This window comes from Mesoplodon bidens (genome assembly GCF_964165515.1).
Source record: "Mesoplodon bidens genome assembly, chromosome: 3".
Taxonomy (NCBI): domain Eukaryota; kingdom Metazoa; phylum Chordata; class Mammalia; order Artiodactyla; family Ziphiidae; genus Mesoplodon; species Mesoplodon bidens.
The window spans coordinates 96,726,178-97,014,535 of NC_138178.1; the positions used below are offsets into that span (position 1 = coordinate 96,726,178).

General features: G+C 38.3%; 1 protein-coding gene across 2 annotated transcripts; it reads right to left on the reverse strand.

Moving 5' to 3' along the window:
* Positions 1 to 53,277: 53,277 nt before the first annotated feature.
* Positions 53,278 to 175,956, reverse strand: SPRED1 (sprouty related EVH1 domain containing 1; the record flags this gene model as incomplete). 2 transcript variants are annotated; one of them, XM_081229625.1, is made up of 7 exons in its annotated part: positions 53,278 to 59,128; positions 61,230 to 61,331; positions 84,129 to 84,281; positions 99,755 to 99,804; positions 102,148 to 102,316; positions 125,180 to 125,354; positions 174,747 to 175,956. In XM_081229625.1, 7 exons carry the CDS (start codon positions 174,776 to 174,778, stop codon positions 58,478 to 58,480), a joined length of 1,332 nt encoding a protein of 443 aa, XP_081085751.1. In that variant the 3' UTR covers positions 53,278 to 58,477. The 2 variants fall into 2 exon arrangements, with proteins under 2 accessions (XP_081085751.1, XP_081085750.1); XM_081229624.1 differs by lacking the exon at positions 174,747 to 175,956 and having other exon boundaries at positions 125,180 to 125,392.
* Positions 175,957 to 288,358: the final 112,402 nt, after the last annotated feature.

The window sequence follows — 288,358 nt, forward strand, 5'->3', positions numbered from 1 at the left end:
TAATCATTTCATGATATATGTAGGTCAAGTTATCATGCTGTACACCTTAAACTTATACAATGCTGTATGTCAATTATATCTCAATAAAACTGCGGGGGAAAATATCTTAGCAACTTTCAAATATACAATACAGTATTATTAACTGTAGTCACCATGCTGTACATTTCATCCCCAGGATTTATTTTCTTAAGACTTGAAGCTTGGGCTTCCCTGGTGGCACAGTGGTTGAGAGTCCATCTGCCAAGGCAGGGGACACAGGTTCGTGCCCCGGTCTGGGAAGATCCCACATGCCACGGAGCGGCTGGGCCTGTGAGCCATGGCCGCTGAACCTGCATGTCCGGAGCCTGTGCTCCGCAACGGGAGAGGCCACAGCAGTGAGAGGCCTGCGTACCGCAAAAACAAAAACAAAAAAACACTAGAAGCTCATCCCTTTTGACTACCTCCACCCATTTTACTAACACCTCACCCCTGTATTTTATATTTTTGGAGGAACATGCACGTTACTTTCCACAATGGCTGCATCATTTTACCTCACCACCAACAGTACACAAAGGGTCCCTTTTCTCCATATCCTCTCCAACACTTATCTCTTGTATTCTTCTTTTCTAATATATTTAAAATTTTTTATTGGTGTATATCTCTTGCCTTTTAATAACAGCCATTCCAACCTCATTGTGGTTTTGATTTGCATTTCCCTGATGATTAGTGATGTTGAGCATTTTTTCATGGACCGCTTGGCCATTTGTATGTCTTTTTTGGAAAAATGTCTATTCAGTTCCTCTGCCCATTTTAAAATCAAATTGTTTTGGGACTTCCCTGGTGGTCCAGTGGTAAAGAACCCACCTTACAATGCAGGGGACATGGGTTCGATACCTGGTCAGGGAACTAAGATCCCACATGCCACAGGGCAACTGGGCCTGCGTGTCACAACTACTGAACTCGTGCACCTCAACTAGAGCCCCTGTGCCGCAAACTACAGGGCCCATGCGCTCTGGAGGCCGCACACCACAGCTAGAGAGAGAAAACCCGCCGCCAAAACTAGAGAGAAGCCCACGTGCTGCAACGAAAGATCCCACATGCTTCAACACAGATCCCATGTGCCGCAACTAGGACCCAATGTAGCCAAAAATAAAAGTAAATAAATAAATAATAAATCTAAAAAAAAAATTTTTTTAATCAAATTGTTTGGAGGCGTTTTTGTTTGTTTTTTCGGGTTTTTTGCTATTACATTTTATGAGTTCTTTATGTTTCAGATATTGACCACTTATCAGATACATGATTTCAGAATATTTCATCTCATCCTGTAGGTTGTCTTTTCATTTTGTTGGTTTCCTTTGCTATGCAGAACTTTTTAGGTTGATGTAGTTCCACTTGTTTATTTTTGCTTTTGTTGCCTTTGCTTTTTGTGTCAAATCCAAAAAAATCATTGCCAAAATTGATGTCAAGGAGCTTCCATCTATGTTTTCTTCTAGGAGTTTTATGGTGTCAGGCTGTACATTCAAGTCTTTAATCCATTTTGATTTGATATTAGTTTATAGTGTAAGACAGGATCCAGTTTTCCCAACAGCAGTTATTGAGACTATCCTTTCCCTATTGTATATTCTTGGCTCTTTTTTTTTTTTTTTTTTTTGTGATACACAGTCCTCTCATGGTTGTGGCCTCTCTTGTTGTGGAGCACAGGCTCCGGATGTGCAGGCTCAGCGGCCATGGCTCATGGGCCTAGCCACTCTGCGGCATGTGGGATCTTCCCAGACCTGGGCACAAACCCATGTCCCCTGCATCAGCAGGCAGACTCTCAACCACTGAGCCACCAGGGAAGCCCCATATTCTTGGCTCTTCTTTCGAAAATTAATTGACATATATGCATGGGTTTATTTCTGGGGTCTCTATTCTGTTTTATTGACCTATGCATCTGTTTTTATGCCAATACCATAGTGTTTTGATTGTTATACCTTTGTAATAAAGTTTGAAATCAGGAAGCATGATGCCTCCATCTTTGCTTTTCTTTCTCAATATTGCTTTGGCTACTTCAGCTCTTTTGTTCCACACTAATTTTAGGATTATTTGTTCTATTTCTGTAAAAAATGCCATTGGAATTTTGATAGGGATTGCACTTAATCTTCAGATTGCTTTTGGTGGAATGGACATTCTCACAATATAAATTCTTCCAATCCATGAGCACAGAATATCTTTCCATTTATTGATGCCTTCTTCAATTTCTCTCATCAATGTCATAGTTTTCAGTGAAAATATAGACAATTGTTAATGACATTATCTTGAATTTCTTTGAAGTATAAAAAAGTATTACAAAAAATTATCATAAAGTTAGAAGTAGACATTCCCCTGTTTTATTTAACATAGTAGTAAGTTATTAACTGGTAATTTTTATCCAGTTCAAACTACAAACACTCTCTTTTCTTGATGCATACATAATGCTAGGAACTTATTTTAAATGGTAGACATGGTAACCTACAGCTACAAAATGCCAAATCAGATACCTAATTGATTAAGTTTGACTTTACATTTTTCAATTTCAAGCATTTATGATGATGAAGATTATGATCATGATCATGAAGTACAAGCACCTGCAGCATATTTTGTACCCTACTGCACATAAACTTTTTGGGTTCCAATACTCAGTGCTGCCTTTTATGGAGGATAGTATTCTATCCTGTGTTGGTTCAACTGTAGAAAACCTTCACAGACAATGTTTTGTGACTGCCATACCACTAGGGGCTTTGGTGAATTGTGATCTCTATTTTATGAGAAACACTAACAAGCAATCAGAAAGGAAAACAAATTCGGAAATATTATAACAGTGGTTAATAATCCACCTGCCAATGCAGGGAATAGGAGATCCATCCCTGGCCTGGGAAGATCCCACATGGGATCTTGCTTTGGCTACTTCATCCCTGGACAGCAACTAAGCCTGTGAGCCACAACTACTGAGCCTGAACTCTAAAGCCCACAAGTCACAACTACTGAGCCTGAGCTCTAAAGCTCACAAGCCACAACTACTGAGCCTGCACGCTGCAACTACTGAAGCCTGAATGCCTAGAGCCCATGATCCACAAGAGAAACCACTGCAATGAGAAACCCGGGCAACGCAACAAAGAGTAGCCCCCACTCACCACAACCAGAGAAAGCCCGTGTGCAGCAACGAAGACCCAATGCAGCCAAATATATATATATATAAGAAATTTTAAAAAATGAAATATTATATTTAATAAAGTCTGTTTTCCCAGAGGAAACGATTTGGTTGTCTTTGTGAAAACAAAAGTCTGTCATTTTTCCCTCCTCCAAACTTCTCAGCCTTATTCTAAGGATCCAAAAGCCTTGCTTGCTTTCAAAGGTTTTGGATGAAAACCAATAAAAATTCCTTTGACACTAAAGTGGATTCTCCCTGAAGAAAACTTGCTGGAAGGCTCACTATATGTCCCTTTCTTTAAAAGAAAATCTACTGACATTATAAATAAACTTAGAATACTAGAATGAATTAATGTGATTTATCAGTGCTGGAATCTAGTTACTGTTAGTGTGGGACAGTAACACCCCACTTACACCAATAGACAAATCATCCAGACAGAAAATCAATTAGGAAACACAGGCTTTAAATTGGTTAGACCAGATGGACTTAACTGATATTTTATTGATAACTGACACTTTATTAACTGATATTTATTTTATTTATCTTATAGAACATTCCATCCGAAAGCAGCAGAATCAGAATACACATTCTTCTCAAGTGCACATGGAACATTCACCATGATAGATCACATGCTGGGTCACAAAGCAAGCCCTGGTAAATTTAGGAAAATTGAAATCATATCAAACATCTTTTCCAACAACAATGCTATGAGATTAGAAATCATTCACAAGAAAAACACAAACAAGTGGAAGCTAAACAATATGTTACTAAACAACAAATGGATCATGAAGAAATCAAAGAGGAAATTTTTAAAAACCTAGAGACAAATGACAAAGAAAACATGACAATCCAAAACCTATGGGACACAGCAAAAGCATTTCTAAGAGGGAAGTTTATAGCAATACAATCTTACCTCAGGAAACAAGAAAAATCTCAAATAAACAACCTAACCTTACACCTAGAGCAACTAGGGAAAAAAGAACAAACAAAACCCAAAGTTAGTAGAAGGAAAGAAATCATAAAGATCAAGGCAGAAATAAATGAATTAGAGATGAAGAAAACAATAGAAAAGATCAATGAAACTAAAAGCTGGTCCTTTGAGAAGATAAACAAAATTGATAAACCTTTAGCCAGACTCATCAAGAAAAAATAGTCTGAAATCAATAAAATTAGAAATGAAATAGAAGTTACAACTGACACCACAGAAATAAAAAGGATCAAAAGAGACTACTACAAGGAACTATATGCCAATAAAATGGACAACCTAGAAGAAATGGACAAATTCTTAGAGAGGTACAACCTTCCAAGACTGAACCAGGAAGAAATAGAAAATATGAACAGACCAATCACAGGTACTGAAATTGAAACTGTGATTTTAAAACTTCCAACAAACAGAAGGCCAAGACCAGATGGCTTCACAGGCAAATTCTATCAAACATTTAGAGAAGAGTTAACACCTATCCTTCTGAAAGTTTTCCTAAAAATTGCAGAGGAAGGAACACTCCCAAAACTCATTCTATAAGGTCACCATCACCCTGATATCAAAACCAGACAAAGATACCACAAAAAAAGAAAATTACAGGCCAATATCACTGATGAACATAGACGTAAAAAAATACTCAGCAAAATACTAGTAAACCAAATCTAACAATATATTAAAAGGATCATACACCATGGTCAGGTAGGATTTATCCCAGGGATGCAAGTATTCTTCAATGTCTGCAAATCAATCAATGTGATACATCACATTAACAAACTGAAGAATAAAAACCATATGATCATCTCAATAGATGCAGGAAAAGCTTTTGACAAAATTCAACACCCAGTTATGATAAAAACTCTCCAGAAAGTGGGCATAGAGGGAACCTACCTCAACATAATAAAGGCCATGTATGACAAACCCACAGCAAACATCATTCTCAATGATGAAAAACTGAAAACCTTTCCTCTAAGATCAGGAACAAGACAAGGATGTCCACTCTTGCCACTTTTATTCAACATAGTTTTGGAAGTCCTAGCCGTGGCAATCAGAGAAAAAAAAGAAATAAAAGAAATCCAGGGCTTCCCTGGTGGCACAGTCATTGAGAATCTGCCTGTCAAGGCAGGGGACATGGGTTCGAGCCCTGGTCTGGGAAGATCCCACATGCCACGGAGCAGCTAGTCCCATGAGCCACAACTACTGAGCCTGTGCATCTGGAGCCTATGCCCCACAACGAGAGGCTGCGATAGTGAAGAGGCCCGCACACAGTGATGAAGAGTGGCCCCTGCTTGCCGCAACTGGAGAAAGCCCTCGCACAGAAACGAAGACCCAACACAGCCAAAAATAAATAAATAAAATAAAGAATTATTCTTTAAAAAAAAAAAAAGAAATCCAGATTGGAAAAAAAGAAGTAAAACTGTCACTGTTTGCAGATGACATGATACTATATATAGACAATCCTAAAGATGCTACCAGAAAACTACTAGAGCTCATCAATGAATTTGGTAAAGTTGCAGGATATCAATTTAATACACAGGGACTTCCCTGGTGATGCAGTGGTTAAGAATCCACCTGCCAATGCAGGGGACCAGGTTTGATCCCTGGTCCAGAAGATCCCACATGCTGTGGAGCAACTAAGCTCTTGCACCACAACTACTGAGCCTGCACTCTAGAGCCCACGAGCCACAACTACTGAAGCCCGTGCACCTAAGGCCTGTGCTCCACCACAAGAGAAGCCACCACAATGAAAAGTGTGTGCACTGCAAAGAGTAGCCCCCACTTGCTGCAACTAGAGAAAGCCCATGCAGCAATGAGGACCCAACACAGCCAAAAATAAATAAATAAATGTATTTTTTTAAATCCCCCCCCCAAAATTAACACACAGAAATCTCTTACATTTCTATACACTAAAATGACAGATCAGAAAGAGAAATGAAGGAAGCAATCACATTTACCATCTCATCAAAAAGAATAAAATACCTAGGAATAAACCTACCTAAGGAGGCAAAAGACCTGTACTCTGAAAACTGCAAGATGTTGATGAAAGAAATTGAAGATAACAAACAGATGGAAAGATGTACTATGTTCTTGGCTTGGAAGAATCAATATTGTCAAAATGACTATACTACCCAAGGCAATCTACAGATTCAATGCAATCCCTATCAAATTACCAATGGCATTTTTCACAGAACTAGAACAAAAAAAATTTTAATTTGTATGGAAACACAAAAGACCCCAAATAGCCAAAGCAATTTTGAGAAAGAAAAATGGAGCTTGAGGAATCAGGTTCCCTGACTTCAGACAATACTACAAAGCTACAATAATCAAAACAGTATGATCGTGGCACGAATACAGAAATATAGATCAATGGAACAGGATAGAAAACCCAGAAATAAACCCATGCATTTATGGTCAATTATTTTACAACAAAGGAGGCAAGACTGTACAATGGAGGAGAGACAGGCTCTTCAATAAATAGTGCTGAGAAAACTGGACAGCTATAAGTAAAAAAATGAAATTAGAACATTCTTTAACACCATACACAAAAGTAAACTCAAAATGGATTAAAGACCTAAATGTAAGACCAGATAGTATAAAACTCTTAGAGGAAAACATAGGTAGAACACTCTTTGACATAAATCACAGCAATATCTTTTATGATCCACCTCCTAGAGTAATGAAAATAAAAACAAAAAAATAGGACCTAATTAAACTTAAAAGCTTTTGCACAGCAAAGGAAACCATAAACAAAATGAAAAGGCAATCAACAGAATGGGAGAAAGTATTTGCAAATAAAGTGACTGACAAGGGATTAATCTCCAAAATATACAAACAACTCATTAGCTCTCTCTCTCTATATATAGTGAAGAAAAAAAATCCAATCAAAAAATGTGCAGAAGATCTAAATAGACATTTCTCCAATGCAGACATACAGATGGGCAAAAAGCACATGCAAAGATGCTCAACATCACTAATTATTAGAGAAATGCAAATCAAAACTATAATGAGGTATCACCTCACATTGGTCAGAATGGCCATCATCAGAAAGCATACAAACGATAAATGCTGGAGAGGGTGTGGGGAACAGGGAACCCTCCTGCACTGTTGGTGGGAATGTAAATTGGTACAACTACTATGGAGAACAGTATGCAAGTCCCTTTAAAAACTAAATATAGAACTACCATATGATCCAGCAATCCCACTCCTGGGCATATATCTGGAGAAAAACATAATTCGAAAAGATACATGCACCCCAATGTTCATTGCAGCTCTATTTACAATAGTCAAGACATGGAAGCAACCTATACCTCCATTGAGAGAGGAGTGGATAAAGAAGGTTTGGTACATATATACAAAGGAATATTACTCAGCCATAAAACAAGAAAGAAATAACGTCATTTGTAGCAACATGGATGGACCTAGAGATTATCATACTAAGTGAAGTAAGTCAGACTAAGGCAAATATCATATGATATCACTCATATATGGGAGCTAAAAAATGATACAAATGAACTTATTTACAAAACAGAAACAGACTCACAGACTTTGTAAACAAACGTATGGTTACCAAAGGAGAAACATGAGGGGAGGGATAAATTAGGAGTTGGATTAACATACACACACTACTATATGTAACACAGATAATCAACAAGGACCTGTTGTATAGCACAGGGAACTCTATTCAATATTCTATAATAACCTATACGGGAAAAGAATCTGAAAAAGAATGGATATATGTATAACTGAGTCACTTAGCTATACACCTGAAACTAACACAACATTGTAAATCAACTATACTCCAACATACAATAAAAATTAAATTTAAAAAAGGATCTAGTTACTGTTCTTTTATTTCTTATGTGATCAGAGCCTGAAACCCCACTTTTGAATAATCTTCTCCCACTGTCCGGAGATTCAAACACACAGTTACTGATAGGTAAGTGCTTTTTCTCATTAATTAGTGCTTTTCTAACAGCAAAGATAGACTTTCCTCTTCTCTCTCACAACAGAAGATAACACCATTACTCAAATTGCTCTATAGGACACAACTTTGTTTTTCAATCCCCAGTTAAACTAGTATAAATTAAACTCAACTCTTTGACAGAATATTTTTCTCAGTCTTATCAAGTTTAAAATTATCCAAATGTAAAAACGTCCACAAATATAGTTGTATGTCCAAGAGAGAGAAATGGGTTCCAGAGAAAAATTCCTGGAGAGACATCACTACACCATTATAATTTATATAGTGTATTTAACGTGGGAGATATCACTGGGATGCATATAAAGACATGGGGGTGGGGGCAGAAGAGAATTATCTGAGTCATTAATTGTGGTGGTTTAAAAACTTGCCCACAGGGCTTCCCTGGTGGTGCAGTGGTTGAGAGTCTGCCTGCCAATGCGGGGGACGTGGGTTCGTGCCCCGGTCCGGGAGGATCCCACATGCCGCGGTGCAGCTGGGCCCGTGAGCCATGGCCACTGAGTCTGCGCTTCCGGAGCCTGTGCTCCACAGCGGGAGAGGCCACAGCGGTGAGGGGCCCACGTACCGCAAAAACAAAAACAAAACAAAACATAACAAACAAAAAAAAACTTGCCCACAAATTCTTTGACACCACTTCCACAGAGAGGTGGAGGCTATACCTTTCCCTGGCATGTGGGAGGGTGTGTGACTGCTAGACCAGTAGTGCACAGTGGAAGTGATGTTATAATTTAGGCTAGATCAAAGGCCACACAATTCATGACTTTTTTTTTGACAGTGGCCTTTGGTTCTGTGGTCTGCCATGTAAAAAGTTGAAGGCCACCATGCTATGAGAAAGCATAGTCTACCTGAAGAGGCCCTTGTGGGTGTTCTGGCCCCAAGCCTCAGCAGATATCCCAGCAGACAGCCAGCATCAACTCCCAGCTTCTGAGTCATCTTAGCTGAGGCCCCAAATATTATAAGCAGAGATAAACCACCCCGACTATATTCTTTCTGAATTCTTTTTTTTTTTTTTTTTTGGCCATGCTATGGCTTGTGGGATCTTAGTTCCCCAACCAAGGATCGAACCCGGGCCCTCAGCAGTAAAAGCATGGAGTCCTAACCACTGGACTGCCAGGGAATTCCCTCTGAATTCTTCACCCATAGAATCCATAAAAATGATGAAATATTTTAAGCTGCTAAGTTAGTTTGATAAACAGGATGGTAAAGGAATAAGCTTCTAAAGGGAAGACGTTTTTGGCTGGGGAAGAGAACGGGGAACACTGGATGCTGTTGCTGTTGTCTAGACATAAGTTGATAAAGCTGTGAATGAGCCTTGGGGCAGAAGGAATGAAGGTCAGGGACAGCTAGTGTACTTATTGAAAGGGTGGAAAAGATGCTCTTACCGCTGATAAAATATGAAGAAAAGGAAGAAAGAAGAATCACAGATCAAGTCATAACATTTTCTTAAACTAAAGAGCCCTTGGGATGACCTAATTACATCCATTTTACAGGTGAACTGTCAGTCCCAGAGCAGTTGAGTGACTTGCCCAGTCTCATGTGCGATTCCAGTCACTACCAGAGCTGAGCAGCTGTCATAAAATCCAAGCCTCTCCTCCTTGCTCCCACCTCCTCTGGGTGAAGACATGGTGGTCACCATGGTGATCATGGTGTCCTCCGCCATAGGCCAGAGTGATGGAGAAGGCCAAGAAGGCCCCAGAGCACAGCAGTATGGATAATAATCAGTGATACACTAAGAGTACATGAGCTAATAGCCCAGGGAGGAGGGGAGGATGCAGGAAGTTCTATCTAACCACTCCACCCCTACCTCTAAGATAAAACCATCGGGGTATTAGGGAGTGGAGCCTCTAATGGGAGGAGTGAAGGGACTATAAATATCCGAGAACTGGTAGGATTGGGCCCTCTGAGACATCTGCTTGAAGAAAAGACATTCAGAAGCGCCTTTGAAGAGGATGACGCCTGGAGAGGCTTCAACCATCAACCTGCCTTCTAGCTTGTCCAGCTTCATTCACCAGGAAAGATCAGGAGTTAAAAATCCAAGCTGGGGGGGTGGGGGCTTCCCTGGTGGCGCAGTGGTTGGGAGTACGCCTGCTGATGCAGGGGACACGGGTTCGTGCCCCGGTCCGGGAAGATCCCACATGCCGCGGAGCGGCTGGGCCCGTGAGCCATGGCCGCTGAGCCTGTGCTCCGCAACCGGAGAGGCCACAACAGTGAGAGGCCCGCGTACCGCAAAAAAAAAAAAAAAAAAAAAAAAAAAATCCAAGCTGGGGCCTGTTGTCTGGGAACAAAGACAATGTCTAGAGCACCACGGGCTTTATATCCTGAGAAACAATGAAGGAGAAAAGGTAGAGACTGTATGGGTCCCCCTAATAGGCAGCCTCCTGACTCCTGGGCTTCTGACTCCTGAGAACAAGAAGGATGGTGATATTAACAAAAACTGGGAAATTTCCAGTGGGCAAGGCAGAGGGAAAGAAATAAAATGAAAGCCAAATTTGTATAGGCTCCCTTAAGAGCCCTGGGGGTCCCTGCCAGTCCCCTTTAAGCCAAGGGGAGAATGCAGCTAATCTCAGCCACCTCTGCCCCTATGCCACCCCCAGCTGGAGTAATTCCAGCTTAACTACTTGCTGTTCTCACAGCTTACAGACCAAGCTAACATTTCTTTGAACAAAGATTTCTAACTTAAACATTTTTTGAGAACTACTACTGCGAGGCGTCATTCCAGCTGCATTTTGGTTCCTAGCTTTTCTGTATTCTACGATTAAAAAGATGAAAACACAAGTATTTGACTTAATTCACCTGTGCTGGCCAAGAAGCAGGGAAGCCTGCCACTCGGAACCATGTGGAGAGCTTGCTCCCCAAAGACATATCCAGACTCCATCCTCAGAGATTCTGATCCAGCAAAAGAGGTGGGACATAGAAATATATATATATATATATATATATATATATATATATATATATATATATATATATATATATATATATTCAAGGTTTTCAGATGATTCTACTGAAGAGTAAGGTTTGGAAACCACTCTTGTACTAAATATTTATGTATATTTTGAATTTAAACAATAGCATAAACCAGTTAACTTCCCCTTTTCAGTTGTACTTTTAAAAATATTAATAAAAATTTTAAATATATTCCAAAAGTGTGAGGGGAGGAGGGGAAGGTAAGGAGATTCAGGGAGGTACCTTGCATTATGCATCGGTTTTTTTCAGTTCTCCTCAAAATGTGCATGTATAAATCCTTCTCTTACCAATTGGTCATCACGTGTAACTTCTAACATCCACTGTTCCTGTAAGCCACTATTCACAGGGCAGGTGTCTGTCATGTCTCCAGTCCTTTGCCTCTTCTGTTTTCTTCCAGTCTGAGCCACTGTTCCAGCAACCACGCCATCATGGAGCCTCATCCTTGCCTCCCAAGCCAGTGACTCCGCCCGCGTGAGCCCGGCTTTTATAGGCTACTCAGGTGTTGCAGATGATCAGCCAGATTGGGAACAGCCACTTAAGTGCTATTTTCAATAGCCTGCCTTGCTTTTCTAAACAGCAGTGTGACCCTTCCAGGTGAATGATATTAAAGGAAATAAACCTTATTCCTTTGGAAGACTTTGAAACAAATCGAGACAAAACATCAATTTTACAATCTGAAATACATTTCCTCACACTGATATCAATGAAGCCCTGCAAACATCTAAGCCGTGAATAAGTGCATCAGTTAAAATTTATTTCCCCATGCATAAAATAAGTGATAAGACCTTCCTATAGGTAGGTTTGTGAGGAAAGAGGGATTTGAGTTATGAGGTTTCCTACCCTGAGTTAGGAATCATGTGAACTCAATTCAAATTGATTAAAAGCACTTTGTTTAAATTTCACTGGATAGTTCTAACCTGTAACTGTAAAGCCGGCAGTGTCTGAGTTCAAAGTATTGCTTAAAAACAAAAACAAAGACAAGTAAATGCTATCATGTATCGATTTAAATTCTGCCCAGCCAGCAGTAACTTCTGGAAATACCTTTTGGGAGGAGGAATGTTTCACACTTTATAGAGCAAAGTGAAACTTCTGATTGGAAAGATATCATTAAGGGAATTTTTGTGTTCTTGGAGGCTTAACATATCTAAACAAATATTTCTTATCCATTTAGTGAGATGCAGAAGAAAAGATTGACTTTAGCAATAAATATACAATTTGCCTCCCTCAATTGAAATAGCCACTGAATTCAGAAAGAGAAGAAAAGTGCAAGGATTTTTTAAAAAAATATTTATTTATTTATGGCTGCATTGGGTCTTCGTTGTTACGCGCAGGCTTTCTCTAGTCGCAGTGCGCAGGCTTCTCATTGTGGTGGCTTCTCTTGTTGTGGAGCACGGGCTCTAGGCACGCAGGCTTCGTAGTTGTGGCTTGCAGGCTCTAGAGCACAAGCTTAGTAGTTGTGGCACACGGGGTTAGTTGCTCCACGGCATGTGGGATCTTCCCGGACCGGGGCTTGAACCCGTGTCCCCTGCATTGGCAGGTGGATTCTTAACCACTGCACCACCAGGGAAGCCCGCAAGGATTTTTTTTTAAAGTTTCAGGCTAGATAAAAAATATTTGGAGCCTGTGCTAGTGATGGGAAAGGTCCGATAGAATTTAGAGTAAGTTATAAAGATACATACTAATCAAACTCTAGAACTAAGACATGAATCAGATTACAGTATAACTGATAGTTGGTCATGATTAGCTACAGATTTAAAGCTGCAATCAGCTTTATTAGGAAATACAGGTGATTTTTCAGTCTTCATTTTAATAAATCCTATATATACCTCTCACCTGTTCCCAAACTCTGAAGAGAAAGAATGGGGTATTATATATGACCCTTAAAACTTCAGCATAGTATTTCAGCTTTTCCTTCAATTCCATGGACTATCCCCAATTCTCTAATAATTTATTTTTAGCTTAAGTTAGTTTCTGCTGCTTGCAACCAACCAAAGCAAATGGAAACATCACTCCATAAATATTTATCTGAAACTAAAATCTGTAATAAAATCAACATTAAATTTAGGAGTATATGTTATAGAATAATATTTAGCTGCATTTAAAAGGAAAGAATGCCTCTATCATGAGTCCTTTAGCTCCTACCTATGACTTCTAATACCCTATAGCCCAAGTTTTATGGAAATCATACTGTTGACAGCAGGACTCATTTTTCATCCCATTCTCATAAATCCTATTATTATTAACTTGGGACGCCAGGTTTTTCCTAAATTATAGCCAGTTCTATTCACTAGTGTTTCGTGGTTTATTTCAAATTGATTACAAGACAAATCTAATGATCATTAAACTAGAAGGGAACATAATAAAAATTTCTGAAAGTAGGTTAATTTTATCTGAAGTCTGTATGTGATATTTAAAGATATACTTTTTTCTTTCCCCAAAGACATAGTATCAAATTATTCCTTGCTCTAATAAATTATTATGTAAAGCTATTTTTTAAGAACCAAGTAATTTTCATGTCATTCTAAAGTGCTTGCTAAAAAAATTAGATAACATTTAGTACTGTTGGAAATGAAGTAATCTCTCAAAACAGAATTAGTATCTTTTATACCTGAAATAAGCAAAAGCATAAGTATGTCACAGGTGTCTCCTTAGTCCATTCTTTTTGTACAATTTGTGACAAATTTTCAAGGATTATATTTTCTTGAAATGATGAGATAGATGTTGGCCCTATTGCTTGGAACGATGAGGTCGTAGGATGTTGTTTGCTGCAAAGCAGGAGTTAGAAATAAGATGCAGAAGCATTGAAAGGACGTGGGTGTGAGATCACAGAAAAATTTGGGAGAGGTTTTTCAGTCTTGTTATACACAGACCCTGTCAAGCTCAATTTTTCACCAGCAGAGAATGTTAAATTGCTGATTACCTGTGTAGATTTTGGAAGCACCAGGCAGACCCCATTATTCCAGCCCCCCACCCGAAATCATCCTCACCCATTTGCTGATTTCTGGAGTCCCACCAGACATCCTGGGTCAGTCATTAAAACACAGATGCCACTCAGCTCTGGGATTCATAACGGTTTAGGAACTTGGTGTGGTATTAATCCTAGCTCAGTCACATGCTAGGCTGCAGAGACTCCGGCTGCAGAAGTACACACCACACTCCTGATTATTTCATAAGGGCTCTTTGAAAGAGGAAGATCTTCCCAGCATTCTGCTCCATGGAGAAAGCACAGACTCTCACAGGCCTCTTTGAGACCAGCCCTTTCAGATCACAACTTGGCTGCTCCCAGGAGGGCTGGGACCATCTCAAAGCCCTGGATCATGTCATTCCTAAACCAGTGTCAGACTTGTCCACTAATTCCACCCTCCTGATGCTTTAGAGCAACTTTATTTCAAAGGACCCTTAGCCAGGGTCCATCTCAACAGGGCTCCCTAACTTTGACTCTTTCAGGCTATAGAGTTTAAGCTATCAGTTCCTTTCGCCCCAGGAGACCCTGGTCTCCTTATGTCAATTGTTCCACCTTCTTTCCTGGGGCTTTGCTTTCTAATTCAGTCTGCTTCCCAGTTTTTGAGGAGCAACAACAATCTACATTATCTGGCCAAATGAGAGAACTGTATCAGAAGACAGACTCAGGGAGGGCTGTGTTACAACCTGGTGACAGAGTTTACTAGATAGTAGGGGATCTGCTTTCTATTGTCACCACTCTCCTCCCTCTTTGGCAAGGTGGCGGTCAGAGTGGAACAGAAGATCAGGACAATGCAGGGCAACAGATGGTGGGTGCGGGAGGAGGGGGTCTTGGGGAATCGTGCCAACCTAGGCCCGGGGCATCTTGTCTAGGAAAAGCAGTGCCTGGCAATGATCTGAGAGCCACATGATGGACTAGAAGAGGAAAGAAACCCAAGGGGTGGTAGGAGGATGCTGGATATGTAGGAGCCTGCCTGAGATATTCTAGCTCAAGAAGGGAACCATTTCCTCAGTGAGACTGGGCCAGAGACTACTGCTTAGTTGCAATGATTCATAGTCCTCCATTTAATTTTTTTTTAAAAACAAAAAAGCTAAGATGATTGCCTCATAAGACCAGAATATTTTAAAATTTAGAAGAAGAATCACAGACTCCTATAGCAGAGCTGGCAGGGACATTAGAGTTTACCTATTCTCCACTGACTTCCTGTGTTAAACTTTTCTTTATACCATCCCTGACAGAGGCTCACATGGCCCCTCCTTGGAAGTCACTCCCTCAAATAGCAGCACATTTTGATTGTTAGATCAAATTGTCAAGCTAGTAGGCTCTCTATACAACTCCAAACGGATGGACTCCATGTACCCACATCACTACTAATCACAGGTCTGCCCTCTAGATTGAAACAGTGTTACAGTCTAGGAGCAGGCATGGTCTATACCTACAGGTTTATCCCCCAAGAAGGGGTGAAAAACAGAAATACTTTGTCATTAGACACAGTGTTTATCTCTTCAGGGATGATTTTCAAGTATTCAATGATTCTGAAGGGAGAGTATGCCAGGGGAAATAGATATTTTCCCTTTGAAACCAGAGTTGAGACAGGGTGTCATATACACAGAAGTACCTATTCATTATTTTATTCAATCAACATATATGAAGCACATACGATGTGCAAGACTCTATGCTCAGAGACAAAGGGGTCCAGCACTCGGGGGCTAGTCTACAAGTCGGAAAAATTTCTAGGGCCCCGGGGCCTCTAAGATACGTCCAAATTGCCTCAAGAGGTGAAAAGAAATCCTTAGTCCTCTTGCAGCATAAGGGCCTTGGAGCACAGATCAACAGAGGTGTGCTCAGAAAGAGCTGGGATTCTCAGGAGTGGACCACTGAAGTGGACAGTGTGCCCTGAGTCCACACCTTTAATGTCTCTGTTCATCTGACCACACTTGTGTTTTTTGGGGCAGAACATGGGAAGGATTAATCTAAAGAGAGCAGGCAACTAGCATAAAAGAAAATGAAGAATGTCAATTACCTACTGTTTCCATGTTTCAGGGACCCTTTTTCATGTAAAGCCATGCAACATGGAACAAAAAGCCCTGAATGCAACTGATTTCAAAGAGAGGCAGAACTTGCTGTGATTCTCTAACTCAGACAAACACTTGGGAGCCACCAGCTGGCACGCGGCGCAGCCTAGCTGAACAAGAAGCAGAAATCGCTGCGGAGCCGCTAGGGGGGACCTCAGCTCCAGGGAGCAGAGAGAGACTCCTGCACACTCGAGGAAGCCACAGCGATGTTGCCTCTTGCCTTAATTTTGTCCTTTAAAAATTTTAACCACGGATTTCTGCCTCTTCTCTTGAACATCCACTAACAGGAGAGCACTCAGTGCTGCGTTTATACATTAGAAACAGTCATTGAAAATAAAAGGATATTAAATGAAATGAGCTAATTGAGGCCTCTGTGAAGGGAGGAAGTTTAGGGTCTCATCTCAATCTGTCCTTTTAATTGTCATAATTTCCCATGAGCACGAAGTAAGAGATAAATGGGGCATAGGTTATTCTGCATGTCGTTAGGGGGTGGAGACGCTCAGGCGGGGTGACCAGATCGTGGTGGAGGCAGTCACCGCCCAGCCCTGCTTCCCCGCCCCGCCCAGAAGATGCCTTAACTGCAGCAAACTCCTCAGCCTGGCCAAGGGAATGTTTAGAGCTGAGAGCTGTTTCTATTAGCTGCGTCTCCATCAGTCCAAGAATGAGACCTGCCTCTCCTGTGTGGGACAAGTACTTAGCCGAGGACACCCAATACACAATGGACCCAACTTTTAGAAAATTCAAAATAAATGTGAGATCAGGCGGAACCTATAAAACAACAAAATACAGACCTCTAGTCACATTGTAAAAGCGCTAACATTACAAAAGCACTATCACCTTTTAAAAGGATGACCTTGTTGTGGGATTTCATCTGAAAGAAATCTTAGTGCATTTAAAATAGGTGAAATTACAAAAATTTTAAAGCATACCTTTCACATACCTTATGGCATACTGACTTATCCTAGTAACGGGGAAAAAAGCATTATCTTTATAAGAAATCAGTGCCATTACCATTAATTTTTATTCTAAGTTTAGTTTTATATGCTATGTTATTATCTCATAATGGTGGTATTCAAATATGAGATGTAAGACAATTTAAATTTAAGGAGGAAAATGCCAATCAGTTGTTTAAAAAATACGATGGACACGTTAAGGTCAGACTTAAAAGCAATGGGAACAAAATTTCTACTCAAACTGTTTTCTCCTTTGTTCCTAAATATTTAGCACTTCAACCATTTAGCAGTTGAAATGCAAAGATTTCAATTGTATTGCTGAAGTGGAAATTGCTGAGATCTTTAAAAATATCATTTATAAAGGAAAAAAGAATTTGCATGAACCCTGCACTAATTAAAGCTATGGATATACACTTTTCAGGGAATGTTTGAGCCCCGGGTTAACAATCTCTGCTTTAGACTGGAGGTGACACGGACTCTGAGAAAAGATGAAATATATGGAAGCTGAAGGGCCTATCACCCCCCAAATAGCATCTGTTCCTCGTGGCCCCAGGCAGCCAGAGTGCCAAGCAGAGAATGCCTTTGGCAGAGAATCTGTAGGGTCCAAGCTTTGCACAGGAATGACGTAAAGAAGCGTCTTCACACAGGCTAAGCATCCAGCAGATGGGACTGCTGGTCTATCGTGGGCAGCGAGGGTCAAGTTGAGCAGCTGGGCCCCAAGTCTCCCGCCTCCTCTCCAACCCAAGCAGCTTCATCTGTTTCCATATTGGGCTTCTGAATATGATTGTATTTGAAGGAAAGTTTTTGCTGCTAAAAAATATGGATAAGAGGATTTAAAAGGGTTTTTTTTTGGATCATCAGTGGTTATTTTCCTATTTTTGCTTTCTGCATCTTCCAAATTTTCAACAATGAAAAAGTATTACTTGTGTAATTAAAATACACACAAATTTATATTAAAATAAAAGAATAAGCTTTGCCTACTTCTCCAAAAAAAAAAAAAAAAGTGCTGAAAACAGGCTTTCTGCCAGGATTGTAGCATTTTGAATGTGAGTTGCAGTTTTCAAACATAAAGCACAGCTGTTTTGTCTCTAACCCTGAAGCTGTGAAAAAGGGGAATGATTTTGAAAGCGGGAACAGGAAAAGATTATTGAGAAAAGTGGCTGCTATTTCTAGGCTGAAGTCTCCCTGGCAACACTGTTCTCAGAAGCTGTGCCTTCCTACGTGGACTTATCGGGATTCATGAGTGATGAATCCAGAGGATTCACAAGACCCTAAGTCAGCAGAGACCAGGAGAGATTTGAGACAAAGCAGAGAGTCACGGCAGGGCAGAGAGATGTGACAGACAGACGGTGTACTGCAGTGGGTGCCTCTCGTGGTTAGTGCAGCCCCGTGGTCCACAGAGATCTGCAAGAAGTTGGGAACAGAGAGGTTGCTGAGTTAGCAGCCAGGAAGGTAAGGATGAGGTTCCTGAGATGTGAGAGGGCTGAAGACAAAAAGAACTGTGGCTGAATAAAGAGTGTAGCTTCAAGCTACAAAGAGCAGCATGTGAGCTTAGTCAGCAATTGACCAGTGCAGGAAAACTGCAGCATTACCAAAAAAAAAAAAAAAAAAAGGGTAAGGAATGGTTTAGAGGTGAGAAACTCTAAAGCAACCACCATCAAAGAAAAACTAAGCCCAGTGCAATTTTAGAACAAAGTACAAGAGGTAAAAAGAATAATCATAGTTTTCCTGACTAGATCCAGAGATACCCCATTCAGTTGGATACAGCAATTCATGACTGTATGAATGCAACGAAACAGAGATACATTAGAGATTTAAAAAACAAAAACAAAAAACCTGCATCAGAAAAGGTCTAAAAACATATATAATGGAAACTGGATAGAGCCAGTACAGAGAGATCCTGAGTCAGCTTCTCAATCAGCATACATCTAAAGCAATGGTTCTCCAAGTATGGTACCCAGCCCAGCAGCACCAGAAATACCTGGGAGCTTGTTGCAAATGCAAATTCCCAGACTCCACCTCAGACCTACTGAATCACAGGCTCTAGGAGTGAGGGCCAAGAATCTGTGCCTTAGCAAGCCCACAATGTTTTGATGCACACTAAATTTTGAGAACCATCGATACAGAGGCATTGAAATCACCAGGAAAAGCTACCTATCGAACATAGTAAGGCAAAGCAAGGAACATCAAGAGAGGATGATGCCAAATGTAGCCAATCAGGAACTGAGATTCATCCTTAAGCTGCCCCCCGACCCCCACCCCATGGCCAGAATGCTTATCAATCTCCCCACCCTCGTTCAAGTCACCACTGTCTGGACTACTATAATGGCACCCGTCCAGATTTGGCCAGGGAAGTCCTGGCTTGAACCTGTGGTCCTGCTGTAATGATAAGAAGTCTCCCTTTCACTCTCAAAATCGTCCAGATTTTGAATTATGTGGTTTCCCCCATAATTGCCTCCTGACCATTTTCCCTGCCTCCGCTCTTGCCCAGCTCCAGTAGGTTCTCTTCCCAGAAGCTAAAAAATGTAAATCGTTCCTGTTACTCCTCTTTTAGAAAACCCTTCAATGACTTTTCGTTGCTCTGAGATAAAATGTGAATGCCTCCCAGTGGCCCACAGCACCGATCCTGCCATCTTCGCCTCATTCCATTTCCCCGCTTGCTTTCTTTGTTCCAGGTACAGTAGCCTCCCGTCAGTACCTTTACAAGCCAAGTTCATCGTCCCTCAAGGCCTCTGCTGGTCCTTCTTCCTGGATTGCTCTCAATCTCCATCCCTCTGCCAATGTCAGGTACTCTCCTGTTCATATTTAATAATATCCCAAATGAGTTCTCAAATATTCTTTGAAGATTTTGTTTTAATGACTATGATTTCCCATAGTATGGATGCAGCATAATTTATTTAACCACTCCCTAAAATTGTTGATTAAGATTGTTCCCTATTTTTTGTTGTTGTTGTTGTTAGTAAAGCTCTTATATGAATTAGTCACTGTTCTTGGTTGCAACCAACTCAAAACTACCTCAGGCAAAAAGGGAAATTTATTGGAATGATACTGGAGTTTCTCCATAAATAACATAAGGGTTAAACAATGAAATGCAGAAAAGGCAGGATTAGGGGAATACCTGGGACCAAGGACATAATTGTAATCAGGACACCATTGATAGATATAGAATGTACATGTATATGTCCACACAAACATATACATGTACATATATACACACATATGTATATATACATGTATATTAAAACTTCCATTCATCTCTCCTTCCCTCTGTGTGCAGTATTACCCTTTCGCACTAGGAAAGACTCACTCCCTTTGCTGGGTAACACGGCTGCCAGTGTTCTCAAATCATGACTCTCAGCACCAGAGTCAGGTGTGGATTCATACTCCCAGTTCCAAATTCAAAATTCTCCAAGGAAGGATTCTAATTGGCTCAACTTGGGTCAAGTGCCCTCCCTTGGGTCAATCAGCTATAAGAGATTTTGTACAAACCCCATGGCTGCCGAGGAGGATGACACCCAGCAAAAGGGGGCTATTTTTCTCAGAACAAGGGCAGAAAGATGCTAAAATAACACAATTATAGACATCTACTGTAGATAAGCTATTTGCTTGTAAGGATATGGGGGGTGGAATCTTTTTAATCACGTGATATTTCTAAATTACTTAATGTGGACATAAAAGGAAATGGTTTTTAAAGCCCATAATTTCAATCTCTTAAAAGTCTTTCTTTTTTTATATTTCTTTCAAATATTTTCCCACATGTATAAATGTAACTGAGCAGGACCCCATGGGGCCTTCCCAGGACAGTTGGTCCCATGTCCTCTGCCTGCTTCTTGTTTGTAGAAAAGCTTTAACCTCCTAGGTCTTCCCCAAGTCCCAAAGAGCAAATTTATCAAAGAAGTGAGAAAGTGCCAAAACAAAGGAAAACAGTCAGGCAAGACAAAACAATAATAGTTTAGCCATTAAACAACGTCAAGGACCCTTAGTTCCTCCTCAAGGGCTATAGATGATATTCTGAGCCATACCTTGAGCTGTTTTGCAGATACTGAAACCTCCACCAAGTGGAAGAAGTTAACACAAGCACGTAGACTCCCAGACCAGCTGGAACCAGAAGGTTGATTATGTTGACTCCTGATTACCTCACCTCTAACCAATCAGAAGAATGTCCACGAGCTGATCACGAACGCTGCAACCCTCTGCCTTAACCCTGTCATGAAAAACCTTTCCCTGAAAGCCACTGGGGAGTTCTGGTCTTTTGAGCCTGAGCCGCCCTTACTCTCTGCTTGGCCTTGCAATAAATGCTGTACTTTCCTTCACCACAACCTGGTGTCAGTAGGTTGACTTTACTGTGTGCAGGTGAGCAGACCTAAATTTGGTTCAGTAACATACATAGTTTTATATAATTGCATTCAAATTAAATGTAAAATCATAATTAAGGCTCTGGCCACTTACAATTTTGTCAAATATTTTTCTCATATTTCTGCATTGTCTTTCCTGTTTTTTCTTATCTCATTATAAAAATAATATTTGCTCACTGTACTACTACTACTACTACCATTAATAATAATGGCTAAAACTTGTATGGGACTTCCTGTGTGCCAGACACTGTCCTACACACATTATATATTTTAATGCATTGAATTTTGGCCCATCTGCCTGAGTCCTGACCTTATGAGGTAGGTGCAGTTATTATCATCATTTCTTTGGAAAAGGAAACTGAGGCACAGAGAGGTTGACATGTGCTAGCAAGTGGCAGAGCTGGGCTTCAATCCCAGGGAAACCAGCTCTAGATCCACAATAACAATACTTAGAGGAAGCAGGAAAAACACCACTCGTGATCCTGACTCCCTGAGGCCACATCTACTTACATTTTGGTGTATTTTCCTCTCATCTTTTTTTTTAATTTGCATTTTTCTTCTGACACAGTTGAAATTATACCATAAAATGGATGGTAAATATTTGGCAGGTATCACACCATTCCCTACCCTGACCCCCATCCCACCCCAAACAACATCCCATGTCCACTTTTGTTCACACCATTCTTTTCCACTCAGCCCAGATGTGGCCTCAAAGTTTATCAGGAAAAAACCCACAAAAACAAAAACAAAAACAAAAACAAAACAGCCACTCACAATCAATTCAAGTTGACACACAGCATAAAACTACATACAATTTTGGGCTTCCCTGGTGGCGTAGTGGTTGGGAGTCCGCCTGCCGATGCAGGGGACACGGGTTGGTGCCCCGGTCCAGGAAGATCCCACATGCCTCGGAGCGGCTAGGCCCGTGAGCCATGGCCGCTGAGCCTGTGCGTCCGAAGGCTGTGCTCCGCAACAGAAGAGGCCACAACAGTGAGAGGCCCGCGTACCGCAAAAAAACAAAACAAACAAACAAAAAAAACTACATACAATTTCTATACTATTTATCCTTATGACTCCTACATTTCGCCAGGTTGTTAAAAACATTTTTAAAACATTAGTTTTAAGACAGAGTAACTTTTCCACTTTCTAAAGATAATCATTTAAGTTATTTATAATATTTTACTATTATGAATAGTACAGAGCTATTTTTATATAGTAGATAATGCTGTAATAACATAAATTTTAGCCTTTTTTTCCTTAATATAGATTCCAATAGAGAGCATACATGTCAGACCATTTATATCACAACTTCCCCAATATGCAGTTTTTTTGTTTTCACTTATTTCTCAGACAGCTGCATTTGTTGTCGAGGTGGGGGGGTATGCAGGAAGGAGAGGTCTGGACTGATGTAATGGGGAGGGCGGATGCCTCTCCCTTACTCCTGATGTCACAGGTGGACCACTCCTGGCTCCTTTCCCATCCCTTCACTCACTTCCCCCAGGTGAGTGGAGCAGTGACTTATCTGTTCAGCAAGTTGAGCCTAAAAACCAGTCATGTTTGGGATTGTCTCATCCTTTATGAGCCAAACCTGCCTTCAGGAAGCGTCTGTTCTGCTCCTCCATGCTGGATGTTTACAAGACAGATACCGACGTCGGGGAGACATCTGTGGGTACGGCCATCTAGTCCTAGGGTTCAGTTAGGAAAGACAGTAGTCCATAGAGATAAGGCACATCCTCCAATATGAACTGTAGCAACAACATAAGGGAATATTTTGGCCCATCACCAAGTTCTGATTATTTCTAAATCAGTGCAGAACTTGGGCAGATATGATGTGTGCTATTTACCCCAAACCCTCAATAAGCTGGAATAGTTATAGGAATTTTCATGATATTTTCCAAACTCTAACATATTTAAAACTATTTTTGCACTTTTATATACAGTTGTGCTTTGTATAAGCTTACTCATTTACAACAATTTAGCTTCAAAATGTTGGCAGTTTTGCTACGTTTTCATCGGGTATTTTGTTTTACAAGTGAAAATTCTGCGGCCAGCCTGGGTGCTGTTTCTCTGTAGGTAATTTTTCCCCTGCATAAACATTTTAAAATCATTTTTAAAAATCATTGTTAAGTTTTTTAAGTTTTTTTTAATGTGGATCAATTTTAAAGTCTTTATTGGGTTTGTTACAATATTGCTTCTGTTTTATGTTTTGGCTTTTTGGCCGCAAGGCATGTGGGATCTTAGCTCCCTGACCAGGGATCGAACCCGGACCCCCTGCATTGGAAGGCGAAGTCTTAATCACTGGACTGCCAGGGAAGTTCCGCATTGTTAGTTTTTTTAAAACATTCAGGTTATGCCTAAAGATGATTCTCTTTTCACTGATTTTGCCTGGAATGTGGTAAACTAGTTCCATGTACATATCATATTTATTTGTTTTTAATTTTTAAGCTTAGGAAATTTATCTTTGATCAAGTTTGTACTCCAATTGTCCTTGTTTTTTTTTTGTTTTGTTTTTTTTTTTTTTTTTTTGCTGTACGCGGGCCTCTCACTGCTGTGGCCTCTCCCGTTGCGGAGCACAGGCTCCGGACACACAGGCTCCGCGGCCATGGCTCGCGGGCCCAGCCGCTGCGCGGCATGTGGGATCTTCCGGGATAGGGGCACGAACCCGTGTCCCCTGCATCGGCAGGCGGACTCTCAACCACTGCGCCACCAGGGAAGCCCTGTCCTTGTTTTTTAATCTTTGTTTTTGTTTTGTGACCAGAAGCCTCTATTACTGCAGGAGTAGATCTCTACTCCTGTCCCGTCAATCATCTTCTCTCTCATTTTCATCTCTTTGTCCTCCCTGCATTTTCAAGAATCTTCTCAAATTTGTTTTCCATGTCTCTGATTCATTTTTTACCATGTTAACCCTGCTCCATCCTGCTTCTATTTTTGTGCTTGGCACATATGTGAACAGTAAATGTTTCCTGAGTAAATAACGAATGATTACTATGGAATTTTTACTTTTTCTGTTTGTTCTCTTTTCTCCTTTCATGTACTTCTTTTCATTTAGTGCCAGTGTTTTTTCATGTCAGCTACATTCTCTCTCTAGTTTTTTGTCCCCATTTCATAGAGGCGTGTCTTTCTGCAGTCTAGGGGCACACCAAATGATTTTCTCCTGGTTCGTATGATAAACAATTTTTCAGAGGTTTGTCCTTTCTCTGAATCTTGAGAATGATGCTTTCTTCCTTTTATCGATACTTGGCAATACTTTTCTCCATGAGCCCACATGTTACTCTCTCTTCTCATCCTAGAGTGAGGTGAGCTCCATTCAGATCTTGTGTTGGCTAATACATACATAGAATGCATGCTTTCCACCTGACCCCACTCCAAGTGGGATGGTTTGAGTCACCTTCTCAGATCTGATGTCCGTGTATGAGTTGATGCACACAGTTTTCAGCTAGTTCCCAGTTTCTAGCATTCATTTTAGATTTCATCTAATAGGGATATGCTGGAATGAAACAGGCTCTTGCCCTGCCCCATTGCATGACTCTCAGATGCTCTGAGCAGATGGAGTTTATAAAGCACGACAGTCCCCATGCGCCGACAATGCTTCCTAACTGCTCCCACCGCAGCACTTTACTTGTGGGAATCAAACCTCCCAGGATGAAATTCGGTCCTCTCTTACTTCCTGCCCAGTTGTTTCCTGAAAGTGTTTTATTCTGCTGAATACAGAAAAAAGAGGTACAGATGGGAAACCGGGACAACACTGGCTGCTTCAAGGGAAAGTGCCAACACAGGAGAGGGAAGACTCCATTTTTTTTCATTTGGTTCAAATCTTCTAATTCTGAATGACAGACAAAAAGGTGGGTCCACCCATGTTTGTTCTGGTTGGGACAGCACAGAATAGATCACCAGTCATTTTTTCCAAATCAGCTTCTTGGGCTTTATAATTGTTGTAAAAATCTTTCAGATTCTGGCCCTGGGTTGACTAGTGGTCAACCAGTGTTTGGGGATGGTTTTCAAAGAAGGCTTCTAGAGTCAGAAAGGCTTCTGTCTGCCCCCGGCTTCTCTACTCACCAGCTCTTTGACCTTTGGAAAGATGCTTTGTATCTCCAAGCCTGCTATCCTCATCTGTAAAATGGGGATGATATAGTATCCACTCTATCAGTATGTTGTCAGAAATAATTGGGTTAAGCATCTGTCATAGAGTAAATGCAGATACTACTAGCACTGTTGTTTTTAGTGCTATTTTAAGTTTTCATTTTTATCTGCATAGGTATTAACAATAATTTTTTTATTATGTAATTATTGAGTACTCATTTTATAACATTTGGAAAATATTGTCAAGCAAAAAGAAAAACAAAATTAAATCACCTAGACTCCTACCATCCAGAAGAACCACCTGGACATTTTGCATGTTTTTTCCATTTCCTTACCATGAGTGTGTGGTTGGGGGAGGTATGGGTGTATGTGAAGAAAAGCAAGCTAATACTATTTTCTAACCTATTCTTTCACTGTTTTCCACAAACATTCTCCATGTTGCAAACTATTCTCTGACATTACTTCTGATGGCTGCATAATATGCCATTGTATGGATATGTCAAAATTTATTTTATTTAACCTATCATTGGACATTTAGAATTCTGAAAATTATTTTATTACTATCAACACAGTGATGGACATTCTAAAAAATAAACTTTTTCTCTTCATCTATGTTCATTTTCTTAAATAAATTCCTGGAAGTGGAAGTGTTAAGTCAAATGATGTTTCTTACATATTGTCAAATTGCCTGCTACCAAGTTCACAGCACCTGCCAGTTTATACCACCTTCAATAGCACAAAAATGATAACTTTTTAAATGTAATTATTAGTGAGAAGGAACATTTTAATAAGTTTATTGGTAATTTAAGTTTTTTTTCCTTTTTTCTATTTGTTACCGACTTGTGATTCTCAAGTTTTTTAATGAAGCATTTTTTTCACTGACTTTTAAGGGAACTCTTTATTTAATAAGCATTTTAATCCTTTATCAGTATTTCTTTATCTATGAAGAAATATATTTCTTTATTAAATGTTTAGTATAATTCACTGGTGATGTTATATTGACCTGTAGTTTTCTTTGTGGAAATATTTATAAATATGGATTCAATTTCTTCACTAGATATAGATTTTTAGATCTTCTCATTCTTTTTTATCAGTTTTGGTAAATTATGTTTTTCTAGCAATTTGTGCACTTCATCTAAAATTTCAAATTGTTTGCCAGAAAAACATTTATAATATCCTCTTTTATCTTTTTAATTTACATGTATTGATGTTCCTTTTTTTCATTCCTACCATTAGTAACTTGTGATATCTCTCTTTTTCCCTTGATTGCCAGGAGACTATCCATTTTCTTAGTCTCTTTGCTTTTACATGTGTGTGTTTGTATTGGTAGTGTACTGATTTACAAAAATTTTATTCTGTTATGTAAATCTATCTTTCTTTCTCTGTGATTACTCTTCCCTCTCATAATCAGATAAATATTATATGTATTTTCTTTCAGTTATTTTTAATTTCTTCAGTGGGTGTTATTATGTTAACATTTTAAAATAAAAATAATATATGCACATATTTAAAGAAAATGTACCAAACAGTTCAGAAAGGTGTAATATGAAAAGTTCAGTTCTCTCTCTCTTCACCCCCATTCCCAGTCTCACTTCTCAGAGCTCCTATAATAAGTTCTATGCATACTTCCAGAATATATTTCTGCATGGGCCAGCATGTGTGTGTATGCACTACATATAATTATTTTAACACATTTTGGAACAGACAGTTCTAAACACTATACATGTATTCCAAACATTCTATACATGTATTCACATGTTGTTATTGTTAGATATTTGCTTTCAAGAATAATGATTATGTCCTTCTAAATTTGTGGTTTTCAAACTTTAACATAGACATTTGCTTTCAAGAATAATGATTACATCCTTCTAAATTTGTGATTTTCAAACTTTAACATGTATCAGAATCACCTGCCAGGTTTATTAAAAGACAGACTGCTGTTGCTACCCCCAGTTTCTGACTCACTAAGTTCTGGGGAGGGGCCCAATATTTTGCATTTTAACAAGTTCCTTAGTGTTGCTGATCCTGCTGGTCTGAGACCACTCTTTAAGGATCACTGCTCTCATTGATTATTTCGAAGTCCCAGAGTAAAGCCCTTCATTCAAGCGTATTTAATGAAGAAGAATGGAACCCCATGAATGGGAGCAGTCACTGGTATGGCAGGACCCGGTCAGGAATTCCGTCTTCTGGGGCTGCCAGCCAGCCCCTTTTCCACACAGACACCAGTTTCAAAATTGACATCCTGTTGATTAATCAAGTGCTAATACGTTTCCAGAGAGACCTGAATTTAAGCCATTATTGTATGTGACCACATGTGTGTGGCTCACAGGACACGTGGCCCATGTCTAGAGGCCGCCTGTGTGCCAAGTGCAGTCCTCAGCCCTGCACCAGCATCACGCTTATTTGAGACACCGATTCCCACTCCAGCCCTGAGAATCTGGAGCTCCTGGAATCTGCATTTTTAAAAAGCTCCCAAGGCAATTTTTATGCACCCTTGCATGTTCTAACTCTGGTCTAGGGAATGGAGCAGATGTCAAGACCACTCGTGAAAAAGTTGTTAAGGAAGCCTCTGGAAGCAGGGCATGGCACAACAAAAAGGAAAAAAAAAACTGAAACAGGAGCGCCTCCCAGCGCTGAACACCATTTATTAGTCACCTCCTGTGTACCCAGCACTCTTTTAACACTTCATCTGCATCCCCTCTTTTTATGCTCACAATACTACGGTAAGAATGAGGATGCAGAGTTGAAGGAAGAACAAGGAAGTGGTGGCACTGAGATTTGAACCCAATGCCTGTGTTCTTTTTCTGTTCCATACCATATCCTTCACCATTTCACCTGAGTGAAGCAGGAAGTAGGTGAGGGTGCTCCCACACAGGTAGTGTCCTTTGAGTGGGGAGGTGAGGATAGTGGCAGAATTGTTGGTGCTCCTTACATGGATGTGCCCAGTGATAAAGAGGATGGGAATGGCTGAGTCACTGGTGAATCTGGGGATACAGAGAGCCAACGTGAATGATAAGAGCTCAAGTAGATTTTTCAGTCCGAAATGCTCAATTTGGCCATTGGCAATGCTTCATTTCTCAGACAACTATTCAGTCAACCACGCTGTGAGTCACCATCACAAAAAATGAGTGTGATTATGGAAACCCACCAGGCACCAAGAACAGGAAAGTATTGGGAGTCTGGGAAGGCCCCAAACTAACATTGCCAAGATCTCCTTCCTTCTGATTTTTAAATCCATGTGTGCTTCTTGGAAAATTTAATCCACATGTTTTGGGATCATTTACACTTAACGCATCAAAATGTAGTTTTATTAGAGCCATTTGATGTCTAAGAAGCTTGATGTGCTTTCTCCTTCTTTCTTTTTTGAATATAAACCTCTAAAAGCATTCTTTCCCAACCCTAGCCCCAACTTCTAAAGCTGGAATTTATATTTTGTCAATAAAAACTAGCCTAGAACCTGAAAAGAGGCAACCTCAGGCCTAACCTAGCCTATGAAAAGTTACAAATATGTTCTCTCATTTCCCAGAAAAGGCCCCTAGCAGCTGTGGGAAGAAAGCCCACCATCCTGCAGATTCAACCTCCTCCACAGACAGCCTTCTGCCTGGCAGGGGAACACAAGATGTTTTCCAGACCCTTGCTTTTAATTCAAAGAGAGCTTTGCCCACTTTCCTCAGGGTAACATTCTGGAAGCCCAGTTTAGTGATTCAGTCCAGTGAAGTCCACAGGATACCAAACCATGGTGAATAGACTCTAAACTGTTTCTATCTCACTCCTATGGAAGTATTTCTCTGAAAAGAGCATCCCAGCCTCTGCCAAGTGCTAATCACCCAGAGCCTCTTCAGGGACACCTGAAATAGAAAATAGTGAGCATTATACACAGCACAGTTCCAAGTAGGGAAAGAATAATTATATCCAAATCCATTGTTTGTTATTTATTTCATATGCTCTATTCCCCTTTTGCTTTGCTAGGTTGGTTGCAACTGTGATACAGTTTTTCCAACTTGGGGCTACCATTAAATTACTTACTAGCTTCTAGACTTTGTTTTCTGTAGTCCTTCAAAAGCAAACCCCAATCCATCCAGGGTGAGCTGCTCCCTGGCATGAGATTTCTTTTTTACTTTACTTTTTTTTTTTTTTTTTGGCCATGCCGTGCAGCATGCGCAATCTTAGTTCCCCCACCAGGGATCAAACTTGTGCCCTCTGCTGTGGAAGCGTGGTGTCTTATCCACTGGACCACCAGGGAAGTCCCGAGATTTCATTTTAAGTTAAGAGGCATAAATTGATATAAAACAATATGCCAATTCCTCAAGAAATTAAACATAGAATTACCATGTAATCTAGCCATTCTATTTCTGGATATATATCCAAAAAATTACAGAGTCTTGAAAAGATATTTGTACATCAATGTTTATAGCTGCATTATTCACAGAAGCCAAATGGTGGAAGCAACCCCAAGTATCCATTGACAGATAAATAGATAAACAAAATATGGTATATATACACTTACAATGGAATGCTACAACACAGATGAACTTGAGGACATCATGCTAAGTGAAATAAACCATCCACAAAGGGGACAATTACTGTCTAATTTCACTTACATGAGGTACCTAGAGTAGACAAATTCATACACACAGAAAGTAGAATGAGGTTGCCAGAGGCTGGAGGCAAAGGCGAATGGGGAGTTATTCTTTAATGGATACAGAGTTTCAGTTTTGCAAGATGAAAAGAGTTCTGGAGATGGAGAGTGCTGATGGTTGCACAATAATGTGAATGGACTTAATGCCACTGAATTATACCCTTTAAAATGGTTAGGATGGTAAATTTTATGTTATGTCTATTTTACCATGATTAAAAAAAAAAGGAATACGTTGACCCCAAGCATGTGAAGAGTGGTAGACTTGAGGCTATTTTGCAACTCATCAGCATCCACCTTGGGAAGTTTAATCTTGTTTTGTCCTTGACCTTGGAATCATTTTCGATTGGCTAAAAACACTAATGGATTCCATGGTCTTTTATTGTCTCTTAATTGCTATTACCTCTGTTTCTTAGTTTTAATATTAATGCAGAACTGGTAAGGTCTTATTGAGACACTGACTTTGAGAAGTAATCAGTTGAATAGTTCATTTTTCCTCCCAAAGCCTGAAGGATAATAAAGCCTTCTAGAATAGGGTGACAGGGTGAAGCTAAGTATTAAATTTGATCCCTCAAAACCCAAGAAAAATGGTCCAAAATAAGTAAAATCAAGTGATAAATATAGGGATACAAACTCATGTTATATTCTTTAAAAGTAGTGACCAGAAAAGATATCCCATGCTCTTAGATTGGAAGAATTAATATTGTTAAGAAGGCAATACTACCCAAAGCAATCTACAGATTTAATGCAATCCCTACCAAATTACCCATGACATTTTTCACAGAACTAGAACAAATAATCCTAAAATTCAGAATTCCGATGCAGTGATTACAGTTTTAGCAATCAGTTAGGGCCATAGGACCATTGAGAATGGAAGGCATGCATAGTGGAGCAACAGAACAGAAGGAGTCCAGGACACTGTGCAGTGCCCAAACTGTCCTGGATTGACAACCTCTACATTTCAACATATATGCAAACCCAACCACCATGCTGTACACCTTAAACTTATACAGTGATCTATGTCAATTATTTCTCAATAAAACTGGATAAAAAGGAAGGTAGCCATAGACAATATGTAAAGAAACAAACATGCCTCTGTTCCAATAAAATTTTATTTACTTACTACATTATTTATGCCTTTATGTATGTATGTATTTACAGGTGGTGGGTGGACCTGATTTGTTTGGCTTACAAGCTATAGTTTGCCAACCTCTGGTCTAGAAGAACTGAATTCTCTATACTCTAAATCCTGTCCTCTGTTCTCTGGGCTAAGTTACAAATAAAGAAAAAAAAAAGAACTCTGGAAGTCTCCACACTAATTGGCTTGTGCTCAAAAATGGGATTCAATAGGAAGAAATGCACCATCCATGAACCAGAGCCTCCCTGCCCCATCCATCTCCATCTGGATCTACAAATGATAGGGGTGGTGTCTTCAGATCATTCTGTCCTGTGACATAGATACCATTAACATAGCACATCCTAACTGTAAATACACATGACCTCTAAGTCAAGTTGAAAAGGGGGTAGGGGGAGGAAGGAAAGATGTTTCTCGGAAACTCTTTTCTTTTCTGTTTTTTTTTTAATTCAAACAGAAAGTCACGAAAATTATAATATCCTCATCAGTTCACTCAGTCCCATGTAATTAATTTTTTTCATCTCGATCTTTTGTTAGCACTTTTATGAATTCATCAATTTTCCATTAGAGTCCTGAAAATGCTTATTCATTCAGTTCAGCAGTATAGTCAGTTACCAGAAACCTGCACTTGTCAGAGTCTTTTCCATGAATTCGGAAACTCTTTTCAAAAGAAGACATTATCACACATTGTCCTGGACAGAATTGTTTTTAAGTCAGTCTTTTGGTTTTACATACTTCAGAAGAAATTTGATGTTCCAATTACTCTTGGTTAGTACATTAATCGACCAATATAAATAAAAGTTAGTAAAGATAATAATATCTAACATTTCATGAGCCTTAAGTTCCAGACAGGCATCCTGATACAACATGTAATATCATATTGAGTCTTGGCAAAATCTCAGTCTCCCAGAATGTATGGAGCAGCTATTTGAGGACTCTGGAAGGTAAATGGTAGCAGGTGGGTTGAGGAAGAAAACCAGATTAAAATGACCACCATACTGATGATGTTTACCACTTTTTTCTCTCTCTGGTATCCCCAGGGCCTGAACTCAAGGCAGCCTGGAACTCAGAAGTGGACACTGGTGTGAACAGAGTTCCAGGAAGAGACCTCTAGATCTCGCTCCGGAGCAGAAAGGGAACTCCTAAAGCTCAGAGAGGATGCAGAGGTCCCCCTCCTTCTATTTCCCTTCTCTCTATTTTCCTATGTCTGCAATCCCGCGGCAGCACCGCAGAGGCTGCAATTCAACTGGAGCCAGACTTTGAGAGAAGGGAGCCTTCCTGTCCAGTGGGTGGAGCTGTGATCCCAAGACAGTAGGGCAAACCTGGTTGCCTGTGTTTTTATCTCTCTCTCCAATCTTCTACCACGTGGCCCTGTGGACAACACAGTGGGGCAACTAAAGCCACAGCATTCTGGCCAGAGGACCAAAGAGGGGAGCCCAGGGAACCAAAAACTACAGGAAAATTGCAGAGAGGAATAAGCTCAGGAAAGTGAACCCATAAAGGTTTTTTGTGAACTACCGGGCTCACCTTCTTGTGCTTACGGGGGTCTGATCCTAATGGGCATACCAAGAGCTTGGAAAACTGAACTAACAATAGACCACTGCCCAGGTTGCAGACTGACTACTAGGTGGTGCACATGCCGGCAAGTGGGCAGGCCTGCCTATAAAGAAATAGCAGGAGGGAGTTTTTCCCATTATGGAACTGTTCTGTATCCTGATTGTGGTGGTAACACAAATCTGTGGCAGTATTAACATTCATAACACTGTACACCAAAAAGAAAGCCGACAACAACAAAAAACAATTTTGCATGATAATTTAAAAAATAGAATCAACAACAACAAAGTAAATCACAGTGAGACAGTGTGCCTCTCACATTTCTTAGATGTGTCAGAATTGACTCACGCTAACTTAGGCAGAAAAGGGTTAAATTTGAAGACTATTGATTGGCTCACAGAATTGACAGGAAGGGCAAAGAACAAGGACTGGAAAAGTGATACTATAGAAGTCTCTGGTAGCACTGGGTGTTCAGTTCTGCCACAGACACTCATGTCTACCTGCTTCTTTGGCTGCCATAGAGATTCCCAGGATGGGCAGGGGGGCAATTGTAAACAGGAGAGGTGGTCAGATGTCAGGTGGCAAAAATAATTAAATAAAATACTATTGTTAGCCCCTCCTGCAGATAACTAGTTGAGCACAGTTTCTACAACTTCTTTGAGTTCATGCAATTTTACCAGGACTCAAAACTTGTGCTGCTAAAAACCACACAACAATGGCTGAGAATCTCTCCAACTGCAGGAGAGCTTTGTGGAAACAATGTTGCCTGTCTAAAAGCAAAGAGGAGAAATAATTTGAAGCAGAAATTCCAACTTCCTCCTGGCTCTGCAATTCAAGGGAATGCTAACCCAGCTGTTTGTTTTTCTTTTTAACAGTTTGTTTTGTCTTTGAAATATAAACACTGAATTTTTTAGTATGTGCACTGCCTCTGATATATTCCCTAGAGCAATAGCATTCGAGCTTTTTTGTTCACACACCCATCAGCAAATATTTTGAGCATTGCCCCTAATAATATATGTTAAGTTTATTTATAAGTTATATATACTACAATATTTATATATTGTGTGCATTCTAAATAACATCTTAAAAAACATGAAATAATATCTTAAAATAACATTTATTAAAACAATACAAAATCATTTTGTATTTCATTAAGACATTATTAATGTGAGCAATGGTACTGAATCTGCTTTGAATATCTGATCCTAAAGTCAGCTTTTATACTTGATTTAACAGAAGCTATATTTAGAAAAAATTTACAAATATATGTAAATCCAAATGAAAGGAGTACATTATTGGCTATGTTTATTAAACTATGGTTTGTATTATTTAAACTTCATCTACCAGTTTACAAAAGGGTTTTTTTGGGGGAGAGGAGGGAAATCTGATTAGTAAATTTCCATTTCTCCTGCTGTTGGGCAAACAATTGGAAAATGTTGCATTTTTGTATTTTTAACAAATGACTTCAAGACTCACTGAAAATTTTTTTTTAGTGAGAAAAATTTTAATAGGTTAGAAAACCATAAGAGTTCTAGTTTTTAATGGCTGTGCAAATGTGAGATTTTAGAAGTGTTGACCTGATATCATTTGCAACAACAAAATCTTGAGATGATGGAAATAGTTTTCAAACATTCCTTTTCAAAATCCTCCATAGCACAAATTTCTTTTGAAAAGTGGTTCTTTGCTTACTGTTAAATATCACCTTTTACCTTGTAGGAATAGATCAAGGATGCTAATTTAAAAAAAAATATGCCAGCGAGCATGCTACCAATAACTATATGGCATCAGAGAAAACATCAGCAAATTTGATACACTTCATCTTTCATAAAACAAATCTCATACTTCATATTTCCTTTTCAATGGAATTCTGCTTCCAGTTTTGGTGGACTAGGTTGTTTCAGAACTACTTCCCCATTTATAACAGCTAGAAAAATAAAACAAAAAAATTTTTAAATGTGTTTGCTACACTGTTGGTGGGAATGTAAGTTGGTGCAGCCACTATGGAAAACAGCATGGAGGTTCCTCAGAAAACTAAAAATAAAACTACCATATGACCCAGCAATCCCACTTCTGGGCATATATCCAGACAAAACTCTAATCCAAAAAGATAAATGCACCCCCATGTTCATAGCAGCACTATTCACAATAGCCAAGACTATATCCATAGACAGATGAATGGATAAAGAAGATGTGGTACATATATACAATGGAATACAACTCAGCCATAAAAAAGTACAAAATAATGCCATTTGCAGCAACATGGATGCAACTAGAGATGATCATACTAAGTGAAGTAAGTCAGAAAGAGAAAGACAAATACCATATGATATCACTTATATGTGGAATCTAAAATATGACACAAAGGGACCTATCTACAAAACAGAAACAGACTCGCGGTCATAGAGAACAGACTTGTGGTTGCCAAGGGGAAAGAGGTTGGTGGAGGGATGGAGTGGGAGGTTAGGGTTAGCAGATGTAAGCTCTTATATATAAAAGGGATAAACAACAACAAGGTCCTACTATATAGCATGGAGAACTATATTCAGTATCCTATGATAAACCATAATGGAAAAGAATATTACAAAAAAGAATGTATTATATGTAACTGAATCACTTTGTTGTACAGCAGAAATTAACACAACATTTTAAATCAACTATACTTCAATTTTAAAAAATGTGTTTGAAAGTATTAGAGAGCTACTAAGTTGGTGGGAAATTGTGGAACAAGATCCAAGAGAGAGGTGAGCCCAGAGAGGTAAGCCCAGCATTTAGAGCTGCCTTTCCCCTCTAGGCAATTGCCAGTCTAAAAAATAATGGCTGAAAGCCTAAATAAGCTTTTAACAGATTTACAGGACTAGGGAAACAAAAATCAGAGAAGGAGCCCTGGTAGATAGATAGATAACCAGACACAGAAATATAGATGTAAATGTATATCTCCGTATGCATATAGATACATATATTCCTGAGGTTGTCCACTGAGAAGGTCTGTGAGCAACACCCCAATAACAGTGAAGCACTTACTGCCCAGATCTTGATCTCTAAGTACCATCCTCCACTGATAGGTACTACAGCTTAGTGGAGAAATGGCAGGTTACAGGGAAAGTACAAGATGACCCTGGAACATCTGTTGTGCCAGAAAGTAAAACAGTGCTCAAAAATTGATGGGGACGGGCTTCCCTGGTGGCGCAGTGGTTGGGAGTCCGCCTGCCGATGCAGGGGACACGGGTTCGTGCCCCGGTCCGGGAGGATCCCGCATGCCGCGGAGCGGCTGGGCCCGTGAGCCATGGCCGCTGGGCCTGCGCGTCCGGAGCCTGTGCTCTGCAACGGGAGAGGCCACGGCGGTGAGGGGCCCGCGTACCGCAAAAAAAAAAAAAAAAAATTGATGGGGACATGTCAAAGGCACAGAAGGTAGTGTGAAAGGGCTCACACTGGCCAAATCTGGGACAATAGAGTATCAAAATAAATGATGATAAGGTGTCATAACTCTTTGAAAAACCATGAGTCCACACTTAACATAATGAAATAAATAATAAACAAATGTGGGGAAGAGAAAGCTTCACCTTACGGTGGAATGTCAACAATGTAGAAAGGGATGTTAAAACCAGTGGGGGAAAGTCCGATGACTTTGATGAATGAATAAATAAATGGTAGTATACCACCACCACCACCACCAACAACAACAACAACAGAAGGACAATATTGGGGAAGCCAAACTACTTGAGTTTCTGCTGACCAAGAACAGGACAATGGGCCTCCCTGGTGGCGCAGTGGTTGAGAGTCCGCCTGCCGATGCAGGGGATACGGGTTCGTGCCCCGGTCTGGGAGGATCCCATATGCCGCGGAGCGGCTGGGCCCGTGAGCCATGGCCGCTGGGCCTGCGCGTCCGGAGCCTGTGCTCCGCAGCGGGAGAGGCCACAACAGTGAGAGGCCCGCATACCGCAAAAAGAAAAAAAAAAGAACAGGACAATGGGAACATCAATAAAGATAATGATGTATAAAGGATTAAAACATGTCAAATATGTTAAATCCAGGAGTCCCTGGATTTAAAAAATACTCAAAAAAATCTCATTGACTGCTTCTGAAGGATTCTAGAAACCACCTCACTATTTTGAAAACTGATAAGTGAAATGAAAGAATCAAGCATTTATCTTGCCTGTCCTGTATGGCCTAGCTACCAAATAGTTGCTGAGAGAACTTCCCTTTTATGGAGAATCTCACTTCATAAATGAAGAAGGAACAAAGGAGTTAGAAAAGCATCATTTTGCAGCCCCCTAATGAATTAATGGTACCAGATAGAACACTGTTGGCTGATAATATCACAAAAAGGAAAGAAAAACAACCACACATTACACATCTCCTAGCAGAAGCATAACCTACCACCCATGAAGTCATCTCACCAAAAACAAACAGCAAAACAAAACCCTGCATCTGACCAAGACTCTTGACTCAATTTCCAATTTACAGAAAATACCAAGAATAATATATACTGGGAGATGTTATATCACCACAGATATGTGATCAGTAAAATCCAGACTGTGGAAAACTACAAAACAACATTTCTTCAACAAAAAATTGCAAGGCAGAAAAAAGAAAAGAAATTAAAAGAGACTTTAGAGACATATCAACTAATCACAACACATGGGCTTTATTTGGGTCCTGATTCAAACAAGCAAACTTAAAATTATGAGACAAACAAGAAGATATGAACATCAACTTGGATATTTGTTGGTATTAAGGAATTACTATTAACTGTTTTTAACTGTTTGTGATAATAGTATTACTTATATTTTTATAGGAGTCCTTATCTTTTAGAGACACATACTGAAATGTTTACAGATGAAATGATACAGATTCAGCCCAATCCTTTTAGAATTTTCTTTAGAATACTTGATGTGGGGGAGAAAGTTAAGGTATATATAGGTAAGATTAGCTCTGAGCTGAAAATTGTTGAAGATGGGTATTTTGTATATTGAATGTTTATCTTATTCTTCTTATTCCATCTACTTTGTATAGGTTCGAAATTTTTCATAAGAAAACTTCTTTTTCAAAATTAGCGTGCTGTCTCAAATACAAGGCCTCCACATATGCTGTTCATGGGGTACCGACCAGGCTAAGAGGACAAATGGGGACAGAAGTCCAGCCCTGGCCTTTCTTGCCAAGCCATTTGCCTTGGAGGGCAGGGGTATCAGCAGGAAGAAGGAACGTGTATTTTTTTAATGTTTCACTTAGAAGCCATTTTGTATTCATAATGAGAAATCATCTTTTTTTTTTTTGGTCGCACTGCACCACATGTGGGATCTTAGTTCCCCAACCAGGGATCTAACAGGCACCCCCTGCATTGGAAGGGCAAAGTCTTATTAACCACTGGACCACCAGGGAAGTCCCAAGAAATCATCCTTTTAAAAATTTGCATAAAGGCGACTATCAGAAGGCTCTTGTCGGGGGTTGCATTCAAGAGCTAGGATCACTGAGCATAACCTCTAATTTGGAGAACTGCAATGGAGCTATAAGAGCAGCTCAGATACCACCAGCAGAAGCAGGGAAAACCAGGTGAGAGAGAACAGCACCAACCCAATTTTTCCAAGCAGCAGCAGCTGCATCAGGAGGAAAAGGGGACCTAGTCTGCACAAACTCATGGCCACTAGGAGGTGCAGAAGACTCACTGCAGCTTCAGTGACAGGAGGAGATAAAAGGCATTTAGTTCCAGTAAGTGCTTTGGATGAGGCTCAAAGCATCCACCTTGCAATTATCTTCAAGCCTGTGTCCCTAAGGTGCGGGTAGCCTCAGGATACACAGGCCTACAGAACACAAGCGCACACACTACCCTGCCCCAAAGCACTCATAAATTCTTACAGTCCCAGGATGCTGGCTAATATCCCACTGGTGACTATTCATTGATCTGGCCAGCTGTGTGAACCTGTATATCCCGAGGTTATTAGGCAACTAAACATGAGGAGTATCTTTCAAAATGGTGATTGGCTTTGCTTCAGTCACTATGATTTCAATGGCTAAAAAATGTATTTAAATTGCAGGTGATCGGCTGCTTGGAAGGCAGCCTCATCACGTTGCAGGACACGCAGCATCCTTCTCGCCGCCCCCGCTTCCACTCAAGCACAGCCCTCGGCCTCCCACACATTCCCACGCCGCGTGTGCACAGAGAGAAGAAATGCCGGTTCTCAGACGAGCCGCATGGGGAGCCTGACTCCTGGGTTTCCTCCCTGGTGATTTCCCGACTTGGCTTCTGCAGGAAGCAGAGCTGCTTTTCTCCCAGAGGAGGCCAAATGTCATAAGAGAGGAAAAGGCTGCTGGCAACAAAGGGGCCCCCGAATGAGAGAGCAGGGGAAAGGTTGGACCTAAGATCCTGCACAGATCATTTTACCGGAATGGAGAGAGAAAAATGAAGGTTTTTCTAAAGCCGATTCACGTACTCCAGACCCTTCTTGTCCTGATGCCTCTGCATTCCTTCCTGGATTCTGCCCGCCCCCCCGCGCCCCCGTGTATATCCCTTCATTGTTAGTTCTGGAAATCAGTGATAGGTTAGCGTGGTGCTCATCTCATGTTGTCACCTAGCAACGTGATGTTCATAAATAGCCACAATCAGCTCTTCTCCAAAAACGGCTAAAACTTTTTTTAAAGACATCAGGAAAAATGCTTAGCTCTTTCCGAGCTGGTGTGAAATAGTCCCTTGTCTCAGCCCTCCTATTCCCAGTCTTCCTCTTCCCATTCTCAGTTTGACCTCCCAGCATGTTTACTGTTTATACTGTCTTTTTTTTCAAATGCACATTTCCTTCTACAGGGTCACATAACATCTGTTCATGTAAAAGCCTCCCAGTAGTTCTGTGGACTTTATTCGGCTCAAAAACAACCCAAAAGCCAAAAACATTCCTGCTTAATCCACATCCCTTGGACTTTAGAATAATTCAAACTAAAAGTCATAGAATACTAAGGCTGAGAAAGAACTACGTCAGGTAAGTTAAGACCTTACTAATCAGAAAAAAGTTTTACACTTTTATTTAAAAGTTTAAATATACAAGAACAAAAAGTGTCCCTTTAACTAGGCCAACATCTAGCAAACATTAATTAACTCAAAAATCCAACATACATATTTCGGTCATCTACTATAGTTCAAATACTGTTCCGGGTGATGACACAAAGATGAATAAGGTTATGTCATTGAAGGGTTCACAAGGTAGTGGGAAATGGTAGGAAATTCTCATTGCAAATGGACTAAACAGCATTCAGGACAAGCCCCAGACTTTGAAGTGTTACCACTACAATTGTAGTTGTTAAAGACGGAGAGTCACAGATGAACAACCTTCATATAGAAATCATGAGGACCGAGCAAAATGCCAACATTTTTAGTAGCATTGAGTCTCAGGGTCATGGCTGGAGCAAGGGGGTGCATGCTGGTGCCATGCACTGTACTGTGATGGGAGAACTGTGAAGTTTAGGAGGGAGAGGAGTCTTATTTGGGCTGTGTTAAGTTTGAGATGTCTAGTAGATGTCCATTTCCATCAGTCAGGCAAAAAGCAGACACACACTCAAACTGGAGCACGGAGGAGAGTTGACTAAAGGGACTATTATAAGAGCAGGGGCAAGGAGACCAACAAGTGGTGGGGAAGCTCCCTGGACAAGCCACAGCACAGAACAGTGACTGTGACCAGCTCCAGGACTAACAGGACAAGGGGAGGAAGGGCAGGCTTATCAGAAGCCAGAAAAGATAGTGGTAGCTGGTGAGCAGGCAAAGAGGAAGACAAGGCAATGCCTGCCCCACCTCCTCTCCTTCCTATCTATCGCTGATGCCTCCCATTGGGAAAGACAGCTTGGTGGTGCTGCGCATAATGGTCAGCCTTTCAGGGCTCAGTACAGATGGGAGGAGAGTGAAGCTGGAAGGGGAAATGGAAAATATCCAGCACCACATCCAAATGGAGAGGTTAAGAACTTTTTTTTTTTTTTTGGTTATGCAAGTCTGGGAGTTAGGGGAGAGGTTGAAATCAGAGATACAAATTTGGGAGCCCTTCAGTTAACAGATGGTAATTAGAGCCATGTTTCTGGCTGAGATCACTCAGAGAAGATAAAAGGGCCAAGGTCCAAGCCCAGGGACACAATTTAGTCGCTTAGCAGAGGAGGAGGAGCTAGCAAAGGAGCCTGAAAAGGAGAACCAAGAGTCTACTCCTTTCTGCAATAACCAGAAAGGAGTATTCCTAGAGCTAAAGGAAAAAAGTTTCAAGAAAGAAGGAAGGGTCGGTCTAGTGTCCTGAATGAAGCTGAGAGGTTGAGAAGGAGTCTCTTTCGTATAGAGATAAAAGGACAAGAAATACCAAGCACAAGTGTAATCATTCTGTTGAATAAGCAGGACTTTAAAGGTACAGCAAAAACAAACTTTAATCTCTTTCTCACAGTTGCCTTGATAATTCTTTTGAGTGGGCTGATTTTGCTTCACCAACATAGATGCAATTTAAGCCAGGCCCATGATTTTTCTGGTCACTCTCAGATTAATGACTTATTCATGGATTCCTGAATTTTCTTTCTGTTGGTTTTCAGACCTGGAAGGGCCCTTAGAGCTCAGGGACCAATGGGTGGATGCCCTCTGTCCATGTAGGACCTCCGTACACAAACATGCAGAACCACTCCTGGGCACCAGGGGACACAGGTGTGTCTTATCTCATCTACAGCACTTCTCATTTCCCCTCCCAGTGTTCACTCTGCACTCGAGTTACCTGCAATGCCAAGTATGAAATGATCTCAGTGCCCCTCTACCTAGTTATTGTCTACAAGGAAAACAGATCTAATAACTTGGAGTGTTCTGGTCTGGGGGTACTTGGGCCTCAGGGGAGGACCAGGGGAAGAGGGCAATGCTTAATACTATTCATTTATTTCAAAAATATTTATTGAGCTCTCACTTTGCTAGGTGCTAGAAATTCAAATGATGAACAAAAATAAACACAGCTCCCAATCTCATGGGAATTACAGTTTATGATTTATCAAACAATCGCACAAATAAACGTCAAGTGCGTGCAGGAAGCCACGAGAGAGCGTAACCAGTCAGGGAGTCCGGGAAAAGCTTTCCTGAGGAAATGATGCCAGGGCTTCTTGAAAGATGAATAGGAATTCATCAGGGGAGGAGACTTGTGGGAGCTGTCAGGTTTAGGAATGCCTGAGCAAAGGACTTGTGGTGAGAGGGAGCTTGGACTGAAAGAAAGCCTGAATGTCTGGAGCCCTAGAGGCCAAGGGGGCTGTAGAGTGCACATGGCAGTATTAAGGGGCTGTGCTTTTGTCCTAGGGCCAATGGGGAGCCATGGAAGGGATCTGAGCAGGGGAGGCCCTCCATCTGATTTGAAGAGTAGGGAAGGGACTGAGGGAGATGGGCCAGGGCACAGATGGATATGGGTGGGACAGACTAATGGTGACAAGAGGCAATGGCAGCTTGGACCAAGGAGGTGGTGTTGAGCAGCGGCCCTGGGTAGTGGGAATGCAGGAGAGGGTGGGTCCAGAAGAGCGCTGAGTTTCTAGCTTGCAGACTGGTCAGATGATGATGATGATCACTGATTCATGAAGCAAAGAAAGGGCAGAAGATCATAAACAATGTGAGGATCATTCTGTTCTTTATACCATCTCTCAATAGAACCTGCTTTCAGCCATTTCTCTCCTTTGTGGACTATCATTAGTATGAAATAATCACCAATTCTGTTAAGGAGATAGCAAGCTACTGAATGCAGTGTTTCACTCTTCAATGTGGGCCGCACTTCTCACAAAATGCATAGACATTTCCAAAGCACATTCACATCCAGCATTTTATTTTATCCTCACCAAAATCTCATCAGTTCCCCTACTCATCCTTATTTAAAGATCGGCGCTTTCACAATCTTGATCCAATTGTGGTGTGTATTTCTGGGCACATCATCAAAAACCTGCAGCTGCTAAATCCATTATGAAATCTTAGAATCTCAGAGGTTTAAGGGAACATTAGCTCTCAGTTACTTCTAAACCACTCATTTTGCTGAGGCTCAAAGAGCTAGCTAGAGGCAGAGTCAGGGTTATAGTCAAAATAAAACAAACACAAAACAAGTAATACTCCCAATCACTGATAGTTACATTATTACTTTCTTATAGGGTTTTTATACATGGAAAACTCAAGACTCACCTAAATGTGTCCTCATCAAGCTCGCGGGACAGCCCAGTTCTGCTGACAAGCAGTCCTCATCAATCAGCAAAAGGTGTCGTGCTCCATACTATGTGATAGACTTTCTCAAATGCCTTCTCTCAGAAAGCTGCCCCAGCTCTGATAGAAGCCCCCAAAGCGGGAGACAGTGAATCAGAAATGCCTGCTCTAGCAGAGGCCCAGGGTAGTTCTTTGAAGGCGCACTAGGGTATTGTCAGTTGGGTGGTTGCCTGGAATTCACTGGTTGGGGGATTTGAGGGCAAGAAGACTGCTAAAGGGAGAGGAGATGATGAGTGGTGTGGTGGTACTAAAATAAACAAACCAGCAAACAAACCAAGCTTCACATACATAAAATCAACCCCCAAACTTTTCTGTGACTCTTTTACCCTTCAAGCTTGATCTTGATGTTTATTTGAATCTGATTTGTTCTGCAGGAAAATGCTGGAGGCAAGAAATGAGATTTCCAAACAGAGGTTTTGTCCCAAACTTAAATCCAGTCCCTCACCCTCAGGACTGCCTGCCTCTGTCTTGGGTCACTCTTCAACAAACGTCCCTTAAGAACTCTCAGTGCTAGGCACTGTGCGAGGGTCTGGGGACTTGATACAAACAATAAAGATACTCTCCCTGTGCTTAAGGGGATGGCAGTCTAGCAGGGGACAAAGACTCAGAAATAGATATCACCATACAAAGATAAGTCCTGGAGAAAGTACTAGGAAAGATTGTTGGGGAATGTTGGGGGAACCATCACAAAGGAGATGACATGAAGTTTTGAGGAGTACATATAATTTGAAAGGCAGCCAAGGACATTCCAGGAAGAGGAAATAGAGTGTGCAAAGGGCATAGAAACATGAAAGCGCTAGGGAGAAATTGTCAGGTGATGGCAGGAGATAAGGGACCAGAAGCAATCCACTGCAATGTAGTCTATATATGCTCAGGGTCTTGGCACATAGTAGAAGCTCATTTTGCTACAGTCACACTGAGGAACAAGAAACTTCAAATTCTCAGTGGTTTGCAACAATGAAGGTGATTTGTCATTCATGTTACATATCAGCAATTAACCAGCTGGGGTTCAGCAGCTCTGTGGCTCTGAGGTTCTACACCAGGTTGCAGGTGGACTGTGTGCAAACTCCACATCTCCCCATTCCAGGACTCAGGTAGACCAGCAGCCCCTCTAGGAGGTGCACTATTCTCATGGCAGAGGGCATATCTCTAAAAGCTTCTGTTTAGAACTCACACTCACATCTCCATTAGCACAAGGAAGCCAGGTGGCCAAGCCAAACAAAGGAATGGGGAAGTATACTCAGCCGATAGGAAGGCAATAGCAAGGATGATGATGTAAAATTCTCTTCCAGGGGAGGGAACAGATGATTGGAAATGATACCACAATGATTGAGAGGGAGCAAAGAAGAGGCTATTGTAGTAATAAAAAGTAATGGCAGTGGTTCAGTTACCCACTGCTGCATAACAAATCATCCCCAAATGTAGTGGTTTAGCCACAACAGTCATTTTAGTATTGCTCATGGTTTCTGTGGGTCTAGAATTCAAGAAGGGCTCAGCTGGATGGTTCTGGTTTGGGAGTTTATAATGCACTTGCAATGGGAGTTTGGGGACGGAGGGATGGCTGGGACGGGAGACTGGATCTGCGCTCTCCCATAGACTCTCCATGTCAGTTGGTTTGTGCATTCTCACAACATGGTGACTCCAGGGCACCCAGACTGCTTATATGATAACTGAAGGCTTCAAAGTTGAGTATTCCAGTCAATAGTGCAAAAACTGCATCATCTTTTTTGATCTAGCTTGGGGAATCACACCAGAGTAGAGACCAACAAACTTTCTCTATAAAGGCCCAGAGAGTAAATGTTTTAGGCTTTGTGAGCCATATGGTCTCTGCCACAACTATTCATAACCACTCAACTTGGCCATTGTAGCATGAAAGCAGCTACAGTCAATTAAATGAGCATGGCTATGTTCCAAGAACACTTAATTTATGGACAATGAAATCTGAATTTCACATAATTTTCACGTGTTGTGAAATATTATTCTCTTGATTTTTTTCAACCATTTAAAAATGTAAAGAACACGCTTAGTTGCAGGTTGTGTAAGAACAGGCGTCAAGGCAGACTTGCACAGGCTATGGTTTACCAACCCCTGCTCTACCAGAGAGATATCCAGTTGGGTATGTCCACTGGCAGTCGGAAACACAAGTTTTATACTCATGAGAAATGTCTGAGCCAGAGTTATAGAGTTGGGTGTCACCTGCACAAGGGTGGCAGCTGAAGCCCCCCACCAATGGGATTTCCCCAGAAATGGGCACTGAGTGGGAAGTCAAATTATCTCAAAGGGTGGAATCTTTGGGACTACAGCAATCAAGGGGTGATTTGAGGAGACAATGAAGAAAGGCCAGAGGAGGACCAGAGCCCAGACCCTGTTTCACCTTTTACCTCCACTCTAAATTTCAATCTTCTTGTCCTCACCTCCCTTCCCTTTTCCCAACCCTAATCCCCACCCCCAGGCACTACTCTCAAAGTTAGAGGTAGAGAACAAGGCATATAACACTTGAAATTGGAGATTTTTTCACCCTCCTTTCCGTCCATTCATTCATGCACAAAACAAAATAACTTTATTTGTGAAATCATACGTCATTTAAATACTAGGTGGCATTACTGCATTTTAAAGATTTTCTTAAAGAAAGCTGGCATAATAGATTTTTATGAACCATAATAATTTACCAAATAGAGAAACAGACCTGGGCTTCCCTGGTGGCGCACTGGTTTAGAGTCTGCCTGCCGATGCAGGGAACACGGGTTCGTGCCCCGGTCCAGGAAGATCCCACATGTCGCGGAGTGGCTGGGCCCATGAGCCATGGCTGCTGAGCCTGCGCGTCCGGAGCCTGTGCTCCGCAACGGGAGAGGCCACAACAGTGAGAGGCCCGAGAAACAGACCAACAAATTTAACCATATGGGTTTAGTATTTGAAAACATTATTATCTGCATCTTACTGACTGAGAAGGAAAATAAATTTCTCTAAAGGAGGCACTAAATTGAAGTCTTTTGGAAAGAGACTGAAAGTTGCTTAACTACATTTTCTCCACTTCTTTAGTCTTTCAAGAATCTGTTTAGAATTTCTTCAGAGAAGAGACCCTAACCCTGGGTAAATCACTTAAGTAATGAATGTATTTTTTATTCAATGTTGGGGGGGCGGGGAATGATAGATCTCTTGGCACATGAAAGGTCTGTGCAGGACATGCAATAATATTTGATGAGCAAGGTATTAGAAGTGAGCTCAGATAATTTTGTGAATTGAGGCCAGGTTAAAAGTGACAGAAAAGCAGAAGTAGCACTGTCATGATGCAGCTCAAAAGAAGCAAGGCAAAAGCAGCCCAATCACATGACAAGCTCTAAGAGGACAGATTTCTAACCGTGGTGAGGTGGGAACATGTGGGTTGGTGGGGGGACCCTCAGGGACCTTTCTGTGATTCATTTATACAGTTTCCACATAGCCAATCATTCATTTACTTAGCAAATACTGAGCGAACTTCTAAGCAGAGATACAAGTCAAAATGAAGAGCACTCTGTGGGGCTGAAGTATAAACAACATTTAAATAGCATTCAGTCTTTGCCCAGTGGAAATTATACTTTGTTAGTGAAGATTCCACCTGTGTTTGAAAGGATGGCTCTGGATTGCAAACATAAAATTTTCTATTGACCCCCCTTCCTTTGAGATTAGTGAAGCTAGAAGCCCAGCCTAAGGAAACTGTAATTTCAAAGCCCTTTGCTTGTGGTGCCGACAGCCAAGGATCAGGAGGTTGGCACCTTTATTTAAGAAAACAACTTAATGAGTGTTTCTGTTTTGCAAATTAGGCCCTGGGGCCCAGTGTGGAGAACTATAGTTTCCAGTCTAATAATGTAAGGCTATCTCCTTGAAGGATAGGGGAAATCTTTGCATAATTCTGTTCTGCTATTTCAGAGGTTACCTTAGAATTTGTAGTATAAATATTTATCAGTCTGTCTTCATGTGATAACATTTCACATATAATCTAAGGACATTGTAATTCCATTTCTCTCCTCCTAGCTTTTGTGCTATTGTCATACATTTTATTTCTACATCTGTTATATACCACACACTACATTGTTTTTATTATTAGTTACACCGTCAATATTCTTGTAAAAAGAATTAAATATGAGTAAAGCATTTATTTGATCATGTAGTTACTACTTCTGGTGCTCTTCACTCCTTTGTTTATACCCAGATTTCCATCTGGTATCATTTTCATTCTGGCTGAAAGACTTTTTGCATTTATTACAGTGTAGGTCTGCTAGTAATGAATTCTTTCAGCTTTCATATAACTGAACCATCTTTATTTCAGCTTTGCTTTTGAAATATATTTTTGTTGGATATAGAATGCTGATCTTGTTTATTTGTCCTTTGTTTATTTGATCCAATTTTGCCAAAAGTTTATCGACTTTATTAGCTTTTTCAAAACTTAACTTTTGGCTCTATTGATCTTCTATATTGCATGTTTTCTAGTTTATTAAATTCCAACCTTATCTTCTGTAAAAATTTTAATAAACAGAAACCTCACTTAAAGAGAGTCAGGAGACCAGAAGGGGGCACTCTCATGTCCTGTGGTGAGAGAAGAGCCCAACAAGAAGAATGAACCCTCTTCTTTCCGAGCAAGGACTCAGCCAATGAAAAGGCATGGACTCTACCTCTCTCAACTTCCTTTTCCTCTCTGTAACATTGTTCTCCTTCCCTTGCCATGCAGGACATGCATGTGGCCAACCATGTTTCCAGACCCTGAATTACAATTCTCGGCCGATCCCAAATAAACTCATTTTTGCTGGAGAAATATCTGGTAGTCTATTTTTCTCAGGTCAACTCTTCTTATTTTCTTCCTTTATAAACTTTTTCATCTTTATTATACTATTTTTCTAACCTTTCATATTGGCTTTTTAGTAGCTCATTAGTTTTAAAACTTTCTTCTTTTCTAATATTAGAATTAAAGCTATAAATTTCTCTCTATTGCTTTAGCTGCATCTTTCATGCTTTGATATGTTATTTTTATTTTTGTTCTGGTCTAAAGAATCTTAAATTTTTATTTTAAGTAACCACAAGCTATTTAGAAGTGTGATTCTAATGTTCCTTATATATATTTTATATATATTTTATTTTATATATATTTATATATATTAATCTTTCTGTTTCCTAACTTCATTGACATCAGAGATCTGTTTTTGACCAAATTTGTTTTCTGGCCCAATATATAGTCAATTTTTATAAATTTTCTAAATGTGTTTGAAAACAAAGTATGTTCTGCAATTTGGGGGTACAATATGTATTCATTAGATGAAGCTTATTTATTATATAATTAATCCTATGAGCCCCATAAAAGGTCAGGGCAAAATAATTTAGATACCAATTTTACGTCTCTAAACCTAATTGCTCCTCAAAACTATATTCATATATTTAAGTCCCTAGTCAACTTCTCCACTGCAAATGTGATACAGCCTCCCCACCCCCAAGACTTGTTCCTTTCCCAGGCTTGTCTATATCAACATTTCTCCAGATTTAAGCCCCCAAATTATTCTCTTCTACTGATTCCCTTCTCCCACCCACCCCATTTAATCTATTAGGAAATCCTTTTGATGTCTCCTCCAAAACATATGTAAATTTTGTCCACTTCTTTTCATCCTTGCTACCTCCACCCTGATTCAAACAAAAGTAACTCACAAAGAGTAACAGTCTCCCAGTTGGCCTTTCTCCTTTCTGTTTTGCCTCCCTTCTCCCCAATCAGTTCTCCGTACAGTTCTCAGAGTAATCTTTTAGAATCGTAAATTATAAAATGTCATCCCCCACTTAAAACCCTTCAATTATTTCCTCTCATACTTAAAATAAAATAAAAACTCCTTACCTTGGTTTAAAAAGCCTATGTGATCTGGCTTCTGACATTCTCCCCATGCTCACTCTGTTCCTGTTCTGCTCTTCTAGCTCATCCTGTAACCCATAAAGCTTGTTCCCAGCTCAGGGCCTGCATTAGACAGGATGGGGATAGGTTATGCTACTGTAAGACACAATCCCCAAATCACACAAAGTAACCCGAGGGGCTAGGTCATTCTCTAAGACAACTGTTGTCCATGAGAAGACTCAGTAATTCAGGCTGCCTCAGCCTTGAGGTTCTACCATCTCAATATGTGGCCTTACCCATGATTGTTATGGTAGAAGAAGAGGGTACTAGAGGGTCTTCTATCAGCCTGGAAATTATTTATATCACTTCATCTCACAGTCTGCTTTCCAGAACTTGTCCATAATCCCACCCATCTGCAAGAAAGTGGGGAAGTGTGTACTCCTGTGTGCCAAGAAGAAACAAGTCAGATATGAATACCAAAGTCTCTGCCACAGGACTGTTCCCTCTTCCTGGGATGCACTTTCCTCTAATTTTCACATGGCTGGCTCCCTATTGACACTTGGATTTCATCTCAAAAGCCTTTCTTAGGCTGTCATTGGCCGCCCAGGTATATAACTTTCAACTCTCTGATTTAGTTGTTTGTTCATTGAATACACTCTCTCTGACCTAGAATATAGCCTCCATGAAAGCTGGTAACTTGTCTGCCTTGCTCATCCTGGAATTGCCTTTATAAATATTTGTTGAGTAATTTAATAATTACTCAAAAATGTAAATCTGATCATGGCATCCTCTTCCCGTTAATGGACTTTTATAATCATCAGGATAAAGTTTAAACTTTCTGGTAAGAGATATGAGTCTTCATAATATAATGTCAGGGACTGCCACTGGGGATATGGCAGTAAACTTAGAACTTCAGCTTCATATCTTGACGTGACTCTTTCCTGTACTCAGTGTTAGACAAAGTCACATAAACAACCTAAGACAGCTAACAAAGTTCTGCTTCTTCAGATAGACACTCTTTTAAAGTTTAGGATTTATCTAGTATGGATGGGGACAGATTAATGGTCTACTGATACAAACTGTACATAGAAAGTGATTCACTTTGTAATTGCTTTCACTGGCTAAAGTTGAATCAACACTCTAAAATGATTCAGGAAAATGCTTATCACTTAGCTAAATTATGCTTATCATTTAGTTAAATACTAAATTATGTTGCTGAAACAAAATAAAACAAAACAAAAAATCCCAAAGCACCATGGACTTAAAGGTTTATTCCTTACTTGGGTAAAGTCCAGAGAAGTTCAGGTGGTCCTCCTCCATCATGTTACACTAGCTACACATGACTTCCAAGAAATCCTTAGCAGGGCAAGAGACAAAGGAGGCACACTGGTTCTTAATTGCCTTGCCCCAACACTTCACTATCCCTCAAATCATCTGGCTAGAATTAGTCTTATGGCCTCAACCTATCCCCAGGGGAAGCTTGGAGATGTAGAGAAGCACATGGATATTGGATCAGCGCTAACAATCTCTGCTTTAATCAGGTCATCAGTTATTCCTTTGATCCTTTCTGTCCACACTAAGAACACAATCAATCCATTCCCAAGTGAGACAACATAAAGTACCTTCTTAGTGTTGTATCCAGCTTAATGTCCTGGATCTCCAAATGACCTATATATTTCTCTTCTTTGAGACATGTTTCTTCTTCATATATCTAATAGTCAGTTGATCTGCCCCTCCCTCCAACACATCCAATATACAATGCTGAAGCAAGAATGGGCTAATTACAATAAAAATTCTCATTTGAAAAGAGAGAGGAATCGTAGATATAAAGCAATAAATAAATCTACTAATCATTTAAAAAATAGGCCACATAGCAGCCAGATCATGAAATGTCTCTGTTCAAAACCTTCCAGTGGATTTTTATCACCCTCAGAATAAAATCTGATCTCCTCCCCCTGCCTTACAAGGCCCTGAGATCTGGTGCCTGGTACTCTGTGACTTTCCCTCCTTTCATGAGCTTCCTCACTCTGCCACCTCTAGTCAAACTAGCCTCCTTGCTGTTCAACAAGCCAAACTCCTTCCTCTTCAGACCCTTTGCATTTGCTCTTCCTTCAACCTGGATAGTTCTTTTCCTACTTAAAATTTACATGGCCTCCCCTTACTACTCCACATGAAATGGCACCTCCCAAACATCCTTTAAATAGTTGGCATTGCCTGGAGATGTAACATTCAAAAGAGGAAGAAATCTGTACCACGATGGCTATTTCTGACATTGCTTTAGGGAAAAATGAGTTGTAAAAAGAAAACCTTTTGACTATGGGCTCACCTGATTATGGAGCTTTTACTTATATTATCAGCAATAAGATTCCAAAGGTTTCCAGTAACAGACTTTTCTTTTGCCCAAACTCTCAGAAAACAACCATCACAAGAAACAATAGACAACAATCTTATGTTACTGAAAAAAAAGGGAATGGGTGTAAGGAAAGGGGAATATAGTTTAAAATTTATCATTTCTCTCTGTTTGCACTCGATAGTTCAAGTTGCTCTTAACTCCTTAGTTGGTTCTAGGTGCTGAAGTATTCTTTCAAGTCACCATCATTCGATTCCTCAATCCCACACAAACCACTTCTTTTGTCTAAATCTGGGGCTATCTCAACCTGAAGATCTCAATTTATCACCATTTTGTTGCAGTCTACTTTCACCTTCCAGTCATATTTACCATCTTTTGTTAAAAATAAAGATGTTCCAGTGATTCAATGACTAAGCCTCAACATCAGTAGTGTGAGATGACTTAAGGGAAAATGAGAAACTACCAGGTTGCTGGCTTAGACTACTGGATGTACAGTGGTATCACCATCTCACAAGGCAGAGAAGAGAAAAAAGGTTTAAGGAATGGGGGAAATAAGTTTTGGACTTATTGAATTTGAGATGCATGCAAGAGGTGCACTGTAGGAAGTTGGACGTATGGGTTTAAAGTACAGGCTGTGTTTCTGTATAAGTTAATGACCGTACACTAATACCTTAACCTCTTTGGACCTGTTTCTACATTTGGAAAATAAGGGTGTTATACTGATCTCTAAGGAGCCTTCCAGTCCTAAAATGTCAGTGAACTCAATTTTTTCAGTAATCTTAAATAATTTGGTTTGGATCCCTATTTCTTTCTTAGAACTTTGGGGTTTCATACTATCTGTATATTTTACTTTGATAATTTAACAAGAACTATTAACTAGCTGGGAGCTTATACATTCATACAACCTTGTTTTCTCTTAAATTTTAAGAGAGTGAAATGCTGTGGATTCCTCTACTGGGAAAGACACACATTTAAGCTTGCTGGTCATTCTTGGTAAGAATACAAGAATTTAAAAATGAATTATAATACACTATTGAAATTTCTTCTCCATGAATTCTTCCCTTCATAGATTTGGAGAAGTTGGAGACATTATTCCTATAGCAGGGGAGAAAAAAATATTGAGAGCACAAAAGGGGTTTATGTTTGACAAGTAATATCCATAAGATCTCCTGTATCACATTTTAAAAAGAAAGAATCTTGCAATTTGACAATGCAAAATTAATAAGTAATGGAAATGAAAGCTAAACAGGTCTCAGTTTTATCATCCAGAAAGAATCTTATTTCAGTATTAGAAATTCTGGAATTCTTCCTGTCCTACTTCTTTCCAAATTGTACACAGACTCTTGGTTATTGTATTATTTCTAAGTTAAAATTGAGGGAAGAGGGGACAGTAAACTCATCATTCTGACACGTGTGTAAGTAGTAGCCCTGATACTAAATGCAACTCTGGTTTAAAGACAAGCTTTGTCTTTAAAGGCTCTGTACTTCACAGAATAATCATATTGTTCAACTTAAATTTCATTTTAACAGAACAATATGATTATTCTATGAAGTACATCTGTGACTCTTTTTTTTTTTTTTTTTTTTTTTTTTTGCGGTACGCGGGCCTCTCAGTGTTGTGGCCCCTCCCGTTGTGGAGCACAGGCTCCAGACGTGCAGGCCCAGCGGCCATGGCTCACGGGCCCAGCCGCTCCGCGGCATGTGGGATCTTCCTGGACCGGGGCACGAACCCATGTCCCCTGCATCGGCAGGCGGACTCTCAACCACTGCACCACCAGGGAAGCCCACATCTGTGACTCTTAACAACGAAACACAAAACTGCATTGTGACTAAAAGCATGGGCTTTGGAGTAAGACAATTTGGTTCAATCCCGGTACCTCTAATGTGATCTTGGGGATATTTTTTAACCTCTTGAAACCTAAACCTCTTCTTTAGTAAAATGAGGATAATACTTACATCATATGGTTATTTGAGGACTATAAGTGATCATTTAAAAACATAAAGACTGCTAGACAAAAGAAAACACCACTTCAACTATGATTTTGTTAGACTTTTATTATACATTTTTTTAGGCATTATTTTAAGGATCCCTCTAAAACTGCAAATCTTAGAGTAGTTGATTTTAAAGTTGACTCCAATTTCCATATTATTAATGCTGATGTTTTTTAAGGACTACTGTGTGCATGACACTATACTGACAGCCAAGCAGAAACTCTAGTTTCAATTTCTCTCGTGTAAAAACTATTCTACTTACTTGTGGGTATTAACTTGATGTGAAGAACATAAAGTAAATTTCTGAAAACCTGTAAATAAACACATAAGACTAACATTTCATAATTCATGGTAAAGGTATAAACAGTTAATTCTTGATTTTTCAAATAAATACAACTGTAATATAAGTAATTCAAAAGTTATTCTGGTGTTGAAATACATTATGATTTTTGAGTACTGTCCTAATAATTTTTCATTTAGATTAATTTTGCTTATATTACAAGTTAAGTGAAACTCTGAAACTATGATACAAAAAAAAAAAAAAAAGAGTAAGAGTAGTGGGTTAAAAATTTCCCACACATCATTTAAGGCGGTTAATCCAGACTTAGTTGTAACATGTTCCCAAACCAAATAATGTATCAGGTAACAAACTATAAAAAAAAATCTGGATACAATCAAGGGTGAATAAATAAGTCATTAAAATGAACTATACATGACCTTTTGGTTAAAAATACACCTTAAAAATTATGATCAAAAGCTTCCATTTCTACTACTGCTTTCTCCTTTAGTAATTATTATCTCTTATGTGATAGTTTGTTATCTCTAGAAGAGTAAGAAAAAGTCCTTTTATATTTCATGATAGGTTTAATCAGTAATTAAAACAAATTCTTATGATATCATCTGATATGTCCAATTACATGGGTATGATGTAACAAAAACAGTTACAAACTTATATATGCGTATTTACATTATATATCCAAAACTATCAAGCTAGTCAACTATATCTAAGGAGATACATTATGACATGAGTTAAACAATTTTTCATTGCTTATTGGAAAGAATGCAGTCAAGCTTTTAATGGAAATAATATACAAGTGAGGCACTTTTGAGGTCAAAAATAGAAAGCAAATGATACTACATACTGGCAATGTTCACAAAAATCTCTATGTGTATCTTTAATACAAAGGCTTTTCAACTAGATTATTCTTGAAAAATTTCAAAACTAGCAACTTATGCAATTTAAGGAGCTTTCAGGAACAATGGCTAACATCAGTGTTTCAAAGCATATCAAAGTTTTATAACCACCTGGCTGCTAGGCAAACAGTACCTTAATAACTTAAAGCCCCCCCCCCCCCTTATTTTTTGGTTTATATAAATTATCTCAGGTTGTGATTTGTTTTGACTTACTGCAAAACACCTTATGGTGCTATTATTGTGAAGTATAGACCAATTTTTTTTTTTTTTTTTTTAGTGTAACAACGATGCAGTTTTCTAGTGCTTCCCCTTATACTTAGAAATGTGATCTTGGAAATCAAATTAAGAATATTTAGTTAAGAATCTATGTTTTCCAGGTAACTAAAGTTTTCAAAGTTTCATGTAGAAAAATGTTACACTTGTTTAATATATCTTTAGGCTAAAATAAAAAACCCAATCTTAAACACAGATTCCAAAGTGTATCACAAAACCTCAAGTAAATTTCAACAAAACAAACATCCTTAAGATTCTTTAAATCTGGAGAAAAGTACATATTTCCTGTATTTCGGAGACATATAGGTATTAAGAAACATCTCTGTAGTGTTCATTTAAGGGGGGGCTGGGGAGAGAAAAAGAAAAGACAAGACTTACCCAAGATATCAGATGGCACTATACACATGAATTCAAAGTGCATTTGTATTACTTCAAAAGTTCATTTTAGGCACTGCTGAATAACCAATGAAAAAAGGTAGTTTTAAGTTTCCCCCTTTAAATTTTAACCCCTGCCCAACATCATCCCAGAGACACACACACTCTCTGAAGTTGTCATGATGAAATACAGTGATGTTTATTTTTTCTAAAAAATTCTCCCTGACTGGCAATGGGAGGACAAGTAAGAATACCATTTTGGTAATGGCTTTTGCAAGTTGAAAGAATTGGTTCTATAAATGCTTCGGCACATTAAGTTTGATTGCCAGTTCCAAATATTGATAAATATTTTAAAACAGGATATGTAAGAAAAAAGTGCTTAAAATCTTTCAACAAGACACATTAGGGAAAAGATTGGTTTTACAGTTTCTTTGAGATATTTCTTATTCCTGCTTTCTCCATTTGGAGGTGGCCACCACTTAAATAGCCCTTTACTGGTAGTAATGATGAACCCTGTCAGATCCCAAATGCCACCTCACGTATCGTCTATAAATCATCCAGTAGGTGGTGCTGAAGTTACATACCTCATATTTCTTCCGAAATCAAATGATTCCCCTGTCAAGTCAGGAGACAAATCATTTAAGGATTATCAATTCTGAACAAGCCATCAGACGAAAAGTCTTTCTTGTCATGCCATCTAGATGATTTCATTTTCAATATTTACTATTACTTAAGCAGCTTTGTTTAGCCATTTGCTTCTACTACCAGATTAAAACCAAAGAGAAAGGTTTTAGAGGACAAGCCAATTGGCAGTGCCAAATCTGTATGCAGAACGAGAAAATGTTCCTGAATATACCTATACATGTTTAAGAAATTTAACCTAAGAATTCACATAAGAATTCTAATTTACTCAAGAGAAAATTTCCACATAGGGATTCAGGTAACATTATATTATCAGTTAGTCTTCTAGACTGATTTGGAACCTGGGTGTGTTAAACCATAAAGATCCAAGGTAAAATAAAAACCATTTCATGACCATAGTTTTTAATGAAGAAACTTGTTTAAAACTGTAAAGGAAAAAATGGGGATGCGACGGAAAAATCTTAGCAGCAAAGTGGTTAAACAAATTGAAAATATTAATGCACAAACATTAAAATATTAAAGCATATATGTTGTATATAAAATACAGTACAGGACCAGGAGTTGCACTATACTGATTAGTGCTCAACAGAAGAAATGATTAAATTTGTTCTTCCCAGAAGTATATACACAGTTCATTTCCACAGCATTTTCCTATATAGCCAGCAAGTTATTTTCTTCAGTTGTTCACACCTGATCAAACCTGAATTATAAACTCAGCACTTACAAATATGAAAATTCATTCACAAGGAAAACCAGTATTTCCATTTTACCAATAAAAAGTAATTTTGAAAGTTAACAGTCTATTCTAGGAAACCAAGTTTAGCTGAAAACTTCAGGGATGAAGATCATCTGGTGTAGCAGCTTCCAAATATATAAACAGTAAAAATAAGACTTAAAACTGCTGCTACGGTATCATGTTTTGGACTTAGTTCATCCAATTAATTTTTAGTACAAAACTAGAAATAACCTCTTCTTCATAACATCTATAGTTATCAATATATTTTTCTTCTTTTCAATGTGAAATAATACTTTAAGATGATCTATATACACAATGTTGTCAGTTCAAGCTGTCATATAAATATAAATGCTTTCTTAAAAAAAGTATTTTACAGACAGATAGTGTTATATACATTGTTCAGTTTGATCTGGGGCAAAAGAAGAAAGCTAACACAAGCTTAAGTGTGATATGTAAAAAGAATGATTACATAAATGACATTTAAAAACCTGCATAGAAAATGAGCTTCTAACAGTAGTGTGATTTTAATTTTTATCACTTCTGAAACTTCAAGCCATTAAAGAAAGGCACACTTCTCAACTTTTCCCTTTAAGGGAATGTTCTTAAGGAACCCCTTACTTGGTTAGAGTTTTAATGTAACACTTAAAAAAAAAAAAGACAATTTGACCCCAAAGTACTTCAAACAATTTGCTAGAACATTTATCCAACTACTTTGTAAATAAAACATCCAGTAAGACAATGCTCTGCAAAAGAAATAAATTTAAACGTACAAGATATTTCATTCACAATACTGGATTAAATACTTTCTTGGGAGAATTTAGCACATCCTTTACATAAAATAATTTTGCTTTTGGCCAGTTTAAATAAAATAAAATGCAACTGAGAAAAGTTATCATTGTTATGTGATAATAAGCACTAAGAATTAAGCTAAAAAGTTAGTAACACAGCTGAACATATTCTGGTTTAGCAGAATGATTAAGTGGAAATCTCAGAAGGAAACTGTTTTACTTACTCTAACTATCCAGTTACACTTTTCACCTTGTAAAACATTTGTAAATGCAATATAATTTTTTGAAGGAGGAAACTCTGAAAGAAAACAACTTGCTGGTTGAATACCACAAAAAACAAAACAACAACCCAAAACCTTACTTTTTTCTATAATGTTTACTCAGTCTCTTTTTATATAAAAATAAGTGTTATGTTCCCATCATAACATTAGACAATTACATCTGTGCTTTAAAAAAAAGTTGGTCACTCAAGGCTATTAGAATATTTTTTAAGGATTTTAGATTACCAGAATGTACAGATATAACTCAATATAAACTGTAGCCAAAGGGAAATGACAATGAAAATATCAAATCATTCACATGGAACAAAAATGTTATTAACTAGATAAGTAAAATATTCAAAGTATAATGGAATGTGACAGTAGATATATGTATATCTACTTCAGAACTAGGAAGGGGAGGAAAAGTTTAATATGTAATAATTCGTACCTTATATTTAGTTAAATATAAACATTTGTTATTTATACATAAAACTGCTTTCAAAAAACAACTAATAAATGATTTAGTTGCACTTGTTTTACTTCTTACAGTTCCCAAGTGTTAACTTTTTTTAGATTGAAATCAACTGTCCCCTAGTGCACTTTAAGTTTATATCTTAATGAATTCAAACCTTTAAAAGTCCCATCACCTAATGCATAAATATACAAAAATGCCAAAAAATTAACCCCTTTTAGTTGGATCATATTTATGCTCACTTTATATAGCCAATAACCAGAAATGGTTTCCTTTTGCAAATATTCTTTAGAACCTGCAACAAAACATGCCATGCACTCCAGGGAAAAAGTTAGGCATGGCTAGCATTTGTGAAATGCCAAGAACTGATGAGTTCTGCTTCCTCCACGTGTGGCCCCAATGATACCAGGCAAGACTTCATAATGCTTGCCAAAAGCTTCCACAAATCCAAGTTAGCTAATTCCTGGACACAAAGATTTTAAGCTCATTTTGGCACTGGATGCTTTCATCCAGCAGCTTTATGTTTCCCACCACAGCACCCACACGCCTCACCACAACGATGGCACATTCTCAAAGGGACGTAGCAGCACATACATGGTACAATGAAAGACAAAGCTACTAGGGCTAACCATCGTAAGCAGAACTTGTCATCGCTAGTGTCACATGAACAGGGATCAGAAAAATCTCCCTCTGAGTCTGACATACAATGATACAACATGCTCTCTGCACAGAGCATGCAACTAACTTGATATATGCATCTTTTAATAGGGTCTGGAGCATCCTGACATTTTCCCCTGCCATTTTCTTCATGATTAAACCTTTCTTGGCAGTATACGCAGCGAGAACGTTCACCATCTTCTTTTCTTCGTTTTGACTTCTTAAATTTTAATGAGGAAGGCTGTGTCTTAAATACCACAGAGTCTTTGAGTGAACTTAACTTAGTCTCATCCCCGCAAGAGTACAGATAGTCTGATTTTTTACTGTCTGATTTAGAAAACTGAATACTGGAGTCAATATCATCTCTCTCCAAGTCACTTTTCCACATGTCAGGATGTCTGTAGTCTGCATAGCGACGTATTAAGATATCGCGAGGGTTTATTCTGACAATCTCATCCTCATCTTGAAAGCTGACATGTCGGATTGATTTCAAAGGGACCTAAAAAGGAAAGAGATGAAAATTGCAATAATGACTGTGAAGGTTAATTTTATGTACCAACTTGGCTGGGCCACAGTGCCCAGATATTTGGCAATTATTTTACATGTTTAAGTGAAGATGTTTCTTGGACGAGATAAACATTTCAATGGGTAGACCATAAGTGTAGCAGATTATCCTCCATGACGTAGGTGGCTTTCATCCAATCAGTTGAAGGCTTTAATAGTACAAAGACTGACCTTGCTGGAGCAAGAAGGAATTCTCTACCAGCAGTCTGCCTTTGGATACAGACTACAGCTCTTCCCTGGGTCTCAAGCCTGACAGCCTACCCTGCAGATTTTGAATATGTACCTCTACCATCACATGAGCCAATTCCTTAAAATAAGTCTCTTTCTCTTTATATATATATCTCTCTTGTTCGTTCTGTTTCTCTGGAGAACCCTGACTCATACAGATTTTAGTACCAAGGTGTAGGATGTTGTGCTAACAAACATCTAAAAATGTGGCAGTGCCTTTGGAACTGGGTAATGGGTAGGGGCTGAAAGAGTTTTGAGGTGCATGTTATAAAAAGGCTAGGTAGCTTTGAAGAGACTTGGTAGAAATAAGAACATTAAAGGTGTTCTGGTGAGGCTTGGATGGAAATGAGGAACATACTGTTGACATCCTTGTTATAAAGTGGCAAAGAATGCGGGTGAATTGTATTCTAGTCTCTTGTGGAAGGTAGAATTTGTGAGTGATGGACTTGGATATTTAGCAGAAATTTACAAGCAAAGTGCTGAGGGTGCAGCCTAGTTCCTCCTTGCTGCTTATACTACAATGTGAGAAGAAAGTGATTAATTGAAATAGTAATTTTTAAAACAAAAATGAACCAGAATTTGAAGAGCAAGAAAATTCTCAGGAAGATGCTATCACTGATGGCCAAGGGGGTGGGGCCACCTCCCTCATGAGCCCAGAGGAATTCTGCCTCAGGATGAACCAAACTTTGAGTTCACTTACACTTGACTTAGATGAGATTTGGGACCTAGAGGTGATGCTAGAATGGGTTAAGTTTTTGGGGTGTTGTGATGGGGGTGAATGTATTTTGCATGTTAGAAGAGGGACCAGAGGGTGGAACGTTATGGGCTGAATTGTGTCCCCCCAAATCCATATGTTGATGTCCCAATCCCCAGTATGTCGGAATGTGACTACATTTGGAAATAGGGGCTTTTAAAAAGGTGATTAAAACATAAGGCCCTTAGGGTAGGCCTTAATCCAATTTGATTGGTATCCTTATAAGAAGAAGAAATTTGGACAGAAAGAGAGAGAGAGAGACCAGAGATGTGGGTGCACAGAGGAAAAAAAAACACAGCCAGAAGGTGACCATTGGCAAGCCAAGGAGAAAGGCCACAGAAGAAACCAAATGCATCAACACCTTGAACTGGGACTTCCAGTTTCCAGAACTGTGAGCAAATAAATTTTTGTTGTTCAAGCCACTCTGTCTGTGGTATTTTATTATGACAGCCCTGGCAAACTAATACAAAGACATACGTGTTCACAGGTTGGCTATACCAGTCTCTGAAAATGACTTAAAACACATCACACTCTCTCATCCTTCTGGGTAGGCTGTTTCCTTAAGGCCAGGGAGAAAAGTAAATCTTTCAGGCATAAATCAAAATGACACTTCCCTTCACCCATATAAGTGGGCTTCTAGTAGTCACATTTATATCCTCTAGTGCCAGTCCCTGGACACAGTGACTACTCTATAAGTAAGCACATGGATCCACGTTGGGGCAGACTTCTATTCCCCATGTACTTGGAATTGTGGCTAAAAAAATTCCACGTCTGGACTAAAGGTGGAGTGATGGATGCAGACCATTAAATTACAACATACGATTCCTATTTATTGGTGATAAGTATACTGACAATCCCCCAGACTCAAACCAGAAATTTGGAGGGAATTTAAGTAATGGGGTTTAGAAGCATATATAAACAAAGAGAAAATTTATACACTAAAAAACAATTCTAGTGCAACTCAACTATATGGAGAATTAGAAAGACTGGAAATTTTCACTTGTATGTTAATTAGTTACATTCCAAATCAGAAGATAAAACTAAGATTACTTACCTTATTTTGGGACTTTAGGCTTCCACATTCCTTGGGTATTTGCCGCTGTACATATTCTATACTTCTGCCCTGAATGTCTAGGCCTGGATGACTGAACATTATCTAAAATACAAACAATTTCTACTTAAGTGACAAAAGAATGCATTCCTTATTTTTAATAAAACTATATATAATGTATATTCCAAAACTTCATAATCTATTAGCAGTAAGGGTTTTCAAAATGGTTCTAACAAAAAGCATTACTTGAGTCATCCTATTTATTATTTAAACTTAGGTCTTTCCTTATACATTTAAAGTTTAATTTAAAAAGTAATACAGACTTCTGGTTTCTGTTTTGGCATATAAGGAGCTTGGAAGCTGCCATTCTGTTGTAACAACAGGTAAAAAAGTGGAACAACAACAAAAAATATCGACAACTCCTCTTAGATCCATGAGAGAGGAGGACACAGGGCAAACCCCACCCCTAAGACTGCAGAGAGAGAGCAAAAAAAAGGGAGTCACTGCTTACCAGAGCAGAGACTCATGAGTGAAAATCACCATGGAAACCAGTGCCAGGGTAGGGGGAAAAAAAAATTTCAACTGTAATTGACAAATTGCTGGAGGCTCAGGATGGACAACTCTGAGAGTTAAAAAAAAAAAACTCCTGGTTAGGGGTGGGGACAGTCATTGTGAAGCCCCCAAACTCTTGTGAGTTTACCTCTAGGAGATCAACCAGGTTCCCACAATAAGTATCAGAAAAGTCCGTACATGCTTCCAGCAGGGGAGTGGAGAAGGAACCATTATGAAATGTGCCAGAACACTCTGTTCTTAACAAGGCCTGTCCTCAGGAGAAACCAGTTAAGGAGGGTCTGACCTACTGTGGTATTATCAGAGTCTATTTGATCTGGAGGAGGGGATATGCCCAACACTAGTCAACTCTAACCATCTGACGTACCTAAAGGGAGAAAAAAACTGATAAATAATTGTGATATTCACAATCCTGAGGGAAAGGCTCAGACTAAAAGACTGAGACCTAATCACAACCATAGAATACTTCCTCTTCCTATACACTTTACCACTACATCACTAAAGGCTTATTTACAGCAGTTCCTCTTACCCAGCACATCATGTCTAGCAATCAAGAAAAATGAGAAAAAACATACCAAAGGACAAAAATACATTTTGAAATGACAGAACAAGCATCAGAACCAGATATGGCAGGGATATTGGAATCAGCAGACTAGGAATTTAAAACAACTATGATTAATATGCTAAGACTCCAATGTTTAAAGTAGATAGCATACAAGAACAAAAGAGCAATACAAGCAGAGAAATAGAAATCCTAATAAATACTGGCCCCCCCCCAAAATCCAGAGATCAAAAGTGCTAAGAATACCTGTGATGAGCTTAGTAGACTGGACACAGCTGAGGAAAAAAATCTCTGAGCTTGAGGATTAAGCAACAGAAATCTCCAAAATTGAAAGGAAAGATAAAAAAGACTGAAAAAAAAAAAAAGACTATTCAAGAACTGTGGGACAACTACAAAAGGTGTAACATACACAAACAGAACAGATGAAGAAAGAGCAAAAGGAACAAAAGAAATATATGAAATAATAATGACTGAGAATTTACCCAAATTAATGTCAGATGTCCAATCACATATCCAAGAAGCTCAGAGAACAGCAAGCAGGAAAATGGAGGGAAGGAAAAAGGAAAAAAAAAAAAAAGCACCTAAGCATATCATTTTCAAACTATAAAAAATCAAAGATAAAGAAAAAAAATCCTGAAAGATGCCAGAGGAAAAAATATTTTACTTATAAAGAGTAATTACATCTGACTTCTTTGCAGAAACCATGCAAGCAAGAAGAGTGAGGTGTAATAGTTAAAGTGGTAAGAGAAAAAGTCCGCCAACCTAGAATTATGTACCCTGCAAAATTATCCTTCAGAAGTGAAGGAGACTGGTGGGAATGTATTGGTGCAACCACTGTGGAAAAGAGTATGGAGGTTTCTCAAAAAACTAAAAACAGAACTACCATATGACCCAGCAATTCCACTTCTGGGTATATATCTGAAAGAAACATGAACACTAATTTGAAAAGATACATGCACCCCAATGTTTATAGCAGCATTATTTACAATTGCCAAGATATGGAAGCAACTTAAGTGTCCATCAACAGATGAATGGATAAGACGTGGTGTGTATACACACACACACACACACAACGGAATATTACTCATCCATAAAAAAAGAATGAAATCTTGACATTTCCAACAATACAGATGGACCTGGAGGGTATTTCACTAAGTGAAGTAAGTCAGACAGAGAAAGAAAAATACTCTATGATACCACTTGCATGTGAAATCTAGAAAATACAACAAACTGTTGAATATAACAAAAAGGAAACAGACTCTCAGATACAGAGAACAAATTAGTGGTTATCAGTGGGTAGAGGGAAGAGGGGAGGGGCAACATGGGGGTAGGGGATTAAGAGAGACAAGCTATCATGTAAAAGAAAAATTAAATTTAAAAATAAACATTAAAAAATGTGAAAGAGACATAAAGACTTCCTTAAGCAAAAAAAAAAAAAAAAAATGGAGGAAATTTGCTGCTGTTAGACCTGCCTTATAAGAAATGTTAACAGAGGTTCTTTAGAGAGAAGGAAAATAATATAGGTCAGAAACTTGGATCTACATGAGAATGGAAGAGCATTTAAGAAGAAATAAGTGAAAATAAAATAAAACTTTTAATTTTCTCATTCTTAACTGAGCTAACAGAAGTTTGTTCAAAAAATAGCAACAGTGCTTTCCTGGTGGCGCAGTGGTTGAGAGTCCGCCTGTCGATGCAGGGGACATGGGTTCGTGCCCTGATCTGGGAATATCCCACATGCCGCGGAGCGACTGGGCCCATGAGCCATGGCTGCTGAGCCTTCGTGCCTGGAGCCTGTGCTCTGCAACGGGAGAGGCCACAACAGTGAGAGGCCCGCGTACAGCAAAAAAAAAAAAAAAAAAAAAAAAAAAAGCAACAGTAGGGGACCTCCCTGGTGGTGCAGTGGTTAAGAATCCATGCTTCCACCCCAAGGGGCATGGATTCAATCCCTGGTCAGGGAACTAAGGTCCTGCATGCCAAGCAGTGTGGCCAAAACCAAAAACAAACAGCAACAGTGTATTTGATCATGTATGATTATGCACATATTTACATACATATGCATACATATGTATATAAAATAAGATGACTGACAGCAATGATGAAAGGGGTGGAAGGAGGAATTAGGATTATGGTTATTGTAAAGTACTCCCACTCACTGTAAAGTGGTTTAGTGTTGTTAGAGTAAAAGTAAATGGCTGGAGAATAATACACCACGCTAATACTAACCAAAAGAAAGCAGGAGTTCCTATATTAATTTCAGACAGAGCAGACTTCAAAACAAGGAAAGTTATCAGTGATAAAGAAGGCATTATATAATGATAAAGGGGTTAATTCCCCAAGAAGACATAACAATCCTCATTGTGTATGTGTTTAACAACACAGCATCAAATTACGTGAGGAAAAAACTGATAGAACCTGAAGGAAACGGATACACCCATTATCATAGCTGGAGACTTCAACATCCCTCTCTATCAGAAATGAACAGACTGATGTCTTGAGAACCAAAAGTAACTTTACAATCTCTGCATACCTGGAATCCATCCTTCTTGGCTTCTTTTGGCTCACTACTGGATCTTCCGAATGAAGCAGACCCAATTTTCTGTGGGTCTAAAATTTCACCAGGGGTTTGCTTTTAACCATGTGTCCTAGGGTTCTCTCTGTTCATTTTTTTGGTGGTTGTTGTTTTTCTTTCTTCTTTTTTTTTCTGAGTTATGTGGTTGGGAGGGTCTTGGTACTCCGGCTGGGTGTCGGGCCTGAGCCAACATGGTGGGATTACTGAGTCCAGGACACTGGACCACCAGAAACCTCCCAGCCCCACATAATATCAATCAGCAAGAGCTCTCTCAGAGATCTTCATCTCAATACTAAGACCCAGCTCCACCCAATGCCCAGCAAGCTTCAGTGCTGGATGCCCCATGACAAACAACTAGCAAGACAGGAACACAAATCCACCCATGAGCAGAGAGGTTGCCTAAAGTCATACTAAGTTCATGGACACTCCAAAACACACCACCAGCTGAAGCCCTGCCCACCAGAAGGATAAGAAACAGCTCCACCCACCAGAACACAGGCACCACTCCCCTCCATCAGGAAGCCTACACAAGCCACTGAACCAAACTCACCCACTGGGGGCAGACACCAAAAATAACAGGAAATATGAACCTGCAGCCTGCGAAAAGGAGACCCCAAACACAATAAGTTAAACAAAATGAGTAAACAGAGAAATAAGCAGCAGATGAAGGAGCAAGGTAAAAACCCACCAGACCAAACAACTGAAGAGGAAATAGGCAGTCTACCTGAAAAAGAATTCAAAGTAATGATAGTAAAGATGATCCAAAATCTTGGAAATAGAATAGAGAAAATACAAGAAATGTTTAACAAGGACCCAGAAGAACTAAAAAGCAAACAAAGAATGATGAACAACACAATAAGTAAAATTTAAAATTCTCTAGAAGGAATCAATACCAGAATAACTGAGGGAGAAGAACGGATAAGTGACCTGGAAGATAAAATAGTGGAAATAACTACCACAGAGCAGAATAAAGAAAAAAGAATGAAAAGAATTGAGGACAGTCTCAGAGACCTCTGGGACAACAGTAAATGAACCAACATTTGATTATAGGGATCTCAGAAGAAGAAGAGAAAAAGAAAGGGCCTGAGAAAATATTTGAAAAGATTATAGTTGAAAACTTCCCCAACATGGGAAAGGAAATAGTCAATCAAGTACAGGAAGTGCAGAGAGTCCCATACAGCACAAAGCCAAGGAGAAACATGACAAGACACATATTAATCAAACTATCAAAAAATAAATTCAAAGATAAAATATTAAAAGCAGCAAGGGAAAAGCAACAAATAACATACAAGGGAATCCCCATAAGATTAACAGCTGATCTTTCAGCAGAAACTCTCCAAGCCAGAAGGGAGTGGTAGGACATATTAAAGTGATGAAAGGGAAGAACCTACAACCAAGATTACTCTACACGGCAAGGATCTCATTCAGATTCAACAAAGAAATTAAAACCTTTACAGACAAGCAAAAGTTAAGAGAATTCAGCACCACTAAACCAGCTTTAAAACAAATGCTAAAGGAACTTCTCTAGGCAGGAAACACAAGAGAAGGAAAAGACCTACAAAAACAAACCCAAAACAATTAAGAAAATGGTAATAGGAACATACATATCAATAATTAACTTCAATGTATATGGATTAAATGTTCCCACCAAAAGACACAGACTGGCTGAATGCATACAAAAATAAGACCCGCATGCATGCTGTCTACAAGAGACCACTTCAGACCTAGGGACACATACAGACTGAAAGTGAGGGGGTGGAAAAAGGTATTCCATGCAAATACATATCAAAAGAAAGCTGAAGTAGCAATACTCATATCAGACAAAACAGACTTTAAAATAAAGACTATTACAAGAGACAAAGAAGGACACTACATAATGATCAAGGGATCAATCGAAGAAGAAGATATAACAATTGTGAATATTTATGCACCCAACATAGGAGCACCTCAATACATAAGGCAAACGCTAACAGCCATAAAAGGGGGAATCAACAGTAACAATAATAGTAGGGGACTTTAACACCCACCCCACTTTCACCAAAGGACAGATCCAAAATGAAAATAAAAAAGGAAACACAAGCTTTAAAAGACACATTAGACTAGATAGACTTAATTGATATTTATAGGACATTCCATCCAAAAACAACAGAATACACTTTCTACTTAAGTGCTCATGGAACATTCTCCAGGATAGATCATATCTTGGGTCACAAATCAAGCCTCGGTAAATTTAAGAAAACTGAAATAGTAACAAGTATCTTTTCCGACCACAATGTTATGAGACGAGATATCAATTACAGGAAAAAAACTGTAAAAAATATAAACACATGGAGGCTAAACAATATTCTACTAAATAACCAAGAGATCACTGAAGAAATCAAAGAGGAAATCAAAAAATACCTAGAAACAAATGACAATGAAAACAAGATGGCCCAAAACCTATGGGATGCAGCAAAAGCAGTTCTAAGACAGAAGTTTATAATACAATCCTACCTCAAGAAACAATAAAAATCTCAAATAAACAACCTAAACTTACACCTAAAGCAATTAGAGAAAGAAGAACAAAAAACACCCTCAAAGTTAGCAGAAGGAAAGAAATCATAAAGATCAGATCAGAAATAAATGAAAAAGAAATGAAGGAAACAATAGCAAAGATCAATAAAACTAAAAAAGCTGGTTCTTTGAGAAGATAAACAAAACTGATAAACCATTAGCCAGACTCATCAAGAAAAAAAGGGAGAAAACTCACATCAACAAAATTAGAAATGCAAAAGGAGAAGTAACAACTGAAACTGCAGAAATACAAAGGATCATGAGAGACTACTACAAGCAACTATATGCCAATAAAATGGACAACCTGGAAGAAATGGACAAATTCTTAGAAAAGCATAACCTTCTGAAACTGAACCAGGAAGAAACAGAAAATATGAAGAGACCAATCACAAGTACTGAAACTGAAACTGTGATTAAGAATCTTCCAACAAACAAAAGCCAAGGACCAGACGGCTTCACAGGTGAATTCTATTAAACATTTAGAGAAGAGCAAACACCCACCCTTCTGACACTCTTCCAAGATATAGCAGAGGGGGGAACACTCCCAAATTCATCCTACAAGGCCACCATCACCCTGATACCAAAACCAGACAAAGATGTCACAAAGAAAGAAAACTACAGACCAGTATCACTGATGAACATAGATGCAAAAATCCTCAACAAAATACTAGCAAACAGAATCCAACAGCATGTTAAAAGGACCATACACCATGATCAAGTGGGGTTTATCACAGGAATGCAAGGGTTCTTCAATATACGCAAATCAATCAATGTGATACACCATATTAACAAACTGAAGGATAAAAACCGTATGATCATCTCAATAGATGCAGAAAAAGCTTTTGACAAAATTTAACACCCATTTATGATAAAAACTCTCCAGAAAGTGGGCACAGAGGGAACCTACCTCAACATAATAAAGGCCATATATGACAAACCCACAGCCAACATCATTCTCAATGGTGAAAAACTGAACCCATTTCCTCTAAGATCAGGAAGAAGACAAGGTTGCCTACTCTCACCACTATTATTCAACATGGTTTTGGAAGTTTTAGCCACAGCAACCAGAGAAGAAAAAGAAATAAAAGGAATAAAAATTGGAAAAGAAGAAGTAAAACTGTCACTGTTTGCAGATGACATGATACTATACATACAGAATCCTAAAGATGCTACGAGAAAACTACCAGAGATAATCAATGAATTTGGTAAAGTAGCAGGATACAAAATTAATGCACAGAAATCTCTTGCATTCCCATACACTAATGATGAAAAATCTGAAAAAGAAATTAAGGAAACACTCCCATTTACCATTGCAACAAAGAGAGTAAAATACCTAGGAATAAACCTACCTAAGGAGACAAAAGACCTGTATGCAGAAAACTGTAAGACACTGATGAAAGAAATTAAAGATGATACAAACAGATGGAGAGATATACCATGTTCTTGGATTGGAAGAATCAATATTGTAAAAATGACTATACTACTACCCAAAGCAATCTACAGATTCAATGTAATCCCTAGCAAGCTACCAATGGCATTTTTCACAGAACTAGAACAAAAAATTTTACAGTATGTATGGAAACACAAAAGACCCCGAATAGTCAAAGCAATCCTGAGAAAGAAAAATGGAGCTGGAGGAATCAGGCTCCCTGACTTCACACTATACTACAAAGGTACAGTAATAAAGACAGTATGGTTGGTACTGGCTCAAAAACAGAAATATAGATCAATGGAACAGGACAGAAAGCCCAGAGAAACCCATGCACACATGGTTACCTTATCTTTGAGAAAGGAGGCAAGGATATACATTGGAGAAAAGACAGCCTCTTCAATAAGTGGTGCTGGGAAAACTGGACAGCTACATGTAAAAGAATGAAATTAGTATACTCCCTAACACCATACACAAAAATAAACTCAAAATGGATTAAAGACCTAAATGTAAGGCCAGACACTATAAAACTCTTAGAGGGAAACATAGGCAGAACACTCTATGACATAAGTCACAGCAAGATCCTTTTTGACCCACCTCCTAGAGAAATGGAAATAAAAACAAAAATGATCAAATGGGACCTAATGAAACTTAAAAGCTTTTGCACAGCAAAGGAAACCATAAACAAGACGAAGACAACCCTCAGAATGGGAGAAAATATTTGCAAATGAAGCAACTGACAAAGGATTAATCTCCAAAATATACAAGCAGCTCATGCAGTTCAGTACCAAAAAAACAAACAACCCAATCCAAAAATGGGCAGGAGACCTAAATAGACATTTCTCCAAAGAAGATATACAGATTGCCAACAAATACATGAAAGGATGCTCAACATCACTAATCATTAGAGAAATGCAAATCAAAGCTACAATGAGGTATCACCTCATACTGGTGAGAATGGCCATCATCCAAAAATCTCCAAGCAATAAATGCTGGAGAGGGTGTGGAGAAATGGGAACCCTCTTGCACTGTTGGTGGGAATGTAAATTGATATAGCCACTAGAGAACAGTTTGGAGGTTCCTTAAAAAACTAAAAATAGAATTATCATATGACCCAGCAATCCCACTCCTGGGCATATACCCTGAGAAAACCATAATTCAAAGGAGACATGTACCACAATGTTCATTGCAGCACTATTTACAACAGCCAGGAAATGGAAGCAACCTAAGTGTCCGTCGACAGATGAATGGATAAAGAAGATGTGGCACATATATATAATGGAGTATTACTGGGCTATAAAAAGAAACGAAATTGAATTATTTGCAGTGAGGTGGATGGACCTAGAGTCTGTCATACAGAGTGAAGTCAGTCAGAAAGAGAAAAACAAATACCGTATGCTAACACATATATATGGAACCTAAAAAAAAAAAGTGCTTTTGATGAACATAGGGGCAGGACAGGAATAAAGACACAGACGTAGAGAATGGACTTGAGGACACGGGGAGTGGGTAAGGTAAGCTGGGATGAAGTGAAAGAATAGCACTGACATATATACACTACCAAATGTAAAATAGAAAGCTAGTGGGAAGCAGCTGCATAGCATAGGGAGATCAGCTCAGTGCTCTGTGACCACCTAGAGGTGTGGGATAGGGAGGGTGGGAGGGAGGTGTAAGAGGGAGGGGATATGCGGATATATGTATACATATAACTGATTCATTTTGATATACAGCAGAAACTAACACAACATTGTAAAGCAATTATACTCCAATAAAGATGCTAAAAAACAATAAAGAAATGAGATTCAGCAGGCAGAGAATCAGTAAGGACACAGGTGAACTAAACAACACCTTCAATCAAGTGGATATAATTGACATCTGAAGACTACTTCACCCAACAACAGCAGAATACATATTTTTGCAAGCTTACATGGAACCTTAAGCAAGATAGACCACATTCTTGAACATAAAACAAACCTTAACAAATTTAAAAGAGTAGAAATCATACAATGTCCGTTCTCAGACTACGAAGGAATTAACGTATAAGTCAGTAACAGAAGGATATCTGTAAAATCACCAAATAAGTGGAGGTTAAACAACACACTTCTAAATAATGCATGGGTCAAAGAAAAAATCTCAAGAGAAATTAAAATTTTGAACTAAATAGAAATGAAAACACAACTTATCAAATGTTGTGGGATACAGCAATAGTAGTGCATAGAGGGAAATTTATAGCATTAGATATATTAGGAAAGAAGATCTAAAATCAATAATATAAGTTTCTACCTTAGAAAACTAGGAAAAGATTCATTCCACAGCAAGGAAAAGAAATAATAAGAATTAGAGTAGAAATCAATGAAACTGAAAGCAGGAAATCAACAGAGAATATTAATTAAACCAAAAGCTGGTTCTTTAAAAAGATCCACAAAACTGATAAGCCTCTAGCTGGGACAACTAAGAGAAAATTTAAGAGGACACAAATCACTAACTATCAGAAATGAAAGAGGAGGTATCACTACAGATTTCATGAACATTTAAAAGGATAATAAAGGAATGCTATGAACAACTCTACATCCACTAATCTGATAACCTAGATGAAATGGATCTATTCCTTGAAAGGCACAATATGCCAAAACTCACACAAGAAGAAGAAAACAATCTGAATAGGTCTATATCTATTAAAGAAGTTGAACTGCTAATAACCTTCCAAAATAGAAAGCACACAGATCCAGCTGGGGTTTACTGGTGAATAACACAAAACATTTAAGGAAGAAATTATACAAATTCTCTCCAATCTCTTTCAGAAGACAGAAAACAGAAAATACTTCCTCACTCATTCCAAGAGGTCAGCATTATCAATCTTAAAACCAGACAAAAACATTACCAAAAAGGAAAACAAACAAAAATACAGACATCTCAAATAAACACTGATGCAAAAATCCTCAACAAAATATTAGCTCATTGAATCCAACAATGTATAGAAAGAATTATACATCATAACCAAGTGGATTCAACCCCACTATGCAAGGCTGGTTTAACATTAAAAGATCTATTAATGTAACACATCAAATCACATGATCTTATCGATATATTGAGAAAAAGTATTTGACAAAATCCAACACCCATTCATGATAAAAACTCTGTAAATTGGGAACAGTGGAGAACTTCTTCAACTTATAAAGAATATCTACAGAAACCCTGAAACTAATATAATTAATGGTGAGAAATTAAGTTTTCCCACTAAAATCAGGTACAAGGAGGCAAGGAGGTCCCTTCTCTGACCATTCCTTTTCAACATCATACTGGAATTTCTAGCTAATGCAGTAAGACAAGAAAAAGACATAAACAGTATACAGATTGAGAAGAAAGAAATAAAGCTGTCCATGTTCACAGATGACATGATCATCTACATAGAAAATTTGAAAAAATCAAAATAACTCCTGCATCTAATAAATGATTTATAGTAAAGTTGCAGGATACAAGGCTTATATACAAAAGACAATCACTTTTCTATAAACCAACAATGAACAAGGGACTTCCCTGGTGGTCCAGAGGTTAAGACTTTGTGCTTCCACTGCAGGGGGCAAAGGTTTGATCCCTGGTCAGGGAACTAAGATTCCACATGCTGTGCGGTGCGGCAAAAACAAACAAACCAGAAGTGGAATTTGAAATTAAAAACCATTTACGTTAGCATCCCCCAAAATAAATACTTAATGCATAAATGTAACAAAATACGTACAAGATCTGTATGAGGAAAACTATCAAACTGTGATGAATGAAATCAAAGAAATAAATATAGATATTCCATGTTTGTAAATTGGAAGATTCAAGGCTGTCAACATGTCAGTTTTTCCCCAGCTGGCCTATAGATTGAATGCAATCCCAATTAATATCCCAGCAAGTTATTTTGTGGATATTAACAAAGTGGTTCTAAAGTTTACATAGGGAAGCAAAAGACCCAGAATATCCAACACAGTACTGAGGGAGAATAAAAGTTAAGAGGATTGACATTACCTGACTTCAAGATCTTTTATAAAGCTACACTAAGGAAGACGGTGTGGTACCGGCAAAAAAAAAAAAATAGGTCAATAGAACAGAATAGATGACTTTGGTTATGGCAGTGACTTTTAAGATATATCAAAGGTTCATGAAATAAAGCATTGATAAGCTGGGCCTCATTAAAATTAAAACATCTACTCTGAAAAATAAAATGTCAAGAGAATGAGAAGACAAGTCACAGAGTAAGAGAAAATATTGTAAAAGATACCTGATAAAGGACTGATACCTATAATGTACAAAAACCTCTCTTTTCTTTATATGTGTCATATTTTTCATTAATAGCTTTCTTCTTTAGATAAAATGTACAAAGAACTATTAAAAAATCAACAATAAGAAAATAAACAACCTGATTAAAAAATGTGCCAAGGACCTCAAAAGACACTTCCCCAAGGAAGATATACAGATGGCAAATGAGCATATTAAAAGATGCTCCACGCCGTGTAAGTCACCAGGGAAATGCAAGTTAAAAATACGAGATACCACTAACACACCCAGTAGCATGGCCAATATCCAGAACACTGACAACACCAAATGCTGGGGAGGACACAGAGCAACAGGAACCCTCATTCATTACTGATGGGAATGCAAAATGGTACAGCCACTTTGGAAGACAATTTGGCAGTTTCTTATAAAACTAAGCATACTCTTCCCATATGATCCAGCAATTGTACTCCTTGGTATTTACCCAAGGGATTCAAAAAACATGTCCACACAAAAACCTGCACACAAATGTTTACAGCAGCCTCATTCATAACTGCTAAAACTTGGAAGAAACTAAGTTTGTTTATCTATTCAGTAGGCTCAATGGATACACAAACAGTGGTATATCCAGACAATGGAATATTACTCAGTATTGAAAAAAAAAGACATGAAAAAACCTTACGTGCATATTACTAAGTGAAAGGCTACATACTGTATGATTCCAACTATATGACATTCTGGTAAAGGTAAAACTATGGAGACAGTAAAAAGATCAGTGGTTGCCAGGATCTGTGTTTGAGAGAAGGGAGAGGCAAGGAGAGAAGAACAGGAAGAGAACAGAGGATTTTTAGGTCAGTGAAAAAAGCCTATATGATACTATAATGATGGATACATATCATTATATATTTGTCCAAATCCACAGAATGCACAACACCAAGAATGAACCCTACTGTAAACTATGCACTTTGGGTGATTATATGATGTATCAATGTAGGTTCACCAATTGTAACAAATGTACCACTCAGGTGGTACTTACCACTTTTTGGCCACATATTTAATTTACACACACATGCAAGTGTGCATATGTGTTTATACATATAGCTTTACCTAATTCTTTTAATAGCAGCTTAATATTCTATTGAATGGATGACTTAATTTAACTAGTCTGATTTATATATATATAGGCTTTTCCCCACCTTTTGCTGTTACAAACAATATTGCATAAATTATTCTTATACATATTTGTCTTTAATACACATGTCCAAGTATATCTGTATCAGAAATTGCTAAAAGTAAAAAGTTTGTATGCTTCAATTCAAAAAGCAATTTAAATGGATATATCCAACTCGAACCACCTACTCAGTATTAGTAGTGTCTTAAACAGGAAAGGAAGTTTAATAAAAATAGTTAATGACTGAAGAGGTTATCTCATTCCTGGCCTTGTTGCCTGCAGTTTTGAATTTTACTTTCATTAGCACTTTAATCACATGGTAGGAACATAAAGAGAAACAGAAGTATTTCAATTTTAATTATGTTGTAGGACTAAAGGACTGATGTGGGATGAAGTAAGATTTCTGGATTACTTTTTTAAGATCTTTATTTTTGGCTGCATTGGGTCTTCATTGCTGCATGCAGGCTTTCTCTAGTTGCGGCAAGCTTGTGCTACTCTTCGTTGCGGTGAGCGGGCTTCTCACTGTGGTGGCTTCTCCTGTTGTGGAGCACAGGCTCTAGGCACTCAGGCTTCAGTAGTTGTGGCTCGTGGGCTCTAGGGCACAGGCTGGATTACTTTTGCATGATTACAACCTCTCCAATGTTTTTTTTTTTAAATTTTTATTGGAGTATAGTTGACTTACAATGTGTATTAGTTTCACATGTACAGCAAAGTGAATCAGTTATACATATACATATATCCACTCTTTTTTTTAAATTTATTTTTGACTCATTTTGGGTCTTTGTTGCTGCGCGCAGGCTCTCTCTAGTTGTGGCGAGCAGGGGCCGCTCTTAGTCACAGTGTGTGCGTTTCTCACTGCGGTGGCCTCTCTTGCTACGGAGCATGGGCTCTGAGCGCGCAGGCTTCAGTAGTTGTGGCCTGTGGCTCAGTAGTTGTGGCTCGCAAGCTCTAGAGTGCAGGCTCAGTGGTTGTGGCGCACAGGATTAGCTGCTCTGAGGCATGTGGGATCTTCCTGGACCAGGGCTCGAACCTGTGTTCCCTGCATTGGCAGGCGGATTCTTAACCACTGTGCCACCACGGAAGCCCCATATATCCACTCTTTTAAAAGATATATGATATCTTTTCATGAAGAAAATGCAAAGCTTTATTGAGCACTACAGATGAGCCAAATAGAAGGATGTATTATATATTCATGGAAAAGAAGGCTAAATTTTTCTCCAAACTAATATACAGATTCAGTGCAATTCAAATACAGACTGCAAATGGATTTTTCAACAAACTTGATAAGCTAATTCTAATTTTTTTTTGGACGCACCCCACGGCATGTGGGATCCTAGTTCCCCTACCAGGGATTGAACCCACACCCCCTGCATTGGAAGGTGGAGTCTTAACCACTGGATCACTGGGGAAGTCTCAAGCTAATTCTAAATTCTGTGGAAGAGTAAACAGCTCCCCCACCCACCAACAAAAAAGAGAAGAAGAAAAAAAGTGGTAGATGCACTTGCTCTACAGATATTAAGACTTGCTATAGAGTTAAAACATCCTATAGTAAAGAAGACAACGTAGCACTGGTGCCAGGACAAACAGACCAACAGATAAGAGAGATCAGAAATAGAAACTTGATATATGACAGATATGGCACTGCCCATCAGTAGGGGGAAGAATACAATAAGTGGTGCTATTAACGATCAGTAATCCATATGGAAAAAATAAAAGTGGAACAAAAATCAGTTTGTTTTACGGACAAAACTGCAAAACTTTTAGAATAAAATCAAGAGAAAAATCTTTGAGATAAGGATGGAGAGGAGTTTTTAAAAACACCACCACGAAAAGAATGATAAATTCAACTGTATTAAATTTTGGAACATCTGTTCACCAAAACACCATAAAAAGAGTGAAAACCCACCATAAACTAGGAGATACTGGCCACGAATAAAATTCAAAGAGAAGTGTCACTGAAAATTTTATTACTCAATAACAAGTTATATAAGAGTATATGGTTAAAATTAGTTTGTAACGGAATATTCAGCGTTATTTCTCTAACCTCTCAAATACTCAAAATATATCTCTTATAGTCACAGAACACATGAATCCTATAGACTAATTTGCCCAAGAGCCTTTTTATAGCACATCAATATCAAAGGTCCATTTCTGTACACCCTAAAGAAACTCTTGCACAAGAATAGCTGAGGGGCAAGAAACTTTGTACTAGCAGTATGCCTAATAACAAAAATATGGAAACAACTAAAATATCTACTGGCAGAAGAAAAAGAAGTGGTAGAATTACCAAGAAAAGCATAAGAATGCTAATAAGCAAACACAGTCCAAGGTAAAGGTCACCTCTAGGATGAAGGCAAGGGAACAGGATTGGGGGTGCTCTTTTTAAAAAGTTTTTTGGTTTCTCAGGTATTCATTACATGTATTATTTTCTATGTATTAAATACATCATAAACCTTTGATCGTAAGACCATAATACATGTGGTCTTATCCATCTACAGTGAAATGACCTCCAGGAACTTGAAAGTAAGCGAAATTGAGTAAAAGGACTATAATGGCCTCCAGCCCTATTAGATTTAACTAAAACCTGACTGAGAGCACTAGCAGTTTGAAAGAAGGTACCTAATCCATCAACAGGATTTAAGTAGTCCATGGAAGCATAGAAAATGAGCCAAAGACAAACACTGACAATACCTGTTTAAGCACTGCTAGAGGGAAAAACCTAAACTAGTGTTAGGTGACAATTCTCCATGGGTCTCACTTCTGCAGATACAGTGAGTAGAGGTACTATCTGCCTTTGCTTCAGACTATCTTTTCAACGATGTGTGAATAGGGAACCCTTGAAAGATAGAGTATTTCTCCTTTGAAGTTAGGTTTGTTTAGTTAACGAGTATAACAAAGACACTGTGTCCCTCCCTGGCAAAAGTCAGGCAGGATTATTGCCCATTATAAAAGACTGGGGTTCCCCAAAACTCAGGGTTCCAATATTGGGATGCAAACCCACTGAGTGTGCAATATTCACATGAGCAGCTTAGCACCACCCCCATGGGACTTGGGAAGCAAGGGGAATGGACACAAACATGAAGCTCATGCCACTTTATTGTGCTGTGAGTAACAGTCCTTTGTCTCTGACCTAGCAGTCTTATGTCTTCTGGCAGCATTCATATAACTTGCTAGCTAGGGTTAAATCTCACACTCTTCATATTTCTTGACAGCAAGGAAGTAGTCTAGTCCTTTTGGCAAGGTTATTCCTCTGATGTAGGATGCTTCCAAGGTGATGCTGTTAGCATTTATTCATCTATTCTTTCATTCAACAAATATTTACTGGGTGCTTACTCTATCTTAGGAACTTCTAGATTCCTGAACGTATCAGTGAACAAACAAAAAAAGTACAAATAGGAGACAAATTGTAATCAGGAAATAAGTGTTATTAAGAAAAATAAAATAGCATAAGGATACAGTGATGGAAGCGTTGGTATTTCATTTAGAGTGCTCAGGGAAGGCTTCACAGAAGAGGGACCTGAAGTAAGGAGCAAGCTCTGGGAACATCTGGAGGAAGAGTGTTCCAGATAAAAGGAAGAGCAGATGCAAAGCCCTTGAGGCATAGATATTATTAATGTATTTAAAACGTAGGAGGTCGAGGTATTAAGGAGCTAGTGAGTGAGAAAGAATAGAAAATAAATCTGGAGACGCCACCAACAAAATCATGCACAGCTCTGTAAAACCTCTGTATGTTGCTCTAAATAGGATGTTAGACTTTTATAAAGTTTCGAACACATTTGATTTGTATCTTTTTAAAGGATCACTTTGGTTACTGTGTGAACTGATTATTAGAGTGGATGGGAAGGGTAAGAGTGGAAGTAGGGAAATTAGAAGATTATAGCAGTAAGAAATGATGACGGTCTGAGAAACATACTTTGAATGTAGTGCTTACAGGATTGCTGATTGACTGCTGATATCTACAGTATGAGATTGAGAGAGGAATGAGTCAGGATGGCTTCAAGTTTCTGCCCTGAGCAAATGTATAAGTGATATACCATTTACTTATATAGGAAACATTGGCATTAGATTTAATTAGAGTGGAGGAAGGGGGTATAATCCTAACTGAAGTTCCAATTTTGGGAGGACCAGAGAGGTTGTATGAATACATGCTATTAGCCTGGTACTTGCCCAGGTCATGTACATAGCCTGAGAATATATGTTTCTTGCGACCTTAAGTAACCTAATTAATCAGATCTATTGGCAGGGAACCATTCACAATCTGTGTCTAACTTGAATATTTCAAACTATATTTATTTGCTGTGGTATGGCTGTATTGGGACTTGCTGGAAGAAAAATTCCCAGATGATCCAGAAGGTTTTCTATTTTCTCTTTACCCCCTGCGCCCCCATATTCAAGTTTTTAAGATAAAAATAACAATTAAATTTTAGGTTTATCTAAGAATGCAAGGGCACACACTACTGAATTGATCAAGTCTGAATTTCATTAACCTTCTACCTCCTTTTTAATAAATCTGTAGTTCTACCTAAACTTCTCTTCAGTCTAGAAAAATGAAGTAATTCCTCTTTCAGTGTAATTCCTGTGTCCTTGATAAGTCTCCTTTGGGTCTGTATCAATTATTCTCTCTGTCCCAAATCTTTAACTTCTCACTTCCTTTATCCCTTTAAATTTTAAACATATTTATTTCCTTGGCCCTCCACCTTCTAGCTCCACCTGCTCTCTAAAGGAAGGCCTCTGTAGTCAAACTTTTGAAAGGAGCTCAGGCAAAAAAAAAAAAAAAAAAAGGTTGTTTCTTCTCCTGTCATGAATGCCTCCTAATCCCACTGAAACTATGCTAGGGGTATCAATTACCTTTACAGAGATGACTCCAGGATTCATCCATCCAGGTCCTTTATTGGACCATGTAATTGCAATACATTAATTAACTACTCCGTCACTTACCTTTTTAACTCTCCTTCTCAGGCTTCTGAGACATTATTGCCCTTTCCTAGTTCTCCTATCTGTGTGACTGTTCTTCTTCAACACCCTGTCTTTTAACATTTAGTGATCCTCAGTGTTCCAGCTTTGAATACTATTCTCTTACAAAGTAATTCAAACTTCTCTCATAGTTTTAATTTCCATCGTTAGATAATGACTCCCAACTTTAAGTTCAGTCCATATCTCTCCTTGAGCCTCAGATTTAGAAACAATATTTGAAGGGACAATGGTGGAGAAACTTCTAAATCTGTTCAAAGATATCAGCCAGATTCAAAAAGCTCTATAAACCCAATAAAAAAACCTAGTACCTAGGCATAGCATAATAAAACAGCGAAAAGCCAAAGACAGACAGTATTTCTTAATAGCAATGATGGAAAAGTATAGACAGTGGTGTGACATCTTTTAAAGTGGTGAAAGAAAATAAATGATAACTTAGAATGTGACAGTCAGCAAAACATCTTTCAAATATGGAGGAAATAAAAGATGTTTCCAGAAAAACGACAACAAAGATTCGCCAACAGCAATAAGCAGCCAATGATCCTACATGGTAGTATGGTAATAAACAAGGGATTAAAGAACAGCCAAAAGCATAAGTAGATGGATAAACTGAAATCAATGTTGACTGTTTAAAATATTATTTTGGGAGGTTATAAATACATACACACAGAATGAATTTCATGAGAACAACAACACAAACGGTAAATGAAGAAGAGATAAATGGCATTAAGGTACTGTAGGATCCATGCATTTTCCAGAAGTAGTTTTTAAAAAAATCAATTTAGGGTAGATTCTAAGGAGTTAACAATGAGTACTGTGATCTCTAGGATTACAATAAAAGCACTGAACTGTATTATTAATTATCTAATAAAAAAGAAAAATTAAGTAGTTAAATATACCTGAATAAGCCAAGTGGAGGAAATAATGAACAGAGAAAAATGGGGCAAACAGAAAACAAGTAAGATGTTAGATTTATACTATATCAATAATTGCAGTAAAAGTAAGTACACAAAATACTCTAAAAGACAAAAACACCCTGAGAAAAAAACAAAACCCAACTGCATATGGTTTAAAAGAGACATCTTATATATGACACATAAATGTTGAAAGTACAAGGATGGGAAAACACACACTGTGTAAACGTTAGCCAAAAGAAAATTGACGTAACCATACTAATATCAGACATAGTAGACTTTTAGGCAAAAAGTATTACCAGAGATAAGGAAGGATATTTCATAATGACAAGAGAGTCAATTCAACATAAAGGTATGACAATTATAAAATTACAAGCAATATATAATAGCCTCAAAATATATAAAGTAAGTAACTGATGGAATTAAAACAAGATGATTCTACAATCAAAGTTGGAGATTTTTAAACATACCTTGCTCGGTTACTGACAAGCAGATTTTTTTTAAAGTTACTAAGGATAACAAACCTGACCTAATATATAGAAAGAACACTGCAAACAACATCTAAGAATATGAAGTCTTTTCAAGTGCACATGGCACACGGACCTTATGTTGAGCCATTAAATAAGCCTCAACAAATGTTAACGAATGAAATCATTCAGAGTATATTCTTAGAATATCTGCAATAAAAAGAAAAGTAGAAAACCCCAAATGTTTAAAAATCAATCCATTTCTGAATAATAATGAAAATATGGCATATCATCATTTTTCCAATGACTAATGTCAGAAGCAGGGTAGTACACAGCAGTTGACTGCACTATTCATTCAACTTCTAGTATGTTTGAAATTTTCCATAAAAAAGGAATAAAAACCAAAATCCTGTAAAAAGCCTTTCTAAAAAGAATTAGAAAATCAGCATAGTCCTGTATCTGTTAAAGAAATCGATCTGTAGCTCAAAAATCATCTGATAAAGAAAATTCTGGGCTCAGATGGCTTCACCAGGAAATTCTACCAAACATTTAAGAAAAAGAACAAATTTTAAACTTTTCCACAAACTGCAAAAAAGAAACACTGCCCAGTTTGTTTCATGGAGTTAGCATATCTTGATTACAACACCTGCCTGGGATTTTATGGGAAAAGAAAATTATATGCCAACCTCTTTCATGAACACAGACATAAGAATCCTAGATAAAATATTATTAAACCCAATTTTATGTATGCATATGTTTATATGTGTATGTATAATGAGTATTATATGGCAACCAAGATGGGTTTATTCCAAGACTGCAAGGTTGCAAACCAATTATTACAATTTACCAATCAACAGGATCAACAAGGAAAAAAATTAGAATCATCTCAATTACTGCAGAAGAAGCATGTCATAAAAAACTTAGTAATGTGGGAATAATAGATACCTTAATCTGTTAAAAGGATCTATGAAAACATACAGCAAATATCATAGTTAATGATGAATGCAATGAATATAGAAAGCTTTCCCCTGAGATAAGGAACAAAATAAGAAAGTCAATCCCCCTTGCACTATAAGTCCTAGCCAGTATGACAAGAAACAGACATTTAAAAAATTTACAGATTTTAAGTACAGAGTTAATAAATTAATTTAACAATGTCTCTGGATATAAGATCAATTTACAAAATATACTTATAATAATTAAATACCTAAATAAACTTACAAAAATTAAATACCTAAGAATAAATCTAACAAAAGATAAATGAATGAATTTACCATTTCATGGATTAGAAGATTCAGTATTGTCAAGATGTTAACTTCCTCCAAATTAATTTATGAATGCAATACAATGTCAATCAAAATTCTAGGAGTTTTGTGGAAATTGATAAGCTGACTCTAAAATTTACATAGGTCAAGAACAACAAGATCTTAAAGGACAAAGCTGGGGGACATAACTCCCAGATCCCAGAAATATTATATAACTACTGTTATTTTAAAAGTGTGGTACCGGTATAAAAATAGACAAATAGGCTAAGGGAACAGAACAGAGAATAGAAATAGATCCACACACATACAGTCACATGACAAAGCTGAAAATGCAATGTACTTGTTTCAGAAAGCATAGATTTTTTTACTATATGGTGCTGGATCACTGGCTATCCAGATTTGGGGGTTGTGGTGCAGGGAGGGAACCCTTGACCTCCTAATCTTATACCACTTACAAAAATCAAACATGAAAGAAAAAATAATAAAGTTTCTGAAAGACAACATAAAATATCTTCATGGTTTGGTGAGGATACTCAAAGATTTCTCATACATGACACAAAAAGCACTAACCACTGAGGGAACAATCACTAAATCACTCTTCTATTAAAATTAAGAACTCTTATTCAGCAAAAGACATTATTAAGAGAGTGAAAAGACAGACCACCAGAGAGAAGATATGTGCAATATATATATCCAACAAAGGACTTATTTCTAAAATAAACAAAAAGAAAATGCCTATAAATCAATAAGAAAAAGACAACTCAATATTAGATGTGCAAAATACTTGAGTAGGTACTTTACAAAAGAGAATTTCTAAATGGTCAATAAGCATATAAAAAAAGGTGCTCAACAGCAGTAGTAATCAGGAAAGTATAAACTAAAATCAGAATAAAATACTACTTTACTTCCACTAAGTGACTAAACTGGGAAAAAACGGGGGGGAGGGGAAAGGGGGGGTGCAATACCAGTATTCAGGAAAATTCCCACGACTAGTGGGAATGTAAACCTGGTACACCACTTTGGATTTTTTTGTTTTTAAGTAAAAGTGACACTCCATAAAAATGTACTGTGTTTAACCTGTGGTTTCTTGTGTCTTCTGGCACATGAATGTGTGCCCAGGTTTGTGAAGCAACAAACAAGATTTAAGTCCAAGGTGGTTTGCAGGACATAAAACCCCGACAGTCTGGCTCTTGTTCTCTTTGCCTCTCTTTTTCACCCTCCATGTTGTTTTCCCCCTAGATCATGCATACCTCTACTCATACTGTTCCCTGCTATGGACTAAATGTTTGTGTCACCCCTGCACCCCCCCAAATTATATGAAACCCAAACCCCCCAATGTGATGCTGTTTGGAGATGGGGCCTTCAGGAGGTAATTAGGTCATGAAGGGTGTGGTCCTGGTATGATAGGATTAGTGCCCTTTATAAGAGACACCAGAGAGCTTGCTCACTTGGGCGTTCTCTGGCACTGAGACAAAGCGGCTGTCTGTAATCCAAGAAGAGAGCCCTCACTAGGAATCAACCATGCTGGCACCCTAACCTTGGGACTTCCAAGCGTTCAGAACTGTGAGGAAAAAAACCTGTTATTTAATCCACCCAGTTTATGGTATTTTGTTATGGCAGACTATGCTGACTAAAATTCCCTCTGTTTAAAACATTCATCCCCTCGCTCCTCCTATGTTTTCCCCCTCAATTTTCATCACCAGCCCCACCCTCTTCAATTAGTTAACAATTTTTCTCACCCTTGAAAAGTTCAGGTGTATCTTAAGAAAAAACACAAACTCTCATCTTCCACAACGACTTCAACACCCCTATCCTGTGCTTCCATATCACTATGAGCACGTATCTATTACGCCACCATAAACTCTTTTAGAACAGAGACTATGGTTTATGTTCCTTTGTATCCCTCTACTGGATAATGAAAATGTAACTAACACCTTTTCCCCTTTATCATCAAAAAATTTAAAGTCAAATTTATGACTCAATTATTACACCTGTATAGGACATTATGACATGTATGTATTGTCTCATTCTGGATTTGATTCATTATAAATCTTATTCTCCTGGGTTTCTGTTGTTCTTTGACTGGTAAAGGGCAGATGGTCCTAATGTTCTCATCTAACACATCCAATTTCTATAAATATGAATAATATATTGAAAAATATTTATTTTCTCACCTGATTGGCTTGGCTTTGCAGGTAGACTCTTCTGGCATTCAGATCTTCAAAGGGAGAAGGTCTTGAGCTTCTGTAAGGCTCACTGGTTATAACTGTCTCTTGCTGGAAAAGATGATCTTTCACTAGAGAACTGGAAGTATCCTCTTCAGTTGCCTAATGGGAACAATCCCCAACTCATTAGTTACCAGAATGTAAAAAACAACAACAAAATAAGATACTTTCACTCTAACAAGAATTTAGCAAATCAGTAAAGTATGTACCACCACCATCAGTGTGTATGGCAATTCCCCAAAGTCAAATGTGCGTTAGGAAGCCATGACAAAATAAAATAATATGAATTTTAAAAAATCAACTTTATAAGCAAAATGGACTTTCTTAAAAAAAATAACATAGGAAGAATTAGAAGGCTATCCATGCCAAGTGAGAAAGATATCTAATTACAATAAAGCTGTTAATTATAACTAAAAGTGATATATGTAGACAGAAAGTGAAGAAATTATGAGGAAGAAAATACAAATCAATAAAATTATTACTTTGCAAGTTTTTTTTTAAAGAACTTTTTTCTTTTTACACAGCACCAAGGACTGTGCTGTGTGATATGAGGGATCGAAGAAGGAAGACAGTAGTCTACGTAATTTTAAAAGTAATTGAATGAGTGAATTAATTAATTAGGCTAAACTTGCTGATTATTTAGAAGGATTCAAATCATATACAAGACTCAGTGAAGGAGATATGCTCAATCAACGACAGTCACTAACAAAATGCTCTTGGAATTTCATAAACAATATTTCTGTGAAATAAATGTTGAATAAGTGAAACTTAGCACATTACAAAACAGAAAGTCCTGAAAAGGTTTTGTTTCTTTTTTTTTTTTTTTTTTTTAAGAAATGAGATAACTCTTTGCTGTTATTTTTCCCGTTAGTATATAATTATTTGGGAAGAAAAAGTGACAGCCAACTAAAATGACAGAAATACCTTTACTGGCTCATTCTAAAGTAATTTAGAGTAATCATTATAGGGCTAATAATTTTAAAGGTAGAAACACAAGCTTTTTTATGAAAATAAAAAACATTAAAATTTGGTATTACTTCTAATATTAAGCAATAAAGTTCATAAAAGTTATGGCTAAGATATTATAAATTTATAAATGCATGTTCCGGTCCTTCCTCCAAAACAAAGAAGCTTTGTGACATTTAATTTTTCTGGAACTCAGTTTTTTCAATTAAATAATTATAATACGTATACTGTTTTATGACATGGATTGCCATTAAGGATTTAGTGAGATGATAATATACGTGAAAATGCTCTGAAAACTAAAAGCTGTTATTTTATCAGGAAGCAATTAAACTTTAAAAAATGTATCTGAGAGTCTACTGTCACTTAAAACTATATATGTCAAAACCAGTTAATTGTTATTTTTAGCTAATTTTCCTAATAGTTGTATCAATGTGTTATGACAGTTAATGCTAAGTTATTGGAAAGGAGGTGGCTAAATAATGGTATTCAGCAAACATTCTTTCAAAATTAATGATCAAAATTGGGAAGAGTAAAAAGAATTCAGGAAACATATTTATTTGTTCCAGGAAGTTTTCAAAATAAATGACCCAAGTAATTGTCAACAATCATAAGCAAACTGAATAGAAGAAAACAACAATAACAACAAAAAGGTTTAGAGAAAGGGCCTAGGTTGGAACCTTGTCTTATACAACTTAGGTATGAAATTTAAGCAATTAACTTCTCTAAATCACAGCTCCTTTTTATTATAAACTGGGTATAGTATTTGTATTAAAAATCTCAGGGCTAGTTGAGGTACTCAAGAGATTAAAAACTATAAACAAGCATAAACTGTATTAGTAGTGATCATAAAGTAATTATGCTTTTAATGGTGACAACTATTTTGATCAGGTTGTCTTTACTGTATTCTAATCTAACTGAGAAGTCATTTAAGAATTGTAAAATATAATAAAGCTTACTTAAAAATCTGTATCTGAACAAATACAAAATGTTTACATGACCCAGTGTTTTACTGTACTGACTTAGGTTAATTCTACTTACATTAAACAGTAATAAATTTCATTTTGATTAAAAATAAATACATTATTTTTAAAGGGAAATATCAAAAGTATTGTTTCATTATTAAACAAATAAAATATATATAGTATTTGGCTAATAAATGATTTAGTTCAACTTAAAAATGCTTACCAAAATACCTGGAATTAACCTATTAATTAGAAATACTGGGACTTCCCTGGTGGCACAGTGGAAAAGACTCTGCACTCCCAATGCAAAGGGTCCGGGTTCAATCTAGATCCTACATGCATGCCGCAACTAAGAGTTCCCATGCCACAGAGAAGGAGCCCATGAGCCACAACTAAGACCTGGTGCCATCAACTAAATAAATAAATATTTTTTTAAAAAAGAAATATTTCATACTACACAGTGAATTTATAACTATACACCTAAATGTGTCTCAGCTAATAAAATAACTAAAATATCTTTCAGGTGTCTGATATGGTAAAAATAAACAAACCAACCCTCACTGTTTGAAAATGTAGAGTCTACAATCTACAATAAGGGACATATTATCCATGAATTGTGAGAAACTAACATTTTTAGAGAATCCTAAACAGGAAAAGAGCATTTTCCTACTACCTAACCATGTCTCTTTCAGCAACTTTAAATTTAGGTGTATATTAAGTTGACAAAGTATTAAAACAAGTGGTGATAAGGAAAATGGTCATTCTCATTCACTGCTTATTCTATACACAGGAGGAAAATCTGGACCATTTCTGAAAAACAATTTTAGTAAAATGTATCAAAAGCTTTTAAAACATTCACACATTTTGACCACTTATTCAATCTAGTAAATAAAAAAATGTACTAAATGGAAAGAGCTTTAGGCACAAAATATTTTTCTCGGAATTTTTTTAATAGTAAAAATGAAGAAATAACCTTAATGTCCCAAATTAAGGGAATGGTTATGTAAATTATGGTATGCCCACTTAATGGAATGAGTGGTCATTTGAAATTAGGTTTATGAATAATACCTACTTTGTGGAGAACTGTTTAACGTTAAAAAATCAGTATATAAAATTTTATTTATAGTATTATAACCATAAAAAGATGAAAGGTTAAATAAAAGGATATAAAATGAATGTTAATATTATTCCTTGATGGTATGATTATGAATGATTTTCCAATTTTTCTAGAGCTTATTTACTTTTATAAGGGCGATTTCTTTTAAAATCTAGGTATATATTTTCCCCTTTCTTTTGATATATAGTCATAATATTTAAAAATACAATACAATTATATTCTATCAAAATAGTCAAGTAGGGCCTCCCTGGTGGCGCAGTGGTTGAGAGTCCGCCTGCCGATGCAGGGGATACGGGTTCGTGCCCCGGTCTGGGAGGATCTCATATGCCGCGGAGCGGCTGGGCCCGTGAGCCATGGCCGCTGGGCCTGCGCGTCCGGAGCCTGTGCCCCGCAACGGGAGAGGCCACAACAGTGAGAGGCCCGCATACTGCAAAAAGAAAAAAAAAAAAAAAAAAAAAGTCAAGTAATTCAACTGACTAATGAACCAGTCACTTGCTTTTTGGCATAAGTAGATTCCTCCCTCCACCCCCTGCCACTCTGTATTTGAGATAATAAACTGAGACATTGTTCAACCCTTGCCCTAAACCCTTCTGGATTCATGCAGAATATCTCTTTTGGTCAGTAAAATAAAATAATTTCTAAACAAGCTACTCTTCTGGTTGTCTTTCAAATCCATTTTCTCTTCTCCATATCCACTTACCTACTCTCTTAACGCAAGCTCTCATTATCCTTTTTTGTCTCTCTTATTTTAGTAGGTTTCTAAGTGATCTCCTTGTTTCCAGTCTTGTGAAAGGCTAGGCATGCAAATCTGTTGGTTTTTCTACTCAGAACCCTTCTAAGGTATCCAATTATCAAAGCTCTATTGGGGAACCCTGTACACACTGGAGAATAGAGGGCCGAGAATCATTATTGTCTGAGGAACGCTTTCAAGATACATAATTTACACAATCCATAGAAATGGGCTCTCTCACCCCAGAAGCACTGAGGTACAAGACAAAGTCCAATTTTATTTCACAGGAAAAAGAAACAGACAATAAATACATGAAAAGAAGATGATGGACTTCAATTAAAGACTTAAAAATGTGATGCCAATTTTTTATACAGACTAGAAAAGATGGAAATATAATAATACTCAACACTGGCAAGGGTATGGAGAAATAGGATATTCTGCACTGTTGGTGGGACTGCATTTCTTCTTTGAGAAAGTGATCGTATATACAGATACATACACACACAAATAATCATGGTAGCACTCTTTTTAACAAAAAAAGAAAAGGAGAAAACATCCTATGGCTGTATCAGCACAGGACTGGTTAAAAAATTATGGTATACATATATGATAGAATTCTAAAGGCCATTAAAAAGATGTGTATGCAGTACTCACAAGATATTGCTAAATGCAAAAAAGCTAGGGACAGAACTGTCAGTATGACATGATCCTATCTGTCAAATTGATAGGATGGATGAATAGGTTTTTTAAAATTTTATCAGTTTAAGGAAGGATATACACCAAACCACTGATATTTCCCTTAGGAAATATTTTATATAAAGGACTATAGACATAATAATATAAAGGTAATAAAGTGAATATGTGTATACTTATCACCCAACTTAAGAAAGAAATAACCAAGACAACAAATATTATATTATCAAGACAACAAATAATAGCATCCCCCACCTCTACCACTTGGATAGGTGAATATTATCTTGAAGTAATTGTTTATTTTACAATTTCTTACTGTTCTTTACAGTTTTACCACATAAGTATTATTCCTAAACAATATTTAGTTCTAGATGCTTCTGAATTTTGACTGATATCATGCTATTTGGGACATTTTGGAACTTGCTTTTTTTGCTCATTTTTTTTCATGAAACTTATTCATGTTGATATATGTAGCAATAGCTCACTCATTTTCACTTCTTTGTAGTGATGATAGCTAACACCTATTAAACATTTTCTATGTAGCAGACATTGTCTCAAGTACTTTACATGGGTTAACTCATTTAATCCTCACAACAACCCTTCGAGCTAGTTAGCATTATTATCTCTCTATTCCACAGGAAGAAACTAAAGCTCAAAGACATTATGTAACTTGCCTAAGATAAAACACTTAATTTTTTGCTATTTCAAATAAGGGTGCTAAGAACATTCTTCTACAGGCCTCATGATACATATATACAAGAATTTTTCTGGTACATATCCAGGGGTGGAAATGCTAGATTATAAGATACACGTATGCTCTGATTTATAAAATAAAAATTATTTTCCAAGGTGGTTTTAACAATTCACATATCCACAAGCAATGTTCTATATTCTCACTAAGACTAGGCATTATCACAACTTTCACTCTTATTTATGGATATGCTATTTAATTTCTATGATAATGGACTAGTCTTACTAAAAATTACATAGTGTTTTCTTTTCATGAACAAGAAATTTTGGGAATGAACAAAAGAAGTAACAAATGAATGCATAGGTTTGTTACTTTACCATGGCTCCTACTCTACTGTTTCATCATCTCTTTTTGCTTCAGATGTACTGTTTCTCTCCAGTACTGTCTAACATTTCACACTTCTGATTCTTTGTACATGTCATTTCCTCTACCCACAAAGACTATCTTCAATTTTTCCACTAGAAAAACTCCTTTTTAGAGTTTGGGATTAACATATACACAGTACTATATATAAAATAATCAACAAGGGCCTACTATATAGCACAGGGAACTCTACTCAATATTCTGTAATAACCTTTATGGGAAAAGAATCTGAAAAAGAATGAATGTATGTATATGTATAACTGAATCACTTTGCTGTACACCTGAAGCTAACACAACATAGATCAACCATACTCCAATATAAAATAAAAATAAAATAAAGAACTCCTTAACATCATCCATAAACTCCTCAAAAAGTCTGTTAATCCACTCCAAAGTTACTCCCTCCTTTGAACTTCCTCAAAAATACTTATATCTATCACCCTATATTCTAAGTGTTCTTTTATTTGTATTTTTCCCATGAGCCAGTAATGACAGACTTTCCCTCTGTTTTATTCCTAGAGCTTAGAACTATACCTGACATATAGTGAGTACCCTATAAATAATCAGTGATATGCAAATAACCACAAGTCAGATCACATTATATTAATATAGACCCCTGGGAGTAAATCTGGCAATAGAAAAAAATGTAGCAAAAGAACTCCTTAAAACAACAATGAAAAGTCTTCACCCACAAAAGAAATAATTTTAATAACTGTTAAAAGTTCAAATTACACAAAAAATTCTTCACACCCCCCTAGCACCTATTATTATTTGACATATATCTTTCTAGACTTCTTAATACATATATATATGTTTATAGTCTATGTATAATTTGATTCCATTTATATATTTAGGTCTATCCATGTAGTGCTTTCTTTTACCACAAAACATACCATGAACCTCTCTCCCTGTGTCAATATATAAAGATGTACCCTGTGCTTTAAAATGGTTGCAAAGAAGTTCAATATTTGTATTCAACTCGAATTAGAGGCATTTAAATAGCTTCCAATTTTTTGGTCATATACATTGCAACGCACCTCCTTATAAATACATCTTGGTGCACTGGTAGTATTATTTCCTTAGGATTAATTCCCATTAATACTAGAGAGTATAAGCTACCCTCTAGCAAACTTATGTGCCCTTTGAAAACCTCTCAAGAAAGACTATTTCCTCACATCTCTACCCACACCGGGCCTTATCATTTAACTATCTCTGCCAAACTCATATAAGAAAAAAATTTTAATTGTTATTTTATAAAAAAGATTATTTGTACCATTTCCATTATTAACATTAATAGTAGCCAAAACATTTTTTAAAACTTGGATCAGACTGAGTAAAAAGTATTCTGGCTTAGTCAAACTTGAATGTTTTTTTTACTGGATTACAACTCTTTAAATGTAACAATTACTATGAGAAAGGGGGTGTAATCTCGTTAGGTGGTGGAAAATGCCAAAAAATCTTCCACGAGAGCAGAAAATCTAATGTATGATATGCACAAAGGATGTACATACATTTGCATGAGCTCCAGCTTTTAAAAAGTTGTCTATAGCAGTAATATACATCCACATTCGATGCTTTTAGTACTGTGCTGGCATTGGCTCATCTGTATTACCTAAAAAGTAAACCATGCCAATGTTTCACGTACAGTGGAAATCTGTTCCACTCTCAGAGGCTGGTATAATAATTATTCTTCTATGGTTGCTCAGAGATTGTTTAGCTTTTTATTTCTCCAAGACTATTACAGCAATTTTGTGTGTAGAGGCAAAAGGATGCAGTATAAAGTAATAAAATAATTCTAGCTGTAGTTCTCTTTCAGAACATAAGTCTAGATGACAGCTGTAGAGAAAATAAATACAGATTTTGCTTTTCTCCTTCCTTTGTCCCTTCTCTCTATATTAATTCTGAGGCAGAGAAAACAGTGTTGTCCTGTAAACTTTTTAAAATGTATGATTTCCGGGCTTCCCTGGTGGCGCAGTGGTTGAGAGTCAGCCTGCCAATGCAGGGGACACGGGTTTGTGCCCCAGTCCGTGAGGATCCCACATGCCGCGGAGTGGCTGGGCTCATGAGCCATGGCCACTGAGCCTGCGCTCTGCAACGGGAGAGGCCACAGCAGTGAGGGGCCCGCATACCACCCCAAAAATAAATAAATAAATAAATAAAATGTATGATTCCCCATAAACAATATAGTGCAAAAAAAAGTGATATCACAGTCTATCAGTTGCTCCAAACTTTCATTCTTGTAGTTGTATATCACGAATCACAGGTTTGAACGTGTGACTGGGTCATATTCAACAAGAGCAGTTTTAAATAATTATATTATTAGTTTACTTTAGCATGATGAAAAAATTTTAGATTTTTTTGGTAAAGAAATCTTATATTTTAGTATTGCATATGTTAAAAATGCTATCAAAGCTATTCTTTTGGTATTTAAAACTATACAAATTATGCAAACTCGGAAAGCACAGAAAAGAAAAAAAATTACTAACAATTCTACAAGCCCAACAAAATCACTATTTACACTTTGATGTAGCAGCCAGTAGCAATGCATTTTATATTTGACCACCAATGTTTCCTATTCTGTTTGCTAGATTTCTTTAGTTACTTTTTATTAGTTTAAGAATAAACTAAACCTTGAATTTTCAATTTTGCATGTCTGTGAGCTTTGTCTAAAAATACTAATAGCATATATAGTATTTTGTTTAGGCAACCTGAACACAGTAATCAGTGATGAAATAATATGGAAGGCATATGAGAAAAGTACCAACATATAATGTCCAACAAAAACAAAAAAGAAAAACAAGTCCTCCACCTTATTAATCAACAGAAACTACCCTTTAAATGAAAAGTTAGTTTGGCTTAAATGTGGTATTAGGTTTTCAGGGATTGTTTATTGTCTGTAAATCTGTTTTTCAGTTAATAGGCAGGCAATAGTTGCATAGTTCCTGCTAACTATATAAATCTTTAGACAATCCTTTAATTGGTAAATCTATTTCTAGGATTTTATCCTAAGGTCACATTCAGAAGTACCAACAAAAATTAATGTACAAGACTGTGGAAAATAAAGTAAATGTTCAACGAAACATGAATGGTTAAATAAACTGTAGTATAGTTACACAATATAATGGCAAAATTCAAAGACTCTGAAATCAGACTGTGTGGGTTCAAATTTTATGATTTGTACTACTTAAATTCCAACCACCACTATCACTACCATTACCAATACAAACAAAAATCCTATCAAAACCACAATCAAAATGGAGAAGAGACTGATTCTGATGGTACTTTTAAAAAGAAGTATGTATTTGAATATAACATGCAAGAACAAAGGAAAACTTAAGCAGAAAAACCCAAAGTCTTAATAGCAATTACCACTAGGTAGGGATAAATGATTCCTGATTTCTTCTTTATAATTTTCTAACTAACCAAATATTCTACATGAAGGTTAGTTTAAAAGTCAAGGAAAAATTAAATAGTGACAAAATATTATGCAAAAAGATTATATAGAGTTTTTTTACTCCCTTATTAGATAATTAAACTCAATCTAAAATATATAAAGGTTACAGGAACTTAACTATAAGGTAGGATGGTGGGAGATCACAGTAATATAAAATCCACTTTGCTAGCTAAATAAATTTCTATCCATTAACTTAGTTTTCAGATATAGAGCCTTATTAAAATGTTACTACCTCTGAAAATGAGTACATGAACAATTCATATCCCCCTTGACTAAAGCAAATGACTTTGAACAATAAATGTAAATCACAATCCTTTTAATCATTTGGCTCAAAAATGACCTTAATTATAAAAAAGAGTAAGTTAGCCAAGTATTTCTCTGTGGCGAAGAGAAAATATGATACCTTTTCACTTCAGATCAATTAGGTGTCACCTTTCTTCTGCCCCAAAGCATGGAATCTGAGATCTTTTCCTCTTATAATCACAAACCAATCGTGAGGTGAGTTTTATGGGTTTTGTTAGCAATCTAGCCTATCTGAACAATAAGAACTGTTACGACTAAAAACTCTGGTTGGAAAAACACTGTAAAAATAATCTTAAAGCAAATGTAAGCTAACATTAAAACAAAACAAAAAACCCCACCTAACCGGCTCATTAAAATAGTTAAATAAAGAAACCAAATGAAGAGAACATTCATACCTTACTGCTGCTTAGGTTTGTTTTTTTTTTTAACTCCTTAATTTTGAAGATTTTTCTTCAAAAAACCTTTCCTACCAACTATGTATATGGTCAAAACTTTACTAAACATCAGGGATAAAAGATGAGCAAAATATGATTTTAAATCCAAATAATGATGTTATGAAACCTTTCAAAGACATGTATGAAATAGAAAGGTAAATATCTTTCTGATGATTTATGATACTGATAAAGATACTGAATTGCTGAAAGCTGAAAGTTGTCTACCAGCAAATAATCAAATGTTTAGCATAGTTATTGGAACAGAACAGGTACTCAAATATTTACTGAATGAATTAACAAGTACTCAAAATGGAGAGGATTTCCACTCTGATATTTAAAGTCTTAAAGACATTTATGATCTAACTAACAGTCATTACTTCCTTGGGGTTAAAATAATTAGAGAATGGGTTATTCTTTTAAAGCCATTTTAGTTGTCTTTGCAAATAATCACTAATAAAGTAAACCTGACATAACCACTATCATTAACTACAGTCAACTTGCACTCAAAATAATTTCAAAATGTTTATGTATGTCAAGCCCATAGGTGGATTACAAAACAATAATGTACTTTGTTCCTAATAAAGTGGTTAACTGAATTAGAATACTTTATAACCTCCAATACATTCCAAAATAAGAATGATGTATGTGAAAACTTTAGCATATCATGAAATAAATGGTACTAAAGTAAACTTAAGAGTTTTCTTTGGCAGTTTAATTCTGTAAGTTGATTCTTTTTTAAAAAATTTCACATTTTGCTAGCATCTCAGTATCTCCCAGCCCCTTGTGGTATAATTAAGGTTAATATATTATACATACATAATCGGGCTCAGAATTTTTAAAACTAATACGAATTGTGTTTTTTTCTACCTGAACATACTTTTAGTTGTAAAGGGGCTATGAAACCAAGATATAATACAATCTTCTATTGAAAAATGGAATTTAACCTAAGCTAGATGTATCATCTAAAAAAGTTAAGAATGGGAGCAAGATAAAATGAACATGATTATAAATGTTAGCTTTCATTCTACTCATCTTCCTTTTCTGCTTATGTATTGGTTAGCTGTTGGTGCGTAACAAATTACCACAAAACTGCAGCTTCAAAGAACATTTACTCTCTCATAGTTTCTTTGAGTAAGAAATTTGGGAGCAACTTAGCTGAATGGTGTTCCTTAAGTACAGTTCCTCTCGTTGTGAGGACCCATGAACTAAACAGACAAATTATCTGCCCCACACACAACCAAAATACAATGGTAGGACAGGCAGAGGATAACTGTTATAAAACTTCTGGTTCAGAATAAGAGAAAATGGAGTCACTGATCCAAAGTAATTCTGTAATCAAGGTGGGAACAGGTTAGAAGTTCCTTGAATATGGGAATAATTCTCCATAGCTCTTGGCTCTGCCCTTTGAGATTTTGGTTCTATTTCTGTGTTATCTTTCCGTTTTATGAAAGGAAGTCTATGTTTACATGTAAAATGTTTTTCAACCTGCTTCCTGCCAGTAAAATTTTGGGGATCCAAGGGGACACTCCTCAGACTGGTAATATTTCTACCAATTAACTATTTTGAAAACTTTGTGGGTCTCTTGGGAATCTTACTGGGATTCACTCTGTTAGACAAAAAGCACAGTCACAATTCTGAGACAAACTCTTCTCTACTTTAAATTTCTGCTGAGGACACCCTTAATCTGCTTTAAGCCCTCTTACTTTGATTGAAAGGTTCTCTGAGGCTCACATTACATCTTTGTGAGGTTTTAACAAAGGATTTTATAGTCACACCACTGGCTTCATCTTTAGACAAACCTATTCTGAGAGTGCCCAGGATATGATCTTTGCCTGGAAGCTGTTTCCTAACTTTAGCATAGCTTGACATATTGAGAGGAGGAGAATTTTCAAAACCAGCAAGTCCCGGTTCTTTTTGTTTGTTTAGGATCCCTTCCTGAGCCTATTTCTCCCATCCACTGCTTTACCATAACCAGAAGTAGGACATTTTCTACTTCACTTATTACTACAGGTGACAGTATTGCTAAACTTTCTGCTACTATATAACAGTGATTTCCTTTCTTTCAGTTTCCAATATGGTGTTCTTCATTTTCATTTAAGACCTCATCAGTAGTCTCCTCAAAGGCTTAACTTTAAGCTTCCATCTACTGTCCCCAAGTTCAAATTATATGCCACATTTTGAAGTATTTGTTATGGCAGCACCGCATTATGGGTAGCAAAATCTCTGTTAGTAACCAATTACCCCAAACCTAGAGGCTTAAAATAACATTTGTTATTTTACAGTTTCTGTAGGTCATGAATTCAGGAACAGCTTAACGAGGTGGTTCCAGCTCACAGTCCCTAGGGAAGTTACAGTTAAGACATCAACCATGACTGCAGTCATCTGATGGCTCATTTGGAGGGGAATGACCTGCATCCAAGATGGCTCATTAACATGTTTATTGTCACAAAACTTCAGTTCCTCGCCACAAGGACATCTCCATAGAGTTGCTTGAGTGTCCCCATGACATGGCAGTTGGCATCCTCCAGTACAGGGATCTAAGAGAGCCAGAAAGAAGCTGCAATATCTTTTATGGCCTACCTTTGGAAGTCATACTCTCGTCATTTCTACCATATGCTCCTTATTAAGAAACAACCCAGTAAGTATAGCGCCCACTCAAGGGGAGGAGAATAAAATTCCACCAAAAGGAATATAATTTAAGAATCTATTTTAAAAACACCACAATAAGTGAAAACCAAGAACTAAAACTTGATATAAAAATTGCTCAGGGCTTCCCTGGTGGCGCAGTGGTTGAGAGTCTGCCTGCCGATGCAGGGGACGTGGGTTCATGCCCCGGTCCGGGAAGATCCCACATGCCGCGCAGCGGCTGGACCCGTGAGCCATGGCCGCTGAGCCTGCGCGTCCGGAGCCTGTGCTCCGCAACGGGAGAGGCCACAGCAGTGAGAGGCCCGCGTACGGCAAAAAAAAAAAAAAAAAAAAAAAAAAATTGCTCTTAGTGAAATTACACTTACATGGAAGCCTATTTTAGAGTCTCTAGTGACAATGCACATTTTCTATTTTATTATGAAAATAAAAACCAAGCAAGTGCTTCAGTGTATAATGAAGCTAAAATATAAATAACTCTTTTAGGTGTGTGTGTGTACGTGTGGGAGAGCGTGCTTGTGTGTGTGTGTGTGTGTGTGTGTGTAACCTGTTGGACTGGGGGCAGTGGAGAGACCTTACTATGAAGCAGAGATCCCAAGGAGCTAACAACAGATTAACTACTCTTGTTGCTTTGGTTATACAGTAATTCTCTTTACTAGCCATTGATGGCAATATGCACAAAGTCTTGCAAACAATTAAGTCCTGTAAAAGTTTTTCCTCTATACAGTGCTATATATAGAAATGAAGTAAAACCAAAGCAGAATGCTAAAAAATTCTTTTTAAAGTTGAATTTTAACCAAATTTACTCTCTTCACAGGAGCAATTCAGAAAATGTTTCCCCATTTCCAGCTCCATATTCTCATTGATACCAGAACAGAACTTTAGGAAACACTTAACTATAAAAAGTATACTTATTTTGCATTTTATTACTTATTTCTTGTACCTAATTAACTGAAACTCAGTTTTTAAAATAATAATTAACCATCAATAAAATAAACAGATTCATATATTAAAACACAAATAAGAACTCTTAAATGTACAATAAGGATAATGGGTTAGGATACATCTATTGAAAACAAATTAGATAGATACAAAAAAGATTAAAAATTGTAAACTTGAAAAAATATTTAAGGTCACAAAATATCATTATGTATTTAAGTGAAGAAAAAAAAAGCTACAGAATAATGATATCATAATAACACATGTGTACCCATTTATTTGTCCAGAAAAAAGCTCACAGGCTATATTTAAAAATACATATGGGACTTCCCTGGTGGTCCAGTGGCTAAGACTCTGTGCTCCCGATGCAGGGGGCCCGGGTTCGATCCCTGGTCGGGGAACTAGATCCCACATGCTACAACTAAGAGTTTGCATGCTGCAACTAAAGATCCCATTTGCCGCAACTAAAGATCCTGCATGCAGCAACGAAGATCCTACACGCGGCAACAAAGATCTTGCGTGCCGCAGCTAAGACCTGGAGCAGCCAAATAAATAAAAAAATATTTTAAAAAATATGTATGATGGTTATCATGGATGGTAGCATATCTATGTTTTATTTTTTGAACTTTGCTATATTTCTCAAATTTTCAGAAATAAAAACCATTTTTATTTTCTGATTATAAATGTACATAAAACATTTTGCCATGTCCTTTAGGTGATGACTATTTTTACAATAATATGAATAACTGATTATTAATACAAGGTATACATATAAATTTGGTTTCTTTCACTATTCTCCTAAAAGTATTAACACTTTAGGAAATTAAAAGTACTAAAAAGAAAGCTATTTAGCTCAGAATCCCACAATCCAAAAGTAACAAAATTATTTAACATTTTAGCTGAGTAACAATGGATAACAACACCATACAATTATGTTTTTACTACTCAATACACTCCAAGTAAATTAATAATAAAATTTTTAGTGGTCACATGATAAAGATACCTTAATTAATTCAACCATTTCCATTCCATTTAGATAGCTTATTTTTTATTATCAATATGTCATAAACACACACACCCAAAAATCTGTGTATACAAATTTTTTGTGTATCTCTATTTCCTTAAATTGATTCACTGGATCAACAGGTATGAATATTTCTCTTTTTTTTTTAAGATTTTTTTAAAAAATGTGGACCAATTTTAAAGCCTTTATTGAATTTGTTACCATACTGCTTCTGCTTTATGTTTTGGCTTTTTGGCCACAAGCTATGTGGGATCTTAGCTCCCCGATCAGGGATCGAACCTGAAACATTGGAGGGGGAAGTCTTAACCACTGGACCACCAGGGAAGTCCTGTTTCTATTTTTAAGGCTTTTAAATACAGTATTACCAAACTGCTTTCTAAAAATAATCTACCAATCTATATTTTCTCTAGCACAGCGTCAATCTGTCAACCTCATGGAAAGACACAGTCTGGGGTAATATTAATTTTTAAATCTTTGATAGTTTCATAACTAATAAATGTTAATTTATACTACCTGCTGATTACTAGTGATATAAAACAGAAGGGTGTCCATATGCTTATTAATAATTTGAAATTACTTTTCTACTAATTTTTAATATAAGTACCTTGCCTATGTGGTGGGGTATCTGTGATGGTTAATTTCATCTGTCAACTTGGCTAGGCGATGGTGGCAAGTGGTTTGGTCAAACACCAGTCTAAGTACTGTGAAGGTAATTTTCATATGTGACTAACATCTAAATCAGTAGACTCAGAGTAAAGGAGATTATCCTCCATAAAGTGGGTGGACTCATTCTGGAAAGACTTGAGGTCCCCCAAGGAGGAAGGAAGTCTGCCTTGAGACTGCCTTCTGACTCAAGAGCAAAACATCAACTCCTGCCAGAACTTCTGGGATGCCTGCCTACCTGCTTACCCTGTGAATTTCGGACTGGCCAGTTCCCACAGTCACATGAGCCAATTCCTTAAACAAACAAACCGAACAAAACCAAGTCCTCTTTATGCATATTAATAAATACATACATATATATGTATATATATATACATACACACATTCTATTGGTTTCTGTTTCCCTGTATTTCCTGACAAATATAGTGTCCAGAAATTTCTTAAGAATTTATATGAATTGTTTATTTATTAAGGCTAGTGATTTCCTCCACATCCTTTATGTCTAGAAATTCCTTTTAATCCAAACTACTTACTTGTAAGTTGTCTTCTGCTCCTTCAGTTTCACTTTTAAGTGCTGGGCATCCTAAGAAAATGGGTAAAAGTTAATTAAGCACAGAATTTTTGTTTTAGATTTTAGTATTGCTGACTCATTGATAATATCACTATGATACTGTAGAAGACTAATCAGAGATCATTCTGGACTGCCTGGCAACCAGTCAGATGTTGGTCACTCATAGTTGCCCCTCTGTTAGACAAACAGAGAATAAAGCGATTGTTTTCCTCTTCTACAGGTAAATTTCCAGTTACTTACTTAAAGAGGTGTTTTCTGTGAAAGTACGCTATCTCTGGCAAGCCCTGCCTCTGATTTCTCTCAAATACTGAAACTGCCAGGAAGAGTATATTAACCACACTCTTCTGGTGTTTAGGTAATGCCTACATGATTTACTCAATTTTTATAAGTACTCTGACCCAGGAAACAGTATTTAGTACCCCCAACTAGGATTTTAGTAGCTTTAGTAAGGAAAAAAAAATGAGCCTTAATCCACTGTTGATAGTCAATAGCCAATTGTTGCTATTGACTTTTGCGCACCAATGCCTCTATATAAGTTTTCATAGCGTTCAAGAGTGCCTTTAGTTCCAATAAATTAATAAGGAAGGATTTACCTTAGCAAAGTATTCTGAGTTTATGTTACCCTTGAGACATAGCTAGCATGGAGATGAAGAGAAAGCTGCCCTATGGAAAGGGTGCATAGTTTACTCTTACTGTCGTGGTAGGCTAAGTAAGAAAATGGGATTGTTGCAAACCTATACAGTGGCTGATAATAATGCTAATCAGTATGTTTTCAAAAATGTCCAAAAACAATGAGACAGGCTGAGTACTGTAGTCTATTCTACCTGGCTAGGTGTTTGTAAGCTTCTCCTTATTAACTTTCTTTTAAAAGGTTAAACCCAATCTATCTGATCCTAGTGAAAGAAGTATGTTCCTATGGGGGTATGAATGTGGGCATAAAAGTATTCAAAACTAAATATTCCAGCAACCATGGATGATGATTTTCTTTTTAAAGCACTGGCTCTTCAACACTAAGAAAATATCAGAATTAACTGGGAAACTTTAAAAAATTATACTGATGCCAGAACACAGTCTCAAACCAATAATGTCAGAATCTCTGAGGGGTGAGGCATTGGGCATCATAAATTTTTTTATTTTTAAGTTTCTTGCAGTGGTTTGAGAACCACAACTACTACTGGAGAATCTGAAGATCCATATTCATCTTGCCCCTCCCTAAATTCATGATATATAATCATTTGACAATTCCTCACCACATTTGAAATGCACAGGAACTTTAAAAAAAAAAAAAAGGAATGCCTCAGCACCACTCCCCAGGCAGTCTGATTCAAGTGGGTTGGAGTGGGGACCAATTATGCTATTTTTCAAAAGGCTCCCAGGTGATTCAAATGTGCAGCGAACAATGAGAACCCTGATATAGGAAGAATTTATGGGTTCTTGTACTAAAAATGAGTGCTATCATTTCATGGAATTTTTTTCTGAATCAGAAATCAAAGATTGTTTGTTTACCAAATTCTAGTCTTTTAAAGTAGCTAAATACATTATTTAACTTCAGTTTCACACACTTAGCAATACATATTTGTACTAAGCATTTCCATGTTCTTGCCTATGGTTTGTCTCATAATTAGTTTATTTCTTCTGATTTTCCTACTAAAATGCCATCTTCAAAATATATGAGCCACAATGTTGTCAACACATGTCATTCACTTATGTTGTATAAGAAGGTTATTTCTACTAATAAGAGATAATGTTTCTTCTTAATTAGAAAAACAAATCAAATCTTAGTTATGACTTCTTTGGGGGAAAGAAATGGGTTTTAACGTGACTTCTTTTTGTTTAATTAAGCAGAGGCCAGTCTTACGTGTAAATATTCTTCCTCCCTTTAAAACCTGCAAGCTTTAGAGCTAATGATCTTAACAGATTGGTAAGATATACAAAGGGATAGATTGGGTTGAGGTCTCTGCCAATCCTTATTAATGAAATCAGATAAAGCAGTAAGGAAGGTTTTTGCCATAGAATAACTGGAGTTGACATATATTTGATTATTACAAATTTTCTCTTTATAATTACCAAAACAAGTATATGAGTAACATACTCACTGCTGCCCTCTTCTTTGAGCTGTTATTTTTAAAACTTTCAAATTATCTGAAGTGTGCTGTTGATGGCTCTTCAAGGTAATACATGTAATTGGTATATACTGTGATGTGACAAACATAAAACAGATTAAGGAGTCCATTATTTTATCTTCACCTACAGTCAGCTTTCAAAGCTTAATCTCATATCACAAAAGCTGACTTGAAGTCACTTCTACTATATATAACTGATAAACAAATTAAGAAAACAGCCAAAATAACCTACCTTGAGAAATATCCTCTATAGCTCTTCGAATGCCTCTATCAAAAGCCCTAGCATCAGCAGGACTTTGAAAGGTAAGACCAAATTTCTTGTCATCAATCTTCCAGTGGTGAAATGTTGGAGTGACCTTATTGTAAATGAGGTCTTTTTTAAGCATACATTCCAAAACCACCTGCCAAAAGTTAAATGCCAAAATTACTATACATATATCAAATGCATCTAATGTAGCTCTTAAATACAAAGGTAGGTGAGAAAAGAGCTGTTCTATTTTAATAAAAGCACTCCCAACCCATTAATACAGAGGTCTTGCTACTTAATCTACTCACAAAGTCACTCAATACAGAAATTAAGATGGGATTAAAGAAGATTCTGGGAAGATGGCAGGAGGCACCATCTTCCCACTATTCTGGGAAGATGGCAGGAGGCAAGAAGCACCAGGAATCTGTCTCCCTACCTAGACAAAACTGACTGGCAGAATCTGTCTGCTGTGACTATGTTAGAACTCTATAGAGTCTGTTGAAAGCTTGTAACTTCCAGGGAAGACATGGACAGTAAATTGCAGTTAATTTTGTCTATTTCAGGTTTTAGCACAGGAGCAGCACCTCCTTCATCCCAACTCCCAGCCATAGGGCAGGGAGCTGTGCACATGCAAATTACCGAAGCCACGGTAGGTAAAAAAGACCTTATCCTCCAAGTATCAGGGATCGGTGCTCTCATCACTAACTGCTGCTTCTGATCACAGAGGTGCAGACAAAGAGGAGGGTAGCCATTTGCCACTGTTTTATCTTCCCTCATTGTTACAAGTTCCTCTGCATCAGAATGAAGTGACTTCCAAGGTATTTAAAAAGCCAGCTCCCTTTTTTATCTGTCATTTATCACTTTTTCCCATGATGGGAGCCAGACATTGAAGACTAGAACATTCAAAAATAACTACATATACAGGAAGAATTAGAAAGTGACTATGCATATCCAGGGAAAGGCTCAGAAAAGACATGAAAAAACCTTAAATTTACACCTCAGGCTGATCCCTGGCACAGAGACAACCTACAACAATCAAAAAAACAAAAACAAAAACAATAACAAAAATTAGGAAACTCCAAGGAAGGGAATAATCTGATTTCCATATTACCATATTCCAAGCTACCATATTATGATTTAAATGTCCAGTGTTCAATAGAAAAATCCCAAAGTATTCAAAGATTCTCCATATCTTATTTAGTTCTTTGAGCATCTTTACAACAGTTTTTTAAATAAGTCCTTGTCTAATGATCTGCCATTGGGTCTTTTTTCAGACATTTTCTATTGATTTCTTTTTGTTTCTCTCAGTAGGTCATATAGCAAAGTATGACATAAAACAATGTATGAACAAAATGGAAATAACGATAAAGAGATAGAAAATCTAAAAAGAAACTAAAAAATTCTGAAGTTGAAAAGTAAATAACTAAAATGAAAACTCCAACTAGAGGGATTCAAAAGCAGATTTGAGTAGGCACAAAAAATTAACAGTGAACTGGAAGAGAGGACAACAGAAATTAGAGTCTGAGGAGCAGAAAGGAAAAATGTTGAAGAAACGCAAACAGAGTCTAAGAGACCTACGGGCAGCATCAAGAGGACCAACATACACATCGTGGGAACTAGAAAAAGAAGAAAGGGGCAGAGAGAATATGTGAAGAAAGAATGGTTGAAAACTCCCCAAATTTTATGAAAGTCATGAACATAAACATCCAAGAAGCTCAACAAACTTTGAATAAGATGAACTCAACAGGCCACACAGAGACACAGAGATTCTTCAAAGTAGCAAGAGAGAAGTGAATAGTCACATACAAGGAATCCTCAATGAGAACGTCAGCAGATTTCTCTTCAGAAACTTTGGAGGCTAGAAGATAATGGGTGGACATATTCAAAGTGCTGAAAGAAAAAACTGTCAACCAAGAATTCTATATTTGGCAAAAATATCCTTCAAAAGTAACGAAGAAATTAAGCCATTTCCAGATAAACAAAAGCTAAGGGAGTTTGTTTCCACTAGATCTGCCCTGCAAAAAATGCACAAGGGATACCTACAAGGTGAAATAAAATGACGTAAGAAAGTAAATTGAAGCCATATAAAGAAATAAAGGTAAATACAAGAGCAATTATAAAAGCAATATTTTTAACATTGGTTTGAAACTCCACTTTATGTTTTCTATAAAATTTAAGAGAGACTATTACATTTAAAGAAAACAATGAATTATTAGTGTAAAAGCTAAGTATTGCTGTAACTGTGGTGTATAACTCCAAATACTGTTTTCTACAAAATTTGAGAGACTAATACATTTAAAAGAAGCATTAATTTATGTTTCTGGGCAAACAGTGTATAAAGATGTAATTTATCAACAAATGAAAGGGGTGGGATCAAAGCTGTAATGAAACAGTTTTGTATGTCATTGAAGTTAAGCTAGTTTAAATCCCAATTAGAGTGTTATAACTTGAGGATGTTAAATGCAACCTCCATGGTAACCACAAAGAAAATAGCTATAGAATATAAAGAAAAGGAAATGAGAAAGGAATTTAAACATTTTGTTACGATCAACTAAACATAAAGGAAGATAGGAATGCAGGAAATGAGGGTGAAAAGGCTATTAGGGACTTACAAAAACAGCAAAATGACAGAAGTCCCTCCTTATCAGCAATTACTTTAAATGTAAATGGATTGAACTGTCCAACCAAATGACAGAGATTGGCAGAACAAATAAAAGCACAACCAAAGACACAAACAGGTTGAAAGTGAAAGGATGGAAAAAGACATTCAATGCAAAGAGCAACCAAAAGGGAGCAGGGGTGGCTATACTAATATCAGACAAAATATACTTTAAATCAAAAAGGACATTATAATAAAAATATTATATATTAATAAACGGTTCAATAGGGCAAAAAGATACAACAATAAACATTTAGGTACCTAGTAACAGACCATCAAAATACATAAAGCAAAAACTGACACAACTGAAGGGAGAAACACAGTTCTACAGTAATAGTTGGAGACATCAATACCTCACTCACATAATCAACAGAAGAACCAGACAGAATATAAATAAACAGAGAATTTAACATAGTAAACCAACTAGACCAAACAGACATATACAAAACACTCTACTCAGCAACAGAACACACATTTTTCTGAAGTGCACATGGGATATTTTTCAGGACAGACCATATGTTAGGCCACAAATTAATCTCAATATAATAAAAAATATGGATATCATACAAAGTATCTTTGGCCACAATAAGATGAAATTAAAAATCAATAACAAAAGGAAAACTGGAAAATTAAAAAAATTTCGGGAATTAACCCACTGATCAAAGAAGAAATCATGAGGAAAATTACAAAATACTTAGAGAGCGAAAACAACACAACATACCAAAACTTACAGCACACAGTGAAAGCAGTACAAGGGGAAAATGTACAAACACCTGCATTTAAAAAAAAAAGAACGAAAAATCTTAAATCAACAACATAACTTTACAATTTAAGGAACTAGAAGAACAAACTAAACTCAAACCTAGCAGAAGAAAGGAAATAATAATGATGAGGGCAGAAACAAATTAGAGAACAGAAAAATAATAGAGAAAATCAATGAATCCAACAGTTGGTTCTTCAGAAAGATTTTAATAAGTCCTTCAGCTAGAAGGACTAAGAAGAAAAAGAGAGAAGATGCAAATTGACACAAATGATAAAAATCAGAAATGAAAGTGGAGACCATCAATTCTACAGAAATAAAAAGCATTATAAGAGAGTACTATGAACAACTGTACACCAACAAGTCAGATAACCTAGATTTAACGACAAATTACTAGAAACATAAAACAGACCAAGACTAAATCAGAAATAAATAGAAAATTTGAATAGATATATAGCTGGTAAGTAGATTGGATCAGTAATTAAATGTCTCTCAATAAAGAAAAACCCTGGACCTGATGGCTTCACTGGTGAATTATATCAAACATTTAAAGAAATAATACCAATACTTCAAACTTTCCCAGAAGATTGAAGGAGTAAACACTTCCTAACTCATTCTATGAGGACAGCATTGTGCTGATACCAAAGCCAAAGACATTACAAGAAAACTATGTATCAATATCCTTTATGAATACTGATGCAAAAATTCCTCAACAAATGAACGCAAGGATAGTTCAACACATGAAAATTGATCAATGTAATATCCTACTTGAACAGAATAAAGGGGAAAAAATCCACATGATCATCTCAATTGATGCAGAAAAAGCATTTAACAAAATTCAACATCTTTTCATGATAAAAATACCTAACAAACAACAACTAGAAGGAAACTACCTCAACATATTTGACAACAGTGCCAAGACCATTCAGTGGAAGAAAGGAAAGTCTTTTCAACAAATGGTACTGGGAAACTGGATGTGCACAGGCAAAAGAATGAAGTTGGACCCTTATCTAACACCACATGCAATAATTAACTCAAAATTTATCAAGGACCCTAAGAAGACCTAAAACAACAAAACTCCTAGAAGAAAACATAGGACAAAAAATGTCATATGTCAATGTCAATGTCATTTCATGACATTGGATTTGGCAATGTTTTCTTGGATATGATACCAAAGGCACAGGTAACAAAAGAAAAAATAATGGTGCACTACTAATCACTTCTTCCCAACTCCACATGCAATGACATTATATTGACTGAAAACAGCCATGGTGGGAGTATGTTAAGCTATAAAGCATTTCCTCTCTCTAATCCCCCCGCCCTCCCCACCAAAAGCTGATTGTTAAATTTTACCAGCCTGTCACTGAATATCTGTGATAGTTAAGTCTTGTTATTCTGCAATAAGTAACAAAGAAGGTAACAAAATAATGTCCTGCTTGCTTACAGGCAAAGTGTGTTAGCACTTGGCATTTGACAAAGATTTAACTATCTGTTGCAACAACCATTTAGCAATAATAATAATAAAATTCATAATTAAATTAGGTTTGGGAATTCAATAAGTTAAAATTGGCATTATGGATTACTGCAACATTATTTACTGTATTCATAAACAGTGGGAAAGAGAGATGTATTTTAGAAAACTGCTAAATTGCAATTGTTAAAAAAGAGAAGGACATAAAAAATGGAGTTTGGTCCTACAGTCATTATTAAATGAAAATGTCACTAAATTAATCTTTAATACGTGAAAACATTGCTGAATTAGCTCCTCTCTGAAACTTCCCAAAGTTGTTTTCCAACTATTATCTGTTAGACAAATAAAATTTCAACGTGATCTATACTCATCTATACCACTTATTTACAAATGGCCATCTATTTTTTTTATAGAGGCTCCACAAACACATAGAAAAATACATTTTTAAAATGAGCTTTCAAATACACTGAGGAAATGGTAAGGATAATGAACTAGTTCTTTTTTTTTTTTTTTTGCGGTACGCGGGCCTCTCACTGTTGTGGCCTCTCCCGTTGTGAAGCACAGGCTCCGGACGTGCAGGCTCAGCAGCCATGGCTCACGGGCCCAGCCGCTCCGCGGCATGTGGGATCTTCCCAGACTGGGGAACGAACCCATGTCCCCTGCATCGGCAGGCGGACTCTCAACCACTGCGCCACCAGGGAAGTCCTGAACTAGTTCTTTGACTCATACAAGTACCTATGCAAGAATGTGTTCCACCTAAAAGTCATATAAATACTGAGGTTGCACATCATACACATCATGTTGGTACAAAAACAAAATGCCACCTAATTATGAAGTAGATGTCAATTTATGTCATTAACTTTTATCTACAAAGTAACATTAGGAAATAAAATATATCTTACTGTTCATGGTATGTATTTAGCGTACCATAAAAATAATTATCATTTAGGAAAAGGTTACTATGGCAGTAGCTATTCTGAATTTAGGAATAGGTAATGAGAAAGAAAAGTGCAGGTAATCTACTGACATAACCACTCACCATCTTTGTAGATAATTTAAAAACCATGCTCCCTAGAACATTCTGCATCACTCAGCATTTACATAATTATCAAAGCCTCCATATCTAAGGCATAACAATTTCTCATCTAAGTCACACAATATATTAAAAAGTTGTTTTGCTTCTGACTTTAAGTAGCATTTAAAAAATAAATGCATTCTCATCACACTAAGGACAATATAAATCACACCTTTATTAAGTAATAGGGATAACAACTGTCCCTCTCAAATTTTTAAAGAAGATCAATGAGATTAAAAAGGTGTTTAAAAAAAAAAGTAGTTAAAAGAATGTCTCAAAAGGCTTCTATCTACCATGTGATCCATACTAAATCTGCATTCCAGAAAAAACTAAAATAATTTTAAGAGTTAGAAGGATTCATAAAAGTTAGTGAATTATGCTGCCTCCCACTTCCACTGCCTCTTCTCAACTATATCAGAACAATGAGCTCTGACTTTAGTTCACTGCAGTTTTCACTGTATTAATTCTATATCTTAAGATCACAGTAATATTAACAGTAACAGGCATACAGGAAGCAGATTCAAAGTTTACCATATTTGTGATTGGAATAACTAGCAAACAAACTGTAGAAAATGGCAATTACATTTTTGCCAAGAGATTACACTCAACCAATCCAGCACTGCCAGGTGAATTATTTATGCTGTTGGAAAAATAAGGTACCCTGATAAATTACTTCTGGCCAATAGGGAGTTATATCTATTAATTACCAATAAAGTAAAGTAACAGGTGTTCTACAGGCCTGAAGTGGTTACATCTCTCCCAGAATACACGACCTGCACTCACTCTTAGAAATTTTTTACAAGAGAAGATCTAGTACAAAATGAAATGAATAATTTTAAGTTCTGTTAAGACTACGCTAAAAGCAACTGCCAGAAACCATTAAAAGTATAACCGTAGGGCTTGCCTGGTGGCGCAGTGGATGAGAGTCCACCTGCCGATGCAGGGGACACGGGTTCGTGCCTGGGTCCAGGAAGATCCCACATGCCGCGGAGCGGCTGGGCCCGTGAGCCATGGCCGCTGAGCCTGTGCGTCCGGAGCCTGTGCTCCGCAACGGGAGAGGCCACAACAGTGAGAGGCCCGCGTACAGCAAAAAAAAAAAAAAAAAGTATAACCGTAAAAATAGTCTGTAAACAGTTGTCAAACTTGAAATACATCTCTAGCTAATTCTAATTATTAACTGACTATACTTCTTTCTGGGGTTAGGGAGTGATGTGAATTTCATCAGACCTCCATAGTAACCATGAAGGACATGTATAAATTAGAGAAAGATAAATTTGAAAGTAGATTAGTGACCCTGTGCTTATTTCTACCCTAAAGAAGACAGGTTATATATTAAATTAATAAGCAGAAAAGATATTGAGTGTAAATAACAACTGTAAAGTGAATATTAAGTGTAAGAATGACTCAACAAGAATAACTACAAAAGAATATGCTGCCAAAGTAACTTGACATCAATAACCCCTAATGGATCCACTAAGCACGTGGCTAGTTAACGAAGAAGAAATTAAAGAGTCATGTTTTAGAATCAGAACTAGAATATTCTGAACTTTTGGATCATCTACAAGTATACTGGGAGTAGAAAAGAATCACTATTTATTATAAACTATAAAAAAGTATAATGGAAAAAAATTTAACTAGAAAAAGCAACAACAAATTCAAAAGCACTTAAATGTTTTTATAGTGACCACCTCTAAAAGAAAAAATTTCAGACTTTTACATACCGATATACCTGACTAGGTTTGAGTAGAATATAGTCACTGCAAACAGACTGACTGGAACCACCTTTAGGAAGGGGACTATACCGAAGGGAGAATATTAAGGGGTATTTGGCAGAACAGCTTTGCATTTTAATATTATAGACTCTAAATAGGTCTAAGTTGCTTAAAACATACAAGTCTTTTCTAGCTAGATAAATACTTTTGGAACCATGAATATTTTAATAAGTTCTTGAAGTCTTTTGAGATAGTGGTAACAAAAAGAACGAATATTCTTTATCTTTCTTCTATAAAGGTTAAATAGATACTATGAAAGAACAAACAGATGCACCGGTGAACTCTGAATTTAAGGAAAGCAAAACTACTATTAGCATAAATATATTAAAATCTATATAGATGAAGGGAGTCAGGGAAGAGCAGTGGTTTCCTTATAGTACCAAGCTAAGAGTTAAAAGAGAAAGGAAAAGAAGAACGATGGTTAATGAGAATGGATATTCTTCACATGAGTAAAAAATTTCCAAAATAAAATAATTAAGATATGAATAACAGAAGGAACAGGAACAGTACACATACACTTTCTAAGAAGAAAAATGTTATTAAAGCGTAAGAGGAATTTTGGTATAGAAATTAATTAAGCTTGTGGGTTCTACAGCTTAGAATAGCTGGGTCCCATCTACTCTCCACCACTCATTACCCATCTGACTTGAGAATTAAATAAGGCAATACACACAGAGAACTCAAACAGCGTCTGACAACAGAGTAGATCTTCAATACATACTAGTAGCAGTGGTGATTTTGGTCACAAGGTGATGCCACTAGCCCATAATAGTACAGTTGCTATGAAAGCCTGAGAGGTCAGTATTTACTTTTTTGAGTATGGGAGGGGGAGGAGTTTGAATGATAAATAAAGGTACTCAGGACCTCAAAGAGCTTGTGAATAGATTCTGTGAAGCTTAAGTTAATTGATTCTAAAGACAGTGAAAACATAATCTCCAATGCTTTCCCTTCTTCTGAAAGAAATTCTAGGATATATTACGGAGAAAAAAAGTGGGGGAGGGGACACCACAGTCATTAAATAACTAAAACTTCTGAAGATATATTCCAAGTTATTCTGGGAAATATAGAGCAAATTACTGGACTGTTTGCCAGAAGAATTTAAAATAGACCAAGCCAAAAATGGGTATAAGTACATTTCTGTTTCACTAATAACAACTAATAATTTGGGAGAGCAAAGTTAAAAATGTACTTTCAAACTACTATGTAACTTTATTATAGATGCTACCTTACAAGTAGATAATTACATGTTTACAAAAAGTATTATCTAAGATGTAGTAATAGGTGGTAACTAGACAAATTATTTTAGTAACTTCTGAAATACCTTTGAATCAAGGAAAGAACATTTCATTTTTGAAATAAAAACTCCATATTCAAGTTAAATTACTTGATAACCAAAATCAATAATTGGTATCTCAAATAGTTGCCTTGTATTATGAACTTTAGTTTTCTGGATGACATAAAAACTAGTATCCTTTATAAAGGACACCAGTGCATTCTATGAAATATGAAACTATATTGCTATCAAATAACACATTTTTACTAATTATCTAGTAATAAAAATTTGTGTTCAAAGCTGGATTCTGAGATGAATAAGATTTTAGAAAAAATTTTAAAAGTAACAGAAGGAACAGTGGTAGTGTTTCTTCTCAAATAATAACAGTTCAGCTACCACAAAAGGAAGGGAGGGAGACAATAGTTTAAAAATATGTCTATGTCATGAAAGAAAGACTGAAGAGCTGCTCCAGATTAAAGGAGCATAAGGACACATGACAGCTAAACGTTACATGATCTTGTACTGAGAGAACAAAAATGTTGTAAGAACATTATTAGAACAGTTGGTGAAACTGGAATATGGACTAAAGACTAAAGTACTACATTTATGTTAAATTTCCTAAATAGGATAATTATACTGTGACTACATAATCAAAACTGAAGGCAGAGCAAAGATTTAGAAAGTAATAAAGAGTACAGTGTGGGACTTCCCTGGTGGTCCAGTGGGTAAGACTCTGTGCTCCCAACGCAGGGAGACCGGGTTCAATCCCTGGTCGGGGAACTAGATCCCACATGCATGCTGCAACTAAGAGTTCACATTCCGCAACTAAGAAGTCTGCATGCTGCAAGTAAGAGTCCACATGCCACAATGAAGATCCCACGTACCACAACTAAGACCCGGAACAGACAAAATAAATAAATAAATAAATATTAAAAAACGAAGAATACAATACAATGTAAGGTTTTATGACCTCAAATTTGAAAATCTAAGTGAAATAGCAATTTCCTAGAAAAATTATAACTTACCAAAACTGACTGAAAATAGAAAACCATTAGAAACCTGTATCCATTAAAGAAACTGAATCAGTAGAAAATGATAGTGAATGGCGACAAGATGAGGGAACAGGAGATGAGATACAAAACAGAGGGAGGGAACTGTCACAATTAGGATACTGCTCTAACTCCTGGTGGCAAATTCTTAGGCACAGGCAATACGTCCCTGCTTCTTTTCTTGGCTCTTTCCCAAGTCCCCACAGGCTGTCATAACTCTGAATTGCTAGAATAAAACTAAATAAGCTTAAACAATTCTCTTCACCCTCAACTGGGTCTGCATAATTTGGAGAGGGGCCCGTACAATTCTGATGGAATCTATCTCAGTGATCTAAGAATTTAACAGCCATGAACCTTTATTAACTGACTTACACAGCAATATTTATGTAACAAAAACCCATTTAGAAACACAAGAATATCCAAAAACATAATGATAGTTGTAGATCTTCAGCCTTTAAATTGAAGCAAACACACACACAAAAAGGATACATAAGATTTGAATAATTTAATAAATAAGGTTAAACTTTATGAATTCAAACCTTTATATTATAGTGAATTGAAGTCTTTCAAAAGGTTATGGATGTTGGAACAAGGAAGGATCTCAAATCAATAATTGAAGTTCCTACGTCAAGAAACTAGAAAAAGGAGAGCAAAATAAACCCAAAGCAAGATGAAGGAAGAAAATATCAAATAATAGAAATCAATAGAAATAGAAATTGAAAATAGATGGGGGGGAAACTCAATGAAACAAAAAGCTGGTCTTAAAAAAAAGCAATAAAATTGATAAATATCTAGTAAGACTGACAAATTAAAAATGAATACACAGGGCTTCCCTGGTGGCGCATGGTTGAGAGTCTGTCTGCCGATGCAGGGCACATGGGTTCGTGCCCCGGTCCGGGAGGATCCCACATGCCGTGGAGCGGCTGGGCCCGTGAGCCATGGCCGCTGAGCCTGCACGTCCAGAGCCTGTGCTCTGCAAAGGGAGAGGCCACAACAGTGAGAGGCCCGCGTACCGCAAAAAAAAAAAAAAGAATACACAAATCACCAATTTTAGGAATGAGACGGGATATTTCTAAAGATCCTTGTAGCCTTTAAAACAGTACTTGAGATACTAAAAACAACTTTACACTCAAATTAGACAGCTTAGAAGAAACGGACCAATTCTTTGAAAATCACATTATTATCAAAACTCAACCAAGATAAAATAGATAAACTTAAATAGTTCTATAACCATTAAAGACGCTGATTTTGTAATTTAAAAGCTTTCAAAAGGAGATCACTCTTGGGAATTCCCTGGCAGTCCAGCGGTTAAGACTCCACACTTTCACTGCCAAGGGCCCGGGGTTTGATCCCTGGTCAGGGAACTAAGACTCCACAAGCTGCAGGGCGTGGCCAAAAAAGAAAAAAGAAAAGAGAGAGAGAGAGAGAGAGAGATCTCTATACTGAGATGGTTTCATTGGAGAATTCTACCAAATATTTTCAGAGGAACTAACATCAATTTTACACAAACTCTTTCAGAAAACAGAAGAGGAGGGAATACTACCCAATTCATTTTACGAAGCCACCAATATCTTGATACCAACACCATACAAAGACAGTACCAAAAAAAAGAGAAAACTACAGACCAGTATCTCTCATGAACTTAAACACAAAACTTCTCCAAAAATAGTAGCATATCAAACCCAACAATATACAAAAAGATTACACACCATGACCAAGTGGGACTTATTCCAGGGATACAAGGCTGGGTCAACATTAAAAAAATCAATCAGTGTAATCTATGATATCAACAAGCTAAAGATGTGATCATATCAATTGACACAGAAAAAACCTTTGACACATTCCAACACCCATTCATAATAAAAAACTATCAGCAACTCAATAAAAATCATCTATAGGGACTTCCCTGGTGGCACAGTGGTTAAGAATCCACCTGCCAATGCAGGGGAAACGGGTTCAATCCCTGGTACGAAAAGATCCCACATGCCGTGAAGCAACTAAGCCTGTGTGCTACAACTACTGAGCCTGCGCTCTAGAGCCCACGAGCCACAACTACTGAAGCCTGCACACCTACTGAAGCCCACGCACCTAGGGCCCATGCTCTGCAGCGAGAAGCCACCGCAATGAAAAGCCTGCACACTGCAATGAAGAGTAGCCCTCGCTCGCCGCAACTAGAGAAAGCCTGAGCACAACAATGAAGATTCAACGCAGCCAAAATACAAACAAAAAAATCATCTATAAAAAACTCTATAGCTAACATCATACTCAAGGGTGAAAGACTGAATATGTTTCCGTTAAAATCTGAATGAGGCAAGGATGTCCACTATGACCATTCTTACTCAACACAGAACTTAAAGTTCTAGCCACTGCAATAAGGAAATAAAAAGAAATAAAAGGTATACAGATTGAAAAGGAAGAAATAAAGCTGTTCATATTTGTAGATGACATGATTGTCTACATTAAAAAATCCCAGGGAATCTACCACAAAACCTCACAGTTCAGCAAGGTTACAGGATGCAAGATCAACACACGAAAATTAATTGAATTTCTATACACATACAATGAGCATGCACTAACCAAAATTATAAACACAATACTATCTATAATTGCTCCAAGAAAAATTAAACACTTAGGTATATGCTTAACAAAACATATCTTTAGGATCTATACATTGAAAATTATAAAATGCTAATGAAAGAATTCAAAGACCTAAACTGGAGACATACCACATTCATGGACTGGAAGATTCAACACAGTAAATATGTCAATTCTCCCCAAATTGACCAACAGGTTTAATACAATTCTTGTCACAATCCAGTAAAGATTTTTGTAGACATAGACAAGATCATTCTAAAATTTATATGGAGAGGCACAAACCCTAGAATAGCTGACAAAATATTGAAAAAGAAGAATAAAATGGGAGAAATCACTTTACCCACTATTAGGACTTACAATACACCTACAGTAAAACAGTATGTGATACCTATGGTGGGATAGACAAGAGCAATGGAACAAAATGGAGAACCTACATAAAAATGCGTAACTGATTTTTTAAGAGTACAAAAGTAATTTAATGAAACAACAACTTTTTCAACAAGTGGTTCTGGAAAAAATTGGACATTTGTAGGCAAAAGGACTGAACCTTGACCTAACTATCACACCTTATACAAAAATTATTTAAAATGGACCACAGACTTAAATATAAAATGTAAAACTATAAAACTTAAAATAGGATAAATCTTCAAGACACAGGATTAGGGAAAGCATTCACGAACTTGACACCTAAAACGTGATCCATGAAAGGAAAAACTGATAAAGTGAACATCAATTTAAAACTCTGCTCTGCAAAATATCCCGTGAAGGTTAAAAAGACAATCTGTAGACTGGGAGAAAATATTTAGAAACCATATATCCTGAAAAGGACTAGTATCTAGAATAAAAAAAAAAACCTTCAAAACTCAACAGTAAAAAAACTAACAACCTAATGAGAAAACAGGAAAAGGACACAAAGAGTTATTTCAGCAAAGAAGATACAAATAAGCATATAAAAAGATATTCAGGGCCTCCCTGGTGGCGCAGTGGTTGAGAGTCCGCCTGCCGATGCAGGGGATACGGGTTCGTGCCCCGGTCTGGGAGGATCCCATATGCCGCGGAGCGGCTGGGCCCGTGAGCCATGGCCGCTGAGCCTGCGCGTCCGGAGCCTGTGCTCCGCAGCGGGAGAGGCCACAGCAGTGAGAGGCCCGCATACCACAAAAAAAAAAAAAAAAAAAAAAAAAAAAAAAAGATATTCAACCATAGCCATTAGGGAAATGGAAATTAAAACTACAACGAGCTACCACTACACACCTATCAACACGACTAAAATAAAAAATACTGACTACACAAATGCAGGCAAGAATCCCTGGAAACTGGATTGCTCGTACACAGCTGGTGGAAATTTAACATGGTACAGCCACCCAGGAAGAAAGTCTAGCAGTTTCTTATGAAACTCAGCATAAAACTACCATACAACCCAGCAACTGTACTCTTGGTCATCTATCCCAGAGAAAAGTCAGCACCCAGATCTAGGACTTCAAGTCTCCAGAACTGTGAGAAAATAAATTTCTGCTGTTTAAATCAGCCAGTCTGTTGTGTTTTGTTATGGCAGCCTGAGCAGACTGATACAAGAAGTCTAAATCATACCATCACAGTGTACACCTTAAACTTAAAAAAAAAGAAGCCTAGTACACAGAAGGCTCTCAAACAGCTGTTGACTCATTAAAAGAATAATATCGGGCTTCCCTGGTGGCGCAGTGGTTGAGGGTCCGCCTGCCGATGCAGGGGACACGGGTTCGTGCCCCGGTCCGGGAAGATCCCACGTGCCGCAGAGCGGCTGGGCCTGTGAGCCATAACCGCTGAGCCTGTGCGTCCGGAGCCTGTGCTCCGCAACGGGAGAGGCCACAACAGTGAGAGGCCCGCGTACCGCAAAAAAAAAAAAAAAAAAAAAAAAAAAGAATAATATCAATCAACCAATCAACTAAAAGCATGCTACATTCAGATTATAATTTAGTAAGGAAATATTTAGAAAACTATTGAGTAAGGTCAATAATTTGAGATCAAAGATTTTGGGCTTTAGCTATTAGAGAGGCTATTATCCATTATAATAGTTTAATGGCAATGGGAATGTAATGGAAAGGTTGTGAAATATATCACAATCAGGTATAAAAGGGAAAGATGAAGCCAAGATAATCATGATGAACCTGATAGACTAGATCAACCAGTATAAATCAATAACTAAAGAATGAAATGTTAGTTCAAAACAACTGAATAATAAGTATTAAGCTGACATTTTCTAAAAAGAGGAAATAATAGCAACCAGGAAGGTAATATGGGTTACATTCTAAATCTTAATTTTCAGGAAACCGCTCACACACACACAAACACAGGAAACCGCTAACGTCCCCCCCCCCAACACACAGAGCTATTTTTTGCTCCAAAAGAAAGAGAATAGAAATGCAGCAGGCAGGTTTTTTCCCCTTCAAGGAATATTAGTAGTATTAAAGAATGAACTATTTTAAAACTGCTGGGAGAAAGTCACAAAATTCATGGTTGTACAGAAAAGTAATTAATAGTATGATTTATTATCTTTTCAATGGATTGACCCTAAAATGAACAGGTTATTCTAAACTAGATGAATGTTATTATTATTAGCATTTCTTTCAATTACAGTCCTTCACAGCAAAACTGGTTTGCCCAAGGTGCTTCCTCTAACTCAATTTTCCTATTTGTCCATCTGTGAGTTACCTGTGACAATAAAAGGGAAATTGTTTCTGCCATTATTATTTCCTCAGGACTAGCAAGCTGTATGTAGACATCCTCTATTCCACATACTATCTTTATAGTATTTAGTTAATGTAAAAGAGGGGATAGCATTTCCCTAAGTTCAATGCATGCTTTTAGTGAACCATGAGTAACTCAGTAAGGCAACATCATAGAAGTGTTGTCTTTGGGAAACAGGTAGATAGATTCAAGGAAGTAAGGGTCAGATTATACGAGTTTATTGTGGTGAAATTAAGGAGATGATATTTTATCTAGGAATTTTGGGGGAACTACTAAAGGAATACGAGACCCAAGCTTTAGAAAGTTCAGTATTGTAAGCAATATAAAAGTTAGAGAGAGGTGAAACTGGGCCTTGAAAAAATATTAGAAACCTTCTCTGCAATAATACAGACAAGACTGAAGAGGGGTCGAGATGAAAAGGATGAAACAGAATCAAGAATAAAGAAGACCTGATTGAATAAATGGAGGAATCACTAATACCTAGGTTTATGACAATTTTTTTCTATCTATCTACCTGTCTATCTATCTATCCATCTATCTATCTATGACTGCGTTGGGTCTTCGTTGCTGTGCGCGGGCTTTCTCTAGTTGTGGTGAGCAGGGGCTAGTCTTTGTTTCGGTGCGCAGGCTTCTCATTGCGGTGGCTTCTCTTGTGGAGCACGGGCTCTAAGCGCGCAGGCTTCAGGAGCTGCGGCACACGGGCTTCAGCAGTTGTGGTTCACGGGCTCCAGAGTGGAAGTTCAGTAGTTGTGGCACATGGGCTTAGTTGCTCCATGGCATGTGGGATCTTCTGAGACCAGGGCTCAAACCCATGTCCACTGCAGTGGCAGGCAATCGGATTCTTAACCACTGTGCTACCAGGGAAGCCCTATGACTATTATTGATGCATACTTTGATATCATTCGCCAAATCCATGAAAAGCCCAAGATCTTATACAGTGTAGCATAAGATTTGAGTAAGAATATAGATTTATCCTACATTAAGAATACTCAAGATTTTAAAATCTGAACATATAAACTAAAATATAAGGCCTTGTTCATAATAGAAATCTTTATTCAAATGTTACCTAGATCTTCTCAGTAAGGCCTTCCTTGGTTATTCTATGTAAAACTTAAACTAACCTCCCCACAAAAAATCCCCTACACTCCTTTTTCCCCGGCACTTAATACTGTCTAATATTATGTCTAGCATAATATTCATTTACTTATTTATTTACGGTAGTATTCCTCTGGCCCTCACCACAATGTATGTTCCCTTAGGAATGGGGATTTCTGTCTTTGTTCATTTACATATCCCCAGTGCCTAGAACAGCAAGTACCTAGCAAATAGTAGATGCTCAATAAATATTTGTTGCATGAAAGACTCACCTTTAAATACTGAATTTTCCCTTTTAATAATGTGTATTCAACAAAGTTCCTTTAGTGTAAGGTAAGATTAAAACTCACCAACAGGGGCTTCCCTGGTGGCGAAGTGGTTAAGAATCCGCCTGCCAATGCAGGGGACACGGGTTCAATCCCTGGTCTGGGAAGATCCCACATGCCACGGAGCAACTAAGCCCATGCGCCACTACTGAGCCCACATGCCACAGCTACTGAAACCCATGCGTCTAGAGCCCATGCTCCGCAGCAAGAGAAGCCACCACAATGAGAAGCCCGTGCACTGCAACAAAGAGTAGCCCCCACTCGCCACAACTAGAGAAAGCCCGTGCGCAGCAACGAAGATCCAATGCAGCCAAAAATAAATAAATAAAACAAATAAATTTAAAAAAAAAACAACTCAGCAACATAGTTTCCACTGAAGCATCAATGAAAGAGTGGTTTAAATGACTGACAAGGAAAATTCAGATTGGATTTAAAAAGAAAATAAAAGATACTGAAGCCAGAAGGAATCTAGTGAAATGAGAGGCACAGATAAAAGAGTAAGCATCAAACTGTACAGCAAGGGATGGGAAATAAAATAGAAATGACAGGAAATTGTAAAACTCCTCAAATGGAAAAGTTCTGGTAACAACCAGATCCAGGAAAGTAGCCTGCTGAAATGAAGACCAGAAGGTCAGACCATGCAAAGAAAAGTAGCCAAGAATGATGATGAGGCTCAGATGTGGAAAAGTTGGCATTTAGAAGGAACTGCTAAGATCAGTAGATGAAAATAAAAGCTAAAGGGCGGTGTTCTGAATGGTACAGAGTATCAGTAAAAAAATGTCTATATGTGGGTTATATAGTAACATTCTGTGAGGGGAATAAGGAACAACAAAAATGCTGACACTATCTCTACTCCCACTTCCACTTATTTCCCAACTCTGTGATATTATGGTGAATAGGAAAACCAGTATCTTTCAAGAGACAGAGCTCCTGAGTCCTAAGGGGAATGCCAGTTAACAGAATTGGTTTTTTAGTGGAGGAAGAGTACTGTAGAAGGACTGATGTTTCACAATGGAATAATTCACAGAGGCACAGTGGGAAAGGCTAAGCAGAAAATTGTCGTTCTGTACTTTATAAAGTTCAATCCAAGGCAGAAAGGTATTTCCCTGGTCTTTTGGGGTTTCCCATGGTGGAAAGGAGGATGAGTCCCATTTTTAATAAAGCTACTGCTATGTTATAATCATTTTATTTTCTTCGTTAAAAATACTCTAATTTTGCTTTAGGCTCTAATAACTGTAAAGAAACTCCATTTTAGAAACGTATCTTTTTAAACAACAGAACTATTATCTCATAGGCATTTTAATTTTTATAAACCACTTTTATCCACAACCTAATTACTTATTAATCCAAAACAACAATTCCTTAATCTCTTTGGCAACTTCCTGAACTTGATATCTCCTGCTTTTTCCTTTCTTCGTTTCAATTATTATACTTATTATAAACTCTAAGTTTATAATGATAGCTATAAGTTTGCTTTGACATTGAACAGTGCCTTTTTCTATTTTCCATAGAACATCTTAAGTACAGAGGTTGTAAGTCTTACTGTATCTTTCTATGTAGCCCACTCAATTTTTGTCATCTCTTAGCCCACAATATGCTTTAAAAAGCACAATAACATTAATTGGTAAATTTACAGTATTTTATTGTCCTACAATAAAAGCTTAAGAATGGCTAATTTAGATCCCCACAGTTATTAAAAACTTTGTTTAGTAGTAAATATTTTAGCAAAAATTTAATCATTATTGAAAGTTTATTCAGGTACTTATAAAGACTTTAAAAGTGTATTATAGTTCAGTATTTTAGATTTTCCTATCACATACAGTTCAACTAAAAATGATCAAATAATTTAACATATACATATGGTAAGCTGATAAAATGTTTACCTATAAAATAGCAATGTCACACCAATAGAGAAGAGCCACTATAGAAAAATGAATGCAAAAGAGAAAGTTTCTATCATGGGGATCTGAAGCTCTACAGTAAAGATTATCTATACAAATTAACAGTTAAGTTTTAGTGAGCATTTAAAAAAATGTGATCCAAGATAACACTAATTTATATTAAAGAATTAAAGGGAGAAATCAAAGCTATAAAGACTTAGAAGGAAATGGAGGATACAATTCATACATATCAAGAAAAGGGGTTCTGAGAAGCTATCCTTGTCAAAGACCATTCCATACATCCCTAAGTATCTGGGAGAAAGTACTTTCATTATCTTGGGCTACAACACCAAAGCCTGGTGTTTTTTCAATTTCTCCTGAATTATCAATAAAGTATGAAAGCCAATTACATAAAGCAGTGCTTTCCAACTTATTTCTCAGGCATACTCAGAAAAATAACAATTATAAGGCAACCAGAAAAGAGAAGGAGCCTAGTGGTTAAGAGGCAAAGAGACTTGGAGGCTCCAGCCACTTTTACCTATTAATCACACAGCCTAGGAAGCTCTAATTTAGATTAGCAACTTGGGAAATAAACTCTATCTTTGTAAGTATCACAAAAACAAGCAAGTTATAGGTAAGCATCATAGGAAATAACTTCAGGTCACTCTGAATGAATGAATACTGAGCAAATTATACAAAATGCCACCTTCTTGAAAAATCCTCATCAGCCTGCTCTTGATTTGTGCTCCCTTTCTTATCAAAAAAAAAAAGAAAAAAAAAGAAAAAAGAAAAGAAGAGTGAAATATAACCCTCTGGGAAGTGTAACAAGACATTTTTAGTACAAGTACTTGTAAATCTACGACTGGAAAAATCTACTAAATGCTTCGTTCACTCTTCAGAAAAGCTATCTTTCATCTTCACTACTGTAACTAGTATTTTGACTATTATAAGCCCTCTTTAAAATATTATCTAGTATTTCTTTATTAGCTACACAAGTGGCTATAGGTACCTCATTACTAATTATCTATTCTTTCTTAAAGGACACAAGTTTTTTCCTGAGGTATGAGGGGTAAGTATCTCACTTCATTTCTAGAATTCATCCAAGGTAGAGGACTCTAAGATGTGACCCATAGACAAAATGAGTAGAGAACAGTTTGTAGCACTATCTTTTACATGATTAACTATTACATAGGAACAATATTAAAGTTCAGTTTACTCATCAAGAAGGGTATTACAGAAAACTATCATTAACTTTGTAAACTTATAGATTCAACAGTCACAGTGTACACCTTTTTTATATTACTAGAACCCAGAAAAATGGATTAAAATAAAGCCAATCAATAAAAATATCTATAGAAATGGACATTAATGAGCCCAAAATGTGGTGATAATGTAGAAGAATAATACTTCAATTCTGTAATTGCTTCAGAAGTATCTTAGAAGTGTATTATGCAGCAGAAGGGGCCAATTAATCTGCTTATTTCAATGTCACTGTCCCATTTATCTTGAGACTTCACAAGACTGCTATCTTCAATTTATGGCCATGCATTATTGCCTCTGCCTTTGATCATACAATTCCCCATAACCTAAAATGCTTTATTATAACTATTCCCTATAAGAATTAAGACAATCCTCCAATTGAAAGTAATGTTTCCTTTATGTCTACACTGAGATATACTTATCATTCCTGTTTCACAAATAACAAGCTTCCTCAAGGAGAAGTGGTTAAGTGAAACAACCATGTTGATTCCCAGGTCAGTGCTTCTATCAAAAGAACCTATTTTCTTGTTAGTCTATTATGATTCTACACCTTAGGATTAAGTTAAGGGCTCTTTTTTATGTCCCACATTAGGAAGTAAGTTTGTATTATGTCCAAATCCCAGGCTTACTCTCTCTAAGCTTATGTCAAAGCCACACTCTGAGCAACCACCTAAAACATTAATCTGAGCTTATCTCTGACCATCCTCACTCCGAGTGATGCAGATTTGGTTCCTTATTTAATTTTCCTCAAGTAAACTGTTCATGCTCATCAATATAGCCAATAGAGTAGTCCCTTGGCATCCACAGGGGATTGGTTCCAGGACCCGCCCCCCAGCCCCCACGGATACTAAAATCTGCAGATGCTCAAGTCCTTATATAAAATGGCATAGTATTTGCATATAACCCACGCATCCTCCCTCCCATATACTTTAAGTCATCTCTAAATTATTTATAATACCTAATACAAAGTAAATGCTATGTAAATAGTTGGCAGCACAAGGAGAATTCAGGTTTTGCTTTTTGGAACTTTCTGTAATTTCTTTTCCAAATATTTTCCATCTGTGGTTGGTTGAATCCAGAGATGTGAAACCCATGGATATGGAGGGTCGACTGTGCTCTGTTTCATTCTGATATTTTTTTTCCCTCTTTTTCACATCTAGGTCATCTTTTCCTTGTTCTTATGCTTTTTTCTAGCAAGCTTTTTTTTCTCCCTTTCTCCACCTTTGACTTCTTTCTTCTCTTTTTCCGTCTTTACTATTAAAAAAATGCCTTAGAGGGCTTCCCTCGTGGCGCAGTGATTGAGAGTCCGCCTGCTGGTGCAGGGGATGCGGGTTTGTGCCCCGGTCTGGGAGGATCCCACGTGCCACGGAGCGGCTGGGCCCGTGAGCCATGGCCGCTGAGCCTGCGCGTCCAGAGCCTGTGCTCCACAACGGGAGAGGCCACAACAGTGAGAGGCTCACGTACCACAAAAAAAAATGCCTTAGATTGTCACTATTTTACTCAGTTTCTAAAACCTACAACTTCTTCTCCAACAACACTCCCCAATTATCAACAGCTCAGACAAAAAGCACTACATTCCAGGACGGGTCACAATAGGCTCTCTCTTAGAAGTCTACAAGCCATATTTTAAATAAGCATCAGTATATGCTAGCCACCATGTTATCCAAGGCCAGAAGCACATTTAAATATTTAAACTTTTAGAGATGACATGTTAAATTCATCATATATACTTCTGACTTCAAATGGGGTTTCCTAGTCCTAAAACCACATTCTGGTTAATTGAGACACACAGTAGTAAATCCTAAACTTACAAAAAATTAGAGTTAGAAGGCTTTCAAGACGATTTAGGAAAACTCTCCAGTTAACTGAGACAGAAACTGGAGCACAGACAAGTTAGGCAACTTTTAAAATTACTGAAATAATTCAATAGTAAAAAATATCCAGAAACCAAGAACCAAAATTAAAAGTAGGTTTATTCAAAATGTTCATGTATGAAAGAATTATTCAACACTTAAAACACATTTTCAATAGAAATAACATTATAGATGCTGAATGAGCTCACAAACTAATCCACAGATATATAGTTAAAGGGAATAACAGTTATGTTCAAGAGTCTTGGAAATTTGGGGCACTTTATTCTCTTTTTGCTTCTAAGTTGTATGCTCTCTGCTTAATGCAGGAATGACATTAACATTACTCAGCTTTTTAGATATGATTATTTTTTGGCTCACAAATGAAATAAAAGAGAAAGAATTTTCTACACTAATTAAGAGAGAGTAGACGTCTAACATTATCAAAGGTTAGATTCAAATTTTTAAATGTATGAATATAAGAAAACACTTGTCTGGGTGGAAGACAGTAGAGTTAAAACCTAGGATGGGCACCAGGTAGTCATATGATGAGCCTAGATTGATAGGGGATGAAGAGAAACAATCTGAGAACACAAGAGTCTAGGATAGGGGCCAGCAAAATGTTTCTGTAAGGAGCCAGATATTTACAGTCTCTGTTGCAACTACTCAACTCTGTCACTGCAGTGTGAAAGCAGCCAGAGACAAAATGTAAACAGATCAGGTTGGCTATGTTCCAATAAAACTTTACTTATGGACATAGAAATTTGAATTTCATATAATTTTCATGTTCATAGAATTATTACTCTTTGATTTTTTCCAGTCATTTAAAAATGTAAAAGCCATTCTTAACTCATGGGCTATACAAAAACACATGACAGGCCTGGATGTGGCCTGTGGACTATAGTGCCAGCCTCCCGTCTAGGGAACAGTGGGGAGAAGGGGAAGATGGTGCACCTGGCTTAATAACTAGGGGGACTATTCATGAATGTTCTTGCATTAAACCTAACAGAGAAGCAGCTCCCCTCCAACACATGCACATTAATGTCAGTCCCAGCTGCAAAGAAACAGGCATATTTTGCTGTCTTTAACTTTAAAAGAGCTACAGAAACAATCATTGATCCTGGACAAAAATAATTTTCATAAATAATAGTATACTAATCATAATTTTAAACAGAAAATTCATTCTATAGAATTTTAAAATAATAGCAATAGATGCATTATTCATTACCATTTTGTCCCTGAGTCGCTCTCCACGGATAAAAAAGTCAGCACAGCCATTCTCTTCCTGGTGAGGGACTTTGAAGACAGTGACGCAGCTTAGTCCACTCCCTCCAAGTGGTAACCATCCACCACTTGAGTCATCCCGGGTCATCACCACAGCTCGCACTCGTGCATAACTATTACTAAAATAGATGCAAAGATTAGAAGTTAGCTTTTCCATAAACAAAAAACAGCCAAGGTGTCAGTCTTGCTTGAGAAAGCAAAGACCACATCAATTAACGTGTAGTAACTAAAGTGTTTACTACTTCCATGACAGTCCACAGACAGTAACCTGACTGAAAAAGATCAAAAACCACAGAGTAACTGACTTAAAGGTTAACTTATTTTGAAGACCAATCTCACAATAAAAGACTACAGATCTCTTATTTCAATTCATCATTTGAGTAGTTCAAGCACATCTGATTGCCATGGAACATGTAACAAAGGATCCCAGAGACAAACACGGTCAAACTACATAGTCTGCCATCACAGTTATCTAATATATGTCCACCTCCTACAATATAACCAGGACAAATTACTGCTGTACCTTAGCACATTTAATTGTGACATCTGTATGTTTCTAACATTTTTGAAATATAAGTAAAATGCTGAAACAAACATGCTTATTAGCTCAGACACATTTTTGATTTTTTCTAACACCTGGGAATCTAAATCACAAATATATATACACGTTTTATTTTAGTAAGTTATCACGTAAATTGGTCTTTCATGCCCTCTTTTTGGCAGACTATTCTTAAGAGAGACCATATTCTAGTTCCACTTAGAATCATTTCCCAGTATTAGCCACAACTATTTTTTACATAAAATCTAAGTAATGTTTCATATACTAATGTTCTAGATAACTGGTATCTCAGAATTTTAGTTATAAAACTTTTAATATAATAATTATTAATGAAATCCTTTCTAAAAGTGGTATACCTTGCTGACTTCTTAGAAAATTACACTGAATATAACTTAAACATGTCTTGGTTATTACTACTATCAACTGAGGTTCAATGTAACAATTATGTGATACTTAGTGTCTCTGCACGTTCTAAGTGTTAGGTTGCCAGTTGTCATTTCTGTTGTCAGAGTGCTTGTGTGAGATCTGCCCCTTGCTTTTTTTCTACTTTACTCTACACATAATAAGGCATATTGATATTTAATATAAGGTTCAACAAATTCTGACAAATTACACATATGTACAACCAACGTGATGATCAAGATACAGAACTCCAGAAAATTCCCTGAAGCCTCCCTCCCATCAAATAGGTAACCTAGGTAACACTGCTATCCCCAGTTTCTAATATATACATTAGTTTTGCCTGTTATGGGCCTTCACATAAATGGAATCAAACAGAATCACGACTTGTACCCTTTTTGTCTCACTTCTTTCACTCATTACGCTGTTGTATTAGTACTTCATTCTTTTTTACCACTAAGTAGAGTCCTCTCACTGAATAAATGTATCACAATTCATTTATTCTTTCTTATGTTGATGGGCATTTGAAATGTTCCTAGCTGTTGGCTATTATGAATAAAGCTGTTATAAACATTCTTGTATAAGTCTTTTGTAGACGTATGTTTTCATTTCTCTTTAATAATTACCTAGGAATGGAATTGATGAGTCATAGGGTAGTAGGTTTAACTATATAAGAAACTAACAAACTGTTTTCCAAAGTGATTGGACCATTATACATTCCCACCAACAATGTATGATAGTTTCAGTTACTCCTCATCTGCGCCAACACTTGTTTTCAGTTTTTTAAACTTTACTCATTGTACTAAGTATGTAAGTAGTAACCCACTGTGATTTTTATATCCATTTTCCATGATGGATGCATGATGTTGTGCATTTTTTTCATATGCTGATTGGTCACATTTATATGCCTTCTTTTTAAGTCTTTTTTTTCTTTTTTTCTCTGCCATACCGCGTGGCACACGGGATCTTAGTTCCCCAACCAGGGATCAAACCCATGCTCCCTGCAGTGGAAGTGCAGAGTCTTAACCATCGTACCGCCAGGGAAGTCCCAGTCTTTTATTTTTTATTGTGCTGTCTTTTATTATTGATTTTTAGAAGTTCTTCATACAGTCTCGACACAAGTATTCTGCCAGAGAGTTGTATACTTTTAAAGCTGCACTGTGTTGCTGGTTGAGTAAGGAGTCTAAAGTCAAACTTTATTAAGTTGGATCCTAGCTCAGCAACGTACCTACATGTCCTTGAGAAAGTTACAATACCTACCTTTAATAAATGTAAACAATGCCTGACACATAAACACTATATAAGTGTTATTATAAGTTAATTATTACTATAACAAAGAATTTAAAATTGAAGTAGTTGTCATACTGGTAATTCAAAGCCAGGGAGGAGCTGGGAAAAATTAAAATTTACAAGGTCCAACAAAATTCTCTATTAATAGGGTCAAAATAATTCTTTGTATAGAAGTTCTGAAAGTCTTTAGATTTACAGACGACTATTCTGTCTAAGCTTTTTATTATTCAGTTATTTACAGGCTCTGATTCTTGCCTGGGGCCAATTCTTACCAATCTTCAGTTCAGAGAACTGACCAGAGGAGTTATGGGTGCATAAAAACTGGGCTGAGGTAGGTATCAAATTGGAATCCTCCTTCTGGGAGGAGCTGGAACAAGTACCTCTACTATAAATAAACATGACATGCATCCCAAGAAGCTGGAGAAGCTTATTACAGTGGAAACCATCTTGGAGGGATACAAGTAATAGCAAATGAAGGTTATTTGGTTTATTAAGAATTTAAGTCTAAGGATATACCAGAAACATGGCACATAACTTAGACATATTAGGTTCAGATTAAATATGTGTGAATTGAACTCATGCACGTAAAGCTCAGCATATTTGAAGTTCAGTGAAGTTACGAAGTCATAAGGTAGAACTTCGGTCAAAACCAAAATTCAAGTTCCCCATAATTATTTAAGTGTTTATTTTATTCTAGGATCCTGACTCTTCCTTCTCACCTAATTAGGTAGTAAACTAGAAAATGTAAGAATTTTATACTAGATTCTACAAGACTGGGGAGACTCAAGGAGTAAAATAACCCCATTTAGAAGCTCAGTGTATACTTTAACTTCAGAGTGCAGCAGCAGTTATCCTCTTCAGAGAATATGGACTCTTATTTTATCATCTTTGAATATTACTAATTCTCATTTACAATTTGTATAATGCTTCTTAGGCATATTTTGTATTTTAAAAATATAAAACTGTGCTTAAGCAAGAGTATTAGAAAATACACGAAAACCCTAGTAATTTTAAAAGTTATCTTATGATGGTGATATTAGAATATTTTGCCTTCATTTTTCAGTTTCTCCAAAAATTATTTTATAATTAATATTTATAAATTAAAAGTAATTTAAATAAATTAAAAACTTACATTTTAACTATATCTTGGCTTTACTCCAAATACTGTAGAAATTTTAGAATGTTACTTTTAACAGTGCAGGAATATGTTTTAAACAAAAGTATCCCTAACGTAATTCTCCTCACCACTCCAATTTCTTTTTTTCTGTTTTATGAAAGTACCACCTAGAAGAGATGTGTTGCCCTTTTAGGAAAACTGAACAAAATAAAGATTTCCTTACTGGAAGAATAAGGTTGCCTGATTCATTGTTCACCTTAATACAACAAAAGAGGTTTTAAAGCTGGCCAATAATTTATATAAACTGTTTTTTGAATCTCGTGTTTTCAACCATACCAAATATATAACCGTTTCCCTTAACTATTCAAGTCGATCCTTTAAACTTTAAGGTATTCTAGAAGCTTATGTAAATAAATTTGTATTCCCTATACCACAGCCTTCATTAGTTTAGAATTTAACAACTCAGCTTTCAGCTTTAAGCTCTAAGACTAGAATACTTAACACAAAAATTTTCAAGTTGTTTAATGTGGGGTTTTTTTTTTTTGAAAGACCTTCCTTCTTGCCAAGGTTAAACTTTTCACCTGTGCTTTTAATCTCTTAACCTCCTTGCCTTCAAATGTCTTCTTTCCCCAAATAAAAACAGTAACTCTTGTCTAAAAACATGCAATCACTCCCAAAGACATTAGTGGCAGCTCTTATAAACTTCGTTATACTCTGCTTTGTAGCATTATTAAAATCTGTAATTGTAATCCCCTACTTAGATAAAAATGACTTAAGAGCAAGGAACGAAATCACAGTCTCCTACTTAAAATAACAACAAATGTTTTTTCCTGATCATGTGAACAATAGATGCCCATTCTAGTAAATGTGGAAAATAAAGAAAAATAGTATTTGCCATCATGGAATTAAAATTTAAGAATTTGTAGGATTTTTTACTCTCTCTGGGTATCATGTTTGCAATCTATTAGTCTCTGAGACAACAGCTATGTATAATGACAATGTACTCTTATTGTCAAAAACTCAGCATTTCATTCTTGGTCTTCTTTAAAATAGCTGAAAGGCACTTGTTCCCAGTAATTTATCTAAAAAGTTGAAGAGGATGTGGAGAAAAGGGAACCCTTGTATACTGTTGGTAGGGATGTAAACTGGTACAGCCACGATGGAAAACAGTATGCAGGTTCCTCAAAAAACTAAACATAGAACTACCATATAATCCAGCAATTCCACTCCTGGGTATATACCTGGAAAAAATGAAAACACTTATTCGAAAAGATACATGCAGCCCAACGTTCATAGCAGCACTATTTACAATAGCCAAGACACAGAAGCAACCCAAGTGTGCCTGTCAACGTATGACTGGATTAAGAAGATGTAGTATATATATATATAGTGTGTGTGTGTATATATATATATATATATATATATATATGAAAGAAGAACAGAGAGAAAAGGGAAGAAAAACAAAGGAAAGGTATTTTAGATGCTACTGAAACTGTGATTAAAGCCCAAACTACCTCCTATGAAGAAAATACATATACGGCTAAAAACTTACATTTGAACACAATTCTGGGGATTCACACTCCCTTCCAAGAGGTTCACAAACCTGAGATTAAGAACATTTAATCCCTAGGGTAAAGTTGCTCTGCAATAGGTTTTTAGGTCCTATAATTTACAGATTTACCAAGATGATAATTCCTTACAAATGTGTTATCTGAATGCTGGTTAAGAAGAGTTACATCACATTCTCTTAAGTAGACCACAAAATTATACTTCCAAGTGAATGAAATATGTTAAGTAATATTCAGAAAATGAAAATGAAACCAAAATTAGAGCAATTAAAGTAGAAAAGAGAGGCAGAAGAGGAGGTCAGAATCAGAGAGTTGAAAATGCTACACTACTTGGCTTTGAAGATGGAAGAAGGGGTCGTGAGACAAGAATACGGGCTTCTAGAAGCTGGAAAAGGCAGGGAAATGAATTCTTCCCTAGATTTTCCAAAAAGAATGCAGCTCTACGAATAACTTGATTTTAGCCCATTGAGATCCATTTGGACTTCTGACCTTCAGACTACAATATAATAAATTTGTATTATTTTAAGCCACTAAGTTTGTAGTGATTTGTTACAGTAGCAACAGGAAACAATACAAAAGATGAGGGAAAAACCTTCTTGAAGATATGAAAGCAATCCATATACAGGAGGTAAGTAACTATTTTCCATTTCTAACTACAACTGTACCAAAACAAAATAGCCCAAAATACCCTCAAAGAACAACAAAAAAGAGAAGATACTTAGAATTCCTTAAGATCTGTTCAGTACAATGAGAATTTATGATATTTTCCCATAGAGGGATATTTACAGTGACAAAACATCCTATGTTCTCTACAGTATATTTTAAGTAAACATTACCATCCAAAATATTAAACATTATTACAGAGACTGGGTATAAAAAAAGGAAGCATTTGATAGAAGTAATTTATGATATAGCACTTCACAGTGTAAGTACTTACTTGCTTTCTAAGCTATAAAGAAGCAGATGATATTTAGAAGATAGCCCCATTAGGACTATTCACTTATCCAGTAAGCATTTATTTATATGCTTCACACATAAACAAAATTTAAAAGTTATGGTTCTTCCCTATAGAAGCTCATAAGTTAGTGGGCAAAGATATATTAACACAAATTGGGAGTACTGGAGAGGAAATGACTAATATTCATATTTTATGTGGATTTTGAATAGCAGTATATCAGGTAGAAAAAGGCAAAGGACACTTCATGGAGGGAGCATTACACAAGTATGTCATGTTTAAGGATGAGTATTAAGTTCAAGAGAGGATGGCAGGCATAAGCAGAAGGGTAAGAAATGAAATAATACTTAACTTACTGGACCTTACTGTATCAAGCCTTGCACACCATGAACAAAGTTAGTACTCTAATTTATCACAATAAAGAGACCACAGGGTGATAAAAGCAAGGGAGTAGAATACTCTGATTTGTGTTTTAACAGAACTTTACTGCATCAATCCCAATGAGATGGGTTATTTCTTCATTTTACAGATATGGAAATTAAGGAATTAGTTTAATTAGAAAGATAAAGGTCTTGAAATACGCCTTCTGTATTGACAACTTTTCTTTTTGGCTGAGGTGGGTCTTCATTGCTGCGCATGGGCTTTCTCTAGTTGTGGCGAGCGGGGGCTACTCTTTGTTGGGGTGTGCAGGCTTCTTCTCATTGCGGTGGATTCTCTTGTTGCATAGCACGGGCTCTAGGCACGCAGGCTTCAGTAGTTGCAGCACATGGGCTCAGTAGTTGCAGCACACAGACTTCAGTAGTTGTGTCACTGGGCTCAGTAGCAGTGGCTCGCCTGCTCTAGAGTGCAGGTTCAGTAGTTGTGGCGCACGGGCTTAGTTGCTCTGTGTCATGTGGGATCTTCCCAGACCAGGGCTCGAACTCATGTCCCCTGCATTGGCAGGCAGATTCTTAACCACTGTGCCGCCAGGAAGTCCCTGTACTGGCAACTTTTAAAAAAATAACACTTATTATTTTCCATGTAGTAATCATCAATCTAAAGCACCACATGGCAGTCAATAACATTGTGTTTAATAGCAAGTCAGATTTCCTAGATTCCAAAGGCAGTTGAATCATTTAAAAGTTACAATCTTGAGCAAATTAAACTCTCTGTACCCTCATTTTCCTGATTTGTAAAATGGGGATAATAACTGCATCTACTGCAGGGTTTGAGAACTAAATGAGGAAATTATGCAAAGTGCTTAGCATTGTACCTGGCTCACAGTTAGGTACTCAATAAATGTTACCACTATATAGACTTGATATAATAAACTAACTCTATGATGTTACAATATCTGCATTCTGAAATGGCCTAAATTCGCCTCATTCTGTATTTATGATAGTTTTATATAACAAACTGAGGAGACAGCCCCCCATCAGAACTTTTCACTTTTAGTAAAAATTTTTAACCACAGCTAAGTATCAGCATCAGTTATCTAAATATTCCACATACTGCTTACATGATGGAAACATTTACATCTAACCAAGTCATAGGCATCTGGGAAGTCTCCCATAAGAATGAAAATATAAAACTAAAATCTGAAGAATAAAGAGGTATTCACAAAATATTCCTTTAAAATCAACCATTCTAGGTTCTGCTAAACAGTATCATCAACCTGACAAAGTAGTTTAAAATTCTAGCACTTAGTATGTCCCTGCCTTCTGGCATGACTACTGTCCATGTCTTAGTATGTCCCCCAACTCCTTGACTACCGGCACCGATCTTATGAAGTTTTCTAGTCTATGTCAGAAGAGCTGATATAAATGAAAGTATTCACTGTCAGTAAGAGATCAGAATGTAGAAGACAGGGAACCAACATTAATACTAGAGTTCATAATGAGATAAAAACGTTAGAATAAAATATGGTAAGTTTTAGAATAATCTTGTAGTAGGAAACGGCTTAAGATCCAGAGGCCATTAAAAAATAAAAAGATAAATTCAGCTATACAAAACACATTCCTGCATAGTAAAAAAACACCATAAAGTTAAAAAAAAAGGTAACACATTGAGAAAAAATGTACAGCAATATGTATTAGCCTTCTATTGCTGCTATAACAAATTACTGAAAACTTAGTGGCATAAAACAACACAAATTTACACAGTTCTATGAGTTGGAAGTCCAAAGGGCTTCACAAGGCTAAAATCAAGGTGCTGGCACTGCTGCATTCCTTTTAGGAGGCCATAGAAGAGAATGGGTTTCCTTGTCTTTTCCAAATCCTACAAGTCATCCACATTCCCTGGTTTGTGGCCTTCTTCCATCTTCAGAGCCAGGAATATTTTCTTCTCTCTGACTCTTCTGCTATAGTCACATCTCTCTCTGACTGCAGTCACACAGTCAGGAAAGGTTCTCCAATTTTAAGGATTTCTGTGATTCAATTGGGCCCATCCAGATAATCCAGGATAATCACCCCATATGAAAGCTCATAACCTTAATCACCTCTGCAAAGTCCTAACATATTCACAGGTTCTGAGGATGAGGGCAAGGACATCTTTGAGGTATGGGTGTTTGGGGGAGGAGGATCAACACACTGTTCCGTTTTAACAGAAAACAAGCACAGTATTTCCTTAAAAATAACTTCAAAAACAATAAGAAAAAAAATCAACAACCCAGAATAAAATAGGCAAAGTTCATGAACAAAATTCAGAGAAGAAAAATATAGGTGCCATGAAATACATAAATCAAAAACCCCTAACTTTATTCAAAAGAAGAGGACTGCAAATTAAAGACCATTATTCATTTATCAGATTGGCAAATACCAAGAAATTAGTTAACACAGAAGTTGGTGAGGAGTACAGAAGTATGTTTGGAAGGTTATTTGGAAATATCTATCAAAACTTAAGATGTACATATTTTGTGACTCAGCAAATGCTACTTCTACCCATTTTCTTTTACATGTATGAAATTATACCTTTATAAGCAAAGTTTAAAGGAAAATGTTGTTTTTAACAGAAAAACAGGATGAAAGCAACCTAAAGAAGACTCAATAGGAAACTAGTAAAATTATGGAACACCTATTCAATGCAATATTATGTAGCCATGACAAAAATAAGGAAGCTCTTTACATTGTCAAAGTAAGCTGATCTCTAAGTTCTATTAAGTTTTTTTTTAAGGTACGTATGTATGTTTAGTATGCAACCATTTGTGGCAAAAAACACATTCACACATATGCTTGTATATGAATAGAATCTTTACATAATAAAACTGGTAACTGTTTCTCTAGCAAGGGGAAATGAGACAGAGGTAAAAGGGTAATTTTCCTTTCATTAAATAACCTTTTATATTTTTTGAATTTTGTACCATGTGTATGTATTACCCATTCAAAAATACATTTATTGAACTCTTATACATACACACACACTCCCTGAAGGGCTATGATCTCAAAACAGCATTTGTCTAACAGGAGCTAGCACTTGCCATAACAGTACAATAATGACTATTTTGCAGAATGCAGATTGATCTGAACAGCCTTGTTCCCCTCCCTGATGTCAAAACCTGCTGCACCCTGCACCCCTCCCATCAACCTGAGAGAGGCAATAACTCTGCTCTGTTTCCACCTGTTTACAATTTATAGTTCTCTCCAGTCATACACACACACTTGTTCAAACATAAGGACTGGCATCCCAGCTCTCTCCACATACCTCTAAGAACATCCCACACATCATATCATATGCATGTATTCCTTTGAAAGATGTTGGGCTCATTTTACTATACTTAAAGTAGTTGCTCTGTATAAGGGCAGAAAGCAAATAAGGTCTTACCTGAAGAAAGCTGGATATTCTCATATTGGATATACAAAAAATAGGCATGTCCTGAGAGAGGAAATACAAACTCAGAAGGTGGACAGTCAGGAGAAAGGATTCCAGAGTCCTCTCACACCTCAGAACAAGGTTTCAAGAAGGAAAGGTGTGCTTGAGAGGTTCCTGGGTGGTAGGAGAAAAATGATTTCTACCTTTGAAAGCAGACATGTTTAGCAGAGAGGTATTCCTACAGATGCCAAGGTGAACATGACAATCTCTAAATTATAACAATTATCTAGTTTTATTTATTACTCTCCAGAAAGTCTTTCCTGATGCCTATCATTGGGCTAGATATCTTTTGTAAATGCTTCCATCATGTAAAGTGTGAGCAGGAGACTCAAATAATTGATATTTGATGGTTAGCTGTGGTTGATAATTCTTATTAAAAGCAAAAAGGAAACAGTGCTCTCTTTTTCTGATTTAGGTTAGGTACATTATATCCTCATGAGTATTGCTATGTAGTTATATGAGAAGTTCCTTTTTACCAAGTAGGAGGAAGGCACAGTAGTTTATTACTCTAGTTTCTCAGGGTCTTTAGTAAATTTATACTGCCTGATTTTATCTGTGCCACCAGAGATATTAATGAAAAAATTGTAGGTTTATGCCTGAGATGAAGTAATAATCTTTTGACTGTATCAGGGCAATGGCAAGAACATTCAGTGAGAGATCACTGCTCTCTCTGGTCAGGGAACAGACTCAGGGAAATTCAACTGACAGTACTGAAGAGGGAATTCTTTCACTGTCAATATAAGAGGGTTTTCGCTAATGAAGCCAAAAGAATCCCTTACCTTTAATATCCACAACTTCTGAATATGTTGCCAACTCCTTTTATATGGTTCTGTACATGTTACCTTATTTTTAGCAGAGGTGAAGGGCGCTCACTTTTTCAAATGCACCTGCCTGCAAGTATTTAGAGTGCAGCTTTGCCCATGCTAAGAATGCATATAACATCTTGGCATTTAATGGCAAGGAACAGAGGAATAACAGGGGTAAGCTGCCAACCCTGCAAATCTAGGATGACAATTCTTCAGGGGTCAGGCCACAAGCCGAGGATGCTAAAGATATGGAATCAGTGGCAGGGACCCAAATTAATCAGCAAAATAATCTCCTGAGAAAAAGGAAGTATCTCCACATTCAATATTAAAAATCACCAACATCTGAGAGTACGGGTTATGGCTAACACTTGAAGATAAGTCCTATGAGTACCTCCATAAAATAGGCATTTAATAAATATGTGTACAACTGAATCCAGAAATAAAAAATAAAATCCAATGAAGCAGCATGAAGACTTCTCAGCTCTTCTTATAAATACCTATCAAGAGTGTTCAGTGGTTCTTACAATACCTATCAAGAGAGAAGTAGACAGCACGAGGTGGCTTGAACACTTAATCAAATGATAATCGAGTCAAAATTTAGGAGCCTTCAGTGATGGAGGTACATAAATACACAATGTTAATAACACTATCCTACAGAAGGAAGTTTATAGAGTTCCTCTGAAAATGCCACATTAGTCTGGGAATAGAAAGTACAATGGTAAATAGCTAATCCTAATTGTGCAATTGTGGGACCTTTGAACATTTTTTTCCTTCCAAATTCAACATAAATGGATTCAATTTTCACTGAAAATTTAATACCCTACAGCAGTGCTGTCCAATCGAAATACAATGCAAGCCAAATACATAATCTTCAACTTTCCAGTAGTTAGAGTAAAAAAGTAAAGAGGAGGATGGCCATGAAAATGGTAGAAAAAGGAGCTCTAAGAGCCCATCACACAACACAAATACTAAGAAAAGAACAAAAATTGCCAGGCAACTTTGTCAGAACTCTAGAAAACAGTCAAAGGTTTACAGTGATGAAGCAAATGCTAAATCAAAAGGCAACTTTAAAATGGTAGGAAAGCTTTGTGGCACTTTTACTTGCCAGTGGTCTAACCTCACTTCCCACCCCTGCCTCAGCAGTGGTCTTTTTTTTTTAAATAAATAAATTTATTTATTTATTTATTTTTGGCTGTGTTGGGTCTTCGTCACTGCACGGGGGTTTTCTCTAGTTGCGGTGAGCAGGGGCTACTCTTCGTTGCAGTGTGTAGGCTTCTCACTGCGGTGGCTTCTCTTGTTGTGGAGCACGGGGTCTAGGCGCACAGGCTTCAGTAGTTGTGGCACGCAGGCTCAGCAGCTGTGGCACACGGGCTTAGCTGCTCTGCAGCATGTGGGATCTTCCCAGACCAGGGCTCAAACCCATGTCCCCTGCATTGGCAGGCAAATTCTTCACCACTGCACCACCAGGGAAGTTCCATCAGCAATGGTCTTAAAGATGACAGTCTGCATTCTCAGTATGGGATCCTGGTCCCTGGTTCCAGAGGGAGCACAGCAGACCTTAGTCTCAAAGAATTCTGTCTGGAGCTATGTGAAGGACTGACACAAGGCGTTTGCATTCCTCAAACACACCGTAAGACAAATGAACAACCAGCTGCTGCTGGGGGCAAAATATCACAATGAGGCCAACAATAGATGTACCAAAAGCCTGGGAGGAAAAGCTGGGGAGACAGTTTTTCTAGGGAATTAAGAAGCCATATGCATACCCAGGGCAGAACACATGTTCAGAAAAGATCTGGGAAGACCCGAAGTTTTCATCTAGCCTCAGCACAAGCAGGAAGTAATGGGTAAGGCAAAGTTGTAAACGGCTTGTCTAAGCATTAAAGGAGTGCCATGATACAGAGATAATCTGCAAAGAATGGGAGAGTTTTCCTTCCTTCCTCCCTCCCTCCCTCTCTCTTTTTTTAAACTCCTGGTGTTTAAGAAAATCTTTGTCAAAACAATAAAGGATCACAGGCAACAAGAACAGAGACTTCAGAGACCACACATGGCAAAAAATAAAGACTTTACAAAAACAGTTTAGAAAAACAACCAAACAACCACAGCCCACAGCCAGCAACAAAACAAACCCTGAAGAATGGGAAGAATACAAGTTCCAGAGTTATCACATTAAAATATTCAAACTGCTCAATTTTCAACAAAAATTTATGAAATATGAAAAGAAACATGAAAGTATGGCCCATTCACAGATGAAGTTAATGGAAGCTATCCCTGATGAAGCAGAGATACTGGACTTAGTACACAAACACTTTAAGTTAACTGTCTTAAATATACTCAAAGAGGTAAAGGAAACCAGGAAAACAATGTATGAGCAAATAGAAAATATCAATAAAGAAAACAGAAATTACAAAAAGGAGCCAATATTACTCAGCCGTAAAAAGGAACGAAATTGGGTCATTTGTAGAGATGTGGATGGACCTAGAGACTGTCATACAGAGTGAAGTAAGTCAGAAAGAGAAAAAGAAATATTGTATATTAACGCATATATGTGGAATCTAGAAAAATGGTACAGATGAACCAGTCTGCAAGGCAGAAATAGACACAGATGTAGAGAACAAACGTATGGACACCAAAGGGGGAAAGCGGGGGTGGTGGTGGTGGTGGTGGTGGTGGTGGTGGTGGTGGTGGTGTGATGAATCGGGAGATTGGGATTGACATGTATACACTGATGTGTATAAAATGGATAACTAATAAGAACCTGCTATATAAAAAATAAAATAAAATAAAATTCAAAAAAAAATAGTAGCCAAATAGAAATTTGGGAGCTGGTAAGTACAGTACCTGAAATGAAAACTTCGTTAAAAAGTTTCAATAGCAGATTTGAGCAAGCAGAAGAATCAGTGAGCTTAAAGATATGTCAACTGAAATGACCCAATCTGAGGTGCAGAAAGAAAAATGAATGAGGAAAAATGAGCAGAGCCTAAGAAATCTGTGGGATGCTATCAAATGTACCAATGTATGTATAATGGGGAGGCTCAGGAGAGAAGAGAAAGGGGCAGAAAGACTATCTGAAGTGGCCAGAAAACTTTCCAAATTTGATAAAGATATAATAAATCTACACATCCAAGAAGTCAAACTCCAAAATGGATAAACAAAGAGAAACTGGAGTGGTTGAAAGACAAAGAATCTTGAAAGCAGTGAAAGAAAAGCTACTCGTCATATACAAGGGAATCTCAATAAGATTAACAGCTGACTTATAGCAAACAATGGACGCCAGAGGCAGTGGGATGACATATTTCAGGTGCTGAAAGAAAAAAAAATGTCAACCAATCTACGTAGCAGAGTACCCTTCAAAAATGAAAGAGAAATTAAGACATTCTCAGATAACTGAAGGGCTGAGGGAGTTTGCCTCTATACTTTGGGATGAAATGAAAGGACACTAGATAGTAACTCAAAGCCATATGAAGAAATAAAGAACTCTGGTAAGGGTTATTACATAGGTAAATATAAAGCTATTATTATTGTATTTTTGGTTTTTAACTTCTCTTTTTGTCTACAGTAATTATAAATCTATATTAATGGGCCCATTAATGCATAAAGATGTAAACTGTGACAATAACAACATAAAAGGGAGTGGAGATGAACAGAAGCAGAGCTTTTATAGGCTATTAAAGCTAAGCTAGTACCAATTTAAACTATATCAACTTATATACTGTCTATAAGACACTGACTTTACATCCAAAACTACAAACAGGTTGAAAATGAAAAGATGAGAACAGTATTCCATAAAACAAGAGAGCTGGGGTGAATATATTAATATTATTATAAGAAACAGAGGTCAGGGCTTCCCTGGTGGCGCAGTGGTTGAGAGTCTGCCTGCCAATGCAGGGGATGCAGGTTCGTGCCTGGGTCCGGGAGGATCCCACATGCCGCGGAGCGGCTGGGCCCGTGAGCTATGGCCGCTGAGCCTGCACATCCGGAGCGGGTGCTCCGCAACTGGAGAGGCCACAACAGTGAGAGGCCCGCGTACCGCAAAAAAAAAAAAAAAAAAAGAGGTCATTATATATTGATAAAAGGGTCAATTCATGAAGAAGATGTAACACTTATATATATGCACCAAACAGCAGAGTCCCAAACTATATGAAGTAAACACTGACAAGACTGAAGGGAGAAACTGACCTACAGTAATAGTTGGAGACTTTAATACCTACCATACTTTTAATAATGAATACAACATCATCTAATAAAAAAAGAATAAAGTACTGATATGCTGCAACATGGTACCTCACAAATATGCTAAATGGAAAAAAAAAAGCCATACACAAAAGGTCACATACTGCATGATCTCATTTATATGAAATACCTAAAATAGGCAAATCTATAGACAGAAAATAGATTGGTGGTTGCCAGGGGATTAGGGGTATGGTAAAAGAGAAAAACTGCTTAATGGATATGGGTTTGGTTGTTTTTTTGGGGGGGTGGGGGGCTACACAGCTTGCAGGATCTTAATTCCCTGACCAGGGATTGAACCAGGGCTTTCAGCAGTGAAAGCAGAGTCCTAACCACTGGACAGCCAGGGAATTCCCATGGGTTTGTGGGGTTTTTTTAGGGTGATAAAAAGTTTTGGAACTACACAGAGATGGGGGTTGCACAGCAATATGAATGTACTAAATGCCACTATGTTGTACACTTTAAATGGTTAAATTTATATTATATGTGAATTTCATCTCAATTTTTAAAAAGTGAACGCAGGTGGAATTAATGTTAATAGTATACTTTAATCCATTATATCCAACATATTTAAATAGATAATACAAAATAATCAATGAGGTATTTTATATTTTTTTCATACTAAGTCTTTGAAATTTGGTGCACATTTTACAAATATAGCATATGTCAATTCTGATTAGTGCTCAATAGTCGTATGTAGCTAACAGCTACCATACTGGCCAGGTAATCTTATTAAAAGATTACAAAAATAAGTTGTCAGGTGAGCATATATTGAAAGAAGACATTCTTAAAATCTGGAATACTTACTTTCTATCTTACAAGACTTGTAGGTAATTTCCAGTACTTTCTCTTTTTTATAAATTGAAGTAGCCACCAAAGAAATAAATATATGCATAATCCTACCTTCGACCATATTTTCTCCCCTGGAATGGTCTTTACAGCTAGGTAAAAGACCACCACTTAACTCTCATCTTGTCCTTTAGAGACTATAAAGGCTTCTCCTTCTGGTGAATTCAATGTATTCATCACATATCTTTCAGGCAGTTATTACCCTTATGATTCCTCTGACATTATCTTCTATTATTTAACTTCCAATTCTCCAATTTATCACATCTTAAACTTCCCTGCCCACCTGTATGTAGTGCCTCGTATACAGCAAGAACTTAACATTCAACATTTTCCTGTTCCATCATAACTCTCTCCCTACTACAACTAATAAACAATATTTCATATGCAGGTAATGATGATACCAAAAGGACACCTGCAACATCCTTGTAGCAATTCAGGGGCTATTCTTTAGCTCCTTAATTGATAGTTAAGTTATGAGGGGATGAAACCCCATGCGTATGAAATCATGAATGCATGGAAACACTCCTGGCTTATAAGCCCCACATTCCATACAAGAGTCAAAATATCTCGTAACAAACAGTCCATGGACATAGCTCCTTGAACTCCTGGCAAGGGATATACCCAAGTAAACAAATACGCCACGTTCAGGGCAGAGCAAAGTTCTGGCTTTCCACCAGGTATATATATTTAGTTCATTCACAATCCTCCCCATGCAGATGCCATTTACCAATCGGCAATGTTGCCTACTAACACAACTGACATTCTATCTTCATCAGGATTCCAGAAGACCAGAGCTTAACCCAAAGTCATTTTCCATAAAGGAGAATAGATTTGGTTAGGTCTTTATTATGTAAAACAGAGTAACTGCTAAGTAGATGGGGACACATTTACATACATACATAAGGAGGTGCTCGCTCAATGTAATTCAGTTTATTAATATCAACAATCAGAATATGGATATTACCTAATTACATGTAACTTATTCATTGTAATAATATTCTGTTTAAGACTAAAGTTTCTTATGTATGTATTTTTAATAATGAGTTTTAAATATGAAAACATTGCTGCTTTCAACAAGTAAAATATCCTCCAACAACATCTCAACTAAAATGTCACTGACAGAGGCAGAAAAATATTCTAGTCACACCTTATTTAAAAAGTGGACTGTGACAGAACATTTAGAAATAGCATCAGATATGTATCCGGAGTTGTGGGGACAGAGAGCAGGTGAGGAAGTTTATGAGAACCGCCAGCCAATTTGTGCTGGCAGAGTAGATTTTAAAAGTGGGAAGACAGGACATATGCTCCTCCGAATCAAGCCTTCTGAGAAGAAAGTCTGGCAGCTGCCAATTAACCAAAGGAAAAGGGATCCCTTTGGGGATCAAAACAAAGACATTCTCTTGATAACATTTCTCCAGTTAGACTAAAATAACTAAGATTCAATTTCAGAACTAGTTTTTTTTTTTCTTACAGTGAGATTTCTTTAACTCCTCAATTTTTCCATACCCAATTACATAGATGGTAAGTGACAGAGCAAAGATTCAAACAAAGGTCTGAATAGAAAGCCTGTGCTTTTTATCACTGTTACAACCAAGCAAATGCATGGTTGATATAACTCACTGATATTCTGGTATTCACGTTTATATGTATTCATTTACTCAAAAATAAAAATTTTTAATCTTTCTTCACAGTTCCAAGAAGCTGTTGGAGTCTTGTAAAGTTAAAAAGTAATCTCTTGCACGTGTACATGCACAAGCGCGCGCGCGTGTGTGCGCGCACACACACACACACACACCCCTGCCCGCATGTGGACATGACATACAAATGTCAATGTGGTAAATTTAGCAGGATCCCTGTTATTGAGTTGTTTGAAGTGTACTGACAAGGCTTCAAACTGAAAGGGTTTTAATTTTAAACAAAACTGACTTCATTTTAAAGTTGACTCTGGTTAAGGTTCCTTATTTATCTCCCCCAACCCAATTAGCTCTAGGTATGCAAAATCCTTATAGTTGCAGCAGAGAATGCCTCTTCTCATAGTTCAAAAGTCGTGGAATTGAGTCTCAGGTCTCTGATTTGTCTGCCCTTAACTAATCACACCCATGGAGGGTTAACCCACTCAAACCAAAAGGCCTAAAAGTGAAGGAATGACTTCCCCCAAGAAAAGTACCTTCCCATGGTACTTTTTACTTGCACCTTTTAACAGAAGAATAATCAAGGTATACTTGGCATACTAAAACAATAGATGACCATTACAATACTGAAGAAGGTAACATGGGCTTGAATTCAAGATAAGGTAAAAAATTAATCAAAATGGGCTACACATCATGAAAGAGGACATACAAGTATGCAATAAAAGTTATTCTTGCTTGAGCTGGAAGATTACTGAAGACAACAAAAATGAATTACACTAAAGAGGAATCCTACTGGTGAAGGCCTTGCGTATTCAAAATGGAACTATTCTAAGCTTCTGTGTAGGGAGGATGTAATTAAATTGATATCCAAGAGTAATTATATTGAAAAATAGGATCAGGAAACCTTGGAATATTCAGGAAGCAGAGCGAGAAAGGCAGCTAGGAAGATGTTATTTGAATCCAAATGCTATTTCAATAATGAAACCTGGGAAAGCAGCAGTATCTTTACAGATAGAAGTTCAAGGTAGAATCCTCAATCTATTCTTTTAAACAAAACGCACAAACAGAACAAATAATATGAAAATAAGGAGAGGATACAAAGAATACAGTAGTCAAAGATAACCTTCAACACTGTAAGCTTGTAAAGATTCAGTCCAGTGGTAGTACACAGAGTGTAAATGACGCAGAAAAGAATCTGTCGTTATCTAGAATAAGAGTTGTCATCGATTGTGGTAAGAACACTCAAAGGAATTAACTAAAAAGCCATGAGGAGCATAAGTAATTCAACAGTCCCTAGCACATAATAGATATTTGATAAAAAATCAGATATATGGATGAATGGATTGGATGTCTTTTACAAGCCAAATATCATATTAAACAGAAAAGTATCCAAAGATGAATAAGACACAGTCCCTTTTCTCAAAGAAATCACAATACAACTAACTTGAGTAAGTAATAAGGGCAATAATTTTTTTAAATTACCATTAATTCTGGTAGTGGAAGCTTCAAAAATGAAACAGAAGCCTGTAAAAAAAGAAAAGTAGAATATACTGAGACTGAGCTTTGGGAGAAATACTCCTCCTTTTAAGGAGGAAGAGAGGAGTCAGTGATAGGGGTCAGAGTACTTAAGATCGGTGGGAAAATTTGAGGACTACAGCGTAATGAAAACCAAGACAATGGTTTGTCTTAAAATGCAAAAGAGAAGGCTAGTTTATTGGAAACATGATTTGAAAGCAAAAGTACTAATGGATTGATACGATAAATGTAGAACACGCATTTCTCCAGCAATAGAGAATAAAGTAATAATTCAGATTCTGTTAGTATCTTTTTGTTAAACAAATCATTTTAAGTAAGACTGTCTGTTAGAAAGGAATTAATAGCTATAAATCAATGTTTGAATTTTCTATCTCTTCTCATTTCACAGAAGACTCAGATTCAGCCTATAAAGATACCTCTAATAGTATCTTAGGTCTTAACGCAAAGGCCAAAAACAAACATAAATGAACAAAAATAGTAAAGTGCTTATAATACTTGTAGTGGTGGGGACTGTGGCCATCTAAAGGGAATATGTAACACTCCATTCTAGCAGCTGCCTTGCAGGAATGCAAGCTCAGTATTACGAGAATGTTTTGATCTTTTTAGAGAACCTGGAAATCCTGCCTATATGAAGTCCCCTGACTTCTTAAATACTGGCTCATTTATATGTGGACTGGTTTCACCTGCAGTTTTCATCTTCTGTTTCAAATAGATAATGAATCTTTAGTTCAACCAAAATAAAAATTGTTTTTAACCACTTTAACCACTGCATTCATCTCTTTTTAACTAAAACACTATGCAATAAACATAGCATTTGGTGTCTCCTACAGTATGCGAGAAATAAGAAACAGCAATTAACCAATTAGTACTTTATCCTTAATTCCCTAAACTAAATGTCACTTTAATACATTTTTTCATTTCAAAGTGCTGAATACACTTTGCTCTTAAACACGAAACACCAAACATGTAAAATCCCAACAAATTCATTTAATAATGACCACATGAGTGAGCAGGAATCATAGCCAAACTTGCTCCAGATAAAAATTCCACTGGTTCAGAGGTTCCTAAACTCATGTCCAAGGGTTGGCTCATTCTGTGAGTATTATCTGGAGAACTTTAAAAAAACACAAGCTGCCAAGGTCTACTGGTCTACTCCCTTGATTCCTAAAGGATGAGGCTTAGGAAAGCTGTATTTTAAATTTCTTAAAGTCCTGATGTGTAGCTATATTTAGGAATAACTACTTATTTGGAATATTAATAAACTATAAAACTAATCTTAATTTTGAATACATCAGAACTGAAAATCTGTCACTATAAATTCTACTTAGAATAATTTATTTCCTATCACTTCAGGCAATATAGTCAGACAGGTTACTCTAGTATTAGGCCTTAGATAATCTTAAAAATTAAAGTTCCAAAGGAAAGCACTAACTCAAGAATTCAACAGTCAGAACTAAAATACTGAGTTAAAATATCTTGGCAATCTAAAGTCCTTTACTAGCTCCTTAGCATGACTTACAAAACAACACCTCTCTGACTACCTCTCTCTAACCATAACAGCATTCTTTCCACGCTTTAAACAGTCTCCCTCTACCCCAGGTCCTCTGCACTTACTTGGAGACTCCCCTGAGATATTCTATTGGCTTCCTCCTTAAGCATTAGATAACATGAATCCTCCTCAAATTAGATTCACCCAATCTAAACTAGCCCCAGCATCCAGCTTCCCTCCACCCTTATCTATTACACTCTATTTCTTTTCCTGGTTTTCTTTTCCTCATAATGCTTATGACTATCTGAAATTATCTTATTTACTTCTTTCTTTTTTTTAAAAGATTTTTTTTTCACGTGGACCATTTTTAAAGTCTTTATTGAATTTGTTACATATTGCTTCTGTTTTATGTTTTGGTTTTTTGGCCCCGAGGGATGTGGAATCTTAGCTCCATGACCAGGGATCGAACCCGAACCCCCTGCATTGGAAGGCAAAGTCTTAACCACTGGACTGCCAGGGAAGTCCCTTATTTACTTATTTCTTTAGGTATTTATTTTCTGCCTCCTATTAATAGGACTTATGTTCCATGTGAGCAGGGACACTGCTTTCCTTGTTCACTAGAATGTTATCTGAGATACAGTAAGTGCTCAATATGTAGGTAATTGTTGAATAAATGAACAGAAAAACATGCAAACCCCCCCAATTTTACTTCTAACTTAAATGTGCACATTGATAAACCTCTATGAAGACAATAAAATGTTTTATACAATTTTTAGTACTAAGCAAGATTAAAATAGGAAATTTCCCCTAGCTTCCTCTACCTTCCTCCTCTAAGCTCCCTTCCTCCAGAAACAGTCATTCCCCCTGTACCCTTGTGGTCAAGTAATTTTGACTTGGGGCAGGTGAGCCTAAGAGCCTCTGAAACCAACTCTAATGACACTGAGAGTTGCAAACAAGTACATTCTTACAATCCTAGCAAAACCCAATAGATATAAAATTTGTCTCAACTATGTGTCATTCAGGGAAGACTACCTCAGATGTCAGAGTGATTTGTCTACCCAGGAAATAAGTACAATCTGGATCTGATGAGAGCTGAAGGATGAACAGAGGTAAATTAGAAAAGGGGAACAGGGAAGGAAGGGATAGAGTGGTTTTCCTGATAGAAGACTACTTTATGCAAAGGGCACTTTTTTCTTCAAGGAGTTCACCATCTAAATTGCATTATTAAATAGCATGATAGACAATACAATAGCAACATAATAATGTACACTATAAATAAAAATACATAGAAACAGAGCAGGAGCAGAGTTTTAAATATAAATTTGATAAATTTAATAAAGTAGGACGATACGATTTTTACATAGTTTGCAGCCCAAGATCCAAATGCTGAAAAGGGAACTAATCTGGGAATGAAGAAACACTGTTTCAGAAAAACTTTACTACCTTGAACGATGCTTTAAAAAAATTTTTTTTAATTCAACATTAATTCTTGAAAATATTCTTGGTAAAGAAATATTAGAAAAATACTTCCCTAACATGGTAAAAGCTATTAAAAACTCAATGATTATTACATACCTCTAAGTGAAACACCTGAGATGCTTCTATTATAGCCAGTTATAGGACATTACTGAGGAAGTTAAAAAAATTAATATTGCAGTTATATGATTAAAGAGGAGTGGGCTTCTCTGGTGGCGCAGTGGTTGAGAGTCCGCCTGCTGATGCAGGGGACACGGGTTCATACCCCGGTCCGGGAAGATCCCACATGCCATGGAGCGGCTGGGCCCGTGAGCCATGGCCACTGAGCCTGCGCATCCGGAGCCTGTGCTCCACAACGGGAGAGGCCACAATAGTGACAGGCCTGCGTACCGCAAAAAAAAAAGAGGAGTGAGGAAGAAAAAGAGAAATGAAATACAAATATTGATTTAAAAATTATCCTTATTTGTAGATTATATGATTGCTTATCTAAAAAAAACACAAGCAGGGACTTCCCTGGTGGTCCAGTGGTAAAGAATCCACCTTCCAGTGCAGGGGATGTGGGTTCGATCCCTGGTCGGGGAACTAAGATCCCACATGCTGCGGGGCAACTAAGCCCACGCACCACAACTAGAGAGCCCGCGTGCTGCAACCTACAGAGCCCACATGCCACAACTAGAGAGAAGCCTGAGCGCCACAACTACAGAGAAGCCAGTACACCACAACGAAGAGCTCGCATGCCACAATGAAAGATCCCGCATGCCACAATGAAGATCTCACGTGTCTCAAATAAGACCCAACACAGCCCACCCCTCCAAAAAAACAAGCAAATTTATTAGAAAAATAAGGAAGACTTTCTGTTTCCAGACCAGCCCATAAGAAGCTTGGAAGCCACCAATCTATGCTAACGACAAGTAAAAAGCTGAACAAACTTAAAAACCAACAACAGTTCTTAGATCCATAAGAGAAGTGAGATCACAGGGCAAACCACTGCCCCCAAACTTGGAAAGCTAGGCAGATGAATACAGAGAATGACAATTTATTGGAACAGAAACGCAAGAGCAGAGAGCTCTTTGGGAAACAGTGCTGGGGTAGGGGAACCTGAGGTATAATTGATGAATTGCTGGAGGCTCAGTGTGGACAATTCTGAGATTAAAAACTCCAAGGGGACCCAGTCATCGAAATGTCCCCCACTTTTGTGAGTTTTACCTCTTGGCACTCTACCAAGTCCTCACAGTGAATATCAGAGAAAAGTCCCCTCATATTTCTAGAAGGGGGAAAGGAAGCATTTTGAAATACATGGAGCACACTGTTCTTAACAAAGTTTGCCCTCGGGAGAAATTATTTAACCAGAGTCTAACCTCCTAAAGTTGTAGCAGAACCTAACTGACCTAAGGGAAGGTAAATAAATACCCAGCTACAGCCCACTCCAGCCATCTTGTCCTACCTAAGAGGGGTGAGGGAGAAACAAAGAAGCATTTGAGAAGTTCACAGTCCAGAGACATAGGATCAGAAAAGACTACATTCTGGAGACCAAATGTTCAGCAATGTTACTGTAATTAACAATACTGTATTATATACTTGAAGTTTGCTAACAGGGTACATCTTAACTGTTTTTACCACCAAAAAGAAAAAAGAAAGAAAAATAACAAAGATAACTATATGCTGTGATAAATATGTTAATTACACTGACTGTGGTGATTATTTCATAATATATATGAATATCAAAACACCAAACTGTACATCTTAAGTATAACCAATTTTTATTTGTCAATTATAACTCATTAATGCTGGAGGTAAAGATGACCTAATAATAGAACTATAAAACACTTCCCTACCCCCCTCACATTTTACCACTGCATTATTAAAGGCCTATTTACAGCAGTTCCTTTCAGCCAATAAATACATCATGTCCAGCTATCAAGAAAAAATTACAAGGCATACTAAAAGGTAACAAACACAATTTAAAGAGACAGAGCATCAGAACCAGACTCAGATATGACAGAGGTGTTGGCATTATCAAACCAAGAATTTAAAGCAACTGTGATTAATACACTACACTATCAAGAGTAATCCCTAATGTAAACTATGGACTCCGAGTAATAATGATGTATCAACATAGGTTCATCAATTGTAACAAATGTACCATTCTAGTGGGGGATGTTGACAATGGTAGCAGATAGGCATGTGTTTGTTTGCACAGGCAGTATGTGGGAAATCTGTACCTTCCACTCAATTTTGATGTGAACCTAAAACTTCTCTACAAAAATAAAGTCTGTTAAAAAAAAAAAGTGCAGTGTAGCAGTTGGATATAAGAAATAATTAAAAAACTAACTGGCTTTCTTATTTACCAGTGAATTAAGAAATTACAATACAAAAAGAGCCAACCTACAATAAAAATATATAAAATTACTAAACTAAAATGTGTAGGATCAATATAAAGAAATCTGTAAAACTTTAATGAAAAGTATAAAGGACCTGAATGAATAAAAGGACACTTTATTGTATGTTTTCTAAAGATGATAATTCTATCTAAATTCTGTTTATTTGTTGGAAATTCAGTTTAAAATATCAGTGGACTTTTTTGGGGAAAAAGAAGGTAACAAAAAAAAAAGTGCTTAAGTATACTTAGAAGCCAAGAACATTTGAGTGATCTTTTAAAAACATAAGTCAGGTCACATGACTCTTGCTCAAAACCCTGCAAGAGCTACATATTTCATTCATGGTAAGAGACTAAGCCCTAAGACTCAGTTTTAGAGAAATAAAAAGATAAAATGTGAATAATACACCTTAAAAAAAAAACCTGGAAAACTTCACAACATTATGTCATCATGGCTATCCCTTTGTAGCAGAGTTAGAGGTTACCTTTATTCTCTTCTTTTATAATCACAAAAACAATAAAAGTACCAAAATGAAACAAAGCAATCCAAGGTCTAATAATAAACATTTAATAGCAAACATTTACATAGCTCTTACCATATGCCTAATCTATTTGGGACTTATATTTAATTCTGATGATAAACCTGCAAAATGGTGTTATTCTATATTACAGATAAGGAAACTAAAGTTTCAAGAGGTTAAGTAACTTACGTCACTTGCAAGTGACTGAGCAAGGATTTAAAACCCATGCTGTTCTAGTTCTGCTCCACAACTTATAGCTGTGACTTAGAAAGTAAAAAAAAAAAAGTTGCTCTTTACCCCCAGCTTCATTTATGTAAAAGTAAGAATAGTATTTGGAATAAATATTCTTTATCAATTATATTTTCCATTTTTCTACAATTTTATAAGTCTAAATATAAGGTCAGAGCATCTACTTAAAAAAATGATTCCACAATCACGACTCCCCCTTCTGCAGAGAAACAAGTCTCAAATCTGTAATCCTAATTTCACAAAGTAAACATGTCCACCCTGACAACATACCCTTTATATAAAGCCCAATACCACTCCATCCCCTGACCCCAAAAATGTTCAGCAACCTAGTATTCCTCATGGAAATCCACTAAAACTTAGGAGATGCTTTTCAATTATGAGCAACATTGGATTTAAATCAGCATCGTGGTCCTCAATACACAGTAGTTTAAAAAACAAAAAACAGCATGCCAGTAAGGCTCCTACTAACCTACAAGCCACGGTCCTCATGTGAAATTAAAAACAGGGAATGGTGAAATAAAACAACCATCGCCAAACTTTAATCATCAAGTTAAACAACCATCGCCAAATTTTAATCATCAAACAAATTATAATCTATAAACTTTCATTTTAAAATCTGTAATAAGTAAAAGATTATAGTTAAGATATAGAGAATATATTTCCCATTAGTATTAGAAAGTAGGCATAGATAACAATTTTCAAGTGTTCCTAATATCCAAAAACTCAAACCAGTCTAATACCACTTATCTGTCTAGGTCAGCAGCTTTTGTATCAGACACAGCTGGAATGAATCAAACATACCATCCATGGTTTCTTGAGCAGAATAAGGAATGCTTAATGAACATATAGCAAAATCACACTTATTTCCAAAAAGATGTATACATGGGAACATGTATGATCTCAGTAAGGCTGGAGAAAGCATCAAGGAGTGAAAGCTTTTTCATTCCACAGATAAAATTCATATAGATATTCCACAGATGAATTTAAAACAGCCACAAAAACATACTTTCTTTGCCCTATAAGAGCTCATAGCATCTACTACAGAGGAAGGTATGTTGAAATGGGTAGGAACTTTACATTTAAAATTTTCAGGAACTTCCTATGAGTGAACATGAATTGAATATGTGTGCTTTCCTTTAAACCAAAAGATTAACAGATGATTTTTTCTTCATCCATACATCTCAAACTGTGAGGTACTTCTCCAAATGTATGCATTTTATTGTTATACAGAAAAATGTGCATTTTTCAGAAGGTGGAAACTTCAAATCAGAGTAGTGGGGCTTCCCTGGTGGCAGTGGTTGAGAGTCCGCCTGCCGATGCAGGGGACACGAGTTCGTGCCCCAGTCTGGGAAGGTCCCACATGCCGCGGAGCAGCTGGGCCCATTAGCCATGGCCGCTGAGCCTGCGTGTCCGGAGCCTGTGCTCCGCAACGGGAGAAGCCACAACAGTGAGAGGCCCGCGTATCGCAAAAAAAAAAAAAAAAAATCAGAGTGGTGTACTAAGTGTATAAAAATTAAAAAGCATAGAACTTAAGCAGTTATAAGGAACCTGAAAGACATAGACTAATGCAACACACAACACAGGTTAAAGAAAAGATCCGTTTTGAAAAGATCCACACCGATGATCATAATTCTTTTTAACTCAGTTTGAAAATAGCAAGTTGAGAAACTCCCAACTACACGAGACAGTCCATTCCATTATTAGCCAACTCACATCATTAGGAAGTTGTCTTTTTCATAAAACAAAAATTTACATCCCCACCCTTTAACCTCCATCTGGTTTTATTCTCAGGAATAAGAGAATCTAAGTTTACTCCAAATATTTTATGAGGTTTTTAACTATCTGGAGATAGCTAACATTTTTTGCTGATCAACTCTTCCCAAGCTCAACATGACAAGTTCCTATGACTCTTCCTCATCTAACCTAGTTTCGAAATATCTCATCATACTGGTAGATTATGAATTTGTCACAATGGCTAAGTGTGTGGGGGAAAAGAATAAATAACAACTTTTTAGATATGGATGTTAGGTGATGGGCTAAGCTCACTCACTAGGCAAAGCAGTTCACTGCTTTCTCCTTCAATGTGCCATCCATTTTACAGCCACATTCCTGAATGATGGTCAAGAGTTCACATTCTAAGTAGTCCTTTTAGTTGTAAGAGATGCTAAATAATTTGCACTTACTCGTTCTCATTTGGTTTTGCAAACAGCTGGTTTTGCTTACAAAAGAAAATGTAGTTTGCTGGTCCACATACAGACTCATTAACTTCCTGAATACAGTGCCCAACCAAATGTCCTAAATAACTGAGGCTAAAATATCACATTTTTCATCTCATCTCTTTTTAGATAAAATAGATTTAGTAGCCTAACTCAATTATAATTACCATCACAAAAACAATAATGGATTTTTTTAAAAACCTGGGACAGTTGATTAACAGTGATTAACTTTGGATAAGAATCTACATGACCGTTACCTTCTTTGCATCTTTTACTTTTCTAAAAATTAAATAAACAACTCACCCACAAGCTAAATAAACTATTTCTTGCCAAGATCCTGCTGACTAGCATGAGGATCTGAACTGTGCTTTCAGAGATGCTTTTTCGTTTACCTGTTGTTCCTATTAATGAAGGGATTCTGATTGAAATCCCTTTAAAATCCCTTTAAAAAGGCAAATCAGATATTTCTCTTCCAACTTACATTAGCTATATTTTAGGCATTATTGTTGATTACTGGTATCAATGATTCCTAAAACTAAAGAAGAGGATGACACCCCTAAATAAATTATTTCCCTTAACAGATACTGGGGAAAAAATCTACAGTGGAAAAAACACAGAATTAACAGTCAAAAATCAAAGTTTCCACTGAGACTGATAAAATGCAACTGTAACATTTGGGGCAAATTATTTTATCATTCCAGGCCTTAATACCCTCATCCAAAACACTTAAAGAGACAAGATGCTATTTAATCGAAATCCTTTCTCATTCTAAATTTCTTTGATTCCATGAACTATCCAAGACTTGTAAAACTATCCCAGGTAGTCCATCATAAATATTTGTCAATTAATACTTAGTATTTATTCTACAGTATGAACTTTTAAAGTTTCTTTGCAACGAATTAGTTACTTCTACTACTACTACTATTAATAGCTAACACTTCAGTACTTGCTATTTACACAGTTCAGTGTTCTACATGGATTACACTTAATCCTCACAACAGTCTTCCAAAACATATAATTATTATCCTCATTTTACAGACATGATTTACAAAAGTCCAAGATCACAAAACTGGTAAGTGACAGAACTGGGTTTCCAACCTTGGCAGAATGAACTCAAAATCCCCCATGGAGGTATACAGAATAAACTTGTTCATCAAACCCTCAACATGACAACTAACAGACACCCTGAAAGCGTGAATACATATATAACAGAAACAGTACTTCACACAGTAGGCAGTATAAAACTTGGATTTAAAACCACTTTATGATATTTATTAAACTTTATGATCTTAGGCAAACCTTAAGTCTCTTTGCTCACATGGAATATGGGACTTAAGAGACTTAAATCTCTTTGCTCACATGGAATATGGGAAAAATAGTATCAACACAAGAAGCTACTGTAAGAATTAAAGCAACAACATAAAGTGCTTATGTAAGTGTGCTTAGCAGACAGATATCATATATGGTTGCATAATATTACTAGATTAAGTGGCAATGTATTAAAAGGAGGCACATATTATATATTAATCTAAATACTATATATTCATTTAGCATAATTTATATATAATATATAAATCTCTAAGTCATTTGGATTCATGGATAATGCTTCAACTTATTTTATTTTTCTTCAGCTAAGACAGCAAAAGAGATGATTTATTGTACACGTTACATTCTCAGCCAAAACTGAGAACAGAACTAGTCCAGAATATCACAGGTCCAGGGTAAAGGACCAAAGGGGACCGTTTTGATACGAGCAAGGTGGGTCTCTTGAAGGTGGCTGAGGTGATCGTAATAGCCATGGATGTTCCAGATTCGTTGAGACAACTTCTAGACAGGAGGCAGGCAGTCTGACAATTTGCACCAGCTTGCCTGGCCCCTGGCTGCCCTTTGTTTCTGCTCCCGTGGCCTCCACGGCTACGAGTTTACTTGGACCTCTGCCTCACCTTTCTTCTTTTGCGCTTCAGCCTGCACATGCGTTTCTTCCTCCACTTCGCTCTCATGGGGCAGAGGTTTCTCAGAAGATGGCGCTAAGGCCAAGAGCCATGGATAATGAATCAATTTACAATAGCCATACCACCTACCTCAACCCCTTAACTACTGAGGGGAAAAAAAAATGCCACATAGTAAACAAACATTCTCAGCACAACGTCCTCCCAAAACATATACTCAAATACTACCAACGTCTAGCATACTGCTTTAACCATCGCAAGAATATAATATTTTTGGGACTGTAATGACTATTTTCTGTTTTGAAACAGCTATACCTATTATAATGTTTAATAATTTTCTTGAATATTACGAACTAAAGTGTGCCCTGTCCGTGCCAGGAAAGACAAATAACAGAATTAATGGAAAAGACAAGTGTAAGGAAGGAATTGTAGAGTAAGTAGAAAGAACCTGGACTTTGGACAGAGAAGGCCTGAGTTTATGTCCCAACTGTATCACTTTTACCTGGCTGTTATGAACAAGACTTTTAACTTTCAGCTTAGTTTTCTTCATCTGTAAAATAGGGTTAGTACCACCAGCATCACCCTAATGCCAATAAGCACACCTACCGCTCAGATAATAGTTTCTAAATATAATTCTCCAATAAAAGAAACCAGAGTTCCTTGAATAGGATGACTCTACAGCTGTGGCAGGGAAAATACGAAATGAGCCTAGAACATCTTGTGAAGCCAAAAAGGAAGTGCTCATCTGCAGTCAATTAAGCCGACCGCGCCCTTTTCCCCATGGGGGCCCCCGTGTACAATGACTGCAAACAGCAGCCTCCTCGGTAGTGTATGCAGCCTATTGCCTCTATGGGTTACCCTAAAGAACCTTGGAGACAGCCCTTTCCAGTGCCCATCCATGACTGGCATGCTGTCCCAATCTAGGCTCCAGACAGGTGCTCATGGTGCCTTTGGAAAGCCCCAGGGCACAGTGGCCAGGGTCCACATTGGCCAAGTCATCGTGTCCATCCACACCAAGCTGCAGAGCAAGGAGCATGTGATTGAGGCCTTCTGCAGGGCCAAGTTCAAGTTCCCTGGCTGCCAGAAGATCCATATCTCCAAGAAGTGGGGATTTACCAAGTTGAATGCAGATGAATTTGAAAACAGGGTAGCAGAAAAGTGGCTCATCCTGGATGGGTGTGGGGTCAAATACATGCCTAATTGTGGCCCCTGGACAAATGGTGGGCCCTGCATTCATGACAGCCTTAACAGTGTTCCCTCCTTGCTCATGCCCACCAATAAATCCTACTTCCCTGTCAAAAAACAAAAAAAAATTTTCAAACAAACAAACAAAAGAAAACAAAAAGGAAGTGCTCAAAAAATGAAGGAACATGTCAAAAGGCACAGAAGCCAACTTGATGGGGCTCCCAATGGCCAAATCTGGGACAACAGAGCATCAAAATAATGACAGCAATGGACTATTGTCCATACTAATAGAAATAAATAATAAATAAATAAATGGTGGAGAGAAGAGAAAGCTTGTCTATAGAATTCCAATTAATAAAGGTGAAAGGAATAATGGAAACAAAATCACCAATTTGGCAAACATCACAATATTTGTTACAGACAAGACTCATAAACAGACATTAAAAATAGTGAGCAGGGCTTCCCTGGTGGCGCAGTGGTTGAGAGTCCGCCTGCCGATGCAGGGGACACGGGTTCGTGTCCCAGTCCGGGAGCATCCTATGTGCCACGGAGCGGCTGGGCCCGTGGGCCATGGCCACTGGGCCTGCGTGTCCAGAGCCTGTGCTCCGCAGCGGGAGAGGCCACAGCAGTGAGAGGCCCGCGTACCGCGGAAAAAAAAAAAAAAAAAAAACAGTGAGCAAATGTGTAATAGGAAACAGGATATTTACATAATCTCAAAGTATCACCCCCCAGAAGATGCTTATTACACAAAGGATCTACCATTTGAGAAACTGGCAGGCATCATCTTAACCAAATGATCAAAGTTCATATAATCAGTAAGGGATATATGACCATCACAGACCTCCTAAAGCATGAAGACACCTTCACTCTATAGTATTGTTGCCCAAAATGTTTAACTTCAATTTAATCAAGACTGAGCATCAAACGCAAACTGAAGAACATTCCACAAAATACCTGCCCAGTACTCTTCAAAAAAGTTTCAAAATTATGAAAGAAACACTGAAGAGCTATTCCAGATTAAAGGAGGCTAAGGAGACATGAATACTTAATACAATATGCAATGTTGGATTGTATCCTGAACTAGAAAAAGGACATTATGGAACTGATGAAACTTTGAAATAAGGTCAGTAGATAATATTACATCGATGTTAGTTTCCTGATTTGGCTATGTAAGACAATAAATTTTGGGAAGCCAGTTGAAGAATATATGGATACTCTTTGTATATTTTTTCCTACTTTTTTGTAGGTCTAAAATTATTTCAAAGTGAGATTATATAAACACACATGAATTTCTGAAGAAACACAGCAATGTGAGGAAGATTAGCTTATACTTGTTTTACCAATAACTGCCACATATCTTTGAGCAGCTCTTTAGTGAAAAAATTCTCAAGATTATGTAGGCTGGTAAGAGGCAATGACAGACCTACATATTCATGTAATCCCTTCAGCGCTTCTACCTTGACATCTCTGCCCATAAAATCTCCAATTTTTAATACAAATAATTAAGAGGAAACAGAGAAAAATTACAGTAGGTTCAGTAGGCTCATGACAAGTTATGTGAGGAGTTTGGAACCACAACTGTGTACTTCACCTAAAATGCCCCTTAGTCTTCCTATCAGAAATTTAGGCTGTCTGAACCATTTATCTGTCTTTGAACGACATATCTCATGCTCTTACACTAAAGCCTGACCCAACTGGGCTAAACAATTACAAATTACTCATTTCAAAGCTCTTGCTAGTCAGACATGATTTTTTAAAAAGAAAAGACTAAAGTCATTCACATCTTATAAATAAACATTAATATATAGGACTTTATAATACATAAAGTCTAAAGTTATAAAAAGACTGAGTTCACAGTAATCATCTACCCTAAGCTCTAAGTTGTTAAGACACTAAATCCTTTGGCTTTCTTACACAATCTATCCTACTTCAAAGTGAACTGAAAGACAAGACTATAGTTACTTTGTCAGATCACAAGACTACTGAACTATACACAAAGTTACACAACATGTAAACATGTTATGTTAAACATGTTAAATATGTAAACATGTCTCTTCAAAATGAAGTAATTTTTACTTTCAATGTTTTTCCTCACTCTTCTGGGACAACTGTATTTTCCCCTATCAGAGAATCAAGTCCTTCATTACCAAAGAATCAATCATGTATTTCTAAAAGCAGACTGAGAACTCTATGAAGGCAAAGACCCAGATTTTACTCATCTACATCCCCAAAGCCTATAGGCTTAACACCTGGAATCTCAAAAATGTTAGTTTCCAATCCTTTCTCTGGCATATAAGAAAGGCTCAATAAACGTTTATTGTAGCTGCTTCATTATCAACACTAATGACTGTGCCAAACCTAAGAGCAATGTAAAATCCAGAAGGACTAAATTTGACTAATAAGAAATGCTGCAACATCCTGATCTCCATCTGTTAGGCTGCTTCTATCAACCTACCACTCCAACACACGTGTGATTGATCCTTTAGGGCCCACTGCACTGAAAACATTTAACTACCACTAAATGTGCAGCACACACATAACAGATTTGACTTAACAGACTTTTCTTTACTGAAACAGTTCTAAATACTATTTTTACAGAACCTAAACACTTTAACATCTGAGGTTTAGATAATACCCTACTTTGGCAAGATATATGGATAATTAGGTGTATATTATTGGGCCTAGAATTTTGTCATTCAACATTAAGCAAATAAATTCTCATCTATCACTACAATTAGAATTTTAAAATAACACTTCATCTTAACTCAGTACCTAAAAGGTAAAACAAAAAACAAAACATCTACCAAGCATCTAGCAGATTACAAAGATGATTGGCTTAATAAATAAACTACCTCAAGAACAATACCTACAAATGTTAAAGGAAAAAATTTCATTCAGTTCAAGAGATGTACATACAAAAGCCTATGTGGAGATGAGTATACATTCATGTCCACGCCAGAATTTTTTTAACTACTTAATAGATTAAAAAGATTCTATTAAAAAATAAAGAATTAACTTTAAATAAAATTATACAATGAAATAAAGTACACTGAACTGTTTCACATTTTAATATTTAAAAAGAGAAAATGTGAATAAGATTACCCTGAAATTATGAAATATGTAGGAGATTATGTCGAATTACAAAATACCAGAGCCAAAAATGCTAGATATCATCTGAGCCATCTTACTTGTTCTAGGAAACTCAGGTGTTCTAAGAAATTGCTTTTTAAAGGAAGACTATACAATGGACAATGCTAACACACAATAATATAAGGAAAGAATAACCAACACTCACTATCACAAGCACATAAAGGCCAAGAAATTGATGGGGATAGGGGAAAAAGGAAAGAAGGTGAATGCACAGATATGCATTTGGAGAGGTAAAATATCACAACATTTCAGAAGCTGGACTCTGCAGCCCAACCTAACCAAGCTTGAATCCTAACAGTCATTTACTAACTAACCTCATCATGCCTCAATTTCCTCATCTATAAAATGGATGTAACAGTACCCAATAGAGTGGTTGTGGGATTTTAAGAATTTATTAATTCATATAAGCACTGAGAACAGTGTCTGGCACATAGTAAGCAATCAAAAAATTTTAGCAAATATCATTATCTGCTATAAAAATGCAGTTTTTATACCCATTCTCTTACATTGCCAGTAGGAGTACAAATTGGAACTATGCGGGGACACAGTTTGGCATTACCTTATAAACTTGAAAATTTACAACATAACTTAAATCCAACTATTTTACTCCTAAATATATATTAAAGAGAACCTTTAGCATATATGCCTCAGAAGCATATTACAAAAATGTTCACAGTGGTAATGTTCGTGATAGGAAATAACTGAAAATAACTCAAATATCCTTGGACAACAGATTGTCTATATTGTGGCAATATCACACAATGGAATATTATATGTCAGGGCAAATGAACAAAAAACTATAGCAAAAAGAATGGACACATCTTACTATTACTGAGTGTAAAAAAAAATCAAGTTCAGGAGTTGATATTTACATAAGTATATTCCTTTTATAGAGTTAAAATATATATGATAAAATTTTTCTAATAGTAAATAAATGGTAAATATGCAACTCAGGATACAGTAACCTCTAAGAAGAGATAAAAGGAATATAATAGAAGCACATTAGGTAGATTTTAGTAATCATCACTGTCCTGATTCTTGGATTGTACTGTGAGTGGGTATTTGTCAATTAAATAAAAAAGTAAAAATAGTAGACTACAGAGGTCCATATATAGACCAATGATGACAGTATGAACCAAGATAATGATTAGTCTAATTCTGTGCACCAAAGGTTTTTTAAAAAAGAATTGAGAGTTAATTGTAACCTGCTTTGGAATGAAGGGTCAAATGACATAATTCATGTCTGGCACGCAGCAAAATGCTTAATACACATTAGCTACTATCTAAAATGGTATGATTTATTACAGAATAAAATACATTTTAAGATTTAAAACCTCTTCTCACTCTAAACCAACCTCTTTCCCACCTCCTAAAGCAGAAACCATCCCTAAAAAAGACAGAGACCTGCTCAGCAAACTAGTGGCACAGCAGGGTTCCTGATTCCCTACCAATCCAATTCTCCTTCCACTAGATCAGTATGTCACAAACTCAATTTTGTTTTGATAGTCATGACCTTCATTACTTTTTTGCTTTATATGTGTACCATATATATTATCCAAAAAATGCTGTTCCTAAAAGGAAAGGCTTTAATCACGACAGCCCATTAAAAAAAAAAAAAACTATCACAAGCCATAAATAGATGGTAACCATAAAATTTAATATAGTAAAAGCCAAAGAGTATTGGCTTTTCTACCAGAGACTGAGGTTGACATCACTCTTTCCTTATTAAAAAACAACAACAGGGCTTCCCTGGTGGTGCAGTGGTTGAGAGTCCGCCTGCCGGTGCAGGGGACACAGGTTCGTGCCCCAGTCCGGGAAGATCCCACATGCCGCAGAGCGGCTGGTCCCGTTAGCCATGGCTGCTGAGCCTGCGCGTCCGGAGCCTGTGCTCTGCAACGGGAGAGGCCACAGCAGTGAGAGGCCCGCGTACCGCAAACAAAAAACAAAAAACAACAACAAACATACAAAAAATAAATTTTAATTTAATTAAGATGCAAAAAGTATTGAGAAAGGAGTAACTTGTCAATTTAATGCCACATCTGTGAAACAACTGAAATTACCTTACATACCAGGGGCAAGTTCCATACTTTGGAAAATGCTGCACTTCCTCTAGCTATCCCTCTATTTAAAAGATTAGAATTTTCTTCAACAAACTGGCTAAGATTGAATAGAGACCATGTCATTGGTTTCAAAAATTTGCTGGGACTGAAGGGTTAGAAACACTCAGGATCTGCACTATCTGATAAAGGAATCATTAGCATGTGGCGATTTAAATTAAAATTTTAGTTCCTCAGTCCTTCAAGCCACATTTCAAGTACTCAAAAGCCAAACAGCCACACAGGAGCATCATACTGGATAGCACAAACAGAACATTTCCTTCACCACAGAAACTTCTATTGGAAACACTGCTTTAGATTCTCAAAGAACTCCGATAAGGCCCAAATGGTAGCAAATGGAAATAAGGAAAAGTTCAGCAAAGGAAAAAAAAAGTATTTCAATAAAGTAATAGAAACATTTGGAAAGAACTGAGAGACAGTGAATTAAAACCTAGTGGTAAAAATATATTTTCTACAATTGCTTTATAATGATTTCAAAGGCTGGAGATGTACAAAAGCAGGCAGGAATCCCTCCCCAACTAAGATGGTAAGGTTATTACTGCAACTGAGGAAAAGACTTAAATACTTAGAAAGAAAATAAGGTAAGAGATTGCAGTCATATCTGAAGGCATACTGGCAAAGAGTGCTTATTGTGTACCAAACACTGCTTTAATATATGAGCTTATGAAAACTCTTATAATTACCTTACCTTCATTAATAAAGAAATAAGGAAAGCATGCTCAAATAATGGACAGAATATCAACAGTAACTATCTTTCAAAAATAGTGGGTCTTGTATAACGAATTCTCATTTACCATCCCCTGATCACTTTAAAGCGTTTAGGATCTCCCCCATCCCACTTCAGGTTCTCAACATTCTTGTGAACTTGTTTTATTGAAAACAATATTTTAAAAGGGCATTTTCCAGTGCATTTAATACACAGTTTGATTTTAACTATGTAGATATTTCACAAAGCTTCTCGATATGTAGGTTACATAACCTATGTAGATATTTTGCATTACTTCTCAATATGTAGGTTATATAATCTTTAACCTAGCTATATTCCTTATATGTACAATCCCCTTTAGTTCCCCAAACAGGCCCAGACATTTCAATTCTAAGGTTTAGGTTCATTTTCCTCAGCTTTCCTCCTCTCCCTAAGGTTTTGCTAGAACCTTTTCTTTTTCTGCCTTCTGCCTTACCTTTTTTTCCCCCCAATCCTCTAGAAAACACTACCTTTCCCTGTGAGTAAATCAAAACTCATACATACATAAATCCATTTTTATACAATTTTCAGGCAAAAAGTAATTTATGGATGAGAAAAGATTACTGTCTTCATTAGCACAGATGCTCAGACACTAAAAGATTTGCTCTAAGTGACATAAGTAAATGGCAAAACTGAGACTAGAACGTGAGTTTTTCTTTCTTTTCTACACAGCTTTGCAGATTTCTTAGTGTGCCAATTAGCATAATTCTATTCTTTCTGACCCAGGTAATTCACTATCTATATAAATCGTATGATCTACATGAAGTTTTTAGAGAAACAACAAATTTAAAATTTCAAATCCTTCCTATATATTTCTTGCCTTTTATAAAACTTTTAATAAGAGTGCAAAAAAGAAAATTTCTTCTATGGGTAATTTCCAGTTGTCTTCCCTGTTTCCTACAATGTGATTATATTGTTTTTGTACTTCAAAAAGTTTCTATTAATGTTTGCTGGATTCATACATTCCTACTTTTTGTTTGAAAATGGCAGCTGCTATAATTACAGTGCACAATCATGACTTACCCTTGAGCAACACCCTAATGTACCCCAAATGCTGCCTCTCACCAGAGTACACATTCTCCCAGGAATGTGTCATACAAGTTAGAGACATATAATGCCATAGGATATAAATACATAAAGACTGCATGGTTACGAGTTCTTCTTTTTTCCCTAATATAAATGACTAAAAACATTTCATATTGAAAATACAACTCTATTATTGATTAAAATGCAATATTCACATGATATCTTTGTGATAGTTTACTAGATTTCAAAATAATTATACAATCTTACAGGCTGCTTTGGGATACACTCCCTTAACATTCGGGGCACTTCAGTGAAAGAAATCTGAGAAGCAATGACGTAAGGCTTATTAACTATAATCTAGTTAGAGCAATTCAAATCTGAATTCCCCTACAATGCCTCACAACTCAACCTTGAAATGCACTCCCCCGAGAATCCTATACCTTTTCATATCATCTCTTTCATGAAATAATAAGCTGAACATAAATGTAAATCTTTAGTACCAATAAGGAGATACATCCTTAGAGGACAATATCCCATATAATGCACTGTAGTTCAGAACTGGGTACTTTTAACTACAAGGGTCTTTACCAGCATTAACTTCTTACACAGAATAAAATATTCTGTAATATAATTCTATAGAATACAGAAGTCAGCCTGTGTCATCACAGTAAGTCTAAGTTGTTCTACAAAAGGTTTTGTGTGTGTGTGTGTGTATGAATGCATGTATGTATGTATGTACACTGTGTCAAACAGTATAAAGTATTTGTTACTGTTACAGTCGAGAGTTTAAAAGCTACTGTTTTAGGGTACAGGCTTTGGAGTCTTCACCAGCTATGTAATCTTCGCCAAGTTATTCAACTTTCCTAAGCCCCAGCTTCCTCATCTTTGTAAATGGTGGTAATAATAGTAATAACATTTAAAATAGTTCTTATGAAGACTAAATCTATCAAATGATTTTAAGACAATGCTGGTAATAACTCAAATATTATCTATCATTTAATTAGATACTGGGAGCTATGTAAAAAAACCCGCAAGGTACTAAAGAACACAAATGGAATCTAGTGCTTCCCTGGTGGCGCAGTGGTTGAGAGTCCGCCTGCCGATGCAGGGGACATGGGTTCGTGCCCCAGTCCGGGAAGATCCCACATGCCGCGGAGCGGCTGGGCCCGTGAGCCATGGCCGCTGAGCCTGAGCGTCCGGAGCCTGTGCTCCGCAACGGGAGAGGCCACAACAGTGAGAGGCCCGCGTACCGCAAAAAAAAAAAAAAAAAAAAAGGAATCTAAGAAATATGAGAATGTCATTTATAAATAATCCACAACAGAAAAAATACAAATTTTTGGAAGCAGCATTTCATAACCAGAATTTTTTAAAAGCCACTTATATTCTTTGACATTATTTCACTCCTGTAAATTCATCCTAAGAAATTAATTGAACAGAAAAAAACAATTATATGCAGAAAAGATGCCCATTACAACGTTACTTATAAGAGCTGGACACCTGAAGTGTTCACTAAGAAGAAAACAGCTATGTAAACTTATGGTACAACTTGATGAACTTATTATAGGCATTAAAATGATTACTAAAAAACTATGTATAAGCATAGAAATTCTTTAAGTATATCCAGTGAAAATAAATAATATTCATACGTACACTATTAAAACAAGTAAAATATATTTGTATGGAACTAGAAGCAACTGAAACCTATGTTGGGTTTTTAATTGATTTTGTTCTTTCTTTGATGTAATTATTGCTCCTTGTCCTCCCCAAAACAAAGAAAAGTCAGCATCTTAGTTCATTCAGGTTGCAATAACAAAATAGGACAGACTGGGTAGCTAATAAACAACAGAAGTTTATTTTTAACAGTTCTGGAGGCTGACAAGTTCAAGATCGAGGTGCCAGCATGGCTGGGTACGGGCCTTCTTCCTGGTTCACAGCTAGGGATTTTTCACATGGTGCAAGGGGCTAGGGATCTCTGTGGAACCTCCATCCTCATGATTTATGCACCTCCTAAAGGCCCCACCTCATTATACCACTGTCTTTGGAGGTTAGGATTTCAACATATGAGTTTGGTGGGGAAACAAACATTCAGACAATAAGAGTCAGTTAAAAGGATTCAGATCAGTTTTCCTCCTCCTAAGTACCTAGCTAAATCTATCTGAAATGGCGTAAATGCAAAAATGGGACTAGAAGTTAGCCATAATCAAACGACTTTTAGTTGATGTATGCTGGGGCCTAGTACACATTACACAGTTTCAGACTCAACAGTAATAGGGTCTATATAACATCAGATACATTCTTTTTCTTTTGGCTCACTTAGAAGCTAAGTTTGGCTCTCTCCAGAAGTATCAAGATGAAAAATTGCTAAGGAAAACTAAGATGATTAGAGAGGCCACCTTGTCTTATTCATTCATCTCCTGTCTCTCCCCTTCCTTTTTGAAAAAATCATAATGAAGAGTTGAAGAATATCTTAATTTGATATGCTACTTATTAAAGTTATTTGCTATATTTTCTTAACCTTTACTAAGTTAAGTTTGGTTTTTAAGATCAAATAATTCTCAAGAGAAAAAGCATTTTTCATCATCGTTTTTTTTTTTTTTTTTGCGGTACGCGGGCTTCTCACTGTTGTGGCCTCTCCCGTTGCGGAGCACAGGCTCCCGGTCGCACAGGCTTAGCGGCCATGGCTCACGGGCCTAGCCGCTCCGCGGCATGTGGGATCTTTACGGACCGGGGCACAAACCCGTGTCCCCTGCATCGGCAGGCGGACTCTCAACCACTGCGCCACCAGGGAAGCCCTCATCATCGTATTTTTAAGTTCCTGATTTACATTCATTCAAGATCTTGATTTGTAGATAACTTAAAATTCATTCATAAACCAAGTTTCAGTAATTACGTATCTAAGGCTGTTATTTTTGAATTAACAAATGATACAGTTTCAGAATAATAATGCTAAACATCAGGCTAAATCAAAATATAAACAAATTTTTCCTTTAGCTGTTGATGACTATAAAATGAACTAAACATAAGCTTACAGACCTTTAGCTGTCCAACTTAAAGTCGGCACTAAACCACAAGCAATGAACTTCTAGCTAGCAGATCTAGCCTATCTCACCTATTAACAGGGATCCTAGTTGATTATAGTTGCAAAAAATTAAATGTCTAAATCTTTAATAACCTGAAAAAAAACTCCTCTGCCCTTCTCCCATTAAAGTAGATTTTTTTTCCCTCCATATAATTTGTAAGCTCCTTCATTCGACTCTGAGAAAGATGGCTTTTCCCTGAAATTGATGGAGAAACATCAAATCTACTCATATGTACTTCCAAAATGTGCTCAGGTATTAAAATTGCTTTAAAAATGTTCACAATATAGATTTAAATTATTTTTTTGCTTGTTGGAATGTTTAAATTTTAAGTTTCTCTGAAAAGCAGCTTTTTAACATTTAAACTGAAATACAATTTTTCCAGCAGATCAATAATCCTTTTTAAAAAGTAACCCTACCTTCAGGCTAAATGAAAATGAGCACTGATTATTGCATGAACATAGTACCTTTCTTCTCAAGAACTAAAAGTTATTTTTAATATTCTCTTACCTCTAATCAAAAAATGTTATTGGGAGGGGAGGGGAGGTTACGTGTTAGCTTAACATGGCTCTGAAGTAGGGCCATGTTATCCTGGTTTTACAGATGGAGAATCAAGCACAAAGACAGGTTACATGATTTGCCAAAGTCTCAATGGGACAGTCAGTAGTAACCACAGGATCATGTTAATTATGAACACCATGTTAACTGTAGAAATTTAATTAGTGAATTTTGTTTTGAAAAGGCCTTTCTAACCACATTAGGATTGGAGTACACAAAAAATACAAAACATTCTGTCAAAGGCAATATAATTTATTTGGATAAAGCCCTACAAAATCAGTCAACATCTTGATCAGCCTCTCAAAACAAAGTTCTTAATAAAATCCAAATCTGGATAATTTATTCATATGTCTGTCTTCCTCTCTATTTCCTAATTCCCAACACCCCTCATTCTTGGTAGGACCATTATTACATGAGATCCTATTCATTTCCAATACTCTCAACTCCTCCAGGCTAAGCCCTTCCCTTTTCTTATCCTCCTCCCCTTGACATACTCCTTTTCAATTGCCAATCCCAAAACCCTTACTCCTGTCTCTTTAAATTGCAGGGGCAGATGTCAATATTCATACTCCCACTCTTAAGCAGCTCATCCTACACACTTATAAAATACACTGGCGCTGGCTCAGGATTCCTCTCCACCTCAACTTCTGGTACCAACCCAGCAACTTGAACAGCCACAGTGGTGACCTTTTTAAATATCCTAACAGATCCTGGTTCCTCTACTTCTAACAACCTGTTTCTACTTTAATCTTCCCTCATATGTTATCACTCTGGAGTCTGTGTTCTTTGATCAAAATCTATCTTTCGATTTTCCCCACTTCCACTCTACATGCTCTTTAACTTTACCAAAACTTGTAGTCCCTCAAAACAGCTGTCACTTCTACTTGTCTACCTATCACTTCAAACTTAGTTCTTTTCTTCAAAATCCAGTCTGGCCATTAAATATATGAGATATAGTGTAGTATAAATACAGTGCAATTTGAATCTCAGTTCTAACACTTACTCCCTTGCGTGGCTGTGGGCAAGTTACTAAACCTCTCTTAAGTCTCAGTTATCTCATCGGTAAACTATGGATAACACTTAGCTCACGTGGTCATTAGAAGGATTAAATCTAGGACAGTATCTGACACAAGCAGTAAAACAGTTGCAAGACTCCTCTTTCCTGGGCCTTGCTCTCCCAATTACCCACCTTTCCTTAAATCTCTTTTTCTCTTCCTCTCCATTACTGACATCATCTCATCCAACAAATAATCTCAACTATTAACACTTCCCCCTAAATTTATGTAATCTTACTTTTTGCTGTCTCCACTTCATCACTTCCCATTTTGTCTTCAATACTTTCTCTCCTACCTCTCAAGACTTTTCTTTTGTTGTCTCTTCTCACTCTCCCTTAAAAACACTCCTGATTCTCCCTATTCATTTTTCCATTACTATTTAATACTCTCCTTGGTCAATTTTCCACTTCAACTACAGGCATACTTGGGAGGTATTGCAGGTTTGGTTTAGACCACTGAAATAACTTTTATGCTTATTTGGGTTTTTTTCCCATCTTCTTGGAATGCTCTTCCTCTTTCCATTTGCCCTCTTCTCTGGCTGACTCCTAAATGCCATCTCTTTTCTGAAGGCTTCCTTCACACAACTCCCACTCTGCCATCCACCAAAGGTAGAATTACTTTCTTCTTAATCCTTGAAGAACTTCATAAGCAGAGCACTCACCACACTTCAGAGGGATCTAGTTCCCTTGCTGGATAGTGAAAGCAGTTATCAGGTTTTACTTACCTTTGTATCTCCGGAGCTAAAGAAAAGTCAAGTGCCCAGTAGGCACTCAAATGTCACTGAACTGAAATTCTTGAAGAAAATCCAGAAAGACTAAGAAACCCATATACATAATTCAGCAACTAAAATTCTGAAATGTTTTTACATATTACTAAGGGGGCAAACCCAGAATTGATCCCTAATCCCAATCTCAAAATATCAATGTAATTCACAACACAACAGTAAAAAATGTTTGGTGATTTTATGCCAAAGTTAATCATTAACATTCTGATGTGGTAAAAGTTACAATAACTTTGAAAAAGCGGCATCAAAGTCACATTTCACTAAATTCCATCTAAATTTCGGTAATGCAACTACTGGATACCAACACATTAATACGGTGTATTTGTGAAAGTAATCTCTAACCAAGGGAATAGACAAACAAAATGTGTCTAATCATAAGAAACAGTACCATTATATACTGCCAGGAGAACAATTACATTCTGCATCCCAAGTCATAATGGCCTTTATCTAAACTATACTCCCTGTTTTACAGACAACATTTAGAAATAAAATGATAAAACTGATACTAGATTAAAATTTAATTTCCAATTAGTCTTAAATTTACCAAAGCTTATTCTTCGTACTCTAAATATACAAAGAAAACGCCTTCCAAGGTAATTTTAAAATTTCAGATACAAAGTAATTTATGTAGTCAATCCTGTATTTATGAGCTACATGAATGATTAAATGTGGACTTCAGAAGTACAAAGAAAATCACTTAGGATTCTTGAACTAAAAGCAACACTGAAAGTTGATCAAATCCAACACTCTCATTTTAAATCAGAAAAATTAAAAGTCTAAATCTTCTAGGAAGCAGAAAAATAATATAAATCCACATTTATGAACAATTATAAATCTATAAATTATGGACATTCACTTCCATATTATAAGCAGAGACTGAATGACAATCTGGCATTTAAGATTGTATCATTTCTCTTCCTTAATCTTCAACTGTGATAAACTACACTGATTTTCTCATGTTGACATTTTTGCAATCTCACGATAAACTCGGTTTTACTGTGAGGCTTTGTTTTTAGTTCACTGAATTGAGTTTAATTTGCTACTTTTTGAAAATTCTCAGCCAGTATCTCTTGATATTTCCTCTCCCCCATTACCTCTTCTTTTGCAACTGCAAGCTGTAACTTGGACTTGTTCATCTTATCGTCCATGTTTCTTAATCTTCCTATTTTATAATCTCTATCTTTGGGTTCAGTCTTTAGGGCCTCAGTCATAGCAGGAGACTTTAGCTTTTTGTGCCATGGACCTCTTCGGCAGTCTGGTGAAGCCAATGGCCCCCTTTCTCAGAATATTAAAGGCTTAAAACAAAATACATAAAATTACAAAAGAAATCAATTATATTGAAATAATTATCAAAATATTTTTAATTTTGGTGCTTGCTTTGGCAGCACATATACTAAAATATTAATTTTGATATAGTAATGTTTTTGTACTAACATATTAAAATACAAGCTCTAGCAATGGCTTAATAACTATAATAATTTCAAACTAGTGATGACCGTAAGTGCTATTTCAAGATATCTGTAACAACTGAACAGCAATTGTACTGTAAGAAAAAAAAAAAATCTGATTTCTATTGGTGTTATGGGTTGAATTGAATCTCTCCAAAAAAGATGTTGGGCCCTAACCCCCAGTACCACAGAATGTGACCTTATTTGGAAAGAGGGTCACTGCAGATGTAATTAGTTAAGAGAAGGTCATACTGGAGTTGAGTGTGCTCCTAATCCCATAGTGTCCTTATGAGAAGATGGGCATGACACACATGTGGTACTTTGTTACGGCAGCCCTAGGAAACTAATACAGTTGCTGTCACAAGTACCTCTGATGCTGCTATGCTTTGCTGGTATTTTCTTCAATTATGAAGGTAAACAAGTTTCAGTTAGAGATTAGTAAAAACACTCTGAATTCTAAGACTCTATGTCTAAATCAATTTAACACCTCAGTCTGAGATCCACTACTAGTGAACTATATTTTAGCAAAAATAATGAACTATGTTTAAACAAAAATACACCAATAGGTTTGTTTGTTTGTTTGTTTTCCATTTCAAACCATTCTGAGTGCCACAAAAACAACATCTTGGGGATTTGTAATAACTTTGGTACTGGACTCTAAAATGAGATGCAGCTATGACATACAACTTGAGATAAACAGCAAATTAAACTTAAATGTTAAAGAATGAAAAAATTCATTGTCTGAGTTAATTTGTTACACTGAATAAATGTGAAATTATCCTTTAGTATTAGATTAACATGATTTGTATGAATAACCAAATGAGAAGATTTACTTTTGACACTTCTAGGCCAGTAAGTAAAGCATGAGGGCTGGTATCTTGTTAATATATTCCTCTCAGAACTACTCAAGTTGATGTTTAAGCCCAATAGCCTTTTGTTTACTTATTCATCCAGAGACCATATTTATTTAAAAGAAAAAAAAAAAGAGCACTACAAAGTTCTCCATCTGTAATGTATATATATTATCAAAGACACATGGCTATTAAATTAAACTCAAAATGAGAAAGTCTTAAAAGATTATGAATGCACCACTGTTTCCAAATTTATCTTGTTTCTTCAAAATTCATGCTTCTACTTCATAATACTACAAGATCTCTACTGGAAGTCTTTCATTTGCTTAAATATGTCAAAATCAACAATCTAATAAAATTGACCAATTAACAAATATGTATGTTACAAGTCTAGTGACTTGCAATGTGTCTATCACTGTATTACTTTAGGGTAATTTAGCACAAGAAGGGCCCATAATGATGCTTAGTTCAAATTCCTTGATTTACAAGTGAGCAAACTGAGGGCCACAAAGGCTGTCACTTGCCCAGAATCATAGAATAAATTAGTGACAGTGAGGACAGAAATGCATCTCCCAATTCCAAGTCCAATGTTCTTTATATTATACCATACTGCATAAAAGTTGGTAAGAGCTAAATTATCTGCAGATGCCTTTTGTATGATCATTTTAATTCTGCTTATATTTAAAAACAGTCCAACTGCCCCAAAACAACCTAACAAGTTTTTTGAAAACTCAATTTTATTTTATTATCCATCACATTTTAAAAGTAGGAACATGATCTCACTTCCACCTTCAAAATTGGCAAAATTTTTTTCAAAGAGAACTGGACAGACATTTCAAGGCATAAGCACTCTCACACACTTTCTTTTCTAGAGGGCAATTTAGCAGAAAAAATAAAACAACTTAAAATTTGCATCTTTTACTCCACTGCTAGACTATTTCAAGGAAAAAGTAATAAATCTGGATGAAGACAGAACTCAAGATCAAATGCAGCATTGTTCAGAAATAAGAGATATAGTAGACTGATTAAAACTAATATATGTTATACAGTGAATATAATGTAGGCATTAAAAATTATGTTTCAGGAAATATTTAATGACACAGGAAAATGTTCACAATATATTAAGGTATGATAGTACCTACTATGCAATTCTACTCTGTTGAAGCTACATGTATATACATAAATTACATAATACATGTGTAAAGCATTTATCACATATTTTTATTCTTGGCACATAGTAAAAATCCAATAAATTAATATGATTCATCATCAACATCAGAGAAAAGGTAAAGTTTGATTATATATCAAATGTTAAGACTTATTAAATAAATAAAAATTTGTTTAATAAATAAATTATTACTTACTCACTTTAAAGACCATTTTGTACATTATTTGAAATGAACTATTACTCCTGCATGGAGGGATTTTTTTTTTTTAATGGCACTTTTAATGCAGTTCCAGTTCCTACTGAAGGTTAGAGAAGAAAAGCAGACTTTCACCAACCCTTCCCCAAGTTAGGCACTGCATAAGACAAAGTGTTATAGACTTATAATATGATCCTTCAGTAATTCTTGATTAATTACATACCCACAGTCAACCTCTGAGAACTATTTCTCTCTCTACACAGAACTCTAATTTCAAATAAGCATGTACTAGAGGATTTCAAAATGAGGCCTCTAAAGGCCTTACTGGATTTTACCACAATGGCTATCTAGAAAAGGTTAACAGTTTGCCAAGATATTGGTGATTTTCACTCTTTTTAGAAGTCGAAATCAGGTGGAAAAACATAAGAACAGTCTCTACTTTAAGTAAATACCTATTGATTGTGGATTTAAAAAAAGAGAGAAAAGCAAAAGGAAAAAATAAACATAAGGCCCAAATAAAATCCATATTACAGGGCAGTTTTAAACTATGCTAAGGCTTTAAGGGCACCTACAATAATATATCTCTTGTTTCTTCATAATATGTATGATTGTATATAATAAATTGCCATTTCAAAACATTACTATATATATGAAAGATGAAATATGTAAGTTATCGGGATAAAGTCTACATTCCGAAGAAGTTCACTCTTTGTGGTTTAGCTTTTACACAAACAACGCAGGCTATAATAAAACTGATTATCAGATGAACACATCACTTTCTAAAATAAAAAAAAATTTAAAGTAACACCTCCAAAAGTTTGTCCCCATGAAGAGTTAACAAAAAATTATACGCTAAAACATATTATTCTTGACCTACGAAAATTAACATAACAAAGCCCTTAGTAGGGAAAATTTTACTAATAAACCAGGATAAATTTGTGAAAACAGAATTCTAAAAGTCTGGGTGAGTGAGATAATTTCCAAATTGTCCCATACTAAATACATTAAAAAAAATTTTTTTAAAGGCAATCCTACCAGTAAATATTGCCCTTAGGTGTTTCAAATATCAAAATCTTTGGACTTAAACCACCGGGAATATTTATTCATTTTTAGTGTAAAAGTGGTATCATCCACTGATAATCACTACACCAAAAAACCTGTACTCTCAATTTGTCCATGACAAGTATTTGTAAAAGAGCTCACTTAAAAACTGTATTTCACAGGTGTTTCAATTCACATTCCCATATTAGCGTTTCTAATTAGCTGCACCCAAAAAGGAGGTATTCAATATTTTACTTTAAATATAGTAATTAGTCTTCTCCCATCTCCAAAACAGAACTTGACATTTTAATCCAGGCTACTTTCTTAAAAGAAGACGGCAGCAAAAATTATTGTCATTCTGTTCGGATTTTTAGCAGCTTTTCTCCTAACTAAGCGCTGAGATACTTCTTGATCTCTCTCAAAGTAGGTCTAATCTGCGGAAGGCAGTGAGACAGTGTACTGCACTGTGAATGGACAGCCAGGTATTTTATGAATGGAGGCGATCACGTGCTCCCAGCACCTCCCCGAACTGATATTTCCCACATAACTGTGTCAACATTCTGAGAACAGGGGTAGTTGTTTGTGTGGGCGTCTATTTTTGAATTTAACCTATAACTTAGAATTCTCCTTACTTTCTGAACTCAAAAATCTACATGAAGACAGACAGTTGAGCTTCGAATTTTTTTCTTGGGAAATCCTTTCAAGATGTCCAAGGTGATGGATGTTTAATTATTTTTTTATGAATGAAGAGTGTGCTATGCAAATGAGGGCGATTCACAAAAAGAGAGAGAACATGGCGGCCACTTCTGCTTCTAGACTGCACTGACACTGCAGCAATCCACCTTCTCCCACCCCCGCTCATCAGAAGAGTGTGTTGAGGGGTGGGGGGACGCTGCTTGGCATTTCTCAAGCTATTTTATGTTAAACAAGCCTAGGCCTTGGACTTTTAAGTTTTCTCAGAAAGGTCTGATTCGAGGAATGCACTTTACTTAAAGGAATGCGTCCTAGGACTAGTCCTAACTCACTTAACTATTTCCAACCCTCCGAAGATAAAACTTGAATTTAATTACAAGAAAACGGACACAAATATTCGCATGGAATTAAACCCCGTCTCAATAGGAAACTGTTGCCGCATCGTTATTCCTCCAGTCAGCTGTTATGTTAAAGCAAAATATTTAAAAGGCAAAGTATTTCGTTTGGAAAACATAAGGACAGCCCAAATAAACAAAAACTTAAGCCGGGACGCTCTACAAGTTAATGAATGAAGTCATCAACATGTTCAGCAATGTAAACAGTGTTAAATCAACGTAAACGGTGTGTTTCAATATAGCTGAAAGATAAAAATTAGCCTACAAAATTCTTTTATGCTCCTGATAAAGACAAATCCAGTATTCGCAAAGGCAAAATAGAATAGTTCAACATCTCCCACACTCCAGGTGTCCTTAATGCTATTAAATTATAAAAATGTTTCCCTCGCCCCATTTTTTACAAGAATCTTACAGGTCATAAGTTTTAAAAGGGCGGGGGGGAGGGGGAGGCTTAATCGGTATTTAAGAGCCACTGACTCATCGAATTAAGATTCAAGAGCAGTTTGCTGCAGGAGGTGCTCCCACACATTAGTTTCCAAGTGAAATAGCTATAAAGGAGTCTGGACGGATATTCAAGGTATGTTGACTGGTGTGCTAAAGTGAAAAAGGACAGGTCAGAGGTCTTCCAGGCACTGGGGTAATTTCTACCCCGACTCCATCCATCTACATTATTCCATCTCATGGACATACATTTGCCATTCCAGCCCAACTCCAGCCCAACATTCAATACCTTCTCCCAGAAGAAAGCAACTAAATACTGGGGGTGGGGGTGGGGGTGGGGGTCGGGGGTTGCTGCCATTAAATAAAATGGCTAAGGAAATCAAATGTTTTCTCCAGAACAGAATGCACTCAACTCTCCAGGACTGCAAGCACCCAAGTCTCCGAGGGGGTCTGGGGAGGTGCCGAGGAAGAATGGGGGGTGGGGGTGGGGGGGAAGTAATCTAGATTTGTGAGGTGCTTACTCGTTGTCAGAAGTCGCCGTCTCCTCGCTCATCTTTCCCTCACCGTGATCCGATCTGGAGATGGAGGAGCAACAGCAGGCGGAGGAGCAGCAGCAGCACCGAGGGGCAGGAGGCAGCGGCGGCCGGGGGGGCGCGGGGGCAGCGGCTCAGGGGCCTCACCATGGTGGATGCCTCACCCGGAACGGTGCCCCCCCAGCCGGGAACCCCGGCCACCCCCGCAGGGGGGTGGCGGCGACAGCCTCCGCCGTGGCGACCCCAGCCTCTTCCCCCACCTCAGCGCCCAACCAGAGATCCGATGAGGCCGGGGAGGATTGGGAGCGAAGGAAAAAAGGAAGGGGGCTGTGAAGGCAGACTGGAGAGCGGCTCCTCCGGCCACTGGGGTGGAGCGCGGCGGGGTCCGGCCAGGAAGGAGCGAGCGGGCGGGCGGGCGGAGAACCCGGGAGCAGAGGCGGCGCTTCCCTCAGGGATGCGGCGAGGAGGAAGCAGGGCTCCGCTCGGTGGGGGCCGGCGGGGGGGTGCCGAGCCCAGGCTCCGGGCGGCGGCGGCGCGGTCCTGCCGGAGCCCACCCCACCATCTCCCGCCTCGCCGCCGGCTGCCCGCTCAGCCCCCGGCGACGACCGGGCCGGTCCTTCGGGACTAGCAGAAGCGGGCGAGGGGCCTCACGGCGGCGGATTCCTCCAGACACGCTCCGGCCCGAACGACTCCAGAGGGGGGAGGAGGGGGCGGCGGGGCGCGTGTGAGGCAGGGGCGAGCGAACCAATCGTCCGCACCCGGGCCAGAGAAGAGAGGCGCGCCCGAGGGGCAGGGTCCCGAGAAGAGGCGGGAGAGCGACCGCGAGCCCCCCACCAGCCAGTGCCCACCAGCAGCTCGGCGGGCCAGCTCCTCACGCTCGCCAGAGGGGAGCCGCTAGGGGGGCGGCGGAAGCGCTCACGCCGCCCGCTCCTTCCGCCGCCGCCGCCGCTGCCCGAACCGGGGGGCGCCCGCGGGAGAAGGAGGCGAAGTAGTCCCTGGTGATTTCTCCGGGACGCCGGCTTCCCGGACGGCCAGAGCGGGTACGGGCTGGGCTTGCCGAGCGGGGTGCCCGGACTGAGAGGGCGTGTGGGTAGGAGGACTAAAAGCTTCGGCCTCCGGGCGAATCACTGCAACTCGAAGTCGTGTGCAGCATAGCAAGTTTCAGGAAAGTAGTTCCCTCCTCCCTTCATTTCCCAAATCGTTGTCGAGCCTCGGAGCGGGGAGAGGAGGAGGGAGGCGGAGGGATACGCAGGCACCGCGCTCATGTGCGTGCGCGCGCTCCAAACTCTTGGCACGCCGCGAAAGGGGGCGGGGGTGGGAGCTGCACGGGGAGCAGCTCGGAAGGTTGCATTGTTGCGGCGCGATGCTCCCCGTTACTCGCTTTGGAATATCCGGGTTGTTTGAACGGAGAGGCTAGAATGACAGTGTGCTCCAGGACGAAACTGGAGGCTGCTCTGTTCTGGCTGGGTGTGTGTGTGTGTGTGTGTGTTTTCCTTGCAAAGAATGGAACTGGCATGAGTTCATCTTTAGTTGGTGGGGGTTGGAGAGAGGGACTGTACAAAGAGAGCTCCGCCTGCTGTCCCTCTGGTTGCACTGCTGCAGTCTCCTAGCTGCGTGCACACGGAGAGAGAGAGAGAGAGAGAGAGAGAGAGAGAGAGTGTGTGTGTGTGTGTGTTGGAGAGCGAGAAAGAGTTTTAATACCTTGGATGATTACCGCGCAAGGGGTATGCTGTGCGGGGCATTCATCTCTGAAAGCTAGACTGGTTGTTAATGGAGAACGACTTCCATTGAGCCCTGGGTAGGCGTGTTACATGAATCTGGCGCAGCCAGAAGCACAGGAAATAACTCCCGCTGCGAGTGAGGTTGCATAACTATAGCGCAGAAGATGCCTCTGTGGCACGCACGAACTGCTCTAAACGGAGGCGGGATGATTATTCAATAGGCAGCTGCTGCGTTTGCATTGTTAGAGGACAATGTATGCATTCAGTTCAAAAGGTTTTTGTACAGAAACCTGCTGGGGTTGCAGGCCGGAGTCTAGGGTCTGCGGGACCAGAAGACACAGAGCTCCTGTCTCTGCAAATTCTATTATCTTATCTCTTCTCTACCTAGAAAGTCAGCCTATACATCATCAGGCCTGGCGGACTGAGTCCCAGGTTTCTGACGCATCTCCCGAGATATCAGTCTAGCTCTGTGTGCAGTGCTTTCTCTTCATTCTCAGGTTTGTGAGACCTGAGAATGAGGGTTCCTGCTCCTGCCACCTTGAGGGGTAGAACAATTCCTGAGGAAGAAGAAAGTGGGAGAACTCCCGAACAAGCCAGCACTCCTCTTTTGCCATCTCCAGAAAGTTTCAGGATTGCTGTTCTCGGGAGCTCTACACTTGCTTGTTAACAGTGTTTTGGACATAGTAGGTGTTTAATAAATGTTTGAGGAATAAGTAAAGGAATTTAGTCAGTCTGCCCAAAAATCCATCCCGTTGATTTGCGAGGTTTCTTTATGTAACTCTTGCTTCCTGTCTCACAGCAGAATTATCCTTTTTGAGAGCAAGGAAGGGGCAGTGTTGGTGAAAGGAAGAGGTAAGGGGATCCTCCATAGTCAGAGGTTACCTCTGTTACCTCTGAACCTGCGTTTTTGGTCTTGTTCCTGCAAAGATCTTGTAACTGGGAGTGTTGGTTCTACCCTGCTCTCCTTCCAGTACTCACCACTTTGCCTGCTCAGATTTGAATCAAGTTCCATCAGTTGTAATTTGTGTTCTAGACAATTTGTGTTCCAGGCAAGTTACTTAAACTCTGTGCCTGTGTAAATGGGGATAATAGTACCTAACTCCTAGAACTGCTGTACTGATTAATGAGGTGATAATATACAGAAAGCACTTAAAACAGACTAGGAGCTCAACGTCTCGCTCTTACCATGATTTGGTAAAACGGAGATAATAATAAACTCCATGACAAGGTGGTGGCAGTTGCTCTGAAAGTTCAATGTAAAGCATTCAGTAGCCTTGTTCATCCATTCAACAAATAACTGTCAGTTTTCTTCCATGTACCACTTTTGCTAGACACATGGCCTGGTCCCTAGTAAGCCATCAATAAATCATAGCTCTCAGAGTTATTATGGGTAAGTAAGTACAAGGAAAGTTGGGTCACTTGCAAAGGCCTCCTTTTCTTTTGAAGAAAATTCATATCTGTTTGAGGTTCAAGTGCATCAGGAAAAGTATCAATTACAAATTTTGAGAGAAGATATGAAAACCATCTTGACTGTCGTGTGCAAGGCACTGTGCTGGCTACTTGTACACACATTGCTTACCTAAAGGGACAAGGTATGATCAACAGCTCGAATTGATGCTTTCCAAATTGCTCCCAGTCCCATGACCAAGACACAGTCACCATCCATTCACTGCCTTTGGTGTTCCCCAGGCCACTCTCAGGACAATTTTGTGCCCTTCTTTAAAGGGTGAATTTGTAGCTCTCTCCTCTCACTCAGTTGTTGAAGATCTTACCAACTTTAAAAGAAAAATTGTCTTTGAATGGCCAGAGCTCTTAGTCTTCTACCCTGAAACCATCAGAAATGGTCCTACAATGAAGCTCAGAGCCCAGGGGTCTTCTAGTCTGACTTTCTATCAGCAGCTTCCCTGGTCTATCCCAGTGTCTGGACCTTAAGAGGTACAAGAGACATAACAACAATGCAATGTGTGTTATGTCTTATTTGGATCCTGATTTAAACAAGTATTTTAAAATTTGAGGAGGAATCAGACTCCCTGACTTCAGACTATACTACAAAGCTACAGTCATCAAGACAATATGGTACTGGCACAAAAACAGAAATATAGATCAATGGAACAGGATAGAAAGCCCAGAGATAAACCCACGCACCTATGGTCAACTAATCTATGACAAAGGAGGCAAGGATATACAATGGAGAAAAGACACTCTCTTCAATAAGTGGTGCTGGGAAAACTGGACAGCTACATGTAAAAGAATGAAATTAGAATACTCCCTAACACCATACACAAACATAAACTCAAAATGGATTAAAGACCTAAATGTAAGACCGTACACTATAAAACTCTTAAAGGAAAACATAGGAAGAACACTCTTTGACATAAATCACCGCAAGATCTTTTTTGACCCACCTCCTAGGGTAATGGAAATAAAAACAAAAATAAATAAATGGGACCTAATGAAACTTAAAAGCTTTTGCACAGCAAAGGAAACTATAAACAAGAAGAAAAGGCAACCCTCAGAATGGGAGAAAATATTTGCACACACATCAATGGACAAAGGATTAATCTCCAAAATATATAAACAGTTCATACAGCTCAATATCAAAAAAAGAACCCCATCAAAAAATGGGCAGAAGACCTAAATAGACATTTCTCCAAAGAAGACATACATATGGCCAAGAGGCACATGAAAAGGTGCTCAACATCACTAGTTATTAGAGAAATGCAAAGCAAAACTACAATGAGGTTATCACGTCACACCAGTTAGAATGGGCATCATCAGAAAATCTACAAATAAATGCTGGAGAGGGTGTGGAGAAAAGGGAACCCTCTTGCATTGTTGGTGGGAATGTAAATTGGTACAGCCACTGTGAAGAACAGTATGGAGTTTCCTTAAAAAACGAAAAATAGAATTACCATATGACCCAGCAATCCCTCTACTGGGCATATACTCAGAGAAAACCATAATTCAAAAAGACACATGCACCCCAATGTTCATTGCAGCACTATTTACAATAGCCAGGTCATGGAAGCAACCTAAATGCCCATTGACAGACAAATGGATAAAGAAGATGTGGTATATATATACAATGGAATATTTCTCAGCCATAAAAAGGAACAAAACTGGGTCATTTGTAGAGACATGGATGGACCTAGAGACTGTTATATAGAGTGAAGTAAAAAGAAAAGAGAAAAATAAGTAAAAAGAAAGAGAAAAACAAATATCATATATTAACACATATATGTGGAATTTAGAAAATTTGTACAGATGAACCAATTTGCAAGGCAGAAATAGAGACACAGATGTAGAGAAAAAACATGGACACCACGGGGGGAAAGTGGGGTGGGAGGAGGTGGGATGAATTGGGAGATTGGGATCGACATATATACACTAATATGTATAAAATAGATAACTAATAAGAACCTGCTGTATAGCACAGGAAACTCTACTTCACTTTGCTGTACAGTAGAAACTAACACAACATTGTAAAACAACTATACCCCAATTTAAAAAAAAAAAGAAAAAAAGGAAAAAAAAATCTATCTTACTCCTTAAAAAAAAAATAAAATTTGAGATAATTGGAGAAACAAACACTAAGTGGAAATTGATGATTATAAAGAATTGGTGTTGTGGTGTTGTGAAAGTCCTTATCTTTCAGAAATATATACTGAAATATTTACAAATGAATGACATAATATCTAAGATTTGCTTCAAAATAATCCAGTGGGGTCAGGAGTGAAGTAGGTAGGGATTTAGATGAAACAGGATTGGTTATTCTGTACTGTTTTATATATTTAAAAGTTTCCATAATAAAAAGGTTTTTTAAGTACACTGTAAGTACTGCTTTAATGCAGATTCCTAGGCACCACTCCAGAGATTGTGATCAGCAGATCAGCAATGGGACCAAGAAATCTGCTTTTTCAGAAGCATGCTAGGTACTAGACCCCTCTTAGCCCTTCACAGGCTTCTCCCTCTTTCCTTGCAACTATTTATGTCATCCCATCTCTGAACACATCCCTGAGAGCTCGCTCATTCCAGCAGAACACAAAAAAGTGCGGTCCAAAGTATATCACAGACTAAGGTAGGTACTGGTCAAGACCAAAGGGCTGGTTTAGCTAGGGAAGGTAGATCCAGTAAGACTTGATAAGGCACGTGAGAAGATATAGATCACAATTTCACCCAAGTTCCAACTTCATTCAGCTGGTATAGCTACCAGTGAGCACTAGTCAAGAAGGATTCTATGGCCATGTCAGGGGTCAGCAGGGCACAGGCCACTTGTATTTGCTCAGTTGTGTTTTCTCAGGTGGGTCTTAGGAAAGAGGCTGGTCACAATTGCTGGTGCTCACAGGTGGCTCTCACTACTATTGTCCTCAGCTTTAGAAATTAGCCACAGCCATTTAACCTGTTATAGATGATTAATTATCAAAAGCATGCATGAACCAACAGAACAATTGCCAACTAGTTGCCAGTATAGGATGCCATGAAAATTAAGGTACAAGTGTGTTCTGGGTTCCATGTGTGTGTCAGACCAGGGTTCATAAGCATAGCAAAGGTAGCCTGTTTTCATGGAGGCACTGACAGACAGCATGTAGCACTCCAAGGCTTTCTCCCTCTTTCCAGACCACTTGGTCCATACTGATTATCTTTCTTATGTACTCAGAATTTGTCTTCAACAAATTCTTTTTTTTTTTTGCCTTCACTATTTTATACTTGTATTGATAGTTCTCTCTTTCTCTCTCTCTCTCTTCCTAATTAACTTTTTTGAGTTCATGTTTCTTTTAAGTGGCTTGAAGGCAGAGGCTGCATTTCATATTTTTTGCTGTTCTCTTTAGCAGTGGTTTCAAGTAATGGAGGCTTTTCAAATATTATGCAAAGGCCTTATGTATGTACGAAAATGATGCTGTGTTGACTGACACTGTGATGGAAATGAGGAGTCCCTTCTGGCTTCCTATTGTGACTTCAACACTGCTGCAGTTCAGCATTTCACATACTCTGTCCCTTGCACTAATAAGCTCTCAGCAGATATTTGTATTCTTGGAAAGCCAAAAGGAGACAGCCATGCCAACATTTGAGGTTCTAACAGTACATAAAATATACGTACACATTTCCATTTCTAAACTTAACTCTTAACATTACCCCTTAGCAGATGTTATTAAAATTTTGTATTTTGTATTTTAAAACTGTAGTTAATGTGTACCTAGATCAAAGGGGACTCTTTCTTCATGCTGTACTTTGTTTAATGAATGTTTTGGGGGGGTTTTGTTTTTTGTGTTTTTTTTTTTAGTGTAACCAGTCTCTTGGCTAATGAGCTCTGCCTCTCAGTGGAATTACTAAATGGTAACCATGTTTCTAAATAGTTTCCTTGCCTCTGGCATGAGTCTGTTTCTCCATCACTAGGGTTTCTATGTTCTTCCAAACTAATACAAAGTATAAAGGATAAGTATGCTATTTTATTTTTCTCCCGAAGGACCGCAATTGTTGCCCTGGTAGTATCCGGCGAGTGTGAAATCAGTTTACGTTTAATGCTATAACTGCCTTTTACAGGAAGTTTCCACAAGATTACAACCAGTACAAGGGAAATGAGCTGTCTGCGATTTCCTTTCTTTTCAGTATAATCTTAGCAGGGAGGATGCTTACCAGGCCCCACACTACTAAATAAAGCACTCCTCCCTTACCATCATTCTCCCAAATGGCTTTGGAATGCCCGTTCCTTGAAGGTTATACACCGTTACAACAAAAATGAAGGACTGAATATGCATTACATAACATTTCCAAGGTCATGTGCATGCAACACAAGTTCAGTACAACAAAAGAGTCTGAGCAGTTCCTTGGATTCTGTTTTAAATATGGCATTTCACTTCCCTTTTAGTGAGTAATAAATAATTAGCCATTGCATAGGACTTTAAAACTTACAGTGTCCTTCAGGAACTTACCTTCCTAACACCCTAGCCCACTAGGTATTATCAACTCCAATTTGCAGAGAGAATTAGAACTGAAGATCAGAGAGGTTAGGTGACTTGCCAGAGGTCACACGTTAGTGAGGATGTAGCTAGGTGAAACTCAAATTTTCTCCTTCATGGGACTTCTCTGGATGTTCAGTGGTTAAGACTCTGCGCTTCCAATGCAGGGGATGCGGGTTCCATCAACGGGGAACTGAGATCCCACATGCCATCTGGCATGGCCAAAAACAAAACAAAACAAAAATTTCTCCTTCAAAAGCCCGCATATGTGTGTGTTTGTGTGTATTATATGGAACTTTTCAAAGGCAGAATCCTTCGTGGGATATTCTTTCTATTTCAAGTCAGTATTACTGTAGATGATGACTTGGCAGGAGAACTCTCCTTTAGATAAAGGGAGTATTGAATTCCCTGGCTGTTTTATCAGCTGCCTTCTGTGGGCGTCAGGTAGTAAATTCTCTTATACTATCAGTTCTCAGAATGTGATCTGAACACTTCTGGGGTCTCCTTTGCAGATTGGTAGCTAATTCTAGAGCCTTGATAGGAAGACTACTTCCATCAGAAGTCAAAAACATCTGATTGTCTTTTGGTGATCCCAGCAGCTTTGATGATCATGGAAGCTACTAGCCATACGTGGCTGTTTCAATTTAAATTAATTAAATTCAATAAGATTAAAAATTTACTCCTCAGTTACACTAGCTACATTTCAAGTAATCAATAGCCACAGATGGTTAGTGGCTACTATATTGGACAGTTCAGATAGAGAACATTTCTGTCATCACAGAAAGTTCTTTGGGGCACTTTAACATGCAGATATACTACCTGTAACCAACACAGGTAGTTATCTTGTTATTAATATAGACATCTAGCAATAATTACGTTCTCAAATATGTTATTATTGGTTTGAACTGAGGCACTGTATTCCCTCTTTTCATCTTAGTATGTCTTCATTTACAGCAGAAACTAACACATTGTAAAGCAATTATACTCCAATAAAAAAAAAGTCTTCATTGCCCTCAACTAAAGGTAAAAGGGAGGATAATTTCATAATTAAAGTCTTTGATAAACCCACAGGAGGTCTCTATATTGGGATCTCTCTATATTGGGAAGATCTCTATACTGATTCATTGATCTATTTCTTTTATAAAAATGCTTTAAATGCTCATGTTTAATACCATAAATCCTTGCTACTCAAAGCAGCACAGCTCCACCTGGGAACTTGTTAGAAATGCAGACTCTTGGGCTCCACCCCAGCCCTACTGAATTCTAATTTGCATTTTAACAAGATCCCCAGGTAACTCATCTGCACACTAAAGCTTAAGAAGTCCTGCTGAAGATTTCTTTCTAATTATGGGACTTTCCTAACCTTGACTAGGTCTGTTGTTCTTCAGGATTTTGTATAAAAGTAAAATATTCCTTTTATAAAAGTAAAATATTCCCATTATTTCCAGCCCTTTTATCTGGCCCCCCAAAGAGGATTTTTGTTCCTGTTTTCTTTTAGCCTCTTCTTTCTGGCCTGGGGTTTAGACCGCCCAGCACCTTATCTCCGCTTCTATCTGGATTAAGCCTACTGTGCACTCTGAGCCCCTTGCAGTCCTGGGACTCTGCCAGAGGACCGACTGTGCCCTTGAGGTCCGCCCCTTTCCTCCCCCCCTCCCTGTTTCCCTCTTTTCTCTCAAATCTTCCTACTTTCCTAAAAAACATTCTTTTTTTAGGCAAGTTGGGGTACTCTCTGTTTCTAAGCTGAAGGTTCCCTCCTTTCCCCACTGTGCAACATCACACTTTAATTGGAATTCATTACACTACACTTTATTAGGCATGTGTGAACCCTGCTGGTTCTACACAGCCCACTCAGGGAGTCTTAAAACTTTGCATTGTCCTAACTTCTATTTGCTCTACTATAACCTAAAAACAAACTTAAGACCCTGTGTTTACATATAACATTGGCCCTTCCAGCCCTCCATCTATGTTGGCAATATGTGTGTGTGTGTATGTGTACACACATATATAATATATAGTTTAATAGTTATAATTCAAAGAATATAGAAGTTTAGGCGATAGTGATAGAAGGAAGGAGAGCTATAGAGGAAATGTCAGTCTTAGAGGGAAAAGATAGCAGTTATTTTTGTTATCTGCTGTGTATAACATCCTGTGTTACCTAAGTGTTTCCTTTTGGTTTTCCATGTCTTCCTAGATATATTGTGAGATTTTGGAGAGCAGTAAAAAGGCTGTTGCTATGGTCTACATAAGAAAAAAATTAGGGCACTGGTCAGGGGCTAGAGAGAAGAGAATGGATACAAATAGCAATACATGTTGGTTACAGAATATTCAGGACTACTTTAGGTTCTGGGAGCGAACCTGCTTTTCAGAAACTTACAGTCTAGCTAGGAAGACATGGAAAACCAAATGGAAGCATTTAGAAAATACAAGATGTTATATGAATAAATGTCATGGCAAGTAGTAAAAATAACTGTTGTTGTTTCCCTCTAATGACAATAATCATATTAGCATCCCCAAATATATCCCTTTTGGAATCCTATGATAATATCTTTAGTATCTTTGTATGATAAAATCTAAAGTATACACCATGTGCTGTGTTTAAAAATTATTAGATACTGAAAACTTCAGTTCCAGTGACATCTGGCCAGTCCTTACATCACCAGAAAGAGATGCTTTCATTCTCCATAAGATTTAAAATCCTAAGAAGACACAGACTTTCCTTCATACTAGAGAATGCCACCCTCAGCTCTAAAGCTCTTTATCAGGAAGCCCTAAAACACTTCACACCCTTATTATCTTCTGGGTCTTAGCCAATCTTTGTTTATTTCAAGTTGGCTTCCTTGGTTGGATCATCCCAGTCTTCCTTCTGGGTACCCTGCCAAGCTGTGCCAAGTACTTTGAACAGTTTCTCTTTGCTAACTTATTGTCCCGGCTTATTTGAAGTACATTCCCTGCTAGTTTCCATAGAGCTTTTAGAATTGATTTGGTAAAATGAAATTGTTTTCTACAGTCCTACACTATTTGGTCTAGTCTACATCTTAGAAATGAGTTACTCTTGACAGTCCCATGATATTATTGTTAATTATGTATTTGTTTAATGTCTATATTTAGTTATTCATTGTTTCCAAGACATTATTGTTAATTACGTATTTGTTTAATGTCTATATTTAGTTATTCAGCATTTCCAAGTTTTTATAAAACCTCAGTATTCATGTGTATCAAATTACTTTTGTATAATAACTTATAAAGTGAGCTCTCTGATAGGTCAGACAGATGTCTCTGGAGCTCCTATCCATTCAAATATATAAATGATATTAGAGATTATGCCAAGCTTTCACTCAAATTCATAAATTCTATATTTATATATGATTCCAGTTTATTTTATACTTTTCATATATCTACAATGTCAAATTTCCTTGGAAATCACTTGAAATGTAACTCATTTAATTCTAACAATAATTATTTCTTGGTTTTTTATTCTTTTTCATCACCTTCACTTCTGATATTGATCTTCTTTTATAAAACCAAAAGTACTCAGTAAAGGATAGAGAGAAGCTTCAGAAAAACTATGATCAGAATTCATTGGAGAGTGGTGTTATGTCCACCTCTCAGAAGATCCATCTTTAATAAACACACAAAAGCTATCTATACCAGAAGTATTAATTAATTGATTATTTTATATGCCAGGCAAAGTACTAGAGATGAAATTAAAGCAGCACTTGATTTCAAAGAACTCATGTCTGGTGAAGATGTAAGTTGGTAAATCACCATGGTAAGTGCTATAAGAGTTACAAATAAAGTGCTACAGGAACAACTGGTTTGCTTCACTTAAAATAGAGGATTGACAGTAGGTGAGTACTTAGGGGGGAAAAATCAGTTCTTCACTACTATGTTTTCTCCATGTGTCTCTGTTACTTTTACACAGAACACTTCACTTTGATTACCAAACATGTAGAGGTTTTTCCCCCCCACACCAAGCGATGCCAGGTGCATGTCCTACAATTTAACTCAATTCTGCCACCATCTACCTGGAGGTAGCATCAAATTTCATAGGTTAAGGCCTCAGTCCCATAAGACTGCCCCCCAACTTCTATGCCAGTTACAAGCCCAGGTTATCACCTAGGCTTCTGACCAATAGGCTATAGATGGGAGGTTCCAAAGGCCCCTCCTCAGGTTTAATTTGCTAGAGTGGCTCACCAAATTAGGGAAGTATTTATTCATGTTTACCAGTTTATTATAAAAGGATATGATAAAGGATAAAGATGAACCTCTAGATAGAAGCAATGTGTAGGGCAAGGAATGGGGAAAGGGGTAGAGATTCCATGTGTTCACCAACCCAGAAGCTCTCTGAACCCCCTACTATTGGCATTTTATGGAGGCTTCCTCACATAGGCATGATCAATTATTAACTCAGTTTCTACTTCCCTCTCCCCTCTCTGGAAGATAAGGGATGGGGCCAAAAATTCCAAGCTTCTGATCATGGCTTGTCCCCCATCCAGAAGCCCACCCAGACTCACCTTATTAGAACAAAAGATGCTCCCAGCTCTCTTATCACTTAGGAATTTACAAGAGTTTTAGGAGCTCTGTGTCAGGGATGGGGGTCAAAGACAAATACTAGAACAAGAGATGGTCCTAGTGTTCTTTCTTCCTTCCTTCCTTTCTTGTTTCCTTTCTTTCTTTCAACATCTTTATTGGAGTAATGTTGCTTTACAATGTTGTGTTAGTTTCTGCTATACAACAAAGTGAATCGGCTATATGTATACATATATCCCCATATCCCTTCCCTCTTGTGTCTCCCTCCCACCCTCCCTTTTAATTTTAATTTTTTTTTTTTTTTGGCTGTGTTGGGTCTTCATTGCTGCACACGGGCTTTCTCTAGTTGCAGCGAGCAGGGGCTACTCTTCCTTGCGGTGCGCGGGATTCTCATTGCAGTGGCTTCTCTTGTTGCAGAGCATGGGCTCCAGGCGTGTGGACTTCTGTAGTTGTGGCTAGCGGGCTCTAGAGCTCAGGAGAAGTAGTTGTGGCACATGGGCTTAGTTGCTCTGTGGCATGTGGGATCTTCCTGGACCAGGGATTGAACCCATGTCCCCTGCATTGGCAGGCAGATTCTTACCCACTGCGCCACCAGGTAAGCCCCCTCCCATCCTCCTTATACCACCCCTCTAGGTGGTCGCAAAGCACCCAGCTGATCTCCGTGTGCCATGCAGCTGCTTCCCACTAGCTATCTATATTACATTTGGTAGTGTATATATGTCAGTGTTACTCTGTCACTTTGTCCCAGCTTACCCTTCCCCCTCCCCATGTCCTCAAGTCCATTTTCTATGTCTGCATCTTTATTCCTGTCCTGCCCCTAGGTTTTTCAGAACCATTTTTTTAGATTCCATATATATATGTTAGCATACGGTATTTGTTTTTCTCTTTCTGACTTAACTTCACTCTGTATGACAGACTCTAGGTCCATCCACCTCACTACAAATAACTCAATTTTGTTTCTTTTTTGGCTGAGTAATATTCCATTGTATATATGTGCCACATCTTCTTTATCCATTCATCTGTCCATGGACATTTAGGTTGCTTCCATGACCTGGCTATTGTAAATAGTGCTACAATGAACATTGTGGTACATGACTCTCTGAATTATGGTTTTCTCAGGGTATATGCCCAGTAGTGGGATTGCTGGGTCATATGGTAGTTCTATTTGTAGTTTTTTAAGGAACCTCCATACTGTTCTCCATAGTGGCTGTATCAATTTACATTCCCACCAACAGTGCAAGAGGGTTCCCTTTTCTCCACACCCTCTCCAGCATTTACTGTTTGTAGACTTTTTGATGATGGCCATTCTGACCCGTGTGAGGTGATACCTCATTGAAGTTTTGATTTGCATTTTGCTAATGATTAAAGATGTTGAGCATTCTTTCATGTGTTTGTTGGCAGTCTGTATATCTGTGGAGAAATGTCTATTTAGGTCTTCTGCCCATTTTTGGATTGGGATGTTTGTTTTTTAATATTGAGCTGCATGAGCTGCTTGTATATATTGAAGATTAATCCTTTGTCAGTTGCTTTGTTTGCAAATATTTTCTCCCATTCTGAGGGTTGTCCTTTCGTCTTGTTTATGGTCTCCTAAGCTATGCAAAAGCTTTTAAGTTTCATTAGGTCCCATTTGTTTATTTTTGTTTTTATTTCCATTTCTCTAGGAGGTGGGTCCAAAAGGATCTTGCTGTGATTTGTGTCATAGAGTGTTCTGCCTATGTTTTACTCTAAGAGTTTTATAGTGTCTGGCCTTAAATTTAGGTCTTTACTCCATTTTGAGTTTATTTTTCTGTATGGTGTTAGGAAGTGTTCTAATTTCATTCTTTTACATGTACCTGTCCAGTTTTCCCAGCACCACTTACTGAAGAGGCTGTCTTTTCTCCACTGTGTACTCTTGCTTTCTTTATCAAAGATAAGGTGACCATATGTGCATGGGTTTATCTCTGGGTTTTCTATCTTGTTCCACTGAGCTATATTTCTGTTTTTGTGCCAGTACCATATTGTCTTGATTACTGTAGCTCTGTAGTATAGTCTGAAGTCAGGGAGTCTGATTCCTCCAGCTCTGCTTTTTTTCCCTCAAGACTGCTTTGGCTATTCGGGGTCTTTTGTGTCTCCATACAAATTTTAAGATTTTTTGTTCTAGTTCTGTAAAAAATGCCATTGGTAATTTGATAGGGATTTCATTGAACCTGTAGATTGCTTTGGGTAGTACAGTCATTTTCACAATATTGATTCTTCCAATTGAAGAACATGGTATATCTCTCCATCTGTTTGTATCATCTTTAATTTCTTTCATCAGTGTCTTATAGTTTTCTGCATACAGGTCTGTTGTCTCCTTAGGCAGGTTTATTCCTAGGTATTTTATTCTTTTTGTTGCAGTGGTAAATGGGAGTGTGTCCTTAATTTCTCTTTCAGATTTTTCATCATTAGTGTATAGGAATGCAAGAAATTTCTGTGCATTAATTTTGTATCCTACCAAATTCATTGATTATCTCTGGTAGTTTTCTGGTAGCATCTTTAGGATTCTCTAAGTATAGTATCATGTCATCTGCAAACAGTGACAATTTTACTTCTTCTTTTCCAATTTTGATTCCTTTTATTTCTTTTTCTTCGCTGATTGCTATGGCTAAAACTTCCAAAACTGTATTGAATAATACTGGTGAGAGTGGGCAAACTTGTCTTGTTCCTGATCTTAGAGGAAATGGTTTCAGTTTTTCACTATTGACAACAATGTTGGCTGTGGGATTGTCATATATGGCCTTTATTATGTTGAGGTAGGTTCCCTATATGCCCACTTTCTGGAGAGTTTTTATCATAATTGGGTGTTGAATTTTGTTGAAAGCTTTTTCTTCATCTATTGAGATGATCATATGGCTTTTATCCTTCAATTTGTTAATATGGTGTATCACATTGATTGATTTGCATATATTGAAGAATCCTTGCATTTCTGGGATAAACCCCACCTGATCATGGTGTATGATCCTTTTAATGTGCTGTTGGATTCTGTTTGCTAGTATTTTCTTGAGGATTTTTGCATCTATGTTCTTCAGAGATATTGGCCTATTGTTTTCTTTTTTTGTGACACCTTTGTCTGGTTTTGGTATCAGGGTGATGGTGGCCTCATAGGATGCATTTGGGAGTGTTCCTCCCTCTGCTATATCTTGGAAGAGTTTGAGAAGGATAGGTGTTAGGTCTTCTCTAAATGTTTGATAGAATTCACCTGTGAAGCCATCTGGTCCTGGGCTTTTGTTTGTTGGAAGATTCTTTTTTTTTTTTTTTTTTTTTTTGCAGTACGTGGGCCTCTCACTGTTGTGGCCTCTCCCGTTGTGGAGCACAGGCTCCGGACGCACAGGCTCAGCAGCCATGGCTCACGGGCCCAGCTGCTCTGTGGCATGTGGGATCTTCCCGGACCGGGGCACGAACCCATGTCCCCTGCATCGGCAGGCGGACTCTCAACCACTGTGCCACCAGGGAGGCCCTGCACTTTGTTTTGATTCCCAACTCAAGAACTGTCTGTGGCTGCTTTTTGTGTACTAAATGCCCAAGGCTGCTTCTCATGTCATCCACCCCAAGGTAGTTTTCACTGAGCCTTCCATTTCTCTCATCTCTTCTGAACACATGCAAAAATTCTATACTGACATATTTTTTATTTTATTTATTTTATTCCAAAAAATGTTCTTAGATTCCTACTGTATATCACATTAAGGGAATGGGGGCTTTACTTTCTAAGATTTCTTTTATCTTCTCAAAATGTCTAGTATTGTACCCTCAACAGTGTTGAAAGAAGTTACCCGTTGCCTCTCCAAAATCTGAAGGTAGCTCATGTGAAGCTGGGTCATCACACACCTTGTGCAATTCAGAACTATAAATTTAAAAGGCACAAAATGATATCAAGATGAAGAAATCCCAAAACTTAATCAGCTACCTCAAATCAGATATATCAGAGTTGAACATTTACATGGCCTTTTCCACATATCACCACAGTAATCCTCAAGTGCTACTAAACTGCCTTTTTGGTTCAGTTTTCAATTAATTAAAACAAGTGCTCCTGGGGCTTCCCTGGTGGCACAGTGGTTGAGAGTCCACCTGCCGGTGCAGGGGACACGGGTTCGTGCCCCGGTCCGCGAAGATCCCACATGCCACGGAGCGGCTGGGCCCGTGAGCCATGGGCGCTGAGCCTGCGCGTCCGGAGCCTGTGCTCTGCAGTGGGAGAGGCCACAACAGTGAGAGGCCCACGTACTGCAAAAAAAACAAAAAACAAAACCCAAAAAAAACCAAGTGCTCCTATAAAAACTTAGAACTCTGTAGAAAAATAGTACAGAGTAAAAGGGAGGACTCCAGTCTTGCTTGCCTAAAGGTGACCACTATTAACAGTTTAGAATATATAATTTCAGATCCTTTTCTATGTATTTATAGACATACACACATAATGAACACAAGTTTTACATATTATTCTACTTCTTTTTTAACATGCCAAGTACATTTTCGACAGTAGAGTTCATTCTTGTAAATGATTATATGGTATTTTATAATGTGAGTATACTATACTTTATCTGTTTCTCTCTATAAATGGATATCAGTCATTGCAGACTTTGATTTTTCTGCTAGAAACAATGTTTTAATGAACATCTTTGTACACTTATCTTTGAGCTTAAAAGTGAAGAGTTCTCTTTGAAAGATTTATATTAATGAAATTACAAGGTCAAAGAGAACGAATATTTTAAATAATGAGAGATAATACCAAATTGTCTTCCAAAAATGCTCTTCCATTTTTTTAATCAATTATTTTCTCACCAATAGCGTATGAGAGTGCCCTTTTCTCTATACCTTCACTCAAAGTGGATATTAACAATCTCTTTTAAATTAGCTCAGTGCTTTGTGGCCACCTAGAGGGGTGGGATAAGGAGGGTGGGAGGGAAGCACAAGAGGGAGCAGATATGGTGATATATGTATACATATAGCTGATTTACTTTGTTATACAGCAGAAACTGATACAACATTGCAAAGCAGTTATACTCCAATAAAGATGTTTAAAAAAAAAATCTCTTTTAATTTTTGCCATTCTAGTACCACCCAACATGGTATCTTATTGCTGTTTTATTTTGCCTTTCTCTAATCATTAGGTTAAATTTTATTCATGTTTCTTCAGTGAATTTCCTAATCCAAATGTTTCTCATTAACTTCTATATGCCTCAATTTCCTTAGCTGTTCCCCTTAGCTGAATATTGTTGTGAAGTAACTGTTATGAAAATACTCATTTATTAAACATTCTTCTGCATGGGTCACTATTTTTTCTAAGAAAAATAATAGATAAAAAATTAAAATACAGCTGACTCTTGAAAAACGCTGGGGTTAGGGACACCAACCCACTCAGTAGAAAACCTGTGTATAACTTCACAGTCGGGCCTCCATATTGAAAGTTCCACATCCACAGACTCAATCAACCTGATTGGGTAGTACTGTAGTATTTATTATTTTAAAAAATCCACTTATAAGTGGACTGACACAGTTCAAACCTGTGTTGTTCAAGGATCAACTAGGGCTTTTCAAAATTTTCATTCCTGTATTTGATATTCTATTTTTGTTTATGTACTTTTAAAATTTGCTTTTTCTCCAGTCACATGGCAACACTGTATACATTGTATTTCAACTAGCAATAACAATACATATACTTCAGGGAGAAATTCAGTGGAACTACATATATTCTATTACTATAAAATGTACCTTTGTCCATAGTGTTCCCCTAGCACAGTTTCCCCAGCACAAAGATATTAAATAAAACCAGCATTATTTCAAAAGGTGTTATGAGACAGAAACTTAACTTTATCCTCTATATTAGACTGGTAATATATCATAACCCTCTCTATAAATACATATGAGCAGATGTTCCTGGAATCTTACATAAAAGTGTGGTACTATTTATATGGCCCAGAATTGCCAAAGCAATCCTGAGGAAAAAGAACAAAGCTGGGGCATAACCCTTCCAGACTTCAGACTATATTACAAAGCTACAGTAATCAAAACACTGTGGTATTGGCACAAAAACAGACTTAGAGATCAATGGAACAGAATAGAGAGCACCCATGCACCTATGGTCAATTAATCTATAACAAAGGAAGCAATAATATAAAATGGAGAAAGCAAGTGGTGTTGGGAAAGCTGGACAGCCTCATGTAATTCAATGAAATTAGAACAATCTCTCACACCATATACAAAAATAAACTCAGAATGGTTTAAAGACCTAAATATAAGATATGACACCATAAAACTCCTAGAAGAGAACATAGGCAAAACATTCTCGGACATAAATAGTAGTAATATTTTTTTGATCAGTCTCCCAAGGCAAAAGAAATAAAAGCAAAAATAAACAAATGGAACCCAATCAAACTCAAAAGCTTTTTCACAGCAAAGGAAATCATCAACAAAAAGACAACCTACAGAATGAGAAAAAATATTTGCAAATGATGCAACCAACAAGGGCTTAATTTCCAAAATATACAAACAGCTCATACACTCAATATAAAAACAAACAAACAACCTAATCAAAAAATTGGCAGAAGACCTAAATAGACGTTTCTCCAAAGAGGACATACACATGGCCAACAGGCATATGAACAGATGCTCAATTACATCACTAATTACTAGAGAAATGCAAATCAAAACCACAATGAAATATCACCTCACATTGGTCAGAATGGCCATCATCAAAAAGTCTACAAAGGGCTTCCCTGGTGGCGCAGTGGTTGGGGGTCCGCCTGCCGATGCAGGGGACACGGGTTCGTGCCCTGGTCCAGGAGGATCCCACATGCCGCAGAGTGGCTGGGCCCGTGAGCCATGACCGCTGGGCCTGCGCGTCCACAGCCTGTGCTCCGCAATGGGAGAGGCCACAGCGGTGAGAGGCCCGTGTACCGCAAAAAAAAAAAAAAAAAAAAAAAAAAAGTCTACAAATAATAAATGCTAGAGAGGGTGTGTGGAGGAAAGGGAACCCTCCTATACTGTTAATGGGAATGTAAATTGATGCAGCCCCTATGGAAAACAGTATGGAGGTTCCTTAAAAAACTAAAAATAGAGCTACCATGTGATCCAGTAATCCCCCTCCAAGGCATATATCCAGAAAAGATGAAAACTCTAATTCAAAAAGATACATGCACCCCATTGTTCATAGCAGCATTATTTATAATAGCAGGACATGGAAACAATCCAAGTGCCCATCAACAGGTGATTGGGGACTTCGCTGGTGGTACAGTTGTTGAGAATCCATCTGCCAATGCAGGGGACACAGGTTCGAGCCCTAGTCCAGGAAGATCCCACATGCCACGGAGCAACTAAGCCTGTGCACCACAACTACTGAGCCTGTGCTCTAGCACCCATGAGCCACAACTACTGAGCCTTCGCACCACAGCTACTGAAGCCTGCTCACCTAGAGCCCGTGCTCCACAACAAGAGAAGCCACCGCAATGAGAAGCCCACGCACCACAACGAAGACCCAATGCAGCCAAAAATAAATAAATTTTAAAAAAAGTTATCCAAAAGATAAACTTAAAAAAACAAAAACAAAAACAAAAACAACCAGGTGATTGGCATAAGAAGATGTGATGTATATATATACACAATGGAATATTACTCAGCCATAAAAAAGAATAAAATATTGCCATTTGCAGCAACATGAATGAACCTGGAGATTATTATACTGTATGGTGTCACTTATACATGGAATCTAAAAATAATACAAATGACTCTATATACAAAACAGAAACAGACTCACAGACGTAGAAAACAAACTTACGGTTACTAAAGGGGAGAGGGAGGTAGGGAGGGACAAATAGGCATATGGGATTAACAGATTAAAAACTACTCTACATAAAATAGATAAGCAACAAGGATTTACTGTATAGCACAGGAAATTATATGCAATATCTTGTAATAACCTATTCTGGAATATAATCTAAAAAAAAAAACCCAACTGAATCACTTTGCTGTTCACCTGAAATTAACACAATATTGTTAATCAACTATACTTCAATTAAAAAAAAACTGTGATACATTCTTCCTTGGTAGAGGACATGAAGATAATCATAATAGCTAACATATATTGGGTGCTTGCTGCATGCCAGGCTCTGTTCCATGTGCTTCACATGTGTTAATACAAATTCCATCATAAGATAGGTAGTTATCATCTCCATTTTAGTGATGAGGAAATGAAACCACATAAGTTAAATAACTTGCTTGAGTAGGTCTTATGGCAAGAAAGTGGCAGAGCCTTGATTCAAACTCAGGCTAACTGGTTCAAGAGCCCTACTCACAGCCACACTGCTGGGCTTACATGAACAGTGTTTGGTTAAAATAGTAACATGGGAAAGGAACTATAAGAAGAAGGACATGGACAAGGAGAGAAAAGGAAGTGAGGGGTAAGAGGATAAGCAAGAAAAAATAATAAAGCTGAAGGACAAAAAGAAGAAGGAGATAGGAAAGAAAGAAATGGAGAAAATTGCCCTCTGACCCTCTCATGCCATCAACCCAGTGGCCAACTAAACAGGGCTCACATCAGCACCAATGAAATGCACTGCATTGTGGGCTGGGTGTTCCTCATGCTCTCTAGCCGTTGGCTCAGTCACTCTTTCCACCCACATCCAGACATACTTCTTTCATCTTGGGAACACTGTCCTGGCATCTCCCTTGCTGTGCTTCAAAGATTCACACAAATTGTAGAGATGTGGATTCTTATAAAGAAAGATGGGATTGACTGTAGTCCATCATATGATTTGTGTTTTTAGGCGTAACACAAGCTGGTGGCCAAATATTTATAAAGTGTGCCCTTAAAAAATTCTAGAAAAAACATTGTGAAATTTGGATTTTGATTTCACGTTCTCCCTGATTCATTAGACTCAATCTTGAGCACAGTAGAAAAGATAATGGGGATTATTCTCTGACAGTGGTTCTCAACTAGGGGAGGTTTTCCCCCCGCCCAGAGAACATTTGGGATGTCCAGACACATTTTTGGTTATCACAACTGGGATGGGGGCGGGGGAAGGGATTATACCACTGACATCTAGTGGGAAGAGGCCAGGGATGCTACTAAGAACAGCCCCTTGCATTGAAGAACTATCCAGCTCAAAATGTCAACAGTACCAATGTTGAAAGCCCCTGGTAGGTAAGGCAACACTACCCAGGTCAGGTTAAAATTCCTCTCTGGCGGCATGGGAATTTGTCCCCTAAGGAAAATACAGAGGTAATTGGAACTTTTCTTTCCAGCCAAACTCTATCTTTTCCTTCCAACTCCTTCCTGTCTGGCCTAAGGCCAGGCCATTCATGAAAAAAAAAAAAAAAAATTGGTGCAAAACAGAAATAGTATAAAGGTCCAAGCCAAAATATTTGGGTGCAATTTCTTGCCAGAGTTTTCTACCTCAGGTCATGAAATATTTTGCAGAAGGATTTTGTGAATGATGTTATTTGGGTGTTTCTTTATAAAGCCATGGATTTAAATGAAACTGAGCAGGTATTGTTGGGATAATAATAGAAGGAAAGAAAGGAAAACCTTTATTCTACTGAATCTGTCTAAGGAATAATTATTACTCAGTAATTAGTATTACCCCAATACTAGGATATTTGGATGAATATTCCTTATCTTAAGATAACATACTTTACAGGTTTGATTAGTCCCTTTTTATGTGTTGATTAATGATAATGTGATATATTTAGAGAGTCTAAGAAAATGAGTATTTAAAAATATATTTGAGATTTATATGCTATTTAAAATTTTATGTACCAGATACTCTGCTTAAACCTATGTACATTGTCTCATGTAAACCTCATATACCCATTTAGCAGATGTAGAAACTGAAGTCTCAAAAAGGTGAACTTATCTGCCCAAACTTACAGCTAGTAAGAAGTATATCAGAATTTGAATTCATGTTCTCTGACTCCGACCAAATCTAGCATTATTTTACAACATGATTCTCCTTATCTCATTATCCCTGCTCCCAAGGTCATTCAAAGAATGAACTATAGCCCTATTGGTAATGTTTAAATACAGCATCAAATAAATCAATGTAAAAATTATATATATGTGTGTGTGTGTGTGTATATATATGTGTGTGTGTGTGTATATATGTGTGTGTGTGTGTGTGTATGTTATGTTCATTATAAAACACTCCAAAATAAAATTTTAAAAATAAATGAGATAAAAAACAAGTGAAAGTAACAGTTATAAAATTGTATTCCTGACCTTGGTCTTGGTGGTCGTAAGAGGAGGAATAGTAGTACTGAAGCTGTGCTCATGGTGTCTGCTTATATAGCATGTGGGCTAGTTTCAAACAAGGTAAAAAAAAAAAAAATTGTATTCCTGTACCCCAATGGATCATCATTTGTATACTTCCTGGGGTTTTCTCACCACTTTGGAGACCACTAGAGCAATGGGGTCAGTTCTTCTTTGCTATATGTGTTAACTAAGAGACCTGGTCTATTACTGCATCTTCAGAGACTCCATTTAGAAATGACTTTTTGTCAGATCAATATTAGATACCAAACCCAGTTCAGATCTACATTTAAAACCAAGTGACACAACTTGAAAATAACAGGAAAACAGTACGTTCATTCATGAGAGAAGAACATGAAGAGTATGGCAGGAAGGGGACTTCTGCCCCATTATCATCACCAAGATAAAAGTACAGTGTGAACTGTTAGTGGAAATGTAAATTGGTGCAGCCACTGTGGAAAATGGTCTGGAGGTTTCTCAAAAAACTAAAAATATGATCCAGCAATTCCACTCCTGGGTATATATCTGAAAAAAACAAAAACACTAATTTGAAAAGATACATGCCCCCCAGTGTTCATAGCAGCTTATTTACAATAGCCAAGACATGGAAGTAACCTAAGTGTCTCAACAGATAAAGAAAATGTCATATATATATATATATATATATATATATATATATATATATATATATATGTACACACATATATATATGTATACACACATATACACAATGGAATACTACTTAGCCATAAAAAAGGAATGAAATTTTGCCATTTGTGGCAACATGGATGGACTTGGAGGGCATTTTGCTCAGTGAAATAAGTCAGACAGAGAAAGACAAATAATGAATGTTAGCACTTATAGGTGGAATCTAAAAAATACAACAAGCTAGTGAATATAACAAAAAAGAAGCAGGCTCACAGATACAGAGAGCAAACTCGTGGATACCAGTGGGGAGAGGAAGGAGGGAGAGGCAATATAAGAGCAGGGGACTAAGAGGTACAAACTATTTGGCATAAAATAAGCTACAAGGATATTTTGAACAATGTGGGGAATATAGCCCATATTTTATAATAACTATAAATGGAGTATAATCTTTAAAAATTGTGAATCACTATATTGTACACCTGTAAATTATATAATATTGTACATCAACTGTACTTCAATTAAATATATATATATATATATATATATATATATATATATATATATATATATATATATATGGAGAGAGAGAGAGAGAGAGTATGGCAAAGCAGATCCACAGCACACAGGATCAAAAGCTCCCCAACACTTCATAACGAAGACCTTTATCTCAGAGTCCCAAGGAAATATGCTTATAGTTCTTCTCCAGTGCTTCTTCCATAGTAATCACTCAATAAAGTACATACTAGGGTCACTCAGTGAAAATGTAAAACTATTCTACTACAGAGGAAGGAAATCTTGGGGACATGAATTATATGTAAGAAGGCAAATTCTAAACATACTGTTTAGTTACTTTATTTAATTTGACTTAAGGTGTCACTAAAGCGTCTATTATTTTCTCCACTTTCACTTCTTACCAATACCAGTGCTTCTACACTTTGTGCACAAAGAACTCTGTATTAGGCCTGGGATTAAGGTCAGGTGGACAAAACATCAGAGTTTTAAATTATCACAGAGAAGTTTGGTTTTTAGCTTTCTTGGGATTGTGGAAATAATATACATTCTGTCTTGTTTCTCCATGACTTACCTTCACATTTAGGCAAGACAAGACTTCACTTAATTCCCTGATGTCTGAGTGAAAATATTCCTTTGATCCCCACTCCAGGAAATCTCCCATCAGCAGAACATCTTCTTGTTTTCATGTCTGCTCTGGTTAAATTGCTTCCTGTCAAAGTATAATGTTCCTATCTGGCTATGCTGCAGGCGTCATAGTCCTTAGAATCTTCAACTTTTAGAAATGAAAGAGATATTAGAATATATTGGATATAATTTTTCATCTCAATTAATAGATGATTTAATGGCTACATGTCCTATTTAATTTTTTAAAACGGGGAATTTAATGTGAGAATTCTCAGGCATCTAATTACATAAAGGACAAGAATGCATTGGGCCTCAGGGTCGTGGATTTAAAAGTTGTTTCTGTCATTCTGCTGTACTTCTGTGTCTGCTTCTTTTTTCTGTCTATTGGCTATTTCTACCACTCGTATAAAAATTGAGGAAGGTGGCCACAAACCAGATGTAGGTTTGTATACTCTCAATTGGATCAGTTTCGGCCACCAAAAGGAGGCTGATATTAATTTTTTGGTTCCAGTTCTGAAATTCCTTGTGAAAAAAACTAATATGGGCCCCACTGGATCAATCAACATTATCCATGGGCAGGGTTGGAGTTTACGAATTTGGTGATTAGTAGTGTGGTGCCATTGTAACCATATAGATGATGGAGTTGAAGAGGCTATGTGGCAGAATAAAGTGTCTGTACCTACCATGAAATACTTTAATCCAAGCCTTACATGATGAAAATGTAAGATGATGAAAATGAGGCTCAGAAAAGTAGGTGGACCAAGGCTAGTAAGAGAGCTAGAAGTGGATTCCAGGTTTCCTGAGTGCCAGGCTTGTGTTCTCTTATTCAACAGACATTTACCGAGCATTCACTACGTGCCAGAACTGCTGCTTTCAGGTGATCAGGGTGGTTACAACAGTGAACAGCCATGGAAGTTCTTGTCCTCACTCTACTGCTTCTTAGATCAAACAGATTGTCTTCTGATCACCCTTCTTCTAAGGAGCCTAGTTTTTTGTTTTTGTTTTTTTAAATCACTGCCCCTAATCTTCCTGATTGAGAACTCAAGAAAATATCCCATTCTCTCTGCCTCGTCATTGCTTTCCCACATGCCAATTGATTCTGGTATTAGCTTTTCTAAAATCCACACAAAGAGTGATTGCTCTGAGACACACCAAGTCATAAGATACATATTTAACATACACAAGGCTTTCAAAGGGGTAGATGTTTTCATCATATAGCAGGCACATTGTAAGTAGAGAGAAAAAAATAAACACCTTTAGCTAGTAGTTACAATGCCCCATTTACTACTTTTCCTCAAGGGAGGAACATTTATATGTACAATTGCAAATTCTTTGGGAATGCCAAGAGGGAAAGAATATATAGGAATAGACAGCACGTCGAGTCTTGGTTTGTAGTCAGACATCAAACTTTCCATTTGCCAGCTCTGTGACCTTCAGAAGTTCACTTAACTTCTCTGTGCCTTAGTTTTCCGATTTATAAAATAAGAACGGGGACTAGATAATCTCTATTGAAATTATTTATAATTTCTAATCTTACTATGTTCTGAAGAAGACTGGAGAAGACAATGAAAAATAAAATCCATTCCAGTTTCAAAATTCCACACTTTCACGATAGCAAGTGGTTTCCCTCTGCTTTGAAAAGGTGAAATAGTGCTTGCATTTTACCGTTTCTACACAGATCCTAAATGATCTAATTTATGTTAATTAAATCAGCCAGATTTATTTGAAAACAAGATGACTTTGTTTCCCAGTGCTAGCATTATAATGGATTGCTGCTGTGATTTTAAAAATATCTATTTAGGTAGCCAAAACATCTCACACTGGTGTTACATGGAAAAATACCATCCCTCCAAATGATTTCTTTTGCCCCTTCCCATGTTAGAAGGCTAAGATGTGGTATGAATATATAATTCATACCACAGAGTTCTCCACACATTTCATTCCATGAAAATCTAAGAAAAGAGCAATGGAGAGGAAAGGCATTTCATTTTTGTTCACTGGATGTCTCCAGTATGCCTACCTGCTTAGTTTTTTTAGGCCTGCTTTAATTTATTACCTGGACACATAGGTCAGTACATATTTTTTGGTCTGATATCAGAACATTTTCTTATTAAATGCTATTTAAAAAAATGATCTTGGATCGAGCATTTCCACATTGCCTTGCATTCCCTTGACTACCAGAGATGGCTGTGCCTTGATGGGCCCTGGAAAGGACAGCATGTGAAATGTGCCAGTTCCCAGAAACAGCATACAGTCTCTGTGGCTGGATTCTGGATAGGCATTCCTGGAAGCAACCACTCAGGAGTGCTACTTTTAGCAACAATAGCAGCTAAGATATGATGAACGAGTCAGAACATTGTGCTGTATCTTTTCTAAGTCTCTTGAATGAGCCACTGTTTATGGGTGCTTACTGAGCTGATAGCTGAATACTAGTCTTCATGGAACATAACCGTCAGTGTTTTCCCACTCAAAAGTGACCACAGAGCAAACCTTCTGGAGTGTCATCTTGGCAATGGGCATCAAAAACCTTAAAAATACACAAAACTTATCTGAGTAACTCTACCTCTTAAGAATTTGTCCTAAGGAAATAAGTGTGTAGTGCAGTGGCTGATACATAGGAAACATGCAATATATGTTAGCTGTTATTATAAAGAAAGTTATCACAGCATGATTTATAATGGTGGAAACTTAGATTAAACCTAAATGCACAAGACAAGGAGACTGATGAAATAAATGGTATATGTCTATATAATATACTACTTGGCAGCCTTTAAAAAGTATGTCAGCGGGTTCCAAATTTTGGTGTGCATCAGAATTGCCCAAGGAACCTGTTAAAAATAAAGTTTCCCAGGTCCCATCTAAACTATTCTAAAAATAACTGGAAACTTCAATAGGTAAGACAGAAGTTAGGCTTCAATAGGTAAGGCAGAAGTTAGTTTTATAGCAGGAATATTAATTTTGCTTAAAGTATTATTATTTATGTCAAAGACTTGGAGACTTTTCTTAACCAGTCTATTGCACAAATAATACATCTGTTTTTAAAGGACCCATTTAAATCCTTCAGGTCACTGAAAATAGGCCTGACTTGAAGCTATATCTCATTCAATGAAGTTTTCTTTAAATGGGCATCACTATAAAATGTCTTTTCTCCAGTCCTCCAAATTATGTAATCCTTTTTCTAGATAGATAGATAGATAGATAGATATCTCTTTAATAAATGAATAACATTTTCCTTCAAGAGGAACAGTCCATTTGGGGAAGAATTTCATACCTGGGGCTGTCTTTGAATCTGCCTTCTCTGTGTGTGTTTTCATAACATCTGTATTGGAATGAAAGGTAGTTGGAAGGCTGTGGTTGAGTATGAAAGCATTTAAATATCACCTCTGAAGGTTGCTTCAGCCCCAAGATAAACAACTGTTTATCTGTAGTTCCTTTTTTGCTCAAAGAAATACACACAGTAAGAAAATGGCCAACAGTGTTAAACTAATTAAACAAGGCCATTAGACTGAGGTGTCTTTCTTTTTTCTTTTTTGGTCTCACTGTGCATGTGGCATCTTAGTTCCCCAACCAGGGATCGAACCCATGCCCCTACAGTGGAAGCGTGGAGTCTTAACCACTGGACCACCAGGGAAGTCCCTGAGGTGGCTTTAATGCCTTAGTAGCTCCTGTAAGCAAACCAAAACTTAAGCTGAAATAACTCAAGGTTAAGAAAAGGAAACCTAAGGACGACCAACCACAAACAGCCAACTTGGCTTTCCCAAATAAGGCAAACACTTAAGTTACAGCCAATCAAATAATTTCTTTACTTTGCTTCTGTCTTTTCTCTAGAAAAGTCCTTCCACTAGCTCTTTTGGTGAAGCATTCCTAACCACTTCCGGTTTGTCTCTGCCTGATTTGAATCAGTTTTTGCTCAAACTCTTAAAAATGTGCTATGCCTCTGTTTATCTTTCAACAACAGGATGTGTTTTTTTCCTTGTGAACCATTACTTCAAAGATCAATATAATAGATTGTATTAACACTGGCAATTCCAAGGTATTCCTATTTTCGGAGATATTCCTTGCTGTTTATCATTATTGTTCCAAGCCATGGAGCTGACCCATCAGCTGACCCATCATCACTCAGTGAGTGCCGATAGTTTTAGGAAGAGTGTTAAAGTCCTAATTTCTTATTCCTTCCCACACAACAACTTCCCTAATAGCAGCATTTTACAATTATGTAACGTTTATCTGCGCTAGGCACTGCTCTAATCACTTCACCGAGGTATTTACATATTTAGTTCTCACCTGTAAGGTGGTAGCACCATGATTCATCCCGGTTTTACAGATGAAGAAATCTCACCCCAGGAATGTTGGAGGCACTTGCCCAAGGTCATACAGTCACACACACATAATCCACAAGGCTTTGAACCCAAGCATTCTGAGAGTCTTTGCATGCAACCTCTAAGCCCCAGTCTTAGGTGTACTACCTACGGCTGACTTTTGCTTCCACTACTGGAGAACCTATGGGTGGGGGAGAGAATGCAAAGTGGTAGGAGAAAGTGCCTCAGGGCCAAAAAAAGGGAGAGTTTTGAAGGCTGTAAAGTGGAACTGTGAGAGAAGGGTCCGAAATTCTGCTCCCTTGGAAAAGGTATTTCAGCTTTCTGAACCTCAGTTTCCTATTCTGTAAAAAGCTGATGATAATACCACATTCATTGGGTCCCTCTAGTGAAATAAGATAATGGACGCACTTTATTCACAGAGAAACCTTAGCTGCCACCTACCCCCACCCCCAGTGAAAGGCAAACAAAGAAACTTGAGATCTTTGAATTAACTAAATTGAAAAGACAGAGCTCTGAGTAGACTTTCCTTAGGAATGGAAAACAAAACAAAGCAACAAAGCAAAAACTTAAAAATATCTGGCATTTGTAAACATTAATTTCTGTAATTTCAAATGTTCTTCTTACTTCTCTCTTCATTTTTTTTTTAAACTTTCTCTTCTCCTCTTCTTTCTCCTCCCTGTTCATTTTTCCCTGTGTTTCTTAGTAGAATACTTTTTGGAAACTTCCAGCTTTGATTCAGCTAAAAGGAAAGAAGAATAAGTTTCTACTGTGGCCAGAAATCTATGGAAAGCTGAGTACCCTGAGGGACACCCCAGCTGCAAAACAAAAGCACAAAAAAAGCTGGCTGAGCTGGGAGATGAATGTTCTAGAGGGAGGAAGAATGGGGATGACTAAAAATTGCAGATTCTTTCCAGTCTGGGATTGACTTTCCTAAGTTCTACTTTGCTTGTATAGTTGGTTTATTTTACTAAAAAGTGGTCCTTTGCATAGACCATCTTATATTACCTTTTGTATTCCTGTAGAATCATTTAAGTTGTTTCAGGCACATGTGTCTCATTTGCCATCCAAATTGCTGGTTGGAATAGCAAAATGCATCTTTTCCTTTGGTTCTAACTCTGTATGTAAACAGGAAAGAACTGTACTTTGGGGTCAAAGAGCCCTGGGTTGAACTTCAACTCCCTACTTATTAGATCACCTTGGGCAAATTATTTAACTTCTTTAACTTTCTTCATTTGGAAACTGGGCATATGAATAGTAACAGCCATGTAGGTTTGTTTGAGATAATACATGTAAAGCACTAGCACAGGAGTGGAGCCCAAGAACTATTCATTATATGGTAGCTCCAATGATTATTTTTCAGTCTATTTTTCTTTCTCCCACAAATGCCTAAGTACTCAGTTTAGGAAGGTTTTGTCAGGTGAACTATATGAATGACAAAAAAGATATACCATTAGTCAGGGCAAAAGATATATTATAATAAAAGGCTTACTTCTTTCCAGGGGTTTGAAGAGTTTTCATGTTCTAGAAAACCAGAAGGGACTTCCCCGGTGGCGCAGTGGTTAAGAATCCACCTGCCAATGCAGGGGACACGGGTTCGATCACTGGCCCGGGAAGATCCCACATGCCGCAGAGCAACTAAGCCTGGGAGCCACGACTACTGAGCCTGTGCTATAGAGCCCGTGAGCCACAACTACTCAGACTGCATGCCACAACTACTGAAGCCCGCTCACCTAGAGCCCGTGCTCTGCAACAAGAGAAGCCACTGCAATGAGAAGCCTGCGCACCACAACGAAGAGTAGCCCCCGCTCGCCACAACTAGAGAAAGCCTGCATGCAGCAACGAAGACCCAATGCAGCCAAAAATAAGTAAATAAAATAGAAAACCAGAAAAAGAAACATAAATGAAAATAAATGAAAATAAATACATGAAAATAAATACAAAGTGATATCCTTCATAGTTGTCATCACGGTTAAGATATCTTATTTACATAAATAATTTTTCTTTTGGCCTCACCGCACGGCTTGTGGGATCTTAGTTCCCCAGCCAGGGATGGAACCCGGGCCCCTAGTAGTGGAGGTGCAGAGTCCTAACCACTGGACCGGGAATTCCCTACATAAATAATTTTTGATTGTATTAACTATACTAGTAGAATGCCATATTATTTGATAAGTAAAAAAACCAAAACAAAACAGGGCTTGGTTTCCATGAAACTAAAAATATTAATTTAAAACAGAACAATTCAGTTCAGTCTTAAAGATTAAAAGAATACTTAGGTTCCTCCCCCTGAATTAGCAGGTTTTGGGGTGGATGAGGCTACCTAGCAGGTACCTACCTGCCTCTTAAGTGACTTGTTAATATTTTATATATTATGAAATAACAAGTCACTTAGAATTAAAATAACTATTTTTATGCATATGCCATGTATGAGGCACCTGGGATTAAAACATGAGCAAGCCACACCTGTAACCTTGGAAAATAAAAATGATTGCAAACCTATTAAGTATATGTGGAAATTGTGCTTTTGAGGAATGTGGTTGTGCTTTTTTGTGCTTATTACAAGGCTAGAGTGGGATCAATCTGATCATTTCTACCGTATCCTGGTTGTAGAACTCTGTGTGCATATGTATTTTCCAGGTTGCTGGTTTACTAGGTTAGGCGGATCTTTATTTTCCATCTTGTGAATGACAGTCAAAATTTATGCCCCAGAGTCAGAAGCTTGGGTGAGCCATTTGCTAGGGCCCTGAAAACCACCTTTCTCTGTCACACAAGCAGTTGTTGTAATCAAATTGGCTCCATGCCTAGAGCAGGCTGTGTGACTCAGTGACAGTTGCAATCAGAGCATGGAGTTGGAGACAAAGAAGTCACAGATCAGGAAATCACAGTGACGATGGCCAATTGGGATTGGATGGTTTTATATGAGTGGAGATTTTTTTGTTAAAGAATTTTTTTCTTTAAATATCATTCATCAAAGACACATTTAATCCTGTTACTTTTGCATGAAATTAAAAAAAAATTTTTGTCCTAGTAATACTCTGTTCAACACTGCAAGTGATTCTATACTAAGGGAGAGCTCCAAATATTGTAACAACCATTCAGCATTTCCAGTGATTTTAGATCCATGCTTGGTAAGGGTATATATGCCTACTCTCACTTGAATTAGATCCCCCTTTATAAAAAAATATTTATTTATTTATTTGGCTGTGCTGGGACTTAGTTGTGACTCTTGGGATCTAGTTCCCTGACCAGGGATCAAACCCGGGCCCCCTGCATTGGGAGTGCAGAGTCTTAACCAGTGGACCACCAGGGAAGTCCCTAGATCTTTGATTTTAACATCCACCCCAGGCTAGATCCAATTCAATCTAGGGAAGAGAGAATTAATTTCCAAGCGAATTCTTAAATCAGAAGTTCGCAAATGCTTTGAAATTCACAACATGTATACTTTGTTGAAAAATTATCAAGCATTTAACTTTTATATCTCAATCTAATTATTAATTATTATAAATGTCAATGACAAATGATAATAAAGATATAAATTTGTAACTATTGGTCAACTTTAAGGGGAAGGTGTAAAAAATTGAGGAAGGACAAATAAGGGTGGGAAGTTGTGGTGGTTACAATTATTTATTATTTTTTTCTCTTTTTATAATATCAGTTATATAGGTGGAGATACAAGATGGAGATACTCTGGTGTCACCAGAGGCATCATCCTTAATTTTGGTTGGGTAGAACTGCTGTCCTACAGGGTAAGGATGAGTATAACTTGGAAACAATAACAGAGAAAGGTGCTGGATTCTGAAATTATACCTTCACATAAACTTCAAATATTGGAGGTAGGGGAGCAACTCTTTCACATTGTACTTGATATGCTCTTGCTGTGAAATGCTTTTACAGCACCTCAACATGGAATACTAGGATTCTGTATGAGGCAGATTGCAAAAGCCATTGAAAAAAGGCCTGGGAAATTGTGATACAATTTCAGATAGATGTAATTGTATGAAGATTAGCCCACATCACCCCAAAATGAATAGATATTACTTGGGGAAAGAATTGGACAGACCACTGTGTGTGATTTAGTTGACCAGATTCCTGAAATGAACAGACTTGTGTGTCTGGATCACGATGTATGTGTGAGTAGATCTACATATATAGATCCACTATGTGTGATTGGATCACTATGTCAGATCTCCCACCTCAAGAAATGTATACAATAATAAAACCATAATTCAAAAAAATACATGCATCCTTATGTTCATAGCAGCACTACTCACAATAGCCAAGACATGGAAGCAACCTAAATGTCCCTCAACAGATGAATGGGTAAAGAAGATGTGGTACATATATGCAATGGAATACTACTCAGCCAAAAAAAAAGAATGAAATAATGCCATTTGCAGCAACATGGATGGAACTAGAGATTACCACACTAAGTGAAGTAAGTCAGAAAGAGAAAGACAAATATCATATGATATCACATATATGTGGAATCTAAAATATGACACAAATGAACCTATCTACAAAACAGAAACAGACTCACAGACATAGAGAACAGAGTTGTGGCTACCAAGGGGGAGAAGCTGGGGGAGGGAAGGATTGGGAGTTTGGGATTAGCAGATGCAAACTAGTATATATAAGATGGATAAACAACAAGTCCCTACTGTATAGCACAGGGAACTATATTCACTATCCTGTGATAAACCATAATGGAAAAGAATATAAAAAGGAATGTGTATATATATACGTATGACTGAATCACTTTGCTATACAGCAGAAGTTAACACAACATTGTAAGTCAACTATACTTCAGTTAAAAGAAAGAAAGAAATGTATACAATAATAGATTTTATTTTTTATTCTTCTTCTTTCCCCAAAGAATTTTATTTTTGTAATGGGTCATTGTTTGAATATGGAAAATTTGTATTTTTAAGGAAAATACCTGTCTGCATGGAGCAATGTCTGTCTGTAGAAATAACTGTCATCAATATCATCTGCAGAATGGTCATTCATCAAATATTTGTTGAGGACCTATTATGTTCTAGGTGCTTCTCTTGGGTCTTGGGATACAATGATGAACAAAATAGAGATGCCTGACCTCATGGAATTTACATTTTAGTGTGAGATGACTGACAATAAATACCAAACTTGATAAAGAAGTATATAGTATGGAAAAATAAAGCAATACAGCAAGGTAAAGGGAATCAGGAGTGTTGGGGGGACAGTGTTGCAATCTTTTTTTTTTTTTTGCGGTACGCGGGCCTCTCACTGCTGTGGCCTCTCCCGCCACGGAGCACAGGCTCCGGACGCCCAGGCCCAGCGGCCATGGCTCATGGGCCCAGCCGCTTCGCGGCATGTGGGACCCTCCCGGACCGGGGCACGAACCCGTGTCCCCTGCATCGGCAGGCAGACTCTCAACCACTGCACCACCAGGGAAGCCCCAGTGTTGCAATCTTGAACAGAGTGATCAGGCTAGGCCTCATTGAGAAGATAACATGTGAGCAAAGACTCAAAGGAAGTGAGAGTCAGACACGCAGCTTCTATAGGAAGAGCATTTCTAGGAAGAGGGAACAGTCAGTGCAAAGGTCCTAGGGTCAGTATTTTCACAAGGATCACTGTCTTCTTTATCCAAGGAGAATGGTATTCTACTCCTGGAGAGTATATTGTATTCCACTTTATGGGACTGGGAGAGAGAGGCACCTTTTCCCAGCTTTCTATTCAAGGTTCATAACCCCAAATGCCTCAAACATCTGTGATTTTTGGCTCAGAAAGTGACTATGACCAGTCTTGGCCATATGTTATGGCTCTCGCCTGCCTCCTTGAACGTGTATAGCATAGGGAACCAACTCAATTACGGGTATTAATTTTTTTTCTGTTAGACTAAACAGCTTGGGAGGGACCAATTGTTGCTAACCATCTGTATTTATCAAGTATAAGATGAATGTACGGTAAGGATAATTGTTGTCTCCCCAGAAATTGAACTGATTAATTTGACAGCATCATAACTACATAGTAAATGAATGGTATGGAACACACAGACACACAGGTGCACACACACACACACATACACACACACACATTTTCACTATGTTACATTTTGCTCCAAAACCTATTCTCTGAAGATATAAGTGGCTTCCAGGAAAAATATGAGAGATATAAATAAACTTTTCTTTTTTTTTTTGAATATTTGAATTTTATATTATTGTTATTTTTTTTTTTTGCGGTACGCGGGCCTCTCACTGTTGCGGCCTCTCCCCTTGCGGAGCACAGGCTCCGGACGCACAGGCTCAGTGGCCATGGCTCACGGGCCCAGCCGCTCTGCAGCATGTGGGATCTTCCCATACCGGGGCATGAACCCGTGTCCCCTGCATCGGCAGACGGACTTTCAACCACTGCGCCACCAGGGAAGCCCTATTATATTTTTTTATACAGCAGGTTCTTATTAGTTATCCATTTTATACATATTAGTGTGTACATGTCAATCCCAATCTCCTAATTCATCACCCCCCCAACCCCCCACCCCGCCGCTTCCCCCCCTGGTGTCCATACGTTTGTTCTCTACATCTGTGTCTCAATTTCTGCCCTGCAAACCGGTTCATCTGTACCATTTTTCTAGGTTCCACATAGATGCATTAATATATGATATTTGTTTTTCTCTTTCTGACTTATTTCACTCTGTATGACAGTCTCTAGATTCATCCACGTCTCTACAAATGACCCAGTTTCATTCCTTTTTATGGCTGAGTAATATTCCATTGTATATATGTACCACATCTTTATCCATTCATCTGTCGATGGGCATTTAGGTTGCTTCATGACCTGGCTATTGTAAATAGTGCTGCAATGAACACTGGGGTGCATGTGTCTTTTTGAATTATAAATAAACATTTCATAACATCTTTAAAAAATAGAAAATAAAGAAAAAAAAACCCTATTCTTTGGTATTCTTCAAAGTACATGTGTTGTACCTTATTGACCAAATAGTCAATAAGGAATTTCAGATGCAGATATGCTCTTTCATACCATATGATAAACTCTAAAATAAACCATTTCTGTGGCATTGTGACAAACTGGGACCCTGCATATATAGCATGTACACACATATATATGTGTATGCACGTGTGCACATACACATATAAGGTAAAAAAAAAAAGATATTCATTCCAGTGTATGAAATGTAAATAAAAGTAAAATAAATGCACACGTACCCCTTACTCAGACAAAAATACATTATTAAGCCCACCACAGAAATCATTAACAAACGTTTATTAGGGACCTTCTGTTGGTGGATACTGTGGCAAGGGCCTTGTTCCATTGCAGAACTTGTTCCAAGCAGAATCAATTCTGCTTCTGGGGGAGCCCAATATAACAGTAGCAACTGTAACCACCATCATGTGCTGAGTGCTTATTACTTCCAAGCAATGTGCCAAGTGCATGTACTTCCATTATTGTATTACTGCAATATTGCATCATTCAACCCTACTCAGTACTATTACTATCAACAGATGAGAAAAGAAGGGCTCAAAGAAGCTAAGAAACTTGTGCAAGACCTCAGAGCTAGTAAATTCTAGACCCAGGATTTGAAACCAGGTATTGTTTCTAAGTCCAACAGGCTTAATTCACCCCTGAGGTATGTTGCTTGAAAAGGGTCTAGGAAATAGTGTGAGAATACTGGAGTCAGAGGACACCCAGGCTTAAATCTTATTTCTGTCTCTTATGTGGCCACAGACAAGGTATTTAACCTTTGAGACTCAAAGGTTAGTAGTATACTCACTAATATCTATACTATAGTATCTATAGTACTATAGTATCTGTAAGTATCTATAGTTAACTGATATCTATAGTACTAGTATCTAATGGTATAGATAATATTATCTTCTTTCCCAAATTGTCATAAGATTAGAGATAATGTGTGCCTGCCACATGGTCACTATTCAATAAATGACAGTTTGATTTAACTGTTATCTCTGAGTTTAATCAGAGTCATCAAGGAAGAATGCTGAATGCTATGTCTAACTCAGAGAGCATCTGACTTTTCCTTTTCTCATTAACCAGGGCTTCCGGTTGGCTACTTGATAACTTGTCCCTAGAATCAAGTGTAACCATTTCTAAAGGAAAGAAGACCAGGGAGTGCATGCTCCTTTTGCACAACTTGGAAAAGGAAGCCCATTTATTTAATTTACACCAGAGCTTTTGGTATAAAGTCTTCCTCTGGAGGAAACAGCCAACAAGCTAATATCCCAAAGAGAAAGAAACAATTTAGCCAATTCATGAACTAAGGTTGTAGTTACAGTATACACTTTTAGCCAAAGAGAGTAATTTGTTAGCTTAATTAACACCAAGGTTACTAGAGAAAGTGCTGTTTAAGGATAAGTCAAACCATAAATTATAAAATTGAAATTCAGAGATGATTGGGATGCTCAGAGATGTTAGGATTTACATAGGGGATTTTGCAATAAAGACAGAAAATCAAGCCTGAAACAAGTTATTATCCTGAACTATAGAAGTATAAACAGGATCCTAATTAATGAGTATTATAGTAATTTTTAAAGGAAATAATATGGTAACAGAGCTGGAAGGGATTTTAGAGCTCATTTATTCACACTCATCTTTTTTTTGTTTTTTTAGGTGTGGAAACTGAAAACTGAAAAAAAGAAAGGAGATGCTATCGTCAGTTCCATACACTACAGTAAAATATTTCTCATCTTGATTTTCTCCTGGATGAGGTGATGGGGCTTAGTGAAAAGCATTGTTTATAAGGGTTCTTAAAGCCAGGGGCCTTGCTAAATTTAGATTTCGTTCTTGCTTATGTAATTTTCCTTGTGTTTTCAATTATTTATACAAATATATTATTTATATATGTCTGGAACTTGTGCTTTTAGCACTCAATAAGCAGGAATAATTTATAGGACTACAGAGTGCTTCCTGTCCTTACCTTTCAGAGCCTGTTCTTTTGCATTGTTAATTAATTGTTATATTTCAGCCTTGGGCAACTTCCTTTCCCAGCAGTCTTGTCATAATACATAACTAGCCAGAGAGAGCTGTGCTAGGATCTACCTTTATCTTCATACTCAGATTCTGAAATCCAGGTTAATGATCATGTTAGCTATTTCCCTAGTATAGCCAGCTACTGGGGAGGCGGGGGGCGGGGAGCGGTCGTAGCATGGCCCAGCAGATCACGTGTCTTCAGCAGAGGAGAACATACTGAAAGAGAAAACGGGCTGCCAGTCCTAAACTGAATTTGCCTCTGCTTCAAGTTTCTTCACCTCTGCTTTTTTGTTGCTGTGGTTTGTTTTTTTAAAAATCAAGTTCTTGACATACTCTTTCCTCTACCCTCCCTCATCCCCTTTTTTCCTCCTGCTGCTTTGCATTGACCTCAGGTACCTACGTCATCCTGGCTCATGGCCACAGGTCTGGATTCTACCACCAGAAATGATTCCTGATTTTTGCCTCTTTCCCTACACTGCTCACTTCCCAGTGTCTGACCCTCCTCATCCATGGTTCTCACCTTGCCTTGTTTTTATGAGGTTCTTGCTCTGTAACCCACAGGAATGAGTGACAATTGCTGAGAAGAGCCAATACGCAGGTACCCCAGATTGGCTCAGATGTCAAGAGGACTCAGCAGGTCTGGGGCTGGGCAAGGTGGCAGCACAGCCCCTGCTGTGCCCCTTTCCTTCACTGCCTCCTCAGCATTTTCCAGAGCAAATGGAAAGAGGTCCTTGGTTGTTTCTCCCTGAGCCTAAAGGATTAGCTCTCTAATCAGTTTTTGGAAGAGTAAATACAGTGAGATACACAAACTTTCCCTCCATGGAAAGGCAAGACAAAGGGGAGATAGGCTGCCTTTTTTTTGCTACTGTCACTCAGAGGCCTGAGGCCCTTGCTCAGGCCCTAGAGCAAGGTCTTTCCCAGATTCCTTCTATCTCTTTGATGGAGTCACCAGGTGAGCAGCCCACTCACAGGCCATTTAATCGGAAGGCAAGAAACTACCTTACCATACTCTTGGGTATTTGTGAGGATGTAGGCCAAATACACCACTGAATTGACATGAGAGGATTACTGTGATATAAACAAAATAATTCTTAGGAAAAAGGGCCACTGAGTAAAATTTCTCTTTCCTTTTCTCAGCATTGTCAGCAACTTGTTTTCTACTTCACAGTATGGTACATGGTGGTCAATCATAATATAGGTGTCAGAATACATTGAATGAATGCTTGATGGGTGGATGAACGAGCATCTCGGTGAAAGATGTGAAACTCTCGAGACCTGAGATTGTTCATGCTGGGAACTCCTTTTGGTACCTTATATACGTATCGGGAGCCCTGACAGCATCTTTAAAGGCTTAAGGAATTCACCTGGGGATGCACCTAGTTCCATGAGACTGACTGGCAGCAGCATCGGCTGTCTGGAGCCTCCTTTTGGGGGCTATTTGTTCTCTAGCACACTTCCGTGGATAGACGCCAGAAGGTTCTGGTGCACTATGGGGCCAACTAGGTGGCCAGGGAACTCCACCCAATCCTAGCTGATTAGGCCAAGTAGGCAGTAGTTAACTGTGTTAAAGGTGAAGGAGAGGATTCTGAGAAAGATACTATAAATGCCCCGGAGCAGAGAGTTGTCATAAATTCATCTGGCTTCAAAGTGTGTGTTAGCTCCATATTTAAAACATCTTAAATTTTCAGAGTGACTTGTCTTTATTGTAAACAATGCAAAAAGTACAGATGAATGACAGTACAGCCCCCACCTGTGTGACACCCTATTCCCACACCTTGAGTAAGCACAGCTAGGAGTTTCTTGTTTATCTTTTCAGGAGTGTTTAATGCATGGATAACTGGTATATCGAATGGGCTAGACTAAATGGGGTGAAATCAAAAAAAGTAGCTTTCTTCTTCCCCTAAGCCAAGCCCTTCAAACTCACTCTACAGATCTTTCTGCACAGCCCTTGTGTGCAGATCCTGTAGCTTTTCCAAATATGTCTAGATGTTAAAAACAGTCTGTTATTTTAAAATGTACTTAAAAGGGCAATCTGATCAAAATCAAAAGTTCCTTCTTATATCTAGTTTAAAATCTCTCACCCTTCCTGGGGCTTAGGCCTGAGCCTGGTTCAGAAACCTGCAGGGAGAAAGAGGAGTGTTCAATGTGGCTTTTCACCCTCCTGCACTGTGCTTTTCCACTCCTCTGGATCCGGCACTGAACCCTGCTGCCCTGGCCCCTCTAGCACCGGGCTGCAGAGGTGGATCAGAGGTAAGAGGACAGGCCTTGCTCAACGCGAGCTTTGTAATCAGAAATCTAAGCCCTCCGGGTGGTGGATACCTAGTGCTGGCTTTTTTTACATGGGGTGGTTCTGTGAGTTTTTCAGAGACTCCCTCTGTCCAATCAGGGACTCTGCTCTCTGTTCTCTGAACTGTTCTTGTTGTGGGAGATGCCCTCTCTCAGCCTCGCCTCTCACAACTCTCCTTAAAGAGCAGTCTTTCGATTCCTCTCCTTTCTCCGAAGGTTTCTGCTGGGGTTATCTTGCCCCAGCCGGCAGAGGTCTGGGGCAAGATCTTTCCAAGATGGCACTAGCCTGGCTAACTTCCAGATGGCTTAGCCCATGGGGAAATTTGGTATTGTTGCCCCACCAAACCCTGGAAAAATGACCACTCCCACTGCAGCCCGCTGTCATTGCTCTGCTATTACAGGTCATTCCAGGCAACCTCTGGCTTTTAGCCTTCTCAAGGCAGGAGGCAGGCACCCCATTCTGTGCCCCTGAGTTCCAGGGAACACAGATTAAGTTCACCCAAGAGCTCTCTCACCACATTCTTCTTTTTTTTTTTTTTTTGCGGTACGCGGGCCTCTCACTGCTGTGGCCTCTCCCACTGTGGAGCACAGGCTCTGGACGCACAGGCTCAGCGGCCATGGCTCATGGGCCCAGCCTCTCTGCGGCATGTGGTATCTTCCCGGACCGGGGCACGAACCCGTGTCCCCTGCATCAGCAGGTGGACTCTCAACTACTGCGCCACCAGGGAAGTCCTCTCACCGCATTCTGTTGCAAGAACAGCATGGAGGGATCCCTCTGAATTTTTGCAGATTGGCAAGCAATAAGGTGGGGGAGATGCTTTTTCTCACTCTGGTGAGCCTCCCATTCTTTCTTAGGTTTTCTCTTTCTTTCTCTCTTCTTGGCACTCCATTCAGCCTCCTCATGAGGGAAGGAAGCCCATGGAACTTTAATGTTATCAGGCCAATGGCACATCCTTTTCTTCCTCACTCTGATCATCCTCTAACATCCTTTCTGAGACTGAAGGTGGGTGATGAGCTAAGAGTTGAAGTATAAGGTTTTGTCTACCTTTTAGCAAGTTCTGAATGAGTAAAAATATATCTCTATTTAAAATATGGGGGAACATGTTACTTACTATTATTAATGTTGAAACCTCAGCCCAGATTCTGATACAACAGGAAGTACATTTAAGCAACACACACACATACACACACACACACACACATTTCTAAATACTATAGATCCTTTCTTAACCTCACATGGAAGTATACTATGTTTATTGTTCTAGAGCTTGTTTTCTTAAGAATAAATCTTCGACAACTTGTATTGTCAGTACAATTCACTAGAGTATTGCATCACATGACTATTTCCAGATTTCTGTTATGACAAACAATACTAAAGCAGAGTCTTTGTATACTTTTGGGAGCATATCTGCAGAATAAATTCCTAGAAGAAGAATCACTTTGAATTCAAAAGTAAAATTTGAATATAGGGCTTCCCTGGTGGCGCCGTGGTTAAGAATCCGCCTACCAATGAAGGGGACACAGGTTTGAGCCCTGGTCTGGGAAGGTCCCACATGCCGTGGAGCAACTAAGCCCGTGAGCCACAACCACTGAGCCTGTGCTCTGCAACAAGAGAAGCCACTGCAATGAGAAGCCTGCGCACTGCAATAAAGAGTAGCCCTTGCTCGCCGCAACTAGAGAAAAGCCCGTGCACAGCAACAAAGGCCCGATGCAGCCAAAAGTAAATAAACAAATTTATTAAAAAATTTTTTTGAATATATGTTGCCAATTTGCCAACCTTTTATCAGTTTTCACTCTATTAGAATGTGGAATGCCAAATGTATGCATTATATTTATATATATATACATATATATACATACATATATATGTACAATTTTGGTTTATATTTCTTTAGTTATGAGCATGGTGGAACATCTTTCTGTACATTTATTGGTCTTTTGAATCTTTTTTCTGAGTTGCCTGTTCATTTCCTTTGCACATTTTTGTATTCATAATTTTCATACTGGTTTTTTAAAGAGGACCTGGTATGTTGAGGACATTTGCTTTGTTCTGACATGTGAAATGAAACATTGCCTCCTGTTCTTCTTTGATACATTGACCCTGTATCTTTAATTTTTTCCTGTAAAGAAGTTTTCCAATTTTATGTAGTAATTCCATCAGTTTTTTCCTTTGTGGCATCTGGATTTCATGACATTCTTAGAAAGGCTCCAAAGTTCTAAAAATATTCACGCATTTTGTGCTCGCTTCGGCAGCACATATACTAAAAATATTCACTCATTTTCTTCTAGTGTTTTCATAGCATCATATTTTTACATTTAAATTATTGATCCTTGTGGAATATATTTTGGGGTAAAGTATGAGCATTTTTACATCTAACAAAGCAAACTTTTTACTTCCTAGACTTTTCTAACTTCTCTTTCTCTTATTCACATCACTGAATGAAAATCTAAGTTATACTCACAGTCCTCTTTTAAACACAGAGCTTCTCACATAGTTAAACACAAAGGCAAATTAAAAAGGCAAAAACAGGACTTCCCTGGTGGTGCAGTGGTTAAGAATCTGACTGCACACGGGTTCGAGCCCTGGTCTGGAAAGGTCCCACATGCCGCAGAGCAGCTAAGCCCGTGAGCCACAACTACTGAGCCCGCATGCCACAACTACTGAAGCCCACGTGCCTAGAGCCTGTGCTCTGCAACAAGAGAAGCCCGCGCACCACAATGAAGAGTAGCCCCTGCTTGCCACAACTAGAGAAAGCCCGTGCACAGCAACAAAGAGCCAGCACAGGTGAAAAAATAAAAAAAGGCAAAAACATTTTTGCTTTAAATTCTGCTTACTGCCTACTTTCTAGGATTCTTAGCCTGACTTCTTTGGGCATTGGTCTCTTGCACTAGTGATTATTTTCATGGCAGTTACAATGTATTTTCAAATCCAGTGGTAAGAGAGGTAAGAATATTTGCTCCTCCCCATTTTTACAGTGGACGCCAAGAGAGGGGAGGTGACAGGCCCAAGGTCACAGAGCAATTCAGGGTGTTGAAATCCAAGGTTCCGAGCCATCTAGCCTGTTGTAGTAATCAACAGACCTCATGTACAAAGCACAGGTAGAATGCATTCTTCTGATTGCATCATTCACTAAATTATATAATCCACAACAAAAGCAGCCAGAGGGCAGTGGACAGGGTAAAGCTTAGCTCATTGAAATGTGCAGATGTTTCAGTGAATTGGGAAAATGGCCTGCTCACAGAGATCATATATAATATTTGACAATGTGAGTCAGCCTTGGGCATTATTCAAGGTTAATCTTATCCCCTTAATGAAATAGCTGATTGTTTTGACTTGTTCTCCTCTGCCTGTTCCAAGTTGCCTGACAGAGTGTTACAGAAACAGTCTTGCTGGTCTGAAGCTCTATGCTCAAATGCTGAATTATGGAGTCCATTAAGAAATTCAGAAGATCTGTTTGGAGAGGCAGGAATCCAGTAAAGCTTCTAATTTTTCCATGATGACTGATGGATTTAGAGCACTCTTAGGGGGTGGCTGTATAATGCTAAGTGTTTAGTGTGTGCCAGCTTTGTCACCTTGCATGAACTCTGTAACTACCTTTTATTCCAACCTCATCTTCTCAGGCTGCCTCTGAAGGAAGGAGAATTTCTGACTTTGGAAGTTGGAAGAGACTAGAGAGAAGGTGGGCAGAAGAGGCGGGGAGGCACCAAAGAAAACCTGCCTGTGTCTTAAGTATCTGGCAGATTCCCTGCTTTAGTTTCATAGGTCACTGGATTTCTTCCAGAAATGTTGTTTTGCAAAGGGTGTGTGGAGTAGTCTAGGCCCTCTGGTGAATAGGATACTCCTTTCCAGCAACAGGATATGGGAGAGTTCAGCCCCAGGAAGATCCCTGTGTCCAAAATGGTGGGGAGAAGTCGGAAATGGTCTCTGTCTGACCAGCTGCTAGTTTCTCTAAATTCAAGTGGCTCTGGGGATTGGCCCCAGCACCTCATAATACTGGGAGACTGTGTTTAATCCCAGGTGCCTGAAGTTCTTCAGTTAGTCTGTGGTTTGTGCGGTCAGTGCTGACAGCACCAGCTCAGTTGGAGTTACAGGCAGCGATTGTGCTTGTCACAGAAATGGTTCATTCCTTGATGTGCTTTCAAGTGCTGTGTCCTATGAATCCTGTTGGCAAGAAAACCATCCTCCACCCTAGCACTTAGGTAATAAATATGGCTTGAAAAGCAGCCAAAAATGCATATGTTTTCTGTGCTGTGAGATTCCTTCTTGAAAGGGAAAAGCTCTTCTGAATGTGATGCACAAAAGATTCTATTAATTAGGAGAACTTATAATGTTTCCCTATAGAATAAAGAAAAAAGAATAGCTTGTGTTGCTACTCCACTGGTTCCTTGGTTGGACAAAGTTTATTGCTCTTGCTTCTAGGAAAGAAATTGCCTCTCTGACCCCTTGGTTGTCTCTCTTATCCTCGCACTGTGCACACACAACTATTCATTAATGTCAACAAGACATATGAGTGCATATCCGGTGGGGTGGAGGCAAGGGGACTAGATCCCAAAGTCAACATTTTTGCAATACAGTGCAAGATGAAAATGATCAAGGTCCCATTAGTCTTCAATGACTAACAGAAAACAAAGAGCATTCAGGACACAAGTTAAAGAAGAAGCAAAAGATTAAAATATTTTCCCCCCTGAATTGTGTTCAGATATGCACCAGATTCTAAAACATTTGAAGTCAAACTTACCCCCAGTTTAGTAGGATAGGGTCATCAGAGCTCACTTGGAAACAGAATTTCTAGAAAGAATTTTAAGCTTCCAGGAAGCTGAAGGAGAAAAGAGCGGCCACCCAGGCAGAAACCAGGTGTTGAAGATTCTGAAACACACATGAGGGAATATAGTCAGAGGAGGAGATGTGTGTTGGATGATGGAGCTAGGAAGGTGCCTTCGTGTCCCTGAGGAGACAGAGGGATTTCTTAGCTCCTTTCTGCCTTGATGAGTCTGTGGTTACACTGAGGCGGTTTCCTAAGAGGACTTAGTCTCAATTCTAAGAACAATGTCTTCAGACCCTCTTCTTATTTAGAGGAAAGGTACACTCCTTTTATCCCTGTTTCATTGGCACTGTATAGTCTGTGTGCCCCTTCACATTTACACCCCACTCTTCTCCACGCTGAGCCCTGTGAGTCTGATGTCTATGGACTAAACCACCTGGGCTCCCTTGCCTCTGGCTTCCTTCTGGGTTTGGCTGATGGGAGGCACTGGCAAAGGAGGAAGAGGGCAGCAGGAAAGAGAGGTGGACCTACCTATTCCCCATCATCCTTCCTGCTAGGCCTCTGGTTATCATTGGCCATGTTCTTCTAGGAAAGGCCACCACTCCTGTTGGGACCCTTTCCTACAATACACATCTCACTGGGATCCAGCACCCACTCCCTCCCCTGGCCTAGGGTTGCTGGTGGTGTCCTTCTCCTGCTGGCCCAGAGATGCTTCACCATCCTTTGTTGATTTTCCTTGACTACAATTACTCTTTTACACTCTTTGTTTTCTTCTAAAATGATGACGTTACCTCTGTCCATAACAGCAAGTCTGCTTAGAACAGATAGCAAGCAGCCAGCCCCTGATCTGGGTCCAAACAGTTATATCTTAGAGTGCTGTGGGTTCCGGTAGTCATTCTCCCTTTGGAGATGTGGTTCCCAGGCCCCCATGTTGAACTGTCACTCTGAGCTGTGCTTTGCCTCCATCCTCTGGCCATGCCAGCTGTTAAGTGGCAACCTTGGCCTATCTGCTCTGACTCTTTCTTGCTTTGGATAATTTAAGTAAGTGCTTCCTATGAGGCAGGTCCTGTACCAAGCTCTTTACCTATATACTTTATTTAATCTTCATAATGAATAGTTACCATCTTTATCCTCATTTCACAAACGAGAAGACTGAAACTCAGAAAAAGTCGCTGAAGGTCACACAGCTGGGAAGAGCCAGGATTCAAATCCTGTTCTGCTCCAAACCAATAAGCTCTGCACTCGCTGATCCTCTGGTTCTCAGAGCTCACTATTAATGCAGGCCGCATTTCTATGTACACTGGTGCTTCCCTTGTGTTTTCTCAACCATGGGGCATTCTAGCTATTCAGATTGCTCACTAGGTTTTGAGTCCTGGCCCATCTCCTGGTCCTCCCAATCAGGAATGTGATCTCTGTCTGCTTCTGCAAGGGCTGCCATAACAAAATTCAACAGAGTGGGCGGCTTCAACAACAGACATTTGTATCTCACAGTTCTGGAAGCTGGGAAGTCCAACATCAAGGTGCTGGCTTGATAGGTTTCATTCTGAGGCCTCTTCTCTTGGTTTATAGGTGGTCACCATTTCTGTGTGCTCATGTGGCCTCTTTTTACGTGCATACACAGAGAGAGATTTCTGTTGTCTGTTCTTCTTATAAGGGCACCAATTCCAGAGGATTAGGGCATCATACCTAGGACCTCACTTAACCTTTATTACCTCCCTAAAGGCTCTATCTACAGATACAGGGCTTCAACATATGAGTCTGGGGGAGATACAATTCAGATCATAATAGCCTCTCCCCCTTGGAACCTGGACTTAGCATTGATTCCTGATCCATCATGTCAAAAAACAAAAGTTGGACCCTCTGTAGTAGGAGAAAAGTCCTTTTCTTTCATAATACAAGGTAATAAAATTTTCTCAATTCTTACAAACAAGTGTAAACTTGTTAAAACAAATATGCCAGGATTCGGAAATATCTTTTAAATCGAACTCAGTTTAAACTATATACATAGGAGGACCTTGACATATTATTTACAATTAGAGCATCCTATCCGAACTTCAGGTAGAGCAACATCACATCATCCTAGTAAGACGTGGTCTGTATCATACATAACCATTCTATGTTGAATTTACACATTTCTGAAGTGGCCAGGGTTTACTTCTACAACGTGAGGAGGGTGTGGAAATAAGAGCTGACAGTCATGGATAAAAATTGATTGGAGGTGTTTCATTAAGGGAAGGAAAAAAAGGAAAGCTGTGATGGGGGAGGGATGGGGGTGAATGAAATGTTTGTCCTTTGACAAGTATTTACTGTGATAAACCACGGGATTGAAAAAAGGTGGTCCCATAAGTAGTTCACCTCCCTTTTCTCTTCCTTTGCCTTTCTATTCCCTTAAGTCTGGTTGGTTTCTTTGCTTCTGCTCAGTTCAACCTCTATAGAAGAACAGAGATTTGCTGTCTACAGTGGTCTAAGTTGGCGTTAGCTAGTTCCTAAAGTAAAGATGGTACTTGGTGATGAAGACTCTGCAAATTTCAGGTTGTCTCAACTTCTAAATAACTGACTAATCTGGTGGAAATACTGTAGCTCTCTAAAAGAGCAATTTATCACTTTGTTTGGTAAAAGAAAATCAGTATATTTTTACACATAGAGAAAAAAGTTATAGAACATTATTTAGAACAATTTGCCATTTATATATATCTTTAAGTTGGTGTGTGTAGTTATATGGTACGTGTCAACATAGATGAGTCTTTGTGTTTTGTTTTGTTATCATGTATGTTATAGAAAGGAAATCTAAGTGATACTAGTGGTGCTGGCTGTTGGGGTGAGGACACACCTCAGAGCAGGCCGTTCAAACCATTTTTATTTCTTCAAAATTCTGGCTGTGTTTTGAATTGAGAGGGTAATAGAAAGAAGGAAAGAGTTTGGGGGTTCTGAACAGTAACAGATCTGGGGCCACTGGCTCCTGGGGTATGTGAGGCAAAAATCCTTCCTGAGACACACTGATAAGACGTTTAACGCACCGGTGTGTCCTCATATTACTGGTGTGGAAAATCCTGGTCTATCATCACTCTGATCTTTTCAGGAAGCAGAGTCCACAATCTGTCTCAGACACCCCTTTTCGTTTGCATTTCTCTCAATATCATACAGATCCCCATAACTCCAATCACTTAGGCTACATCTAAGCCCATTGTCTTTTGTTCTATCTAGAGTGAAACTAAAAATCAGCCGGTCTGCAGAATGATTCTTAACACTGAAAACTTTCTCTTCCCTTTATTAAATATGCTGCCCCTCTTTGAATGATAAAAAGACAAAGAAAGAAAAAAAGAAAACAAAAAATGGGCGTGGCATTAGATGGAATGTCTTCAGAGAGTCCCTAATACCCTCTGAATTCTCTGACTTTTACCTCTTGTTTACCTTCTTGAATAAGGGGATATATGAACAAAAAAACAGAGCCTGCCATTTTTTTCCTCATGAGCAGAAGGGAGGGGTTTTGTGAATTAAAAAGTCAAATGCTAATGCCATGGGGAAATTATGACTTGGTATCACAAACGCAGTCAGTGTGGTTAAACTATAATGCATAACTCCAATTTCTTCACACAAGCACGAAAGTATCACAGGGAAGCTACTTATGAGAAGTCTTTTTTTTTTTTTCCTTCCTTTTCTTTTTTAATGAGAATGTGGGGGAAGAATCTCAGCTCTTAGATGTTGGTCTTTGTAACTTCCTTGTCGAAACTGTGAAGTTTTAAAGTTAATATTTTCCTTAGGGAATTTCCTTGACAAACTAAACAGTTCTTGCCTTAATCTTCCAAGGTGGGAAACTCTTAAGAGGGGAGGTCCCTCAGCTATACCTCTTCCTGGAACATCTCACCACCCCACTCTGGAACTTGGGACATTTGGGGCCTGTGGTAGGTGGGAATCCTGGGGAACACAAAGCCCATTGTGTCTCTTCTAAAACTTTGCTTGTCTGTTCAGAAACTGTCTCGATTGAGCTGGCATCCCAGCACAGAGATGCCATGAGAATCTATGGAAATAAATACACTTGGGAGTAGATCCCAAGGATACTAGGATTAAGCATTTTACTCTTCAAAAACCAGAAGGATCAAAACCTCACTCATTCACCTGTCCCAGTAGGCACTTTTGATGGTTAATTTTATGTGTCAACTTGACTAGACCATGGCACCCAGATATTTGCTCAAAAATTATTTCAGATGTTTCTGTAAAGATGCTTTTTAGATGACATCAACATTTAAGTCTGTAGATGTTGAATAAAGCAGATCACCCTCCATAATGTGGGTGGGTCTCATCCAATCAGTTGAAGGCCTTAATAGAAAAAAACACTAACCTCCCCAAAGAAGAGGGAATTCTGTCAACAGGTGGCCTTTGGACTCAAACAGCAACTCTACTCTGGGCCTTCCCTACAGATTTTGGATTTGCCAAGCTTCCACAATTGTATGAACCAATTATTTAAAATCTCTTTCTCTCTCTCTCTCTCTCTCTCATTGCAAGGCCTTTGCACATGTTGATCTCTCTGCCTGGAACACAACTCCCCCCAAGTACCCCCAACTCTGCTTAACTAATGCTTCCTCATCCTTCAGACTTCACTCAACATCAATCACTTAAGGAAGCCTCCCTGGTTCCCTGGATGAGGTTGATATGTTCTCAAAGCAGCATGTACCTTTCCTTTGTAGTACTTATCATTTAGTAATTCTACCTTTTTACTTTTATTTAGGTCATTATCAGATTCAAGCTTGTCTACCTGACTGTAGACTTCACCAGGGTGGGGACTGTATCTGCAGTTCCAATGTTTATGTGCTTGGCACATAGAAAACCGCCCCCCCCAATATTTATTGAATACATGAGTGAATCCTAACCACTTGGACCCCTTATAAATGGAGTGTTATTTTCACAGATTAGTAGTTGAGGGGACTAAGGCCCATTAATATGCCCTTGGTCACACAGTGGTAAAACTGATATTCCACCCTAGGTCTATTGACTCAGAGCTCCTGCACTTTCCACCACACCAATCTGCCTTTCTCAGCAGCCTGCAGAAACCAAGGGCAAAATGATTTAAAGGAAACACCCCAATCTGTGAACTTCCCTTATTGCTTCATCTCTAGAAACACACCCCAATTCTTGACACCACTAAGAGAAATGAGAAATCTGTGTGTTTTAGATTGGAAACAAACAGAGTAATTGTCTGGAAATCGGGGTACCTATTGCCTCTCAATAATCAGGCATCAGAGTGAAGCATATCACTTGAAGGTGAGAGTAAGCATGTGAAGAATTTCTTTAGTTCCAGATTTTAGAGGGTGAAAAAAATCGCATGAAGGAGAGAATCAGACAAAATGTATAGTATCTTCGGGTTTCCCTGGTGGCGCAGTGGTTGGGTGTCCGCCTGCCGATGCAGGGGACACGGGTTCGTGCCCCGGGCCGGGAAGATCCCACATGCTGCAGAGCAGCTGGGCCCGTGAGCCATGGCCGCTGGGCCTGTGCGTCCGGAGCCTGTGCTCTGCAACAGGAGAGGCCACAACAGTGAGAGGCCCGCGTACCACAAAAAAAAAAAAAAAAAGTATAATATCTTCATGTTTCATAAAAATGGAGATTAAAATCACATATCTCAAATTTTTACACAACTCAAAAGTGTTTTAGATATAATTCTAAAGGATCAAAGCAGTTGATTTTAATTGGTTCCTGAATAGCAATACTAAACTCAGTCCTGGTTGTCAGGTAGATAATCCCATTTCATTTTAGAAACAACAGCTTAAGAATTGTGCAACCTTCCTTGGTTATCATGTAATAAGCAGACAGCTCAGACAGGGAGACTTGCAAAAATCTAATCAAAACGGCCTTACAATACTGTCTCCTGAATTTCAGACCCACAGGGCAGTTTCACAGCCAAGTCTGAAAGACTTGAAAAAACAGGGTTAGATGGGAAGTGCTGACACAAGCCCGGCAGAGAGAATGGCCTCACTATATTGCTGCAACAATCTGAGGGGGAAAAAAAAGAATATTTTTTTGGTGTGCATTAATCTTTTTTTTTTTAACATCTTTATTGGAGTATAATTGCTTTACAATGTTGTGTTAATTTCTGCTGTATAACAAAGTGGATCAGTTATATGTATACATATATCCCCATATCCCCTCCCTCTTGAGCCTCCCTCCCACCCTCCCTAGGTGTGCATTAATCTTCAAGCTGCTTCTACGTGACTAGAGAACATGTCCCCAAAACCGACATAATTTGGCCATGTAAATTGTGTGTACAGTCCTAGTGAATAGGGCCCTTGATCACATTCCTACCAATTATGCTGTTCTCAAAAAGATCAGAACTAAGTCCTAACATGTTAAGAATGCTCAGGGGAAAAAAAAACCAACAACAGAGGAGAATTTTGCTTCTCTATTATAAAAATAGAAGGGGGGACTTATGGCAACAGCAAGTTAAGACTTTTTCAGGCAACTTCTACTGAGGCAAAGTAAACTGATAGACACATTATTAGGTGAGCTTAGGGTTAACTTGATGGCAAAGAACTTCAGGTACTCTAGGAAAAATCATTTTGGTAATACCTGTGCTTCCACAGGACTTGGTTTTTCTTTCTTGGCATTTATCTTACTTTGGGCTGAATAACAGACATTTGCGTTTTTGTTTTATTCTCCATATCTGCACTCCCACCCCCAGTCCCCAGTTGAGTTGCTAGAGGACCAGAAAGATGTTTCATTCCTCTTTTAATTCCACATAGTACTCAGTAAACTGCAGTGAACACAGCAAACGCAAAATACACATTAAGTGACTTCAATACTGTTTAAGAACTGGCGACCTGTACAATATGAGATGTGGGCAGAGATGAATCCTGGCAGATAAAATAATGACAACACTTGAAATTGACAGAGCCACCTGAGCCTGAGATTCTTTGTGTGTTTTATTATTAGCCTCTTGAACACTAGTGCTCTTACCCTGGACCAGGTCACCTGTCAAACCAAATTGGCAGCATTGTTTTTCCTTTAAAGGAGCACTTAGAGCCGCGGGTAGCAGTGATCACCATCTCTACAGTTCGGTAAACTTAATTTGAATCCCAGTTTTGCCTGCTCCTGGTTGTGTGACCTTGGGGAAATTTCTTCATCTCTTTAAGGGAAATGGTCTAGACAAATTCCAAATTCCTGTGGCTGGCAGGTGTTCCATGTGATTGTAGCATGTATTTGTGTGGGCGAGCTGGGTTCATTGAAAGGCACCAGGACAAGACTATTTGGAAGCCATAATCCATCTCTTGGGCACAGCAGGGAGTACTGAGAAGAGTGAAGCCTGGAGTTTGGTCTACAACTTTGGCATTATTTGTTATCCTTACTTTATCTGGGAAAGTACAATAGAGACTAGCAATCCACACTGCTATGTCTGGATCTGGAAACCGTTCTTATACCTCGAAGGTTTATTCTGCACATGCACCATCTATAATCCTGAAACTCTACTACTGAGGCTGCTGCTGGGAATTCCAGTGTTATCTCTATGCCCTTGAACTGTAAAAGAGCTGTGGAAACCCCCAGATGTTGCTTCCTCCATGTTGACCCACGATAGGAAATTACCATGCTATATACCCTTCTAGGCTTTTTAGGATTGGGGAAAGGGAATTAACTGACATTTCTGAGAAGTCCATGTGAAGCATTCTAAAAGTCTGAGGCTGTGTATTAGATCCTGGCATCTCACATCCTAAGTTGTACCCTATGCAGTTTAGCATTCTGTATGTATTGACAGAGTTGATAAAGTGTCACCAGTGTCACTTTGGATGTGGTGGCTGCTCCTGGGAAGATATTATCCTCATTTTATAGACTTAAAAAGGAGACTTTGGAGTGAACCTTCTTGCCCAAGGCCATGTAAAGTGTGTATAGCAGAGGCAGGAGTCTCAGGATTTTAAGTCTAATTGGTTTGATGTTTCTGAAAAGTCTTTTTGGGATTGGAAAGCGAAGAAACTGCAACATGGCAGAGCCTTCCCATTTTTTACTCTTTCTGAAATGGGTGGCATCATCTGACTCTCTTAAAGTAAGTGTACTTTAAAAAAAATTAATGGGAATTGTTATTACAAAGGATGCAGCATTTTAACAACACTGCATGATTTAGTGAATCATTTCAGAGATTACTTACATAACAGGGATTTCCCTCCAGCCATACCAGTCATGGGATAGAGCTGGGATGTTCTACTGCAGCAAATTGATTTTCTGTTCCCCTTGCCCGTGCCCTGCGGGAACTACCAACTCAGTCCATCCTTCCCTCTGCTCAGACAGCGGAGGGGAATCCCTGGGGAATGAGTGCCCTAGGACCTGCAGGCTCTCCTACACATTTCTTCTCTGTGTCTCGCAACACCAGTGTTTCCTGACCCAGCCACTGGCCACAGACTGTATGCCAGTCTTGTCTGCCCCGCCTCCCATGCCTAAACATTCCACGTGCTAACACAGAATGCTTTCCTCTTTTTTATTTCCAGCAGATGTGGCCATTTTCTCTGCTACAGAAGGCGTGGAGGATGACTGACCCTGCGGGCAAGGGTCTCTCTTAGGGACTCTTCTCTTCTTGCCTCCCACGTCAGCTACTCCCGCCCAGCTCTCCTCCTGAGGTGTGAGGTCCCTAAGAACCACGCAGGTCTGCCCTCCTTTATTCCTTTTGGGAAAGGGAGATGGGGGCAGGTGGCTTTTGTGACATTTGCTTGAAAGGGGAGGAATCCAGAATATCAGTACACAACATAAGGAAATTATTCAGATATATTTTTAACCTTAACTCTGGTTCCTTATGAGGTTTTTGTTCTGTTTTTAATTAACAGATTTTATTTTTTAGAAAAGTTTTAAGTTTACAGAAAATTGAGTAGCTAGTACAGAGAGTTGCCATATACCACCTCCCCTACTCTGTGAGGTTGGAAGTGCTCAGTTTTGCAATTCATGATTTGCTGAAAGAATAAATGCAATCTTGCAAGTAAGTACAACATTTCTAACCTGCTGAGGCATTGAAAGACATGCAGGGAAGTGAATAAAATCAGCGTTCTAAGTAGATCATTTATCATCTTGGCCCACAGGTTATTTACAAAGGCAAATTACTAAATGCCCTAATTGCAGAGCATTTTCAATTATTCAAATACAAAGCACAAGTAGTGAAGAATGTTTATTTTATAGCTTAACATCCTTTTTTTTCATTTAAAGAGGTCTAATATAATTGAGTAGTATTCTAACAATAATTGTTAAAATAATTTCTAATTGCTTATCTCCTTTTTCAGTTGCTTCTTTTTGGGGTTCCCATTCTAGTGCAGCCCCGTTTATCCAGAACCACAAATTGATTCTTAAAAGCTACCTGCGGTTGAAGTATGGAGCAGAGTGGGAGCTCCATTAACTGTGTATGGTTTCATCTTTCTGCAGCTAAATCCCTAAAGCCTTTAAAGGGCCAGGGAGTTTGAAGTCTTCTCTAATGATCTAGTAATGGTTGAAAAAGCTTGTCGAAAAGGTTGTAAATATTTGTTGATTGATGGTCAACAGGGAAAAAAAAGGCTTTTACTCCTCCATAGTGGCTGAGAGGAGGGTGAGGGAGGAAGCTTTTATATACCCATTTGAGTTTGGCTTTTTAATTTCTCATGCTTTGAGGTCCTAGCCATACATTTCAAGAATAGACCTCTTCTTTCACCTTCAAAAAGGGAAAAAGTTAGAATAAAACAGTGTTCTTAAGTTTTGCGCTATAACCCAGAGAAATGTATGTAGATTGTTACCTAGTTGAACAAGGCTAAGCACAGCTCCTCATGAATAAGAACGAACTTTCAGTTTCAATCCACTGAAGGGAGATGGAGTAGGTGGAGTAGGCAGCTACCGATGTCGTGAGATGTGAACATTACTGAAAGACTTGCCTGCATAAAAATATCTTTCCCCTGGGTCTATCCTAGATACTTAAAGGCAGCCAGCTATTGGAACTGCTTTTCTGGATAAAGGCATTGCCTCCATTAGATGCCATTAAAATGCATATCTATTCCTTGGGAAAGGTAAGTGTTAACACATTAGGAAAGATTAGAGTGTATCTACGAGAACTTTTAATTCTGAGACAATTGCAGTTTTGCATGCAGTTGGAAGAAATAATACAGAGAGATCCTGTATACCCTTCACCCATAACCTGCACAATAGCACAACCAGGAAATGGACACTGATACAATCTGCAGACCTTATTCGGATTTCTCCAGTCTCACATATACCTATTTGTGTATGTGTGTTTAGCTCTATACAATTTTATCACATGTATGGATTGGTGTAGCCATCACCATAGTCAAGATACAGAAGATACAAGAGGACACACTGGTCAGAATGGCCATCATTTAAAAATCTACAAATAACAAATGCTGGAGAGGATGTGGAGAAAAGGGAACCTTCCTGTATTGTTGGTGGGAATGTAAATTGGTGCAGCCACTATGGAAAACAGTCTGGAGATTCCTCAAGAAACTAAAAATAGAGTTGCCATATGATCCAGCAATCCCACTCCTGGGTGTATATCTGGACAAAACTATAATTTGAAAAGATACATGGACCCCAATATTCACAGCAGCACTATTCACAATAGCCAAGACATGGAAACAACCTAAATGTCCATCAACAGATGAATGGATAAAGAAGATGTGGTAATATATACAATGGAATACTAAGCCATAAAAAAGAATGAAATAATGGATGGACCTACAGATTATCATACTAAGTAAAGTAAGTCAGACAGAGAAAGATAAATACCACATGATAACACTTATATATGGAATCTATTATAAAATATGACACGAACTTATCTATGAAACAGAAACAGACAGACATAGAGAATAGACTGGTGGTTGCCAAGGGGGAGGGCAGTGGGGGAGGGATAGATTGGGAGTTTGGGATTAGCAGATACAAACTATTATATATAGGATGGATAAACGACAAGGTCCTACTGTGTAGCACAGGGAACTCTATTCAATATCCTGTGATAAACCATATTGGAAAAGAATATGAAAAAGAATGTATATATATGTGTAACTGAATCATTTTGCTGTACAGCAGAAATTAACACAACATTGTAAATCAACTATACTTCAATAAAATTTTTTTAACATCTCTATTGGAGTATAATTGCTTTACAATGGTGTGTTAGTTTCTGCTTTATAACAAAGTGAATCAGTTATACATATACATATGTTCCCATATCTCTTCCCTCTTGCATCTCCCTCCCTTCCACCCTCTCTATCCCACCCCTCTAGGTGGTCACAAACCACCAAGCTGCTCTCCCTGTGCTATGCGGCTGCTTCCCACTAGCTATCTGTTTTACGTTTGGTAGTGTATATATGTCCATGCCACTCTCTCACTTTGTCACAGCTTACCCTTCCTCCTCCCCATATCCTCAAGTCCATTCTCTAGTAGGTCTGTGTCTTTATTCCCATCTTACCCCAGGTTTTTCATGACCTTTTTTTTTTTTCTTAGATTCCATATATATGTGTTAGCATACGGTATTTGTTTTTCTCTTTCTGACTTACTTCACTCTGTATGACAGACTCTAGGTCCATCCACCTCACTACAAATAACTCAATTTCGTTTCTTTTTATGGCTGAGTACTACTCCATTGTATATATGCGCCACATCTTCTTTATCTATTCATCTGTTGATGGACACTTAGATTGCTTCCATGTCCTGGCTATTGTAAATAGAGCTGCAATGAATATTTTGGTATGTGACTCTTTCTGAATTATGGTTTTTTCAGGGTATATGCCCAGTAGTGGGATTGCTGGGTCGTATGGTAATTCTATTTTTAGTTTTTTAAGGAACCTCCATACTGTTCTCCATAGTGGCTGTATCAATTTGCATTCCCATCAACAGTGCAAGAGTGTTCCCTTTTCTCCACATCCTCTCCAGCATTTATTGTTTCTAGATTTTTTGATGATGGCCATTCTGACCAGTGTGAGATGATATCTCATTGTAGTTTTGATTTGCATTTCTCTAATGATTAATGATGTTGAGCATTCTTTCATGCGTTTGTTGGCAATCTGTATATCTTCTTTGGAGAAATGTCTATTTAGGTCTTCTGCCAATTTTTGGATTGGGTTGTTTGTTTTTCTGTTAGTGAGCTGCATGAGCTGCTTGTAAATTTTGGAGATTAATGCTTTGTCAGTTGCTTCATTTGCAAATATTGTCTCCCATTCTGAGGGTTGTCTTTTGGTCTTGAATAAAATAAATTAAAAAAAAAACTAAAAAAGAAAAGAAGATACAAGATGAAAGATCTGTCACAAGGTCCATTGGCAGCTCCAGAGCAAAGGTTTCCCATTAGAGGAGTCCTACACTGGGCAGAACTGGCCCAGCTGTAGTTCTGCTTCCTTGCTCAGTCATTATTGGGAACAGCCTATAGGGAGTGTGGTCTCAGCATAAACATTAGGGCTGATTCAGAGCTGTGGCCGCTGGAGGCTGGAAGCCAACTCCATTCCTTGCAGAAGGTTCTTTCTTGACCGGAGATCTGATGGGCACATCGCTCTGACTGCCACGACTGCCTTTTTTTGTCTTTTATGGCATTGACATTTTTGACCAGTGGTCTTCCCTCTCCTTTATTTTATTTATTATTATTTTTTAAGAAGATGTTGGGGGTAGGAGTTTATTAATTTATTTACTTATTTTTGCTGTGTTGGGTCTTCGTTTCTGTGCGAGGGCTTTCTCTAGTTGTGGCAAGCGGGGGCCACTCTTCATCGCGGTGCGCAGGCCTCTCACTATCGCGGGCTCTCTTGTTGCGGAGCACAGGCTCCAGACGCGCAGGCTCAGTAGTTGTGGCGCACGGGCTTAGCCGCTCCACAGCATGTGGGATCCTCCCAGACCAGGGCTCGAACCCGTGTCCCCTGCATTAGCAGGCAGATTCTCAACCACTGTGACACCAGGGAAGCCCCCTCTCCTTTATTTTTAATAGTACATTCTTCATTTGGGGTTGGTCTGATGCTTAACACAGTGTTTTATAAACGTTTTTTTCACAGACCCTTTTATTGATGATTACCTACTAGCATCCCTTTGAACTGCTACTCTATAGAACAAACTTTGGGAAACTGCTCAAGTAGATGTTGCTGTGGGACATGATCTTTCCTCCTCTTTTGTCTAGTGGTCACCTCTTCTTTTAGCATGCACGCTCTCCAGTGTTTCAGGTGGTCATCCTCTCTTCCCACGACACTCCATGTGCCATGTATCTTTCTGCCACTATACCTACCAGACAGGCTGTCATCAACTGACTTGTCTATAACTCCTTTGAACTCATGTAGAATATGTTCAACCAATGAATGTATGGAGTACTGCACCATTTCCAAAGGGGAATATTTCTAGTAATTCTAATAATATTACCTAAATTTTATTTATAGAGAACCAAAATATTAAGGGAATATAATTTGGACAATTCAAAGAAACAAGAGGGGAGAATATAATACAAGATGAGAGAATATAGCATATCCTCTTACACTCTGGTATCAAAAGTCTTATTAATGAGAATTCTTTAAAAGTTTTGTTGTTGTTATTTATTTTTTATTGAAGTATAGTTGATTTAGTGTTTCAGATGTAAGGTGATTCAGTTACATATATATGTGTATATATATATATCATTTTTCAGATTCTTTTCCATTATAGGTTATTATAAGATATTGAATATAGTTCCCTGAGCTATATACAGTAGGTCCTTGTTGTTTATCTTTAAGGCGTTTTTATAGCACATCTCTTAACGGCTATAAATTTAGTCCTATGAAGATGCCATTTGGAGGGAGAAGTTCCAGTACTGTTGGTGAGACTTGAGTCCTGAGAATTTATATGCTGGATTCAGAATTGAAATGAAGCATATGAGTGTCCCGGGCAGACTAAAACTTTGGCACCCCTACAAATCAACTTTCTTTAAATATTTAAATATTTATGTGCAGGCGAGTCTGAGCACTACAGGGGGAAAGTGTAGAAGAAAGACCACTGGAAGCAGAGCTCGGCCTATTATTTTAAGGTCCAAGCACTTTAGTGCTGTTCCTGAATTCACATACACCATTCAGCAATCAGACACCCTGAAGTTAACTTGACCCACCTCCTTAGAAAATGGGCCTTAAACATTCCCCTTGGGAGGCCTCACACCACATCCTAGTGCTTGCCTTATCCAAGTATTTCTTTAAGCCACATATTTCACTCTTCCTGAGAAAATTTCTGTAAGTACAATGTTCTCCCACTCATTACTTAGCAGCAAAGGTTGATTGCTCCCTAGTGTGTTGACTCCCTAGCTGGCAGTCCCTTCATGTGACTTTGATTGAACTTGGGGAATGGAGAGACATCACCTTGACACCTGAATTTCTACTTCTTATTTATCCTTTGTTATAGGTACAGATATTGATCTCCATTTTCATTTTAAGATAATTACCTACTGTAATACATGTATTGAGCTGTAAGATTTGTGTCCTTGATATACTTTGATAAAATAATTACCTACTGCTCCTTAAAACTTAGACTACCCATGGACAGAATGGATGGCTGATTATGGGACAAAATTAAAAAAAAAATTTTATTTTATATTGGAGTATAGTTGATTAGCAATGTTGTGTTAGTTTCAGGTGTACAGCAAAGTGATTCAGTTACAGATACGTGTACATGTATCTATTCTTTTTCAAATTCTTTTCCCATTTAGGCTATTACAGAATATTGAGCAGAGTTCCCTGTGCTACACAGTAGGTCCTTGTTGGTTACCAGTTTTAAATACACCAATGTGTACATGCTATATTTGATGGAAAGTGGAAAACTCTATTTGGTTAAAATACATTTTCTACTGACTTACCTCTAATTTTTAACTTATTTAACTGTAAAAGAAATATAAGTATTACTCATCATTGGGTAAAAGTAGAAAATTCAAATAAGCAAAAATAATAAAAATTAAAATAATCCCAAAACATCTGCCAGAGGCTTTATAACACATTTTGGTAGATATCCTTCCTGGGTTTTCCTGGAAGAATATGCATATGAAAAATTTTATACATAAGAAAAATATATTTACAAAGACCAGATGGCTCTCTATATTATGCTATATAACTACTTTTTATATTTCATAATATATTATCAAAGAATTTCCACACCAATAAATATATATTTAATTTATTGTTTTAAAGATTTGTATATTATCCCATTATGTGAATTCCTTGCCATTATTTCACTAATTGGATATGCTCTACTGTATTTAACCATTCCCCTACTTTTAGATATTCAGATTATTTCTAAATTTTCATTATGATAAGTAACATGGTGGTAAACATCTACATTACACACATCTTTGGGTTCAATTATTTACCTGGCATATATTCCCAGAAGTCTAATTGGTAGGTCAAAAGATTTTCACTCTTTTAAGGCTTTTTCTAAGTAGTGCTGATTCTTGTTACTGTTTTTTGCAGTCCAAGGATCTATGTCCCCAGAAGATCTTAATAACAAATAGTTTAACTGGAAGGAATAATTAATTAACCAATTAATCATGACCAGTAGAACAAATTGGCTTCAGGACTCTGAGAAGGGGGGTGAACAACCTAGAAGATCATGTAGTTTTTTATATGGAGAATATTAAAGAAACCTTCTTAGCAGACCAGAAGAACAGGGTGAGTAGCTATCATAGTCTGTGCTGTTAAGTGTGGACAGAGTAGGAACGAGAACTAACAGGAGGTGTGTGTGTGTGTGTGTGTGTGTGCATGTGTAAATGCATGGGGAGGAGGGGCAAAATAAAAACTTTACTGTCTCATAGTTTTGCCTGCTGCATGTCTTGGAAGAGAACAAGTTTTCTGTACTAAACTGATGATGGAGAACTTCTATTGTGCACCTTTCTTAGAGAAGGCTGCTTCACTGTTATGATAATAGATGTCTGAAGGTTAGTTTTTCATACTCTGTGGACTGTAATGCCTTTATTTGCCACATTATACATGTTTGTTTGTTCTTCTTTGTTTTTTTGTGGTTAGGGGTGGATAAGTGTTGATAATAGGGAGACCTGAACCTCTTATAGAAAAGTAAAGAACATATAAGCTTGAAAAATAGTCTTCTACTCTTCCTTAGCCATGCAATCACAGGTAAGCTATTGAGTATGACAGCATCAGAAATAGATTGTTATTTCAGCCAAGGAAAGAGTCAGCTCTCAGGGCAGGGAGATCAATCAGGGAGCCAACTTTGTGGTATCAACAAGGATAAGGCATCTTTTGGGGGAGAAAAAGCAGCTCAAACCCAATGCCAAATATGGGACTACTTACGTATTACCTAAGTAGTAACTAATGATTCTGTTGCCCTGAATATCCAGTTAATCAGCAATGGAGAGGGCTGTTTGGACCCATGCTCACTATGCTCACGTCTTTTCCATGCCTTGCTTTCTCAATTTGTAAAACAAATGACCTCTAGATTTCCGGTCATCTATTTAGAGACCTAAGTAAGACAGCCCCTTAAATTTAAAACACAGAAAAACTTGGTGTTAGTGCATTAGAAAAATAAACGTTTGTGTCAGATTAAATTTCCCCCCAAAATGGGTACAGTGGCATTTCTACTCTTACATGTTCCTTTAGAACCCGATTAGAGGTGAACCTTCCCCTCCTCTTGAACCTAGGTGCTCTGGTGACTTCTCTGACCAGTAGAATATGACAGAAGTGATGCTGTGTGACTTCTGAAGCTGGGTGGTATGAAAGACACAGCTTCTGCCTGACTCTTTTTTGCAGGCACAATATTGTGGAGAAGCCCAGTTCATGTGAAGAGACCATGTATGTGTGTTCCAGTCAATAGCTCCTATTAAGTTCCCAGGGACAGCTACCATTAATTGTGAGCAAATAATCTTCAGATGATTATAGCCTCCAGCCTTTAAGCCTTTTAGTGTCAGCCACCTAGGAACAGAGACGAACCATTCCCTCTGTGCCCTCTCCAAATTCCTGACCTACAGAATTCACAAGCATAATAAATGGTTGTTTTACTCCACTAAGTTTTCTGGGTTTTTTTTTTTAAACTATTTTTATTTTTATTTTTGTCTGTACCACATAGCTAGCAGGATCTTAGTTCCCCCACCAGGGATCAAACCTGGGCCCCTGCAGTGAGAGTGCAGAGTCCGAACCACTGGACCACCAGGGAATTTCCTCTGGTAATTTTTAATATAAGTAGAGTAACTAAAACAAAGTTATTGACCAAATTCAATACTGTAATCTGTTGATCACTCAACAGATAGGTATTGTGAAACCTTCTCAGATCAAAGTACTCTGCTAGACTTGTGAGTCTGCAAAAAAAAAAAAAACCCAAACAAAAACAAAAAAACGTATTATTTTTCCTTGAAGAGTACAGAAATCTAGTAGAGGAATCCAAATATATAAGTACAAAAAGATGGCTAACAATGTGTGGTGAGTGCCAAATGAGATAATACACATACACTGAAAAGGAGTTGGGTAGAGTAGAGAGTCTGGGCTTTGTTATGCATCCCAGCATACAGCAAAGACTGAGCAATTGTTCATTTGACCAGAGAAAAAGGCAAGTTAGGAATTGGAGGAAGAGGGTCAGGTACTTGGAGGGGAGAGATGAAGGTGTTTGAAGCCGATTGGAAAACATAGTGTTGAGTCTGGAGTACTGGGGTGTGGATCATAACAATTACAGCCTCAATCCCCTATGTGTATAATAGCGTATACTTTACAAAGCACGTTCATAGACATTATCATGTTCTATCTTCACAAGGACCCCATGAAGTAGGCTATCTTATCTCTATTTTATGGATAAGGAAATTTAAGCCCAGGGATCTAAAAACCACTTTGATTTTATTAGACCTTTCTGGCAGAGGTAATGGTGAATGAAAAGAAAAATAAAGAGAACTAATGTTTAATGAGCACCTACTAAATGCCAGGCATTTTCCTTGGCATTTTCAGAATTAACAACCTGAAATCTAATTTTATACCAACCTTGGAAGTAGTTGTTATTATCCTGGTTAAATGAGAAAATTGAGGCATAGGGACATCAAGTAACTTTCTTAAAGTCATACAAGTAGTAAGTTAGGACCTAGGGACAGACCTTTTAAAATATGATGGCAAGTTCAGCAAACCTCCTACATTCCTGTGGGATAGAGTCTCTCTGCTCCCCTCCACATAGGTGCAAACAAACCTCCCTTTCACACTTTCACGGAAACATCTAGATGTTGCCTGTCTAAAGCACTCAAGGCATTAATATGGGAATGACCAATGGGTTTAGTGCCTTCCAAAAAAAAAAAAAGAACTAGTTGTTAACCTCAAAGAATTTCTAGTTGGTAGAATGTGAGAGGGAAATCTGTCTCTTTCTCTCTAATAAGCTGGGGCACTGATGATATACCTAGTGGTTCAGCAGTGAACTAGAAATATGGCCTTGAACTAGCCACTTAAGTCCTCTGGGTCTGAGTTTCCTCACCTGTAAAATGAACGGGTTGCTGGATGATCTTCAAGGTTCTTTCCAGATGGAACGTTTTATGATTCTATAAATCTAGAACTAAGATGTAAAATGGGGAATTCACTTTAAAAACGGTTATGTCATTTGGCCTTTTACCTTTCTTCACCTTTGCAAAGTGAGTCTGTTCTATTTACTGAGAGCAAAGAATCACTGCTGAGAAGAGTGGGTCTTGGTGTAACGATGTTTGAAGCGGCGGATCCTCTATCCAGCAGCAGTGCTTTCAGAATTGCCACCAGTATTTGGTAGATAACTGTGAACCTATGATTTCAAAGGTATTTATGTAAAACTGTTTGATTTCAAAGGTATTTATGTAAAACTGTTCTACATACCTTGCTATTCTAGGTTTTTCTCTGTTAAGTACAAGTCTATTTTTCAGTTGATGCTTTGGAGATGTTTCTGCTAGGTGAGATTGCTCTAAGAATAAGTTCCAACAATGTGTTCTCATCAAACGGCAGAGGGTTCTAATTGTATAAAACTAGCCACTAAAAAAATCTGTTGCAATTCGGATTTGATAAAGAGAAATTATGATGTTAATTGCTCTCTTCCACTTTCTCTCTCTGTTAATTTCCACTGATAATTGCCACTTCCTAGGGAATCACAGAATGTGGGGATGTTAGGTAGTTTGTCCTCCCTGTTTATATTAAACCATTTGTAACAACAAATGAATATGCAGGAGCTGGTAGGCGAATAAATTTATGGCCTTAATTTTATTGCTTGGAGTGAGTTTATGTGTTCCAAAACTGCTCTTTAATTGCTATGTCCTTGTCTATTTTTGAAAGCCTAGGCAGTTATAAGTTGTTACATAAGATCTAATGATAGGTAAACCTCCTACCTCCAGAAGTTGACTTATCACTTATATTCTCTTGCATTTATACACAGGGAATGTCAAACAACTCAACACAAAAACATTTCTTGGTAGTTTTCAATTGCTTATGAAACAACGTATTAGTACAGAGCTTCAAATATGCCACAATCAAGCGAATGACTGATAGATGCTTTATAAATCTTGTGAAGCTTAGTTTCATTTTTGCCTTCTACTTTGTGCCTCAGTTCTTAAGGATGATGAAAGAATGCTGAGTTTCTTTTACAGGTTTCATTTCACAATAGACAGAACTTGAGTGATAGTCTTTTGCCCCCAAAGAAAGAAAATTTAGTTTTAAGTATAATTATTTCAGAATGGTCCTCTGAATAACATGGATATTAATTGTTGCTCCCTGAAAGGATGAAGGATTGACCCAAACTTATGTATCCCACTTTATTTCCAAATACTCTCCACTTTGGTTCTCATAGCCTGCTGTGGTTATCCAAAACCCCTCTGCCTAAAGTAACCACATGCTGGTTGTAAAAACATCTAAAGCCATTGAGATCCCGATGAACAAGACTGCCATTATTTGATGATGCTCAAATCTGACCTTTCTTAGTACTTAAATAAAATAATTTCTAAGGATGCAAAAAATATATGCTGAGTTCAGTGGCATTAAATAGTCACAGTGTTGTGTAACCATCACTACTGTCTATAGCCAAAACTTTTTCATCATCCTCAACAAAAACTCTGTAAACATCAAACAGTAACAACCCCATTTTCCCTCCCACCAGCCCTTAGTAACCTCTATTCTATTTTCTGTCTCTATGAATTTGCCTATTCTAGGTACCTCGTGTAAGTGGAATCTACAATATTTGTCCTTCTATGTCTGGCTTATTTCACTAAACATAGTGTTTTCAAGGTTCATCCATGTTATAGCATGTAACAAAATGCCATTCCTTTTTTTGGCTTAATAAATCCCACTGTGTGTGTGTGTGTGTGTATATATATATATATATATATATACATATACATATACATATATATGCTGAAATGACCAAAGCCAGCAACTGTATTCATCTTAAACAGGCTTCAGCTCCAGAAGCACATCTGCAAACCATAAACAACAGTGCTAGTATAGTATGTTTTAATATATTTTTTGGAAGAATGCAACAATCCCATTGCTGACTAAAAATAATGACATTTCATAATTTCCCTGAATTTGGGATTGGTTGAGCTCCTCCAAGGTACAGTGTCTTCTCAAACTTGCTTCTATTAATTATCACCATCACTGTTTTCCTTATTATGGTTGTTTCTAGTGGTTTGAATAGAAAGAGGCTACACTTATTTCTAGGTGAGGAGCCTTATGCAGACCTGCATTTAAGCAAAGGAAGTAGCATCTAGGCCACACACGTTTCCCAGCTCTTGCCACTAAATAGGATCATTGCTCTCCATCCAGGCTGCACATCATAAACACCTGTGGGGCTTAGAGAATATTACAGATTTCCAGGCTCTGCCCTGGATATTCTCATTCAGTAGTTCCAAGGTGGGATCCAAGCTCTACAGTTTAAAAATGTATCACAGGGCTTCCCTGGTGGCGCAGTGGTTGAGAGTCCGCCTGCCGATGCAGGGGACACGGGTTCGTGCCCCGGTCTGGGAAGATCCCACATGCTGCGGAGCAGCTGGGCCCGTGAGCCTGCGCGTCCGGAGCCTGTGCTCCGCCACGAGAGAGGCCACACAGTGAGAGGCCCGTGTACCGCAAAAAAAAAAAAAAAAATGTATCACAGGTGGTTCTGCTGCACGGTAATCATGAGGTCTTAAGTGTAGTAAAGTAATATCAAGAATCTTAATTTCTTGGCTGTTATAAACTTTGTAAAAGGAAGTACCTACAAGTTAAACTTTAGAATAAGGTAGACATAGCACAAGTCTAGACTCTACCACTTACTGTGTGAACTTGGGCAAATTACTTACCTTCTCTGAACTTTATGATTTTCATCTGAAAAAATGGGGATAATAGTTTCCTAATGAAATGTTGAGAAAATTAAATAAAATACTGTATGTGCAGTGCTTCTCACCGTGCCTGGCACTTAGTAAAGACATAATACGGTATAGCTGTGATTTGATTTCTCTGTAGGTACACTTGTACCTGAGTGATCAAAATATACCATTAAAATATGAAACGCTATTTTATCTACCTATGACAGGAGGACTGGAGGACCTGGGAGGAACTAAAATTTGTGAAATCTGTCAGTTCACATCAAAGCATTCAGAAATCAAAGATTAGTCCCTTTTCTGATGGAGGAAAATGGAAAAACAGAATCAGTCCTCTTCACTATGAGGGGAGATGCCCAAGAAGTGTTCTCTGAAAAGCAAGATGTAATAATGGCTACTGGTTATTGGCCAACTTCAACTAGAGAGAGAGCTGATTTCTTCCTACTCCCAACTCCCGCCCTGGGGGCAATAAGGCAGGTCTCTTCCTTATTCTCTTTTTTAATTTTTTTTAAATTTATTTTATTTTGTTTATTTATTTTACGCTGCATTGGGTCTTCATTGCTGCCCATGGGCTTTTCTCTAGTTGCGGAGAGCGAGGGCTACTCTTCATTGCGGTGCGTGGGTTTCTCATTGCGGTGGCTTCTCTTGTTGTGAAGCACAGGCTTTAGGTGCACGGGCTTCAGTAGTTGTAGCACACAGGCTTAGTTGCTCCATGGCATGTGGGATCTTCCTGGACCGGAGCTCGAACCCGTGTCTCCTGCATTGGCAGGTGGATTCTTAACCACTGCGCCACCAAGGAAGCCCCCTTATTCTCTTTTTTCTATGATTGTTATTCCTTCTTCCTTGCCTGGGTTTACTCCTTTTCATGCTCCCAAGATCACTTAAGACCCACATCCTCTTGTCTCTTTCGATCTGCCCAGCCTCAGTGTAGCTTGTTTCCACCTCTTGAACTTCTGTTGTCTCAGTTAATTCCTACACTCTATTTTATTATTTTGTGGTATTAGTTATATATTTCCAGTGGACTTCAAATTTTCTGAGGGACAAGATATTCTTAGCCTGCATTTACATCTTTTTCCTCAGCCCAGCACACTAAGCCCTAGGCGTAAAGGATTGCATCATACAAACAAATCGAGTGCCAAAGAGGGTCATCTATATGTGAAGTAGAGAGCCAGTGAGGCCATCGTTAATCTTAGTCACCTATGGTTCGATTTTACCAGCTGTTCTTTGTTTTCCAACAGAGAGATGCAAAACACACAGATTATTTTTAACTGTTTCATTGACTTTCCTCGTTGATCAATTCAGCTTTTTTTTCTTGAAATAGTGATTCTCAAAATTGTTTACATGTTAGAATCATCTGGGGAGCTTTAGAAAATCCTCATGTTCAGACTATACTCCAGACCAATTAAATCAGAATTTCTAGGAGTGAGGCCAAGCCATTGGTTTTTTGTTTGTTTTTTAGGCTCCCCAGGAGGATCCAATGTACCGCCAAGATTGAGAACCACTGTTTTAGGTCAAACTATGTAAAAGCTGATTACTAGAACCCCAGATTGAAAACAGGTAATAAATAAATGAACAAGCAGGAATGGGATCTCCTAATGGACCCCCACCAGTCATGGGGACTCCCTCCTGATTTTGACTGTTATTTTCCTAAGCTGCTTTAAGGCACACTGCTCAGTGGACCTGAAACTACAGTTTGAGAACAATCATGTCCAAGAAGTGAAACTCCTTGCCTCTGTAGGTTTTGTGTACCCGCTGTTAACAGCTCTTGGAGTGCCCAAACCACTGACTGGTACCCATTATTTAAATCTCAAATTGAATGTCATTTCTCAACAGAGGGCTTCTCTGACCACTCCCATACTCATCAATATTGAAGCACTAGTTATACTGTCTCAAACATCCTGTTTTCCTTTATAACACCCACGATATATAGAGATCTGTCGATTATTTGCTTCATATACTGCCTCCCCTCCTCTTACCACAGGATTTTAAGCTTAGTGATGTAAGAGGCCATATCTGCTTTATTCTGCTGTAAAACTGGCACCACCACATTGCGTGTGGTAGGAGCTTGGTATATACTTGCTGAAGGGATGAAAATCAGAGCACTAGTTCTTTTTTTTTTTTTAACATCTTTATTGGAGTATAATTGCTTTACAATGGTGTGTTAGCTTCTACTGTATAACAAAGTGAATCAGCTATTCGTATACATACATCCCCATATCCCCTCCCTCTTGCATCTTCCTGTCACCCTCCCTATCCCACCCCTCTAGGTTGGGGTGGGAGAATGGCAGAATCCTGGGCCTCTCTGTGGAACATTCTACCAACAGTGAGATAATGCAGAGTTCTAGGCACCCTCAGGCATCCAATTTTGACCAGTGATTCTCAAAAATGACCTGCTCAGGAAAACCACTTGGATGTATTGTTTAAAGTACAAATACCTACATTTCATCTTCAGTATATGAGGTCAGAATGAGCAATAAGTTTTCCAGCTGATTCTGATGTCCTGGGCCACAGTTCACTGTTTAGAAACTACTACTTTAGGTGTTGCCCTGAAATAACTTTCAAAATCTCTGTCAGACTCACTCTACAAAATATTTGACCAGTACTCAGCAAACTGTCAAGGTCATCAAATATAAGGAACGTCTGACAAACTGCCACAGCCACGAGAGGCCAAAGAGGCATGACCCCAAAATGTAGTGTGGAGAGCTGGATGAGATCCTAGAACAGGAAAAGGACAGTGGGTAAAAACTGAAAAGATGGGAATCAGGTATGAACTTACAATAATATATCCATATTGATTCACTAATTGTAATAAACATACCATAGTAATGTAAAGTGTCTGTAATAGGGGAGACTGGGTGTGGGTATATGAGAACTCTGTACCATCATCACATTTTTTCCATAAATCTAAAGTTTTTAAAAAATAAATTTTATTTTAAAAAAATCTCTGTCAAATTTGGAGCCTGTAGCCTCCATAGCTCAGTTGTTCGTTTTGTTCTGTGATGGAATTGGGAAGGTGAGGTTGAAAGTCTTCTCTCGAGGAGAGACATTGCTTTACACAACAGCTCTGGAGAGAGAATGCCCCCAGTACTATCCACTCTGTTTAGTAATGTGGCTGGTTGAACTATGTTTTCTTAGAAATCAGTGTAGTAAAGCCTGATGATAATATTAGAAAGGTATTGATGTAGTACTTTTCCCAAATACTTGGGAAACTTAACCATGATGGCTATGATCAGTGCCCATGCTGACCACTCTGTGTCGCTCAGTATTGGCCATATTTTTACAGCTACTGATATTTTCAGAGACAATCAACATGGGAATATTGTATTAAGTAAAGCATTCATGACATTTGCTTTCGTGCTAAGAAAAGATATACAGAATATATATAAAACTTCAGTTATTCAGAGTTCCTTCATCTAGCAAACTCAACTAACCAGAGAGGCAGAGCAAAGAAGGAAAAAATAAGCAAAAAGAGAACTCCATATACTAAATATGGGTATTATAAAAACCATTGATTAAAAGTAAATTTTTTTTCCATAGGAGAGTCCATTTACTCAGAATCTATTTACTGTAACTTTAAACAAAATCTAACTGTTTTGGGGGATCATGATTTATATACAATAAACACAAAAACATCAAAATCAGAGTTGCATAATACTTCTTGGTCTAAAAAGTCCTTTATTTTAGTATCTATATTCTTCTATTCAATAGTTGATTGATAACGTTTACAAATGTTATATAATTTAACATTTATCATAAACATTGAGAAATCCAGGGAAGATATTGTTCCCATTTTACAGATGAGGAATGTGTGTCAGAGAAGTTGAAGAACTTGATGAAGTCATTGTGAAGTTATTTTTTGTATTTTTTTTGTTTTTTCGATACGCGGGCCTCTCACTGTTGTGGCCTCTCCCGTTGCAGAGCACAGGCTCCGGATGCACAGGCTCAGCGGCCATGGCTCACGGGCCCAGGTGCTCCGCGGCATGTGGGATCTTCCCGGACCGGGGCATGAACCCGTGTCCCCTGCATTGGCAGGCGGACTCTCAACCACTGCGCCACCAGGGAAGCCCTCATTGTGATTCTTAATCTAATAATCTTTCTGTTGCACTAGGTTGCCTTGTACAAATATTGAACAATCCTTAATAATCATAATCTGGAATCATAAAGCAAATGTTAAAGTTTAGCATACTTTGTTTAAAAATATAGAAAAATCTATAGTATTTTACTAAATTTATTTTACTAAAGAGACTATAGTATTTTACTATAGTCTGCTAATGGTGATTACATTAAAATAACAATGTTTGAGTACCTGAAGGAGTAAGTTTTTGTTATATGAAAAAGTCACTTATGTGAAATCTTCATTTAGTAGGAAGTCAGATGAAAAAGGAATATACACAGAAAGATGCACATACACACACATGTATTTTTTTAAACTGGACTTTTCATCCCCTAGGAATTACCACCATTTCTTATATCCACATATTTCTTATGTGGTGTGGGCTATTTATTATTAAGTAACTTACAAGCCATTCTTCCTGCTCAAAATGGCCCAGGAAAGGAAGGAAAACAGATGGCAGCAGTCGATTAAAACCAGAGAAGGATTTTTATCAGACAGATAGTATACAACCAAAGTGGAGACCTAAGACACTGAGGCTAACTTCTCCTCCACGAAAAATGGTTTAAGGATCTTGGCTTGTGCTAAAGTTCTGCTTGGCAATATATATGGTGGTACTATTACAATAGATTATATAATTTATGCCTTTTCAAATTCTAACCTTGTACTTTTTATCTACTTAATTCTCTAATCCTAGGATCGGATATTTGGCTGATAGGAATCAGTAGAAAAAGTAATTCTAGATGTGGCACATATATACAATGGAATATTACTCAGCCATAGAAAGGAATGAAATTGAGTTATTTGTAATAGATGGATGGACCTAGAGTCTGTCATACAGAGTGAAGTAAGTCAGAAAGAGAAAAACAAATACTGTATGCTAACGCATATATATGAATCTATAAAAATGGTACTGGGACTTCCCTGGTGGCGTAGTGGTTAAGAATCTGTCTGCCAATGTGGGGAACACAGGTTTGAGCCCTAGTCTGGAAAGATCCCACAGGCCGTGGAGCAACTAAGCCCGTGCGCCACAACTACTGAGCCTGCACTCTAGAGCCCGTGAGCCACAACTACTGAGCCCATGTGCCACAACTACTGAAGCCTACGTGCCTAGAGCCTGTGCTCCGCAACAAGAGAAGCCTCCACAATGAGAAGCCTGTGCACCGCAACAAAGAGTAGCTCCTACTCACTGCAACTAGAGAAAGCCCAACACAGCCAAAATAAATAAATAAATAAATTCATTTAAAAAAATGGTTCTGAAGAAACTAGGGGCAGGACAGGAATAAAGACACAGATGTAGAGAATGGACTTGAGGATACAGGGAGAGGAAAGGGTAAACTGGGACGAAGTGAGAGAGTGGCATGGACTTATATATACTACCAAACGTAAAATAGATAGCTAGTGGGAAGCAGCTGCATAGCACAGGGAGATCAGCTTGGTGCTTTACGACCACCTAGAGGGGTGGGATAAGGAGGGTGGGAGGGAGACACAAGAGGGAGGGGATATGGGGATATATGTATGCATATAGCTGACTCACTTTGTTATAAAGCAGAAACTAACACAACATTGTAAAGCAATTATACTCCAATAAAGATGTTAAAAAAAAAAAAGAAAAAGTAATTCTATGTGTTCCTTGTCCTCCACCCACAATCCCAAAAACGTGTGGAGAGACTGAAGAAGATTTTCTTTTTCAGATATTTATAGGGGTATTATAACCCCTGCAAGGATGGAAAGTGCAATTATTTTGCAACTACCATTCATTACCTTATACACTGATGATATATATATATATATATATATATATATATATATATATATATATATATATATATATATATATATATATTTTTTTTTTTTGGATAGCTGTGTTGGCTGTTGGTCTTTGACCTTCTAGCATTTGTTATTTCTTTCCCCTAAGATATTCTAATGTAGAAAAGCATTTAGGAACATTATACCTCTGCAACCATGTTAATATTAAAAAAGTAATCTCTCCAGACATTAATCTACTGTTTGATTCTTTATTTTATTGCTCTTAAACGACTGCAGAGTTATTTTTCCTTCTCTCTTCCAAAATCAGGAAAACTGATTTTGAGTCACTACATTCTTTTATCCATTAATTTGTTAAATTTTTTTTTTTTTTTTTTCGGTACGCGGGCCTCTCACTGTTGTGGCCTCTCCCGCTGTGGAGCACAGGCTCCGGATGCGCAGGCTCAGTGGCCATGGCTCACAGGCCCAGCTTCTCCGCGGCATGTGGGATCTTCCCGGACTGGGGCACGAACCCGTGTCCCCTGCATCGGCAGGCGGACTCTCAACCACTGCGCCACCAGGGAAGCCCCTAATTTTTTAATTTATGTCCACAAATTCTTTGACACAATTTCTTGCAAATGTGGGGAGTCTAAACTCTCCCTTTAAATGCGGCCAGATGTAGGAATTTCCTTTTCACAGAATGTGACAGAAGTCATGACTTGTGACTTCTGAGGCTATATCATAAAAAAATTTTTACATTTCCATTGGATCTCTCTTAGATTGCCCACTCTGGGGGAGGCTAATTGACATATTGTAAGAGTATCCACATAGCCAGGAAAGAGGCCGCCGTGAGAAGGAACAGAGACCTCCTGCCAATGGCCACTGCAAACTTGCCAGCCACGTGAAAGATCCACCATGGAAGTCCATCCTTCAGCCCCAGACAAGCCTTCACATAGTCGCAGCTCTGGCTGATGTCTTGACAGTAACCTCATGAGAGACCTCCAGCCAGACCACTCAGTTAAGCCACTCTCAAACTCCTGACCCATAGAAGGTCTATGAACTTGTGAGATATAATACATGATTATTGTTATTTTTAAGGCACTAAGTTTTGGGGCAATGTGTTAAGTAGGAATAATACCTTTATCTTACCAAAACAAGATAACTGTTGTCTTTATTCATATGACAAATATTTACTGAGCATCTAATATGTGTCAAGCAGTCTGTTAGGTGCCAGGGATACTAAAGTGAATTGAAGAGACATAATTCCTCCCTTTAAAGAATGTATAAACTTGTGATACATATAAATATCAAATAAATGCTTATATAATTATTTAACTACAATAAGTGTGAGAGGAAATAGCAGGGTTATGAGTGTTTATGATCCTCAACCTGAAGGTGAGGAAAGTTTTCCCTGAGGAACTGACATTTAAGCTCAGTGAATGCTTAGGAGTTAGGAGTTAACCAGGTAGAGTAAAGTGCAGGATGAAAAAGAGCTTTCCAGGCAGAGAGACAGTATAGGTGAAGGCCCTTGTGCAGTGGTCCACTAAGAAGTTTCTGTGCTAGAAACTACTGGGATATGTTTTTCCATTTATTCAATTTCTTCAAGGAAATATCCAAGTGCCTACTGTGCATCAGGCACTGTTGTAAGCACTGAGGATACTGTGGTGAACATATCAGACAGACATCCCTGCACTTACAGAGCTTGCATTCTAGTGGGTGAGAAAGACAACAGACAAAAATAAATGAATAAAATATGTAATATGGACTTCCGGTTTCTGGTCCAGCAAGTAAAGAGCTTGGACGTTGTCGCTCTCCTCCACACAGCAACAACAAAAAGCTAAACAAACTGACAACCAACAACTCTTCTTAGATCCATCAGAGAACTGAGGTCATAGGACAAACCATTGCTGTGAAAATTGGAGTAACAAACAGGTAGATACAGAGAATCAGAAGCCCAGGAGCAGAAAACTCCTTGGGAACCAGTGCCAGAGTTGGAAAACCTAGTTGACAAATTGCTGGAGGTTCGGTGTGGACAAGTGTGAGCGATAACAACTCCAGAGGGGCTCAGTCTTAGGGAAGCGCCCCACACTTTTGTGAGCTTCACCTCCAGGAGCCCTATCAGGTTCTCACAGTAAAGATCAGAGAAAAATCTCCATGTGTTTCTGGCAGGGGAGGGGAAAGCAGCCATTGTGAAATATGCCCAGGGCATTCTGTTCTTTTTAACAAGCCCTGCCCTTAAGATAAACTATTTTACCAGAGCCTGACCTGCCAGGTTTTACTAACTGACCTAAGGGAAGGGAAATACCCAGCTCCAGCATCCTTTAGCCTTCCTGTCTATCCTAAGGGGCGAAAAAAATCAGAAGCACCTGTGAAGGTCACAGCCCAGGGACACAAGCTCACTGAAAGACTGAGACCTAATCACAGGATTATAGAACACTTCCTCTCCCCCCACACCTGACCACCACATCCACAGGGCTCCTTTATAATAACAACTGAAAGAACTGTGCATCTCAGATGATAGTTAAGACACTTCTAGGGGAACCCAAAGACAAGGGAGACAAAAATAAGAACACCAGAGGAATATTTAATCTCTGACACCCATAGCTACAGCAAACAATAAACACAGCCTAACCCCTAACCAGACAAACACAACAGATAACATGGCAGATGGTGATAAGTGCTGAGAAGAAAAATAGAGCAGGTAAAAGGGATAGGGTGTGTTGGTGGAGAGGGTGGGTTGTAGTTTTAAATAGGATGGTCAGGAAATGCCTCACTGAACAGGTGACATCTGTGCAAAGATCTGAAGGAGGCAAGGGATTGAGTCATGGAGATAGCTGGGAAAGAGCAGAGGGAATTACAGTGAAAGGTCTTTAGGAGGGAGTGTGCCTGCTATGTTGGACAAACCACAGGAAAACCAGTGTGACTGGAGGGAAATCATAGGAAATGATGTCAGAGAGGGAAGGTTCGGGGTGAAGTAGATTGTGCAAGACCTTGTAGACCACTGTAAAGACTTGGGTCTCTCTGGCTCCTAAGAGAATAGACTACAGGGTAGCAAGCGTTTTTGAAATAATTCAGGAGAGAGGTAATGATGCCTTGGGTTAGGGAGGAAGCAGTAGAAAAGGTGAGAATTCATTAGGTTCTGGATACATTTTGAAGACCGAGATGACAGATGTTGCTGATGGATCAAGGTGTAAGACAAAAGAAGAGTCAAGGCTGACTCCCTGGTCTAAACAAAAAGAGGAAGAAAGAGGGGGAAAAAGATAATGCAGGAGAAGGAAAGAGGAGGGACTTCTGGAGCAATGTTCTTGGATATTTAAAAGGCTTGGGATCTAGTGAACAAGCGGAGAGTTCAGCCTTAGATAGGAATGTGGAGAGTTCATCCCTGGTAACAAGAGAGAAGGCAGCGTTTAGGGTCCAGATGCTGGTGGGTGGGTGAAGGTGTGGGTGGGAACTTGTGGAAGTTCTCTTCTGATTGTTTCTATTTTCTCAGTGAAATAGCAATCAAGGTCAAGGGCTGAGAAAGAAGATGGCAGAGGAGGTGCTGGAAGTTTGAGAAGAAAATACAGAATCATCTTCCTAGGATTAGGACTAGGGAAATGCACTATGATTGCTGGGCAGCATGAAGGGCATGCTTGAAATTAATAGTTGTGGATGTCATGAATTTAAAGGGAGATTGGTCAGCGTGGACGGATGTTTCTTCTAGCTCCATTCAGTTACTGTGATCAAGAGTAACATTTCTGGGGGCTTTTCTAGTGGCGCAGTGGTTAAGAATCCGCCTGCCAATGCAGGGGACACGAGTTCAAGCCCTGGGCCGGGAAGATCCCACATGCCACGGAGCAACTGAGCCCGTGCACCACAACTACTCAGGCCCTTGTGCTTAGAGCCCCTGCTGCACGATCAGAGAAGCCACCGCAATGAGAAGCCCGCGCACCGCAATGAAGACCCAATACAGTCAAAAATAAAAACAAATAAATAAATAAAAAAAGAGTAACATTTCTGCAAATGGTTTTGAGATAATAATAAGTGTCTAAGTATCTCACAGGGGTTTAGTGTCATTGTTATGACAAGTAATGACTACTATATATTCTAGGGAAAAATCTGGTTATTTGAATTTTCTGGCAGTTTGGAATCTGAATACATTATATCAAGAATTTTTAAAAAGATATGAAAGTGAAAACCGATGTTGCTAAATAAGAATATCCTCATAGAAATCTCTGTCTTGATTGTACCTACGATAGCATTGCAGAATTTTTTTTTTCACTCCTCTCAATTGCCTTTTTCTTCGATAGTGAAGTGACCAAGATAACATAATTAGATTCAGAATCTTTGGCAATGGCAATAGCAATGCCAATGTCAGTGAGTGTGTGATGATCCAGACTCACTCCATCTTTGATTGCTGCAAGACAGACTTACTTCTTTCTTGGTTCCTTGTGTTTTCTAGTAGCTCAAACTTTTTTTTTTTAACACAATAACGTTTTTTGTTTTATTTATTTATTTATTCATTTTGGCTGCATTGGGTCCTCGTTGCTGCACGCGGGCTTTTTCTCCAGTTGCGGTGAGCAGGGGCTACTCTTCATTGTGGCGCATGGGCTTCTCATTGCAGTGGCTTCTCTTGCTGCAGAGCACGGGCTCTAGGCCCACAGGCTTCAGTAGTTGTGGCACGTGGGGTCGGTAGTTGTGGCTCGCAGGCTCTAGAGTGCAGGCTCAGTAGTTATGGTACATGGGCTTAGCTGCTCTGTGGCATGTGGGATCTTCCTGGAGGAGGGATCAAATCTGTGTCCCCTGCATTGGCATGTGGATTCTTAACCACTGTGCCACCAGGGAAGTCCTAGCTCAAACTTCTTACACTTGTGAATTTGCTTTACATTATTCGCTTATTTTTAAAAATAACTGGTTATATAATTCATGTATGTTCACTGAATATAATTTGGAAAATAAGGAAAGGTAGAGAGAAGAAAATAAAAATTATCTACTGTCTTACCACTGTGAGGTGAGGTGAATTTTAACCTAATATTCAAATTCATACATGTTTATTTAGAAAATTGGTTTCAAACTGTATATTATTTTATACTTAATATAAAAGTTAATATTTTAACTTAGTTTATCGTGAGCTTCTCCCATTCTATCACAGTCTTTAAAAATAAAATTTTTAATGATTAAATAGTAGTGTATTGTGTAAATGTGCTATAAATTTTTTAAACAGTTCCTCCATTACTGCACATTTAATATGTTTATGAATTTTAGAAAACACTGTAGTGAGCATCCTTGAACACAAATCTTTTTTGTAGTCCTGATTACTTTCCTAAGGTAGATCCCTAGAAAAAGAATTATGGGATCAAAAGGTACAAACATTTTAAAAGTTATATGTACATATTGCAGCTGCCCTCCTGGAAGATCATGCTTATTTGCAGTCCCCCTGGAAGTGAGCAGTGTGGTCGATTTTGCTTCATCCTTGAGAAATCTGTCTTCATAGCACCTGTCCACACACTTTGCCTGTGATTGCTTCACTCCAGTTTGGTCTTAAATGAGCTATTCTGTTAAGCTCCTAAGCAGTATCCCTGACTACTCTCCTTCCCACCACTGAGCTATTCTCCATAGTGCTGCCAGACATAACTTTCCACACCACTGACCTTGTCACTTCCCTAATAAAAATCTCTTATCTTCCTCAGTCCCATGGGTTCCATGGTGGCACACAAGGCCCCTCCCAGTCTGCCCCAGCCTCCCTTTTCAGCCTCATTGAGCACCCACCTCTAAGTACTCTGACAAAGCCACACACACAGAATGTCTTTTTACTTCCAAAACATACAGTGCTCATTCGTGCCTCCAAGACTTGACACATTTTCACTCTGCACGTTTCCTCCCTGAAACTCCAATTCTTCTTTCAAGACACTGAGCAAAAGTCCCCTTTGGTGATGCTGACTTCCCAGGGTGAGTTGTGCATGGCGCCCACATGGGCTTGTAGTCCTGCAGCACTACCCATATCTCACTACAGCCTGCATCACTGTGCCTGGTTTCCCTTGCTTTGCTTAACTTGACTTCCCCATTGAGTACCTCAAGGGGCTTGTCTTATTTATTTTTATCCTGTTCTTAGCCTATTACATAGCTGATGATCAATAAATATCTATTGACTCAACGGCTAAAAGCACAGGATTGGCTTGAGTATTCTGTCATTATCTAGCTGGGAAGGGTTGGATTTCAGGGTAGAGTATGCCATCACTAACTAGTCCACAGTGGTCTCCAAAGTAGACTCTGATTGGCTAGCATCTAAGCATATGGTCTGTACCATGCAGTCTTTGATCACAAGCTTCTGTTTCTTCTTCCATCTCTTCCTATTATTGTCTTAATTGTATTCTGTAGTCTACTCCCCCCAGTTCTTTCAGTCTATCCATCCTGTTTTGATTTCATGCTTCTGACAAAGCTCAGAGCCATAAGCAGCTAATGGCTTCACTTCCCTACTTTCTTCTTTGTTCCTGCACTGTTCCCATAGAACAGCCCAGCTATTAACATTCCCTGATCCTTTGTACAGGTGGCTGAGTGTTGGCTGGAGCAACTCACAGAACTGTGTGGCCTAGAGCATCCTCCTTGTCAATTCTAGCCTATATTTATGTATTTTCTCTGCTTCTGATTTATTTTTTACTTTACTGTTCTCATGTATGCCCTGAAAGCAACTTTTATGCTTTGTTGAACAAGGCAGAATATAAATACACAACGCAGATCAGTGTATAAATGCATACACACATATTGCAGACTGCACGCTCTCCAAAGGTCACTGTGTGCTTCTTGCTGCTCACCTACATACATATTGGTTTATCTTTTCATACAGCTCTTCAGGATTGCCGTTCTAAACCTTTCCCATTCTTTCTTTTAGTGAATTGGTTCCAACATTTACTTAAAAAATAGATACCATCTAAGGAGTTTTTCCTTAACTTCTACCTCTCCCATCCCAGCCTCTCAGGGCAGCCCAGCTGGACATGTGAGGGGTTCTGCCCCTATCATGGTGTGTGTGGGCTGCCCCTAACTCTACTTTGCAGTCTCGAGGCCCCTGCTGCTCTGCCTATAAACCTGCTCCAGTGGAGCTCAGTCCACAAACTCAGCTAACTACCTACCTCTCTGTCCTTATAATGCAACTTAATTTCTGACTGTAAGCCCCATTCTACTGATGTGGTTAAAAATATATTAACTTCTTTCCTTCTTAGGGCTTATGCTTTCTCCCCAGTGGAGCGTCTGCAGTAGGAAGGCTTGAGAATGGGGTGAGAATGAAGAGGGCAGCCATTGTTCACTTGGTCACTGCTCTGCCAGGTCACCGTTGAGAAGTGTTTCCACTCTCCTTGGCACATGGGCATCACCCCTGAGCTTGCCTGGGATCCCGTATTTCTAGACAGATCACACAGCCCTCTGTCTCACAGGCTTTACCTCCTTCTGAGGGGCTGCAGGGCCCCATATCTCTGCTCTGGGAATCCACAGCCAGCTTTCTCTCTATTTCCTCCTCCTGCCCTGACTGTGGAAAACTCCAGTCTAGGGGAAATATGTCTCCCTTCATTTTCCTTCAAGAAACTTGTTCTTTAACCACAAATTCCCTAATTTCTCCTAAGAGCTTAAGAGTTTGGGAGAACAACAACAAAAAAAGCCAGGACTACAAGATGAAAAGACAACCCTCAGAATGGGAGAAAATATTTGCAAACGAATCAACGGACAAAAGATTAATCTCCAAAATATATAAACAGCTCATGCAGCTCAATATTAAAGAAACAAACAACCCAATCCAAAAATGGGCAGAAGACCTAAATAGACATTTCTCCAAAGAAGATATACAGATGGACAGGAAGCACATGAAAAGCTGCTCAACATCACTAATCATTAGAGAAATGCAAATCAAAACTACAATGTGGTATCACCTCACACCGGTCAGAATGGGCATCATCAGAAAATCTACAAACAACAAATGCTGGAGAGGGTGTGGAGAAAGGGAACCCTCTTGCACTGTTGGTGGGAATGAAAATTGATACAGCCACTATGGAGAACAGTATGGAGTTTCCTTAAAAAACTAAAAATAGAACTCCCATACGACCCAGCAATCCCACTACTGGGCATATACCCTGAGAAAACCATAATTCAAAAAGACACATGCACCCCAATGTTCATTGCAGCACTATTTACAATAGCCAGGTCATGGAAGCAACCTAAATGCCCATCGACAGATGAATGGATAAAGAAGATGTGGTATATATACACAATGGAATATTATTCAGCCATAAAAAGGAATGAAATTGGGTCATTTGTAGAGACATGGATGGATCTAGAGACTCTCATACAGAGTGAAGTAAGTCAGAAAGAGAAAAACAAATATTGTATATTAACGCATATATGTGGAACCTAGAAAAATGGTACAGATGAACCGGTTTGCAGGGCAGAAGTTGAGACACAGATGCAGAGAACAAATGTATGGACACCAAGGGGGGACAGTGGCAGGGGGTGGTGGTGGTGTGATGAATTGGGAGATTGGGATTGACATATATACACTAATATGTGTAAAATGGATAACTAATAAGAACCTACTGTATAAAAAAATAAATTAAATAAAATTCAAAAAGAAAAAAAAAAAAAGCCAGGACTTTTGAGCAAGGAGAGAGCTGACTGAATGCTTTAAATATCAGAAGGAAAAACTTGTAGAATAATATCTCAAATGGGATTCCCATCACAGTAAACAAAACAAAAGCAAACAAAAACCAGTCTTGGACTTTCCCAAACTCACCCCCGTTCTCTTCACCACCATCAACCTTTCTGTATTCATTGCCTTCATTCTGTGTTAGTCACAGCTTTAACTACTTGCTCTCTGGGTTCTGTTGCTACCATTCTACTGAGAATGCCCTCCTAATCACTAATCTGACTTTTTAAAGTATCTTCCTCCTTTCCTCCTAACTCCCTATTTTTTCTTCCAATATCCCTCTCTCCCTCTGCATTACTTGATTATTCAGTGGCAGGCATTGTGCTATGCACTGGAAACACAAGAATGAATTAGACCCTTCTTATTTTTAAGGAATTTAGGATCAGGGGAGGCACATAGGTAATAAGCAAGTACTTCACAAAAATCTGTTGCTTCTGTTTTTGATGCCAGGAAGGCCCTGGACCCTTCCTGCTGATGTTCAGGGTTCTAACTCCTCCTTACATTTCCTCTCTCTCTTTTTCACTGGCTCCTATTAAATTTTCCACTTACCAAACTCCTTCCAAGAGTTTGCCCTGGGTTCTTTCTCCCTAGGCATGTTCCTTCAGAGAAAGTCTTCCTGTCCATGTGGATGAATCCTAAAGCTGCATCTTTGGGTTGGCTGAATCAGTTCACTTAGATGTCCTGCCCTTCTCCTGTTAATGACATCACTGATGTCTTTCAGAGTCTAAGACTGTCACCACCTTGTCTCTGTTCTCAGTGTCCAGCCAATTGCCATATCCAAATGGCTCTTCCTCTTCAGGGTCTCTCTCATTCAGCCTTTCCTTTCCTTGCTCACCCTATCACTTAACTGAAACCATTATAGCACTAAGAATTTTCTGCTTTGTTCTTCTTCATGCCTAGAATGTGGGCCTCTCCCCTAAACAATCACAGTATCCTGGAAATTTGTCTCCCTGTCCCAAATATTTTGCATACTGGAATAAACTTTCAATCATACCACATCTATAATCATTTCACAATATATACACAAGAGTTGTTTTGAGTTGCATGGGTCTAGTTATACACAGATTTTTTTTCAGTAGTAAATGCTACAGTACTACACAGTTCCTGGTTGATTAGACCCACAGATGCTCACCCTCGAATGTGGAGGAAACAAACTGCTTATGCAAAGGGCCAACTATAAGTTATACAAAGATTTTTGACCATGCAGGTGTTAGTGCCCCTAACTCCTGCATTTTTCAAGGATCAACTGTATATCAAATCATTATGTTGTACACCTTAAACTAATATAATGTTACATGAAAATGTAAGGCTCTTAGTACCAATTCCAACCTGGGGTGGGGAGAGGTGATTCCCCACACCATCAAGCAATTCTCTGATGCCAGCTGGGTGTCCTACCATTCAATTCAATTCTGACATTATCTACCTGGGGATAGCGTCAGGTCACACAGGTTATGGGCTCAGTTTTACAAGACTGTCCTTCCCCACATTTCAGACTCCAGTTGAAAGTCCAAGTTGTCACCTGGGCCTCTGATTGACTTGCCTATATATTGGAGGTTCCAATGATCTTCTCAGATTTGAATAATTTGCTAGAGCCACCTGCAGAACTCAGAGCAATAGTCTACTCAATAGATTACAGGTTTATTATATTGATGAAAGAACATATCTCGGGGACAGCCAGGTAAAAGAAATGCATAGGGCAAGGTGTGGGGAAAGGGCCTGGAGCTTCCATTGTGCAGAGCTGCCATGCCCTCTCCAGGCTCTCTACTCTCCCCAAATCCCCACATGTTCCCCAACCTGGGAAGCTCTATGAACCCCATCCTTTGGTTTTTTATGGAGGCCTTATTACATAGGCATGGTTGATTAAGTCATTAGCCATTGGTGATTGATTCAACCTCCAGCCCCTCTCTCCTCCCCAGAGGTCGGGGGTGGAACTGAAAGTTTCAACCCTCTAATCACAGGGTTGGTTCCCTTGGCAACCAGCCACCGGTGCTTCCTTCCCTGCGGTCCAAAAGTAACCTCAGAAACATCACAAAAGACACCTCTGTCACTCTCACCACTTAGGAAATTCCAAGGGTTTTAGGATATCTGTGCCAGAAATGGGGATGAAGAAAGACTAAATATATATTTCTTACTATAAATCATAGTATCATAGAGTCATATCTCAATAAACCTGGAGGGAAAAAGTACCACATCTATCTTGTCATTGACTTGCCCCAAATCCTTCATTGTCTCTTCTTTGTCAAAGGATTAAGTTTTAATTCTTCACCCAGCATTCAGTGTCCCTATGATATAGTCCAAATATATGTTTCTAGCTTTATCTCAAGTACACCCTTGTGAATATCTGATACTACAGCATATATTTATTGTCCCTCAGATACCAGATATATTGCCTAATTGCTTCCCCTGGTTCTTTTACAGCTAAAATATACCACTGCTCATTGTTACATGTGAAAATCTTCACCATCTTTAAAAGTTCTCAAAAGTTTTATTCTATGAAGCTGTTCGGTTGTCCCTAATAGATGTCATCTTTTCTGCCTTTGATTTCCCAGAATACTTTGTTTGAACCTCTTGCAGGGTCGTTATCTTACCGTTCCCTGTATTATGGCTATTTTCAACTTCTCTTATCTCCTTGCTAAACTTCAATCTCTTTAGAGATGGAGACTTTTCTTACTCATACTGTGAATTTAACAGTGCTTATCATTGTGCCTTCTATAAAGAGGGACCCAGTACCTATTCTTTCTTTGTTTTGAGTAACAGAACTCCTGTTTTTTCAGGGTGATAATGTGCCCAGCTAAAAATACTTACTCTCCAAATTCCCTTGCCAAATGGGTCAGTTCTGTACAAGGAGTTAAAAGCTGAGGTTTTCTGGCTTTCTGGATCTAGGCACCACACTCCTTTCAGCTTTGTTCTTCTTTGCACCTGGAACATGGACCTGAAGGCCATTATTAGGCTAGTCTCACAGTCACTAGATAATAAGCTTCAGGGTAAAGAATAAATTGATTCTGTCATTCCACAAATATTTACTGAACACTTACTATAGTGCCAGGCACTATTATAGATGCTTCAAAAAGTGGCAGAGCAGAGGGATAAAAAGAGTCTAGATCCCAGATGGCAACATTAAACATTGAAACAGATTTAACTGCTTACCTCCAAACTTCATGAACACCCTTTTCTTTAAGCTACCTTTACTAAGTTTGTTTGTTTGTTTTTTAAATTTATTTATTTATTTATTTTTGGCTGCATTGGGTCTTTGTTGCTGTGCATGGGCTTTCTCTAGTTGCAGCGAGCAGTGGCTTCTCTTGTTGCGGAGCACAGACTCTAGGCTCATGGGCCTCAGTAGTTGTGGCATGCGAGCTCAGTAGTTGTGGCTCGCGGGCAGTAGAGCACAGGCTCAGTAGTTGTGGTACATGGGCTTAGTTGCTCTGCGGCATGTGGGATCTTCCTGGACCAGGGCTCGAACCCCCGCCCCTGCATTGGCAGGAAGATTCTTAAACACTGCGCTACCAGGGAAGTCCCTTTACTAAGTTTTATTATTTTCTTTTATTTTTAGCTGAATGCATTTCTTATCCATGCAATGATGTTCAATTACTTTTTCTATTGAAATAATCATGGATTTTCTCCTTTATTCATTATCATTATTTTCAAATCTTTATTAACATTGCATTCTTGTAATAAGCCCTACTTGATTGACATGTAGCTATTGTTATGATGATGATGATGATATATACATAGATTCAATTTGCTCATATTTTTTTTGTGATTTTTGCATTAGATCCATGAGAACCACTGGCCTGTAATTTTCCTTCCTTGTAATGTTAATGTCAAGTTTGGTATCAAACTTATGCTGGCCTTATAAAATAAGTTGGGACGTAGTCCTTCTTTTTCATTTTCAGAATGAGTTTGCAAGATTATTCTTATTTCCTTAAATGTTTGGAAGAATTTACCATTGAAGTATCTAGGCCAGGAGTTTTTATTGTTTTAATTATGGATTCAGTTTCTTTAAAAGATACAGGACTGGGCTTCCCTGGTGGCGCAGTGGTTGAGAGTCTGCCTGCCGATGCAGGGGACGTGGGTTCGTGCCCCAGTCCGGGAGGATCCCACGTGCCGTGGAGCGGCTGGGCCTGTGGGCCATGGCCGCTGAGCCTGCGCGTCCGGAGCCTGTGCTCCACAACGGGAGAGGCCACAACAGTGAGAGGTCCGCGTACTGCTAAAAAAAAAAAAAAAAAAAAAAGATACAGGACTATTGAGATTTTCTGGGGTTTTTTAGTCATTTTTTGTAAATTGTATTTTTCAAGGAATTTGTCCATTTCATTTAAACTCAAATTTATTTATTATCTTTTTAATGTCTGTGACTTCGTAGTGAAGTTGCCATTTTTATAGTTGGTATTAGCAAGTTGTATTTTCTTTCTTTTTTTCCCTTGATTAATCTTTCTTGGGGTTAATCAATTTTTAAATCTGTTTTCAAAGAATCATCTTTTTTTTGCCTGTGTTAATTTTCTCTAGTGTATATTTGCTTTCTATCTTATTGATTTCTGCTCTTATTTCCTTTGGGTTTAATTTGATGTATTTTTTTCAGCCTAGTTTCTTGAGAAGGAAGCTTAAAGTTTTGATATTTAACTTTTCTTTCTTTTTAACATATGTATTTAAAGTTATATATTTCTTTCTCAGCACAGCTTTAGCTGCAGACCACAAGTATTGATATTTCAAGTGTTCATTATCATTTAGTTAAAAATACATTCAAATTTCCATTGTAATTTACTCTTTGATGCATGGGTTATTTAGAAGTATATTGCTTAATTTAAAATATTTTGGGATATTTTAGTTACTTTTCTGTTATTTATTTTTAGGTTAATTCTACTATGGTCCAAGAATTTACTCTGTGTGATTGTATCCTTTGAAATTTGTTGATACTTTCCTTATGATCTATGTTAGTAAGTGTTCCATGTACATTTATAAAAAATGTCATTGAGTATAGTGTTATATATGTATAAATTATATCATTTTTAATCATACTGTTAAAATGTCATACATCCTACTAATCTTTTTATCTGCCTATTTTATCAGTTACTGAAAGAGATGTTAAACTATTTAATTATCATTATAAATTTGACCATTTTGTTATATATATATACATACACACACATACATTGAAGCTATGTTATTAAAAGCATAGAAATTTATGACTTCTGTTGAATTGACACTTGTATCAATATAAAATATCCCTCTTTATTTCTAGTCATACTTCTTGCCTTAGAGTCTTCTTAATCAGATATTATTATAGTTATATCAATTCTCTTGTGTAAAGTTGACATGGTATATCTTTTCTATCTTTTTACTTTAACTTTTCTGAGTCTTCACATTTAAGGTGTGTCTCTCATCAAAGTCAGATTTGACTCTCAATTCTTCTGCCCTTCATTAGTTAAAGCTCAATTTCCTGATGATAAAATAGATATATATATATATATAATAGCTACTACTACAGTTGGTCCTCTGTATCCACAGCTGTGGAACTGTGGATATGGAGGGCTGACTATACTATACTATTTTATATGAGAAACTTGAGCATCTGTGGATTTTGGTATCCATGTGGGCCTTAGTACCAATTCTCTGCAAATACCAAGGGACAACTGTACCATTAACTATTGTATTTAATAGATACACAATTGCACAATCTATCTTATAGCTTTTTCTCATTTTTATTTCAAATAAATGCTATTCCAATGTAGTCCTTATTATATGATAATGTCGTTTATATTAAGATAGGAAGAAAACATTTTTCTACTTTTGTTTGAATTTCTGTTCCCTCATTATGAAACTAAATCTGGGGAAAATATTCATGTAATTGTACACTTCCTTCTTTGTAACACTGCTTCAGAAAGAAACATTAGGAAAGCCCCACTGGGACTCCCCTGGTGGTCCAGTGGTTAAGAATTCCTCTGCAATGCAGGGGACGCCCGTTTGATCCCTGGTCAGGGAACTAAGATCCCACATGCCGTGGGGCAACTAAGCCCGCATGCCACAACAGCTGAGCCCACGTGCTGCAACTACAGAGCCCATGTGCTCTGGAGCCCATCTGCCACAACTAGAGAGAAGCCTGTGCACCACAATGAAGAGCCCGAGAGCCACAACCAGGACACAATGCAGCCAAAAATAAACAAATAAATAAATAATTTAAAAATATATTAAAAAAAAAAAAAGAAAGTCCCACTATTTGAAGGAAGTCCCTGGTGGTCCAGTGGTTAGGACTCTGCTTCCACTGCCGGGGAGCCCGGGTTCGATCCCTGGTTGGGGAACTAAAATCCTGTAAGCTGTGGGGTGCAGCTGAAGGAAAATAAAAGTCTCACTATTTGACTTCCATGAGTTAGTAGGAGATATTCTAAAAATTTTCTATTTATGAAGACAAAAAAATTATAAGCTATGTGTAAACAGAAAAGAAGTGATTCATTGAAGATTATCATTTACTTCAGTTTGAGTGTCTATTTACACTCCATTCATCCAACCATTCATTCAGTCATTAATTCATTTAACATATACTGAAGTTTCATCAAGTAGTAGGGACTGTGCTAGGAGGTTGGGGTACAAAAATGATTATGATAAAGTTTCTCCTTCTAAAAGAGAAGTAGGGAAGTCTAGCAAGTAAGAAAGATAAATATTAGGAAAATCTTACAGTATGTGATATATACAATGATAGCAGTATGTACAGGGTACTGTGAAAGTCTGTAGGAGAAAATGTAAACTTCCATCTGGAATACCCTCTTGCTTGTTTTTGTCTGCTTTGTGATGACTCAGATTTCCTAGCTGAAGGGACATTTGAATTGGGGCCTATGGAATGACTTGACATTAGAGGGTGAACCAAACAAGCTTTTATATATAAAAAAAGAAAGCACCATAAGTATTTTAAGCAGAAAGGGATTAAACATAGGGATTTATGTTCTTGTGAAATTACTGGAAGAGCTAGAAGAATGAGCTCTAGCCTGAGCCTCCAGTAATGCCTCACAAAATACCACCTATTATGGGAGCTACTCTCTTGCCACATTCAGGAGGTGGGAATTAAGAGATCTGCTGGACCTATTGATTTCAAAAACATAATACTGTGACTGAGACCCAGGCATCAGGAAGCTGGAATCAGGAAGCCATTGCTGCCAACAATATCTGTGAAGCTGGAAACTGTACTGGAATGCAGAAATAGCCATATCTGCACAACTTTCCTTGCCCATAGAAAACAAACACTGCTGGAATATGGCTTCTCATTCATTTCCACCTTCTGATCTTTGAGTAATTGCATCTGATTGATGTAAACTAATTCACCCTCCCCCACCCCCTGCCAAACTCTTGCTGTAGGGGAGGCTGTGATTTTTAGCTTTCTAGGCTTTGCTAAACAAAGGAAGTTACACTAGGAAGAGGTGGGAATAAATGCAGAATGCAGATCAATCATCGAACATACCGGGGAGGGGAATGGCTAAAATGGAGAAGTAGGAAGACCCTGAGCTCATCTCCTTCCACAGGCACACCAAAATTACAACTATTTACAGAGGACTATCAAGGAGAACAACCTGAAGACTAGCAGAAAAGATATTCTACAACTAAAGATTTGAAGAAGGACCCAAAACGGGACTTCCCTAGTTGCACAGTGGTTAAGAATCCACCTGCCAATGCAGGGGACAAGGGTTCGAGCCCTAGTCTGGGAAGATCCCACATGCCGCGGAGCAACTAAGCCCGTGCGCCACAACTACTGAGCCTGCACTCTAGAGCCCGTGAGCCACAACTACTGAGCCTGCATACCACAACTACTCAAGCCTGCACGCCTAGAGGCTGTGTTCTGCAACAAGAGAAGCCACTGCAATGAGAAGACTGCACACCACAATGAAGAGTAGCCCCTGCTTGCTGTAACCAGAGAAAGTCTGTGTGCAGCAATGATGACCCAATGCAGCCATAAATAAATAACTAAATAAATAAATAAGTGTTTATAAAAATATAAAATAAAGAAGAACTCACAATGAGATGGGTAGGAGGGGCAGAGATATGGTATAGTTAAGACCCACTTCCCTGGGTGGGTAACCCACAAATGGGAGGATTATCATAACTGCAGACGTTTTTCCCAAGGAGCAAAGGGTCTGAGCCCCATATGGGGCTCCCCAGCCTGCAGTGGAAAGCTGAGCCCCCAGAATGTTTGGTTTTGAATAACATATTTGAAGACATAATAGCTGAAAACTTCCCTAACCTGGGAAAGAAAACAGACATCAAGGTCCAGGAAGTACAGAGAGTTCCAAACAAGATCAACCCAAAGAGGAACACATGGACACACTGTAATTAAAATGACAAAAATTAAAGATAAAGAGAGAATATTAAAAACAGCAAGGGAAAAGCAACAAGTTACACACAAGGAACTCCCATAAGCTTATCAACTGACTTTTCAGCAGAAACTCTGCAGGCCAGAAGGGAGTGGCAATATATATTTAAGGTGATGAAAGGGAAAAACCTACAACCAAGGATACTCTACCTGGCAAGGCTATCATTCAGATTTTAAGGAGAGATCAAGGGTTTCAGAGACAAGCAAAAGCTAAAAGATTTCAGCCCCAAGAAACCAGCATTACAAGAAATGTTAAAGGGACTTCTTTAAGATGAAAAGAGGACTTCCCTGGTGGTGCAGTGGTTAAGAATCAGCCTGCCAGTGCAGGGGACACGAGTTTGAGCCCTGGTCTGGGAAGATCCCACATGCCGCGGAGCAAGTAAGCCTGTGCGCCACAACTACTGAGCCCGTGTGCCGCAACTACTGAAGCCCATGCGCACCTAGAGCCCGTGCTCTGCAACAAGAGAAGCCACTGTGAGGAGAAGCCTGCACACCACAACCAAGAGTAGCCCCTGCTCGCCACAACTAGAGAAAGCCTGCATTCAGCAACGAAGACCCAACGCAGCCAAAAAATAAATAAATAAATAAATTTATTTTTAAAAAAAGATGAAAAGGCCACAACTAGAAATATGAAAATTACAAAAGAAAAAATCTCATTGGTAGAAGCAAATATACAGTAAAAGTAGTAGATCAACCACGTACAAAGCTAGTAGGAAGATTTAAAGACAAAAATAGTAAAATCATCTATATCCACGTAAGTAGTTAAGGGACAAAACAAAAAACAAAGAGATGTAAAATACGGTAGCAAAAACAGTAAATGTGTGGGGGAAGTAAAACTGTAGGATTCTTAAATAAAATGCATTTGCACTTAAGAGATCAGCAACTTAAAACAATCATAATCATAAACCTCAAGGTAACCACAAACCAACATCTATAATAGAAACACACACAGAAAAAGAGGAATCCAAACACAACACTAAAGACCATCATCAAATCGCAAGGGAAGAGAACAAAAGTAGAAGGAACAAAAAGAACTACAAAAACAACCCCAAAACAATGAACAAAATGGCAATAAGTATATATCTATCAATAAATGTAAATGGACTAAATGTTGCAATCCAAAGACATAGAGTGGCTGAATGGATATAAAAACAAAACCCATATGTATGCTGCCTACAAGAGAGTCACTTCAGATCTAAAGACACATATTGACTAAAAGTGAGGGGATGGAAAGTTATTTCATGCAAATGGAAACAAAAAGAAAGCTGGGGTAGCAATACTTACATCAGACAAAATACACTTTAAACAAAGACAAAAAGACAAGAGACAAGGAAGGACATTATATAATGATAAAGAAATCAAGCCAAGAAGAAGGCATAACAATTGTAAATATATATGCACCCAACATAGGAGCACCTAAATACATAGAGCAAATGTAACAGTCTTAAAGGGAGAAATTGACAGTAACATAGTAATAATAGGGGACTTTAACACCCCACTTACAACAATGGACAGATCAGCCAGACAGAAAATTGATAAGGAAACACTGGCCCTAAACAGCATGTTGGACTACATGGATATATAATATGTATGTATGTACGTATGTATGTATCTACAGAACATTCCATTCAAAAGCAGCAAAATACACATTCTTTCAAAGTGCACATGAAACATTCTCCAGGATAGATCACATGCTAGGCCACAAAACAAGTCTCAGTAAATTTAAGAAGACTGAAATCATATCAAGCATTTTTGCAACCACAGTGCTATGAGACTAGAAATTAACTACAAGGAAAAAAATGCAAAAGCCACAAACATGTGGAGGCTAAACAATATGCTACTAAAGGACCAATGGATCACTAAAGAAATGAGAGGAAATCAAAAAGTACCTGGAGACAAATGAAAATGAAAACACAGCAAGCCAAAATCTATGGGATGCAGCAAAAGCAGCTCTAAGAGGAAAGTTTTTAGTGATACAAGTATACTTCAAGAAGCAAGAAAAACCTCAAATAAACAACCTAACCTTACACCTAAAGGAACTAGATAAAGAAAAACAAACCCCAAAATTATCAGTAGAAAAGAAATTATAAAAATCAGAGCAGAAATAAATGAAATAGAAGCCAAAAAAATTAGATCAATCAAACTAAGATCTGGTTCTTTGAAAGGATAAGCAAAATTTGTAAACCTTTAGCCAGACTCATCAAAAAAAAAAGAGAGAGGGCCCAAATCAATAAAATTAGAAATGAAAAGGAGAAGTTACAACTGACACCACGGAAATACAAAGGATCATAAGAGATTACTATGGTTATATGCCAAGAAAATGGACAACCTAAAAGAAATGGACAAATCCTAGAAAAGTACAATCTCCAAGACTGAATCAGGAAGAAATAGAAAATATGAACAGACCAATTACCAGTAATAAAATTGAACCAGTAATCAAAAAACTCTCAGCAAACAAAAGTTCAGGACCAGAGAGCATCACAAGTGAATTCTACCAAACATTTAAAGAAGAGTTAACACCTATTCTTCTCAAACTATTGCAAAAAATTGCAGAGGAAGGGACACCTCTGAACTCATTCTACAAGGCCAGCATCACCCTGAAACCAAAATCAGACAAAGATACCACAAAAAGAAAATCACAGGCCAATATCACTGATGAACATAGATGCAAAAATCCTCAACAAAATATTAGCAAACTGAATCCAACAATACATTAAAAGGATCATACACCATGACCAAATAGGACTTATTCCAGGGATGCAAAGATTTTTCAGAATCTGCCAATCAATCAATGTTATACAACACATTAACAAATCAAAGAAGAAAAATCAGCTGAATAGACGCAGAAAAAGCTTTTGACAAAATTAAATATTGATTTATGATAAAAAAAAACTCTCCATGAAGTGGGTATAAAGGGAATATTCCTCAACATATATGCCATATATGGCAAACCCACAGATAACATCATACTCAGTGGTAAAGAAATTAAAGCATTTCCTCTAAGATCAGGAACAAGACAAGGATGCCTGCTCTCACCAGTTTTATTCTACATAGTATTGGAAGTCCAGTCACAGCAATCAGACAATAAAAAGAAATAAAAGAAATCCAAATTGGAAAGGAAGAAGTAAAACTGTCATTGTTTGAAGATGACATGATATTATATATGGAAAAGTCTAAAGATGCCACCCAAAACTACTCATCAATGAATTTGGTAAAATTGCAGGATAGAAAATTAATATACAGAAATCTGCATCATTCTTGTACACTAACAACAAATGATCAGAAAGAGAATTTAAGAAAACAACCCTATTTACAACTGCATCAAAAAGAATAAAATACCTAGGAATAAATCTAAGTAAGGAGGTAAAAGACCTGTACTCAGAAAACTGTAAGACGCTGATGAAGGAAACTGAAGATGACACAAATAGATGGAAAGATATACTGTGTTCATGGATTGGAAAAACTAATATTGTTAAAATGACCATGCCACCCAAGGCAATCTACAGATTCAGTGCAATCCTTATCAAAATACCAATGGCATTTTCCACAAAACTAGAATAAATAATTGTAAAATTTGTATGGAACCACAAAAGACCCAAAATAGCCAAGACCATTTTGAGAAAGAACAGAGCTGGAGGAAGCATACTCTCTGACCTCACACTCTCCTAAAAAGCTACAGTAATCAGAACAGTATGGGCTTCCCTGGTGGCGCAGTGGTTGAGAGTCCACCTGCCAATGCAGGGGACACGGGTTTGTGTCCTGGTCCAGGAGGATCCCACATGCTGCAGAGCGGCTGGGCCCGTGAGCCATGGCTGCTGAGTCTGCGCATCTGGAGCCTGTGCTCCGCAATGGGAGAGGCCACAACAGTGAGAGGCCCGCGTACCGCAAAAAAAAAAAAAAAAAAAAAAAAAAAACCCAGTATGGCACTAGCACAAAAATACACACATAGATCAATGAAACAGAGTTGAGAGTCCAGAAATGAACCCACACTTACGGTGAATTAATCTACAACAAAGGAAGAAGAATATACAATGGGGAAAAGATAGCCTCTTCAATAAATGGTCTTGAGAAAACTGGACAGTCACGTGCAAAAGAATCGAACTGGACGACTTTCTCACACCATATACAAAAATAAACTTAAAATAGATTAAAGACTTAAATGTAAGACCTGAAACTGTAAAACTTCTAGAAGAAAACGTAGGCAGTATACTCTTTGACAATGGTTCTAACAATATTTTTTTTGGATATGCTTCCTTAGGCAAGGGACACGAAAAAACAAACAAATGGGACTACATCAAACTAAAAAGCTTTTGCACAGTGAATGAAACTATCAACAAAATGAAAAACCTGCCTACTGAATGGGAGAAGATATTTGCAGTCAATATATCTGATAAGGGGGGACTTCCCCAGTGGCGCAGTGGTTAAGAATCCACCTGCCAAAAAAAAAAAAAATCCACCTGCCAATGCAGGGGACATGGGTTCGATCGCTGATCTGGGAAGACCCCACAGGCCGTGGAGCAACTAAGCCCGTGTGCCACAACTACTGAGCCTGTGCTCTAGAGCCTGTGAGCCACAACTACTGAGCCCATGCCCCCTAAAGCCTGTGCACTGCAACTACTGAGCCCACATGTTGCAACTACTGAAGCCTGCGTGCCTGGAGCCCATGCTACACAACGAGAAGCCACCGCAGTGAGAAGCCCGTGCACCACAACGAAGAGTAGACCCCGCTTGCCACAACTAGAGAAAGCCCATGCACAGCAATGAAGACCCAACACAGCCAAAAAATATATATATTTATGTATATAAATATATTTATATATATTTATATACAATGGAATACTATGCAGCCATAAAAAAGAATGAAATCTTGCCATTTGCAGCAACATGGATGGACCTGGAGGGTATTATGCTAAATGAAACAAGTCAGAGAAAGACACATACTGTACAATATCACTTATATGTGGAATCTAAAAAATAAAACAAATGGACAAACATAATAAAACAGAAACACAGTCATAGATAACAGGTGGTTGCCAAAGGGAAGGAGCCTGGTTGGGGGGAGGAGCCTGGTTGGGGATAAGAGAAATAACTAAGGGAGATTAAAAGGTACAAACTTCTAGTTACAAAATAAATGAGTCATGGGTGTGAAATGTACAGTGTGGAGAATATAGTCAATAATTACACAGTATCTTTTTATCATGACAGATGGTAACTAGACTTATCGTGACGATAATTTTGAAATGTATAGAAGTATCAAATCACTATGTTGTGCACCAGGAACTAACAGAGTGTTGTAGGTCAACTATACTTCAAAAACAAAAAAACTCTTAGACAAAGAGATCAGTATTGTGGCCAGAGGTGGTGGGGGGGTGGGTAGGAGGAGGGGGAATTGGATGAAGGTAGTCAAAGGTACAAACCTCTAGTTATAAGATAAATAAGTACTAGGGATGTAATACCAGGTGATACATATAATTAACATTGCCATATGTTATATATGAAATTTGTTAAGAGAGTAAATCTAAGAGTTCTTATCACAAGGAAAAATTTTTTTCTATTTATTTTATTTTGTATCTATATGAGATAATGGATAGCCACTAAACTTATTGTGGTAATCATTTCATGATCTATTGTCAAGTCATGTCAAATATGTCAATATATAAGTCAAGTCATATCAAATCATTGTGCTGTACACCTTAAACTTATACAGTGCTGTATGACCATTATATCTCAATAAAACTGGAAGGAAAACATATACGAGGGGAAGATGAGGTGGGAGTAGGAGGGTCAGATGGAGAGATTAGAACATCAAAGGGAGGCAAAATAACACAGAGATTTGGGGAATTTCTGGGATGGCTGGATAGGAAAAACAACAAAAGATGTTTCTGGAAGGAAGTATCACCCAGATGATGAGAATGGACTTGGAGAAGGTGGCAGGGAAGAGGAATATTAAACTTAGGCAGACCAATCAAGAGGCTACTGCATTAATCAAGGTGAGTGATGATGGTGGCCTGAACTAAGACTACAGTGATAGAAATGGAGAGAAGAGAAAATTCGGGGGGTTAGTTAAAATATCATGATCATTTGTATCATATACTCTTCTTTTTTAATGGTGATTTTTCTCTCTGGAATGCCTACTTTGTTCTAGATTTTTGCTTGTTTTAATATAAGACTTACAGAATATATTGTTCTAGCCCATGGTGATTCTCAGTTTTACTGAATATCTGCAGCAGTTGTGGTTAATGCTGCTTCTACCCTCATGTAGTTTCATATATTGGTTGTCTTCCCAATTGGAAAGGAAACTCTTAAACAGCAGAGGTCACATTTTATACTCAATATATTAGGATGTAACATTTGAAAATTTTGACTAAAGTACATAGAGTCAATAGATACATTTCCTGGAGAGGTTCCAGATAAAGAGGTGAAGTTTCAAAGGATATGTCTCAAAACAGATCACATGACTTACAACACTTACCTACATTGAGGATCAAAAGAATAAGCCTGAGGAAGAATTTTAAAGACAATTTCTCTGAAGAGATCTGGGCTGGGATTCTAACTTTCTAACTTTCCCCAAGGGGGCAGGATGAGGTAGCTTCACCTTGTCTTAAGCTCAGTCAGTGCAAAGCTCTTATTAGCAATCCTTACTGAACTTGATAGGAAATTAGGATAGAGAGGAGACCAGAGTTTTCCTCCTGTTGGAGAAATCTAAAAGGCATCAGACAGCCTGGTTTGCTTTAGATGGATGAATTGGAGGAGTGTGCATGACTCATATCAAGGGAATCTCGGATGAGAAATCCTCAGTGATAGGGCTCTTTCTAGGAATCTGCTAAATAGCTCATAAGAGTCAGTGTTATTCACCAGAGCACAAAACCATTTTATGATAGTACTAATTAGGTGAGAGTTTTCCTGTTCTTCACAGTCTCTCCTCTCTCTTCTCATACCCTTTGGCCTTGGAAGAAGGGATCACAACTAGGTTAGCAAAATGGAGAATGGGAAGAACAAGGAAGAAGGACTCCTCCTCCTCCTCTACCCGACCACTTTCCTGACCTCCTACCCATCAAAAGCCTTACAGGAGGAGGGAGGGAGGAGTTTTAATTCTATATCCAATTTGAAGTTTTGATTATTACATGTAATTAGATACTCAATTATGAATCTGAAACTGTATTTGCAACTTGAAAGGACAGTTGGATTTTTTTATTACGTGAGTGATAAGAAGAATAATAAGACTTTTCAGTTTTCAACCCACTCAGAAGAAGAATGTTCCTGATTGATTAACCTTTAAAGGGAAAGTGTGAGACAATATTAAGTTGCTTGGTGATTATACCCCATGAATCCTGTTTGGTAAACTAGTGGTTAAACTTTGTCATTCCCAGAGGAACTGCTGGTGCAACCCTGGTCAGTAAGTGGAAAAGGCAACATGGTTTGGTATAAAGAGCCTTCTGCTACATTTTAGCTATCTGGTCTTGTGAAACACACCTAATTTCTACAAATCATTGTTTCCTAATCTGTAAAATAAAGTGAATACATACTACCTGCCTTTTTGACTTCACAGTATGGTTAGGAAGATCAAATAAGATCGCACACTTGAAAATATTCCTATATTCCAGTACATATTCAAAATCAATTAAGTACTTGAGGATTAATGTACCTTGACTAGATGGTACTTTGAAAGCTCAAAAAACCTTTCCCTTTTGCCCATGGACTGAGCCATCCTAAAGCCATAGCCAAATAAGAACAATTGAAGAAGAAACCTCCAGAGAAGGCTATTCCACCGAATTCCCAGTGGCCCCTTCCTTTTTCTAACACTGCCAGGATAATCTGTTCTACCTGAGTATTCTTTTTTTTTTTTAATTTTTTTTTATTTTTTGCTTTATAACAAATTTAATCAGTTATACATATACATATGTTCCCATATCCCCTCCCTTTTGCGTTTCCCTCCCACCCTCCCTATCCCACCCCTCCAGGCGGTCACAAAGCATCGAGCTGATCTCCCTGTGCTATGCGGCTGCTTCCCACTAGCTATCTACCTTACGTTTGGTAGTGTATATATGTCCATGCCGCTCTTTCACTTTGTCACAGCTTACCCTTCCCCCTCCCCATATCCTCAAGTCCATTCTCTAGTAGGTCTGTGTCTTTATTCCTGTCTTACCCCTATGTTCTTCATGACATTTTTTTTCTTAAATTCCATATATATGTGTCAGCATACAGTATTTGTCTTTCTCATTCTGACTTACTTCACTCTGTATGACAGACTCTAGGTCTATCCACCTCATTACAAATAGCTCAATTTCATTTCTTTTTATGGCTGAGTAATATTCCATTGTATATATGTGCCACATCTTCTTTACCCATTCATCCGATGATGGACACTTAGGTTGTTTCCATCTCCGGGCTATTGTAAATAGGGCTGCTATGAACATTTTGGTACATGTCTCTTTTTGAATTATGGTTTTCTCAGGGTATATGCCTAGTAGTGGGATTGCTGGGTCATATGGTAGTTCTATTTGTAGTTTTTTAAGGAACCTCCATACCGTTCTCCATAGCGGCTGTACCAATTCACATTCCCACCAGCAGTGCAAGAGTGTTCCCTTTTTTCCACACCCTCTCCAGCATTTATTGTTTCTAGATTTTTTGATGATGGCCATTCTGACTGGTGTGAGATGATATCTCATTGTAGTTTTGATTTGCATTTCTCTAATGAGTAAAGATGTTGAGCATCCTTTCATGTGTTTGTTGGCAGTCTGTATATCTTCTGTGGAGAAATGTCTATTTAGGTCTTCTGCCCATTTTTGGATTGGGTTGTTTGTTTTTTTGTTATTGAGCTGCATGAGCTGCTTATAAATTTTGGAGATTAATCCTTTGTCAGTTGCTTCATTTGCAAATATTTTCTCCCATTCTGAGGGTTGTCTTTTGGTCTTGTTTATGGTTTCCTTTGCTGTGCAAAAGCTTTTAAGTTTCATTAGGTCCCATGTGTTTATTTTTGTCTTTATTTCCATTTCTCTAGGAGGTGGGTCAAAAAGGATCTTGCTGTGATTTATGTCATAGAGTGTGTTCTGCCTATGTTTTCCTCTAAGAGTTTGATAGTGTCTGGCCTTACATTTAGGTCTTTAATCCATTTTGAGCTTATTTTTGTGTATGGTGTTAGGGAGTGATCTAATCTCATACTTTTACATGTCCCTATCCAGTTTTCCCAGCACCACTTATTGAAGAGACTGTCCTTTCTCCACTGTACATTCCTGCCTCCTTTATCAAAGATAAGGTGACCATATGTCCGTGGGTTTATCTCTGGGCTTTCTATCCTGTTCCATTGATCTATCTTTCTGTTTTTGTGCCAGTACCATACTGTCTTGATTACTGTAGCTTTGTAGTATGGTCTGAAGTCAGGGAGCCTGATTCCTCTAGCTCCATTTTTCGTTCTCAAGATTGCTTTGGCTATTCGGGGTCTTTTGTGTTTCCATACAAATTGTGAAATTTTTTGTTCTAGTTCTGTGAAAAATGCCAGTGGTAGTTTGATAGGGATTGCATTGAATCTGTAGATTGCTTTGGGTAGTAGAGTCATTTTCACAATGTTGATTCTTCCAATCCAAGAACATGGTACATCTCTCCATCTATTTGTATCATCTTTAATTTCTTTCATCAGTGTCTTATAATTTTCTGCATACAGGTCTTTTGTCTCCTTAGGTAGGTTTATTCCTAGATATTTTATTCTTTTTGTTGCAATGGTAAATGGGAGTGTTTCCTTGATTTCACTTTCAGATTTTTCATCATTAGTATATAGGAATGCCAGAGATTTCTCTGCATTAATTTTGTATCCTGCAACTTTACCAAATTCATTGATTAGCTCTAGTAGTTTTCTGGTAGCATCTTTAGGATTCTCTATGTATAGTATCATGTCATCTGCAAACAGTGACAGCTTTACTTCTTCTTTTCCAATTTGGATTCCTTTTATTTCCTTTTCTTCTCTGATTGCTGTGGCTAAAACTTCCAAAACTAGGTTGAATAAGAGTGGTGAGAGTGGGCAACCTTGTCTTGTTCCTGATCTTAGTGGAAATGGTTTCAGTTTTTCACCATTGAGGATGATGCTGGCTGTGGGTTTGTCATATATGGCCTTTATTATGTTGAGGAAAGTTCCCTCTATGCCTACTTTCTGCAGGGTTTTTATCATAAATGGGTGTTGAATTTTGTCGAAAGCTTTCTCTGCATCTATTGAGATGATCATATGGTTTTTCTCCTTCAATTTGTTAATATGGTGTATCACGTTGATTGATTTGCGTATATTGAAGAATCCTTGCATTCCTGGAATAAACCCCACTTGATCATGGTGTATGATCCTTTTAATGTGCTGTTGGATTCTGTTTGCTAGTATTTTGTTGAGGATTTTTGCATCTATATTCATCAGTGATATTGGCCTGTAGTTTTCTTTCTTTGTGACATCCTTGTCTGGTTTTGGTATCAAGGTGATGGTGGCCTCGTAGAATGAGTTTGGGAGTGTTCCTCCCTCTGCTATATTTTGGAAGAGTTGGAGAAGGATAGGTGTTAGCTCTTCTCTAAATGCTTGATAGAATTCACCTGTGAAGCCATCTGGTCCTGGGCTTTTGTTTGTTGGAAGATTTTTTATCACAGTTTCAATTTCAGTGCTTGTGATTGGTCTGTTCATATTTTCTATTTCTTCCTGATTCAGTTTTGGCAGGTTGTGCATTTCTAAGAATTTGTCCATTTCTTCCAGGTTGTCCATTTTATTGGCATAGAGTTGCTTGTAGTAATCTCTCATGATCTTTTGTATTTCTGCAGTGTCAGTTGTTACTTCTCCTTTTTCATTTCTAATTCTATTGATTTGAGTCTTCTCCCTTTTTTTCTTGATGAGTCTGGCTAATGGTTTATCAATTTTGTTTATCTTCTCAAAGAACCAGCTTTTAGTTTTATTGATCTTTGCTATCGTTTCCTTCATTTCTTTTTCATTTATTTCTGATCTGATTTTTATGATTTCTTTCCTTCTGCTAACTTTGGGATGTTTTTGTTCTTCTTTCTCTAATTGCTTTAGGTGCAAGGTTAGGTTGTTTATTCGAGATGTTTCCTGTTTCTTAAGGTGGGATTGTATTGCTATAAACTTCCCTCTTAGAACTGCTTTTGCTGCATCCCATAGGTTTTGGGTCGTCGTGTCTCCATTGTCATTTGTTTCTAGGTATTTTTTAATTTCCCCTTTGATTTCTTCAGTGATCACTTCATTATTAAGTAGTGTATTGTTTAGCCTCCATGTGTTTGTATTTTTTACAGCTCTTTTCCTGTAATTGATATCTAGTCTCATAGCATTGTGGTTGGAAAAGATACTTGATACAATTTCAATTTTCTTAAATTTACCAAGGCTTGATTTGTGACCCAAGATATGATCTATCCTGGAGAATGTTCCATGAGCAGTTGAGAAAAATGTGTATTCTGTTGTTTTTGGATGGAATGTCCTATAAATATCAATTAAGTCCATCTTGTTTAATGTATCATTTAAAGCTTGTGTTTCCTTATTTATTTTCATTTTGGATGATCTGTCCATTGGTGAAAGTGGCGTGTTAAAGTCCCCTACTATGATTGTGTTACTGTCGATTTCTCCTTTTATGGCTGTTAGTATTTGCCTTATGTATTGAGGTGCTCCTATGTTGGGTGCATAAATATTTACAATTGTTATATCTTCTTCTTGGATCGATCCCTTGATCATTATGTAGTGTCCTTCTTTGTCTCTTCTAGTAGTCTTTATTTTAAAGTCTATTTTGTCTGATATGAGAATTGCTACTCCAGCTTTCTTTTGATTTCCATTTGCATGGAATATCTTTTTCCATCCCCTTACTTTCAGTCTGTATGTGTCTCTAGGTCTGAGGTGGGTCTCTTGTAGACAGCATATATATGGGTCTTGTTTTTGTATCCATTCAGCCAATCTGTGTCTTTTGGTGGGAGCATTTAGTCCATTTACATTTAAGGTAATTATCGATATGTATGTTCCTATTCCCATTTTCTTGTTTTGGGTTCGTTATTGTAGGTCTTTTCCTTCTGTTGTGTTTCTTGCCTAGAGAAGTTCCTTTAGCATTTGTTGTAAAGCTGGTTTGGTGGTGCTGAACTCTCTCAGCTTTTGCTCGTCTGTAAAGGTTTTAATTTCTCCATCAAATCTGAATGAGATCCTTGCTGGGTAGAGTAATTTTGGTTGCAGGTTTTTCTCCTTCATCACTTTAATTATGTCCTGCCACTCCCTTCTGGCTTGTAGAGTTTCTGCTGAGAGATCAGCTGTTATCCTGATGGGGATTCCCTTGTGTGTTATTTGTTGTTTTTGCCTTGCTGCTTTTAATATGATTTCTTTGTGTTTAATTTTTGACAGTTTGATTAATATGTGTCTTGGCGTACTTCTCCTTGGATTTATTCTGTATGGGACTCTCTGTGCCTCCTGGACTTGATTAACTATTTCCTTTCCCATATTAGGGAAGTTTTCAACTATAATCTCTTCAAATATTTTCTCAGTCCCTTTCTTTTTCTCTTCTTCTTCTGGAACCCCTATAATTCGAATGTTGGTGCGTTTAATGTTGTCCCAGAGGTCTCTGAGACTGTCCTCTGTTCTTTTCATTCTTTTTTCTTTATTTTGCTCTGCAGCAGTTATTTCCACTATTTTATCTTCCACCTCACTTATCCGTTCTTCTGCCTCAGTTATTCTGCTATTGATCCCATCTAGAGTATTTTTTATTTCATTATTTTGTTTTTAATCGATGCTTGATTCATCTTTAGTTCTTCTAGGTCCTTGTTAACTGTTTCTTGCATTTTGTCTATTCTATTTCCAAGATTTTGGATCTGGGAAATAGAATCTTGGATCATCTTTACCATCATTATTCTGAATTCTTTTTCAGGTAGACTGCCTATTACCTCTTCATTTGTTAGGTCTGGTGGGTTTTTATCTTGCTCCTTCTCCTGCTGTGTGTTTTTCTGTCTTCTCATTTTGCTTATGTTAGTGTGTTTGGGGTTTCCTTTTTGCAAGCTGCAGGTTCGTAGTTCCCGTTGTTTTTGGTGTCTGTCCCCAGTGGCTAAGGTTGGTTTAGTGGGTTGTGTAGGCTTCCTGGTGGAGGGGACTAGTGCCTGTGTTCTGGTGGGTGAGGCTGGATCTTGTCTTTCTGGTAGGCAGGTCCACGTCTGGTGGTGTGTTTTGGGGTGTCTGCGGACTTTTTATAATTTTAGGCAGCCTCTCTGCTAATGGGTGGCGTTGTGTTCCTGTCTTGCTAGTTGTTTGGCATAGGGTGTCCAGCACTGTAGCTTGCTGGTCGTTGAGTGAAGCTGGGTGCTGGTGTTGAGATGGAGATCTCTGGAAGATTTTCGCCGTTTGATATTATGTGGAGCTGGGAGGTCTCTTGTGGACCAGTGTCCTGAAGTTGGCTCTCCCACCTCAGAGGCACAGCACTGACTCCTGGCTCCTCAATTTGGGATGATTTGTTGTCCATTCATGTATTCCACAGATGCAGGGTACATCAAGTTGATTGTGGAGCTTTAATCCGCTGCTTCTGAGGCTGCTGGGAGAGGTTTCCCTTCCTCTTCTTTGTTCTCACAGCTCCTGGGTCTCAGCTTTGGATTTGGCCCCGCCTCTGCGTGTAGGTCGCCGGAGGGCGTCTGTTCTTCGCTCAGACAGGACAGGGTTAAAGGAGCAGCCTCTTCGGGGACTCTGGCTCACTCAGGCCGGGCGGGAGGGAGGGGCACGGAGTGCGGGGCGAGCTTGCAGCGGCAGAGGTCGGCGTGACGTTGCACCAGCCCGAGGCGCGCCGTGCGTTCTCCCAGGGAAGCCGCCCCTGGATCCCGGGACCCCGGCAGTGGCGGGCTGCACAGGCTCCCGGAAGGGCGGTGTGGACAGTGACCTGCGCTCGCACACAGGCTTCTTGGCGGCGGCAGCAGCAGCCCCAGCGTCCCACGCCCGTCACTGGGCTCCGCGCTTTCAGTCGTGACTCACGCCCGTCTGTGGAGCCCCTTTAAGCAGCGCTCTTAATCCCCTCTCCTCGCGCACCAGGAAACCAAGAGGGAAGAAAAAGTCTCTTGCCTCTTCGGCAGCTCCAGAGTTTTCCCGGACTCCCTGCCGGCTAGCTGTGGCTCATCAGCCCCCTTCAGGCTGAGTTCTCACCGCCAGCCCCAGTCCTCTCCCTGCGCTCTGACCGAAGCCCGAGCCTCAGCTTCCAGCGCCGCCGGGGCGAGCAGACAAGCCTCTCGGGCTGGTGAGTGCCGCTCGGCACCGATCCTCTGTGCGGGAATCTCTCCGCTTTGCCCTACCCAGGTATGTGGGGAGTTTCTTGCCTTTTGGGAGGTCTGGGGTCTTCTGCCAGCGTTCAGTAGGTGTTCTGTAGGAGTTGTTCCACGTGTAGCTGTATTTCTGGTGTATCCGTGGGGAGGAAGGTGATCTCCGCGTCTTACTCTTCCGCCATCTTACCCGCTCCTGGCACTATTTTAAATGCTGGGGACATAGCAACGATGAAGATAAATTTTTAGTTAAATTCTAGTAAAAGAGATAGTCAATAAACAAGGAAACAATATTTCAGAAAATGTATGTACAATAAAGCAGGTAAAGATATTTAGAAAAATTGGTCAGAAGCTATTTTAATTAGGGAATTCAATAAATCCTGAACAGAATCCTGAATAATGAGGTGACAAGCAAAGCAGAGGTAGGGAGACAGAGGGAACAGCAAGTGTAAAAGCCCTGAGGCAGGAACCAGAAGATGAACCACTTCACTTGTCTGGAACATAGATTCTTCATCGCTACAATAAAGCTGTCGGACCAAAAGACCCCTGAACTCTTTTTAATGCTCTGATTTCATGGCTATTTTTAAGATGACTATTCATGAGTGTCCCAGAAAGGATAGAGAATTGTATTTTTAATGGAAATAAGCCCATGGCTATGTTTTTAAGGTAGCAAGGGTTAAAATGGCCACATGTCCAGTGGTTCTAATCATTATTTAAGTTGCTCATCATTCAAAGATGTATTCTTCTGGTGTTTTTTTTGCCTCCTCATCCCTCAACTCATAGCGACAAGTCAAAGATAATTGATAATTATCAGTTACCAGCTAAGTGCTCAGGAAGCCCTTGTATCTAGGAGCTGTTCCCATCACTGTCCCCCTCATCTTCCATTTATTAGTCGATACATTCAACAGTGGATTCCATCTGCCAAGGATGCCAACATCCCAGAAGTTGAGACCTGAGATGAGGTTCTGATATTTAGCAAGTGGGCCGAGGAATACCTGAATCTTGCCCCATCAAGCATCCCTCGAGTTTCCTTTGGAAACTATTCACACTTGAAACAATAGCAGAATGGGAAACAAGGAAGCATGTTACACAGCTCTCTTGGCAAGTTTCGGTTCAAGCAGATGACTTGGGCCCAAAATCTGCAGGGAGTTATACCTTCCTCTCGATCCTAAATCCACACCTTATCAGCATCAAGCTGCTGAAAGGAAGACAATAGGTATCCTGCCAACTTCATCGCCAGCTACTCCTCGGGCTACATTCAGATACATTAAAATGAGTTTAATTCCTCAAACCCACTCCATTCTCTCTTATGTCTAAGGCTTAAAATATGCTATTCCCTCTGCCTAGAACACTCTTTGCACCCACAGCTCTCTTCATCTGACTGAATTCTGCTCATCCTTTGGATCTCTGAGTCCCCTCCTATGCAGCCTCAAACTTCTACTATCAGGGCCTTTATCACACTGTATTGTAATGATGTGTTTACTTGTCTGCAAACCCCTAGGCTGTTAACATGAGGAGTTAGGTATATCTTGTTCAGCTTTGCTAACTCAGAATTGTATCTACAATCCCTGGAACACAATAGGTGTGTAATGATTATTTACTGAATGAATGAATGTAATTTCCATTTGTCCTCTTTTTAATTTTTTAACCTTGCTAACCATCTTTAGATCTGTGTTCTTTTTTTTTTTGACATTAATTAATTAATTATTTTTTGCTGTGTTGGGTCTTCGTTTCTGTGCGAGGGCTTTCTCTAGTTGTGGCAAGCATGGGCCACTCTTCATCACGGTGCGCAGGCCTCTCACTATCGCGGCCTCTCTTGTTGCGGAGCACAGGCTCCAGACGCGCAGGCTCAGTAGTTGTGGCTCACGGGCCTAGTTACTCCACAGCATGTGGGATTCTCCCAGACCAGGGCTCAAACCCGTGTCCCCTGCATTAGCAGGCAGATTCTCAACCACTGTGCCACCAGGGAAGCCCCTAGATCTGTGTTCTTTTCAACAAACTTTTCTAATCTTTTTGACCAAGGAAACGTTTCAGAATTGAGAACTTTCTCTCCTGACATCTTAATGTCCAAAAAAGAATTTCTTTTCAAGAGTCCCTAGAAAGGGAGCCACAGTATTTTTTAAAATACAAGATAATTTTTTTTTTAATCCAAGAATCCATGACTCCTATGACAGCGGAAATAAATATACTGTCTTAGTCATCACTATTCTCTTAAACCAGTTTGAGGAAACATGTTTTGCTTTTTGTTTTAAACAGGAACAGATTGCTCAGGGTTTGGGAGAGCCAGACACGAATCAGAAGGCCCTTCCTCTTTCATTTTACAAGTCCTTGCTCTCTGCCCAGCCCTGAAATATTTACTGAACTGCAGATGAAACAACCTTCTTTCTCCTCTCCTGGCAGCCTTGTGTGGTGTTGAAGAGGGAAAGAAATCGTGAGTTCTTCTCCAGCTGCCAGACTCCGGAGCTTAGCACAGGAGGAAGGCCATGAATTCTGCTCACCCTGGACACAGGAAACTGTGAACCGAAGTGGCCTGAGTCTAAACTTGGAGAGGGAATTGGAGTTGAAAATTAACTCTTCAGATGCTGGACAAGCTCAGCAAGTTGTGGAATAATACTACTTACCAGATCAAAGGAGGAGCAAGCAACTGATATCTGCTCCAAAAGTCCTTCTAGCATTTTCCCTCTGGCTCTGGACCAACCTGTTCTTTTTAACTTTTTAGAAGTACATAGAGGGAAACCAACATTTACTGAGTTCTTTTTATGTGCCAGGCACTGTGCTAAGTGCTCTACATGCATTATCTTATTTACTCATCCATACAGTCAAGTGAGGTATCTATTTTTATCCTCATTGTAGAAAGAAATTGATGTTCAGAGAAAACAAGTACCTTGGCCACTTAATTAATAAACAGTAGAGCCTAGGTTCAGATCCAAATCTAATAAATTCGAAGCCCTGTATTTTTTCCTCCTGCATCTGGGGATTTGTACCTTGAAATCATAGAAATTTGTTCAGCCCTTTGGAGGTAGCACAAAATTTTAAAAGGTTCTACACAGCTCATAACATCATAACAATAACCATTCTATAGGTGACCAATAGTTGATCATAGCCAGAACATTGTCTCTTGCTGTATTGATAAGACTTTTCTGAAAGACCATTTTGACAAAGGTTAGTTATTTATCCAAATAATCTAGCTTCCCATTACAATTGAGGATGATTCTGGCATCCAGAAATTAAGTATTCCCATCTCAAACAATAGCCCTAAGCACTTAGAGTTTTCCTTAACATTATATATCTATGTTTCATAGCCTCTATCCAGGTATATTATAATGATATATATATCTTCCCCATTGCAGTATGAGCTCCTAAATGACAGAGGAGGTAGAGAGAATGATTCACTTTTGTGTTGCACTTGTGGCCACTCATTAAATGTTGGTTGGATTGACCTGGCAGAGACAATGATTGTGAATACAACTGGTTATGATGCAATTTGATAAGAACTGCCATTAAAATAGGTTCAAGATGAAGTGTAAGCATGTAAAAACAATCAATTCTGTTTAGAGGAAGGATTGTTTGGGACAGTTGCACAGTTTAATGAGTTCACCAGGTGGAGAAGGAATAAGAAGGAAGGCATTGCAAAGATAGAAAGCATAAGCAAAGGCAAGATGGCAGGAAATATTGCAAGTAGCTGGAAGAAGCATCCACAGATTTGTCTTCTTGAACTTTTGAGGGAGGCAGAGGAAAAGCAACAAGAGTCAAAAGAGTTAAGGGACTTCCCTGGTGGCACAGTGGTTGAGAGTCCGCCTGCCGATGCAGGGGATATGGGTTCGTGCCCCGGTCCAGGAAAATCCCACATGCCGCGCAGCGGCTGGGCCCGTGAGCCATGGCCGCTGAGCCTGCATGTCCGGAGCCTGTGCTCCGCAACGGGAGAGGCCACAAGAGTGAGAGGCTTGCGTACCGCAAAAATAAATAAATAAATAAATAAATAAAGTTAAGAATTTTGTCAGCAATATAAAGGGTACCTACTTATTTCCTTACATTTTGTGCTTAGTATATGATGGAAGGTATGGCTGTAGTTCACAGGCTATGAAGCCTGGAGCATGCTTATACATAGGCCATCTTCTTAGACTGCTTACTCCAAATATCACTTGTAGGACTTCAGGGGGAAGTGAGGTCGAGTGACCTATAAGGGCAAAGGTCATCAATACTGAGGAAACCTTTTTGGAAGATAGAGACAATCTCTTCCTCCTAAGGGTGAGAAATGAAGTGCTTCCCATAGTATTTGCACAGCAACATATCCCTGAACTAGTTCTTTCAGGGAGCCCCATGGCCATGGGCAATGAAGGGAAGTGACATTGAAATATCGGGCTCCCTTCCCACAGTCTAAGGAGCCCTAGAACAGTGGCTCCAAACCTTGCCTACCTACTAGGATCACTTAGGCAGCTTCCAAATACCCTGATGCTCAGGCCACACCACTGACCAATTGATTCAGAATCTCCATAGATGGAACTAGGCATCATTATGCTTAAAACTCCTTGAGTGATTCCAATATGCAGCTAAGTTTGAGAACTGCTGCTTCAAAGAGTGAACACATTGGTGGTGGGTAGCTGGGATGGTGAGGTTGTGATGTAGTAGATCTGGGATGAGGGAAACCTTTTTCCGAGGTTGAATTTAATATTTCTTTAGTAGTGCTTAAACAATTGACATTAGTGTAGGATATTTACAGAATTCTCAGTCAGCTTGACTGTGTATCATACTAAGGAAAACCCTGGTATAGCAAATTGGCCTATGTTAGCTCTATAATGAGGACCACAGAGCTAAGGTCCATTTGGAGCTTGGTAACCATGTGTGAAAGCCACTGTGTAGTAATGGATCATTGTTACATAACAGCAAACTCTAATCTATTATTATTCCCAAGGACAGTAATGCAGATATCCTTCTAGAAGAGCCAGGGCACTATGTCAGAACATGGAGTACGAAATGTGATATAGCACACAATTGCAATTTCACAAACTGCTTGTCCATTTAATCATATGATTTCTCCTGAAAGTTCTGCTGAACAACAGCACGTATTGGTCAAAATAATAAGACAGTGGAGGGAACCTTACTGATTTCAAAAGAAAATGCACCTTTAGGGCAAAGGTAAATACTTTTAAATAAATAGGTGTGTGCAAATATGCTTGTGACAGCCAAATAAGAAATACAAGCAGTTTCTTTTCTCCTACTCAGAAGAAGGAAACCTTTTTCCAAGGTTGAGTCAAATGTTTCTTTAATAGTGCTTATGCAATTGATATTAGTGTAGGATATTTACAGAATTCTATAAATCTATAGATTAGGAAAGCAGCATTAGTTTTAACACATTTAAAGGAAGGTGTATTATGTTTGTGATTTTCTAAAAGTAGTAATGATGTTCTTTTACTCTCTATCTACCTCTTGAAAGGCAGTGGTCTTCCTGAATATGTTCATGAACTGGTAAGTATTTGATACTTGATCAGCAAAGCTGCATTGTAGGTAATTACCTCAAGTATTGGGGTCAGGGGCCAGATCCTTTTAGAAATGGCATGGGACTTCCCTGGTGGTCCAGTGGGTAAGACTCCGTGTTCTCAATGCAGGGGGCCCGGGTTTGATCCCTGGTTGGGGAACTAGATCCCACATGCATGCCGCAACTAAGACGCCCACATGATGCAACTAGTATCCTGTGTGCTGCAACTAAGACCCAGCGCAGCTGGAAGGAAGGAAGGAAGGAAGGAAGAAAGAGAGGGAAGGAGGGAGGGAGGGAGGGAGAGCGAGAGAGAGAGAGAGAGAAAGGAAGGAAGGAAGGGAGGGAGGAAGGAAGGAAGGGAGGGAGGGAGGAAGAGAAGAAAGAAATGGCATGCCAGCTCTTCTGGTGTCTTCCCCATCACTAGAGAAATGAGAGTCCAGGAAGGCAAAAAGTGTTGTATTGCAGCAACTTTTCCTATACACCAAAATACTGAGGTGAGTCTTTTACACCTTCAGTATTCCCTTTTACAATGCAACCCCCCACCCCCGATAATTCACTAGGCTGCAGCATTTCTGAAGAGAGCAAATGTTTGCTGCCTGTTCATGCAGCACCTCCTGTGTAGAGCCTATTAACCAACAGACCCTTCTTCTGCCAAGAACTGCAGTGGGTTTCGGAATGAAACTTGGGAAGCTATGGATGGTTCAATCGAATCTAATTCATGGAACCAGGTGGACCAAGCATCTGGCTTACTGAACTATTTTATCACTATGCTTAATAGGAATGTCATGATAAAAGCCATGTACAAATTAGGTAAGTTACATACAAACAGATTTCTCAGTGCAATTAATTTGTTAGATTCAAGCACTCCTCGGTTCATGCTAGTCACCCCTGGCTTCCTATCATCATTTCTAAACAACTGGCTCTATCTGTAGCTGTAACTATCCTTTATTTATTCTTTCTAATTCTAACCCCAATCCAATGGTAAGGTACTTCCCTTCGTTCTCTCTGTCCCTAGGAAAGCAAAGTCTTTTTCTGTCCATGCCCTTGATAGACTTTTTGGTTTTAGGTCTTCCCGGTCACCAGATCCTCATCGCATAGGTTCTCTGAGCTCCAGCAACTAAGTCACCTTGCAGATGTTCATGGGCTGTGTCCTTTCAATGTCAGTCATCTGAGCCTCTCTGAACTCTAACGATTTTCTCTTGTACTAGTTTCATTAACTGCCCCTATCACCTTCAAATCATTCTAAGCTCTCTCCCCAAGGTTCTATGAGTTCCCTTCTATATCTTAGTCAAGCCTTTCTTCCCTCCTCTTCTCTTCCTTTATTGTTGGTTCCAAGGAAAAGAGTCCCATGCGCACTTGACAAACATAATGGAGGTTTTATGGAAAGATCTCAGATAATGAAATCCAATAGTTTCCTCAGGGATGGGGAACTGCGAAATGCAAAGAAGGGGAAATTTTCGTCTCTGGCGCTCTTTAATACCTCTTCCCCCACCCCACCTTTGCTTTCTTCTACTTCTTTATTGTCTTCCTGGAAAATGACAATGACAGCCATACCACAGCTCCCAAGTATACATCAACTCAGTTCAAATCCCAGAGTCTAGAACCTAAGAACCCACATTTAAAACAGCCAAATTTCCATGAGCTCTTCACTCTTGGTTCAATAAGTGATGGCGTGATCAGGTGGGAAATCATGGTTTCTGGGGCAGCACGTCTATGGAAGCGGATCATTTTCAAAGGAGAGATCATATGGATGTGTATTATGCTTTAAGTATTATCCCTTACATTTCTCTGTAATTTCTTTGGCCCTACCAAAATTTATGTTTTTAATCCAAATCTTTTTAATGGATGCATCTTATCCTAGATGATGTTTTCCAAACATTTTAAAAACAAGGGACCATTTTTTTTCAGTAAAATATTTCACTGTAACCCAAGATGTAATACAGATAAAAAGCAGAGTTGTTCCAGTTGAATGGAAGAGGGTGGGGAGAAGAGGCCACCTCCTCTGTACATTTTGCCCCCTGAAGCCCTGCTTCAGCCCCTAGGGAAGCCACTGCTCTTGTGTTTATAACCAAAGATAGTCACTTCCATCACCACAAAAAATGTTATACTTCTGTGTCTTGACTTGTCGACTTTAGACAGTATTTTTGGCTGTCCACCATAAAAGATGAAGCACTTTAACTCCATTCTACTTCCTTTCCCTCCTTTCCTAGTTTGTAGAGTTAACTTATTTGTAGTCCTTTTCTTCATTACTGTTAGAACTTCAAATATTATACTTAAGGAGTATTATTTTTTTCTTTTGACTTTAGATAATATCTCATCTCTCCACCAACTAAAATAGCACCCTTAACACTGCCCTCCAGTCCTCACCCATTCCAATACACACACACACACACACACACATACATATATATGTATACACACATATACATATATATATAACTTTTAACATCTGAACGCAGAATATATATATATATATATTTTTTTTTTTTGCGGTGCGCAGGCCTCTCACTGTTATGGCCTCTCCCGTTGCGGAGCACAGGCTCTGGATGCGCAGGCTCAGTGGTCATGGCTCACGGGCCCAGCCACTCTGCGGCATGTGGGATCTTCCCAGACCGGGGCACGAACCCGTGTCCCCTGCATCGGCAGGCGGACTCTCAAACCACTGCGCCACCAGGGAAGCCCAACGCAGAATAATTAATAGGCTTTCTAACCATCATTTCCATTCCTTGAGCCCCTCTGTTGCATAGTGTACTTATTCTCTCACCGGTCTGTGAATACAAAGTTCATTTTAGAGCATAAGCTTCTGGGAAGTAATGGAAGAGCTGGTTTATATTCTTTTAAATGGCACCACTCACAGGAGGAAAAGCAGACAGATGTGGTGTGATGGTGGAGGTGGTGGAATTCATCATCACTGGTTTCAAGAAGCTTAAAATCTCAATTTGAAACACTCTGGGAAGAGGGAGAAGAGGAATGGTTTCCTGCAGAAACTCAAGCATCCCTTACATTTCATGGTCCATTTTCTTACACAAATACCTCCTTTTTTTTTTTTTTTTTTTTTTATTCTATACAGTACCACAGAGCAAAGCCACATTCAAGCACTGCTAGAATACTTTTCAACTAGCAGCAGCCAGTTTTCCACCGGTTTTGTCAGGGAGATCCCACGCCATAACTACAAACAGATATCGTATTGTGTGTAAGATGTTCATACTGTTTTCCTTGTTTTTGACAAGAAAAGTCATTCCTCGGTCTCTTCCTCACACTCTGTTCTGCTTTCCCAGCCCTTCTATGAGAAGAATGAAGACATTTTTTCAATCAACCTTCTCCATCGACATTACCTCCCTATGTAAATGATTTTCTTAGTAATTCACTGACTCTCTTGGGCTCACTTCAGTTTCCAAGTAATTGGCCAGCAGTTCAACACTCATGTTGGAGAAGGTGCTGAAGAACTCATGAGGGAAGAAAACTTTAATTGGTGCTAAGTTGTCAATGTCTTTTCTAAGTGGTGATAAACATTAAGAATACTCAGGCAGGGACTTCCGGGTAAGATGGCGGAAGAGTAAGACGCGGAGATCACCTTCCTCCCCACGGATACACCAGAAATACAGCTACACGTGGAACAACTCCTACAGAACACCTACTGAACGCTGGCAGAAGACCCCAGACCTCCCAAAAGGCAAGAAACTCCCCACATACCTGGGTAGGGCAAAGCGGAGAGATTCCCGCACAGAGGATCGGTGCCGAGCGGCACTCACCAGCCCGAGAGGCTTGTCTGCTCGCCCCGGCGGCGCTGGAAGCTGAGGCTCGGGCTTCGGTCAGAGCGCAGGGAGAGGACTGGGGCTGGCGGTGAGAACTCAGCCTGAAGGGGGCTGATGAGCCACAGCTAGCCGGCAGGGAGTCCGGGAAAACTCTGGAGCTGCCGAAGAGGCAAGAGACTTTTTCTTCCCTCTTGGTTTCCTGGTGCGCGAGGAGAGGGGATTAAGAGCGCTGCTTAAAGGGGCTCCACAGACGGGCGTGAGTCACGACTGAAAGCGCGGAGCCCAGTGACGGGCGTGGGACGCTGGGGCTGCTGCTGCCGCCGCCAAGAAGCCTGTGTGCGAGCGCAGGTCACTGTCCACACCGCCCTTCCGGGAGCCTGTGCAGCCCGCCACTGCCGGGGTCCCGGGATCCAGGGGCGGCTTCCCTGGGAGAACGCACGGCGCGCCTCGGGCTGGTGCAACGTCACGCCGACCTCTGCCGCTGCAAGCTCGCCCCGCACTCCGTGCCCCTCCCTCCCGCCCGGCCTGAGTGAGCCAGAGTCCCCGAAGAGGCTGCTCCTTTAACCCTGTCCTGTCTGAGCGAAGAACAGACGCCCTCCGGCGACCTACACGCAGAGGCGGGGCCAAATCCAAAGCTGAGACCCAGGAGCTGTGAGAACAAAGAAGAGGAAGGGAAACCTCTCCCAGCAGCCTCAGAAGCAGCGGATTAAAGCTCCACAATCAACTTGATGTACCCTGCATCTGTGGAATACATGAATGGACAACAAATCATCCCAAATTGAGGAGCCAGGAGTCAGTGCTGTGCCTCTGAGGTGGGAGAGCCAACTTCAGGACACTGGTCCACAAGAGACCTCCCAGCTCCACATAATATCAAACGGCGAAAATCTTCCAGAGATCTCCATCTCAACACCAGCACCCAGCTTCACTCAACGACCAGCAAGCTACAGTGCTGGACACCCTATGCCAAACAACTAGCAAGACAGGAACACAACGCCACCCATTAGCAGAGAGGCTGCCTAAAATTATAAAAAGTCCGCAGACACCCCAAAACACACCACCAGACGTGGACCTGCCTACCAGAAAGACAAGATCCAGCCTCACCCACCAGAACACAGGCACTAGTCCCCTCCACCAGGAAGCCTACACAACCCACTAAACCAACCTTAGCCACTGGGGACAGACACCAAAAACAACGGGAACTACGAACCTGCAGCTTGCAAAAAGGAAACCCCAAACACACTAACATAAGCAAAATGAGAAGACAGAAAAACACACAGCAGGAGAAGGAGCAAGATAAAAACCCACCAGACCTAACAAATGAAGAGGTAATAGGCAGTCTACCTGAAAAAGAATTCAGAATAATGATGGTAAAGATGATCCAAGATTCTATTTCCCAGATCCAAAATCTTGGAAATAGAATAGACAAAATGCAAGAAACAGTTAACAAGGACCT